The sequence below is a fragment of the Amblyomma maculatum genome, chromosome 7 (assembly GCF_055883805.1).
Source record: "Amblyomma maculatum isolate TAMU_Amacu chromosome 7, ASM5588380v1, whole genome shotgun sequence".
Classification (NCBI taxonomy): domain Eukaryota; kingdom Metazoa; phylum Arthropoda; class Arachnida; order Ixodida; family Ixodidae; genus Amblyomma; species Amblyomma maculatum.
Genome location: NC_139350.1, coordinates 83,296,234 through 83,584,591, shown reverse-complemented (window position 1 = coordinate 83,584,591; position 288,358 = coordinate 83,296,234). Strand labels below are relative to the sequence as shown.

The following is a 288,358-nucleotide window of genomic DNA, read 5'->3' as shown; positions in this document are numbered from 1 at the left end:
TTCTTGGTGGTCTCCACAGCTCCCTAAAATCCCTTGATAATTTGAAAGTAGCGACTTTCTGTGAACTATGCCGCCGCGCCGCGCACCCTCGCCGATCCTCCTCTCTCACCTCTCCCATCGGACGGTGATTGGCTCCGCGGGCAGTCTTCGGGAAAAGCGCGCGTTAAGTTCGCTCTTTTTGTGTTCTCATTCTTCGTCGGCGACATTTTTTGGGCAGCCGCCGCTGCTACGACCGAGCTCCCTGACATTGCGCGCTTGCAATTCGCGTTATACGCGCTCCTTTAGTGCAGCACTATGTCCAGTTGCTGCGCATTTCAGTGCACAAGCCGGCGTGAAAAAGGCTTTGTTTTTTTCGCGATTCCGAGCGGCAAGAAAGACACCGTTAGAAGCAAAAAGTGGCTGCACAACATCGGCCGTAAGAACTTTACGCCGACGAAGACTGCCCATCTCTGCGAGGCACAAGCGAATGTGTATACTGAAACTGCACGCAAGCGCATCACTAATCTGGCAGTCTCACTTAATTCACTGATCATTTTGCGTCGTTATGCGTGTTATTGTTTTCACTTCATGGTTCCGCTCAACGTGCTATAATAGCGACGGCTGATGCATACAATGCGCATACATTCGCATACAATACCCGCTTTAATTTCTGAACCTAGCTGTCTCGCTTTTCAACGATAGCGCGTGCAATGAGGGAGATTAATAGGAATTAATAGGCTTATGTTGCAGGAAAGCGTGCAGAAAACTCGTCCACAGAACGTGTCCGCAAAACTATATATCCGCACATCAAAAATTTCTCTTTAAACCCTTAAAATTTGACCTTGTCCGAATCTGGCAAAAATTGGCGTCTAAACTAACTTGAATATGGCGAATTCAGTAGTTACGTCCAAATTTCGGGACCTCCCGCAAAATGCAGCCCCAGGAACCCTCTGAATTTGACCTCTTCCGAATGTGGCCAAACTCGATGTGTAACCTATAAGTTTGGTATGGCGAATTCAGTGAAGTCGAATCCAAATTTCGGTGGTCGAGAGGGCCAAATTTTGGGGTGCGGATATTTTCCTTGGATGACGGCAAATCGGTGCGCGGATTTTTGGCTCTCGATTTCGGCTCGACATCACCTCAAGGTCGCCGACAGCGGGACCTAAAGACGTTTCATGCTTAATAGAATAAAGTTCATATTCGTTTTCAAACCGCCGCGAAAATTCTTAACTACAAAAACGATTAGGCCGTTGCATGTGCAGTGCGCGGTGCCAAACTCAGACTGAACCTTAATGAAAAATTTTAGGACGGCCATCAAAGCAAATGTCCCAGCTTGTTCCCAGCAAACATCCCACTACTAAAACTCCACTCGTGAGCAACTTGATAAACTGTACTTCCGCGAAAATTAGTTCGAGGTGAATCTAAATTTAAATAACAATTAGTATGCTGAAAATATTCTGGAATGTTCAAATATATTGTAAATATTAAGCTTCATGTACTATGCGGTGTTGAGACAGACGGTATGGAAAAGTCAAAAGGAATGTGAGATGTATGCAGCAAGTGGTTTTGTTCGTGCCGCAAGCGCTCTTAATTGGCACTTTCATTGCGCGTACGAGACGCTAACTTATGTGGCTCGTGGTAGTCAAGCGTGTCGCATGTCTTACTCGTGATTTTATTCAATAACAGAGTGTGGAAAAAGCGCGAACTTAAGAGCGCGCGCATGTGCCAGCCAACTGCCCGAACAGCGAGTGAGCGCTGCCCAAAAAAGCGTGCCGTGTGCAGCGCGCGCAGCCGGCGGGCGAGGATATTGGAGGAGGAAAACGCCGGAGTGGAGGAGAGTGTCGCTACTTTCAAATTATTGAGGGGTTTTACAGCTCCCCCTCTGACGCTGCCGCCCGCGTCCTCTTCCTGCGGCTGCTTGGTAGACGGGGTCGAGAAGCCAAGTGCTTTCAGGAACGTGGCTCCCTCTTGATGTGGCGGCTGGAGGCCCTGGCAGTGAATAACCAAGTGCTCTGCGCTTTCGTCCGCCGCACCACACATTCTGCACGCCGTGTCGTGTATAGTTGTGTCGAACCGGCTTCTGTACACCAGGGTCCGCAAAGCACCCGCTCTTGCCTCGAATAGGAAGCTACTTCCGACACTGTTGTCATACAGTGTTGCGGGCTTGGGAGCTAATTTATGGCGGCTGTACAACGCGAGCATGGTCTTCTTGCTCATTGCGTCCCGCCACATTTCGCTCTCAGCTGCCCCGACACGCCGACGGACCTCCGCTGCCCATTTTGTTGCGGAATCGGTGTCAATATGGTTCTGGAAATAAATAAAATTATAAATTGGTTCACAGGAAGGGAAAGGCGCAGTAACTGTCACACTTGCTCTGTGGACACCCGAACCGCGCCGTAAGGGAAGGGAGGAAGGTGGGAATGAAAGTGGAAAGAGAGAAAGAGGAGCCGTAGTGGAGGGCTACGGAGTAATTTCGACCACCTGGGGATCTTTAACGTGCGCTGACATCGCACAGCACACGACGCCTCTTCGTTTCGCCTCCATCGAAACGCAGCCGCCGCGGTCGGGTTCGAACCCAGGAACTCCGGCACAGTAGTCGGGCGTCTTACCACTGCACCACCCCGGCGGGGCGTTCTGGAAAGAGCGTACTTCTTTTCCAGCTGGTACAAGCGCTTAGTCCACTGCGTGCGGAGACAGGTGGCAGCCAGGTAGTCAAACACCTGGCGAGCCCAACGCGCTCGAGGCATGCAGCGAAGACGCCCGTAGAACGCCAGCTTGCTGTACGCCTCTCGAGCCTCGAAGGTGGATCAACCTACGTCTCCCTGTACTGCCTCGTTTGCCACCTGGCCATGACATTCAAGCGCCGTGCGGCCAACCTCTCGTTGTTGTCGCTCCAGCCATTCACGGGTATCCGCTGCCAGGCACACAACTGCGTTCGCAAACGTTAGACCTGGGAGATGGACCATCTTCCACAGGTCGCGTACCATCACGAACCGGTTGCAGCCCCAGAGGCACCGACGACGCAGGACGCATTGGGCTCGCAGTGCAGTCTGTCGCAACTTGGCCTCGTGCCGGGAATACATGGCTGCAGAGTCGCAGAGCTCCACTCCCAAGTATTTGGTTCCCGAGCTTCGGATAAGGACCTCTCCTCCAAGCGTCACCTCAGTCTCCGCCCCGTCAAATCCTGCCAGCTGGACAACCGTGGTCTTTCTAGCGTTGAACCGCAAGCCCAGGCGACTGATCTCATTTTGGCAGATATCCAGAAGACTCTGCAGATCTTGGGGTGTCTTCGCCATCAAGACAAGGTCGTCCGCGAAGGCTAAGCCCGGTAGTCGGCGAGTGTCGTTCATGCCAAGGGGAGAGTACCTCAGCCGGAAACCGATTCCTGACCTGAGTAGTTCTTGCTCGATGATTGCTGCGTACAGGATGTACAGGAGGGGTGATAGGGGACACCCCTGCCTCAAGCCCCTCATCACGGTGATGGGCTCCGATACAGCAGGACCGAACTGAACGACGACCCTATTGCCCTCGTAGAGGCGTCGGATGGTCTGCACCAGCCGCTCCGGAAGCTTCAGTTCCCCTAAGCGGCTGAACAGCTCCTCATGAGGCACGTTGTCGTAAGCCTGCTCAACATCAAGAAAGCAACACCACAGCGATCGCCCCTCCTTCCTCGCTATCTCCGCGCACTCGGTTAGTATGAACAGATTGTCATCCAAGCGGCGACCGGGGCGAAAACCGTTTTGGAGCTCGGTCAGGAGGCCAGCCGATTCTACCCAGCCACTCAGCCAATCCTTCAGGATGCGCGCAAACACTCTGTACACAACGCTGGTGACTGTAAGGGGCCTGTACGATTTCAATTGATCCGCGTCCCCAGCTCGTTTTGGGATAAGGATGACATTCCCTGCCCGCCAGTCATCAGGAATTTGCGCCCCTGCAATGACACTCGTCAGCAGCTCGGCTAGTTGTTCCTTAGCCTCAGGACCGAGGATCTTCACCACCCGTGTTGGCAGTCCGTCTGGCCCCGTAACAGTGCTGGCACTCAGATGCGTCAAGGCCCGATCTAGCGTACGCCCGGAGATGGTCCACTCCGGCTCCCTTGTTTCCGGTAGGTTTGCGATAAGGCCAATACACGACGGTGACGGCCCACTCAAGGCTTTGACTTCCAGAGTAGTTGTACGTCCGTACAGCTTGGCAAAATGGGCGGTGAGATATTCCGTCATGTTCGTCACTGGCAATCCCGTTGCAGAGTCCGTGAGCTGAGCTGAGGGCTGGATGCTTCTGTTCAAGGAGCTGATGTACCTCCAAAACTTCTGCGTCGCTGACCTGCCGTCTTGGCGCAAAGATTTCGTCAGGCGCATGTAATGGTCGGCTACTTTCACCTGCACCAGAGCTTGTACTCTTTGTTTGAGTACAACGTATTGCGTCCACGCCTCAGAGGCCTTGGGGTCTTGTGACTTGACGGCTTGGCGGTGTACTCGCGGTTAGCCTGATGGCGTGCTCGCCATGCTGCCTCTACTTCCGCATCCCACCACGCATTCCGTGTACCTCGCGCCGGCTGTCTTGCCTTCACCATGTGACTCTCCATAACACCCCGCAGAGCAGCCACATACTCCTCATAGGTTGTGGCCTGCATACGCTGCAAGCTGAGTTCGAACCCTTCGGAAACCGCCTCCAGCGCCTGATTCGGCAGGTATAGGCACTTCGCTCGTCGATGATGTGTGCGAGCATTATGTGTTCCTGAGCGCAAAAGCTGTAGTAGAAGGCGGTTGTGGTCACTCCCAATACTGGCCGCCCCATCTTCATCAATGTGAAGCTTTGGGGAAAGGGCATGGAGATGGGCACCAACACATAATCAATGCATGTGGCACTACCGCGGGCGCACCACGTAAATTGGCCTTTGCACTGTGAGTCCAGATTCATCACCGACAGATCAAGTTGTTCCACCAGCCCTAGAAGCAATCGGCCATTGACGTCGGTGTATCCATCCAAGGCACTTATGTGGCCGTTGAAATCGCCGAGGATGATTATCTGCCTGCCAGTAGCCCACTTGTGGGCGTCGGCCCGCACACACTCCAGCAGCTGTGCATTTTCGGATTGCTGTGTGTGATGCACGCCAAGGTACACCACGAAGATGGTGAACCTCGAAGATGGATTGAAGATGGTGCCTTCAATCCACAGGTGGTCCATACATTCTTCCTCCAGGCGACGCCATTCAAGGCCCCGCCGCCAAAGGAATCCAATACCCCCACCACCACGCTCCCGGCATACTCTGTTCCGCCCTATCCAGCACCATTCAGGGTGAATTGGGGGCTCCTCCATATCCCGGAGGTGGGTTTCAGCAACACCGTACAACTCGATGTGTTCAAGTTCCAGCACACGATATAGTTCTGCCCACTTTTGGGCGCGACGAGCCACGTGCATATAAAAAACCCAATTCTGAAACTACTCCGTCCGCCTTGGCCGCGGCGGCGAGCACGCCGATGCTTTGGTCTTCGAAGGTTACAGTGACGCTTATGGGTTTCCAAGTGAGGCTGTTGCCCCCATCTCTCATCTGCTGCCTCTATTCCACCGTCCTGTACTGAACGTGGTGCAGAGTTATCTTGCGCTTGCTGCGTAGGGTGTGCTCCCACTACTGGGTCAACAGGGGCCACTGTTGAGATAAGTGGTGGCCGACCAACTCGGCTACCATTCTGTAGAGTTCCGAGCTGCTCTGAGTTTCCTACAAGGGCCCCGTGAACTGTTGAAGCTGCTGCCGTCTTGGGGGTGGTTGGGCCGTCCGGAGGGAGGTAGGGGCCCTGTGTGGCGGCATCACAGGTATCCGCTCCGGTCCCGGGGGCCACGCAATAGGTATCTGTGCCATGGTCTGCGTTACGGGGGGTGGTAGGTCCCACCGTTGTGACTGAGCTGAGTTGGGCTGTGCTTGAACAAGACTGATACTGGGAAGCTGAGAGACTAGCGGCATCTAGCGACAAGCGGACGAAATGAGTATATTTTATATTTGCTTTGCAATATTTACATTGCCTTTTCCTTTTTTCGCCGTCGTTTACGTGCGATAAAAGCATGTTATCATATTCGCGACAAAACCGACTGCCGCATTCAAACGGTCAACGTAATTCGCATTTGTCAGCCTCCGGGATCCCTTGCGCGTCCCTTGATTTGTAGTTGCAAGCCTCGGCCGTTTCGGCTGTGGCGGCGATACCTGTATTCCTGTTCTTCCTATTTACTACCTTATAACAGCTCTGTTATCAGTAAGAGCGGCTTTTTTTTTGTAACCAGTAACTGGCATTCTATCGATGTAAGCCCCTTCATTTTTCTCTTTAGTGTTCCTTTAACGTATCGCGTCATACCCTTACCCTTCACAAGGAAGACTTTAAAGCGGAGTAGTTTCCGTTACTGATGAATTCTGTGGCCAGTAACTGCAGACTTGGGTTCTAGAAAAGTAAGTTGTACGCATGGCAAAGTTATTTATTATTCGGAAGTGAATAATGAAGCTTACCAAATACTTTGCTATAAATCACAGATTTGTAATGCAATGGCAATCCTAACCCGAAAGTAAAATAACTAATTACGCAATCAAGAATTGATTTCCAAGAAAAATGCAAATGCTTTTAATTTGCTATAAATTTAACGCAAATAAAGACAGGACAAAACTGGTATACTCCACTCGAATCGCATCGATTGCATTTTTTTTTGTATAAAGAACTGTGCCACAAAAAATAGCTTGGACTAGATGGAAAGTATATCAAGGAGGATACGTTATGCATATCTCAGAAATAACTGCTTCTCTGTCGGAAAACTGGCGGGCAGGTTTCTCGCAGCGCATTTAATATACCACTTTTGTCCGCGGGGGTACATTGTAGCGACCGACTGGCGCAAATATTCAGGGCCGCAAAATAATTGCTGTAGATGAAGTGGATTCAAAGTTAGTCGTAAAATGTTATTTCGCTTTCTAGTATAAAGCAAACTCCGAAACTGTAGTCGCAAAAAGATTACTTTCTTTACGAAGAGATTTCCGTAGTTACAGGGCAGATCATGTCACATATATCGAAGCCATAATAATGTTATGTTTGGCGCAATATTTTTGCTCGTCTTTCGGCGCCAAATTTGTTCCATGCTGCCATTGCTCATGTGCCGTCGGTAGGCTTCAATACGGCCAGCATTATTGTACAAAAGGTGAGAGAGAGAGAGAAGAAAACACATTGATTGATAATGGTCTTGGTCGTTTCCTCAAGGCTATGAGTTGGGGCGAGAAAAATATTGAATCGTTCTGTACGCATCGTTATGCGTTATGCTTACATGCTCGATGTAAAAAATGGTATTTTACGTTACAATTCACGCTCTTCCTTTTAAGCTCTCAAGCAAAAGTTCCTTTTCTCCACTAGAAGCATTGAAACAGGACCCTTGCTTCCTACATGCAGTAGGCAAAGCCTTATGCGGATTCTGCACCCCTATGCGTCTCCATCACACTGCAAAATAATGCTTCAGTTGACCGCAAAATTCTATAATTGTAAACAAGGTTTGGTTTTCAGGAATTAAACGTCCCGAAGCAGCTCAGGCTATGGAGACGACATAGTAGAGGGCTCCGGAAATTCCCACCACCTGGGGATCTTTAACGTGTACTGACATCGCACAGCACACGGGCGCCTAGCTTTTCGCTGCCATCGAAAAGCGGCCGCCAAGGCCGGTATTCGATCGCGCATCCTTGGGCAAGCGCCCTAACCCCTGCGCCATCCTTGGCGGGGTATAAAGGGGAACAAATACACCCTAGAGTACAGGGGATGAACTCCAAAGCATGATTGATGACCTGGACAAGAACACCGGAAGGCAGGCTTGAAAATCAATATGCAGAAGACTAAGGTAATGATCTGCACTGTCGGACAGCAGTTTACAATATGTAGCGAAGAACTGGAAGTGGTGGGCGAATACGTCTACTTAGGAGAGGTAGTAACCGTAGTCCCAGATCATGAAAGGGAAACAACCAGGAGAATAAGGTTGGGATGGAGCGCATTTGGCAAGTATTCGCCGATTATGACTAGCAGCTTACTGGTATCGCTCAAGAGGAAAGTATACAACAGTTGCACCTTGCCTGTACTCGCCTATCAGGCTGAAATAGGTAGGTTAACGAAACGGGCTCTACTTAAGTTGAGAACAATGCAAAGGATTCTGAACGAATGGTATGTGTATTTTTAAAAGATAAGAACGCAGCACCGGGTTAACTGGAGGAATATTGGAGAGGCCTTTGCCCTGCAGTGGGTATAGTTCGGCTGCATTGATAATGATGATAGTTCTAGAGAAAAATATTGAATACGGCTTCACTTGAGGCTTGTCCTGATTTGAAATTTTTTCTAGCAAGTGGTGACTTCCGCACAGTGTCAGAAATATGCCTTACATACTCGTTCTCAATTTCACTCTCAGCATATAAAACATATTCGTCATGGCATGCATGTCTTAACACCTAGGTAATTGCAAAGTTGCCATGAAGTGCTGTGCATACAAAAGCCGCTTCTTCCGAGGCACAGTTCGTAATTTTTATCTTCCAAAATATTAGCAATATCACAAAACTAATTTCACTACTGGTGTACTGAGCAATATGCTTTTAATGTTAAGGTAACCACAATAATTAAAGATATTCATTATTTTGGCGGTTTGAATTCTTGTGTAACCACCCAACTAATACACAACACTATCACAATAAATTATCTTACTTCCATAATCACAATTATTTGCGGTTAGAAAATCAATTCAAATATCTGTGTTTGAACACAGACTTCTTAATTTTAATAAATGAGCAAGACCTAATGAAAACTGTGAAAGTAGGTGCTACTCAATCTCAGTGACATATGTTCACTTAGGATTGTGGAGATTCAACATTCCCCTCGCCCTCACGACGCTGCGAACACACTCTCTTCCGTTCACGGGGAGTTCTCATCCTCCCCTACTGGCCTCCTCTCGGAGCTACTGCAAAGACGGCAGGGGTGAGCGGGACTGGAGTAGCGCGTCGGGAGGGCTCTGCTTCCCCTTTAGGTCCCCTGATCTCCATTGACAACTTGGCAGTGCAGAGACGACGCCGCGACGCAGGAGCGTGTGGATGCTGCTAGGACCGAGGAAGAACATTGACAGCTCCCAATAAACAGCTTGGCCCACTGGTTGTGGCTCAGTGTTTCGTTCTTCATGGCCATGCGTATGTGGCCCCAGCTAGAGGCGCTGCGTTTCGCACTCAGAGCAGAACCGGAGCCCCGTAGGACCACCACAGGATCAACACCCCAAAATACAGTAAGTTCACTTATTCAGCATCAAAAAAGCTGAACCTCATTTTTTGAGGATAGCACTGCACGAACTCTCATGACACCGATAAAATTGTTCTGCTTTGCTTAGCTTGCTTTCGATTAGTACCACTGAAGAATTTGTGCAAAGGTGGTAAGTATACTAATGTATCACACTATTTGAAATTATGAACAGATATATCATTTACCTGAATGGAAAAGGGTAAATGAATTTATTCATTATGTGTCCTGTATAAAAAGACTCCTTTGGAGCTGTGCAGTTATGTCAACAAAGCTAATCTTATATCAGCAATTATTTTTTATGGACCGCCATAGTGTGCGAGATAGTAGAGAGAGAGAGAGAGGTAACTTCATTTGCCATATCGTGTTGAATAAGTTGCCTGGTGGTGGGTTCTTGGTAGTTCTAATTTGTACATGTATACAGGGTAATATCCCCCTTGGTGAATATTGTAGCCGACAAGGAAGTGCTAGCGTTTTGAGAGTAAAGACGCCGTTCCTGGCGGTACTTGCGGCGTTTCTGGGGCTCCCCACTGTTGCGTTGGCTCCTGCTGCTGCCCTGCTGACCTGCAGTCGCTGTTGTCGTCCTGTCCTCAAGCTAGAACGTAGCAATGGTGGAGTTGCTGGGTACGAATCCAATGCAGTACAGCTCTACACTTAATTTGAGCCCTGTCTTAAGTCCAGGCCACTGATTGTTTTTATAGTCTGCGGCAGCACCTGAAAGCCGCGCTGGTCGACGTCAGCAAGGCCAAGCTTCGGAATTCGGGCTCTTGCCCGTGGGGACAACTGCCAGGCTGATTGGATTGGATTGGTAAAACGTTTATTCGGGGCCTGCAGTAGAACGCGCGCTCGCGCGCGCGCGCTCCGGACGGGGCCTACGTCGTCCTCTGGGCACCGGCCGCGCGACCTGGGTCCCCGCTCGCCGTGGCCGGCTCGCTGGTTCCCTGCAGGGCCAGCGCCTTGATGACCTGCTGGACGGCCCAGAGTTGCTCCTCTTGATTGTCGCTCCCTGCGGCTGCTTCCAGTCGCGGCGGGATCCTCCCAGACTTAGCTTCTTCCTGGTACTGGGTACAATTCCACAGCATGTGTGCGAAGCTGGCAGTCTCCGTTCGGCAGACTCTGCATTTGTCTGTCGGGTGCGTCTCTGGATACATTCTATGCATCAGCAACGAACTGGGGAGTGAGCCCGTCTGTAGCTGTCTGAATAAAACTGCTTGCTCTCCACTGAGCCCCGAGCAAGGCGGTGGAAGAGTTCTGCGAGTTAGGCGGAACACCTTGGTTATTTCGTTGTAGTCCGTCATTCGGTCTTTGGTGCTGAACCACAGCGGCCAGTCGACCGAGGCGCGGTCCGTTAGCGCGCGCGCCTCGGCGTGTGCCGTCTCGTTGTGGTTGGCGTTGCGGTCTGACGCCTCGCCCGCGTGCGCCGGGAACCACTTGATTCTCACTTGTCTGCTGCCATTGTCGTTTTTGGTTGCCTGCAGTATGCGCACAGCTTCTTTCGCTATCCTGCCTTTGGCGTAATTTCTCACCGCCTGCCTCGAGTCGCATAGCACTGTGTGGCAGTCGCAGTCGGCGATGGCCAGGGCGATGGCCACCTCCTCCGCTTGCTCTGCCTTGGTGCATCTCGTGCTGGCGGTCGTGCGAACGGTGCCGGTCGCGTCGACGACGACCGTCGTGAACCCGTGTATCTTGGCATACTCAGCCGCGTCAACGTAGCGTGTGTGTGTGTCGGCCGCGTGCTGGTCTATCAGCGCCTTGGCTCTCGCTGCTCTCCTCCCTTTGTTATACTCCGGGTGTATGTTCTTCGGTACCGAGTCCACCCTGATGTTGCGCCAGATCTCATCGGGGACGGAGAGCTGCGTCTGCTCCCTGCCTTGATATCCAATTCCCAGGTTGCCCAGGATTTTCCGGCCGGCCTTGGTCGTAGACAGTCTTTCGAGCTGTGCGGCACGTTGGGCCTCCGCTATCTCCTCCAGCGTGTTGTGCACCACTAGCTGCAGGAGGCGTTTGGTGCTCGTTGTTTCGAACAGTCCCAGTGCCGTCTTGTAGGCTCTGCAGATGAGTATATCTATCTTGTTTCTCTCGCTCTTGTTCCACTTGTGGTAGGCCGCTACGTACGCTACGTGACATATGACGAACGAGTGGATCAGTCTGATCAGGCTCTCTTCCTTTATTCCACTTTTCTTGTTCGTGACTCGTTTGAGTAGTCTCGTGGCGTTCGCCGCTTTCGCAATGGCCTTTTCAGCCGCAACAACCCGACACTGCGGCTGTAGCGCGGATCATCTTGCCGGTGACCCCAAGAACAGTCACCCCTTTCCGTGGCAATGGCCTGGACGATTTTCAAGACTGGGTCTAGCATTACGAACGGGTAGCACGCCACAACGGGTGGACCCCCGCTCAGTGCCTGCAGAATATCTACTTCTCTCTGGAGGCAACGGCGAGGTACTGCTTTGATGATCACGAGGCCTCGTTGACCTCTCGGGAACTCTGCAAGAACAAATTGGCGCGCCCGTTTGCGAACCAGCACCAGCGACAGCATGCCGAAGATATCCTCCAAGCCTGAATTCAGGGCCCTGCCGAAAGTGTGAGAAGCTTTGTTGAGGACGTGCTGCGCTAAGTGCTCGCGCAGGTCCACAGGCTACTGAGGAAAAAAACGGTGCGCGCCTTGATGAGGGGCGTCCGAAACGAGATCTTTGGCGGACTTATATTACATAGCCAGTTTTGTGGCCGAAGCGACTAACATTGAGCGCGCAATGGCCACGAGAACAAACCGTTTTCAGCGACTGGGCACCTACCCCAACGTCTCGAGCCTTGCCTCGTCTGGCCCTAATGGTGCTGGCTCCACTGACGTCCACGAAATCATTCGCGAAATCGTGCGCGAAGAGCTCCGGAGGTTTTTCCCAGCTCCTGAGCAACCTTCACCACTATCCATCGCTACGGCCGTTCGTGAGGAACTGAGACAGGCACTCACAGCCGAAGCCATCTCTACTTGGTCAATGGTTGCTGCTGCAGAACAACCGGCTGAGAATTATGGTGGCGTTCTCCGTCGGCTGCCACCCGCCTCTCACCACTACCAACGGGCGACGGATCCTGGACCTCGGCGCCGTGAATTCCTAGCGCAGCATAATGCATACTCGAAGCCACATAGATGGAGGAAAACCAACACCTGGAGGACTGCGGACAGCCGACCATTGTGTTTTCACTTTGGTGAATCTGACCATATGTACCACCGCTGCCCATGCCGAGAGCTCCGCTCTTAAGGATTCTGCCGGGGCGACCGGCTCCCTGGTTATGGTGAACAACACCGAGATATCCAGAAATATCTTCGACGCTTTTCATTACCGGTGCAAACCGATGATTGTGAATATCATGGATGCTCTCCATCATCGATGCAACCCGATGCTTGTGCATCCCGGTCGCACTCACCACGCTGCCCTCCCAGGCCTCACCACGGGTCTCGCCGTGACATCTTGTCTCCTCTTCCTCGTCGGGAAAGCTGAGTGCGGCGACGCCTGGAGGTGGCGTCGCCAGATTCGGCGGAAAGAAAGAGCCTCCACGTAAGTTAGCATAATGACACAAAGAGAAATGATGCACTCGGAAACGGAAACAGTTTTGCGGCCTCTAGCAATGCCAGCGTTATAATCGACGGCCATGCGGTCACTGCGCTCGTTCACACTGGCGCCGATTACTCGGTCTTCAGCGGAAAGTTGTGTCGTAAGGTGGCCATTCAATGGGATGGATCTCCGATAGGAACCGCAGCAGGTCACCTCGTAGTATTAATAATAATAATAATAATAATAATAATAATAATAATAATAATAATAATAATAATAATAATAATAATAATAATAATAATAATAATAATAATAATAACAATAATAATCAATCAATCTTTATTTAATGTGCGCAGGAACAACTATGTGGTCTTCGTGCTGCAGCACAAATAAAAAAAAAGAAACAAAAATGAAAATGCACAAACATGTTTACACACACAGAGAGAACACAAAAGAAGAAATAAATAACATGAAATGAAACTGAGACAAAAAGTTTCACTGAAAGAAAGCAATCAATGAGTCGCATCACTTATATACACAGTGAGAGAATTGTTGAGCACATCACGAAAGAAAAAAAAAGAACGGTAGATAGAGAGAAAAAAACAACAAATAACTGACATTGGTCATAGTAATACAGAAATATACATAAAATAAACAACCATTCCAGGAGCAATAAGTGCGTGGTACTTAAAACACAGGCTAGAAATACAGAATAATACAATAAAGAAATAGAATTTAACACGGGACAGTAAGATTCGAATATATAGTTTAAAGTTGAAATATAAGTAATAAACTGATAAAAAGCCGTTCAAGATACAGACAGCATTGAACAGGAGAAAAAGCAAAAAGTGAAGTAAAACAATATTTTTGGCTAGAAAGTGGGAGTTATATGTGATAACGTGCTATTTAGAATACAACGCTACGAACTTTCAATATAAATGAACAGAGCTAGTTTTGGAAGATGTCAAGGTGAGGACAAAAAGAGTTAAATAACCACTGCATTCTGTCCAGAGGGGAATTGGAATGAAGAGACGGAGAATCTTGAAATGGTCTGAATTCCCTCATGCTCTTTCGGGAAAAGCGCAGCAGGATGTACTCTAAGAGCTGAGGGCACATAATGTGGCCATGGAGTTTGTACAGAAATATGATATCAAGTCTGATACGACGGCAGTGAAGAGAAGGTAGATTCAGTTGGGCGCTCCTGGTGAAGCGAGAGGGGGAAGTTGCGCAAGGAAAGCGATAATGAAATATCCGTAAAAAAATTTTTTGTACTCTGTCAACCTTGTCCAAGTTCGATTTGCAAGTGCCATTCCAAACAACCGACGCATACTATAAGAGCGGCAAGCATATGGGCAGGTACAGTTTTAGGAACGGAAGTGGAGTATGGAACTCTCTCGAAAGTCTGCAAACGAATCCGAGTGTGCGCTTAGCCCGCTGAGCAATGCGTTTAGTGTGAGAGAAGCTGAGGGTGCGTTCAAAAAGTACACCAAGGTCATTAATTTCATCAACCCTGTCCAACAGCACAGAATTCACAGAATAATGGTAGAGAAAGCTATGTGTTTTACGAGTAAAGGACACAACCCTAGTTTTGGAAGAATTGAGGGTAAGTCGATTCTTCGCACACCAATCAGAAAAAGCAGATACGTCCGATTGCAACAACAAGTAATCTTGAAAAGAATGTATTACCTTGAATATTTTTATACCATCAGCATAAAGAAGAAACGAGGAGTTCTTGATCGCCGAGGAAACATCATTAATAAAAACGGAGAAGAGAAGCGGGCCTAGTACTGAACCTTGAGGAACTCCACTCGTTGCAGGGTAAACGAAAGAAGTCTGTCCATTGACACTGACAAAGCAGAAACGATCAAGGAGATAGTTGCGTAGGAGGGCTACGAGTGAGACTTCAACTCCAGAGAGTAGAAGTTTTTCAAGAAGTAGTGAATGAGTAACAACGTCCAAAGCTTTGCTCATATCACAGTACACAGTGTCAACCTGACCCCTCTGAAGGACTGCTGCAGAGGCATACGTCATAAACGTGACTAGGTTGGTAGAAGTAGAGCGACCCGACATGAAGCCATGTTGATTCGGTACTATGATATGTTTGAGATGGAAGGAAAGTACGTTGTACAAAGCTAATTCGAAAAGCTTAGAGGTTGCACATAGAAGAGAAATCGGACGATAATTGGAAACATCAGATTTGTTTCCAGACTTGAAGACAGGAAACACGCGTGCCATTTTCCACACGCGAGGAAAGGCAGCATTTTTTAAACAGTTATTAAATATGGCAGTCAGTACTTGTACAAAGATATAACTGAAGGCTTTTATTATGGCGGCTGGAATGCCATCAGGTCCAGGAGACAAAGATGGTCTCAGACGCTTAAGACTCTCAGTTATCAACTTCTCGTCAAAGAGAATGGAATTAGATAGTGCACCAGATGGGAGGCAAACGGAATCATAATGTGGGTGTTTGTAAACGGAGGAAAAAGTTGGGCAAAACTGTCGGCAACATCCCGAATTTCCGAACCCTGAGAGTCAACTAAGGTGATACTTTAATCTGATTTAATGGAACGCTTGCGAATGTAACGCCAGAACTGACTAGGACGATTTGAGGTACTTCTCTCTAAAGACTCAAGATAGGAGTCGTAGTCCCGCTTGTATAAGCGTTTGCAAAGAGAACGCACACGGCGAAACTCATCTGCCCAATTGTGAAACCCAGGGCATTTCGCTTTACGATGGGCCCGTTCCTTGAGTTTTAACGCCGTTATTAGTTACCTTTAAAACCAGGAAGGGAGCTTCCTACGCGTAGGAGTATGCAAAGGTATGTACCGACGCATACCATCAAGAACTATTTCTGTAAAGCGACTGACTTGTCCATCTGAATCATTAATGTCATTTAAAAGGGACCAGTCGACGGAAGAGAAGAAATTGAAAAGACCAACATAATCACCGCGTGCATACGCGAAACGGGGCGAATTCCACACCGGATCTGAATTAGTAGAAGGTGAGGCAGAGACAGCAGTAGTAACTAGAAGCGGAGGGTGAAATTTGTCACAGCGAGTCAGCGGTATGTCTGAACTCGAGACTCGAACACGTTCAAAATTCGATAGACAGTTGTCAAGAATGTTACCACAGCAGTTTTCAATGAAATTGTGTTGCTGCAAAGAGTTAGAGGCTATAAAATCAAGTAGAGCGTTACACTTACTTAATATGTAATGATTGTTGTGGGAAGAAATAAATGAGTTCCAGTTGATACCAGGAGTATTAAAATCGCCTAAAATAAGAAGTTTGTGTTTGCTATGACGGGTTATAACATGTTCGATAGAGAGCAGAACATCATCATAGGCTGGAGGAGGAAGATTCGGAGGAATTTAGAAAGTTGCAAGCAAATGTTTTTCATGTCGATTTAAAGTGAGCTCGAGCCACACACATTCTTCAACAGTTTCCAGATCGGAACGTCGAACACACTTCACAAAACTGTCAATGGCAATGAGCACTCCACCTCCTCTTGATTTGGGACCTGTTTCAGGGCGGTCGCTACGAAAAACAGAGTAATTATTTGGAAAGAAATCATTGGAAGGAATATTACTTGACAGCCAGGTTTCGGTAATCACAACAGCGGTATAACAAGAGGAGAAGACGCTAGAAAAAAATTCAGATCCCTTAGTCCGAAGACCACGGGCGTTTTGATAATAGATATCCAAATGAGGGGCCACTACAATTTTTCGTCAGTTCTGAGGGATGAAGCATATCGTCGTAAAGCTTCCCACGAAAGTCCTTGTATATGCAACCCATCGGCCACATCGAAGGCTCAACAAGCTTACAGTAGGATTCTTCATCAACTTCAATATGGAAGGACGAGTAGGAGTCGTACCTTGCTTTCAGCTGCCGGCTGGAAATGGGGGTAATATTCACTGATTTTAGATGGTTGGTAAGGTCTACCGATGTTGTATCGGGACTGAGTTTAGAGACGAAAATAGTCTTTGGACGCTTCTTTTGGTAAATGGCAACGTTCAGGACATGTGAGCTCGATGCACCAGTAATGGCTCGACTTCGGTGTTTCTTCATCGCACTGGGTGAGTTAACCGCACGGGGAGGAGCAGAGGCAGAAGATGAACAGGTAATATCGCCGGGAGTCATCCCTCGATGAAGAGCGGCGGAGTAGTCCACAGACGGCTGCTCCTCACGGGTAGGATTGCCCACGGAGACAACGAGAGGACGCTCACACTGCGAAGCAGCGCACCGCACAAGCTCCTGGCGTAGGCCGCGAACATCGGCACGTAGAGAGGCAATGACCTCGGCTTGTTGTACGAAAGCCCGCGAGTTCTCTCCACGAAGGCGCTCGTTCTCCTCTCGTAGCTGGGCAACCTCATCGCTCAGAAAAGACATTCCCTCAAGCGCGTCGAGGAGGAGAGCCCGTAGCGAGGCAAACTCACCGCCATGTCCGCCGGTCGCGGTTGAAGGGGGAAAACTGGTCGGGTGGCTGGGCAGTAGCGGGACGACGGGAGAAAGGAACGTAGCCGCCGGCGCACCACCCTCGCTAAGCCTAACACCGTCAGACGACGACGACGCACACAAATTACACACGAATGGCCGAGAGCCGGACTTCAGGAGTTGCAGCTCGTCATCCGCCCAAGTGACGCACTTCGTGTAAACACGTTTCGCACAGTCGGCACATCGTAAAAACTGCTGCTTGCCAAAAAACGGGCGAGAGCACAGCGCACATGCGTCCTTACTGGTAGCCATCTTGGGGAAATAATAATAATAATAATAATAATAATAATAATGCCTTTATTTTTTCATCATGGTGATGGGGGAGGTAGGGAGAAAAAGCCGAGCAATTGGTTTGATGAGACTCCCCCCCCCCCCCCTGAAGAAAATACAAAGTAGAAATACATAGAGCAGTGTAGCGTCCGCACAAAAAAGAAATAAAGGTACATTCGACGAGACATCGCGCTCAAGGATAGCGTATAAAAAAATGACATGAACCAGCTCTTTATTGCACGTGAACAGGGAGTAGGTAACAAAAAAAGCGAGGTCGCAGTAAGATTAGGCAAAGTAAAACAACACAAAAGGACCGATTTCTCTCACAATAGCAGCAATAATATCTATCCCACTTCGTGCGAAAATCAAAAAAACACCACTTTATACAAGTGGCAAACTTTCGCACGCAGAAAAGAAGAAGAGTACAGCAAAACCTTTAAAAAAATTTAATTTTTGCGCAAAAGAAGGCAATCGCAATCTTGGCATAAAAGTGAAGCCAAAAAAAAAAAAGAGAAGACAAAAATCCGTCACGAAGATAGCATATCAGAAAAACTTTGAAGGCTTCAAATAGCATATTGCCGCAAAACCTTCAAAACTGTATTTGTTGTTTTTAGCAGCCACCGGCATGCGCAGCAACCTCTAAAGGTTGCTGCGTTTAGTTTCCCCTACGGAGGCTTCGGGACCTTCCGCGCACACTGTCATCGTAGTTACGGACTGGCGACGCAAAGCGGGCCCTGTACGCTGATGGGGACCTGAACCGACGGCTTGGTGGCGCAATAATACCGCTACGCAGATAGTTGTCGACTTCTTGCGGTCGTTCAACTGGGCGTGGTCGCGGAGCGTCGACTGCAAATCCGCGGAGACCGATTCGTCGGTACGGGTAGTGGTGCAGAATGTCGCCGGCCACACCACAGTGGAAGCATAATGGCTGGTTGTTCGCATTCCTCCAGGCGTCGCACTTCGTGGGGCTTGGAGGTCGTTGGTTGGCTTGGCGGGCGGGGGCCCCGGGGCGGCTTTCAAGAACAGGATGGTAGCGGAGAGGCCTTGGAAAGTCGCCGCGTCGGAGCGCACGGCGACGTAATGCAGCAGCGTAATTTATCGCTGTTGCGTCTAGTGCTGGAACCGTCGCACTCATTGCTTGAGGAACGCCCAGTGCCTGCTGGACTTCTTCGCGGACGACGTCTGCGAGCGTCACCATCTGGTTTTGTTGGGATGATGGCAGCAATCGGCGGAGCTTCTCTCGCACGATCTCTCGGATAAAGTCCCGAAGGCTCTCTCCGCTCGCAGATGCGCTGAGGTAGTGGCTTGTGTAGTCCGGTTGGAATGGTCGTTCGTAGTGGCGCATCCAGGTGTCCACTGTCCTCTCGATGGTTGACGCTTCAGCTTGAACTTCCGCCACGGTTTTCGGGGGATTTCTGACAATCGCTGCAAAAAAAGAGACTCTTTAACGTGTTGCATTAAAAGTTTCACTCTCTCACCTTCGGTCATGTAAGGGTCGGCGCGGCGAAAAAGGCACTTCATCTCCTCAACGTAAGTCAGCACCGGCACGTTAGGAAGTTGAAGTCATGACTGAAGGAGTACCTGGGCTCTTTCCTTTCGGACACTTGCAAAAGCAATCAAAAACTCTGTCTTGAAAATCTCCCAATCCTTCAAAGCTGCCTCATGATTTTCATGATATTCGGGCAGATCCTTCAAAAGAAATTTAGACTTGCCTGAGCTTCGTTTCGTCGTTCCAGGCGCTGAAACTTGCCACGCGTTTGAACAGGTCAAGCCAGTCTTCCGCATCCTCGTCCGGTCGTCCTTGAAAGCAGGGGTGCTTACGGGGTTGGACGAAAACCAACGCTGCTTTCTGCTCGACGGGTGCCATCTTCAGTGGTACGTCACAGTAGTGGGGTTCAGCACCTCCACCAGATGTCACGTGGTGGTGACAAGGTCGATGACACAAATGAAGTGTCTTGTAGTGCAGTGAAGAAATTTTTATTGGGCTGACTTGCGCCCGCAAAAGAACTAAGCAACTAGGCGGCGACGATAGGAACAAACGTGCTCGTCGATCGTCGAACTAAGAATGCCTGTCACACATGTCAACGCTCAATTTAAAGGCGGCTCAGAATCATCTAGATAATGTCACGAACTGTCACTAGCACAACCTGGAACATTGTAGAAACATACGCGAGTGAACGGAATCTTCCAGGCAGGTCTCGACGCATCTTGCGCGTCAAAGAAACTGATAAAGATACGTCTCGCGACATCGAGCATTAACAAACAACGAATACAGAACTGATATGCGAGCCAGAATCACAATGATAAGGAAGCTGCCGGCGGCTGCTAGAAAACAACAAATACAGTTTTGAAGGTTTCGCGGCATTATCCGCCTTAAAAACAACGCCTCGATGTTGCAAAATAAGCAAAGCAACTTAAGCAAAAGACAAACAGTTTCAGTCGCTAATAAAACTACTCTAGCGTCATCTTTCGATGCTTGTTCGAGCTGAAAGGCATGTTTATCAGGAAATTTAACAAGTTTGGAAGGCGACACTGAATCATCTGCTTGCCATAATTTGTGCGACACTGAAGTTCGTTCCATATGTCTGGGCTACGAATGTACTTCCTTTCTCTGCAGGCAAGCCAGTTCTCTCAAAAAGCTGACATTTTGTCTTATTTCCTTTTTATAGGCTAAAGCTAAGCGATAAGCCTACATATCATTATCACCATTATGTTGTGTTTCTTGAAAAGTGGAAGAGATGGAAGGTCGTAAGGAACGTTGGAAATTATTCTTAACATTTTGTTTCTGCAGTCAGTGTATTTTATGCGTGTTACTCATGGTTGTTGTTCCCCACACCAAATGACAATATTTTATGTGCGAGTGAAACAGTGCATTGTATGTAAGAACTTTAACTTGAATAGGGAAGGCATGTTTGTCCCTGTTGGAAAATGCACCGCTCGCATCGAAATTCATGGTGAGAAGTGCCCCGCCAAATTTGTGATCTTAGAGCATTGCTCCAAGGATGTTATCGTCGGAATGGACCTCCTTCGTGAATATGGCGTAGTCATCGATGTAGGGCAGAATAAGTTGACCCTACGAGCACGTTCCTCATCACCGAGGCTTTGTAGAGCCACCCCAGTTGCGCTTAAAGTTGATTCCGAGCATGTGAACTTGCCGCCGCTCTCGGCAGTGTTTCTACGAGTTCGAGCCGAGACCCCCGCATGCGGCGACGGCGTTCTAGAAGGAAGTGTGCACATGTTGCTTTAGATGGGAATTGGTGTTGCGAGGGGAATCGCCCATGTTCAGGAAGAGCGTGCCAACATCTTCGTGACAAACCTTAGGAACGAGCCACGTGACAAAAGGGGCAGTTATAGCCCATATAGAAGAGATAATCGACGCTCACGAGGCTCTTGTGTTGCCTGAGAGGGATATTCCGCCCGCACCGCACGACAAAAAATCCTTGTAACTGAACATCGAGAAAAACTTGAGTTGTCCCAGACACGCGAACTACTCCAACTTTTGTAAATTTAGCCCGATTCCTTTTCAACCACGTTCAGGGTTCGCCAGACGCCCGTCGCGAAACATAGAATTATTGCCGATGGTGCGGCCCACCTGAATCGCCAGCCGCCGTACCGAGTTTCCCTGTAGGAAAGAAACGCAATACAAGAACATGTGCGGAAAATGCTACGTGACGACGTCATCCAGCCTTCAAACAGTCCGTGGTCCGCACCTGTTGTGCTGGTAAAGAAAAAAGACGGGACGCTTTGGTTTCATGTGGACTACAGGCGACTCAACAAAGTGACAAAGAAGGATGTATATCCACTGCCGCGAACTGATGACACCCTCAATCGGCTTCATCCCGCCCGCTATTTTTCATCTATTGATTTGAAACATGGATACTGTCAGGTCGAAGTGGATGAGTGAGACCAAGAGAAAACCGCGTTTATAGCACCAGATTGTTTTTATGAGTTCAAGGTGATGCCGTTTGGCTTATGTACAGCACCCCCGACATTTCAACGCGTCATGGACACTGTGCTCGCCGGACTGAAGTTGCAGACGTGCCTCGATTACCTGGATGATGTTGTTACCCTTTCGGGCACCTTCGCTGACCATCTTGTGCGCCTCGAAGCGGTTCTTCGTGATATAGGAACGCCGAACTCACACTCAAGCCTTCGAAATGTCGGCTCGCATATGATGTTGAAGTTTCTTGGGCATATCGTCCGCCACAGAGGCGTGGTACCAGATCCCAAGAAAACAGCAGCCGTGACGTCCTTCCCACCACCGTCGGACACGAAAACTGTCAGAAGCTTTCTTGGTCTCTGCGCCTACATCATACGCTTTCTGCGCAGCTTTGCCCAGATCGCAGCGCTACGTATCCACCTTACGAAAAGTAGCGTCGACTTTGTGTAGAATGAGGAGAAAGAACCAGCGTTAAGCCAACTAAAGCAAGCCGTTTATCATCACCTATATTAGACCATTTCGATCAAGATGCCGACAAAGAACTCCACACGGATGCCAGCAACAAAGGAGTAGGGGCAGTGCTTGTGCAATTCCAGGATGGCGCTAAGCGGGTTATTGCGTATGCTAGCCTAACTCTTTCCAAGGTGGAAAGCAGTTGCTCGACAACAGGAAAAGAGTGCCTCGCCGTCACCTGGGAAATAACCAAGTTCCATTCTTATCTATATGGCCGCCCTTTTCGTGTGGTCACCGACCAGCATTCGCTGTGCTGGCTGGCCAATATTACAGATCCCGCGGGCTGGCTTCCAAGGCGGAAGAAGAGGAGTGGTGAAGAGGAAGTGTGTTCAGATCCATATTACAGTTGGTAGTGTGCGCGTGTGTTGTGTCTCTTCACGTGTGTTTGTGTTTGCTGCGCCACATTTCTGGGTATTATGGAGCCTTCGGCTACAAGAGTACGAAGTCACGATCGTGCATAAATACAGAAGAAAACATCATGATGCTGACTGCTTGTCTCGAGTACCCGTGGGACCGCCGCCAGTAGACGCAGATGATGAGGAAGACAGCTTCTTTGGGGCCTTGAATTGTGACGATACTGCACATCGGCAACGACATCATCCACAGCTTCGTCTCGTCAACTGATGGCGCATCTTGCAAGAGTCGAAGATGCGGTACCCCGGGTTTTCCTGCGTGTTCTACCTGCATTCAAGATTCGGAATGGTGTCTTGTACAAGAAGAATTTCTACAGCAGCCAGAGATCGTGGCTTCTTGTCATGCCGGAAGACCTGCGCAGCAAGGTCACTGAAGCGTGCCACGACGATCCTACCGCTGGTCATCTAGGATACAGCCTAACGCTCTCGCGTATTCGTGAAAAAATATTACTGGCTGAAACTCGCAAAGTACGTGCGCCAATATACAAGAACCTATCGCGAGTGCCAAATGCGAAAAACGCCTACTACGCGACCGTCGGGTCTTCTCCAGCCAATTGAACCACCGAGTGCTTCATTTTATACCATTGGAATAGATTTTCGGAGCCCATTTCCGACGTCGCCATCAGACAACAAGTGCATTATCCTAGCGGCCGACTAACGCGCTACGCGTAATTTCTCGCACTTCCATCGGCGACGGCTACTGAAGCAGCCAAATTTTTCATTGAGAGCATTGTCCTCTGGCATGGTGCCCCAGCAGTGCCGATTACTGATCGTGGCGCCCCGTTTGTGGCGCAACTCACTGAGGAGATGTTGCGTCTAAGCTGCACCAGCCATCGTCCGAATTCCCCTTCCTACACAGAGTAGCGTGCCATCGAAATCTAAACGCCGGCAAAATTCTCTGCTTCTCTCTCTCGAACTACAGCGTATCATCCACAAAGTAATGGACTAACGGAGAGGCCCAACAGAGCTATAGCCAATATGATCGCCATGTACGTGGTCGTCGACCATAGGAACTGAGACCAAGTACTACCCTATGTAACGTTCGCTTACGATACCACGGTCCAGGAGACCACCCGAATGTCCCCTTTCCAGCTAGTGCATGGAAGGCAAGTCACCACCATGCTTGACGCTATGCTGCCTCACGCACCGCCAGACGACGTAACTGATGATTCCCGGCTAGTATGCGAACGCGCGGAGGAGGCTCGGCAACTCGCCAGACTCCACATACCGCAGCAACATCCTCGTCATTACAATTAACCTCCGGAGATGTGACGTCCATTTTTGTCCTGAAAACAAGGTCTGGGTGTGGACACTAGTTAGTCGTCGAGGGCTTTCAGAAAAACTCATAAAGCGCTATTTCGGTTCGTACAGAGTGCGTCGCGTCGGTGAACCTAATTACCAAGTGCTCCCTGTGTAACGCAACCGTCGTCTCGCCGTTCCTCGCGTCCTGACGTTGTGCACGTATAGTGCGGCTTAACACGTACTACCACTGATTACCAAGAACGTTTCCTTCTACTAGCAAACGTTCCGAGACCATGTGTACTTGTGCGAGGTGGTTAATCCCATTTGGGTTTAGCATCGGGACGATGCTTCTTTTCGGAGGGAGGCAATGTAGTCGAAGAAGTGCGAGCGTTTTGAGAAGACGACGCTAGTGCGGATGGTCCTTGCGGCGTTTCTGGGGCTCCCCGCCGTCGCGCTGGTTCCTGCTGCTGCCCTGCTGACCTGCGGTCGCTGTTGTTGTCCTGTCCGCAGGCTAGGACGTGACAATATAATTGATAGCAAATGTTTAAAACGAAATGTGTGCGTGATTTAGATTGTGCATAATTGAAAAATTTTGTGATTAGGTAAAATACTTCAACGAGGGCGTCTGGATCCGTGGGGTCGGCCGCCCGGATTATTCTAGGGCAAGTCGGTCGGTCAGCTCCTTTGTTTCTAAAGTTGCCCGTGTGGGCAGCCAGCCAGATTAATCTATTTTCCAGTCGGGAGATCGTACGCGCAGGATGCGTGCGCCGGTAAGGCAGATATAGCTTGCCGATAATTTGACTCATTGAGGGCTGTATTCGCACGCGGGTCAGCGATGGCCAGCGTTATCGCTGTCTCTTCCGCTGCAGTGGGGATGGGAGCGCACACCGTGTCGGCGAATATGAACTTATATTGCGTTGTGGTTGCACAGTTAGGCTAAAATTTAGGGGAAACCCCCAAACTGAAGTAGGTTTTGGATAATAAGGAAATTATTAATTACTGGCATCGCGTAATCGCAGCTATACTGCTACAAACGATCTATACAGTTTTTTTCAAAAGTTTCGTAGTTAAAGCAAAATTCATCCTTGTCCAGGTTTTCGTTCCTGCTTACCTCTGTGTCATATGGCTGCACTTAGTGGATTCCAATGAATAAGCTTTCTCTTATTGCCATGTAGGGCATCGCATCTTGTTCACATGTTGCGTGCTGGTCGGCACGGCAGATGTCGAGTGCGTTCTCACGTCCCGCGTCGTGTAGCCAGAGAACCTATTCTTTGGTATCAGTTTGTCAACGAAGCGACTGTGTACACCTATATATCCAGAGGGGGGGGGGGGGGGGCTGTCGAATGCGGACGGCCTATTGGGATGACGCTTAATCGGCCAAAGATGAGACAGCCGTACTTAGTTTTGGAAAGACAATGTATTTGAGCTGTCTTGTAAGAATGTTGTAAATGTCAAGTTGGAGGTGTTGTGAGCTGGCGTACTGTAGCAACCCTACGGCAGCCTTGTTGTACACCGCGTGGATATGCTGTTTCCACCATGCCATCTTTTAGGCCAAGGTGACTGTAGGGGAAGAAGTATACAATCCTGCTGATGAGGAAATTCTGTGTTAGCTCTGAGAAGTCATCTATTTTCATGCCTATACGGCGTTTGAAGATTGGACGCAGAAGGCCGATTATTTGGTGAGCTGTGGTATTTAGGCGCTCTACCACTTTCGAGTACTGTGAGTGATTTGTACCAGCATGCCCAGGGCCTGAATAACCATGATCTCGCGTGCATCGGGAGCGGGTCGGCGCACTCTTCTGTTGTGGATAATAAGCATTTCTGAGTTACTGGGGAACATGTGATTCAAAATGCGGACGCCGTTTTCGCCCTTTGTTGCTTGGGCAGGGAAAAAGGCTTCATTTCTGGGGTCAGTTGCATTCTCAGCACTGCTTGGAGCCATTGAGGGAAGGAGGATACTAGGGAGAGAGTGATTGTGTTGTTGGCAGAGGCAAGCATAGTGCGCGGCCGCCGGGCGACCTCCCCACTTTCTGCTCGCCTCTGCCTTGCCACGCTCCATGCATTTGCCGTAGGCCAGGTTTTGCTGCACACCGATTGGTATCCCAGCCTTTTCCATGGAAGCGCGCGCGTTTTGTGTTTTCGCTTGGCATTTTTTTTTTCGCCTTGCCTGACCGAAGCGGATGTTTTACCGGGGCATCGTTTTCTTTACTAGGCATACGCAATTTTTGCTGGACTGCTCTCGATTTAAATGCAACAAGATGTTTTAGGATATTTTTGCCATTTTTATGATACCGCAAGGAAAGTGCGATGGCTTGCGGAGGAAGCAGTGACTTTAAAGCATTGCCGGAAAGGATTTCGTTCAGACAAAGAACCGCGTTGCCTGTGAGGTAAGACGCGATTCTTACTGTTTGGCTTTATCGCGTCACTGTGGTATCTCTTTTTGAAGCGATAGCTTCACTACGTGAGGTAAAGCCACGGTCACGGTGTGCTTCTTATGACCTTCAAACACTTCAAGGTCAAAAAATTGGTTGACATAAAGGAAAGGCACAGTACCTGGGACACTTGTGATGGGGATACCTGACCCGCGCCGTAAAAGGAGGAAGGTTGGAGTGAAAGTAAGGTCAAAGCCAAGGTCAAATTAACTGACGTGGGAAGTAGCTCAACGAATGAGCAGCTGCACGGCGCGACAGATGATCACTGATGCCAATCTCCTTTTATCATGGGCGGTGCCATTTTGTGTAAGTGGCGTCATCTAGCGGCTAAGTTGAGATCAACCGCCATGCTGGTATGTGCGGTCGCATCTGTGGAATAGGCGACAAGTAGCATATATCGGCATTTCGGATCTTTCGCATTCAAGTTTTTTTCATTTTCGAAATACCCCACTGACATCAAAAATATTTTCAAAAGTTGTCGAAGCAGTCGGTCAGAAATGACCGAAATTTATGGGACTGTTCGGGTCGGCCGAGGACAACTATCCTGATTACAATCAGTGTGTAATTTTTATCGTCCACAAATATGCGGTGGCGCACCACTGGCCGCGAGGGCGGTAAAGCAAGGCATGCAGGGCAGGTTTTGATCTACTTTTTCCCTTGCACGATTTCTAGAGATGGGCTACTCTAACGGTTTGAACAGTGAAAGCAAGCGAATGTAGCCATTCCATAATATTTTTAGGAACAGTGCTAATCGCGCTGCATTTGTTGAGCCAACCGATTATGCATATACTCCGTTTACTGCTTGAGCGGCTACTGGACAGAGTTCTCACACCCCTACTGGTGTGAGAGTTCATAATGATATATTATCCCCTTCGGATTCATTTACTCTACGCTAGGTCATTGGTGATTGTTGGTCAACAAAGCCGCGGCGTTCAAGCGTCGTAGCATTAGCTATCTGGCGATCGGATTTCACCATTGCCTGCATGACTCAGCCACCAGTTTGCCGGTGGTGCAACTGGAAGTGACTTGTATAGATGGCGGGAACTTCTATGCTGGAATTTCTGTGACTGACAGCCCCTAGCTGCATTCGTCTGATGCTGCCGTCATGCTGACGTCTGGCGAGATTAAACAGAAAATGGACAATTGACCGTTATGGAATAGTGACCTTGTGAACTAATGTGCCATAATGACCACAGCGAGAGTTGCTTTTATGAACAATTATTTTATAGCCAATTTGTTGTTGCACAATTTGCTTGTTTTAAAAAAATGGCTCATGACCGCATCCATATTTATTATCGGCAGCGAAAGCTTGCGAATGCGTGGCTTCGGAAGAAAATTATTGTAGCGCTATATTTCAGTGAATAATAGGTTGACGACTCATTTATTAGGCATCGCTGACTTCTAGTGGGACATGCGCATGTTCCTTCGTACTTCAATAAGTCTCCAGTGACTTCGCCGAAATAGTTTTGCTTTTTACCATACAGGATTTCGTACATTTTCGCCGCAAAGAATATCATCCGCTTGTTGTCCAACGGCAGCTTGTTGCACGGGCATTCAGTTTTCCCTGTCCCTTCTCTACAAACACCGTTCGGAACTCGCACGCAAGAGTGTCAATGTGAAGCCTTTCGGTTGGGGCTTGAAATTCAGAGGCCGATCGTTTTCACCCGATTGGAAGAGTTGCAACTCGAACAGCGTACAGCGACACGCAGGCATACCCCCGAAGTTTTCTATCTATCTTCTGTTAATCACCTGTTTTCAGTTGCTAATATCTTGGTAATCCGAACAACGCAGTAAAGAAAAAATGATTATGCTAGCTTCGGCACTTGTTAGCAGCTGAGAATCTTAGACGCTTGGAGGCTATTCGAGACGCTTTCTGTGCAGAAGACTGCGTAGAGCGAGCGATTTCTGAGTAAGATTTCCTCGCGCTCCCGCTGCTATCACCGCGTCCCCACATACCAGAGAGGAAGAGTAGCGCTGTGCGCTCTGGTTCGAACCATTGGAACCTATTTTCCTCCTCCCCGCGAAAACAGTTTATAGAGATGCGCAGCGCGCCTCGTCCGTAGCCACGCCATGGAGTTGGAGTACGCCAACTTCAAAGCAAGACGAACGTCTTTACAGATCAGCCGAGTCTGTCCATAGCCATAAAAAAAAAAAAAAACGACTTCTGCTGAATAAAGAGCTTTGCCATGTGTAGCCATGCTTCAGCTATCGCTTCACACTAGGTTTGACCGAAGCTAAACCACCGCTAATTTTTTTTCCTTGTTCGTGATGCTCCTCATTCTTCCTGACCAACCTCGGTGTTAATTTGTACGTACGTTAGATAAAGAAACGGCCTTGCGATCAGTTTGCTGAATCATATGCTTGGTTTTCCTTGCCTCGTATGTTGGGTTGTACCCAAGTGGTATAGACCTTTGCTTCGGGCGAGGAGGTTGTCGAAACGCCTCGTCTATGGGCTGTTGCGGACCGGTTCGGCTGCCGCCTCCACCGTGTTGACGTCAGGCGCTCACAACAGCCCAGTGAGCAATATAGCAACGTCCATGAGGCCCTCGTTGTATAGGTCTATAACAGCAAGCAGCTTATCATTTGTACTGTAAATGGCATGCATATCCTGAATATATTAGAAGCCGTTGCTCTTTCAATGAATCTCGCAGTAAAATATGCACAGCAGCTGTTCTTTTTAACTTGTTCTCTGGTGTATGCATCCTTCACTCAGAGTAAAGGAGAAATGAGCGATAGCTGGTACTCGTTATATTTCTATCGTTATGTTTGCTTTGAATACCGTGATCACGCGTTAGGGGGGGGGGGGGGGGTGATTTCGGTTTGCTTTTGGCTGAGTTGCAGGCTATGTTGACCAAGCTGTAAGGTTATCGCTGGTGTTTACAAGTTGATACTCAATACTATGCAGAGGCGCTCCTTGCGCTCCTTTGCGCTCAAGTAATGAAAGCATTTTGTCCATTTTTATGTAAGAAATCACGAATACAGAGGTAGCCCTGATAAAAATCCCTTATCAAAAATTGTGTTTATAACCGTTTTGATTGCCGGTTTCTTGAATAGGCGCTCGCTGTTTCTTTAAAAGCTAATTTTACGCCATTCTCGCCACTTTCATGTGTATACCGTATGCTGACGAAGCAAACTAGAAACACATCTTTACCTTCACTTGACATTTGTCGGTCTCCTCGCTGGATCTTAGGGACCACTTACCATTCACGTGACTTTTCTCTGACGCCATCAGCTATTGCAGCTCTTCTTATCGCGTAACCAAAGTTTACGTGACTACGTTTCATCGTCATTTGTGTCGGCTACGTGTAGCCCAGGGAAATACGGCTCTGCCACGACTTTTGTCGAGAGACGCGTACGATGATTGCGTTGGAGATATTGAATCACAGGCTCCTTCACTGCACCACATCCACAGAGTGTTGCGAGATGCTCGCGGCCTACTAGGGGAGCTAGCATTATCTCTGACAACGTTTAGGTGCTTCTGAGGCCTCCCAATAGTGCCAGCACCCATGGCAGAACAATGTTGAGCCTCTGTGCCTTCAACGTAGCTTGCAGTCCTGCTTGCTCTTCGCAAGATACTGCGCTCATGACATTAAAGCTCCGTGTCTGATACCTCGGTCGGGGCACGGGCTTCCCAGCCCAATAGCTTGTGTAGTGTGTTGTGCGCGCAGTCAGTCTAAGACAGTACGGTTAGTGCGCGCAGCCATATTAAGCGATATATTATAGAGCTCATTCGGTCGAAAATTCGAGTTGGCGCCGTGTTTCGGATATAATTGAGGGCTATTGAAAAAATCTTGCCATAGTAATTTGTAGTTCTAGGGATTGATGACTGATTGGTGTGTGAGCGGCGATGATGAGTAAATGATATATTAGAAATTATTCGTTTCAATGATGGAATAATGAAACAATTAAAACATGGAAAAAGGCAGTTCAAAGGTGTCGAAATGCTCGAAATGAAAAGATGCAGTGCTTGGTGATGATAAATAGTAATATTGAAAGTGCGTAATAGATCAATTTATTAATTGAAATAATTGTAAAAACGAAGAATGCGCTCAAAGGTGTCAAACTGCGAAGAATGGGAAGACAGTTTTTACTGATGGTAAGTATTCGTGTGTCAAAATGTAAAACTAATAAAAAATGTAAAAACAAACTAAACAGTAAAAACGTCTGTCCATGTATGTGAAACGCTATCGCGTCATTCGCTACACGCGGGAGCTTATGCGTCCCCCTATTATTCCCCCCCCCCCGTCTTTGGACACTGGCGCGACAAACGCGCACAAGTTTGGCTTTTCAACTTTGTAAATACTGTAAATATCTCCTTGCTTGCCATCGCTTCGCCCTGTCCTTTTCTTTCCGCCGCCGCAGCTACAGTCATTTCATCATAAACGGCAATAGTTGCGACCGGACCTTCTTTTCTGTCTTTTGATCTATGAAACCAAAATCACCGCCGCAGCCCTTGATAGAGGTATATTGCTCACGAGAAATATGTTTTGGAGCAGTAGTTGCTTTCAATGATCATGTTTCTGTGCCTGCGGGTGGCGCGAGGAAATGCACATATGGTGCCAGCCAGGGGCACAGTTATGCACGTGCCCATCTTGTAATTCTGTTTCTAGAAATGTAAGGTCAGTGCACCTGTAGGTGATAATAGATTCTTATAGGTAGTGTGCCTAGTCAAGGGAAGCTTCAATGTGCGATTCAGTATGACAGCGTGCCGTCTTTATCAAACGGCATAAAATTTCTATAAGCATGATTAGGAAAACGCGATCCGGACTGGATGCAGCGCAACACACAGGAATCAAGCGTCTTGGCATGTGAGCCACCAAACTAGCGAAGCTTTCGAGACTGATCGCAAATGGTGTTTAACATTTATGTAGATTTGGAAAGGGGCCTGCGGCTCTTTGCGTTGTACAAGCTCAGTCATCCTTTAACTTACGAGCATTGGTGAATGCAGTGGCAAGCTTGTATTGGTTGTGGACAGTCGAGCCACGCCGCCGGGTGTGGTCGACCGATCTGGAAGCCGCCGAGTCTTTAGGGATTCTGGCCGATGGTTAGGAGAATGAATGCCACTTTATGTTAAAGCCTTCTTCCTCGTCATTTTTTATGGGTGCGAAGATAATTTTCTCTCACACACGCGGTGACACTGGTGCGCACTTGTTTCATGAGGTGGTACCTGCCCTTCTCGAGCCATCCTGGTCTTAATCAAATGAGCCAGAGCAGTTTCCCCGCAAAAAACATGTCTCTTGGAAGGGACGGTTGCTGCCTCCAGCTCAATCCAAACACAATTTTTAAGGCCGATTCGCACGGGTTTTGGAAACGCTGGAGTCCGTGCAGTTTAAAAGATTGTCAGGTGGTCAAACTTGTTCCGGAGCCCTCCACTCTGCCAGCTCTCTCTCTTCTTTCAGTCTCTCCTTCCTCCCTTCCCTTATGGCGCTGTTCAGGTGTCCACCGAGAAGTGTGACACACACTGCCGCTTTCCTTTCCTCTATACCAATTTATAATTTTACTACAGTGACGGCGTAAGGTTCGGTGTAGGTATGCGGCAACGTGGTGGACACTGTCAAACGTCAGCCTCCGGTCGCAGTGGTTCATTGTGCGTACATAGCAAACATGACAACCGTTCCACGGGTGTTCTACCGCTGACTTTGCCGACTCGTGACGTCACGTGCCTCGTTATGCAGCCTCACTGAGCATGTGCAAACAGTTCGCCGATCATTTCCACTATGCCTTAAAATCTTTCATTGCGTCTGACTCCGTATTATTACGTGATTAACTGCGCAGCTGAACATATCAGCCCGAGCGTGTGCGCTTCTACTCAGGTGCGCCATGGATGAAGAAGCGAGCGGTGAGCGCCCGTACTGGGTACAATGCGCGGCATCTTTGGAGAACAAGAGAAGCTGCGCCAGATGGCACGGAAATTATTGTTTTGAGTGAGGATGACCAAGACGCCGGAAGAGCGGGAAGAATGTCTCGCTAAGCGGCGGCATCTAGGCGCACAGCGACACAGACGCCGAGCCGAGCTTTCGCTACGTATATGTGACCTAGCTGAGCTGCGCCAAATTTAATTTTCTTATTTCTCGAATTGCCGTGTTCAATTTCATACCATGTGATGGACGTCAGAGACTTCTCCGCATGAGGTGCGTGCGTTGTTTGTAATTTTTTGGGGCCAGATTTTGTGGTATTGTTCTGCGTTTGGGAAGGTCCTGCCTGTATGTTCCTCCAGGCTAGCCTCCGTTCCGCTGAGTTCTTCGTGTGGTTCTGCATATCGTTTCATTCCTGATTTGAAGTATTACATTAGTTCCTCGTATACTTGTTGACGACTCTATGGCAGCTGATGCAAGTGGCCAGAAAGTATGCCTTTAGGCTATCTGTCGGCCGCCTCGTTGCCGCAAATTCCCTGGTGTGCCGTTATCCGCAGAATTGTGTTTCTGCCTAAGCTGTTTTCCTGCTCCATTATTTGGTGTGCCTGTTTGCCTACCATTCTCAGGTGCAAGGCTCGACGGGTCTTTTGGGAATCGCTAAGTATTATGTGTTTTCTTCCTTAGTTGTTAGCGTGTTTAATTGCAAGGACGATTTGAATTTCCTCGGCCTCTTCTACGTAGTTAGTGGTCTGGACCAATAAGCTGGTCACCTCTCTTCCGTTCCGTTGTGGTCAACTGGGGTGGCTACCGCCGCTTTTCTTCCCAGATATGGACTGGCATCTACATATAGTAGGTCGATGTTATTTCTGATGACTTTTTGTATCGACTTCTCGCTTCTCGTCATTCGCTGTTGTGAAAAGCGTCGATGTTTTTAGGGATCGGAAGGATCTTGTATTCATTTCTGCGTTCGAGAGTGAGCGTTTCTCGTGGGAGATAAGTTTTCTTGTTGATGGCACGTTCCATTCTGTTTACCAAGTGTCTTACAGCCCGACTTTGTTCTAGTGTGTGTTCGCGGTAGACCAGGGTAGCTTCATTGAGTTCTACGTAGGTGGCCGAGATGCCCATTGCCATAAAGACTTCATTGGATGCATGCCTTTGTACTTCGGACACTAAATTATATGCTTTCAGAAACTTCCCATTAATTTTCTGTGCTTTCATTTTGCTAACGTAGTGGTACGGGAGGCTCTATAGTCAAGAGATATTGCCGCGAAACCTTCAAAACTGTATTTGTTGTTTTTTAACAGCCGTCGGCATACGGCCTTATCACCCTGATTCTGGATCGCGTATCAGTTTTGTATTCTTTGTTAATGCTCGATGTCGCGAGTCGCACCTTTATCAGTTTAGTTGTAGCGCAAGATGCCCCGAATCTGTCTCGAAGATTGCGGCCACTCGTGTGCCTTTCTACAATTTTCCAGCTTGTGCTGGTAGCAGTTTGCGACATTATCTAGATTGTTCTGAGCAGCCTTTAAATTGAGCGTTGACGAGTGCGACGGGCATTCTTTGTTCGACGATCGACGAGCACGTTTGTTGCTATCGCCCCCGCCGAGTTGCTTAGTTCTTTTGCGGGCGCAGGTCAGCCCAATAAAGAGTTAATTTCAGTACCATCAAACCTGTGTCTTCTTTTGGTGCCAACGGCCTTGTCACAACTACGTGACAATATTATCATCACGTTCACTATTCTAATAGCATCGTTTTCTTTTAACTCTGTTCCTGTTCTCTATTCTTCGGATCGTGCAGCAGACCTGATCGGTTGCCCGTTCTTTCCCTGTGTTTTGTACCCACATACCTAGTACGATCAAAGTTTTTGCTTCCCTGATTTCTTGTCTATGAAGTCATTTTTGAGTATGCTCTCCTTTGACATTTTTCTTGTGGATACTGAAAATCTCAGTTTTTTTCAGAGGCGCACTGCAGGCCATCTCTTCTTGCAATTTTTTCAATGTCTTCCACACATATTTGCAATTCGGCTTCCTTTTTTTTCTAGTTATCCTGTCGTCCACATCATAATATCGTCGTCGTAGAGTGCGTGACGAATTCCAAATGTGCTTTCCAGTTTCGCCGCTATTGGCATCATGGCCAGATTAAAGAGAAGGGGCGAGATGATGTATCCTTGTGGGCTTCTTTTCCCGGCAGCTGCTCTTTCCTTAGCCTTGCTCTCATCCTTCCTGTTCGGCCATTGAGAAGGTCCCGGGCGTAACAAGTTTGTCTCTCCACAATTGTTTCCGATATGTTATCACGAATTGCTTTGTAGCAGATGTCAAAGGCACCTTTTAGGTCACCGCGATGAGGATGCCTTCGTTTTTGGCCGATATTCTGTCCAGGATGTCGGGATTGGTTTGTAGCATCACGTCCTGCGTTAATATGACATGTTTTCGACGAAAACTAAGAGTTGCATGCAGGGGCTCGATTACCGGGCTCAAAAAGATTGGGCGTGCTTTGGCCCAGCGTTTTAGATCCTTTTCTCTTCCGCCTTTTCTCGCCGCGTCTGCAGAGAGCAGCAGGCGAGCCATTCCCACCAGCGCGGTGCTGCTGTCGACGTTTGCGCCAGGGAATAGCGTCGCTCTGTATATACAGAAGTGTGGCGTTCCCATGTGCTTGCGAACGGTTCTGAGGCATTGCGCATGCCTCGTTGCGTTGCTATCCGCGCCTTCTTAGTTTACGGACTTGAGCCCCCATGCCAGTAGGAGCAATTGCTACTCGGGAAAAAGCGGGCATCTGCGACAGCAATTCGTTTTGCGCAGAACAGCCACTTTCGTGCGCATACATTTGGCTGCTTGTTTTTAATGTCTGCGCACATATACGTATATACGCACGCAAAGAATGACAGGCATTTCCACGTGCCGCAAAACTTAAGGCGGATTTGATCTTGCCGGTCATGGTTAGAGTGCAGACATTCAGATGGTGCGTCGCTAGAACCCTTTGTAGCGAGCGCATGCTCGCTATGCTCCACCCCGTTTCCTCGCATTCTCTTCAACTGATAATTTCTGCATTACTATTGTTCTAGCTAAAACAGACACCCCACGCTGAAATAACGGTTTGAGTCTTGTGAAGATTCGAACCAGTGATGTTGTTTGAAGGCGAGGTGATTTCGGGGCGAATATCTGTGGGCCTCATAGAACGCACCATTTTTGCCATCTGGGTGTTTCCGACAGGTTTTGCGTATTTTAACTGAGAGTTGTTGACGACGATTTTTTCTGCTCTTCATTGAGCTGGCTAATTTGTTTGTTTCTGCTGCGGAGCCACAGCGGCATAAATCCGCCTGTTCGTCAAAACATGGGCTGCAAATCCTATTTTGTTTCATTGGTTACAGTCCCTCCTCTGTTAGGGGTGCATCCATGGCATGTCGTTTATAGTTTGCACAGTCAGTACAGTCGCCTCTACTTCGCTTATTGGAGTAATTGTCAGATCCATAGGCAACGCTGGCACCAATTTTCCGCGGGCAAATACTACGCACCTGTTCTCACCGCGAACTGTGACACCCTTAGTAACAATATAAAAACGTTGCTTTCATTCCTGCCTTGAAAAAAAAAGTCAACCTATGGGCTCTGTTCATTTCCATTTTCAAGAGCCGCCGATCTTTAGGTAACAAAAAAGCGCTTTATTCCACCAGGCGATTTAAATGCAGTCAGCTGATATTGTTACGAAGATCGGCAGTGGCGCCAAAGGAGTCCTCGCGCTAGGCCAGACATTAAATCATCGTTCATCCTGTCGCCATGTTGTTCCGTCCTCTGCTTGTCACTACGTGACCTTTTGGTTGGAGGTGCGGCGCATGTCATCCCCATCCTCGCCTTGGAGCATCGACGCCATCTGTAAACCGCGACCATCAACCGAGTGCCCAGGGACATCGCCGAGCAGCTTCGCCCCAGCCCTTCAAGCCCAGACCTGACCAACTACCACAGCCCAGCCCCCAGCCCGGACCTGTAGACAATGGAGAACAGACAGGCCAACCAAAACCGAGACGAAGGACCCGAAGGAACCGATGGACACGAACACACAACCCCCGCCCAAGCCGCACCCGACGTGACATCGAGCCATCGGTCCCATGGAGTCTAGTGACGGGTGGTTGACAGCTCCAGGGAAGGCGGATCACCCACGCATCAGACATCGTGATGGCAAGCAAGTCATTCACTCCTGTTTTCCTTGAACATCGTCACCGTCACATTACCATCACTCGGTGGCCCCGGGAAGTGTTGCGAAGAAGGTCGGCAGTGGCGCGAGAGGAGCCGTCGCGCTAGGCCAGACAATAAATCATCGTTCATCTTGTCGCCATGTTGTGCCATCATCTTTGCTTGTCACCACTTAACAATATGCATCGTATTCTTCGCAGAGTCGCAGCGCGTTGCCGCTGCTTAGGAAGCTTCGCAGTTTTTATGGCGAAAGCATTAGATGACTGTTCCCTACGTTTTGTCCGCAAAATGCACTACCAGAAGTTGGTGTCTGGTGACGTCATCATCTGATGACGTCATAAGTCAAGCCATGAAACTTTAAAAAGTGCGGAGTCATTGTCATAGTCACGAGTGATGTGACGACGTCATAAGGTATGCGACGTAATTAGTATGTGACGTTCCTAGCAGTGATGTCAGTGGATTGATGACTTCAACTGAGTCATTATATTATTCACGTGTATGAGACGTTATAAGTGAATAACGCCGAAGGTTTGAGACGTAATAATTATGCGCTGTCACTACGCCAGTGCTGTCAATGATTTGGTAAAATCCCTGAGTATTGTCGTAAGTAACGAAAAGTTATAAGTCAAGGGCATCGTAAGTATGTGACGTAACCACCACTGAAAGCTAGTGATGTCAGACGTTTCATTACGTCACGCAGCTATCAAATTAGAAGGCTGCGTAAAACTACTCTGAATGCCGCGAGACATAAACGTCTGACTCCAAAAATGTACACACCGTCGACTGGTAGCATCGGAGGTCGAAGATTAGTGGTCGGATCTTAGCGGAGTGAATAAGTAGATGTAGAAGGCCGTCGATTAGGGGTCAACAACTTGGTGGCAGCGCTAATGCTTTCGCCTTCTCCCAATGCAGTTTCTGCTGTGATCTCTAAGCTTTTGGGGAATATTTTGCCGGCTGTTATTCAAGCACTATAACAATACTGGGAATATGTTAGGAAGCCCACAGACTCATTAGCCAGCTTTTGGCCGAAGAATATAATCTCCCTTGCTGTGGTTAAGCGCCCGATGTCGCGTCTAATATTCCCAAGAAAATACCAACATACTTTTTTTTTTGCTTTTCAACGGCCTTGCTTCCAGCGCACTTTCACAGCGCCAAAAATAAAGCTCGGTGGTCATAGAGGGAGCAGAAAGTGGGATCAAGCATTGCACAACTACGAGCAGGTGCGCATGCTGTTCTCTATGATGTAACACCGCTCTACGCTGTAACGTTCAAGCTGAGAGAGTGTCCAGTGTAGCGGATGATACTTTCCCGAAGATTATTTGAAAATTCAGCAATGACAACTTTGAACAATTCCTCCTGTATATTGACCTGCAAAAACATTTCAGACAACCCCCACTAATTTATTCCACCTTGAGCAAGTCTGTCTTATAACAATAAATTTAGAAGTAACACGATAATCATCAGTTACTTCATTGTAATTATTCAGTTACACTTCAGAAGCTGCAAGTCGCCGTTGTAATCACTGACATTTCACTAGAGTAATATTTTGCAACTGGCCACTTGTTTTTTGTAAAATATACAAGACTGGAAGCAATAATGGGGTAGGGGCAGGGACACAGGGACAGAGGAGGAAACCCAAGTGTGTCGATGAGGGAATCCGTTCCCGAGCGGCAATCCAGGAGTATATGGCAGAGAGTGATCAAATAAAGGGGCTCCAGACATCGAAGTTGGTACAGGAGGTTTAAAAAAAGTGATGGGCATGGTCAGAAATGTAGAGTAAAAGAAAGAAGAAGGAAAGATGGATAGGAGCAGTGTGCATGATGCAGCACCCGCATAAGAAGCTCCACACCCAACGGCGACTGTTTTAGTCACACTGGCAATGGGAGAAAATAAAGTAGCGAGAAATACGCAGTGTCACGTTCTACCGGCCAAAGTCTGGCAGATACGCGATGAAAACCAGGCCGATTCGCAAAAAAAAAAAAAAAAGATGACTCTTTATTCCCAGCTCAGAAATATACAGAGTAAAAGAAAGGAGAAGAAGGAAAGAGGGACCATCGACGCATGCTTAGAGAGGTGCATATGACGCGGAGTGGGTTATCTGCAGCATTCATTTCCCCTAATAGCCGTAACGCTCCACTGGATTTCCGGTTCTTGCGGACCGACGTAGTTCAGGGACAGGGCCTTCGGGAAGATTGTAAGCCTAGTATTTTGGTGCCTCTAAAGTCGGAGGAGGCGATTCTGCATGACGATATCTCTATGCTTCCGTCGGTGTCAGACGAGCGTTTTGAATTTGGTCAACATGACGTCGAACAACTCCGTTCTCAGTAGTCACAGTGACTAGACGGGTATCACTCGTCGATTTTACTTCCCCTGGTATCCACTTTTCTCCTACGCCGTAGTGCGCACATAGACGGCATCTGCCAAGGTGCTGCCGGTGAAAACTTGGTGGGCGCTGGAATGGATAGGCTGCAGGTACACGAACCTGTTATCGGCAGACCAATGTTTCGGCAGACCGTGGTTACCGTGTCAGAAAAGAAATTCAAGATACTGTGGCAATAAACCTCAAAGCATTAATTCGGTGATGGCAAGAGGGTGTTGTTATAGATAATGAAGGGCGCCCTTAAATGAGAGAGGGTTAATTAAATTACGAAAAACACTTCTGAAAGAACAATACTGAGATGAGGTATCACGGTAAATACGTTGACAACGGAAAAGTTTTCCCGTAAGCTAAATTTATGAGATTTTAAATGCCATTTTAAAACGACAGATGCCCGTTTATTTTGCATTACACTGCTCCCATTTTTGCATAGGGGTGTTTTTTCATCCTCAATAAAAACTAATAACATATATTGAACAGTAATGTGCATGCTGGCATACACCTTGGAAGAACACATGGAGGTCATCATCACGGTTCTGTAAAGGCTTCAGCTATGTGCCCTGTTCACGGAAGAGCTGAGCCGCTTTTCCTGCCTAACTCCGTCGATTACTCATGACCACAGCTAGTTTCACGTACCTCCCAATACTAGACGATATAGGCTTGACTTGAAACGACCAACACTAGCTATCAAAAAATAAGCATTTTTTTCTTTCTCCCAATAGCCCGCTTCATCGCACCTATAGCCCTCTGCCAGTAACCCACTGCAGTAACCCAATGCCCTTATTTTGTGACTTGGCCCATCCACTCACTGTTTCCAGGTATACTATACTGCCAATGAACAGTGCCAGAAGAGCACAGACAAAAAAATGTTTAAAAATGCTAAAATTCTAAAAACAATGTGATCAACCGATTCTTGGGATTTGTGCAAGAGGTACACACAAGCTGCAACCAATTTTCAACCAAAATGCAGTTCACCGGGATTTCACATGTGCTTCAATGTCCATGGTGCCCACAAAAAACACGGTGCTGATCTAAACATGTCTTGATACAGTCTTGCCAGAGTAGCAGCGAGATGCGTGGTGGGCTGCCTACAGCAGGGAGCTTATCGTGTCGTGCACCTTAAGAGCCGCTCCCAAGCTCAACCCCATGGTGTTTATGAGATTGTCCACGCTGAGCAGCGACACGAATTTCCTGTCGGTAACATGGACAGTAAATTCTGGAACGCAGTCCACACAGCTTGGAATGCTTGTGATGTAATCAACAGCTTCTTGAACGGTCCAGCCGGTCTTCTTTACAGCAATCATTAATGCCACGTGCTCGAGCAGGTTGTCACCCTTTGCTTTGTCAAATGTGTTTGCTGCAGCAACCAAGTCAGCAGCGCTTGTGTCCGAGGAAGGTGCCCGGTTAACATTCATGGCACCAAATTTGTCCTGCGTCAAGCAAATACCAACAAAGTGGCAGCTACACACCGAGAAACATCTCATTCACATTTCGGCTAACTATGGTGGTAGCCACTATAGTAACTCCTATTGATAGCCGAATAGTAATCTGCACACGGAGAGTTCTTTGCACGCGGGGAGTAACTTAGAGGGAGATGCCACCGTTCGTGTTCAAGCCTTCCATGATTTCACATAAAATGTATGGGGGGCCTACACTCAATCGCTTGCAATGGAACGACTGCCCCGCAAAACACTATAGTTGTCACAGGCCATTCTCGCTCCCCTCCACTCTAGGAACTGAACAGCCTCAACAACGACCTCTCCTAACTAACCACACTGGCTCACACAAGGAACCCGACCGGTCGAGACACTCGTTCGCCCCGCATCCTCGGCTCCGCTGCTCCCACGCCACCATGGATGTAGTAAATGGTTCTTTATTATAATAGAATAAAATAAAAACAATAAAGGAAGAAAAAGATTTTTGCTGCCCCGGTATCTGCTATCGAAATAAGCTGAAGCACCTGAACTAGGGCGGTGGAAATAAAGGGATAGTAAGGAGACAAATAGGAGAAATCAAAGAGGTGAGCGACAGGGAGAAATGACAGTTTAGGTTAAAAGGTAAATGAGTAAAATACAATATTGTACATTCGACCACCATGGAGGCACGTAGTCAATACGGAGCACCTCCATTTCCTGGCAGCGTATGACAGCGGTCGAGAATCTGCCCATTCAAAACGTCACACTCGTTCACTGTAAGCTATCCTTCCACAGTTGTATCTGTACGGGTGCTGCTATATCGAGGACCTCGTATAGGAGTCTTGCGTTGGAGATTTGAATAGGGTGGCGCCGCCTCGTGGCGGCCAAGAAAACCCTGACTGGGTAATACAACGGCGGCTCTGCCTATGCTTCAGCGCTTATCTCGCAGGCTTTGTACGTTGACTCGCGCTTCTTTCTGCCCCTTCTGGAGCATGAAAAAAATCATCCTGTATCAGGCACATCACTGTGAACCAGCAGTAGCGTGACAGAAAAACGCTCCGATGTCTTCCGGTGAAATGTTCAAAGCATGCGGCATCAATCTTCCCGTGTGCCTCTCCGTCTTGAAACATTGTCGCCGTCGCCGCTATATTGCCGCCTGAGCTGTAGGGTGCCGCGGACAAGTTAACAATTTCATTGTTCGACGACTCTACTGTTCTCTTTCATAGCCGCACGATACAGCGCTACGGTGTGATTGGTACGAGCAATCAGGTGCATTCATGCATTGGTTCAAGAGAAACGTCTTTCGCTCTACGCTGGCCACTCCGCAAGCTCAAGCTGAAATATACAGAATATGTGTGCGTATTTATTTGTGATCGCGAGAGAAGCCGTCCGTTATGCTACTGTTTTCGACAGCTGCCCAAGTATAAAAACTCCACGTACGTACACCAAGCAACGAAAGTTGAGGACGGCTAACTAGTGCTCATTTAAAACGTTTGCTATCTCATTGAAAACAACCATTCACTTTCAGTAGGAAGCAGCAACAGACGGCATTTGGGTGCAGATTTATAAATACTAAGCAGCCGACAATAGCATTTCGATCATTATGCCCCGCGCGTTCCTGAGCTGACTGTGCGCTTCTATATGCGATGTCCCCACTGCACCAACAGGCAAAAGCTCTGGCTCGAGAGCTGCAAGCACATAAGTTAGAGAGGATTTTCAGTTGAACAGTGGAACGAGGTCAGCGTGCCTTCACTGATATCTGTACATATAACGACGAACACCGAAACTTCTGCCGCGGCAACATTCGAGCGTTTCTGCAGTCCCAGCTTCAGCTTTCTGTACGCGTGACTTTGCAGTACGTGGACTCTGTATTTACAAACGTTTTTAGCGCGACTTATCAGCTAAATGGGGCGTAAAAAGCAGAAAGCAGCGCAGGATCAACTTACTAGTTCAGGAACAAGCATGAATTGAATGCAATCCCCAGCGGCCCATGCACAGCCCTCTCAAGGTGCCTATCGGAAAGACAGTGCCTCAGAAGGGTTATTTACGCTACCTACCCCTGTTGCAGTTTTGTGTATTCACGTGCTTTAGCTTAGTTGCATGTAAAGCTTTCGATGTGCTCCGCGAATTCATGTGACACCCGCCTGGCTATATCGACTGGCAGCGCGCCGAGACATCGTCTCTGATTTCTGCACGTCGTATAAAGACTTACAATGGTTTATTTATTGCCCTTTGCTACCATGAAAGCATTTTCAGCGTCTTAAATTCTTTGTAATTCGTACTTAACCCAAATTAAAGAGGTTTATCCATACCGACTGCTATGCATTCGAATGTAGACGCCGGGGATTTGTACTACCCAGCCGGTGCCTAGAGGGCGCTTTTTAGCCCCATTTTTGTGGCTCCCCCTGCGCAGTGCAAATCTCCCGTACTCTGGTTCGGCCAAATTACTGGTTCCTAAAGTCGCCCTACCTCTCTACCACACCATCAGTTCAGAGCAATAAGACGAAGGTGTGTCGAGCTATCTCGCTGCAGCTCTGAAAAATGACATGGGAGCCAGAACACATAAGTCCCAGCACATAGATTCGCAAGCAACAGACTGAACATGCGCCAATGCCTGGTAAGCACTAGTGTCGCTTGTAGCATTCGCTGCAAGGTTTCAAGAGCCTGCAATAGCGCTCACGATATAAAGCTTCACTTGGTCCAGGTACATTGTCGCATCCTAGGTCACTGTTGTCTTGTAGATCTTATTTCGCTCTTTAGAGCAGACAGTTCTCATTGGCGTTTGCTGCAGTATCCGCGTAAATAGAACAACGCACTGAGTGAAATAAAAACCAAGTGCCCTAATAACGGCATACTACTCTTTTTGGATTTCAATTTTTTATCATCATTTCGAAGAATCTAACAGCTATGGGTAACAGCAATGCTAACGAATTTCTCTATCTTTGCGGTAATTTAAATCTGGTAAAGATAATATTAGAACCAACTCATTTATCAGTGACTGGGCTAATACCCTTGATCTCATATCAGCTGAACGTCTTCAATACGTTCAGTCTATCCCATATTATCCAGATGTCTGTGATCACAAAATACAATCATTATACGCAATAAACTGCTTTCCCGAATAATCAATAAGCAGACCATTAGACCATATAATAGGGGAGCTATGCTGCCATTATTAACCCCAATCTGCCCACCTTCCTACCTCTTTTTCAGCCAAATTTCATCAAAGAACAGCTCACGACAGCTGGTCGCTATTCACAAGTAGAGATGAAAAAGTAGTTCAAAAGTTTTCTTAAAATAACCGTACGAACTAATCAGCAAAGCCAATGTTTCGGGAATGCTTTAACACGTTTCGAAAACAGCAAGGAGCGCCTTTATCGCTCAGCATCGCACTGAACGCTCGTTGAACAAGTATTATGAGGCCGAAAAAAACTTACCTAAACAGAATTCGTGACGTCAAGCGAACTCTTTTTTTTAATCAAATTTACCTAAACTGCTGACCACTAATCCTCGGGAGTTCTAGCAAGTCATCGACGCCCAACACGCGCATTGCCATTCCTATCGCTGACGTGTCGGGTAAAACCATCTCTGACAGAGATTGGCCCCACATATTTAATATATTCAACGGAACGTTTTAGTCCCGCTTTACTAATGAATATGATGCGTCCTACCCACCCAACCGATCTTTATTAGTGACACTATGCTTCACATAACCTTCTTTTCTGTAGAAATCATATCATTAATAGAAAGCAAAAAGCTGTCACCTTCCGCCGTCATAGAAAATATTAACACTAAAGTATTAAAAACACTAAGCACACATACGCGGCTTTCTTGTGCTAGTTCACGCAGTCCCTCCTCGCGCCCCCCCCCCCCCCCCCCCCCCTTATAAAGAGTGAAAAAGTGGGAACGTCGTTCCAGTCTACAAATCAAGAACAAAAACTGACCATTAAATTACCGTCCTATTTTCCGAACCAGCATACCCTGCAAAATCATGCACGTTATCTATACCCATATAATCGCCTTCCGTGAACCTACAAATGTTTTCGCCCTGCGCATCATTGATTTCTCAGGGACTATACTCTTGCAAAACCCAAATAGCCATTTTGCACAGTAACCTTGATTCTAATCAACAGTACAAAGTCATATTTTTAAATTTTGCTAAGGCCTTCGTCAAAGCACCCCATAAATGCTTAATGATAACACTTTCCCAATTAAACTTACACCCCAATATTTTCAAAAGGAAGCGCTCCTAAATAATCTCACCCCGTTTGCGACTGTTAATAACATATTCTCTAACTTCCTCCCGGTGGCATCAAGTATTCCTAAGGGTCAACACTTGGCGCCCTATATTTTCTAACATACATTAATGCCTTGTCAACAGAACAAGCTTCAAACATACGCAAATTTGCTGACGACTGTGTAATGTTCCGCACGATCACTGCACCCACTGAGCAAACAACGCTGCAAAGTGATCTTAATGCTATAAATAAAAGATGTGACCACTGCCTAACGGAACTTAACTCACATAAATGCAAGCTTTTATTCGTCCACAGTCGTCGTGATCCTCTTTTTTCCTACTTATGCTCTGGTGCACACGTACAAGTTTATTCGTAGAAGTATTTAGGCTAAACACTTTCTAGTCGTCTTTCTTGAAGTTTGAATGTAACTATCTCAATATCATCGGCCAATATAACAATTAGGCTTAAAACGCCATCTACATCGGGCATCACTACAGGTTAAACGATTAGCCTAAAAGACACTCGTAAGGCCTAAACTAGAATACACATCACCCATTTAAAATTCTCATCAGGCTCACCTTATTAATTCTGTCGAGAACGTTCAAATTCGCGCTACTAGGTTCATACATGCACTGCGCTCCTATGACGTCAGCGTATCCGCCCTAAAAACAGCGTCCGGTTTGACATCGCTATCACTCCGCTGTCACACTTCCAGCTTTTCTCAGGCCATAAAATATTTAACAGTCCCAAGCGCCCAGTCCTTTATATTCTCACAGCACGCGTATCACCCCGCACCAGTCATCGCCTGCACATCGCTCATCCACTGCCACGCATCGTTACATTTTCGAATTATTTTTTTCCACGCGCCGCTAAAGACTGGAAGGACCTTCCAAGGAACGTCGCCGTTATCACTTGCTCATTCAAGTTCACTGAAAATGTAAAGAACAATCTACTGTAACACTGTTTTGTAATGCTTACAACCCCTTATGTCACACTCCTTCTCGGGGCCTTTAATAAAACGTAATGAAATGAAACCAAAAGGTTCATAGCTTGGCAGACGTGCATCTATTTTCCTTGTATGCTAAGATCTCCTCACAAACAATGCACCGGCATCCCGCCAAGCTCCCCAAGAAAAGCCGACCCCAAGAAAAAGATAAATCGCTCTCGCTGTTTTGCCAGAAGTAGCTTACCGAGCAAAGTCGGAAAAGTGCTGCTGCTTCCCCCAGCGGCTTGCCCTTATTTCTCGGCCACGCCTGTAAAATGGCTAAGGCCTCGTTCAGCTCGCATACATGCACTCATTTGTTTAAGGTGGTGCCAGTCTTAGTAAATGTTGATGCCGTCCACCGCTAGTTTGAGGTAATAATCCACTATTGCTAACGCCCGAAGTAGCCGTTTTTCTTCGCATGCCCATCCGTGTGCAAAGCGCGTGTCACCGTTGGCAGTCGTATCTAGGGCCCGCCTTACCTCATTCGGCGCCCTGTGCGAACTTTGCCATGTCCCCCCTCCCCTCCCTCCCTCGGCCATCAAACTCATCTTTCCTTTATACTTACCTTTTCTCGATCCTTTTTTTTTTTTTTCTGGGAATACCTGATATTTAAACAAAATTGTTTTGACGGTTCATTAACGTGACCTGTGTATTTCTATGGCTAAAGCCTGAAGGAAGACCGTGAATTAATGCGCCAGCCACAAGTCGTCACCATGACTCTGCCCTAGGCTATACCTAGGTCCCAGCGGGTCACAGACCGCTAACGTTACAAGCAGCTGATACGGTCTAAAAACACGTACGCAAAAAAGCTTATCAGTGAAAAATACGTTTGATATTGCATTTCCTGACGCAGTTATTCTTCAAGAACGTTACGCGCACGAACAAAGCGCAAATATTGGCAGTTTGATTGATTTATTCCTTTATGAGAAACCAGTTCATCCTAGAGGCATGAATAGAGTAGACAGCAAAGTGACATGGATTATAGCTATTCCAAGACAAATAGCAGCAGTTAGTTTCAAGTAATGAAGGGACCAATGAAGTGTCCATTCAGTAGCAAATAGTCGCATAGATCTAGCTTTCTACTTATTGAGTGCAGTCGGTTGACTCCATCGCATTGCTTCCAAGACCTTAAATTAGCAAAGTGGCAAAACGCATGCGCATGTCGAGACATACGCAGTATTAGATGGCGCAGCATAATGAGTGCCCGAGCATTTTTGCCTGCATACTGCGCGCGCATTCCACTTCAAGAACTTGCGACATTTTCAGCCAAGAATTCGGGCATCAGGAGCACAAAATAATCAACTTCGGTTATTTAACGAACTTATCAGTCCGTGCGTCATTATTTTATAATGCGCGAGGTATCATATAAACGTTATGTTGTCACAGTGCTAGCAGGCAAGGACAAAACGACGCGAGACACACACAACTGCGTTGTTGTCTGTGTCTCTCGTCCTTTTATCCTTGTCTGCCAGCGCTGCGACACCATCATGCTCGACAACCACCAACTAGCCCAGCAGCATACCCTACCATATAAACACAAAAAACATAATAGCTCTCGAATGAAAAAATTGCCGACGATTACGTTACTTCCTAATGCGAAATTTGAGAGCAGCTCATAAGCTGTTTCAGCTTTTCGGTAGATTGAAGCAAATAATTCGAGTAAGATATGCATGTACAATTACAGATGTTTTCTTCTCCACACATATTTCATGCCAACTAGTTCCTCTTCCACAACTGACAGATACTAGGCCTTTCTTTTTCTGCAAACCCCTTAACTGGCTCTAATTAAGGCGAAACGAGGAGGCGTCCGTGTGCTTTGCAATGTCAGCGCATGGTAAAGATCCCCAGGTGGTTGAAATTACAACGGAGCCCCCTCCCCCCCCCCCCCCCCCCCCCTCAGCAGCGGTGCTGGTTACGAGGGACAACAGTGACGCCGCGAAACGTAAGAACGGGCGCCAGAGAGCGACGATCTAAAATTCAGAGACCACTGTGGAATCACTTCGGCAGAAATGCGAAAGCCTAAGTGTTGCTGGTACGCACGTAACATAACGCTCGCTCTCATTACCAATATCAATTAAATGCACCGTCATTGTCATTGCTAATGTCGTCATTGTCATTATCACTAACTGCAGCTTCACTGTCATCGCTATTATCATCCTCATGGTAGACAAGGAGAATATGATGTGCGTTTCACGATCCCGAGTAATCACGTGCAGGTAATTAAAACGTCGGTGAGGATCCAAAGAATGGAGGTTCAATTCCTGGTGGAGACAGAATTTATTTTATTCATTTATGGAGATTGCTACGAGGGACAATGCCGACGGCGACGCCGCGAAACGCAGAAACGGGCGCCAAAGAGCTGCGCTCCAAAATTGTGAAAGCAGTTTTGTAGCGAGAGCTACATTACGCCCTAGTCTCGTCGTTTCGCCGTGGCCGCACCGTGACCTCGAGCCGCTGCCTAGCAACTGCCGCTCGCCGCGCCTTCTGGCGTATCCTAACAGGAGGAGCTGGTGCCGCGGCGTACCGGGCTGGTGTAGCTGTATATATATATATATAGCATAAGTAAATAGACGTACTTGGTTGCTAGAGGTTACATAAAAGTGAAAAATTGCTTCATACTGTTTCCAAGTTTATTTGTAGTCGACGTTTCGGCAGGAGCCCTGCCTTTCTCAAGACTGATGGTACATGATTCTTGTTTGTCTTCTTATAGGGTTGGCCAGAGGTGATACAAACAATATGGGCACACACAGGTGAGTCAGCTGGACACGCACAACACACACATACACACACAGATGCGGAGAGCAGGCTAGGCCCAATGGGCCATCAACCCAAGGCACCGGCCGCCGCGAGTCATCTGTATACAGTACAAGACACAATACAGGCAACCACGGAACAACCTTGGAAGAAAAAAAAAAGAAAAAAAGAAGACGAAAACAGGTGGGGGAAGGTGTTTGCTGCAGGTGGTGAGAAAATTATTTTTCTTGTTCTCACTAACAGATGGGAGCGCCCAGGGTGATGAGAAAACCAGGTGGACACTGCTGGTTAGAAGAACCTGACAGCGGCGAGTAAAGTTCGAGCAACTTGCGACGAGCGATGAACCTCAAAGAAAGAATAAAAAAAAAAAAAAGAAGTAAGTAAATATGTGGGACAGTAGAATGGTGAAATACTTTGAGGTTTTCGCTAACAGATGTGAGGGCTAAGCAAAAGAAAACAGGTGGGGGAACGTGTTTGCTGCAGGTGGTGAGAAAATTATTTTTCTTGTTCTCACTGGGAGCGCCCAGCGTGATGAAAAAACCAGGTGGACACTGCTGGTTAGAATAACCTGACAGCGGCGAGTAAAGTTCGAGCAACTTGCGACGGGAGATGAGCCTCAAAGAAAGAATAGAAAAAAAAAAAGAGAAGTGAGTAAATATGTGGGACAGTAGAATGATAAAATACTTTGAGGTTTTCGCTTCTTCTTTTGCTTGGCCCTCGCATCTGTTAGCGAAAACCTCAAAGTATTTTATCATTCTACTGTCCCACATATTTACTCACTTCTCTTTTTTTTTTCTATTCTTTCTTTGAGGCTCATCTCCCGTCGCAAGTTGCTCGAACTTTACTCGCCGCTGTCAGGTTATTCTAACCAGCAGTGTCCACCTGGTTTTTTCATCACGCTGGGCGCTCCCAGTGAGAACAAGAAAAATAATTTTCTCACCACCTGCAGCAAACACGTTCCCCCACCTGTTTTCTTTTGCTTAGCCCTCACATCTGTTAGCGAAAACCTCAAAGTATTTCACCATTCTACTGTCCCACATATTTACTTACTTCTTTTTTTTTTTTTTTTTTATTCTTTCTTTGAGGTTCATCTCTCGTCGCAAGTTGCTCGAACTTTACTCGCCGCTGTCAGGTTCTTCTAACCAGCAGTGTCCACCTGGTTTTCTCATCACCCTGGGCGCTCCCATCTGTTAGTGAGAACAAGAAAAATAATTTTCTCACCACCTGCAGCAAACTCCTTCCCCCACCTGTTTTCGTCTTCTTTTTTTCTTTTTTTTTTTTCCTTCCAAGGTTGTTCCGCGGTTGCCTGTATTCTGTCTTGTACTGTATACAGATGACTCGCGGCGGCCGGTGCCTTGGGTTGATGGCCCATTGGGCCTAGCCTGCTCTCCGCACCTGTGTGTGTATGTGTGTGTTGTGCGTGTCCAGCTGACTCACCTGTGTGTGCCCATATTGTTTGTATCACCTCTGGCCAACCCTATAAGAAGACAAACAAGAATCATGTACCATCAGTCTTGAGAAAGGCAGGGCTCCTGCCGAAACGTTGACTACAAATAAACTTGGAAACAGTATGAAGCAATTTTTCACTTTTATATATATATATATATATATATATATATATATATATATATATATTTGGGTGTGTGCTACGCGAAAGTTGTGATTGGTGGCCAAGCGTTTCGAACCGAATTCACAGTGTTGCCTCGTTCCACGCATGAAGTAATTCTAGGTATAGACTTTTTGCAACAGTGTGGTGCAACGTTAGACTGCCGTAGTGGACAGATCTCGCTTAATGCTGCGTTGATGTCGGCCCTTGTAGAAACCTCGTCGCTCGATTTAGAAGCGTTTTCTGTGTCTGAAGATACAGTTGTACCTGTGATGTCCGGAGAATTCATTCAAGTTATTTCATCTACGAATTTGTGCGAGAATTTCGAAGCCGTAGTGGAACCTACAACGCTGGTCTGTGCAAAGAAGAGTGTCTTGGTGCCTCGTTGCATAGTTTCAGTCACCAGAGGCCACACCTTGCTGTGGACTGTAAACTATTCAGACGAGCCAGCCGTGTTGCCTCGTGGCATGAGGCTCGGTCATTACGAGGAAGGTGTGTCGAATTACGTGGCGGCACTAAGTAACCATGCTCCTGAAGAGAAAACATCTCATTTTGCAGAGTCTCGAATCCAGGCAATGATAAACACAGCGTTGGGAGCACAGGAGCGCCGAATTTTGACAGACCTGCTCTCCAAGCATGTTTCGGTTTTCGACTTCGCCAGAGATCATCAGCCACCGATTCCAAATTCTCGCATCCATCATTCGATTGATCCTGGAATTTCTCGCCCGATCAGACAGAAGCCCTATTGTGTGTCTCCGGCCGAACGACAGCTTATTGACGAACAAGTTCATGACATGCTCCAACGTGGCGTTATCCAGGAATCTTCAAGTCCTTGGGCGGCTCCAGATATTCTCGTTAAAAAGAAAGACAACACATGGCGCTTCTGTGTGGACTATCGTCGCCTTAACGCCGTCACCAAAAAAGATGTATATCCACTTCCACGTATTGACGATGCAATCGACTGTCTTCATTCGGCGTCATACTTCTCCTCGGTAGACTTGAGATCGGGGTACTGGTAGATACCGATGAACCCAAGCGACAAAGAAAAGACGGCATTTGTGACCCCCGATGGTCTCTATGAGTTCAACGTAATGCCCTTTGGATTGTGCAATGCGCCTGCCACGTTCGAACGATTCATGGACACCATTCTGCGCGGACTCAAGTGGAAAATTTGTTTGTGCGATTTGGATGACGTTGTGATCTTCGGCAAGACCTTTCAGGAACACAATAGCCGCCTCGCCATCATTCTTGATTGCATTGAGAGAGCAGGCCTCGTCCTCAACTCTAAGAAGTGCCACTTTGGCGAACGCCAAACAATAGAGGGTTTACAAAAGTACGTTTGGCAACTGTGAGCGGCACGCTGATCCCGCGTTGGCCGCCCTATTTTGTTCGCTCCATCCGTTCGCTTCGTGTCCGTCCGTCAGCGCTCGCCGTTCTGTTCGCGTTTTTTACGTTTTAACCTAGTGTGCTGTGCTTAGACCTTTCTTCGGTCCCTGGCGGTTTCTGTTAGCGACGCCCAGAAGCGTATTTTGACAGCCGAACGTGGCGGGGCCCACCGGCCGCGTTGCCGAGCGCAGTTACAAATTGCTCTACGAGTCGTGCATGGGCCCCTCGGCAATCCGCAGCGTCATCCCTATCCAGGTACAGTATCCAGAGTTCTGTAATGTGGATCTTTTTTTTTGTCTGTGCGCCTTTGTTGTTTACTTAAACGCCTATGAGAGATCATCGCGAGTTTGTTTTCTTGGTTTGCGCAATCACCGTCGCTCATCCCACTGGAAGATACTTGGTTGGTGAAATGATCGAGGATGCATTTTATTTTATGATAAAAGGATCGTGCGTAATTTGACGTAAGTTGGACTGGCGCTTAGCCCTTTCCTTCCCATGCCGTCGACGCAGTAGTTTGCATTAGTCTCGGAAATAATCGGGGGCTGCGTAAAAAAAAGTGCCATGGTAATTTGTGCTTCCAGTGATTGAATATTGATTGGTGTGTGATAGGCGATGACGAGTTAATAAAATCTTTGTAATTGATTGATCTACTGATGAAATAAAGACACGAAAAAAAGGAAAAATTGGAAAGTAAGGGTTTAAAGGTGTCAGAATGAAAAACCAGTGCTTGGTGATGCTAAGGAATAAAATTTAGAATGTGTAATTGAATAATTGAAATAATTGAAGAATGCGTTCAAAAGTGTCAAATTGCTCAGAATGGAAAGCCGATTGTTGCTGACGCATGCGTATTGGTGTATAAAAATGTAAAACGTCAAAATTAAAATAAATAAAATGATAGAAATATAACATAGCATACATAACATATAACATACTACATTTGTGTATAGTATGTTACTTTTGATGAATTCATATTTCACTGCATTGCATTCCTTTCGCCCCTCCTGCTAGGGCCCAGTTAGGGCCTGCAGTATTTGGTAAATAAAATAAATAAATAAATAAAAGAGCTAAAATATAACACGTGAAGAAAGAAAACATCGTGCTTGTGTGTGTATGAGAAACACTATCGCGTTATACCTTTAACGGCGGAGCTTAAGTGACCCCCTAATTTTTATATAACGATATGATATAATATAAATCTGATTTTATGAACACAGCCAGTTGCGCAAAGCACAAACACTTCGCAGTAATATGAGTTGACTTCTCAAATTTATTTTCGTTTCAGCCGAGTTCCTCCTCCTCCGAGTTCCTCGAAGCTTCCAATGTCAGCGCTTTCATATGAGATTACGGCTTTAAATGTTTACTTTCTGACAGAGGGAATAAACAAGAAATCGACCTATTTAAAAATTCCAGTGAATTTCAGGTAGCTCTGAATTAGCGAACCATCGGGTGACTCGAAAAAACACACAAAAGTGAAGCTCACGCTTCGTTATTTTATCGGCCGCGCTGGCAGGTATAAAACCTGAGCTGCGTGCTCTGGACGTGGACCGGTCGAAACGGGCTGCACGTGAGCATGTTACAACACACTAGTGGGATGTCATCTTTCCTGCTTTTCTAGACGCCGAGAGTTTGGCAGCCGCTTGCTTTTGCAGCGTGAAACACGCACCTCGGGCGCACTAGACAACCGTATTGCTCTCTGCACCAAGCACTACCATTTCGTACGACTGTAAAAAGTAGTTTCGGTAATCATGCCCGTGTCTTAATTTCAATACACAATGGTAAATGCAACCTACGTACAAAATGTTTCAAAGAACGTATTTGCACAATAGCGTTCGTTATACAGGCATTGCTCCTTCTTCCGTGTGCTCCATCGCAGCATAAGCTTATCCTTCAAGTTCACAAAGCTCCATAGCGCGCAAAACAACCTTGCTGTTTTAGGTGATAGCCCATTCTGTGAGTTAGCTCCTAGCCAGAGGGACGTGCAGTAATGATTTGCATGATGCAAGTAACCCTTGTAAAGCCGATTAGGACTGCAAACGAACGTTCGCATACACGCGTATACCTTGATTCCGTGCGCGTCTACGACGGTGCGCTGGCTGCAGAAGGGCACGCAACAACATGCTGGCATCATTCCGAATAGAGCCTGGAGCTAACAGCGACTGCAGTGATGTTAAAAAATGAAACAATCGCTTGTGAGCATTCCAATGCACCTTTCGGTGCATGCACGGGTTCTACGAAGGCGCACGTTGACAGCGTACTCGATGGGAGGCGCGGGCGGACTGAACAAAACATGGCCACAGCGCACAGTTTCTGTTTCTTTCACTAGATGGCGCTAACTTTTGTAAAGCCTCTATTGTTCTTGGTTACTTGGTCGATAAGGATGGTGTTCGGCCGGATCCTCAGAAGATTGCGGCTGTAACCAGCTTTACAGTACCGAAATCAGTGAAGCAGCTTCGGAGCATTTTAGGACTGTGCTCCTATTTTCGTCGTTTTGTGCCCAGATTCGCTGACATCGCATACCCACTCACGTACCTTTTGCACAAAGATGCACCGTTCAATTGGGCTACTGACTGCGACTCTGCCTTCCGCCACCTCAAACTCCTTCTGACATCAGGACCTATCCTACGCCACTTCTGTCCTTCAGCCCCCATCGAGGTTCACACCGACGCTAGTGGCGTGGGCGTTGGTGCTGTGCTCATCCAGCGTCATGGCACCGATCAGCACGTGATAGCCTATGCTAGTCGTTAGTTGAGCAAGGCGTAGCGGAACTACACCGTTACTGAACAAGAGTGCATCGCAGTAGTTTTTGCGGTGCAACGATTCCGTTCCTACCTATATGGAAATGTTTTTACCATCGTCACTGACCACCATTCGCTCTGTTGGCTCGTAAATCTTCGTGACCCTTGCGGTCGGCTCGCTCGATGGGCATTGCGGTTGCAAGAGTTTAACTTCACTGTGGCATACAAAAGCGGCCGCCAACATGCTGACGCTGACTGTCTGTCACGCTTGCCGCTTTCATCAACTGGTAGTGATGATGTCAACTTTGATGACTACCTGGCGCCTATCTCGGCAACGTTTCCTGACCCTCAACTGTTCCAGACAGAACAACGCAACGATCAGACTTTGGCACCGCTCTTCTCTGTCGCTCATGATTCAAGAGATGCGCGTTTCTGCGTTCGTGCCGGCCTACTTTACACGGAGAATTTCAACCCCGGAGGTGCACGCTTTCTCCTCGTCGTGCCGGAAAACCTCCGCACTCCCGTTCTTGAAATGATGCACGACGATACCACGTCGGGCCACTTGGGTGTCGCCTTTCCTGCACTTTTCCAAAGTGATGAAAGCTATGGGAGATGCCGTTGTTGAGGGCTCTAAATTTTGATCCCTGGAAACCTTTAATGCTCACTGACATGGCATGGTACACTGGCGCCTTGAAACCTTGACACGAATTGCAAATTGGTTTATGGGAAACGCGCAGTATCTCACACTTCTCGCTGAACACCGTATTGTCACGTGGTGGTCTTCAAGGCCGTGAACACCGAAAGAGAAAACAGGCGTGATCGCACTGAAATCAACTCGTTATTGGGCTGACTTGCGCCCGCAAAAGAACTGAACTCGGAGGCGGCGATAGCAACAATCGTGCTCGGCGGTCGTCGAACAAAGAACGCCCGTTGAACTCGTCAACGCTCAATTTAAAGGCGGCGCAGACACATCTATAGATAAAGCCGCAAACAGTAAAGCCTAGAACACTGCAGAAACATACGTGAGTGGTCGGAATCTTCGAGTCCTTTGCGACAAAAAAACTGATAAAGCTGCGTCTCACGACAACGAGCATGAATAAACAAACAGTACAAAATTGGTCTTTGAGCTACTATCACGCTGATAAGGCCGCATGACAGCGGCTGTAACAAAAAAAATAGATTTGAATTATATGCGGCATTACTCCTTCCTTAAAAAAAACATCGCCTTGGTGTTCCAAAAAATAAACAGAGAAAGGTATACATTAACATTACAAATTTTAAATATCACGAATTCTTTACGGGCGTAACATGGCTTCAGGCGTACAACATGTACGACTTTGGCCGCGCGCGTCACCATTGGGATGCTGTCGTACCGTCGGAAATGACTTAGTAGTCCAGTTGTCCGACGCGGCGAAGGATTTTGTATGGCCCGAAGTATCCACGTAACAACTTTTTACATAGCCCGCGACGGCGAATCGGCGTCCATATCCAGACTTGGTTTCCCGGCTGCGTATTTGTGTTTGCTCTGTACGATGGCTCCGCAAGAGACAAAACGACAGAAGAGACGAAGAAAGCGGGCTATTCCGACTATACTCGGGGACAACTTTCTGTGGCAATGGAGCCAATGTGTGTGTGTGTGTGTGTGTGTGTGTGTGTGTGTGTGTGTGTGTGTGTGTGTGTGTGTGTGTGTGTGTGTGTGTGTGTGTGTGTGTGTGTGTGTGTGTGTGTGCGTGTGTGCGTGTGCGTGTGCGTGTGCGTGCGTGTGCGTGCGTGCGTGTGTGTGTGTGTGTGTGTGTGTGTGTGTGTGTGTGTGTGTGTGTGTGTGTGTGTGTGTGTGTGTGTGTGTGTGTGTGTGTGTGTGTGTGTGTGTGTGTGTGTGTGTGTGTGTGTGTGCACACGTTCGTGTATGGAGGATTTTCTTTTTTATTTTCCTCCATATGTGTGTGTGCGGTTGTTTCGCGGTTTCACTCCCCCTCATCCTAGTTCTTCGCCCGTCTTTGGCCATATCCTTTCTCAACTTATCCCGGCTACGTTCGAGCGGGACGTGCGGCCGCCGAGCGCACCGCCCCAGGATTCTCAAGCAAGAACGGCGGAAACTCGCCTGATGCTGTTTCACAAGCATGTGTAGATAGCTTCATGGATATCGGAGCAGCGACTGACGGGCCGCTCTATAATTGAGAGCGCTCTAAACATCGAGGAAGGAAAAAGCCAACATTGGGAAAAACTCCTCCGTGGCTCTAAAACCCCCGCTCCTATTGGTCGCCGTCTTTCGTCACGAGATGCCGCGATTGCGTCGCGGAGGCGAAAAAATAGATGACATCGCGCTCCTAATTATGCCCGTGTTTTTAGACTATTTTTGTAGAGCGCGATGAGACGGTCTAAAACATTTTAGAGCATTTTTAGAGTGAAAATGGCGGCGGCGTCCGCGGTGGTGTCGGGTCCGATTAACTTGCGCGCCGAGCCAGAAAAAACTTAGGTACTACTTAAAGATAAAAGCCCCCTAACGCGCCAAGCCTAGCGCCTTCAGTCCCCTAACGTGCCGAGTCTTGACAATCTTTAGGTAACACGTTTGCTTGTATTTCAGCTGTACCGTAGTACCTAGGCATCTTCACTCGGTCGAAGACGCGCGAAGTTCGGTCCTCACGGTGTGCTACTTCTCGCTGCCACGTTCTTGTAATGGCTTTGCGAGGTGTGCTGCTAGGCGATAGCCAGCTGAAGCGTTTGTGCAGGTCTCGCCTACGGCTGTGCCCGTTGGTCTGCTGTACTTCTGTGTGCTCTGTGGTGCGGCGTTAGAGGAAGCGCCAAATGAAAGGCGCCGCACAGATGCCCGGCGGGGCCAGCTTAGTACTGTCAAATCTCGATATAATGAATACCGCGGGACCACAAAATTTTTGAAACATCGTTGTTATGAAAAATCTTCGATTATAAGCCAGCTGTCAAACCTAGGTATGAACATGACATACCTTGGCAGTAGGCGCATTTGTAGGCAAGCAAAGCCTCAAATGAAACTATTGCACTAAATCCAAAGCTGATTTATTTAAACAAACCAATTACTTTTCTTCTGCCACATGCAGCACATACTACATTATACCACTATAGTGCATATACTTACTTTGCGCAAAACCTCACCGGGTGTGCGATTGCACCGAGTGATAAAGTACGGACTTTGCCCATGTGAAAAAAAAAAAAGGCAAAGTTCGATATGACCTTATCTTCAGTTCGAAGTCCTGCCCACACGCAATCATTGAAACTTTTGCGTACCAGTTGAAGAGGCTGAAAGTGAACAGGTGCCCACAGCGTGTAATCGTGGAAGGTCGTGGGAGGCTGGCGAGGTGAATCAAGGCAGCGCCGTGACCTAAGCCTCGGGGAGTTTGAAAATCTTGTGTCAAGTTTTGAATATGATCGCGGCATTTGATGGGGCAATTCTAGCTCTCCACAGAGGCTGATTCGCTTTTTCCCTGCGTCGATTTCTTGCAATGAAAGCTGCGTTCCCATCTTCTTGACATTTCGCTGGCTGCAGTCATCGTCACATCTCGCACAAACTTTGCAATAAAATCAATTCATTTCAAGTGGGAAATTTCCAATTGGACCCATTGAACTTTTTTGACTGGGCAGCTTTGTGGGGGCGCTAGGAGCTGGCACTGGATGTGCTGATGATGTCAGCTACAGCCCACGAACCATACACACAGAAACGGCAGTTTGTTTCACGCGCAAGTTGCGAGCTGCAGCGCTGTTAATTTTATACGAATTCGTAATAGCGATGTTCCTAGACTATAGAAGAAAAATTAAGATACATACGTTATTCTGAAATATTCGTTTTGAAATTCTGAAATAGTTTTACATTGAAAATATAGGAAATCTGCTGGGGATTATTAAAAAATTCGGAAGAAATGCTTGCCGACGTCCAGGAGCACCGGCACAGTCTGGCTGGTCAGTGCCTGTCGACTCATCCTTGCGAATGAGTGATAAGCCCTCCGAGTACCTGAAAGTCTCGTCACTCAGAAGCCTGTTTTCTAGTGACGTTAATGATGTCCGGAGCTGCCACAAGAAGTTCAAAACACAGTGGTCAGGCCATTTGTACCTAAGCTGCAACTTCTGTGGATCAACTTTAGTACTGCACGAAGTTTGCCCTCATCGGATGAATCTCCAGATGGGCACGCCTGTTGGGATCATGATTTAAATTGAAAGGAAGCTGCTGTCGAAGAAGGATCCTGATATCAGTTGTGTCTTGTACACTGTGGGAAAGATGTGTACTCCATTCCCTTGTCATGTGGAAATATTTACATTTGCCAGACATTGGAGGTGTCTAAACACCAGGTGGCAGGAAACTTGAAAGATGTAAACTCGGGGGAGCTAAGCAAACACTGCAGCCAGTGTAAGGATTGTATACCTGAAGAGGGCAAATACGGGCTGGTTTGTACATGCTTAAGAATCGAGTAAAACAGCGCTAGGGGAAGACGAAACATGGGAATGACAGACACATGTGCTGACTAGCAACCAAATGATTTAATGGCTAATGAGGCTATTATGTATACCTGACTGAAAGAACTGTTCTGCACGTGCAAAAAAACTTCGACTTGATCACAGTTCCTAAGAGAAATGAATGCCAAAACTTTTAATTAATTTTTAGATCGTTTATAGATTTTAAAACCTCCCATTTTACTTGAACTAGCCTTTTATAACATGAAAATCTATCAACAGAGTCCAACTTTCACTTCAGCGTCATGTTAAATTGACCCAGTTTGTGTGTCATGATCTGACAAGCCTTGCATACTTCTGATGAAATAGCCACTGCTTCTGTTTGTTTCTGTGAAATTCGTGCAGGTAGAGGGAGCTTGGTGATGTCAGGCAGGTATATGTCACTGGAGGGTGTTACTTTGACACTGCGTGGTTCTCTTGCAGGGCTGCACTGCACAAATGTGGTCTGGTGCACCTTAGCCAGGATGCCGTCAACGTCGAGATGTCATGACGAGGATGACACTTTAGCAGGGGTGATAGTAGAGGCTCAGGCCATATCAAGGTTCTCCAATAAATGTGCAAGCATGCCATTTACACTTTAGCAAGAAAGAGCTGCCGTTTCTGAGCACCTGGGAGCACCATAATGACGAGGCGATAGGTGGGAGCAACAAGTTAATCATACAACGGTTTCACTTCGTTTCCCATTTTCTTTTTTCTTTTGTGTTGTCATACAACTGCTGTCTATATAAGCCAGTTGAAGGCAATGAATGCGATATTAATCGGTGCCCGTGTTCGCATCCATGTGTCATGTTCTTGTCCATGTTGCTACTGCGCTATAGCTCAGTATCATAATCCAACAAGATCAGTATGATAATCCAATTTTGCAGGACATACACAGTTTTGATGTAACTAAAGGATCATAGTTACATCAAAATTGCATGTCCTGCAAAATAAAGGCTCCTTGCAGTCGAAAACTTAATACAATGTCAGTAACTTCTGGCATAATAAAATAGTCAGCATGCATGAACGAAATAAATAGGCAAGACTTTCAGTATCATACAAACTGTTCTAATACAGATTGCCATAAGACATTTTTACTGTAAGATCCATAGGTCATGCTGAAAGCAATCAGCCTCTGATACTTTGAGCTTTTCTTGCTGTATATTTTCAGCATCAAGTGAAACTGTTCTGTAAAACTGCCACTGCATAAATGGAAACCTGCAGAAAGTTGATTAAGTTATACAATACACAAATGGAGCAACTAACTTTGTCATTTAAAACTTCAAACATACTGAATATGACTTCTTTCATGCCATTACTATGGAACACTAAACACTATAAACCAAACCAGAACAGTTGGGATAAAGCTTTCACATGCCCTACAAACATAATTTTCACCTTCATGTGGTTGTGGCTTACAGGGTGGGTGTTCTATCCAAGGCAGATGTCAGTGTCCTAGAATACTGAAGAATAAAGCAGTTCTGAAAAAAAAGGCTGTCTGTACTAAATCACTCCACCCTGATATGCACTGCTATTGTAAATTTACCAGGGCATCTGCAACCATTGAAAAATGGATAGAACTGCCTGCAAGACAAATACTAATGCAGGCAAAAAAGATCAATATTCAGCTGGAGGAGTGGTATTGTGGATTGAATATAGAATCTACTATCATGGCGGTAATATTTGGCACCAATATAACAGCTTCCCAACATTTGATAAACCTGTCGTGAATCTCCTCCAACAGTCTCAATTGGTACAATGCATTTTTACATGCCTTCCCATAAGGCTTCTGTGTGGCTCCTGAGAGACGCATTAGCAATTCCTACTTGGTTTCCTACAGTCTAGTGAGGCTACAAGGATAGCAGAATGAGACAATACCACAAGCTTTTCAGTATGCCGTTTATCTTACAATACGTTATTATAATATAAAAATATATTATCCGTAATTTTACACCAAGGACTTTCTCACCAGCGTCCCTGCAACAACCAACAAAAAAGTACACTTAGAAAACCACAGGAAGAACCAAGAATAAAAAAGACAGCTACCATGAGGGAAATATTGGAAGAAAATCTTCCAAGTTCAATTTGCAGGCAAAGCATATGCTCAATTCATAAATCGTGAATAGAGTACCCCATTTGCTCCTGCAATAAACCCACTTTTTATGAAATGTTAACCTCAGTTAATGGGGAGCATTCCTTGTCCAGAAAATAGATACAACCAAAATTTTTTTTAGACTTGGAATTCCTTAGCACGCATCTGGTCATAGCAGCAAACTGTTGTTTTTTTAGCATGCCTGATTTCAAAAGGTGCTTGCTGGTATGACATGATCCTATGATTTTGTGATAACAGATGACCCCAGCCAATTGCAATGAGTTGAAGTAAATATGCTAATGACCTGGCTTTTAAACATGCTCTGTTAACCTGTCAGTTTGCTGGAAGGGATCACCCACAGGACCACTGGATGCGAAGGTGCACAGCGTAATGTTGTTGCAAACAGTATCTTGGCATGTTCTACTGTTGTGAACTGTGATCAGGCACTGCAAAACTATATATGCACTAAGATAAGCTAAAATCTCAACAATAAAAGTGGGAGTTCATTATCAGCCCCCAACTACAGTGGCAAGGATGTGTGTTGTGCCCCGCACAAGTTTCGGTTTCGCTTTCCATACAGTCAGTGTTATCAGCACTTTTCTCTCTCGTCTCTCAAACCGACATGCTCACACTCTGTTGTAAATACATAGTCTACCCTGAGCTTCAAAACCTCAACCATGACGCTGTTAACATTTTGTATACATTTTGTCAGCAAATCTGGACAACCCTGCAGTGAACACAGGAATAGAGGAGGTCAGTTTACACCCCCATTCCAAAGAAAGGCAGTGCCAAAGATTGTTCTAACTACCGCACGATCCCGCTTATTTCACATGCTAGTAAGGTGATGTTGAAAATCCTTCTAGGTAGGCTGCAGCAGTACGTGGATCGGGAGCTTCCCGGCGTGCAAGCTGGGTTTCGCAAGGGCAGAGGAACTAAAGACCAGATTGCAAACCTTCGCTGGATCATGGAAAAGGCAAGAGAGTTCCAGAAACCAATCTACTTCTGCATTATTGATTATGCGAAAGCGTTTGACTGCGTATATCACAGTATATTGTGGCAAGCCCTCCAAGAGGATGGGAGTTCCAATTCACCTCATCTGTCTCCTCAAGAACCAGGGCAAGAGGCCACAGTCAGAACGGGGCATGGTTTTACTGATTGGTTTCCGATTGAGAAAGGAGTGAGACAAGGCTGCATACTGTCGCCCTGCCTTATTTAGCCTATATGCTGAGTGCATCATGAGGAAGGTTGGTCTGGACGAGTCTTCAGCTCGAGTTAAGATGGCTGGAAAACGTATCAACAACCTTAGATATGCGGATGATACCACTTTAATGGCAGAAAGTGAAGTGGAACTCAAGAGACTTCTGATGCGCGTACAAGAAGAGAGTGAGAAGTTTGGGCTTAAACTGAATATTAAAAAGACAAAGATCATAGCATCTTGCCCTATCAAGTCCTGGAGCATCAATGGACAAGAAGTGGAAGCTGTGACAGATTTTCTCTTCTTGGGCTCCAAGATTACCTCGGAAGGAGACTGCAGCCATGAAATTAGGAGACGCCTGCTTCTGGGAAAGAGAGCCATGGTTAGCCTTGACCGCCTAGTAAAGTAGTAAAGAGCAGAGGCAGTCTGCCAACCAAGATTCGTATAACTCGTGCTATGGTCTTTTCAGTTGTGATGTATGCATGTGAGAGTTGGACTGTGAAGAAGGCTGACCGCCGGAGAATTGACGCGTTTGAATTGTGGTGCTGGCGGAGACTCTTGAGAGTTCCTTGGACAGCCAGAAGGTCAAATCAGTCGATATTCTCGACCATAAACCCTGACTGTTCATTGGAGGGTCAAATTCTAAAGTTAAAGCTCAGCTATTTTGGTCATCTGATGAGAAGAGAGGAGTCGCTGGAGAAAGATTTGATGTTGGGAAAGGTTGAGGATCACCGGAGAAGGGGTAAGCAGCGAACGCGATGGCTAGATGGCATCCTCGAGGCGCTGCAGGTGACGTTATGTGATGTTAGAATGATAGTGAGAGACCGGAAAGTGTGGCGTGATATGGTCCATAGGGTCACGAAGAGTCGGACACGACTGAATGACTGAGCTGAACCCTGATCTGCCATCAGCACCTGTTCATTCCCTTCATCCAGATATCGGACACAACAAAATTGTGACAATGACTCATAGTTTTCAGTTGCGAGAACTGCACTTTCGGAATCATACTGGGTGGATCGATTCCGCCACCAGCACCATTCCTGCCTATGCCGGGCAAACCTGCAGTACCTCGATAACAATGGAAGCTGGTCTTCAGTAAGCGGTTAGAGGCAATGACCTACAGCCCAAGCCTCGCAAGGCAACACTTTTGAACTCGCTCAGAGTCGAAGGTCAACGTGTGTACCACAGTCTCGGTGCAACAAGGAGCACTGCAGATCCTTGAGCTAGTGTCATGTCAAGTGCTGATGAGGACACCTTCAATGCTGCTGTTGCGAAGCTGGATGCTCACTTTGCAATGGCAACAAATGACCTGGTGGAATGTCACCGGTTCCGCTACTGCAAGCAACTACCTGGAGATAATTTTCAAGCATACGTAAACGGTCTGAGCACTTCCCACTACATGCAATTTCAGAACCGCAACTGATAGCATAATCCGTGACCAACTACTCGAGGGAACAACTTCAAAATGGAATCATTCACCCCCTTGCATGGCCTCTGCTATCATTGTGGTTTGGCTTCGCACCTTGCAAATGTCTTTGCATGTCCTGCAAAAGCCAGACACTGCTGTAACTGTGAAAATATTGGACATTTTACATGCGTCTGCAAGTCAGAGAAAAAAGCAAATGCTAAAAGAAGAGCACCGTATCCAAAAGCTAAGATAATGTCATAACATTCTTAAACGTCAACGATAAGGATGGCTCACTAAAAGAAATTTTTTCCACAGTTACGATAGGGTAACGTCCTTTTTCGCTCATTGTTGACACTGGCACTACAATCTCTGCTGAGCAAAGAACAGTACTGCAGACTCTTCGCAGATGTGTATGGATTGTGCTCGCCTGCTGTCACCCTCCAAAACTACTGCAGACGAGATAAACATCGTCGGATGCTTTCTGGACGATGTGACTCATGGCGAAACCAGCGCCGTTGTGCTGTTCCACATCACAACCAAAGGCACACCTTTGCTAGTAAACAGAGGAGTGCGGACAATATCATGTGCAAGTGGGCGAAAGACGACAGAGTCGACAACACGGCCGTCGGAGGCGAGCCATGCGTCACGGCCAATCAGAGGGCTGCGTCTGTGACAGTGCTTGCTTTACCCAATCAGCGGCTGTCTAGTGACGATTCACCCCTTGAGAACGGATGCCAATGGAACCGCTGTGCAAAAGCCTACAGCGTGTTGAGAAACGCCAGAAGGGAGAGCGGGAAACGAGCTTTCAAACGAGACCAAGGTGGTGCCAATCAGCACGCGTAGTGAGGAGGTACTGAAGATCGAAAATGGTGCTACCCTTCGTGTTTGGTGTTCAATTCCTGCTCACCGACAGTCCTAAATTGCCGCTTTTTTTTATCTCGAGTAGGATTTAGCTATAATATGTAGAGGCATAGTCGGGACGTTTAAACACTTCAAAACCGCAATTTTTGAAAATTGTTATTTTTTACTATTTTTCGAGATTTTAAGATCCGTGTCCCCCTTAAACTGAGCAATCAGGAATAAGCCAATCTCATTTTTACACATTTGGACCATTCATTTGAGCGCGTATAAAGAAATGTGCACCATCTGAACAACAGCACAGTATGCCACCTGGTGTCCCAGATGTTTTTAGGTGACACCTGGAAGAAAAGGACGCCGAAGTGGTTTCGCGTGCTGTGCTCGGAACTTTGCCTGCTGGTTGAGCTTCGTCCCGTCGTCTTAGTCACATCTAGCCCTCTTGTCCGTGACATATTTTGGTGTCGGCGCAGGGTATCGATCCCAGTATATGTCCCGAACTCCTCCGCATACCCAGGATTCAGGTCCTGTGCCAATCGACACTCCTGTTCACCGCGCTAGCCGGAGGAACCTAGGCCTACCACCTGAGCACGGGCCGTTGGAGTTCAACACCGCAGGCGCCCCTCGACCGGCTATGCAAGGAGCTCCAACTTACTACACCCTGCAAAATCCACGACTGCCTCAGCCCTTCCACGGCAGTCAGAGCGAAGACGTCGAAGACTGGCTTATCCAATTTGAACGGGTCGCCTCGTTTAATCAGTGGGACGACGCCGCCAAGCTCCGAAATGTCTTCTTCAGCCTGGAAGATGGCGCTCGTACTTGGTACGAGAACCGAGAAGACGCCCTAACATCATGGCGTGAGTTCTGCCGACGAATTCGTGAGACCTATACCAGCGCGGATCGGCGAGAACGCGCAGAAAGGGCTCTACAGTCTCGTATACAGATGCCAAATGAGACTGTGACCATGTATGTGGAGGATGACCCGGCTCTTCCGACGTTCTGACCCGGCCATGACCGAAGACAAAAAGGTGCGCCACCTTATGCACGGTATTAAAGAGCAACTGTTCGCTGGCCTCGTGCGTAATCCACCAAGGACGGTTGCCGAGTTTCTTTCGGAAGCTGTCACAATAGAGAGGATGCTCCAGCAGCGGTCTACCACTTACGACAGGCCGGTGGTCGCCGCTTCGGTTGTGGAGCCGTTTTCGGCCTTCGGGGCTACCCCGAACCTACGCGACATCATCCGTTCAGTTGTACGCGAAGAGATCCAGAAGCTCTTCGGTGCTCCACAGCCGACGGTCGGCTCTGTAGCTAGCATTGTCCGCGAAGAGCTTCAAGCGTTGAAGCCCTCGGTAGCGTCCGCTGATCCACAACCTTTCCCCACGGAGTACCTGCGTCCAACTTATGCAGATATGGCGCGACGCCCTGCCACTGCTTCGGCGCCATTACCGCCACCCGATCAAGACTCACTGTATTCCGCACACACTGAGCCGTTCGTCGACAACCGACGACCACCACAGCGGAAGGCGGGCCTGTGGCGCGCCCCAAATCGCCAGCGCCTGTGCTTCCATTGCGGGGAGCCAGGTCATCTCTATCGCCAGTGCCCCTATCGACACCTTGGACTTCACGGATTTCCTATCGACATGCGTCGCCCTCCAATAGGCCAAAGACCCCGGGAGATTGAAGACTACTTAGCGCAGCAGCGCATGGCGCCAACTTCTCAGCGGCAGTCACGATCCACGTCCCCACGACGACCATCGCCGCAGCGCGGGCCATCCTGGACGGCGCAGCGACGCTCGCCAAGTCCCCACCGGGAAAACTAAAGACAGCGACCTCCGGGGGCGAGGCCGCTTGCAATCGACGTGACGAAGACCCCCTGACAAAGAGACCTGTGAGCGATCTGGATTTTACGGCACCGACGACAGTTCCTACGCATGAAAATCGACTCTCACTGGACATACCCGTGCTTCTCGACGCCATAAGGTTAGCGCATTGGTGGACACTGGCGCGGATTTTTCGATTATAAGCGGGAAGCTAGCAGCGCTTCTAAAAAAAGTCATGACACCATGGTCGGGCACGCAGATTCGCACCGCTGGCGGACATGTCGTAACTCCTAGTGGCCTATGCACGGCACGAGTTCAAATTCGCAGCTCCACGTTTATTGTAAGCTGCCTCGTTATACCTGACTGCTCCCGTGACGTTATCCTTGGGGTTGATTTTCTCCGGGAGTATGGAGCTATTATCGATCTCCGAAAGCGCACAGTGACATTTTCAACCGAGAAAGCTGCTGATACTGACGTCAAGAATCGCCAACGCCGCGCCGCCCTTCGAATTTCCGCCGAGAGCGTTTCGATTCCGCCACGCGCCAGTGTTTTTGTGACTGTTACTTGCGACGAACTGCGTGACGGGCATGCGGTCGCGGAAGGCAACCAGTCACTTTTGCTCACCCACGGCATCTGTACAGCGCGCAGCCTCATCCATCTCCGCGACGGCCGGTCTGATCTCCTGGTGACTAACTTCACCAACGAACCCCGGAATCTTTTTCGTGCTACTGCCATCGCGTTTGCCGACTCCTTAGCGGATGTTTCTGAATGTTTTACGTTTGGGGCTGTTAGCACTGTGCAGCCCCCACTTGACCGTCTTAATATTAGTCCGGATCTCTCGGACACACAGAATCGTGAGCTACGTGCCCTCCTACTAGAGTTCAGCTCTTGCTTTGCGTCCTCATCGAAAGTACGGCAAACGCCTCTCGTGAAGCACCGCATCATTACTCCTGACGACGCCCGCCCTATCTGCCAGCAGCCGTACCGTATCTCAACGACGGAACGTGAAGCGATTCAGACACAAGTTCAGGAGATGCTTTGTGATGGTGTCATACAACCATCCAACAGCCCGTGGTCATCCCCTGTCGTGCTGGTAAAGAAAAAAGATGGGACCCTTCGCTTCTGTGTCGATTATCGAAAGCTGAATGCCATCACTAAAAAAGACGTCTACCCGCTGCCCCGTATCGACGATTCGCTCGACAAGCTTCGTCGCGCCCAGTACTTCTCCTCCATTGACTTGAAGAGTGGGTACTGGCAGATTGAGGTTGATGAGCGGGACCGCGAAAAAACAGCTTTTTTCACCCCAGATGGACTGTACGAGTTCAAAGTGCTGCCTTTTGGCCTATGTTCAGCGCCGGCAACTTTTCAGCGCATGATGGACACCGTCCTCGCCGGCCTCAAATGGCAAATCTGCTTAGTCTATCTCGACGACGTTGTCGTATTCTCTGAAACCTTTGAAGAACACCTCGAACGCCTGCGCGCAGTGTTAGATGCCCTCCGGTCAGCTGACTTGACGCTCAAGCCCGAGAAGTGCCACTTTGGCTACAAAGAGTTGAAGTTTCTTGGTCACCTTGTGAGTGCCGCAGGCGTTAGGCCAGACCCCGACAAGACTGCTGCTGTCGCCAAATTTCCCGTTCCCGCAAACAAGAGAAGTTTGAAACGCTTCCTGGGTCTCTGCACGTACTACCGCCGCTTCATCGCCGATTTTTCCAAAGTTGCCGCCCCCCTGACTCGCCTCACGCGCGATGATACACAGTTCGTGTGGGGCGCCGAGCAACAAGAGGCTTTTGCGGACCTGCGCAGCCGACTGCAAACAAGCCCTGTTCTTGCGCACTTTCATGAAGACGCTGACACCGAAGTCCACACCGACGCCAGCAATATCGGCCTTGGCGCTGTACTCGTTCAACACCAAGCTGGCGTCGAAAAGGTAATAGCGTATGCCAGCCGCACGCTCTCCCGCGCCGAGACCAACTACTCCACTACAGAAAAGGAATGCCTTGCGGTTGTGTGGGCAACCATGAAATTTAGGCCTTACCTCTACGGCCGCCAGTTTAAAGTTGTCACCGATCATCATTCCTTGTGCTGGCTGGCTAACCTCCGCGACCCATCGGGGCGCCTAGCACGATGGAGTCTTCGCCTCCAAGAATTTGAGTACACCATTGTGTATAAATCTGGCCAGAAGCACGAAGATGCTGACGCGCTGTCGCGCGCACCCGTCGGTTTAGTCGATGAGAGCACGGACGATGAGAGCGGTTTTCTTGGACTGGTGAGCGCTTCAGACATAATGACCCGACAGCGAGCTGACCCGGACCTTCGACCTGTCATTGACCACCTGCAGGGTCGCGCTGCTGATATCCCTCGGCAATTTGCTCGAAACCTGTCTGCTTTCTGTGTCCGGAATGGCGTTCTATACAAACAGAACTCCAGCACTGTTGACCGAGCGTTCCTCCTCGTAGTGCCAGCCGACCTCCGTGCCGATATCCTTTTTGCCTGCCATGATGAGCCCACCTCCGGCCACTTGGGCTTTACACGCACACTCGTCCGAGTTCGTCAAGCCTATTATTGGCCTAAACTCGCTGATGCCGTTCATCGCTACGTCAGAGGCTGTCGTGAGTGTCAACGTCGAAAGGCGCCACCTCTCAAGCCAGCGGGTTTGCTCCAACCTATTGCGCCTCCCCGAACACCGTTTGACCAAATCGGCATCGACCTTCTGGGCCCATTTCCGCTGACATCGGTCGGTAACAAATGGACTATAGTTGCGACCGACTATCTCACACGGTATGCGGAAACCAAGGCGGTAAAGCGTGGCACGTCATCTGAGATCGCCCAGTTTTTTATGCAGCAGATCGTGTTGCGCCATGGCGCACCGTCCCAAGTAATCACCGATCGAGGCACGGCGTTTACGGCACAACTTATGCACGACGTATTTGAGCTGAGTCACACGAGCCATCGCAAAACCACTGCTTATCACCCACAGACGAATGGCCTCACGGAGAGACTCAATAAAACGATCGCCGACATGATTGCAATGTACATAGACTCCCAGCACAAGACCTGGGACGACATTCTCCCGTACGTCACGTATGCCTACAACACTGCCATCCAAGAGACTATGCGTTTTACGCCATTTCGCCTGCTCTATGGACGCGACGTTCAGACGATGTTAGATGCCATGCTTCCGTGCTGCACGGATAACCCTCTCATCCCAGACGCTGAGCAGTTTGCTCAGCGCGCCGAGGAAGCACGTCAACTTGCCCGCATCCACATTCAGCAACAGCAGGGAAAGGATACGCGTCGCTACAACCTCCGTCATCGACACGTCACATACCAACCAGGAGAGCAAGTTTGGGTGTGGACACCGGTGCGCCGGCCCGGCTTGTCTGAAAAACTGATGTCGCGATACTTTGGACCTTACAAGGTTCTGCGCCGTGTCACAGAAGTGACATACGAAGTCCTTCCAGCGGGTACTGTGCAGACCTCGCGTCGACAACCACGCTTCGAGGTGGTGCACGTTGTCCGCATGAAACCGTATTTCACGCAGTAATGTGCGGTGTACTATGCACTCGTTTAGTTGTGTAGGGCACCGCCTCTGTTTTATATTCGTTTTCTGTACTGACTTGCATCGCCCATCGCTCGCGCCCAGTCTGTGCTTTCGTTTTTTTAGGAGGGGGAGTAATGCCACCTGGTGTCCCAGATGTTTTTAGGTGACACCTGGAAGAAAAGGACGCCGAAGTGGTTTCGCGTGCTGTGCTCGGAACTTTGCCTGCTGGTTGAGCTTCGTCCCGTCGTCTTAGTCACATCTAGCCCTCTTGTCCGTGACAGTAAGCAGGTTGGCAGCTCTTGCATCTCCCGCAGTGTTTTCTAAACTCCTCAAAACTTTAGCAAACCAGTTTCTGGCACTTAAAAGAAAAATACTTCACGAGCTTCTGGCATTACATCCGCGTGTTCTGATGAAAAGATGGAGAAAAACCACTGGCGCAGCGGTGCATTACTGTCTCATGCCTGCGAGCGTACAGATGGTCATAAATTTTCACTGTGGCCGTGCCACGAAGATGAACAACCAAAATGCAAAGAAAAAAAGCATATTGAATGTGAATGCTGTTGTCTGGGCCAGTTCCAGGTTTTTGCTTGTTGTCTTCCTTCTTTCTTGTCCAGAACAGAATGTTTCCGACGTATGACGAATTTCCACGGCTAAAGCGGCCCCTGCTAAACACATTGCATAAGCGCACAGGCACTGCAAGCTAGTCCCGATGTGAGCAGCTACAATTCCACATTCGAAGCTGAGATTACTCACAGAGGCTTCACTTCGTAGTCAAACAGGGCACACAAAAGGACCCCCTCGGCCTCCGCTTACGAAAGCTCCTCGCCAGATACGCTGCGAAGCTTTCGCAGCAAGGGCAGGATGTCCCCCACCTGGATGTCGAACTGCATGCCTGACAAGGAGAAAGAGTGCACAAGGTCAACAACACCACCCTTACTGCCAGGGAAAAATAAAAATCAAGGCTGGAAGAGAGAACAGGTAATTTGCAAGAAAGAAATCAGTAAAGCCAAAGATGGAGGGCAGAATAGGAAAACGCAACTGCCGATTTCCCCCGGGTGGGTCAGCCGGGAGGTGCCGTCTAAGGAAAGAGTCATCCAAAGTGTGTGCTGCCTCCGCCAACAGGCCTTACTAAAGGTCGGATCACTCTGCATCGGCTCAACCGCCAGGATCCCCTTTTCCCCAGAAAGGGCGATGCCATGCACGGCTAAGTGGGGCGCTCGGAGTCTGTGGTTTCGCACTATACCGTATTTACACGATTGTAAGTTGACGCCTTCTTTTTGGAATTCGAAAGTTCATAGTGGAAAGGGTCGACTTACAATCGAAATCAACTCATGGCTCCGTTAATAATAGCATGATAAAAAACTGTATCAGGGAGGATACGGTGAACTTTTCTGCTCTACGGCTTTAAGGTGGCGGTCCCACTCCAGCGGTGAAGAGACATTTTTGGTGATATTCATACGTCTACTGTGCCTCACTCGTTTATTTTATAAGTGTTGTTTTAATATCATTGTAAAGCTTATTTTCGCTGCTTTTGAATGATGCATTTGGTTTATAAATAGCTGCGAAGACGTTTAAGCTGTAAAGAAAAATGCAAAGGTAATAAACTACTTTTTAGCTCTACTTGTCTCAGGAAATGCAAAATTGTGCAAAACCTTTTGAACCTAGAGAAAAACCGTTCGAGATGTCATGAGATTAGATGTTAATGAACAAAGTTAAGCATTTTTATTAGTGTTTATAGCTTAGTTTATTAGCCACGCACCTTTGAAAAGTGTTGAAAACAGGTAATTGTATATACAATAACTTAAGATATGCATTCTGCTGCAGAGATTTTTAGCACAGTTGGAGGTCTTGCAGGGTTTGCATTTTTGTGAAAATATCAGCTGTCTGCTTCAGTTAGTGTAAAAGCAATTGGTGATCAAAGTTAGCATTTTTTGTAAAATGGCTAAAAGAAAATGCTAAACTGTTCAAGTAATAGGCTTTTAGTGGTGCTGAGATTTCGCGTGGAAAACTTTACACTTCACTGTTAGAGGATAAGCATCGGTCGCGCTCTACGACTCTCGAGGAATGTGCACGGTCAAGGTGATTTCAGCTAATTTATTCGTGCTTTGCTTGAAGCGCGCGAGCTCTTCATGAAATTGTTTAAGCACGATTGAAATGCTCTATGGCTTGTTTTTTTTTTTCAGTTAAAGTTTCGGGCTTTCCTTCCTTTATTCCAATGGTAACAATTACCAACTACAAAGTGTACAAAACAGAAATAATAGTGGAATAGCAGAGCCATCGTGCGATAAATGTAGTAGGTAGCGCCATCTATGAAAAGTACGTGCAATAAGAATGTCGCAGTTCAGACAAATTACGAGGGTGGCTCGACAAACACCCTGAATCGAGGGGTATTTACGAGAGGGTATGATGCTTCTACAACGTTTTCACTCCACCCTTTTCTTTCCATCGAGCGAGGGACGTAAACACTGCCGGGTCGGGTCGAACTCCGGTGCAGGGGTGGTTTGACTCGGCTCGACCACGCTGCAGAAAGCATGTAACGATTACGACTTGAGGGGGGGGGGGGGGGGGGCACATTGGAACATCTTGGAACGGATTTATCACTGAGGGGGACCTCCGAACAATGGCTGGTGTATTGTTTGGGTCTCCCCCTTCCTGACGAATCCAGTCTCGCGACTTGCGCGAATGGACCTTTTTCCAATAGGACACCCTTCTTGCGGGCATCAGGCAAAGTACTATTGACGGGACGTGTTTGCAAGAATTTGTACAATCTTCCAAGCAGTAGTTGAGTGGAGGTTGGTCTTGTCTAGCCTGTATGGAGGCCCGTGATTCATCTGTGAAGATACCCCCCTCCCCTATAATGACAACAGGAAGCTGGCAGCGTCTTCTTTGTTGAGGCAAGCTGCGGTAGGGGGAGGGGGGGGTCAAATTGCGGGAAGCCTAAAAGATGCTAGCACATCACGTAATTAGTGTGCAGCAATTCGTCCCGTTGATGAAGGGAGGGACCTCGTTTCCTGGAAAAGGACCTGCTGCGAAGTCCTCCCCCTGTTTTCGCATGGCATCCCAGCGAAAACGGTGTCCGAGAAGGCTGTGTGCATGCGCAGTAGCGCTACTTGAAAAAGATTCATTGCCAGCGTACACTTGCTTGCTTCGTGATGTCTTTATTGCCTTCCATTCGGTGTGTCATACCATAGCCTGTGCCATACCATAGCCTGTTAGTGGGCCGAGTCTGTCTTCGAACGAAACGCCACCAGCTAAAGCTCTCGCGCGTGCAGCTGAGGTGCGCCCCGGCTACAGCCAACACTGTACCCAAGCGAACGAAAAGTGCTCCCGGTGCAGTACGCGTAGTGGCTTTCGTTACTCGTTTTTAGTTTTTTTTAGTAACACACAGGATGTATGCTTGTGTTTGGCAAAAGCAGGCATATCGCTGCTCATGGGGCTGCCTCGCACAAGAAGCGAATAACCGCTAGCACATTCAACACAGGGAAGCCGATGAACAGAGAGGCCTCTTTTCTTCCACAGAAACGACTAAGCGGAATCAGCCATTGAAAGAACAGTGCTCTCGTAATTTCAATCTACAAGCTAGAGATGCATCCAGACAACGCGAAATCTCTCTGCATTTTTATTATCGAGTCAGGATTACACTGAAAGTGAGGAGTAGAAGTCTTGCGCGTATAGAGGGTCGGTATCTTAGAATTCCTAGGAAAAATCAAACGATGCTATGGAAATTATCGAATGAGAAGAAGAAGTTGTTACGTGCCGTATAAATTTGTGGCATGATATGAAGCTTTTCAGAGTTCACAGCAAAGATAAAAGTAGCAAAAGAGATACTAAAATTCTGCTTAGCTCTGCAAACTCATTAGAAAATGCATCGGATGGTAAACTTTAGTTTAATTACTGGTATCAGCCCAGGTACATTGCTCTTTGTTTATTTTCCACATCTTAGGCAGGACTGGAAAAAATTTTACAAAAGTGTGAATAAATTTGACTTTTCCGCCGCAGTGCCCTTTAATCATCGTCAACTACTCATACTCTTAGTCCAGCCGAGGGAGGAACAAAAAAAATGGCTGGCAGTGTCATAGCAGCTAAATGACCCGACCTCGGTCCTCTGGGCTCAAGGTTTCTTTGGCACGTCCCCTTTCTTTTGGACGGATTTGCTTACCTCATTTGCGCAATTTTTTCGCTAAACTTGCTCCTTTCATTGCTACCCTGAGTGACAAAGAGACGTTAGCGGTCGGAAACAGCGGTCCTGTGTACTTCACCGTGCCCGTCAAGTTTCGTGAAGCTGGAAACAGGCTTTTCATCATCACGAGCGCAGAGGTGGTTTCGTAGCTTCCGTTCCTGCTCCTCAGTAGTCTCTACTGTTTTTTTTTTTCTTCGAAGCCTAGCTGTAGCGCTTGTGCCCCGTTCTACTGCTTCTGTTTTCTCTACAACAGTACAAGTGGAGGAGGGAATGTGCTGGCCACTTGTGTTTCATGTTCGCCGGCTACATTTTGTTACTACAGAAACTACGCCTCTCGTGGAGCATTTGTCCTTGCCCTCAAACTCTATCTTTCCTAGCCTCTGCCTACCTTCATCCTCGCCCTCACTAATTTTTCAGCGCTTATTCTCCCTCGCCTCACCGAGTCAAATCCTCACAAGGTGAAGGTGCGGACCCCCTCATGAGGATGCCCATGTATTTTAGAGTCAAGCGAATGTGATTTGATTTTGAACCTCCAAGTGATCGTGACTAAGGGGAGCCGCGGTCCAAGGTTCGTGACGGAGCTAGGAGCGTGCGAAATTCACATTTGACCTCTCTGACGGCGTGGTGGAAAACTCTCGTGGCGATATTTGACGAGTTTAGGTAATAGAGAGAAGGCATGACTATTATGATCAGGGTGGATGTTCGGGCGAGTTGGTTCATCGTCAAAGAAATGCAGCGCTTTTGAGACAAGGACAAAAAAAAAAGAGTGGGCAGCACGTGCGCTAACTTTGGACTCAGTTTTATTAAATGCATTACAGGATTTTATACACTTTAGGAGCATAGACAAAACATACCAGCATGCTATCGCGACGCACGTCACCACATAATCGCACAAATTATTTTCCCAAGAACTCAATCTCCTTCGTCGAGAGTAATTTCGAAGGATCGTCTTACACATTCTTCTTTGAGCTCTCTTATGTTTCTGGCTTCTACAATCTCACGTATCAGTTTTTTTTCTCCTTATAAATAGCTTGTAGTCTGAAGACGGGATGGCATCCAGATAGTGATCGGCAATATTACCTCTCTTGTTCTCAACGTTTTTCTTGCGTTCAGAAAATTTATCACTCAGGCATCTCCCGGTCTGCTCCCCGTACACCTTACCACAAGACAACGGTAAGGAATACACAGTGCCCTCCGTACACTGAACAGTTTTTTTTTTTATTGGGCTGTTTTGTGCATCCTTGTTTCTTGAGAGAAAACGGATCGGCCACATTACATAGTTTCGCTAGTTTATCAGGTGCTGAAAACATAACGTGTACTCTCGCTGACCGATTTTTTTTTTTTTTTAGATTGTGCGATATCAGAGGAAGATATGGTAGTACTGCTACTTTTTTCGTGCTTTTCTGCTTGGCTTTAAACTGGCAACTGTTTGTAACCAGTAGTGTTTCTGCCGCTTCAGACTGCAAACTCATAACAGAAATAAATAACAACTGACACGCGAGATTGTAGAAGACAGAAAAATAAGAGAACTCAAAGAAGAATGTGTAAGCGATCCTTCGATATCACTCTCGACAAAGGAGATGGAGTTCTTGGGAAAACAGAAACGTGTTAATTTGTGCTACGAACTAAAAATAAGCAAGGACGACTGTTGACTGAAGTTCAGCTAATTATAGCTATATTACCATATTTGTAATAAAGTGTGATAAAAGAATTTTTTTTTTTGTTGACCGCAAGAGCTGGCAGTTTACACTCCAGTCAAAGAGTTTTCCGATCCCTACTATATCTATGGCATCAGCAATGCTGAGGTTTAGAATATGGGGAGCCTACTGCTCAGGGGCATAGGGCAATAGCGTGGAGCGCACGCGGAGAGTGCTGTGATGAACATGCGAAGGGTGCGGTAATTATATTGGGCATGCGCACTTCCGCCCGCTAATACTCTATCCCCCTTACATATTGGGTCGCCGTATTCTAAAGCCCCCTAATAATCACATGATGGCACAGCGCTAAAGACGAGAATCAAAAAAACACAAGACAGGCGCCGATTTCAACTAAGGTTCATTGAGGAAGCTTGCAGAAATATATGCCCTTCGCTTTTCCTTTTCACTGGTACTAAAATTGCACTGTGCAATCATGTTGACACCCTGTTCTATTTTTTTTTTTCAGTCAAGCTAGCCCGCTGCAGTCCAGTCCAACCCCCTCAGGCTGGGCAGGGCGGACCAATGGGGTTCATAGGGAAACTATACACTTTGTCTCAAAAGATATCTGCAGCACTGGGAAAAGCAGAGGAGCCCTTGCAATTGTGCTCCTAAGTGCCTCTCCCCCTGGGCACTATAATTGAGAATTGTGCTCCTACTGTCCCCCCCCCCCCCCCCCAATTTGGGGGTCCAGAGGTGCCTAGGAGCACAATCGCCTATTGTAGTGACTGTGATCCTGATTGTACCCAGGTGCCTCTGCCTGCCTTTCACAGTGCTGCAACATCCTGTGTGACTAAGTATAGGCAGTAGAGTGAGTTGAATGAGGCAACCCATGCTGAGCAGGATTAGGACAAAAGCCCTCCCCTTCTCTACCTGGACACTGCTGTGGAGCCACAAAATCTTTGAAAGCCCATGTATCAAAAAAAGCCTTCAGGCAGTGCAGGTCAAAAGGGCTGGGTACTCAATTCCTTAGTCATGGCACAGCCGGTCTCGAGGGAGAGTGCGCGCTCTTTCTTACGGCCTTCTCAATCGCCGCGTGAACAATGGGAACTTTTCTCCTTGAGTCACGCTCTCCGCCACCGCAAGGGGCGCGACCTGCTCACTGTTCGCTCCGCATCTGCTTCAGCGGCGCGGGTGACTTTTGCATGGTTTCGCGCTGTCGCTCGCCTGTTTCGGGGTGTGTGCAGCCCCGGAATGAAAGAACACGGAAGGTAGATACTCCAGCGGCATGTCAGAGTACTTTACACGTGAACCGAGTCTTTATATAAAAACACTGTCGCTCTGCAAACGTTCTACAAGCATATGACATGCATTGCTGCATGATCGCTACTTTTGTCCATTTTAATCCGAATTTTTCCCAAGCCTGTACAAGAATAGGAACAAAAAAAAAAAAAAAAACTGAATGAGCAGTGATCAAATCGAAGCTTCTTCAAGGCTAACATGACAGCAACTCGTCTGCAACAGCAAAATCGTCTTTCAGCACTAGATGCGAAACCATTCATGTAGCACCGAAGATGAAAATAATTTCATAAAAATGTAATGTAAATTGCAAAATGCTTGCATGATATGAAGTATTTGTCTAACAGTCAAAGTAAACGTTGTAGGGTTGAGTTTTAAATGTTATTATAGTTCATATATTAGCCAATGTGTGGTATTAGAAGCATTATTTTAATTTTGCAAGTAAACATTGTTTTAATAAATTTTTACATGATATTAAGCTTATTATGAAAACAATAAAAAATGGTTTGATATTCATGACATGTGCTCGAAGTGGTAAAAAGAGGCCAATAAATGATGAAGGTGATACTTGATGCAGTGACTTACAAATGAGTTCACCCGCTATATCGAAAGTATGCAAGAGACTCCTAAAGCGTTAAAGAAGGACACTCTCACTGAAGACTCATTTCAAGCCTTATATAGCCACCCATTGAGGCTCTCTTCCGGAAAGTAAGGTTAATGTGAGGAAGGGAATGACATATGCTAGATGCGGGGGCCGTAACAGCTAGCGGCACATGAACATTGTCAAGACGGACGTTTCATCTGAGAGCAAAATCAAGGCACTGAAGGAAGTGATGGCATCTCCTACCATCCCATTTCCCACTGTCACATATTCCGGTTTACCTTACGTCGCTGGATATATCGTTTAGTTAATCAACTTCGGGTGTGACGCTTGCGCTATTCTTCTTGAAACTAGCGAAAGAAGCAGCCCCATGTAGTACGCTCTTCTACGAGGACAATATTCTAGTGGACTGCATTATCCGAAACCAGAGCGTGTTGCCCTATTGGCAGGTTTTTTTTTTTTTTTTTTCGAGAAAGCTGCCGTGCGCCTACTACACACAAATGTTCTCGAAGTACTTAAGATCCTGATTCAGTCGGCATTTCAGAATTCAACACTGAGTTGCCCGAAAGGAATTGACAACAGCTATGTTATTAGGTCCGCTTTTTTGATATTTGAAAAATTTCTCATAATTCTTCTTCTCAATTAATTATACCTTGGAAAGTGACAGAAAAGACCGAGAGGCCAACTCCTTATGTGCACAAGCCGTGCAGGAAGATTTTGAGACTGAATTTTCTAGACGCAGGTCACATTTTAATGAATTGATGAATATATAGTGCAATGTGTAATTGAAGGAGAAATTTTTTATTGTTTGCCGCTCTTTTCGATTCTGCTTAATTGTTTATGCCCATTTCCTTGATTAAAAGTAGTCGCGAGATTACATATACATCGATCTTCGGTCTTTCAGCCGACTGATATGTTTTGAACGAAGCTAGAACAGCCCGCTCCATTAGACAAGTGAAATTTTTACTATATGAGTAAATTTTTGTTCTTTACTCTGAATCTGAGACGCGCCATGAATTTTTGCCGGTGCCTCTTCTGATCTAAACGAAAACGGTAACGGTTGACAGAATTTCCACCCAATAATTCACCATGCACTCACGTCAGGTCGCGCTACACCTGCTTAAAAGATTCAAAGGCACATTGCATAGACTGGTAAATTTATTTTTGTACAAAACTTAGGGGTAAAAAATGTTGAAGTGTACCCGAAGCTTCATTCGACCGTGCACGGCCGCACTGACGAAGGAGCGCGTGCGTGAGCGGATTGTTGACTGTATTTTATTCCTCGTACACGATAAATGTTCTATGTTGATTATGGACTTTGTATAAACCATAAGGGGCGAAATGTCAGGACCTGTCGGTTGCAACTGGCGCGGGCGAAGCTAAAAGCGAGCGCGCGTTTCCCATGCGCGTGAACGGCTGTGGCGGAGGAGCAGCAGTGGGGCGGTGACGACCCCACCGAGGCGCGACGGGCGGTGGAAACAGACCCCATTGGAGAGGCCGTAAGAGAAGAGAAGCGCTCTCTCCCTCGAGACCGGCCGTGGTCATGGATTCTTGGCATAGCCTGGTGGCAGAATCTTAACTACTCTCAAGATGGCGACCGTGGAACCGCCACCACATGCAGTTACTGTGCATGCTTCTCATGGAAAATTGATCTTTTATAACTTTTACTGCGCAGCACGAACTGCATCTGCAGGAGTGTTGATAGTTTACGGAAGAGCTGCTTTTTGAACCGCGGCGACGCTCTCTTTTTGCATGTCAGTCATGACAGGCCTAGTGACATGACATGGCGGCAATTGCAGGGAGTGTCGATAGTTGATAGAAGAGCCAACACCGATAGTTCGTTGAGTTCGCGCCCGGTTCATGCGTTCGCAATTTTGATTTTACGACCGGCCGCATGCTTTATTATCAGCTCTCCAGTCCAAAAAGCATTCGGCGCTTTTTTCACGCAGCGTATAAGGAGGCAGCCATCATTTATGCCGAAGAAACAACTGCGCTGTCGGCTGCAAATTCAAAGGTTCTAAACAGGTAATGCGGGAATGGCGGCGGCAGTGAGACAAAATTTTCAACTGTGATGCTAAGCGAAAAGGCTTCCAAGGGATACAGGTGGTATACTATAAGGAGCCGGAGGCCGAGCTTGTAGCGTATTGGCCTCGAGATCGAGCAGAGTCGCCAACTTGCGGCTCAGCGGCGAAACCTACTCAGTGTGGATGCGCTTTCGCGTCGCGTGCCAGCCCGCAGTGATTTACGCGCGCGCATGCGGCGTGTACAGGAGAGTTTTTTTGCTTGTTTCGCAGTTCCTGTGAGCTTTTGCTTACCTATATGCCTCTTGCAAAATAAATATGAAAAGTCTATAACCCCACGCTTCAATAAAAAATATATATATACTTGTCCGCATCGAGCATGTCATGCTTGGATAAGGACATCATCCATCGCGGTCTTCGGCGCTTGCGATCCTTTGACATGCAATGTCTCAAACGAAGTGGTACTGTCGTTACCGCCGTGTCAAAGCAAAACAGGTTGTTGTCGTCAATAAAAGTTTATGCAAACGCTCAGAAATCGCATATTCCCGTTTCTGTTTGGAATACCGCAGCTACTAAAACATATGCAACCGCAGACTGCTTCATATAGCAGAATGCAGTTTGAACAGACCACTCTATGCCTGCTATGCCGTCTGTATGCACGATAGAGTTGTGTGAGTACTTTGTGTTTTTTTTTGCTTTTTTTTTCTTTTAAACCTCTGTCGCGGTGTCTCAATGGTAAGGGCGCTTGACTGCTGATTTCGAGAACGGGGGATTCAATCATAACCGTTTCGAAAGGCGTTCCTCTGCTGTGGGATTTGACTGCACAATAAACAATCCCACGTGGTAAATGTGGTGCTAAAAACGAAAAAAAAAAATACACCAAAACCAGCCTCTCAATCACCCGTCATAGCCGATGCCGCTTTCATACGTGAAACCAGGGTCAATATGCATTTCTTTTCTTTTCATTTGTTGTTTAAGGCTTCTATGCATCCGTAAAAGTTTTAGTGAGCACCTTTTGCTTTAGAGAAATGCTCGAATGTTTGGGAAACATATTCCCTGCACCTAATTGTTACCCTAAATATTACATAATACACCTAGATCAATGTACTTTACTGGTAGCCTATTATAATCATTATAATCCCTTTTCGTCCAAGTGCTGTCTTCCGACAAAACTCGTCATTTCTGACAGGGGGAGTAGAACAGCTTCATGCGGGCTTAAATAACAGTGTTGTGTTCAGTTCGGGAATAAATACATTTTTTATAGTCGCGTGATAAGATGACCTCCATTTCTTTCGGAATAGTTTTATATCCGGCACCTGTTTTGGAAGCAACACTAATATTTTACATCGCATAAGATTTAGTCACTGCTAAATAATTAGTGATAAACAAATTTTCAGCCTGTAAAATTGCTTCGCAGAACATGACAGTGCCCATGCGCAGTTTATAACGATGTCTTTGCAGCGAGTAATTCGTAGCTTGCACTTTAACGTTACTAAAACTTAATCGCTGATTATTGTAAATTCTGTCAAGTGTGTAAAAGTTCTCTCACAGGGTGAAATTTATTCCCATTGCAAAGCAAAATAATTACACTACTAATTTACTGTTATATATTAACATCACACACATCAGAAATCCCTTATACTTTCTTCGGTTTCAGGAAATCATTTACAGTGAGTGGCGCATGCATTAATACACTATCACATTCTATGACAGTGGCCGCAAAAAGCATCTCGGCAAATTCAATCCACTCAGCGCTGTACACATGAACAATCAGCTTTCTTGTGCGGTGAGGTTTCCTATGCAGTGTCGGCGTGATCTCATATTTGGAGAATACTTGTGCGTGGTTGTCTGGGCCAGAGTGGATGTGCACTCAGTCTAAAGCAACTCGCCATGCAGTGCGCTGCCAATGCTACATTTAACCTGCTTAATCCTCGAGTCAAGTACGATATAATGAACCAGGCTTTATCGATTCAATCTAAATTACTGCAGGTCAGAGCACGAACCTTGTATCTACTTGGGCTTTACACTAAATTCGCTGGTCTCACTCGCATGAGACACGTGCAAACTGATTAAAAGTCGATAAGAAAAACAAAGCTGTCATTAGGCAGGCCCAAGCATTAGACGCATGAGCGCAGTACAGCGCAAGAAACGTGCAAAGTAAATCTAGAAGACTGGTGGTTGCGTGCTTTGTTTTCCTAAAATCCGCTCTTCTTGTGCAGCATTGGTGAAATGCTTAAATTTTTTTTTTCTGCAATAGTGCAGAAATACTGCAGAAGACACGTTTTCATCGCCAACAAACCCGCCGTAAACTCGGAAGCAGACCTACGCAGCGTGCGTTTCTGCGAGCGCCGCCGGCTGCCGATCCACACTACCGGAGTGACGGTGGCGCCACCTCTAGGTCGATCTCGCGGCGAATACAGCCGAACCTCGCTATAATGAAAACGGATATAGTGAATTGTCGGATAAAGCGAACTAAAATCAGTTTGGTTGGTCTATGGTTTATTTCCATGGGAGTTCTTTCTGTATAACGAAAGAAAAATGTCAAAATTTGACGTTAGATCGGTTATAAGGAAGCAGTTTTCTTGCATTCAAATGGCAAAAAATGTGTAAAGGAACTGAAAAAAGCACCAAGAAACGAAATTTTTCAATCGAATCACCCGCCGCAGAAGTGTGTTTAAATCGCCAGTGTGTTTGCGTGCCGCATCATTTGGCGGCAGCAACAAAAACTACCGCCGATGGCTTATGGCCTCCGAGATCACGCCTCCATGCGCGGTGATCTCGGAAGTCATGAACACGGCCATGGCCGGAGTTGAGTGGCGCCGCCGAAGTGTGTTAAAATCACCCGCGCGTTCACGTGTGCAGTCATCTAGCAGCGGATACAACTAGTACCAACGGCACATGGCCTCAGAGATCACACCTCCACACGCGGTGATCTCGGAGGTCATGAACAGCCATCGATGCTTGAGTCCAGCCATGCAACGGCTGACTGGCATGCGACTGGTATGCCATCACCATTGCCTCGTCATGGAGCGAGCCGTTGGCTCCGTCGAGCAAATTATCCATATTAGTTTGCATTTTGTTTTGTTTTATTGGCCGAATTATTTACAGAAATTTAAGCATGCACTTTTATTACGAATATCGGATAAAAAAAAAACTACTTTTCGTGTCCCGTACTACTTCGTTATAACGAGATTCGACTGTATCACCGAAATACGAGATTTGAAGTGGAGACGAGTAGCGTAGCCAGGCAGTAAATTTTCGTTGTCTAAAGCATCCGCTGGTATGTTTTTTTTCCCAGAATATGCGATTTCTGTAAACACGGTACATGCTACCACCTGCTGTCTAAAAGATGAGGGGGCATGGAGCAGCAAGAGGCCGCAGTGCACAAGGGCAAGGCAGGCATGCGAAGCATAGTCACAGCTAAACACGTGGGATGTGAAGCCGAGGTGGCTCACCATGTAAATCTTCAAAAAGTGCATAGGACCCTCACCAGCGGCCTCCTCCATCCAGTTAGACAGCCAGCGGCCTGAACGATGTGATCGGGCGTGGTAAAGATAGGTGGACACTGGTCCTCGTCAGAGACGCGGAGGAAGGCAAGCAGATCGTGGACAAACTTATTGTAGTCTGTGATACCGCGTCTTCAAAACCAGAGATGTGTATTCCATGCTTATCTTCGCCTAGTCAGAGTACAAAACAAGCAGATCATATATTTGAACAAGTATTAAGTCTATGCAAAAGTAGGAAAAAGGGGTGGGGCTGTGGGAAGAGTTTACAGGCTAAGCACTCTTGCTAATGGCTGATGGCGTGGAGGGCTTGCCTCAAGTGTAATCGTTCCTGAGTTGTTGTTAGACTACAGTTACCTGTGATGGGCTTCTGCTTAGATTTCCCAACAAACATCATATTTGCTATTCAAGTGACAACATGATGCGAGGGTAGGGGGAAGGGGGGGTTCATTTAGCCTTCAGTCCAGACAGTGCCTTAATGCATCACACTTTTTTGTTCAGTTACCTCACGGTTGGTGTGATGGGGTATATTTAGTTTAAGAGGGCCACGAGGGTGTTAAGACTAACTTTATTTATGGTTAAAAATGCAGAAGGGCCACTAGCATAAATTGGTGATTTCTTACACAGCTTCAGTGAGTTTTATCGCTGTATTTTGTTACTTTTAAATAGATGAAATGATAGCCAGACAGTTCCCAACCCAAAGAAATTTTTCGCTGTTTTCTAGCGGCTCGTCATCCTAACAATTCGCCAACAAATAAAAGCGGCAGTTTATGAGACTAACTCCAACCAATTGCAAATTGGAATTGATATGCAGCAAAAACAAGAAGTTTGAGAAGCATTTTAGGAAACGTAGCGCAAAGAAGACAAGGACAAAAAAGAAGGAAACACACACGAGCGCTTACTCACAACTGATTTTTATTAGAAAAGCTAACAGAATATATAGGGTACAAAAATTATCAAATACATGTAATAAAGGGGTGAAATTGACAAAAAATGGACAAAAATGTGGAAAAAGGCAAGTCTCGTTTGTACAGTGCAGAACGCAGGTAATTTATAAAATTCCTCTTTCTTGTGAAAAATTCTACATAGGGCAGACTGGCCCTTGTTTGAATATCCGGCTCTTCGAGCATAGAAATTCTTTAACCCCTACATCACAATACAATTTGCCTAAACATTGCACGAAGTGTAAATGCCGACCCATTTTCGATAAAACTATCGTTCTTGGCACATCGCGCAATCAATGTACACGAGGAATTATAGAGGCATATCATATCATGAAAGGAGGGGATAAGTGTGTTAGCGAAGCTTCTATTAACTTAACAAAAGTAGAGATTACATACCTTGAATCAGTGGTCAAGTAGTTTTTTTCACGTGTTTTTTTGTGTATCTTTGCAGACTTGCCTTTTTCTACATTTTTGTCCATTTTTTGTCAATCTACGTTTCCTAAAATGCGAATGCACCAACTCGCCCAATTTAGCATTCTTGTGAAGTTTGAGAAGCCTGACCAAAAATATGAAGCAGAGAAAAAACTCATTTCAAGAGACCATATGTTACAAGATAAGCGGCTGTAGCCTCACTGCAATATTTCTCCTTCAGTCCCGTCTAAATGAGGGCGAACTTCACTACCATCAGTTTAAAGCCTGCCGTGTAGCGACCAATATGCCAATATGTTTTCCCATTGTGCTAGAACGGCAATATTCGACGGCAATTTGCGAACAATAAAGCAGAGAGCACACAAGTGCTGCAACTACGGCGTGCGACCATGCCAACCACACTACCACTACTCACGTGCCTTTGACAGTTACAAAACAAAGCCGGGGTGGCCGGAGCTGGAGACGCCTATATAGATTGCGGAAGCTCGCGACAGAGGGAAAATATGATAGTGATGGCCCGCGACTTTGCACACCATCCGTGGGTGGCATCTGGAAGCTCCTGTGCGCGTGCATTTTGAAGGCTATCTGGGTGCGGCACTTACACGGATTTAAAAAAGAAGTATATGCTTCGGGAAACAGGGGTGCGGCCCATACACGGGTGCAGCCCTTACGCGCGTTCACACATATAGTATGGTGAGGCTGCCCAAAACAATGTGCCAGGGAACGTTGACATTATCTATGATGGCCATTGGCTCACTCGCACACGTAGCTCACACATTTATGTTTTAGTGTGTAATTGAGATGTACGCAGGTCTCGCGATGGAACATATTGTGATTTCGGACTTTTGACTTCGCTACGCAAATGGTCTCAGCAAGGCATAGACTATGGCTGGCCATATGGGGTGGTAGGAGCTGTATGCCTGCTTCGGCACTCATTGCAGAAGCACAAACTTCACTATACCACTATGCTTTCAGATGGGAAGAGTCGAACCTTTCATGCACTTACTGAACATGTTGTCTATGGCTTCGAAGAAGTAAACCTCTCCCCTGCAGGCCCGGAATCGTGGTGTAGATTCTACAGGTGTACACTCAGATTCAACTACTTTGCAGTGTGTCAAAATGGCTTCACTCAAGCAGAATGATCGCCCTCAAAAGTTTTCTGAAAGCCATTTCTAGGCCTCTCATTGCTCGGGGCACATACGCTTGCAAGCACCAAGTCTTGCACCTATGTGAACAGCACCTTTTTTCCTCTTAAGTTCGCCATAGTGGTGGCTGCTTTGCACTTCTCTGGTCTGCACTGGTCTTCAGACGCAGATGTGTCAGGAGGGAACGAAAACAGATGGTGCTCCGGCAGCATGCCGCCGACCAAGGGTTGCGCCCGAGGCACTGTGTTCACGGCCTAGCTGCACGGTTTCCAGTGACAGATTTGTCAGTAAGCGGTTCCAGAAGCATCAAAGACTGCACTGATACATTGTAATGTTCAGCCAATATCCAACCCCATCAATGCCTCTATTTTGCTGCTTCTTATCATGCCTTATTGCATTTAGCAGGTGATCCTGGCAGCATACATCTGCTGTAAATCAAAGTTTAAGGCTGAAAAGTGGCCCTTAAACTCTTGGAGATATTCACGACAGTTTCCCCGGTACCAAGAAAGCATGCACAGCTGACGGCATGCAGACAATGTGACCGCTCGACCGAACAAAAATCCCGAAAGCTACGGCTGCAGTGTTGCCAGATCACGAGGCAATTTTGCGTATCGTCTATTATTAGTTCCATAATAATAGATACTTTCCAATGACACAGCCGTTCATTAACATACAGTCACACGGCAATGCAAACACCTTCACTTGAAAGAAGCAACACGGTTCTCTGGCACAACAGTTGCCTACTTGCCTCGCTGTCTGAAGAGCCAGTGTTGCATTTCCAGTATGTTCGCAAGAATTTCCATTTCTTTGCTTCCTTGTAAATTTTTGTGCTAAAATAGCACCAGCAATAACTTTTCTGCGACACTGGGCTCTTCACGCAACCATGTAGGGGGCCTTCAGTCAATAGTTCAAATTAGTACACAGTGCTAGTTTCTGCTTGACTGCACTGCAGTGCATTCAATTTAATAATGTGAACACAGCTGCTGCAAGGAGACCACGCTTTCTGGTTGCATCTGTGGACGTAGGGTTACAGGCGCCTCAGGCATGCATATTGTAGCGAGGGCTACATTGGCCACAGTTTCGCCGCTTCGCATACCTCCAACAGGTCTGTGCTGTGTGAAGAGATGAGTGAGGTCAGCACAGCGCGCGTTACTTCGCATGCTCGAGGAGGCTGCGTCACCGTATAAATGAAGGGTGACAAAGACGCGGGGTAGAGTCGCTTGTCATGGAGAAGGATAGTCGGGCGGCTGCCAAGCGGCACTGCAAAAGCTCAACAGAGGTCCCCATTGATTCATGAATCTTTCCAGGCATTTCCCAAGCGACAGCCATCGGGTTGGCACATGCTTCAGCATTTTTCGGTACTCAACATTAATCATTTCTTGGAAATGCTTTAGGGCAACTTTTCTCTTTGCACTTTTTTCCAAATAAAAAAAAATCTACACGGAATTCGTCCGCCTTCGCTGGGAGACAACGCACCACTTTTTCTGCTGCAATGTTGAATAAATGGCACTGACAGCCAAAGGTGGGCATTTGACCTCAAAAACTTCGACCTCACCTCAAACTCAAAAAATATTTGGCGACCTCACTCAACCTCAACCTCATAAATTGAGGTTGAGGTCCCCCAGACGACCTCACCTCACTTTTCAGGTGACCATTGGCGACCTCACTCAACCTCACCTCAAACTCAAAATGTGAGGTTGAGGTCGGGCACTCGACCTCAAAAAAAAAAAAAAAAGAATCATCAAATTAAACCGTAACTTAACGCAAATATACATTTCTCGGTAATCCTAGCATATATAGGCAAGCCAGAATTTTGTCGTATGAAGGCTGTATTTTACTCTTAATTTTATACAACAATTAATATCCCGGATAAACGAAAAACTCCGGAGACTCCATGTCCAATCCTGCACTAAAGTAGCAGTCCTCTCCCCCTCTTCGCCTACCATTTTTTGGTCCGTTTTATTCTAAGGCCTACAGGGGTACCACATTACTACGCATAGGCCCATAATGCAATACAAAGAGTTTATCCCATCCGACCAACATGAATACAATCCGTATTAGAAATAAAACAAGCCAGTTCTTACTATATACTGAAAAGACAAATGCTGTTGACCCTAGTGACGATGGCAACAATAACGATATGCTCTTTTTCTTAATTCGAAAAAAACAAATTGATGGTTGCCAAGCATTGTTTTTTAATACACTGTACATTGTCTTGCAACCGTACACATCAAATTGGGAAAAAAATAGGAATACAGTCGTGCCTCGTTAGTATGGACACTTTGGTTTCCGACCAAAACTGTCCATAACGCGAGTCATCCATAATAACGAGTCATGATAAAAATGAAAAGTATTTTTTTTTTGAGAAAAACTTTATAATTAATGACAGCTTTTTAAATTAAATTTCTAATTAAAAACAGCCGAGCTGTCGATGTTACCTCCTTCTCCATGAATCCGTCGACCCAAAATGTCATGTCTGTTCTTAAATCTTGTCAGCTATTCTCATGAGTAGCTGAAGTTAGTAATGCCTATACATAGCGTAGAATAATTTTTCTCACGGTAAACATCCCTGTTTTACTGAACAAAAATTCCGTAAGTCATCACAGGTAAAACCTATCAAGACGGAGGAGAAGGAAGGGTGCGCACCCATAATGTTACCGAGGCAGCGAGCCTTCTGTTGAAGCATTTAGTCGCTCACGACAGCACCATTCGCGCACACATTTCCAAACCACATTAACAAGGCTGACTCCATTTCTTCGAACTGTGCTGGGCGCTGTCGGACTGTAGCTGACGCTGCGATGAGCGATGCCGACGTTGAGCCACTTATCAGAGCCCTGTAGTATCGATGCTACCGTCGACCTGGCGAGGCTGAGGCCTAGTTGAACTTGGGTCCAGTCCCTCACGGCTTGGATTAACTGAGATGGCTTTTGCCGCTTGTATTCACAGATGTCCCGCTTCGCGCCTACGTTCAGTTCAGTTTTTTTTTCGTTTAACTCCCGCCATGCCAAAAGTCAGACTAAAGTTGAGGGTTACAGGCTTCTGATCCTTTGCACTCTTTTTGCCTAGTTAACCTCCCCGCCTTTCCGTTCTTCTGATTCTCTTTTTTCTGCCTTGTACTGTTTATGTGAGGAAGCGAGGGAGTCAAGTTGGCAGGCTGCTGAGGGCTATCGAACAGCCCTTTCCTGTGCCGCTTGTATGTGTTCCTATGAAACAAACACTGCAAGCTGAAGTACAGTTTAGAACGACGGCGAGCCGACTACGAAGAGCTCAGACCTTGTCAAGGCCGCATCGTTGACTCAAGGCGAAGCCGACATGCGGACCGCCCGGGGCGCGAAATGTGGCAGTTCGGCATCCCAACAGTGACGAAAACCAGGAGCGTGAGAAGGAAGGGCGTCCAGGACGGGACGCCCGGTCCTGGTTGCGTGCTCGCCGCCTTTCTTTTGTCGCTCTACTACGTGAGTGTGTTTTAACTCTAACCGAAAAGCGTTAACGGCTTCATGGAACACACTTTGTGTTTTGGGAAAGAAAAACTTCAGTTCTCACCCCCACTTTTTGGCGCTTGTCTTTCTTCCTATTATTTCTTTCCTACGCTTTTACCGGCCTCTCTGTTCACGTTCAGCAGAATTTATTGCAACCACATGTTGCTGTTTTCCCGACTGCGGCCTCTCGTTGCGGCGCTGCCGCTGCACACAGAAATCTCCCGGTTCCCTCCATTCAGGGTCTTTCTTACTTAGCTGACCCTCGGTTTTCTGTGTACGTTCCTTTCCGCTCTTGCGTCCCTCCCCTTCCTAAAACGACCACACGCCCGCTTTGGTTCTTTCCAACTCCACAGGACTAGTTCAGGCGTCCGACCGTATCGGCTGTCGCATAGGTTCCCGGCCTGCGCACCTTTCTTTAACTTGCGTTCGGACTCCCCTGCTTTTTTCAAACGATGTCCATATTAACGAGACCAAAATACATGGGCCCAAGTGGGCTCTATGCATTCTTCCCCTGTCCATGGTTCAAACAGCGAGTTTTTACATTAACGAGGCATAAATACATTGAAAAAATTTCGTCCCCAGAAAAACTGTTCATAATTCGGGTCGTCCATATTAACGGGGCACGAATTTTCCATAAAAGCTACTCCTGAAACGATCTGTCGTGATGACTAAATCTCCAACAAAACAAACAAAAGAGGAAAGACAGCAACACACCAAATAATCACAAAACTCGGCCAACGCCGAGTAAACAAATGTACCTTCAGAAAATTTCCGAGGAACGCTGTGGATGTTACGAGGTCCCAACCGGTCACTCCTAGGTGTTTGTCTATATTTCTGTGATCCCGAAGCGTATTGCAAGAATTGGCGAAATTGCTTCTTCGAACACCACGCTTAGATTAAAAAATTACAGGGTTCGAAACTGCTAGGAGACAGGGTTAAACGTGAACCATTTTGCAGTCAAATTTCGCCGGACCAAAATGTCCAACCCCTCCCCCCCCCCCCAAAAAAAAAAAACAAAAAAAAAAAACGATACAAATATTTGTACATCTGAACAGAATACTGGATACCATTTCTCCAACAAGTCTGAGACGAGCTTCTTTGTGTTATTCACTTGTTTTCCTTTAAAGACTGAACTAATAGATTACACGGTGGTGTCTCCGAAGCTGCTTCGTCGCATGCACTACACGTGCATCCAGAGAAACCGTTTCCCCGTAGAGTCGTGTAGTTACAGCACATAAACGTAAAATAAAGACAAGAACAACAGAAAGGAGGCGATCAAGCAGCCTGGAGGGACCGCGCTCCCTGCTGTGCACGCGTTCCTCCCTTCGCCGTCCGTCTCAAGGCTCTAGATTTTGCTCATGCAGTGAATGCCGAACTGTCACCAATACACACCAAAGGCAGCAGCGAATGTGTCAGCTTCGTTTTCAGAGACTACATCGTGCTTTGCAATATTTGCAAAAAAATAAAAAGAGAAACTAAATGACCGCTCCGGAAAGGAGGGTTGTGCTATGGGCCTCTGGAAAGATGCCAAAGAAAGAGCCAAATGTGAGGGAAGAAGCCTGTTCTCTGTTCGCCAATACGCGAACGTAAATGTCATACAAGAAAAATATATAAAGAAATACCATGTTGATGAAAGTATACGAAATTTCGCACACTAAAAAAAAGAGAACTGCGCTTCCCAGAGGGTATAGAAGGCTTGAGACATCGACTTAGTACTGCATTCCACAGTGCTAGCATGTAATTGGTTTCATTCACATATATTTCAATGGATTTTTAAAGAAAAAACGAATGTCTGAATATATTACTTCGATATCTGACCACACAAATTCTCATCCGATTGATTTGTCCGTCTCGAGCAGACTGCAGCACAAGAGAGACACGCTCAGTTTGCCACACTAATTCGTCTGTCTAGACACCAAAATGTTGAGTCAGAAAACATCTCAGTAGTTTTTAACTTATAAAAACATGTAGGAGAACGCTTTTCTCTTTTTTTTTTCCTGCGCCTAAGGAAATTTCAAGATAGACCTGATATTATGAAGTTAAGAATCTCTTACCATCATCCTTCCTCCTGCATTGCTTGGTTTCACGAGAATTTGAGATATAAACAAAGGGCCTTAGCGGAGTAAAAAGATTTTTGTTTTCATTGGGCTTTACTGTATACAAGCCCCATATAATTTTTTTTGCCTCTTCTACCTAGGCAAATGGTTAACATGCGCAGGCTTCTTTCCTGTATACCAGTTGCGTCTTATAAGCTGTGCCGTCCGTCTCATCCTCTTGCATGTTTTACCGCTATATTGGTTATGTAAGAAACGCTAGCACCTTCATCCCATGCAATTTCGCTGCACCATTTTCTGTTAAGGTTTCGTGTAATGTACAGCGGGATCCTTCATCGAATGTAAAGCAGCAGCCGTGACGTCAGCGCCTGGGAACGGGGATGCATACGACAAACAGTTCTGCTTTGCGCCGTCTGCGCAAAAGACAATTTGCTTCGCTTTTTAGTTTTCTTGTTTGTTTGCGGCATCCGACAAAAGCATCGCGGGTCAGAGTGAGTTATGTGCTTTGCGCGCTCCTGGGTGTCTGAGCCGGCGGCAAGCATCGGCACAAACAAGTCAGAGAAAACGGGGGTGGCGGGCGGGGGGCACGAGGAGTTCGTGTCGTAAAAAAAAAAAAAAATATCTTCCAAGAAGACCAGAGGGAAGCCTGGGCAGGGGCTACGGCATCCGGTCGTCCGAACGGGGGGTAACCGAACACCAGGAGTCGACGGGCACACCGCGGCAGTACGCGCGAACTCCGCGTCAAAAGGGGCGCTCTTCGAAGTAAGCCGCGGCAACAGCAAAAAGCCTGGACCTCACAATTTCGACCTCACACAATTACGACCTCACTCAACCTCAAACTCACGTGTGAGGTTGAGGTCCAATTTCGTGACCTCACTCAAAATATTTTGGGCTATCGCCGACCTCACCTCAACCTCACCTCACTCCGTGAGGTTGAGGTCATTTTGAGGTTGAGGTCGACCTCATGAGGTCGAAACCTCATGAGGTTGCCCACCTCTGCTGACAGCCAATTATATTAACGTTTTCGTGGGCTTCAGTCAGCTCTGCCGCTATGCCATTTTTCTTTCCCAGTATGACATTCGCGTTGCCAGAACCAAAAGCTATGCAGTTAGACAATGATATGCCCAAAGAATTCAGAGTATCTATCAGCAATCTGGCAATATTGCGTGCTGTTGACTGGTCCTCTAGGGTGCTCAGCGCAAGAAGTTTGCTATCGATCACGCCGAAGACTACGTTAACGCGGCCCTAAACAACACACAACGCACGCCTCTTGGAAACTGCACTAGACCATGCAACTGAGCTGCCGAAGGTAACAAAAAACATACGTAAACACTGAAGTTGCCTAAGCAAAAACCGGTGTTAGTGTAGAAACATTATAGGCAGAAATTAAGCCAATGGAAATTTAGACAAAACCCGACCTTAGCGCAACGCCTGAACCGCCCCAAGTGGTGGCGGCGCTACAGTCTTAAACAGCAAAGTGAAAGTTGTTCTGGCAGTTTTAACTATTGCGCTTGGCCAACAATGCTTTTTAGATTTTTCATGTGACTGATCACGATGTCAATCGGTGTCGAGCAGTAGATAGCCTTGGAGCTATATGGACAGACTAGAAAAAGGATTTGGCCAAACGCGGGAGCGTTTCTGGGAGATTTCTGTTTTGGTGGTACAATCGTACAAAAGCATCAAGATTCGGGAGACCGGACAGGTATGAATGTGTAGAGTACTGTGTCTGAACTGCTCCAAAATCAAGCAAGCTTGATGCACAAAGTGATTTGAAAATGAAGTGTTGCTGCCAAGCACTTTCCCAAATATTTGTACCCTAACTAAATATCTGAGACCTAACATCCAGCACTCATATCTACTAAGGGAGCCCACACACTCCAGAGCACGACGCCTCCTACTTACTAGGCCCGCACACCAATAAAAAACGAGCTCCTATCACTCCCTTCAATCACTGAAAGGTGTAGACACTGTAATGGGCTACAGTCAAAAAGAAAAAGTTTTAGAACTCACTGTGGTCCTTGGCTGCACTGGTGAACCCCAGCGGTATTTTCCCTGTGGGCACAGATCAGTTATTGGTAACGGCTACGTCTAACCATGCCAGAACTCTCGCGAGAGGTAAATATCTCAAGCTCATACCTGGGTTGATAAATCGATGGAACCCCCTTGTGAAGTCCAGTTCAATGGAGTACTCAATCAATGCGATTTCCAGAGGGATTTGCACCCCCTTAGCGTCACACTGTATGTTGGTAGACATGATAAATAGCGGTCACCTTTTGATTCCTAGAGGGGTTAAGCAAGAAAGAACAGAAAAAGGGGTAAAATAAATCTATTGTCAAGCAAACCATTCCAATGCCTTTAAATACAAGCAGGCTTGTCTAAACACTACGCATTTTCCAGCGGGCCCATGTCGTCAACATACTGCTGGATACTTGATATCATATCCCTGTGTTGTTGAACAGCTTCATGTTCTTCCTTAATCACCAGCTCTAAGAGAATGAAAGGTGTTTTTTTTTTTTTTTTAATGTACGTCAACACAATCCACTTTACTCACACAACAACAGCCAAGAAGGAGTTTATTACCAATGCACGCAGGCTACCGTGCATCAAACATACAAGTACCGCTTTTTTGTGAAAACTCATGTATCAAGACCTGAGAATGTTTTGCTCGGGCACTGCACGTTTAGCCTCAAATCGGCACAATGAAAAGCTTGTTGTCAACTGTAGGGCGGTTTTAATAAATACGCTGCGCAAAGTTCTTGCCTAGAATTCTTTTATCGGTGAATGCGCGGTTTATGTAGCCTGATGCTGAAACCCATGAGCAACAACCGCAATGACTCCTCGCGGTAGACAAAAATAATGCAAGAAAAACAAATATTGTAAATTTCACCCGTCCGACTGTAGTCAGACAATTTTAGTGAGGTACTACAATGACAGTAACAGTGTTTATCAGCATGACATCGCCTCAGTTTCTTTTTATGCGGTTTTCAAAATAAAAACAAAAAACTTTAGGGGGCACTTTCGACCACTAAACTCGATTAGGCGAAAGCCTCTATCGCGCGGTCATCCGAAGCCCTGTGCTGCGGCACCTCTTTCCCTTTTTTTTTTCCCGACGCCCACCTCGGATCAGACCCTACCACCCCGAACAGTAAAGCATTCGCCACACCACTCCAGACTACATGCTCGCTAACCGCGCGTGCATGTAGTCTGTCAGCCAAGGAGCGTCTGCTTGTTGCAGGTGTCCGAACCAGCGAGGATTCACTCAGGCAAGCCGACAGAGACAGCACGACACTCACCTTGAATCGGACCCTGCCACTCCGAACAGCTAAGCACTCGCTACACTGTCGTCTTGTGAGCTCTTTCCTTAATTCCTCTCATTTTCCTTCATCTGTATTATTGGGTGCTGTGCATGTATGCCAGAATTTATTGTTTATCCTGTGCTGCCTGATTTGTTCTGTATTGGGATTTACCAGCTTTAAATGTGCAGATTTTTTATGCAGTTAAATCCTTGTGCTTTCATTTCAGACTCCTGTGTCGTGCGTCCGGTCGGTGGCTGATCAAGTGGGGACAGGCCTATTGCCAGTTAACAACCTGGTCCTGCATTATACTGTAGTTTTGTCTGTTCTTGTCCTCGATTTAGAGGCCTGAGCGCGACTAGAAAGCAGGCATTCAATAAGTTTGTTGTCAAACCCACAAAAACAAAAGAAAGAAAAGGCTGCAAAAGGACTAAAAGAAAAAAAAAAAGCCTGGTCCATTCACAAACAACAATGTGATTGTGATGACGGGCAGGTTTCGTGCCACATGTTGAAGGCTGTTGGGGTTCCTTCAGCCAAAGAAGCTTGAGTACCCCTGGTCTGGAAAGTTGCTACTCCCATTTCATTTTCTACTGCTGGCACAAGAAAATTCGCCGCAATACATTCCAACTTTGACATACGCTGAACTCCAAGGGAATTGCGAAAAAGTTCGATATATTGATAACTCAATATACAGAAATCGGTCTGAGACCTCTCACAATCCGCCTTTGCGCGAGTTTTCTGCGCATGCGTGAAGTCGTAGCGGCGACCGATGGAAACACATTGGACGGCGTTTCTCGGCGCCGCCAGTGCACGGGGGCTGGCAGCGCCGGGCGGCACGCTGACCGTCACAGGCTTGGCAAAGCGATGCCAACCACACCTGCCGCGTACGGTTGCCACTCTCTAAGCGTGCCGAGATGCAAGACGCGGTTTTTCAGGTTTCCTACGGCGAGCCGCGCCCAACAACGACGTGAAGCTTGAATTAGGGCCACCGCTAGCGTCAAGATGTGGATGGCCGACCTTAGCAACCGACTGCGTACGCTCGACTGTGCGAAAAACACTACGTTACAGGTATGTATGCATCTAAAGGAAATGTGCACGATGAAAAGTATCTACCGGAGTTTGCACCAAGCCTGTAACCCACTGTGATAGCCGCAATGAGCATTTGTTCGGCGCGTCTGATGGCGATGTATTTTGTAGTTTGTTTTCTTTATGTGCGAAGGAGCCGGGTAGCGCAGATATCACAGGTGGCTGTGTGCGCCATACCGTAATATTTAGCATGTTTTATCACGACCGCCGCCTGACTAAAAAGAAAAAAAAATTGGGCGTTTATTATGATGCACCGCCGTTCGCGAGCCGATTGGTTGAGCTGGTCATGGCTCGCGAACGGCAGTGCATTAAAACTCCGTTTTTTTTTTCTTGTTAGTCAGGTGGCAGTCACGATAAAACATGCTAAATATTACGGCCTAGCGCACACAGCCGCCTGTGATATCTAAGCTACTTAGCCCTTTCGCACATAAAGAAAAGAAACGACATAATACATCGCCTTCAGGCCCCAGCGCAACTAAAGCACTCACGCACCGAAAAAATCCTTATTGCAGCTATCACTGGTGCGTTACAGGCTGGGTGCAAACTCCAGTAGGTACTTTTCATCATGCATATTTCCTTTAGATGCATACATACCTGTATTATCTGTGTTTTTGCCGCTCGGAGCATATGATATGCACTTGACACTCTTGCACGACGCACAGTATTTTTTTTTTTCGAAGTGTCGAAAGGTACGTCCGACGTGTCCAATAGGGCCCAGCGGCCCATTTGACTGTAGTGCACCAAGCTCCGGCGGCAACTACTTCCGGTCTTGCTGAAAGGCGCATGATTTGAATGCTAGCATGCGCTGCGCCTTTCCCTGCCCTTTTGGTGCATTATTTTGGTTTTACACGGTCTGCTAGTGTTTCTATTTATGTTCAGCATGCATAGCAACATGAAAAATAAATTACCAGTTTTGTAAACTGGCAATCAACGCAGCTGCGCCACAGCCTTTGCAAAACAGTATTGCAGAAAAGACGCCAAGTGCTTTGTGAAATGAACATTTATTTTGCTGCATATAAAACACACAAGAGACGCAACAGATGTAGACGGATGCATTGATAAAACTTGGCACACATTAGGCGATGTGCAAAATACAGAAAAATAAAAATACACAAGGCGAGAAACAGCACTTAGGTAGAGACAAAAAATAGCATAACGTTGATTTCTGAATTATGGCAAATGATATGTAACAAAACAGGCATTATACATAAACTACACAGTCCCAGTCGCGGCTACCTTAGCAAGGGTAACTTGTATTGTTCAGGGCAGAGAGAAGTACTGACGCTTGGGGGAAGGCCACACCGTTCACTCGTCGCATCTGCCGTGCTTCGGCTGCAGTCCGTGGGTCCATTCAGTGCTGTTGGAAAAGGAATGAACATGATGCAGAAGGTTGCAATGAAATGTAAGGCCATTGCACAGCGCACACATCTGTGCATGTGGGTGCGTACTGAAGACTTGGTGAGCAGCAGTTATGGTCCAGAACAGAAAAGCTGTGATTTGTAAAATTCATACAAAAGCTACTCTTGCAACGTAGAGGTCAGGAAATGCAGGCTAACCGAACCTATCTGAAAATGCATTTCTACAGTGAGTGAAATAACAGCCACTAAACTAACACTCCTCAAGAGCACTGAACAGCTGAAGCAATGAAGCTTGCTGCATAATAACATTTCTCACTTTAACGTTGTCCCGTTACATGCAACGCGACACCACACAAAACTAGCCTTTCGCAAAACCGCGGCCGGCGGGCACGCCATATGTTGGCTTGCCCTTCATACGCGACTTTGTGAAGCGCAGACCACCGTGCTGAGCTAAACTGCCCGAAATGCCTCGCAGTTTGACAATAATGAAACATTTCACACCTTACGGTTGCCCTGTTAAACGCCACACCACGCAAAACTAGCCGTTCGCAAAATCGCCATGTCAAGTCACCGCGGCGGTCAGCACGCCTTGTCATGCCTATTAGCTTGCCCTTCACGTGCGACTTTGTGAAGCGCAGTCGCCGCCGTACTGAGCTAAACTGCCTGAAATACTGCACATTTGACAAGTCAAGAATGAAACGTTTCTCACTTTACCGTTGCTCTGCTAAACGCGACACTTAGCAAAACTAGCCGTTCGGCAAACTGCGTCAGCATGGCCGCACCGGCCGGCGAACACGCCATTTTGGCGCAACGGCCTGCCTTGGTGCCTTCACATACCACTTTGTCAAGCGTGAAACTGTTCGAAATGAAGCTGTTTTCCGGGAACGCAACATATTACACCTTGCCGTGGTTGGGAAACGCCAGAGTTACGGCGTAAGAAATGCGCCTGAACAGCCGGCGGCGCGCCTGCTCATGAGCTGCGAAACTTATTGGCACCGGCCGGCATGGTCAGCGTAAACTGCTTGAAATGCAGCGTAGTTAAGCAAAAAACGTTGCTCACCTTGCCGTCGTTCCGCGCAGCAGCGAGGTCTGTGCCGCACAAGCGCGGCGAGGCACGAGCACACAACCGCACCCGTCAACTTCTTTGTCGTCTGCTCCGGCGGGCTACCGCTGCAGCGAGTGCCGTCGCGCGCGCGTCCGCGCATGCGCACGTTGGTGCCGCCATCCATCAATCGGCGGCAGCGCAAAAGGTCGCGCGTCATTTCCTGGGGCCAGTTTTTGCCGAGTGACCGCTCTTTACCAATTTCTCGATTCGAATCTCGTAAAGATACGGCGGACGTCGATATACAGGCTCATGGCTATATGCACGTCGGACGCGGCCACATTCCGCTTGCTACGCGTGATTGAATCTTATCCTCTATGATATCAGCTAGCCGCGACTCTCGATGAATTGCTACGAAGAGTGCATCCGTTCTAACATAGATCACGGTCTTCACTTAGGGTTGTGTACGGCAAGCATCGCTGTCACGCATATAGCTGCAGGCGATGCCATGTACTGCACCAGCTCCACCAGCTGGCATCGATATACGCACATTCACGAGCAGCTTTCGCTTCGCACTAAACTATCACCTCGATCTGCCCGTAATGCGAGCGAGCTATTCCTAGCATTTACGCTGTCTTAGGACCTGCATCGACCTCCGAAGATCTAGCGCCGGCACAACACACGCACCTCGCTGTGCAGAACATTCGGCAGTCCAAAGTATGTATGTGAAATGGCATTATGCTCGTTCCTCACATGCAGACAGAGGAAACAGGATGTTTCTAGCTAAATTCTTCGTTTAAATTCTACCCCAGAGTCGTGGCAGAAGACATGCCGAATCTTCTAGAGGCCTGCGCTGCTACCGCGGCGAGCTGCACATCGACTCGCCGAGGCGAAGATCTATTGTACCGCACCGCAAGAGTGCACAACCGGAAAGCCGGAAGCGCGAATGATCCGAATTCCCTGTGAACAGCAATGTTCTTTGGTATTTAGGGGAAGACTAGACTAAAGTGCTTAGCCTGCATCTTTTTCTTGTCATTGAATTTTGCGTACATGTAGTTTAAACCCCCGCATGCTTGAGGTTATAGCGTGACCCGACTGAACGGCCGCGCAGCTTTGAAACGATCGGGGCCGATATGCATGCATCGCCGCGGACTTAGGTACGCGGTAGAAAATGTGCGCTGCACATTTCGTTGCAGAAGCTGACTCTTGGAATTTTGCAGGGTGTGCCATGCAAGTGATCGTTGCTACAATCACACATCCATGTTCCAACGGCTGGCCTACCCCGAGGCGCATAAATGTTCACCGTGGACGTATCAATGATCGAAGAGAGGACAGATTTTCACAATATTGGGCGCGAAATCGATAGCTACCAGTGCTCAGTGTTAGAGAAATTCTGCCTTGATCATGCGCAATTCAGTGTTCCAGGTTTGGTCAGTAGCTATAAGTTTCAACAGCTCGCCTGTCAAGTCAGCGGCGCCAGCGATGAACCGGCGGAGCGATTTTCCACGCTACACCGCTGTCTTGCTAGAAAGCCTACCTAGGCGGCGTTTGACATTCAGCTGCATTTTGCGGGCCCCGTAATTGAAAGCAACGCCTTCAGAAACGCGTTAAATGTTCAAAAATGTATTCTCTTCAACAGTTTCACTCCAGGCTGTCAAAGCAGACGGACGTTGATAAAACATTTGAGCACTCCAGTCTTTAGAAATCTGTAAGAATCGCCTTCAGTTTGTAAAATTATTGGAATAGGTCACTTTCCGATCGCTGGGACATAGACCCTCATGACAGCGCTATCACGTGAATAAGGACCACACCAGACCGAAAGCTTGTCTCATATAACATAGCTAACCAAGGTATACCTTACAGCATTGTGTTGATTTTTATGGTGCATAAGCGACTAATGCTGCCATGCACCAAGAACAAGGTTTAATGTATTTATTTTGTGTGTAATGACTAAAATGTTCTTTAGGATGTAGCTTGTTTAGGAACATTTTAGGAAACCAAAAATGCAGGAAATTTGCACGTCTCTCCTAGGATCATGCTGGGATGGAAAGGGATCTGTTGCAAAATTGTACAAAATGTTTCCTCTTATTTTCTCGACTCTGGCGCACGTGTAAGATATGGTTTATTGTTAGTTCATCTCCACACTCTTTGCATATTGGTTTGTCCTCTTTCATAAGTATGAAGCTGTGTGTGAGGTGTGAGTATGTGTTTTGTGAAGATGACCTAAAATGGCCTCCATGTTGTGTTTTTGATTACTGCATGATTTCCATTCCTTAATGACAGGTTTGACAAGTATAGTTTGTAGTTTATTTCAATGTTTCAAAAATCCTACCATTTCACTTTTCTTTGTACAAGCTTCTTGGTATCTTCATGCAGCATATTCACCCTCTGTAATTTAGCATTGCGTCAAGGTAACCTGGTTATTTCTTTTCAACACCTTTCAAGACAACTGCCCCGATTTCATAAAGTGTAGGGTTTCTGACGACAGGAACTCCTTGGAAGTCATAGAAATAAATGAGATCCACAATCACGAGCTATCTAGGGTATGCATATACATGTCCATCGCTCAGTGGATTGGTGTCAGTACGCTGTTAGAACAGGTCTTGTGGTAACAACCAATGTCTGAGGTGGTCCTTTAATGGGCATTGAAATGCTATGTACATACAGGTACTGATAGAACTCTTGATCATGTTATGTGATAATGCGATCCTTGCATGCATATAGGTATACATTTCAGAATCTGCAGTGCACCACTTGACCATTTGCCACCAGTTTGTGTGAAAATGTATTTTTCATGCATGTTAACCAGTATTTAACAGATGACCCCTGTGCACAAGCCAAAAGTGCCACGAGCCAAATGTCACGAGGCCACACGACATGGCAGGAGCTGTTAAGTCAAGCTTACAAAGTTATATTTGAAATATGTTCTGGGACGTTTCAGCTCCAATTAAGAAAGGTTGAAGCTTACAGAGGTCTATGCCAGGTTGTCTTATCACCTAACAGGGCAGCCTACGACCGTATGCTAATGAGTATATCTGAGATAACAGAGACATGAATTAAGGAATTAGTAATTATGTTTGTAGCAAAGGGCATGTAAATTAACGGGAATCCACAGTGGGATCTGGAGACAAGAACCATTAACGCTGGCACACCATACCCTTACAGGTGATTAGGAGTCTCCCTAATTTTTTTTCTGCTCAAAGCTTGTCATTTCCTTTGTTCTTCCAGATGAGGAAGATGTGAAAATGATAGCATTGAAAATTCCAGAGACCATCGTTAACAAGGATGCTGATCCCAACAGCATAAAAAGGAACTTCAGGAAAGATGGGTGACTAGTAATGCTGGCAACAGTTGAAGCTAAGTGGAAAGGCATGAAATTGAAATGCAACATATGCAGAGATATGTTGCGAGACGACCAGTCTGTGGTGTGCGACATCTGTCTCCATTAGTTTCATCAAGTGATTGGCCAAAGCAGATGGGGCTTGTGGTTTTGTGATAAGTGCAGTGTAGTAGCATAGATGCAACCTTGCCCAGTGGAGTAAGTGCATTGTTTTGTTTTTGTAAGATGTTCATGGTTTCCATGCAAACATTATGAGAAATTTTTTCCTAGAGTATGTTTGCTGAAATGTGAATATGTTGTGCAATAAAACTAGTGTTTTCTTGCTATTTACTTCTCCTTGTATACATTAGTTCTGTGAACAAAACCACTGGCTAGAAGGAAATGTAATGGCATGCATTTTGATACTTGGCCCCGTTGTGCTGACTCAGTAGTTAGAGTGCTTGGCTCCTGAACCGAAAGATGCAGATTTGGTTCCAGCCACAGCAGGGGCATTTCAATAGAGGCGAAACAATAGGCTGTCATGCACCGTGCGGTGTCAGTGCATGTAAAAGTACCCCAGGTGGTCGAAATTATACCGGAGCCCTCAACTATTGTGTTCCTCATAGCCGTAGTTATTTTGGGATGCTAAACCAGATATATATCACATCATACTCTGAGTAAGATGCTATTCATGGTCAGTTAATCATACACTACATGATCAATTTTTTTCTGCATGGTACAGCAGCTGTTGTACAATTTTACTTTAGCCTTCATGAAGAATATCACGCTGGCTCCACATGGCCTTCTGTTGACCCTTGATATGCGTCACAATCACACACTCGAGTATGTATTTGTCTAAGGGCACCTATGCATGCAAGGAGGGGACCGTTACTTTCCATTTGTCAGAACTGAAATGCACGATCCACATCATTTCTGTAATTCAACTGCCTGCTATTTGAACTGTCCAGCATTGATGCAAGTTTCAAAGAACTGCAATTAGCAAATCTTTAACAACTGTTTGAGAACTAAAATTAGCCAAATGTTGCAAAACATAGATGAGAGGTCACAAAATCTAAAAAAAACAATGCAGCCTACCTGTGGCATGTAGGGTTTCACATCCTAAAGTGACATATGTAGCTATGAAAAATACTGTAGTGGAGAGCTCCAGACTAATTTGACTGCCAGGGCTTTGTCCTTTGCGTTGACATCTTGCAGGAAACAGAAGCATTTTCATTTCACCTGCACCAAAATGCGACTGCCATCACTGGCATTAAACATCACAACCTTGGGGCAAGTAGCGGAACGTGCCACTAAGATGTCGCAGCGTCTACATACATGCTATACACGTCAACCTTTTTAGCATTAAAGCTGTCACATGCATGGCAGATATTCATGTACAGCTTTGGACTGACAAGTTTAAAAGTGTACTATTTGTGTTTGTCTAGCATGAAAAACAAAGGAAACTAAGGAAAAAAAAAAAGAAATGAAAATATGTTGAAAAAGCACTAGTCATTAACACATAAAGCATATTCGTTCCTTTATTAATGATAAAGTGGCCTTCAACAATAGTACAAAGCCTGAACATTTAGGAAGGTGCTGTGCTAGGCAGCTATTTTACAGAAACCTGAACCATTTCACCTGTAGTAATGCGCATCCCGGCAGTGTGGGCTGGGAACTTATTTTTCGGTCCACTCCAACATGCGAAAACTGCATCATGTGCATTCCCATTTTCCGAGTTTTGAGCTCTGCAGTGCAGGCTAACAAATTGTCGATCACTTATTTTCGTCTGATTGTTGCACAGCGCGTGTAAATAAATTGCCACTGCACCTGATAAACACTGACATGCATGTACAACATTGCCGATCATAAACGGACACACTGATGTCCGTCCGGACATCGGCGCACTCATCACAGCACTCTTCGTAGTCTCACACAGCACTCTAGTAGGACGTAATCCGTACATCACAGCATCTCATGGTAAGCGCAAACCACACCTCCAACAAACACGAATGACGCGATGCTTGGGCTAGAGACATGCTGGCGGCACCCAGCTTTTTCAGCGCCGCTTGTATATGTACTACGTAGAACTTGCAGCACCAAACCTCAATGCGAGCAGAAAGCGATGCGTTACATGACGCATCTCATCACAGATGGAAGTGACGAAACTTTGAAGAATCAAAACTACATAACTACATAACGACTGTCGTAGACGTTAATACACATGATAACGAGGACCAAATGAGCGGGCGTGCGGGCCACGGGCTGGCCGTCAACACCGCGATTACATGCGCTTGCGCTCTGGTCGTGCTTGCCACCCTGCCGCGGTCCAACTCACTTAAACCTATCATCATGCCATCACGTAGTATATCACCCATTCTAGGTGCTATTCTTGCCACTGTACTATTCTTTGTAATTTCACATTTCACGCATGCAGTATGTAGTACATACTTCTTGCACCTCGCACGTACACCTCATACCAACTTCGATTTGTGTACATATGGCTACCATGTTGTTGCTACCAACGTTTTGCTTTTGCTACAACCACATCTGGGGATCTCGGATCCATCCGGCTTTCCCGACGGATCCCAAGGCCCATATCGGAGAAAAATGCGTTGAGTCCGTCGGAAGAACCCTACCGATCAGGTCCGTCCGCCGTACCTGTGAAAAATATTTCCCGGATCCGTCCGTCGTATCCCGAAGAAAAACGCACCGGGTCCGTCGGACGTACCTTTAGCCACAGCCATTTTTTTTTACCTTAAAGGCTCGCCTTCGTGCACGCCAAAGCATTCGGATTTTGTTCCTTTGGTGTACGCAATCAGATGCACTTCGTTAGGAAGCTATCGTCGTCTTCGTCCAACCGTTTGCAACGGCAAGGAAACCGTCTGGCACAAATGAGTCTCCTGGAGGGTTCATGCTCGTTCACTTAGAGTGGATCGCTCTGGACGTAGAACAGGGTTGGTTCCTGACCGAGATGCGCATCCGATATGTAGGAGATGCACATATGTGTCACCAAGTCGTTGTGTCCGCATAAAATCGCGGCGGAGGCAGAATTAGGTTGTGGATCCTTTCACAACAGAATGACCATTCGCTGTGCAGCTGAGAACCTTTTCACCACTGCGAACACATCCGTTCTGACTCCTGAGGGCAGAAACCGGCTACAGTGCTGAATCATCCGTTGCCAGAAAAATGTCGCGCGTTTCCTGCAGGTGTGCATTCCGGCCGGGACAATGACCTTTTCAGGGGGTGTGTATAAGTGCCTCTCTGCCGTGCTTCGTAGATGAAATCCTATAGCTGCACGATTGTAGATGACGCGAGGAGGAAGCGACGCCCATTGCACCATGCCGGCGCCGCGGTGACCGCATTGTGCTCGGTAACTCAAGACACCCCGCGCATATGCGCCGCTCGAAGTCACAGGAGATGATTCCACCTAGCTCTGCAGCATCTGCAGGGCTGCTTTGCCCTTTGAGATCCCTCTCTCTGTCTCTCTGCCTCCGCGCTCTCCTGTCTGCCGAAACCTTGCACGCTGAGAGCGTCTCATTCTGTTGATTCTGTCACGTCGAACACGGCCCGCACTACACGCTCTAACAATACGAAGATAGTATATGCGTGCGTTATGATGGATTGTGAAAACGCTGTACATTCCCCCATACTGCGTGAACATGATATACTTCAATCACTGTCACTACTTTCTGCCCTGAGGCCATAAAAAGGGGGAAGCTTTCGCTTTCTACCTGTGTTGGCGTGGCCTTTTTGTACGGTGCGCTTTCGCGTCGTCTGCTACACTGCCGTCCAATGTGTTTCTCGCCCGCTCCCGCATGATGGCGCCACATCCTCCCGCAAAAGGCGGATTGTGTTAAATGACACCGTATTTACTCGCATAATAAATCCACTGGCATGATGGACTCAGCCTGGTTTTGGCTGCTGACTTTATGAAAAAGCAAGGCCGTTAGCATGTCCGTCCATTTCACAACATCATCGCAGCAGACAGCACATTCTTTGGCAGCATGCCAAGATGATGTGCGGCGGTAACATCATGGTGTATTTTAGGTGCTGCAATGAGGGGAAGTAAACTTGGCAGTAAATTTTTTTTTTGCCTGACAAGCCGAGCAAGCCACCTCAAGGTGCGCTAGCGCTCTGCAGATTCCCCCCCCTCCCCCCCCACTGCAGGGGTTAAGTTGCGCAAGCCTGGTTAATGCTGGCCTGGTTTTCAGTATGTTCGCTTTATCATGCTGCAATTGGGGCAGGCACAACACACAGTGGACAAATTGCCCACCTTGTCTGCCATGCACTGAACTGGCTTTTACAACGCAAGTTGCCCATCACGCAGAAAGCGGTCGGAACACTGGATAAAGTGTCCGATATTGCCTTAAAAAGTGCTTGCTGCCGCAATGAGAGGAAATGTGGGAAGGGGAGAAAGAAGGTTAGGCAGAATTTTTCCTTTCTCCATATTCCCGCACTTTTAAAGGAAGGAAAGAATGTATACACCCTTGCGCATTGCTCACATTGTTTCTCCTCTCCACAACACTACAGCTGAGTTGGCTGCATCTGTTCTGTACCGGATATTGCCAAACTGCTTCCCTCTTGTTCCTTCATGCATGTGGCTTGCAAACATGTGGCGCCACGCGAAAAACGATCACATTAGATGCGTGTTTTGGTGAAAACATACTATCCACGGCATGGTGCTGCTCTAGGCCAGCTGTCGCCGAACCGGTTCTCTCTTGTTCTTTCCGCGCATGGCTTGCAAATGTTACGTGATGTCACATGGCAAACGACCAAGTGTTATGTAATCATCTTTGGGGAAGGTGCACCTTGCTTCACGTGGTGCTAAGTTCGATATATTGAACAACTGGTGAAATTAGAGTTCAATATATGACGCAACTTTCCTATGCTTTTCTTTACATGCAATTTTCAAGGTTATAACCTGCGAATCTGACAGAACCAAAATTCGTAATAATCGCATCGGAGCTGCTCATAAAGGCACCAATTTAGTCCAACGTTTTTGATGTGACTGGCAGAGCCAGCGACGTCGGCTACGGGCTCGTCAATAAACTGCCGCCTCTTAAGTCTGGCACGGCTGGTGTGCACGGTACGGCGCGCATGTGCATAAGACACCCTGAAGGGTTGGTAAGTTTTCGGTGTGCATTTTCAAGCAGACGACAGAGCACCTGCAGGGAGGAGCTGGTTGCCTATTGAGTCGCTGATTACTGTCGCGATGAAGGCAATGATGCGATGTGTTTACTGCTTATGTTAAAACTGTTGCGAATGTTCAAATGGCACAAAGCATTTACAGCCAGCCGTGGAGATGTCCAGCTCAGGAACAGCCTGAGCCCGCGTTGATTACGGATGGAATGATGATTGTGTATGTGCGTGTTTTACTGAAAACTAATCATCATTGAAGTATCTGTACGATTACAGAAAAGTTGGAGATTACACAGTAATAAGGATCACTTTCTCTGTTGCCCGCAGTTGCTGTAAAATTCCATTGGTTTGCGAATTCCCAGGCTGTTGATCCGCTGATGTTTTGTGTGGCCAAATCGATGGCCTTCGATTCTGACATGTACCGATCACAATTGTATGCATAGCCGCTTCTGCAGTTTCTGGTATTCTTTCACTGAAAGTACTGCAGATAAGAGAAACAACACCATGTTACACCTCCTCGAGCAATGCAATAAAACGGGTATGGCACATTAAGCACTGCAGCAAAGAGCTCACATCTGTGCCCGGCCGCACTGCTAACAGATTGTACTCCAGGCATTTTTTCTTTTTCCTCTCGTCTCTGTAGTCTGTCTGCTTGGTATCACAGATGCAGGGATGCGCTCGAATGCCTTCTAGCAGCTTTTCCAGAACAGTGTCTGAAACGTGCGCGCGGTTGCTATCTGCAGTAATCCACCATCTTCAAAGCGCGCGAGGAATGCTATGTGTGGCCGCCGTGGTCGGCAAGAAATAGGCGAGATGCTATTTGCGCGTCAGCGATATAAGGCCGCGTCGGCTCATGCTTGCTACCTTTGTCACGCTGTGCCGTTGGAGTATAGACCTCGTTTTTTTGCAGTGTCACGGAGGCAGACGTGTGCGTTACGTCAGAATATACTGGGGCCTTAAGCCTCATCACAAAGGAACAATATGTAGCTGCCATCTGTGACAACAATGACCAAACATGTCAGAATACTTCACTGCACAATCCTAAGAATCAGATGGGACAGACTGTGAAGTGAAACATGCTCAAAACACAAGACTGTCTGTGAAGAAGCGCCCCTGCTACCAGGTTTCACGGCGAAAATGGCCACGGAGAAATGATTTCAAAGCAATTTTTGAGATTTGAGAGTGTGTGCAAGGCAAAACACTTGACAAAATTATGAAAATATTGTCGCTGTCAATTAGTTTCCATTTCAAGCGCATAGACAACTATATTCTAGGCAGTCAATATATGAAATTACTGCAATTGCAAAAGTTTTCAGCAGCTCTTTAGGAACTGTAGATAATTCAAGCTATTCAATAATGAGAATTTTTTCAGGTCCCTTGAAGGCTGAATTAACAAGAGTATATCTTTGTGGAAGTGCACATTATGCTGCTAATGTTACCAGCTTTGTTGCCGTACACCTGTCAGTGTTGTACAGTAAAATCTCTGCGATACAAAATTCAAGGGGAGGTAAAAATTTTTGTATCACCCAAAAACGAGCAAAATTTGTTTTCAAACCTTACAACACGTACGAAACATTTATTTTCGTTAAAAAAAGTTGCGTATATCCTTCCGCACCTTCTTTTCCACGAGATCTAACAGCAGAGAGCTTTCAAAGCTGAAAAATTGGGCTGCCGTGTTTTCCCGCACAGGCTTGGAGGTCATGGCGCGCTGCAGAATAGTATTGAGGGTGTGCATCGCTTCTGCTACCGTCGGCAGTGGTCATCACTGTTATGGTCATCTTTGTCGCTGCATGGAATGCCAGGCTGTGATGAAGCTTCCTTCTCGATGTCTTCATCTGTGCGGAGACGGCAAGGTCGTCGTCTACGGTGACGAAATCGTCGGCCCAATAGTTGACGCCAAGTTGGTTCCAAACATCAATCGGAATTGAGACTGGAATTTGAAAATTCCACATATCGCGGAACAATTGGCGATGGCCGCAGGAGTGACAATCTCAGGCCGTTGCGAGAAATTGCATAATGTCCAAAAGACTGATTCATGTCCTTCCGTTCAATCTTCGCGAGGAGGCGGCGCACCAACAAAGCTTTGAAATGGTGCTTAACATTTCTTTAAATCCAGCATCCAGTGATTGCAAATGATTGGTTGCGTTCGGAGGCAGGAACACCACCTTAACAATCTGTAGCACCATTTGTTTCGGGTGGGCAGTACACTGGTCTGACAGCAAAACATTTTTTGTTTTGGGAAAAAATTTTGCAGTCAAGGTGTGTGACAAATTCCGTTTGGCTATAGTGTTGGACAAATTCCACGCCTTTTTATTCGCCTTGTAGATGCAGGGCAATTGACTGGCTGCCTAAAAGCATTAAGGCTTTTGATACTTGCCAATGACATACTATGGTGAAGCTGCCTAAAAGTGATAAAAAATAATATGCCTCTGTCCGTGCCAGTAAGTATAACGGGCTTACTTGTAAATGACAGTGAGCAGCATCTTTTCTGATCCGTCGGCATTGGACTTAACCAAAACACGCTGGTTGCTTTTTTGCCCACCGTGGTAGGTATCGCCTTCGAAGCAAAAACATTTTATGGGCTGGAGATTGTAGAACAGCCCTGCTTTGTCTACATTAAAAACATCACGTGCCTTGTATCCTGCTATATAAGACAGCAGTGCGGTTGCCATTCAGTCTTCTACGGCATACACGTAACTTTTTTCTCCTTCGCCACAAACGGCCTTGTAGAAAGGTTATGCAGTACCTTGAACCACTGAAACAACCCACCAGATGCCTGAAAGTTATCAATTCCCAGTGTGAGTGCAATGTCCACTGCCTTCTCGCAAAGTACTTTTGTCGATGTTGACGCCGGTCACCGTGACCTCTCCGTGACATGTTAAGAGAACCTCTTGCAACTTCACATGGTCACTTCTTTTGAATTTATCGCGAAGCGCTGCACATTTAGCATAATTTGGTCGCGCTGACCAACGATCATTGACAACATTGACAGTGGCAGGCCTAGTTCCTTGGCCATGTCAGTGCACCTTTTCTTTGGGTTTTTCCCGTTGCAGAGATCGATGATCACAAAATGAGATTCTATCAACACGTCGTCAGCCTCAACAAATGCAAAAACAAAGAAACACACATTGGCTGCTGCAGCGGAGTCTCCGGAAAGCACAAGAGTGGGGCCTGAGGGGCGGTGGAGAAATTTGGAGAGGGCAGCAAGGCTGGGCTGGTTGGTTCGTTTGCAGAAAGCAACAATGAAATAAAAAAAAGTGGGGGAGGGGGTGCAAAAAGATAACCGCCGCCAACTGAGGAAGAAACGCTCCTTCACCAACTTTGCTGCTGCAGCGGGCTTCCAAGTCAGTTTTTCCCGTTTTTTTTTTGTGTGTCTGTGTGTAATCCGTGCTGTGCAAGGTTTTCTCAATGTGCGTGTGCGCGGGCCTCAAAGGTCATGATACTAAAGTTCGTATTGCCTGTCACAAAGAGAAAAAGTGTTTGGAACATCTGATTTTTTGCCCACTGAACGCAATGCAATTCAGCCGGGGAATTTCATGAATTCGTATCAGCCGAGTTCATATCACCGAGATTTTACTGTATATTGCTCTGCTCTCATACGTCAATTTAAGCCAGCATACTAAAGCTAGTGAGCCAGGCTGACAAAAAGTTATGCCTTGTGCCACATGAGTACTTTCCACTGCTGCAGTTGCCTGGGGTTTGCTTTATACGCGGACATCCTAGAGAAATGAACACTCTAGGTACAGAAAACTGTGGTCGTCACTCCTGCACCAGACCAAGCTTCACAGCCTAGACTATTGCGTCCTGGTCTGATACACATAGCACTCCAGGACAGCTTGCCCTAAATGCCATCTGACTAGGATTCTACAACTCCTTCCTTCTCAAGTGCACTTGATGAAGCACAAAGAACTTCAATAAACATGCCAACTTTGAAATTGCTAGCAAACAATTTTATTGCATGAAAACAATAAACTCAATGCTCAAGAAGAAATGAACTGGAGCACACGCAGTTTCTTTGAAAATGTTTGTAAATATGCCAGATTCAGCAAAAGAGGCCTTACTTAAGGCACACTCTACAAGGCGAACATATCAGTTCCCATAAGAAATCTCCTGCATACATGTTTTAAAAGCAGCTAAAATCTACAAAAAACAAGTACTAAGGACACACAACCTAGGCTGGCAAATTCAAGAGACAAACTAATACAACGTGAAAGGAATGAACAGTTTAAATAACAATGCAAGTGTCAGTAAGAAATAGAAGTGGAAAACTGACACAAGAATACTTCGTCCATTGTTTACCTCAAATGAAGCAGGCCACCACTAGAAGTGCACCGTTCATATCCTGCAGCCACTGCATGTGGCTGTACTGGTTTGCAGTGGCATGCAATATCTTTCAGAGAACTGCTGGAGCTTAAAAACTAACCAAGGCACAGCCATCTTGGCAAGACCAGTGCAATAAAAATTTCTTGTCAATTTAAGACTCAAACATTTGGAACTGCCCTAACGTAAAACCACTTCCCTCAATCATGCTGACCTTTGCTTTTTCCCACAAAAAAAAGTTTTACTTCCAGTAATGTCAGCCCTTTTCTTTCTGTTTCATGATGGGACCACGATGATGGATTTTGGAAAAATAGAAACAATCATGAAACCAATCATCTACTGCACAATCTTATTTTTTACGAGGAACACTTAGGAGTGTGACGTCGCACACCTTGATGTCCCAACAAGATAACGTGTCAAAACACAAGAACACTGTCACCTGGAAGGTGAGAAACATTAAAAATTAAAAATGTTTGCTTACAAACTAATTTTCACTGCACTGATCCCTGGATGGCTTCGGCCAAGGAGCTCTTGAGTGACAGCACGGGAACCCTTGATGTAAAATAAAAACCTAGCTGCTGTCAAATGACTGGATGTGCCAGTTCATATTCAATACTCAAATCTACACCATAATAAGAGAGACAAAAATAAAATACAAAGGGAGACACCACTTCACTCACTGACCTAGACTTGCCACAATGTGAGAGCAGTGCTCCTGTACTTCACAAAGCTACATTGCTGTGGCCCTGACCTCAGCTCGTGTCCAATGCCAAACCTGAAACACTGAGAAACAACGCTTGCATAATGCTTGCACCCTGCACTCATAATCAACTAAAGCTTTGGCAGGGGAAAAAAATGAAGATGCTATAAGCCATATGTGCAGCATCATACATAACAGAGCAACGAGTTCAATTGTGCTACACTGGAACAAGCATGTGCACCTTGGCAAGAGGCAGAAAAATAAAAGACATGAAGGGGCACGTGACCACTTCATGTAAAAAAAATTCTACACACGCCTTGCTTTCCCTGTGCGCATCAAAGCCTGCCTGCACCTCCTGTACATCAACATAAAGCTAGTGTTTGATACAAGTCTTACATAGCGCAGACTGCAGCTACTTTCCTTTCATTTCCTCTACTCCTTACACGCAGCTCAGTGTAACAGAATAAACAAGCCTGCCCAAATAAGACAGTTCATCCTGCTATGTGTGACTATCAGATCTGCTTCACAGAATGTGCCACAGAGAACTAAACAAGAACTAGACAACTTATAGCATCACCACGAAGGTGCCGGTAACACGCCCACGGAAAATGTGGTAACAAGATTCTTTCAGCTTATAAGAAGCACACCTTGGTTAGGGCACAAGCCGGCAAATGAAAGCCTCCTCCACATGCCGCTCTGCCTTGGATTTTAAATATATATAAAGGTTTCTTCTCCCTTTCCCTCCTCTTTAAGGTTCGACAGCCCGCTCAGGCAAAGCTATCGTTGAGCAGCCTCTCAGACTCCTTCTTGTGTGTGTGCTTGCTGCCCGTTGCGGTTGAAGGAGACACTGCTCGGCCCACATACCTGCAATGAAGGAAGGCTGCCTGTTAGAATCCACTGCAATGTCTGAAGCAAACTCATTTCCTTGTTCCTTTCACAGAAAGTCATAAAAACTGGCCCCAACCTTCCCCAAATGACTGTTAGGCACTATTCACTGAATCTACCACTTCTTTGAGAAAAAAAAAAGAAGAAAATGGCGATCACCCGCCTCGTGGCCTGCTTCACAGTAAACAATCTGAATATTAAAGTAGCATCTCTAACCCCTTAAAAGCTTATGAAGAGCTCAGCTTGTGAGCAACCACCACTTTTTTGCTTATGACAAGCTGAGGTAGGTGGTCATGGTTTTCAGCGAAGTTACAAGCAGCAAAGCTGCTTTCCTAATTAAAACATAGTTGGCAGCATGTTCTATTCTGTGTGCTTTTATTGAAATATAGTTTGTGCACTAGATGGCGAAAAGTGTGCCGTGTTCTTCTTATACTTTCCTGTGCTGAAAATAGAGGATTACCGAGTGCCCCTTTCTGTCACACCATCCATCGAGAGAAGAGGCAAGAACTGACATGCTGCTGTGCATGGTGCACTGATACACAAAGGATCTGATGCTGTTAGTGTGAGAAGGCCCTCTCCACAGTGCAGTGCTTTGAACACTACCACACATATAACACTCTCTGGTTTCAAGTAAACTAACTATGAGAAATACAGCATTGTACATGGCTGTTCAAAGACATTCCTTTTTTCTTTCACAGTTTAAGGCATTTATTTTTATATTAGTACAGCTAACTAGCCCCACGTATGAGGTATTACACAAGACAGCAAGGAATGACTAATAAAACAAATTATCTATCACAAATTTTTCTTATTTTTAAATTTTAACATTTTAGCACAATATTTCCAGTCATAAAAAAAGTTGACGATATCGGAACATTTCTTTTTTTAATTTTTAGAGCTCTTATGTGGTTAAGCTTGAACCAGAAATGCTGATCTTTCTGAATGTGCCCATTAAAGTTAGGTACAAGTAGGGTCCCTAGAAATATTGCTAGTCTGTCGTCCGCCGGCCGCGGCAGGGCCTGCCGCTGAATGATCGCCGCGGTGGCGCTGCGGTGAACCGGAGTGCGCCACTGCTGACGGAGCAGACGACGCGCGCCCGTGCGCTTCGAAATGCATTCGCTGCATGCTCATTGTCAGGTGCCTCGTACATGCGATGCCGCTCTTTAGTTTTTGATTTCAGTTTAGTCGTAATATTGAATTCGCAGCCGAGTTGTTGGCATAACCACGGATGCGACTTTTTTTTTTCGTGAGCGAAGTTTTGCGCGCATGCCCCGGAGCCGATGTAGAAACGAAGCTGCTTTTTATATTCTATTATCCTGCTGAAGCTACCGCCGTGCCGTATTGTGATGAAGACTTCTGAGGATTTTGTGCAAACAATTGCGCTTCCATGGAGAACTATACCAGACGCACATTCTAGGCTCCAAGGACCATGTGTGCGAGCAACAGAGCGCTGTCGCCGGCGTTTTCATTCACGCTATAGTTTCATCTTAACTTCTTCGGACGTTTAGCTAAGTTATAACACGTATGTAGAACTAGAAACTTTCGGATGCATGCACAATTAAAACACGCAAGATGGGAACCCGAGCCCTTCAAATCGCACCGCGCTTCAGGCAAACTGCTGATAGGCATTCTTTGGTACTTAGGAAGCCTAGTAGCCACTCATCAGAATATGCCATCACTTTTGTTGACTTCCGTTTTGCAACCTCTAAAACATATTTTAACAGCCAGCTGTTAGTTGAGAGGAAGGGCACTAACACTTCTTTCAAACTCTGTCCTTGAAGGTGCTCATTTTCATTTTTCATTTCACCGAGAGCTTTTACCAGCTTTGCCACCTTGTCCTTCGTACGACAAACAGCTCGAGACATAGAAGTCTGTTTCTTAATTTTTTCTTCTTCTTGACAGGGTGTTCTGAGTTAACTTTCGCAAGTATTTGCAGGCTATATGCATGTTGCATCAGAAATAATGGTACAGTTCGTCGCAAATTAAGAAACGCCCATTGTAGGTGGGAAAGGTCTTGGTAATAGGCTTCAATCCGCTGCCAGGACACAAGCTGAGTTTCGCAATGTCCTAATTACCTCTTCTGTCGACTTTACAGCTATCTCCTTGACTTTGTTTCCTGGAATGCACACAGCAGCATTCATGCTTCACCACTGCGATGGAACAGAACTCGCCGATAGCAATTGCCTCCGGAGATTCGTCCTCGCTTGAGTGGCACTATGCGAATGTTCCTTGTTCAACATCAGAAAGATCGACATTTGTCCCCAGTGGCGGTGGCATGCAGCTTTCTGCATTCCTGGAGCAGGCTCACGTCACACGATCCACCACCGCTGTATTCTTCAACTGGCTCCACTGATGCTTCAGGATCAGTGCACTTTTTTTCTTTCTCTGCAGGTCTCCCTGCTGACTGTTTTTGCTCGTACAAGTTGCGCTCCTTTCTCTTGAGAGGCAGGGGTTTCAACAAGTATTTTGGAGTGTCAGGAAACAGCGTTGAGATGGCATCCTTCGTGAGTTGCGTATCCCGTGGAATCTCAATTACCTTTACCTGTCTTTAAACTTCGCTCAATAAAGCAGGGTTTGAAGTGTCGCTCACAAACGTCGACACTAGCTTATTCGTGTTACAGTAATGTGAGGGCAACCCCGATCCGGATCATCCGATATTTATATATACCGATATTTATATCAACGTCCAGGATTTCCTGTCTGCAACTCACAAAATAATGAGGAAGATATTCACCACTTGTGGGTTTGCCCGCCACTGAAGCCGACAGTATCGGCACCTGACGGCAGTGGGCCTTTCACCGAGCAACCCATCTTCGTACATTGCTTGCACGCAAGGGCCTTATCATCGTTCTCTCTCAAATTTTATTAGAACACAGCCAGCCTATTTTCTTTCATTTATTACGCCTTTTAATTTTCGTTTTGCATATTCCTTTATGCCCTAGCTGAGACAATAAACAATGTTATTGCCTTTGCAGCCACGCTTGATGCTGCGCTCCCACTCAATTGCCTCTTCCCTGCGTCTTTCGGTGTCCTGAAGAGAGAACATTTCACCTTGCACGAGCGCTACCCGGTCTTGCACCCGGGCAAGAAACACGTGCTATCACGCTTACCCCGTTTTCTGGACATGACGCGATCACATATACATAAAAAAGGCACACTTGCACACATGCTAGCTAATTTGAGTGCATTCCGGCTCGCGAGCGAAAAAAAGTGCACGTGTGGTGCACGAGCCTTGTCACGGCACCAACGGATCAGCGCGGCGCAGATTCGCACTACGGCACAACCGCCACAGCACCACGTACACAACGCGACCACGCTCCGAATGCGTACAGCGCCCCCTGCGCTTTCATCCGGGAAGCGGCCAACCGGTTACATAGGGAACGCCGCTCGGACGGCAGACTAGCAAATACTTCTAGGGACTCTAGTACAAGCGCTAGCATGCCAAGTCTGGTCAGTGATGACACATGATATTATTCAAGCTCAACTTGCCTTTTTGCATGTAAACAAGCAAAGTATGCAGTACTTTCTAGCAGCCCTCTTATTGAAATCAAGGGGCACAGGGCTGACGTCTGCTACCAACCAAAGGCACACTTATGCTGCCACTGAGGTAATGATCACCCGGTCCCTCCAGAAGGGGAGCCTTTAACATGCATTCCAGACTGCACAGTGTGCCATGGGGCGCATCATACTGGGAGCTGCAACTGCAAACATTGTCTCGTGGTCCGGAAACAAACGAACATTCCAGACTGCACAGTGTGCCATGGGGCGCATCATACTGGGAGCTGCAACTGCAAACATTGTCTCGTGGTCCGGAAACAAACGAACAAGCAAAACGACAACGCGGGGTGCCGCCACGCGGAACGTCAACCAAAAGACAGAAAAAGGTTCTCAAGCCGGATGAGACGCGACAGCAAACCCCGAGATCGATCCAGCTCCTTCTCACCGCTACCAAACAAGGAAGAGGGCAGGTGCAACAGCAAAAAAAGAGGCTCAAGCCGCAGAAGAAGCGGAGACAAGCTCGATAATAAGGTGAGCTGGCCGGATACGGCCTCCCATACTAACAATATTCAAGAGAAGGAACTACAGAAACAGATACAGGCCCAAGATGATAAGATTGCCAAACTAGAAAAGGAGATGACGGAACTCCGGCAATTTATTAAGAATACTAAGGCATTAGAACACCCAATAACTAAGGAGATGCGAGCCCTGCCACCAGTGCCGCCGACAGGGGGTGGTAGCGATGGAAACGGACGGTACAGCCCCGATCAAAAGGCCACCTCCCCCGAGCGGAGAGAAGAACAGTAAACGAGTAACAGAAGACTCAGAAACTGATATGCCGCAGCACACGAGAGCCCCGAACAAACTAGGACTGATGTAAATGCACTCACAAAAAGGGTGGACTCTGTGAAGGTTAAAGTAGACATCCTCTCGGCTAGGATGGACACACTCACAAATAGGGTGGACGCATTAACCAATGAATTCAGGGTGTTTCAAAATCAGGTAGCCATGTCGTTCCAACAAATGATGAAAAACTAAGAGCAATGGAGGCGCGCCTTCCTCAGTTGCCTGGTCAGCAGCCAATACACACAATAGCTACGCATCATCATGGCCCCCCCCGACAGTAAACTCAAATGTGGCAGTGGAACTGCAGAGGCTTCCGCCGTAAGCGGGGGAACTCGCAGCTCCGCATACAAAACCTAAAGCTTTCACCAGACGTTATCGCGCTACAAGAAGCTAATGGTGCCGTAAAATTTCCGGGCTACAAACCGTGCCTTATACAGTGCAGTCCACTTTTAACGATACCAGATATAGCGATATATCGCTTATAAAGATCAAATTCTTGAGATTTATCATTTTTCCCATTGCCCCTATAAAAAATTAACCAGATATAACGATTGATTATCGGTGGTACATTGGATACAAAGATAGCTTTATCACTGCCCGGTAGGTGTTTACCATGAAACTGACTGAATATTCAATAAAAGCTAAAATGTTAAGAAGAAAATGGCATGAAAACTCGACATATGCGGCTAAAGCGGAAGGAAATGAACACTATCATCATCGCAATCGCAGCTGCGCAAAGCATGCTGCTGCGGCAGTATCGTCATCGCCATCGCGATTCTGCGTCCGCGGAAGATGGCGGCGACCACATTGACGGACAGCGTGATAGCCCACGAGATGAAACTGCAGATTCATCGCCATTTTGGGCAGGGTTTCAAGGTTGGAAGCCTCGTGAAAAAATACGGACATTCGTACTCTACGATTTTAACGATCATTAAGGCTGGGGATGTCCTTCAGTTCAGTCACTGATCGGTTTTGTGTACGCAAAAAGGACTACCGCCAGCGCACACGCTACTGGAAGCGATGCTCACAGCGATTGTCAAGCTTCAGCTGCTGCTCAAACTAGCGTGAATTTCTAATTTCTTTAAGTATGCTTAAGTTATTTTATGGCTATTGATGCATACTGTAATAAAGTGTTTAGTGCTCCTTACGATGATTAGCATTGTTCAACCAGATTTACTCATCGCTAGTAAGTAGGCAAGCTACATGCATGGGAAAATACATGGGTGTTGTAGAAGACTTTGAACTGGGCGATATGTCGTCAACAGTCAATAGAACGTTCTGCGATCAGTCGTGAGATGTGTCAGCACACGTACGAGCGTCGAAGCGAGCTTCGTTGTCGTTTTCTTTCCTGCCAGTCACACGCGTTGAACATGCTTGTCGTCGTTTTCTTCAGCAATAGGCGCTGAACATATCAGATCTCAATGCCTGTTTTACAACTTCCCCCGGGCGAAAAGACGCCATCCTGGCGGCTCATGGTGATGTGGCGATGGCCGGATCGTAGTAAGGTTTCAGGCGGTTACTGTGTACTATTTCACGATTTCGGCAACGGTGGTCAGTGGATGGCGTAAGGGGTTCGATGAGGTAGTTGACGGGGGATGTTTGCTTGACAATACGGTAGGGGCCCTGATACTTGCTCAGAAGTTTGGATGAAAGGCCGGGACTGGAGGAAGGCACCCATAGCCAGACCAAAGAGTCTGTACGGTACGTAGGAAGAAGTGCAGATTGATCTCTGGTGGTTTTCTGCTGTTGCTGGGTGTGAGAAGTGAAGGACCGGGCAAGCTGGCGGCATTCTTCGGCATAAGTTGCAGCTTGTGAAACAGTCGTGAATTCGGAAGAATCCGGTCGGTAAGGGAGAATGGTGTCCATGGTACAAGAGGGCTCACGACCGTACAGGAGGAAGTATGGTGAGAAACCGGTGGTTGCTTGTGTGGCAGAGTTATAAGCGAATGTGACGAATGGAAGAACGCGGTCCCAGTTGGAGTGGTCGGAAGCGACATACATTGCTAGCATGTCGTCCATGGTGCGGTTAAAACGCTCAACCATTCCATTTGTTTGCGGATGGTACGCGGAGGTGGCGCGGTGAACGATTTTGCATTCTCTAAGAACAGCTTCGACAACTTCAGAAAGGAAAGCGGGACCTCTGTCACTCAGCAATTCTTTGGGAGCCCCGTGGCGAAGAATTATGTGATGGAGGATGAAGGAGGCAATGTCTTGGGCTGCAGCAGATGTCAAAGGCGCCGTTTCGGCGTAGCATGTGAGATGATCGATTGCAACGATGATCCAGCGATTGCCTGTTGATGTGCTAGGAAGCGGGCAGTGTAGGTCTATTCCAACACGCTCAAAGGGCTGAGCTGGGCAGGTCAGCGGCTGCAGAGGAGCGGTGGGTTGGCGAGTGGGTGTTTTTGGCGCTGATACTCTTGACAGGACTGGACGAACCGACGAACATAATGGTACATCCCACGCCAGTAGTACCGCTGTCGCAGGCGAGAGAAGGTTTTCAATAAGCCGGCGTGGGCACACTGGGGATCGTCGTGGTAATGGTAGCAAATCACGGAGCGTAGATGGGTCGGAATTACAAGCAGCCACTTTCTACCATCCGGAAGGTAATTCCTACGGTAGAGGAGCTCGTCTCTGATGGCGAAATGGTGAGACTGGCGACGGAGAGGGCGGCAAGGAGGTCGTGAAGCGCGGCCAGATAAAAAATCCAGGAGTGAAGCGATCCATGCGTCTTTGCGTTGCTCGGAAGTGATATCGGTGGGCATGTCGGTGGGATGTAGAACGGATATAGCAGGAGTGGCTTCAGACGGCAAGGGAGAACGTGAGAGAGCATCAGCATCGGCATGTTTACGGCCAGAGCGATAGATGACGTTAATGTCGTATTCTTGGAGCCTCAGAGCTCAACGGGCCAGTCGACCAGAAGGATCTTTCAAAGAAGACAGCCAGCAGAGGGAGTGATGATCGGTGACGACATCAAAAGAACGGCCATACAAGTAGGGGCGAAATTTTGCTATTGCCCAGAGAATAGCGAGACACTCTTTCTCGGTGACGGAATAGCTTGCTTAAGCTTTTGTTAGGGTCCGACTTGCATAAGCGACAACGTACTCATCAAAGCCAGACTTCCGCTGAGCGAGTACTGCGCCGAGGCCGACGCCGCTGGCATCAGTGTGGATTTCCGTGGGAGAAGAAGGGTCGAAATGACGCAGGATTGGAGGAGTCGTCAGAAGGTGGTGGAGTGTCGCGAAGGCATCATCACAGTGCGGAGACCAGGCTGAAAGATCGTGGCTGGACAGAAGCTTGGCGAGAGGGTTGATGATTGTGGCGAAATTGCGAACGAAGCGGCGGAAGTACGAGCAGAGGCCGACGAAGCTGCGGAGTTCTTTCACATTAGTTGGCTTGGGAAATTCTGCCACAGTGCGTAATTTTGCCGGATCAGGAAGAACGCCATCCTTGGAGACGACATGTCCGAGTATAGTGAGCTGCCGTGCTCCGAAACGGCACTTCTTTAAATTTAATTGGAGGCCAGCGTCGGTCAGGCATCGCAGAACTGTCTCAAGGCGCTGGAGGTGAGATGGAAAATCTGGGGAAAAGATGACGTCGTCAAGGTAACAAAGGCAAGTGTGCCATTTGAGCCCTCTGAGTAGGTTGTCCATCATGCGTTCGAATGTGGCAGGGGCATTGCACAGTCCGAATGGCATGACATTAAACTCATAGAGCCCATCGGGTGTGACGAAAGCGGTTTTTGGGCGATCGGCCTCTGCCATCGGCACCTGCCAGTAGCCGGAACGCAGGTCTATTGAAGAAAAGAACTCAGCTCCCTGCAGGCAGTCAAGGGCGTCGTCGATACGAGGGAGAGGATAAACGTCCTTGCGCATGATCTTGTTCAGTCGGCGGTAATCTATACAGAATCGGATGGAACCGTCTTTTTTCTTGACCAGGACGACCGGAGACGCCCAAGGGCTGCGCGACGGTTGGATCACGTTGTGCTGGAGCATGTCGGTCACCTGTTCGTCAATAATGCGGCGCTCAGCGGCTGAAACACGGTACGGACGCTGGCGCAAAAGGGAATGGGTGCCGGTATCAATACGGTGAGTAACGGTAGTTATGCGTCCCAACAAATGTTGCTGGGAGTCGAACGTAGCCGCGAAACGTTGTAGGATGGCGACAAGCTGGGCTCGTTGTAAGGGCGTCAGGCCAGCGTCGATGGACCGGTGGAAAACTTAGAGGGATGATGGAGTGGCGACAGGAATAGGTGTTATGGCGCTGATGTGAAGGCTGACGATGGTATCGCTGAAGGGATAGGTGGGCGTGGAATCGAGCAAAGCAACACTACCCAGTGACTGGCCATGGAGTAAAGTGGTAGGGCAGGGGCACGGGTTACAAACAAAAAAAGCACTTGAGTTGCGAAAAATTGTCACCACAGCATGGGGCAGCAACACGGATTTTTGGTCAGCGCATCGTAACGAAGGTGTGTAGATAACAGTGGCGTCTGAAAGAGCAGCACAATAAAGAGGCACAAGCACTGAGGAGAAAGGCGGAACGTCGGTGTCCTCTGCGACGTGCACGGTAGCGGCAGCAGCAGCGGGTGTGTCGAAAAAAGTGTCACTGAGGGGTGATAACTCAAGTTGAGCACGGGCGCAGTCTATTATGGCATTATGATTGGAAAGGAAGTCCCAACCAAGGATAACGTCGTGTGATGAGCGGGCGAGGACGAGGAATTCTATTGTGTATTGAACGTCGTCGATGACAAGGCGGGCGGTGCAGGCGGCTAATGGTCGAATGTCCTGAGCGCTGGCTGTGCGAAGAGAAATTGCAGGAAGCGGCGTCATCACCTTTTTGAGTTTGCGACAGAGGGCGTAATTAAGAACAGAAACGGCTGCGCCAGTGTCTACAAGTGCTTCTACAGGAACTCCCTCGATGAATATGGTAATAATGTTGGCTGGTACGTGAACAGGTCTTTAGTTGGTCCCTGATGGCGCAGTTCTTGCCTCCGGAACTGCGGCCGTTAGTTTTCAGTGTTAACGGCTGATTGGCGGCAGAGCATCGGAGATCGGAAACGACGGCCAGGAGAAGGCGAGCGGTGGGAGCGGCGATCGTAACTTGAAGAGGACTGCGGAGGAGGCTCAGGGAGCACAGGCGATGGGGACGGAGGAAGATTGTACATCGGCTCACGTGTATAGTCGTAGGGACGAGGGCCACGTTTGCGGCACAAACGAGCCACATGGCCGGCGACTCCACAGGCGTAGCAGATAGGTCGGTTGTCTTGTGTGCGCCAGGGGTTGGAAGGGCGTGGCTGTGGTCGACAGCGGAGAACCGGACGATAAGGGGGGATTGTAGGTTGCTCATTTTACTAGCGTCCCTGAGGCTCGTATAGGAGGGGAGGCCGGCTGTACACAGGGGCGACAGGGGGTGGTGGCCGCACCAAAACATCAGCGTACGTGAGAGGAGCTGCCACCAACAGCTGCTGAGGAGGTGAAGGCAGAACCTCAGCGACCTGCTCTTGTATGACACGCTGAAGAGTGGGAGTGAGCGGCGGCGGAAGCGCAGGTGCTGGCGGGCAAGTGAAGGTGGACAAGGAAAGCTGGCGTGAGACTTCCTCACGAACAAACTGTTGAATGTGCTGAATTGGCGACTGCTGGTCCTGGGTACCGTCCCCGGAGAGAGCCAAGCTGGAAAGAGCGGCCTGCTGAAGGCCAGCACGTCGTGTGGAAAGCCGCCTCTTGCACAGCTCATCGAAGCTTTGGCAGAAGCTGATAACATCGAACACAGTTTGGGGGTTTTTGGCGATGAGCATATGGAAGGCGTCATCGTCAATGCCTTGCATAATGTGTCCAATCCTCTCGGCGTCGCTCATGGTAGGGTTTACGCGCTTGCAGAGGTCTACGACATCTTCTATGAAACTGGTGTAGTTTTCGCCGGTTTGTTGTGCCCGACTTTGCAAGCATTGCTCGGCGCGAAGCTTACGTATAGCGGGACGGCCAAAAACTTCGGTCAGGCTGGTCTTGAGAGCCGTCCAGGTAGAAATGTCACTCTCATGGTTGCGAAACCATAGATTGGCAACGTCGCTCAAATAGAAAATGACGTTTGTAAGCTTCACGGTGTCGTCCCACTTGTTGTACGCACTTACGCGTTCATACGACGCCAACCAGTCTTCTACATCCGTGTCATCGGTGCCGCTGAAGATGGCTGAGTCGCGCTGACGCGCTGCACCGGGGCAGATGACAGGCGATGGGGTTGGCGGTTGACTGGCGATCTCTGGCATCGCGGATGTGGTAGGCAAAGCTCGGCTGCGAAGCTCCAGGTTGAGGGGATTGCTGGCACCTCCACCACTTGTTGTAGAAGACATTGAACTGGGCGATACGTTGTCAACAGTCAATAGAACGTTCTGCGATCAGTGTGAGACGTGTCAGCACACGTACGAGCGTCGAAGCGAGCTTCGTTGTCGTTTTCTTTACTGCCCGTCACGCGCGTTGAACATGCTTGTCGTCGTTCTCTTCAGTAATAGGCGCTGAACATATCAGATCCCAATACCTGTTTTACATGGGTATGCTTTTTTTTTTGCCAGTCATGATATAACGATAATCGGTTATAAAGATCGGATTTTCAGGTTTTCTCAATATTGTTATAAGTGGACTGCACTGTATAGAACATGTTACAGTTTGGGATTATATGAACAGTTTTTCAAAATAGCACAGATAATATACCGTATTTACTCGCACAATGCTCGCACTTACGCAATACTCGCACCCCCATTGGGCATCAAAAATTGGAATTTTTTTTCCCTCGCATAAGCATTGCACCCCCAATATTACCACCGCGAGAGTCGTCTGCTAGTAGCAAAAAGCGCCATCCTTGGAGCGCTACTGAACCTAGCTGGCCTCGTTGTGTGCACGCGCTACCAAGCGGCGATAGCGTGCTCAGGTATATCATCATCATCGGTTATGCTCGTCTTCTTTTTCATCCATGACGTTCATAGTCGCCATTTTGCGAGGTGTCTCCGCGTCTTGTCATTGTTCCTTTGTTCCGTCCGTGTTGCTTGCTTTGCTGCACCGCCTACCGTGTTCTTGGTGCCGCATCGTGGTGGGGCAGTACGCAAGTTATACAGCTGCTTTTAAGCTGAAAGCTTTCAAGTGCGCACTACAGCATAGCAACCGCGCTGCTAACAGGCACTTTGGCATCAACGAGTTCTGCGTAGTGCGCTACTGAAGACAGCGGTTGCAGTGTCGATACGGACTCAGATCAAGTCTCTGATCTAGAGTAGAACTGTATGATCTGCTGTGAGCATTATACTACGGAACGCGGGCAGTGATGATGAGGCTGCGTGCGGTAAATAAAGTGCTTTAGCAATTTGTACTTTTAGCGACCCTGTACTTTTATAACATGGGTAAGTTCTGCTTGAAAGTAATGTTATAGTTATATTTACATTAGCTGACCTAAGAATCCTGATTAGCACCTATTTAAATTTGCTTTTAGCGCTCCAAAACATCTGCTCGAAATTTTCCCCGCAACATTATCGCACCCCCCAACTTATCATCAATTTTCCGCGAAAAAAAGTGAGAGCATTATGCGAGTAAATACAGTACTGACACACTGTCATGAAGTGAGGTGCTGCGGATAGAACAAAAGCACGACTCTGCCTGTGTCGGGACCAACCAGCGCGGGCACGCTGGCGGCCCGCAATATCGAATTACGCCGGTGCATGCGCAATGAGTGGCACACAGAAGCAGGTAACGGTAGTGGACCACATTCCATAACCACATCGCATTTCTTGATGTCAAATATCACGCAAGAGCGTGAAGCCTAATCAAGAGTGCTTACTGATTTGCTGAGGTCAGATGAGGACCGTTGTTTGAATGTGTATGGCTCACAGAAACACACAGCCAGCAGCTGTGACAAAGGGGTAGGATTGAATTAAACAAAAAATCATAGCTGAAATGAGGTTCATGAAAAAGCACACTGTTCCAAATCATATGGATTGCTGATTACTGCATTACTCCAGCTGGTTTAAAGAGTAGGGCTTCCCGCATCAGTGCTACATGTGTGTGCATGTGTAAATGCAACTAAACATTAAATGCCCAAAATATGCTCCATGAGAAGCAGCTGTATTGACTGCCTCTAACACAGCCTCCTTCTGCAAGGCAAAAATGCTACACTGCAATGGACGTCACAGCTGTTCCTCAGGTGAACTAGAGGCCCTTTACTGCCGCTCTTCCGAAATACTGGGCTCAGATGAAGTACAGAATGACGCATGGTAGCACATACACTATATTAACATCAACGCGGTGCTTATCAGCCACAAAGGGGGGAGGCGACTCACTGGATGGGCCTCTGGTGGGCGACCACAGTCTGCAATCGGGGCTGGACAAAAGACCAGAAGCCCTGGTTCTTGTGCTCCTCCTGGACCCAGCAGATCTCGGCGTTCGGGTACCGCTCAATCTCTTGCTTCACCAGATCGAATGGGAATGGGCAGAGCTGAAATTATAAGACAAACCAGGAGGACAAAGCATAACACACTGAACAAGGCAGACAAAGTTTGCGTACGCTTCTTCCCTGAGCCCCCCATTTTGTTCACGCTTTTCACAGAGCAAAATGGCCCCTCATCTTGGCACATGGAAGAGTGTCAAATGTGCGTATTAGGAACTAGGGGAGGACCAACACCAAATTTTCAATTGCAAAGCAATATCTCAGCAATTCAAATATGAACATAGACTTGAATTAGAAAGACACACTTCTTCTTAAAGAGAGATGCTACTTGAAAAAGTGCTTTTTTTTTTACTATCGATGCTAGGTGAATGAAACTTGCACCACCATATAGAGATTGATCTCTTCTTTCCAAATATGCTTTTAGTTTTAAGATAGCTTTATGCCTTCATATTCTAAATGCCATACATAAGTGAAAAACAATGCATGTTTGCACAGTTGCTGTACATAGCAGCAAGCAAGATAGGGCAGTGCCAACTAGTTCTTGTCCTCAACACTCCACCGAGTGCAAATAAGCAACATAGCAACATTCCCTTGGCATGCAATGTTTTGAGAATTTTATATCTGCTGCCTTGTTTTTAGTGGCTAGAGACAGAAAATGTTTTGAATTTTCATGCCCAAAAATACTGCTGACCGCATTTAAACCTAGATATTTAGATTCTACATATCCTAAAGATTATTCATGATTAATTTGGTGTTGACTGGACTAAGATAAGGACAAAATGTTGTGCACAAAGCCATGTTCAGCCCAAAATAAGAATTTGAGAAAAATGCGATTGAAAGATACAAAAGCTGTTTATTGCTGTTGTAGCAGCACTATCTGCATGAAAATTGCACATAATGCAGGCCAGGGTATCATGATACAGTGCACAATTTTAGAATTCACTTGCACCATATGTTGCTCCCTCAGAGACATTGTCAGCAGCATTCTAAAGACGTTCTTGGCTAGTCAACGATGCTGAAACCTTGCTTCTATCAGTCACTGCTTTTGTAGCCACAAGGTGCACTTTCTTTGTTGTGGCATTAAACTCCTTATAGTGTACATCTTTTGGCAAACCAAGAACCGCACAAAATCGGGCAAGTTGATTGTATCCAGCACAATAACGCACGCCGAAACCACTGTCTTGACGTTCACGGTGAAACTCTCCCTCGGGCTGGCTGAAGGGCGTCATTCATCGGAGCTGCACACCGCGACGAGTACGATTACGACACAACGAACACGGACCATGCTACACTGCTGCAACGTAGCTGCAGAAACAACGAGTCCTTTTCGCTTCTCGGCCAACTCACGAACGAAAAGTTAGCGCCGTTTGCGCTCCCAACATGCTGCTCCACTCGCCAGCGCGTTCACGGCACCAATCTCGCCAATAAAGGTACTCGCCGTCTCCTCGTTACCATCTCCATTCTCGAAGATCCTTATCTTCTTATCCAACGCACTGACGAAATGGTCTAAGCTGTCAACGAAACTTAAGCGCCCGATCGGCTTTGAACCGTCAAAAGCGTCGCCTCCGCCTAGGTTAGGCCTAGCTGCCGCGGACGCCTCCACTGAACGCCGTTCAACTTTGCTGGCAGCTTCCTTTGAACGTGTGGTTTGACTGGTACTTTCGACACCGAAAATCACGTTTCTTCCTGGCTTCCATCGCAACAAGGAGCACGAAGGTGCGTGAAATCTTGAAAACACGGCGAGAGAGAACTAGCGGGCAAGCGTGACAGTGAGCTGCGCGTTGTATTAAGAGCAGACGAGCTAAGACCGCTTCCCGCGCTGTCAGCCAATGGCGTGGCCGAAATCACACCACGTGATTTAAATGGCCAGTGAAAACGCTAGGTTTGAACGGCGAAAAAATGTTTTCTTCAATTACTTGCTGGGGGTATGTGAAAACGGCAAAGCCGGCTTTGGAAGAGAAAAAGCATAGGCCTACCGCCTTGCAATATTCCAGTGCCGTGCGACGGCGCGATTTCACGCGTCATGCGCTTGAAAATGGGTCATATCTGCCCTTTCTCTAGCCACCTCGAGTGCTTTAACATAGTTTATAAATAATTTCGCGATTGTTTTCGGCTCTGATTTTTTTATATGTTAAAGAGGAAGGATCAATGCTGCTCAAACAGTCAAAAACACAAAAGTGACTTTTTTACTGCAAATCCCAGATTTTCGACTCGCATCCCCCCTTAAAAAAAAAAAAAACGAAAACAGACCTCATGCACATATATACCTTGCTTGTCATTACCTTTAGAACAACCTTAAACCTCAATGAATTACATGATGCTTGCACCATTGCGTTCAATGAAATAAAGAAAAACTTAGCAGTCAATTACAACACTCAGTAAGGCAAAAATTGACCACAGCTAAGCATTTGAGTATTTTGGTTCTGTTTATGCCGAGGTGAAGAATTTGAGAAAGACATGTTTAAACATATACAGCCAGACTAGCCTTCATTTTGGCAGCCGCAGCGGAGGTGGAGGCTGTTGCTAGGCACTCAGCACGATCGCACACCACTTCTAAAATTTGAGTCATCAACATCATCAGCCTGACTATACCCACTGTAGGGCAAAGGCCTATCTCATATTTCTCCAATTAACCCGGTTCTGTGCCAGCAGCATCCACTTGACCCCTGCGAACTTCTTAACCTCATCTACCCACCTAACTTTCTGCCGCCCCCTGCTACGCTTTCCTTCCCTTGGAATCCAGTTCGTTCGAGTAATAGAAATTTATTGTATGTAAACACCGTCAAGATGGTCTCCCAAACATTAAATTCTTAATCTGATTTCCAATCTGCATTGTCATTTTGAGTCTTCGTATTAAAACTGCATATACAGTGAAATATTGTCACTAAAAACACCAATTAACGAATTTTTCAAATTAACGAATTTCTTAAACCTATCGCGCCCATTGAGCATCGTTAGCCCGCTAACGATGACTTCGCGTGTTGATTTTGAACCCTTCCGCATCGCTCACGGACACACTATAATATCTAGTGTGTGGTCAATAACTGATGTTTTGATTTTGATGACGTTTACATTTTTCCCGCGAAGCGGCTATTTTTGCACGCGCTCCGAACTTGCGGCAATGTCTCAGTCGCATGCGAGAATGCGGCATCCGCGTTGACGACACGTGCTTCGAATCATCGCAAATCTGACGACTATGCACTACCTACAATCGATTTTATCGATGACCCAAGCAGAAGAGACTCTGAAGATGCTGCCAATTATCGTAAGAATCCAGTCTGACCCCGCTGACAATGGAAACCAGCTCGGAACACCGGCGGCTGCACTCCGGCCCACTAACTATGACTTCGCGGGCAAATTTTGAACCTTTCCGCGTCGCTCATGAGCATGCTACGCCATCTACCGTGCATTCTGGTAACTGAAGCTTAGATTTCGTTGCTGCTTGCATTTTTTCCCGTGAGGTGGCTATTTTTGAATGCACTCCAAGCAAGCAGCAGCGTCGGAGTTGCATGCGAGAATGGCGGCATCTGCATTGACGAAGCGTGCTTCAAAACGTCGCAAATATCACGATTCCGCACTGTGTACGACGATTTTATCCATGACCCAAGAAGAAGCAACTCTGAAGATGCTGCCAATTATCAGAATTCACTTCCGACCCCGATAACAATGGAAACCAGCCTGGAAAACCGGCAGCCATACTTTGTTGGCCTGTTTTGTATGAGTCTGGGACTGCCGTGGATGTTTTGTTTTTGTTGTCTGTCATTTATCTCATTCCCAGGGTGTCAACATCATTTGGACACGATATCTCGCCTCCCACACAACAGGGAGTGGCCCAAGGAGGGAACCGGGCATCCGTTTCGGCATGCGCTCTGCAGCGGCCCTCGTTGATTGCTCATTATGCACCAAGAACACTATTCAATACTGCACTTTTATTTTTTCACAGGGAGTGGCCAATATAATGCTCTGTATTTTGTATATCAAGCGCATTTCGCGAAGTTTTGTTCAATTTTTTTCTAACATCTAGTTTTTGGGAAATTATATTGTGTGTTACAACCCACAATTTCCTATTCAAAGTTGTATGCCTAAAAAGCCAATCTATTTAGCTTTCTTTTCATGTATTGTATAATATTTTAGACATGATAGCTTTTACAGACAAGAAATCTACTGAAACCTACAGAAAACGGCCATTTTGCCCACGGTAGAGAAAAAGTTAAGAATCACCATCAGATTTCCCATGTTTTCAATGTAAAGCTTATTTCAGAATTATGAATTTCGAAATGGTGTATATTTCAGAATAACGTACATATTTTATTTTTTCTTCTATAATGTAGGAACATCAGTATTACAAATTCGGCTAAAATTAACAGCGCCGCAGCTTGCAACTCTCACGTGAAATAGAAACCGCCCTTTATATGTGTATGGCCCATGGCCTGTAGCTATCATCATTAGCTTATCTAGTGTCAGCTCCTAGTGCCACCACAAAGCTGTGGTTTATTACGCAGTAGCCCGTAGGCCTATCCACCTGCCTTTTTTCTTCCTGTGTTGTGTGGCGTTCGCCGATCGGTCCTTCGTGCCATTCGCGTATGCGGGACAGTATATATTTTTTTGTGTCGCAAATTATCTTATTGCCAAGTTTTTGCGAGGTCTGGCGATCTGGTGATGATCGCAGCCAGTGCAGTGCCAAGAAGATAGAAACGCAGCTCTCACTGCAAGAAGTCGAAGCAGGGAAAAAGCGAGTTGGCCTCTGCAGACAGCTAGCATTGCTCTGTCGACTGCTGCGATCATTTTGAAAGACCAAGACAAGATTTTCAAACTTCAGGGAGCACTGAAGATGAAGTCATATCGAACTATGATGTTTTTTTGCACATGAACAAAATCTGTACTTTCATCGATTCGTGCAATCACGCACCCAATGAGGTTGCGCAAAGTGGATGGTGTATGTGCTGTAGTGGTGTAATGTAGTGCGTGGTCGTGTTTGCTGCACGTGGCCGAAGAAAATAATTCCTTTCTTCAAACAGTTAGTGCAACATTTTCATTTGAGGTTTTGCTTGTCTACACACGTGCCAAGGTACCGTATTTACTCGAATCTAACGCGCACCTTTTTTCCGATATATCGTGTCCAAAAATTGGGTGCGCGTTAGAATCGAGTACGACCCTAAATCTCCGACATCATATCGCCATCGGCATTTCAAAATGGCCGCCTGGTATGCACTTCAAGCCTACTAGCTGGTCTAGCTGTCTATGCCTAGCTGCAGTAGCGTCCTTCGTGTGCTTTGGTACATGTGCTTTGGTTAGCCTACCCGTTTTCTGCGATTGACCGACCAGTATAGACGTGCCGAAGATTCGTCGAGTTCATCATGATGCCGCATTTAAAAGGAAAGTCATCGTGTGTGCAGAGACGGACGGAAATCAGGCCGCATCACGCACATTCGGAGTTCCGGAGACATGCGTGCGGGACTGGCGCAAGCAGAAGGAAAAGATTTTCGGCAGCAAGGCTACACGAAAAGGTTTCAGTGGACCGAAGCAGGGCCGGTTCACCGAAATAGAAGAGCGGCTCGCAGAATATGTTCTAGAGCAGCGAGCGGCCAGTGACGACGGACCTGCTCAAAGTCCGGGCGATGCAGCTAGCCCTACAAACAGGGCTAACGCGGAGCGACTTTAAAGCGAGCAGGTGCTGGCTGTCTAATTTTATGAAGAGAAAAGGCTTTTCTCTTCGAAGGCGGACAGGGATATGCCAGAAGTTACCTGAAGAGTACGAAGAAAAGCTGCACAGTTTTCAGCGGTTCGTTCTAAGTTTGTGCCGCAAGTACGGCTACCACCTCGGCCAGATTGGAAATGCCGATCAGACACCGCTGTACTTTGACATGCCTGCCACCACAACCGTTGAAAAGAAGGGGGCGAAGCAAGTGCGCGTGTTGTCTTCCGGCCACGAAAAAACACGCGTCACCGCAATGCTTTGTTGCACCGCGGATGGACACAAGCTGCCCCCGTATCTCATATTCAGGCGCAAGACGCTCCCGAAAGGAATATTGTGCGCGCCAATGAAAAAGGTTGGATGACAACGGACTTGGTCGCCGACTGGATCGATAACGTCTGGCGCAAGAGACCCGGCGGCAGTTTGGGCCTGCGTGCGATGCTTGTGCTCGACGCTTTCAAGTGCCATCTCGACCAACGCATCAAGGACAAGCTCGCTGCGTGCAACACCGACCTTGTCGTGATACCAGGTGGCATGACATCGCAGCTCCAGCCGCTCGATGTTTGCTTGAACGAGCCAGTGAAAGATAGGATTCGGGCGCTCTACACCGAATGGCTTGTGAGTGGCTGCCATGAATTCACTCCCAGCAACAGAATGAAGCGTGCCTCGCTGCAAGAGTTCACTGGATGGGCGAAAGATGCGTGGTGCACGATACCGTCTGCCATGGTCATCAAGGCCTTTAAAAAATGTGGCATATCGAATGCCATAGACGGCACCGAGGATGAGATGCTTTGGTCCGTCAGCAGTGACAAGGAGTTGTCTGACAGCGACGACGAGTGAACCTTGTGCCGGCATAGTGACAATCTTGGCAAGATAAGCCGTTTCCTTTTGTGTGTGTGTTTTTTAGTGCACCGAGATTAAATCTTTGCTTTTCCAAACGAGACGAAGTTGTATTGCTGTATGAAAGCGTTAGGTGCTGTTACGTTTCTCCACCAAGAAGTGGGACAGCTGACGCGGCGACCGCATAGCAACAGGCAGAATGGCGAGCGGATCGGCCATTTCGACGCCGTTCTTCGGCCGCGCAACGCTTCCTCCCGCCGACAAGTCTCAGCGTGTTCCTGCCACGCGCCAAATGTGTGTGCGTGCGTGTGTGTGCAAAAGCTGGCCAAGCCTGGAGCTCGAGGGAAAGTGCGTCGCCCTCTCCTGTCTGCAGGAGGTGGAGGAGATGAGGTCGGAACACCTGCGATTGAGTCATTCGTCGTGAACCAACATGTTTGGCTCTCCCTTTCCTGTGAGTTTACCCTTTCCCTGTGAACGGGAAAACCTATAAAATGCAGCGGCCGACTCCGCTGGGACAGAGACTACTTTGACGCGCCGTTGAGACGACGCTAGACACCAGCTGTGTGAGTGTGTCTGTAATCTCTCCGGGTCAGCTTCACTGCCCGTTTCTTCATGATGTTGCAGTAAAGGTTGTTGTTTCGTTGGAAGACGCCTCGTCTTTGCTGGCACCTTTCATGCCGTCTGCCGTCCACGGAGCCGCCAGGCCAACGCTACCGAGGGGCGCGTCAGCGGTGCGCTACACAGGCGCGCGAAACCCAAACCTAACAACTGGTAGGCATCGGTGGGACGACCAAGCCGTAACCGTGGTTGGAGGGACGAGCCAGGCGATACCGTCGTCCAACAACTGGTGAACAGCGGAGAGACGAGGACGACCAAGCAGTGACCGTGGTCGGTGAAACGTGCCAGGCCTGACCGAGGTGCAACATCTGGTGGGAAATGCGGAGATGTCACAGGCGTGACCCGTGAATCAAAGCAGCTCAGCGGAAAGGCGGGAGCAGTGCAACGAGCCCTGTGTGATGACTGGTTGCCTGCAGCGGAACGACTGCGTTGGATTCTTGGCTGCGAGGTTTGGTGAGTGCGGGACTTTCTTCTACTGAGTTTTGCCAGGCTTTTGTTAAGTAGAGAACAGAGCTGGTAATTGTGTTGTCGTTGTTGCTGGGTTAATAGCAGCAAGGCAATAGTGGGCAGTAGAGAAGGCAGCACTCGGAACAGCCATGAATTTGGATTTGAAGTCGTTGCGCAAACCGAAATTGCTGGAGCTTGCGGAGGAGTTGGGTCTGAATTTGTCAGACAAACTCAAAAAACCAGAAGTGTTAAAGGCTATTCTTGCGTTGGAAGCTGAAGATGACGAGCTTTTGGAATGCCTTGAGATCATTGACGAACGTCAAGAGGAACGTGAACGTAGAAAACGTCACGAGAAAGAGGAACGTGAACGTAGAGAACGTCACGAGAAAGAGATGCGTGAACGTAGAGAACGTCACGAGAAAGAGATGCGTGAACGTAGATAACGTTACGAGAAAGAGATGCGTGAACGTAGGGAACGTTTCGAGAAAGAGGACGCCCGCATAAGGAAACTGATGCAGCTGGAGATATCAGCACATAGAATGAGCGTGGAAAGGATTAAAGCTTGCAATGCCATTCAGCGTAACGGTTCAATACCGCGAGATGGTCCGCCACCGTTCCTCATTGCCGAGGATGTGGCCGAGTATTTGGCAGACTTCGAGAATGTCTGCAGAAGTAAACGTTTCGAGCGAGATAGTTGGGTGCAGATGTTGGTAGCTCTTCTCTCCGCTGAAGCGTCGGAAGAAATCAAGCGATTGGTTGGCGACCGCTTGAAAAATTACGATGAACTAAAAGAGTCATTGCTGATACGATATCAGATAACGCCTCAGGATCTTCGGAAGAGATATGAGAGCGAGAAACATTGTAACGAGGCATACTTTGATTTGGCCTATCAGTTGAAAGCCGCTGTAAGCGAATGGCTAGACAGTGCGGAAGTTCCGGAGCAAATCGAATTTGCACCGGAGTGTGAGAAACAGCTTGGGGAAACGGCCGAGCAATGTGACCGCAGTAGTAAGCCGACCGATTCTCGAACAGAAGAGCATCGTGTTACCTTGGTCGAGCCACTAGCTGAGAAGGTTAGCGCCGGCTCCAACGGCGAGAAATCCGCAGGGACGCTGTCCAGCGAGGTGAACTGCATGCCGACCCAAGTAGCTGTAGGAGATACAGTTCCATCAAATGAGTGTGGGGAACTGATAATAGCTGAACCGCCTCTCGAGTTAAATGCAGAAGCTGGTCTAGAGCGTGGCGGAGATGGAAATCAGCTAGGAAATGAGAAAATCAGCTGTGTCGTAGAGCAGGGCACGCAGAAAAACGAAGTGCCGATCAGGGAAACTGCGCAGCCCGCGAGTTGTGATCAGCCAGGGCAGACCGACGAGGAGTGCGTGTCCGCTGTAGAGGGCGAGACTTGCGAAGGCGACAGCGAACGACCAGAGCAGAGTCGGAATAGTTCGTGCTCCGAAACCACGCTAGGTTGTATTCGCGAAAGCAACCCCAGTGCGAACGCGGACGTGGCACACATGACCCTCACGCAATCCGAAGCGCCCCAGCTGTCGAAGGAGCTTGATCGTGCGCCGGTTAACGCTGAGCGATGCGGCTCATCGGAGGACCCGTGTAACGTGAGTGGCGAGCCAGAGGAAATGCCTAGCTTGAGGGCTGGCATAAGCGGTTGTTCGGATTTGACTGAAAGTGAGTCATGCGATGCAGCCGCGGCGCCGCCAGAGGAAATGCCTAGCTTGAGGGCTGGCGTGAGCAGTTGTCGTTCGGACTTGACGGAAAGTGAGTCATGCGCTGCTGGCCGCGATGCAGACGCGGCGCCGCACTTTGACTGCTTTGACCACTCAGACGACACCGGTGTCCTACTAGCTCCGGTAACCGCTAGCTTGCCAGAGCTCGCGCCGAAAGAAAGTAGGACTAGAGTATTCAAGTGCTGCCACTGAAAAACGCGGAAGGGCAGGCACGAGAAAGATTGCTGCCGTCGTAAGGAGAGCAAGCTCAAACGGTTGCAAAAAGAAAGCAGAAGGCTAGTATTCCAGCGCTGCCGACGAAAAACGCGAAAGGGCAGGCGCGAGAAAGAATGGAGCAAGTTGAGGCTGTCGCGAAAAAGAAAGCGACTATCCCGAAGGCACAAATGCGCCCGTGCAAAGAAAATGCGTGACTGGTGCGCCAAGCGTAAGGAGAGGGATAGGTTGTTTAGCAAAGCTAGTGACTTATGCTCATGCGTTTCTTTGCACAGAAACAGGAAGGTACGGTTGTTCCGAGAAACGGACAGCCGAAGCTTTAGTGAAAAGGGTGATCTCAACGGTAATGCCGATGGCTTAAGTCGAAGCCCTTAACGTGAGATGAAGCCTCAATTTTCACTTGTTGTTTTTCTTCCTGGCATAGGATTTTGAAAATTTGTATTGTATTATCTTTGTTTGAAGAGCTGTTTTTGAAAATGCAATTTTCAAATTTGTGGACGCGTTCCAAGTGCTGCTGAGCTGCCCTTTAGTATATGTGGGGGCATAAGAGGGAAATAGTCTGGCATAACTTAGTGAAGATTGTGCCGTGCTTGCTGGCTGACCAGTTGAGTTCTTAGCGTGGTTGTGACGTTGTGGGTTGCCCGAAAACTCTCCTGAAGACAAGTTGCAGAGTGCCTTGGAAACCGGACTTGCCAAGGACTTCTTTAGGCTGTTTGAGCTCAAGAGAAGCTGAGTCGGACGACCCCGGCTAGCAGCAACATCCCGATCCCTCCGGACAGCGGATGCAGTCCCCTGCCCTTCGGGATCTCCCTCCCCCGGCGGGGCAGTCTGTTACGTTTCTCCACCAAGAAGTGGGACAGCTGACGCGGCCACCGCATAGCAACAGGCAGAATGGCGAGCGGATCGGCCATTTCGACGCCGTTCTTCGGCCGCGCAACGCTTCCTCCCGCCGACAAGTCTCAGCGTGTTCCTGCCACGCGCCAAATGTGTGTGCGTGCGTGTGTGTGCAAAAGCTGGCCAAGCCTGGAGCTCGAGGGAAAGTGCGTCGTCCTCTCCTGTCTGCAGGAGGTGGAGGAGATGAGGTCGGAACACCTGCGATTGAGTCATTCGTCGTGAACCAACATGTTTGGCTCTCCCTTTCCTGTAAGAGTTTACCCTTTCCCTGTGAACGGGAAAACCTATAAAATGCAGCGGCCGACTCCGCTGGGACAGAGACTACTTTGACGCGCCGTTGAGACGACGCTAGACACCAGCTGTGTGAGTGTGTCTGTAATCTCTCCGGGTCAGCTTCACTGCCCGTTTCTTCATGATGTTGCAGTAAAGGTTGTTGTTTCGTTGGAAGACGCCTCGTCTTTGCTGGCACCTTTCATGCCGTCCGCCGTCCACGGAGCCGCCAGGCCAACGCTACCGAGGGGCGCGTCAGCGGTGCGCTACACGGGCGCGCGAAACCCAAACCTAACAGTGCGCGGTACTCTTTTTCGCGGAGAACGGGTGCGCGTTACAATCGGAGCTTTTTTTTTTTCGGGGGTGGGGGTCACGAAAAACGGGTGCGCGTTACAATCGAGGGCGCGTTAGATTCGAGTAAATACGGTAAGTCATTTTCATACCTAGGTTTGGCCACTGGCTTATAATCGCAGATTTTTCATTACAATGATATTTAAAAACAACGAATGATTTTTGCGGTCCCATGAGATTCGTTGTATTGAGATCTGACTGTGACAACCTGGACATAAAGAAAAATTGCGGGCATTTTACAATTTTGTTACAACTAGGTTTAATCGTATTTGAAATCATGTTAACGATGGCTGAAAAGTTTTTTGTTGCGAAAGCAACATTACGCCAAGTTTCACCTTGTCGTGTAGCCAGTGGCTGTTCGGGCCCTGCGTAGCTACGGTTTCCTCATAAAAAGAAAATGTCTCCACCGGGAATCAAACTCGATCCCTTGGATCCTAGGACCCCCAGCCGAGCGGTTTAACCAACTGAGCCACGCCTTGGACTGTAAATAACGCATCTTAATTCTCCTTCTCTAGCATGGGGATGATAGTAGTGATGATGATAGGCTAGTCAGCGGCCTATTTCGAGCGAGCGTGTACTCAGCAAGACCGCTTACTCGGGCTTCTCTTTTCATGTGACATTAGAATCAGCCTGCCATGACATTTGAATTCAATTTACCCCTATGCCCCGGGAAGGAGCTGCCAACTCTGATCGCTCCTTTCATATGGGAGGGTGATATCAGAATCAGCCTGCCAGAAAAATTTGCATTCTCATTACCCCTACGACACGCAAGCACATATATACGACTTGGTTGAAGCATGACTTTATATGTGGACTGGTAGCTTATGCTCTCGCGTTACACCATTAAAGGATGAACTTAAACGTCAGCAATAATGCAGCACCTTGCACTGAAGAGCGTGACAGGGAAATAATATAGCAGGCAAAAGGAGCTTCCACCGTTGCTTTCGCAATTCAACTAGGCTTAACCAGAGCTAAACCACAGCCAACCTTTTTTTGCAACATCATTGTTTTTCATAGCTGTGTTGTGTAAAAAAAAATTTCCCCTTAAGTTCTCACTATCCATATTTATTTTTTAAATTAGCCAAAACTATTCTGTGTGACGAATTTTGAACACCAAAGAATTTGTTACCGAACAGCCCTAGTAAATTTTTCCCATTTTTTGGGGGGGCCAAGGCTCACAGAAGGTTCCATATGTAATCTAGCTTGGTAGTATTATAAAATGTTCGAAAAATATTCAATATGTACTCAGGTTTTAATAATCAAATGCACTTCACACTCCAAATTTTGTTATTTGCAGAGCTGTAATTCATGCACTGTGACTGCACTTCCTGCCGCTTCACTTTTCTGCATACTGGGCTGCAGCAGCTCCTATCTACACACAGAGAGGCAAGTAAAAAAAAAAAAAAAGGCAAAGAAAAAAGATAAAACACCTGTTCGACGCGGGTTATGGCCACCTCAGAGTCGAGGTTGCGCGTCCTCCGCTCCTTGGTAAGGTCGTAGAACACCTTGCCCGAGCAGAGGAGGTGGCGGCGCACAGCCGAGGCATTGTCCTTGGCTGGACCATTGTCGGGGATCAGCCGCAGGAACGATGTACCTGGAAACAAAAGAGAAGTGGGCGATGGTGGGCCACTGGCTTGCAAAAGAAAGAGAACATGCCCTGGCATAGCCCAAGTCCCCACAGTTACCAAAATCTTCAACATACACTCACAAATGGAGGCGAAAGGACACAATATAGTTGGGATGCATGTTCATCAGAACGCAATGTGCAACAGAAATATTCATGCAGGATCTAGCTCTCCTGTAAAAATAGGCAGCAATCACTGTCCACTTCTACCTCCATGAACCAATGGAACTGTGCTGAAAATCATTTCTTCGCAGAGCTTTTTTCTCTGGGGTACATAAAGAAAATCATAAGTGGCTTTTCTCTCATGCTTTATTTTCGTAAATTGTATATGTCACCACACTATGACCATGTTTATAATGCAAGGCTCACTTTTGCAAACATGTAAAGAAAAAAAAAGACAAACCTGCTCCATGCCCTTGATTCCTACAGTATCAGTATCGTCAAAGACTAACTGGTGCTTAGCGTCTTCTCAGCACTCTTGAATTGCAATATGAATAATTGACTTCCCAGTTTTCAGGCTCAGATAAACACCCCAATGACACGCCTAGAAGTTGTATGCTACTAGCAATGCATTTCTACTGGGCGCATGTGACGGAGGCCAGTCAGAGAGACAGTGACTGAGGTGGAAAGGACATGGTGACTATAGAAGATTTGAGCCTGACGGTTGAGAAGAGAGGAGAAGGAAGACAAAGCGCGAGAGCGTGGGGCTCGAGGAGGAGTGTGAGCACCATGGTGGGACCTCAGTAAAGATTGGAAAGCAACAGCAGGTGTGTCTTCCTTCTACAATTTATGGTGCCAAAACCCGGGAGGCTATCGTGAGCTCCACCATCGATCCTGACGCTACCAAGAGCCCTTTCAGCGAACCTCCAAGAGAAGAGGAGCGCCATCTGACACCAGCCGCCTGACTCCAGATGGAGCGCGTCAAAGCCAAGCGTATCACCCAGCGTGCTTTACATATCCGTCTGAGGAATGAAGTGGCTCAACTCATCGAATCGGGCACTGGCACTCTGCTCGCCTTCAGACAGTTTCAGGAGCGCCTCAGAGTATGCAACGAGGGCCTGCAATCCCTCAACGAACGGCTAGAGACATTTTTTTCGAACGAGGAGGTTGGAGATTTTGCATCAATTTTACAGTACGAAGACTCAGCAGCAGACATTTTGGCCCTACTCCCGTCACCATATCGAGGGCTTGCAAGCGCCACCTTCTGCTGTGCATGCTCCTAGTCATACTACCAACACTGCTAGTGAGATCCCGACGGCAGACAGTGAACCAACTGCGATGGGTGCTGCTGAACGACCAGGCCGAGTTGGGTCTTGCTTAACAAAGTTTTACTTGCTCCGCTTTGATGGCAACGTGTCCCACTGGCCAGCATTTTGAGACATGTACCACCATGCCGTCCACACTAACCCAGACCTGAGCAACATAGATCGTTTTTATTACTTGAAAACCCTGCTGAGTGAAGTGGCGGCACAAGCAATCGACGGCATTCAAGTGTCTGAAACCTCATACGGTGACGCCATCAGCATATTAAAGACCCGCTTCGGAAATTGACAGATTATTATTCAGCAGTACTTGACAAACCTACAGACACTTAAGCCCGTGAAGTCTCCTGCCAATGTGGTTGTGTTACGCAGTCTTCTGGACTACATCACCAACAACATCAGAGGATTCCATATGCTTGGTGTGCCTAAGTTATCTTACTCTGCCATGTTGGTAGAGATTCTTGTGAAAGTACAGTCGAACCCGGATATATTGAACCCAGATATATCGAATTTTGGTTATATCAAACTCACGAAATATCCCCTTGAAAATTCCATGTAAAAGTACACACAAGAGTCAGCCCATGACATCAGTGGAGATCTGGCGGCGCTGGCGACAGCAGTGACTTTCGTGATGTAGGCAAAAGCATAGGCCGTCTGCATTGGATGCGCGGCGCTTGCTGTGTTTTCGAGCATAATTCCCGATATTCCTGCAATGTGTGGTGCGGTTGGTTGTGCCACAAGGTACCCGTTTTCACTTGTTTCTTTCGTTCGAATAAAGATGACAGCGAATGACAGAGGCGTTGGGCGCGACAATTGTAAAGGCGCCACAGCCACGTCAGCCGCCGCCACCGCGCAGAGGGTTCGCAACACACGCTGGAGAAAGCGTCCGACGTCTGTCTGAAAACGGACTGAGCTGACCTGGTGCATGTGTAGCGCGTGCTGAAGGAGAGAGATAGCTCGGCAAAAGAATGGGCACACCCACGCACATGACTTGCAAACGTCATATGTTGGCGCGCGGGAAACGACAACTACAGATGCGCGCGCCTTTGGGGAATGGGCGCCGCGCTGCCCAGACCAGCCGTCGCCGAACTGTTCCTTCTCATTCCTTCCGCGCATGGCTTGAAAACGGCCAAGGGTGATGCGATAGTCTTTGGGGAAGGCACACTTTCCAGTGCGTGGTGCGAAGTTCGATATATCGAACGACCGGTGAAATTCAGTACGATATATGACACGGCTTTCCTATACTTTTACACGGGATTTTCAAGGGGATATTTCGTGAGTTCGATATAACCAAAATTCGATATATCAGGGTTCGATATAACCAGGTTCGACTGTAGTTCGATATACAGAAATCTGCTTGAAAAGCCGCTTGCGGTCGTAAAAAATGATACCGTATTTGTTGCGTAATCAACCCACTCGCATAATGAACTCATCTTCCACTTTTACCCCGGAGAATTTGAAAAAAAAAAAAAAGCGCTCCTTCCGTTCTGGTTATCGCATCCACATCTCATTTATTGGCAGTGCGCCAAGGTGCTGCTCAGCGATAATGTCACAAAGTGTATCTTTTGACTACATTTTTGGTAGCTCCTGCGGTGGTGGGGAGCGAACTTGGCAGAGTGCCCGTGATGGCTTGATTGCACAAGCCTGGCTCGATTTACCATGCTGCACTTGGGGCGGGCGTAGTCCGCTGCCACAAAATCATTGGAAAACGTGATAGCTTCGAATGCCGCTTGAAGCGAACAATGCTAAAAGCTGGTGACTTGATTGCATCTGACCACGTGCTTTCGCTAATTCATAGCCGCAAGGATAGATGACTCTCGCAAAAAAAATATCACTTCTTAATGCCTGCAGCCGCCATAGCTTACGCTACACTTTGAGCACAACCACAAGGTTGGACAATTCTAGTGAAAAAAAAAATATATATATATATATTAAGCTTCTTCTGCAGTCGCCATAGCTTACGCTACACCGCAGGGTCAGCCCAACGACAAGAATGATCTCGAAAAAAAAAAAAAAAAAAAAAAAAAAAAGAAATCTGCCGTTTCTTAACGTCCGCAGCTGTCATAGCTTACACACGCTCAGCATGACGACACGAGGTGCGTATTGCAAGTCAGCGGCTGCACACATAGGATTCACAACACACACTTGAGAAAGCGTACGACGTTCTGCCTGCCATGGGCTGAGCTGGCTTGCCGGCGCATGCGTAGTGCGTGCTGCTGTGAACGCAGACCGGGGAAGAGGGAGGAAGGAGAGAGAAAGCTCGGCAGGAGAATGGGCACACCCTTGCGCTTCGCTCTACTGCATTTTCCCCCTCTCCCAAACACCATGGCTGCATTGGCTGCGTCTGCTCCTACTGGCGGTCATGCACACGGCTTCCAAACGTCACATACTGGTGAGCGGCAAATGACCACCGCAGATGCGCGCACCTTTGGGGAAGTGCGGTGCTGCCCTAGACCAGCCTCGCCGAACTGCACCATCTCCTTCCTTCCACGCGTGGCTTGAAAACGGCATGCAGCCAACTGCCGAGCGTGATGCATTCGTCTTTGGGGAAGGCCCGCCTTCTAGTGCGTGGTGCAGAGTTCATGTTCGTCTTTGGGGAAGGCGCGCCTTCTAGTGCGTAGCGCGGAGTTCGATATATTGAATGACTGGTGAAACTGAGTTCAATATACGACGCAGGGATTTTCAAGAAGATATTCCATGAGTTCGATATAGCCAAAATTCGAATTATTCGGGTTCGACTGTAATAATCTGAAATTTTTATGCTAGTACCACGAAAACACTACTAATAACTGCCAATTTTCATTAAAATTCATGAAGAAATGGCAAATTTGAACCCGAACGAAACGTCCCCCATTAATGATGACGGGCGGCTCACTTGACCCCTGTGCATCAGTTTCGCCAGACTGCAAATCTCGTGAAAACCCAAACAGCTTCGCAAAATCAAAGGCACAAAAATAAAACCATGCTACATAGTTGGCATGGTTTCATTTCGGCTGCATGTGGGCTGCAGTGTATGCTGCGTGGTCGATGAGAGTCTTCAATGTTTACGTTTCTCTCATAAGCTTTCTGTAAGCTATCTATCTATGCTTGCCAATTTTGGAAGATTGCATAAGGCTATAGCACACTGAAAAACTTGAACAGCTAAATGACGACAACTTTTTAGTTCCACGCAATGAAATGCACCAAATTTCATTCATAGTGGATGAAGAGTCGAAGATGCTTACCTTCAGTCATTTCACTGAAGTGGGACTTGGCCTCTGGATGTCGAAGCAATGACTTCGGTGTGAACAAAATAAGCTGCCAAGAACAAAAAAAAAAAAAAGTCCTTTCTAGTGATGCAACCTGACAACTGTGACAGTTACTGGCAGAGAAGTGGCCAGTTTGATCAGAGATAAACCCTTTGAATCAATTTAAAGTCTCAGGCACATTTTTAAAGATGAGAGACTGGACACGACTAGCAAAAAGCAGGCATCCAAGTCGACACATTCAAAATTACACAAAGGCAAATTAAAAAAGGAAGCGGAAAATTCTTCATTGTTTGCAAAAACAGACAGAAGTGAAGAATGCAGTTAAACATTGATATAACAAAGTTTGTAATATCTGCTGTTTACTTCATAAAATTTAAATTTTGCAACATCAAAAATTTGTCTCCTGGCATGTATTTGTTTATTTACACATACTGCAAACTCTGCTGGGGCTGTTGCAGGAGTGTGGTTAAGAAAAATACATACTAAAATGGCAAGATACAAAGCAAACTTAACATGTTTACACACATGACAGTTATAATATGATACAGACATGAAACATTTCACAGAACATAAACAGAGAAAGCCTTTTTAACTATGGTGAGTGGATTTTGAAAGATTGGTGGAGAGAATGCATCCATATAGTTTTGCCTTCACCTCCATCGTCGCCCTTCTGGACTGAGACTCCCCCCCCGAAACCTGTTGTCAATTTGGTGGTGCGCATGGCAGTACAGAGAAGAGCCAGCAAAATGAAGGGAAACGGCGGAAACCCACAGCAGCTTTCCCACCTTGCTTTCTCTACATCAGTGACAGCGAGAATGGTGCCGTCCCTCACATCAGATAAAGCGAAAATGGCTCCATGCCAGGCACTGGCGCTTTCCACTGCAAGAAGGTCCCCGTCTGGGTGCAAAGTGTCTGAGTGGGAAGTGAGGTAGTCAGGCAGACAGGAGTGCCAGCCCTATCAGTCCTTTCATCAAGCTCTAGGGAAATACAGTTAAACCTGGTTATAACGAAATTGCAAGATGTCTGCGATTTTTCGTTAATCCAGACTTTCATTACATGCCGTTTACGCGTGAAGACCGAAAAAGGACAACGTAGAAGGAAAACCAGATTAAGCACTGATGTAAGGGAAACCACCTTGAAAGTGTTTACAGTAAATCAGAATTATAAGTCATAAAAGCGGTGAAATGTTTTGCGATCGCGCTGATAGCACGGCGTGGCTGCGGTGGCAGCCTTCACCTCCTCTGCGGCTAGCGCGACGCATCTACGAGGGAGCGGGGAAAGGTGGTCGAGGAAAAATCAGTCTGGGGGAGAGAGTAGGAGAGCACGTGCGCGTGCTCGGCCACGAGCGTTGCCCCAGGAAACAGACTCTGCCTCGCGTTGCCGGCATACTCCACTGGTTCCCGCTACCGACGTGCGGGAGCCTGCGAGCAATCATTCATTCATTTCATTTCATTTTTATTTCCTTAAAGACCCCTTTTGAGGGGCATAACATAAGGGGTGGATACAAATTTTGGATGAGATGGTACAAAGTCATGTGCTATGATGATAAATAGCTGTAGGCTTTTTGTGCGAAGATTATTGGACAGGTTGCTGTTGCAATCTCTTCGGGAAGGCCATTCCAGACCGCAGCAGCGCGTGAAAAAAATGAGTTTGCGAAGGTGACTGTTCGTGCACGTGGACGGCTGATCTAGAGATGGTGGAGAGTGCGGTGAGATATGCGTGCTGGTGGGACCATATAGGGTGTAGTTTGTAGATGGCTGTAAAAAAACTTGTGAAACAATGAAAGACTGGCTATGCGGCGGCGTATCTCGAGTGGCTGTAAACCTGAAAGGGATTTCAGATATGATACACTGGTGCTGTAATGGTATGACGAATGAATAAATCTGGCGGCGCGGTTTTGCAAAAGTTCTAGTGCATTGGTGAGGTAAGCTTGATGTGGGTGCCAAATGGGTGATGCATATTCTAGCTTTGATTTCACAAGTGATTCATATGACGTGCACGGGAGCATCACGAAGATGATGTCTTAGAAAACCAAGGGACCAAGGGATTTGTTAGCTGAAGAAATGATGTTAGTTATATGAGTTTTCCAGGACAAATCAGCGCACAGAGTTACGCCTAAATATTTGTATGATAGCGCTGGTAGCACGGGAACGGAGGCAATTTGATAAAGGGATACGAGTGGGTTGCGGTGGCGATGAAAAGACAGTGCACTGCATTTGTGAGGGTTTAGTTCCATTTGCCAAATTTCACACCACTCCTGAATCTCGTTAAGGCCGTTTTGGAGGTATAATTGATCAGATGTGTTATTAACTGTTTGATAAAGAACACAATCATCAGCAAACATGCAGATTTTACAGGACATTTGAAAGGGTAAATCATTTATGTATATTAAAAACAGAAGGGGACCTATTACGGAACCTTGAGGGACGCCAGATGTTACAGGAAGGGAGCTGGAATTATATTCATTTACGAAGATGGATTAAGTGTGGTTAGTTAGAAATTCGGTAATCCATATAACCACATTTGGATCGAGGTTAATGTGAGATAACTTGTGTAACAGGCGTTTGTGAGGAACTTTATCGAAAGCTTTTTTAAAATCAAGAAAGATAGCGTCAGTTTGTAGGTTAAGATCTAGGTTGGCATGCAGGTCATGTATAAAAAGCGCTAGTTGAGTATCACAAGAAAAGCCTTTCCGGAACCCGTGCTGCGCAGAATGAAAAAAATTATTTGAATACAGGAAGGCAATAATATGGGAGAATATGACGTGTTCCATAATCTTACAAGGCACACTTGTTAAAGAAATGAGCCGATAATTTAATGGAGAATTGGTGTTATTGGATTTGAAGACTGGAATGACCTTCCCAACTTTCCAGTCAAGTGGAAGTTGGCCTGTAGTAAGTGATTGCTGGAATAGCAAGCATAAATATGCGGCACTGATGGGTTTAGTACTCTTAAGGAATTTAGCGTTGATATTATCAAAACCGGCTGAGGATGAAAGTTTCATTTTATCAATCAGCGATAGAATCCCGGAGGTGTTAAATTCAACAGGTGACATAATATTATCAAAAAAGTTGTCTAGCACAGGAAATGGCACATCAGATTCGTTAGTGAACACTGATTGAAATGCAAATTTTAAACATGTGAGCACAATCTGCATGACTAAGCACTTCTCCCACTTCATTTGTGATAGTGACATCGTTTTTGTGTTTAGGGTTGATGATGTTCCAGAATTTTTGAGGATTGGTATTAAGTATTTTGGGCAAGTCCTTGTTAAAAAAAGAATGTTTAGCCTTTCGAGCGGTTGACTTATATGCCTTTTCAGCAGCGTAGTATTTATCCCAGGCTTTTTGGTTAGTTTGTGCTTTGGCGGCACGAAAAAGACGTTTCTTTCGATTTTCCAAACGTTTTAGTGTTTTAGTGAACCATGGTTTCTGCAAATTCTCTCGAAAGGTGAACTTAGGAATAAACTGATTAGTCAGTTCAGTAATTTTATTCTTAAACATTGTCCAATTTTCTTCAATAGACCGCCTATGAAAATTAGTTTGGAAAGGTGGAAAGAAAGCGTCCAGTTCACGATTAATCTCTGTATAGTTGCCCTTGTCGTACAAACGGATGGATTTTTTTTTTAAGCTTTGGGTTCAGAGCAAAGTTAGGGCTATATCGGCATGAAGTACTTCGTGATCACTTATTCCGGGAAGGATCGTAACTGATTTAACACTTTCGGGATGGCTGACAAGTAACAGGTCTAAGATGTTTGCGCACGTTTGTGTTATTCTGGTTAGGGTCGAAATAACTCGTGTAAGGCCAAAGTTCAGACAGACTTCTATGAAATTCTTTGCTTCCAATGTGCAGGATGCTGTAACAGTGTTAGTAGTCCAGTCAATGTCCGGAAAATTAAAATCGCCGAAGAGAAGTATATGTGACTTTCTATATTTAGCAGTGAGTTCACACAGCAAGTTATTAAGCTTCTCAGAGAAGTTTAGGTTGTTGTGCGGGGGCCTGTAACAAACACCAAGAAGAACCGACTGAGGAGCACAACGGCAGAAAAGCCACATTATTTCAAGATCAGTATGAACGGAAGTTATTGAAAATGGTAAATAATCAGAAAAGGCAATGAGCACTCCTCCGCCACGGGACTCTTGACGATCTTTACGAAAAAGCCTAAAGTTCTGTAAGTCTGACAGAACCTCACTGTCGTTAATTTCGCTAGTTAGCCATGTTTCGGTTAAAACGAGGATGTTGCTATTGGATGAGCGAACAAGACTGGAGATTTCTTCGCGCTTGGAAATAAAACTGCGGATGTTAGTGGAAAGTATTGAAAAACAAAGAGTAGGCTGAGGTGTACGTCCAGGCGCGGGCCTGGAGTGATGTTGTGGGATGCCATTTCTAGGCAGCTGCTATATGATTTCCCTAACGGTGTCCGAGGATTCGTCATAAACGTACCGTGTGCGGCCGATAAGCAAGGTTTTATAACTCAGCTTATAAGCTGTAGATTTGCTTTTTGCAAATGCGATAAGTTGCTTCCGTGCCTTCCTAACCGCATGCGAGAAATCTTTACCGGCGCTGTATTCAGTATCGCATGGCAGCGCTGGACGTACGCTGCTCGCCTCGAGTCTTTTTTGTTATTTTTGGCCCCTTTTAACTATGAAATATTGCAATGCCATGTACCGACAGCAAAAGCAGTGGAGACTGCTGCATCTGCCAAGGAGATGCGGCATCGGCGCTGAAACGTGAAGCGATGTATCAAGTGCGGTCACTCCTTACTATAATCGGCATTCCTCTCACTTCAGTTCGTGTTTTATCATCCTGAAACTTGTGGGGTTGTGCCAAATTTCCAGTGACTCGGCACCTGCTAAGAGACTGTCGATGCCGCAAGTTCGTAATATTAAGGTCAACCGCTGTGACATGTTAGTTGCATAGAGTTTTCAAATACATGCACTTCAATGGGAGCGGCATTGAGGAATTGAAAAACTTCGTAATATCGAGGAATTTGCAACATGGAGGTTTGTTACATAGAGGCTTAACTGTAGATGTGATAACTGCAGCGTGGCTCCCTGCAAGCACAGGTGGCATGAAGCACTTGGCACACATTTTGGACACACCTGCGACATATTACGAGAGCTGCAGTAGCTGCATGTGCTCTTGCTTGTTACGCATTGAGCAGATGCTCATGCTGCCTGGTGGATTCGTCAGATATGGTGTTTGCGAGCCTCACCCGTGCTACCCCAAATGGTGCTCCACCACCACCTGCATTTACATCTGCCATGCTGCTCTCTTCATCTTCCTTCCAGGAGGTGCCCACTTTCATGTACATGCTCCGGTGCTGCTTTGGTACGCGCCCCACTCAACCCTTCGAGCAAGCGGTATGATTTTTTCTCAAGTTTGTTTCGAGCCAGCAACGAAATTTTGCTACACTGAAAGCATGGTAAAACTTACTTCGTTATACTGAAACTAAACATACAGGGTGTTCTATGAACACGAAGTTGTGAAAACTGAAATGCTTCATTACATCGAGGCTTAACTGCACAAACAAACAACTTTCCAAACCCAATGATAAAGACAAGGTTGATGTGCATAAAGCAGAGGTCTGGTTAATGCAGCAAAAACTGCTCTGAATTACTGATCATCTAATTTTAGAACACCTTGACACACTGTGAGCCTTTCCCTGTCACTGTGATGCAATGGTTGCAGCACTGGCTCATCTGTTTGGATGAACAATCTTTAAACTGCAACTTTGTCACAAGGCATGACATCTTTCTCAAATTATGATCCATATAGGAATTATGTCAATCCTAAGCGGAAAATTTATTGGTGTAATCGATGCAGCAGTGGTAAAAAGGTTAGGGTCCACAGGTAGAATCAACTTGCACTGTTCAGTTCAATATTTTCATCTAAGGGAAAAAGTAGATCTACTTTTCCCCTCCTGGTTGATGTGCTGCTCCTTAATATTTTCTGATATTTCTGTTTCATCTACTGTAAAGAAGAACATGACACTATGACAGGAACGACAAAGGATTGTGGGTTCTTCGCCAATCAGCTGTCACGCACACGTGAATCTCGAGCTGCCTTGGTCAGACACTATATTATGCTTTGCAACACGATCGCCTTGCGCCACCAGTCGCCATCTCTTTCAGACAGCCTAATAAACCTCTCTTCACTACCTTTATTTATGCCAAGCACTGAATCGACGCACAAGTTATGCGCACGTGTACCTGCAGAAGGTTTTGGACAAACAAGCCATCAAAGGTCTGAATTTCCTTCCTGCCTGGAGGCATGGCTCAACAGTGGGGTTCTCTACTGCTCAACTTCACAATGCAACACTCCTTTCCTTTTTCTACGCCGCTAGTTTTGCCACTGGGAGCCCAACTGTCAGCTTTTCTTATCAAAACAAGGACTTGCATTATTATGGAGTGACAAGTTCAACACAGATAACTTACCGGTTTCCTGAAGGGCAATGCAATTTGCCTCCGGAGCACATGGAAGTAGTTAGCGGGCGTTGTGCAGTTGGCAACGATCATGTTGATATCGTTGAGCTGGCGCATGGGGAAGTCCTCATCGACGTTCTGTTAATAAAAGACATGGTCATACTGACGAGAAGCCGCTCACATTCAGCCGAAACTTTTGGCAAGGCTCCCCAGCCTTGCCCCCGGCAGGACGTGACATGCCACCTTCTCTCTCGAAGGCTAACACCAACCAACCTCCCTACAAACTCAAGAAGGTTAAACACAAAATTTTCAAGAAAATTTACACACTTTTAAAGACTTCTTTTCAGAAGTATCAAAGGTAAAATGCCCAAGCAAGTTAATATTAAAAGTTATGTAGAGTTTTACAGCCGCACTTGAGCTGGGTTTGCACAGAACTGAGGTCGCTCATGACGCCATATACTGCTGCACATAATTCAACCTTTTGATCAGAGGCGGCTGCCTGCTCTCTCTTCTGCGCTACTAAATACTCGTTAATTCCAACCCTCTTAATTTGGAAATAGGGATGTATGTACTGTCGGCGCGGTTCCAGCCAACACCCATGAAAGGCTATGACCTCGGACGAGCACAATGGGTTAAACTTTTTTTTTTTTTTGCAATAGCCATCCATCCTTCCACCCATTAGTTGTCAACGGAAGCATGGAAGCACGGGAGTCAGTAACACCAGCTTTTAGCAGGCTTTTAGCACCGTTCCCTTCAAAAGCCGCTTGCTGCCATCGCACGTTCCGATGATTGGAGTGGCAGTAGATGGCGCCGGCGACAAGCGCTGGCACTTTGCCAAATTCGCTACCCCCCCTCGCTGGAGCTAAAGTCAAAAGATAAACACGCTGTTATTGCTGCCCAGCATCTTGGCGCACTGCCAAAAAATGTGCTGTGGACCGTGACAGCGCAGAAACGGAGGGACCCCATAACAAACTGACGCCTTCATTTTTTTTTTTTTCAGATTCGTAGGCACAAATCGAGGCTGGGTGGCTTCATTATCCGAGCAGGCTCATTACGTGACTAAATAACGGTACATTTATTTTAATACAAATGGTTCTTGTCAGTCTTTTCGAGGTCATTCGATAATTCGAACTTTTTTCCCAGTCCCGTGAAGTTCCAATTAATGAGCTTTTACTGTATAATGAAAGCTCTTTCTCTTCAGACCATCAGTTTCAGAACAGACCTCATGTTATACCGTATTTACTCGAATCTAACGCGCACCTTTTTTCCGATATATCGTGTCCAAAAATTGGGTGCGCGTTAGAATCGAGTACGACCCTAAATCTCCGATATCATATCGCCATCGGCATTTCAAAATGGCCGCCTGGAATGCACTTCGAGCCTACTAGCTGGTCTAGCTGTCTATGCCTAGCTGCAGTAGCGTCCTTCGTGTGCTTTGGTACATGTGCTTTGGTTAGCCTACCCGTTTTCTGCGATTGACCGACCAGTATGGACGTGCCGAAGATTCGTCGAGTTCATCATGATGCCGCATTTAAAAGGAAAGTCATCGTGTGTGCAGAGACGGACGGAAATCGGGCCGCATCACGCGCATTCGGAGTTCCGGAAACATGCGTGCGGGACTGGCGCAAGCAGAAGGAAAAGATTTTCGGCAGCAAGGCTACACGAAAAGGTTTCAGTGGACCGAAGCAGGGCCGGTTCACCGAAATAGAAGAGCGGCTCGCAGAATATGTTCTAGAGCAGCGAGCGGCACAGCGGCCAGTGACGACGGACCTGCTCAAAGTCCGGGCGATGCAGCTAGCCCTACAAACAGGGCTAACGCGGAGCGACTTTAAAGCGAGCAGGTGCTGGCTGTCTAATTTTATGAAGAGAAAAGGCTTTTCTCTTCGAAGGCGGACAGGGATATGCCAGAAGTTACCTGAAGAGTACGAAGAAAAGCTGCACAGTTTTCAGCGGTTCGTTCTAAGTTTGCGCCGCAAGTACGGCTACCACCTCGGCCAGATTGGAAATGCCGATCAGACACCGCTGTACTTTGACGTGCCTGCCACCAAAACCGTTGAAAAGAAGGGGGCAAAGCAAGTGCGCGTGTTGTCTTCCGGCCACGAAAAAACACGCGTCACCGCAATGCTTTGTTGCACCGCGGATGGACACAAGCTGCCCCCGTATCTCATATTCAGGCGCAAGACGCTCCCGAAAGGAATCGTGTTTCCGTGTGGCGTGATTGTGCGCGCCAATGAAAAAGGCTGGATGACAACGGACTTGGTCGCCGACTGGATCGATAACGTCTGGCGCAAGAGACCCGGCGGCAGTTTGGGCCTGCGTGCGATGCTTGTGCTCGACGCTTTCAAGTGCCATCTCGACCAACGCATCAAGGACAAGCTCGCTGCGTGCAACACCGACCTTGTCGTGATACCAGGTGGCATGACATCGCAGCTCCAGCCGCTCGATGTTTGCTTGAACAAGCCAGTGAAAGATAGGATTCGGGCGCTCTACACCGAATGGCTTGCGAGTGGCTGCCATGAATTCACTCCCAGCAACAGAATGAAGCGTGCCTCGCTGCAAGATTTCACTGGATGGGCGAAAGATGCGTGGTGCACGATACCGTCTGCCATGGTCATCAAGGCCTTTAAAAAATGTGGCATATCGAATGCCATGGACGGCACCGAGGATGAGATGCTTTGGTCCGTCAGCAGTGACAAGGAGTTGTCTGACAGCGACGACGAGTGAACCTTGTGCCGGCATAGTGACAATCTTGGCAAGATAAGCCGTTTCCTTTTGTGTGTGTGTTTTTTAGTGCACCGAGATTAAATCTTTGCTTTTCCAAATGAGACAAAGTTGTATTGCTGTATGAAAGCGTTAGGTGCGCGGTACTCTTTTTCGCGGAGAACGGGTGCGCGTTACAATCGGAGCTTTTTTTTTTTTTTCGGGGGTGGGGGTCACGAAAAACGGGTGCGCGTTACAATCGAGGGCGCGTTAGATTCGAGTAAATACGGTATTCAAAGCCAAGACAGTCAAAGCAAAGTTCACTACCAAGTAAGTGGCCAAGAAAATAACTTTTCAAGAGCCTTCAAGCAGTGCAGTGTGCACAGGTAAAGGAAATGCTGCCTATGAACGTAGAAAGAAGGTGGCGTGGTACAATGAGCAAAAGAGAAGGCACTAGAAGAGTCGAGTAGAGTAGGGAAGGAAAAAAAAAAGAACAAGCGGGTGCAGGACTGGGCAGCTCGAAACATTTAGCAGAGGTAGCCACATGGCGGTGATGGTGGCTACTGCTGCGTGGGGGAGGCTGTGTGTGGGGGGATGCTGTGTGTGCGACGGCTTTCCGTACCACACAGCTTTTGCTGTATGTGAACACTGGCCATGTTCCGTCCAAAACTGCACACTCTACTCAAGGTGCATGCTCGCTGGGAAGTGCTGCTACCTTCCAGGACTTACAAGGAGCATTACAAAAGTTACTCCTCACAACGTCTTGCAGAGAAAAAGAGAAATGACTTTGATCTTCAGTGTGTCACACGGTTTATGGAGATGCACTTTTGTCATTTCGGTTTCTACACCCAACTGCAATGGAAAGCTGATTTTTATTTTTATAGTTACTTTCTTGCAGGGCTTCGTGAATGCTTCTTCCTATCTTAATTACTGCTCTCCTTGGTTTGTTTAATACCAATCATACTGGGGAACAGCACAACAAATGCAAGACAAGTGCTATCAACTAGGCTTATTAAGCACCTGCGTGCCACCGCTGAGTGTTTTTCCTATGCCTCTGCAGTTGATGCAAATGGATCACCATGCCATTTTAGTTCGTTAATGTGAAACCATTCCTAGCCCCATTAGACACAGTTCCGTCCATGACCATTCTTGGTAGCGATGGTTCCAAAAGATGAGCCATCACGCAGTCACAGCGCATAGCACAGTGCAATTCAGTAACGAGGCATGTGGCAGAGCGACACAGGAGGATTAGATGGCGTGACATTTGAGCAAAGCTGTGGCAACGAGCCTTCAATGCAGGTTGCGCACCACCGACAAGGAACATCTATCACATCGCTACCAGTTATTTTTTTATGCATCAATCCACAGCTACTTTGGCTTTGGCTCAAACTGCTCAGTATATGAATTCTATGTCAAACTGGCCTTGATCAGCTGATGTCCCTTTTCTCCTTTGTACCGGGGGATCACAGCGTACTGGATCCATATTAACTCTGACTGGATTAGGCAATTACAAAGACAAAAAGAGAAAAAATGAAGCCAATGATGCCGATGGTGCTCAGTGCGATTTTTGGATTTTTTGGCCTCTAATGGTGATACTGGCAATAAATGTGGCTGCAGATACCTAGGAGAGTTTTGCAAAAACTGTAATTATGCAGGCAGAGGCCACTTATATCAGGATATTTAGGGCACTGATCGTACAACTGGAAAGGTTGATAAAAAAAAACAAAAATTGAAAGTCTCCAAGGCAAATTGGGAAGGCTGGCAGGTATGCAGTGTTTTCTTGATGTGGCTCTCGGCTATGGTAGGCCTGAAATGCTTGAGGCCGCATTACAATCATAATATTTTTTAAATTTCTACCGAGTTCTCTAGTTAAGCTTCAAGAATCATGCAGAGATGGGTTCTGCCTGAAAATGAAGGGCCTTATAAATAAAGAAAAAGAAGCTGGTCTACCCCTGACAAGCTTGCGCAGGTCAATTTTCGTGCATCTTGAAGAGTGCAACTGTTATACCATACACAACACTTGACCTCAGGCTGCTTCACAAGTGCGCCTCACAAGAGGAGGCCTGTGACTATAGCTGATGAAATATTAAACAGTAATATTGTAGCTGCTCAGCACCCAAGTACTCACAGGAAACACATCGGACTCTTCACTGCAGAGCTGCAGGAAACGTTCAGGCCTGCCACTGGAGTGCTCTGGGCCCTGAAAGGAGTAATTATTAGACCTTAAACAGATAAAAGTGCATAAAAGTATTTCTGGCATGCAAGGCAAAGGTAACTAGGGCCGCTAAGTGCAAGTTCCATGCTGTAAAAGTCTAAAAAATCAGCTATACACAGGGATGCCAGAGGCGAGATGCAACCATAGTATTATTGGACAAGCAGAGCAGTTGCTTTGCCACCTTACAAAGCTATGTACACTGTAAAGCACCACCTTTTCGTCACCTGCTTCCTAAGTACTGCTTGTCCATTGTTATCACCTGCTTGGCACAGATATTCAAAATAAGTCCAACCCCTAAATAATTATTAAATAAAAGCTTTTTAATTTGAACCTCAATAATCCAAATTTTCAAATACTTTAACCACATTACCTCGTCCGGTTGGGCTCTATAGAAGTCTATGTAAAAAAAAAAGTCCGCTAATTCCAATATGAGACAGTTCAGTCATTTTTCATCTGGACTATGCATTTCTGTGTGTGGGTACCATGGTGCCCGCCACATCGCCAAATAAATGCCACCATAAGCATAGTTACGAGACTGCGGGCCTCTAATATGGGGAGAGAAAAGTATAAAACCAGGCAAAACCATGGCAGAATGGGTAAACTCAGACTAGTGCCATAAGTGGTGTGGTGGCCAGAGGTGTCAGAAGGTAGGGGGATGGCGGCTGCTGCCTACAAATCTCTTTCTTCTCTGATGCTTATCACTTCAGCATGGCGCTCCCAAAGAGGTCCAATGTAAAAGGTGTCACAGACAGGGCAAGCGATAGTGTAAAAATCTTTTTATTTCATAGTGCATTGTACCTCTTATGCGTGCACAATGGCCGGGGGAATAACATCTGGAGGGCCCCTGTTAGTAACCAAAGAATAGCTTGGCCACATAGTTTCACATTGCCACTTGAAATTTTTTGCATTTTGTTTTGGATGGTGCAGCTTGTCTGCATTGTGCAATAAATGCACTCCTTGCAAGTATACCTTCTCACTGCTAGGAAATTTTATTCATTGCTTTCAAGCCTTGGACGCTCCTTTCATGTTCACACAAGCACTTTTGGACAAGTTCAGATCATACAAATTGTCAATTTCTTTTCGTTAGCATTAAAGCAAGTCTACTGCACTCAACAATCATTGCAGGCCAAGTGCTATTCAAAGCAAACACTGAAATAAACACACACACACACACTTGCCGGAGATTCCGAAGCAAAATTCTGCGACTGCTTTCTAATTAATTGGTGCTTCACCAATGGAACAGCATACCACTGTTGCTGCCCCCCCCCCTCCCCTTTTTTTTTTTCCAGAACAAATGTGAAAATGTTTAAGCAGAACTTTACTGCAAAACAACCTAGGTAAGCTTTGTCTCACCACTATGACAAGGCAAGCAAGGATGGAAGCAGGCCCTAGCATTTTGGAGCAGCTTTGGAGAAATAAGACAAGTTTTGGAGCACTCGAGTTATGTTTTGGAGCATGTGTCTAAGGTCAAACACCTTGGTTACTTTCAATTTTATATTCCTGACATACAAAAAAAAAAAGGACAATTTGATTCCTTTTTATTCAAAGTTCAATGCTTTACTGACTATGCACGCATCTCTGACAACCCAAATCGCCACAGCAAGCGCAAATGTCTAAAATAACAGCTGACCTGAGCAACAATCCCAAACAGACTACCGTATTTACACGATTGTAAGTTGACTCAAATGTAAGTCGACCCCCCAAATTCGGGAAGTCCGAAAAAAAAAAAAGAAAGAAAGAAAGACATACTTGTGTTACAAAATTAAAATTTATTGCCTTGCCTAGCAGCGAACTACTCATCCTCACTGCTGTCATCGTCGCTGCTACGGTCCCACAGCACAAAGTCTTCATGTGAAATTCCTTACTCTGCAAATGACCGGATCACGACATCGCGTGGTACAGCCGCCCATGACGAAAGCACCCACCCGCACACGGCCGCCAGGGAGGCTCTTTTGACGCACCCAGTTGGCGTAAGTTCGCGGCCTTCCACTGCCAGCCACTCGTTATCTTCATGGCGTAGCAAATCCTTGAAGGGATTGTTCACGCCGACGTCTAGGGGTTTCAGCTGCCCTGTCAAACCGCCGAGAATCACAAGTATGTCTGTGTGCTCTTTCCACAGCTCTGCTTTCACCTTGTTGGTAAGATGGGCCTCTGAAGGAATCAAGCACAAGAAGGTTGGGGATGTGACTTCTAAGTGATGCCCCCGGCCTCAGAAGCCACAACAGACGGTACTACTCCACCACCATGTCGTCGGTCATGTAACCCTCTCATTCACGCGCACAACACCTTTTGGGAATGCTTCTGACAGCATTATCTTTCTTTTAAAGACGATGTATGGACGGAGCTTCGTGCCATCCGCCAAACACGACAACATGACGGTGAACCGCAGCTTCTCATTTCCTGTTGTGGGGAGTTTCACCTGGCGGGCTCCCTTCGTGTTCACCGTAGTGTTGTTCGTCATATCAAAGTATACAGCGGTTTGATCACCACTGCCGATCTGGCTGAGCAAGTACTGTCGCGAGTCTCGAAGTTTGAGAAAGTGCCTATGGAAAGCAAGAACTTTATCTTCATATGCGGCAGGCAGCTTTTAGCACACGCTTGTACACTGACGAAAAGAAAAGCCAGCCCTCTTCATGAATTTAGATGCCCATGCCCTGCTAGCTTTGAAGTCTGTCCTTGGAATCCCTGCTTCCGCAGCGAAGACACGGGCTTGTTGTGTGACCATTTCGAATGTCACTGGAAGAGACCGATCCCATATCTCAGTAACATAAGCTGCAAGCTTGGTCTCCAGCTCGGGAAAACGTCTGGACTTCGGCCTGTGAAAACCTCTTCGCTTAGCATCGCAGCTGAAAATCTTGCCTTGCTGCCATCGCCACTCCCGCACCACTCGTTCAGATACGTCGAATTTTCGGCCCGCTGCGCAGTTGTTAGTTTCTTCTGTATAAATTATCCCCACCCTCTTGGAAGCTGCCATGAAAGAGCGCCGAATGCTTTTTGGAGCTAGAGAACTCGTGACGATGCAGCCTGTGGCCGGCACTCAATTCAGAAATACGAAGAACCAAAGAACAAGGAATGATGCCTAATTCAACACCCCGTGATCAGCCGGCTCTTTCGTCAACCATTGACATTCCCAGAAGAGCCGCTGCAGCCATAGAGTTTCTTACTCTTACCCAGAGGGAAAGCTGTGCTGGCATCTATGGGAGTTTACATGGAGTTTCCCGACGGCCAGCTCAGTCACTATGGGCGCCCAAAGCATCATGGGCCGTATACCTACCAAGTGCAGAACTACAACTACAACTAATGCAAGGATAAACATTGTTCTACAGTAAAAAATGTCCCAACATTGAATATTGTGACTGTAAATTGCAAAAAGAGAGCAAAACAGCATGTCAGTGTGGAATTTACCCAATATAAGCGATGGCTCTTTCTCCTATTGGCTAAGTTTTTAGCAGCATAAATACCAATATTTCACACTTAATAGGCACACTTTGAAAGGAAAAGAACATTCTGAAAATATTTGCAACTGCCCAATCAATTTAGGAAGTTTTTTGGTGGCGTTTCGGACAACAAAAACCTTTCATTGGCGCAGTCTGCTTTTGCGCCTTCGCTACTATGACTTTTAAGCTCTACGTTCGCACTTCGAGATGATAATGATGACGAAAAGGAGACGACATAGTAACACCACTCTATGCACCCGAGAAAAATAGACTGTCCCGCACCAAGTAGGACACCGGCCCATGATTCTAAGTGCGCCCATGGTGGCTGAAGTGCAGCGCCCTCAGCTTTCCCTCTAGTTAAGAGTGTAAGAAATTCTATGGCCGCAGCCTCCGCGTATTGGAACAGCGGCCCTTCCATAAACTATAGACACTCCCGTGAGTGCGGCGTACGTTACGGTACGTAGATAGAAGGGATTGATGAGCGCGGTGCGTGGTGAAAGTTAAAAAAAATGACAAAGCCTGTTATAGAAGCGCGCGGAATTGCTGAATGCAACGTCTACAGTCGTATTAGTCAACGCAAACTTGTAACCTCTCCATAGCGTCCGCGATACATCGTTTTTCTTACTTTTATTGGCAATGCATACGATTCTAAGTCAACCCCCAACGTCAGATTTTGAAATTTGAAAAAACAGGTAGACTTACAATCGTGTAAATATGGTAGCAGCAAACCCAATGCTTGCTTGTCCACTTCATAACTGAACATAAAATTTGACTTTAGCTTACTTGGCTTCACAGAGAAATTTGGAGTCTGCCACTCTGATGTGCTCGAGCACTGCCATTAGTCTGGAATGCACATCAATAAGCAGAATGTTTCCGCTCTCAATCTCGTTCATATCATTTCCGATCCCATGCCTGATCCGATAAATTCCTGGACACTGGTCAGTAGTGTCCCCATGGAGGATAGACTGCACTCAAGGGTAGTCTTTTCCTCCTTCAGCCATTAGCTCTTGATGTTCCTTTCCATGAAAGACGCTGGCACTTCCTCGATTTCAGCATGCTGACGATAAGCCCTGCAAGGCTTTCTAGTTTCTAGTAACTGGCACCTTTGGTGTGCCACTGCCAAAGCAATTTCAAGGATGCTTTTGTTTGATGTAGGCTTTGCACAATTGTTACTGATAAACAGGCTCAAGGGTGGAGTACCTTCCTGCTTTCACAGCAGCAGCACTAGAACTCATAGTTTTATGTAGCTGGACAAGTTTCCTAACGGTTGTGGTAATTTGCGGTACTGCATCACTCCTCTCGCCACAGGCAATTGACAAGGCTGGGAGGAGATTTTACAATTAATTTTCTTAAAATGCTCGAGCCTCATTTTAAATTTACTTCCAAGCAAATATTTATTATTGCTGCAAACATACTTCTCTACATTATAAAAATTGTATTTGTATAAGGCACAACATAAGGTGCGCTATAGAGACCGGAATGCTGGACGGGTGGCGCCGCCTCTAGGCGCTCCACTAGTTGCTGGAATACACTGGTGCGAGCCAGTGCATTGGAGTGCACAGTCTGTCGTTGGTTAGTGTGAAATTGGGTCGGTACTCCTAACTTCTAGGTGACGTGAGTGAATATGTCCGGTGAAACAAAGTGTGGGAAAACGTCGTTGTTGGCTGCCCTGACAGCTATGCAAACTCATCGGATGCTTCTGAGTCGATTCATTGTTACCGGTTTCCACACAAGTCTGAGGGTCGGGTGACCTGGACACTGTTCGTTACAAAAACAGTGGCCCGTATCTACTGACCTGGTCACTGCGTGATCGTGGAAAGGGCGGAAATTTTTAAAATTTGTTGCAACAGGAAGCTTTGTGCCTTCTGTTCACCTGGAGGGACGACACTGGAAACTGAGCCGAAGCCGCACTTCAGCATCTGTAGTCATTTAATCGGCAATTCGAAATCGGAAGAATCCAACAACCTACGTTCCAATGTCAGCATTTTTCCGCCTGTGAACAAGAAAATGGCAGCATGGAAAAGGAAAACGTGGCCACCATCGTCGCTCGGGCCACGTTACCCTCCCCAGTGATGGGAAGAAATAACCTTTGCCCACATACTTTCGCTGGCATAGTCACAGCATATTTGTTTTTATCTCTTTACAGAAAGAGGAGATAGGAGACACGAATAATTGCTATTCTTGCGAACTTTTTGTCCTCTTTCCTTTCTTTTTTTCGTCAACCAATTCCAGTGTGCTGATAACCGAGTCTGCGTTGAAACTCTTCGAATTTGTTCAGCTTTGTCTGTGGCACGCCCTTCTCACCCAATAAAAGCCCTTATTGCGGAGCTCATTCAATACAACCATGGTCACATAAGCTGCTATCAGGTTCATATAAAATGCGAACGAGAAAAAAACGAAATTTTAGTTAATGAGGACGAGCATAAACTCAGGTTTTTGTTTTTTTGTTTTTTTTTGTTTTCTTCCTTTTTGAAGGCCTGAGATCGCCGTTTGGAATGTTTATAGGTCCTGCGCACATTTCTTCTCCAGAGCAAATATTTCTCAGCTGTTTATTTGGCATTGAAGTTGCGCATACTTGACGCTGATCTACATAATTTCTCAGCTGTGCCCATTTCTTGGTCCGCCTAAGGATGGTGATTCTCATTGGCCTTTTAGTGAATGCGAGATTTCCAGATTAGGACCTAATAACACGGGGCCTTTTTACCTTGGAGAAATTGCAAATATGACTAACGCTGTAAAACACCATCAACAGCACTCCAACAAGCCACAGTTCATGTGGTGTGTGCACATTCATGGAACGCAGAGAAAGCAGAACAGCGAACGACCCATCACGATGAGTACTTTAGCAATAGAATGCCCTCTTAGTTTTTGGCGGCCTATCCAACAACACATTACACTGTTTTTATTCAATCATAGTTTATGGTTTTGGCAGTACTGGATTAGTGTCTTTAAATGCTCTAGACAGGTGCCGTCAATAGCAATAAACTTCCTGCGTTAGCAAAATGTTCCCAAGTCTGCATCTATCACAGTAGGTATCTGAAAAATATTGTCGCTCAGAGCAGTCAAATTTACTTTTCTTTTTACAACCTCCGCAGCATGTGGAGAGAAACTTATTCACATTATAGCATTTGGAAAGTAAATTATCTATAGCAACTCCGAAGTGATCAACCAGAGCACCGTTGTATCTGTAAAGATGATGCTTCACTCCGTTTATATCATAAGGTCTTAAGGCCGGGTTGAGTGAGCCAAGGTAGCATAACTATGCAGGGAGTCATGTAATTTTATGACTGCTTTTCCTGCCGGTACTACTAGTAAATTCGGCTGCTAACTTAAAGCTGAACAATTAACAGGCAATGCCATGCCTAACAGGAAGTGCACAGATATTTTTAAAAGCACAGCTGTCTGGACAGCTTTACTACCAGGCCCATCAAGTTGGATTTACCTCAAATCAACAACCTCAAGGCATCTACTTGTGCATTACAAAACGACGCAACTATAAAATTTAGTTTTTGCACTAGTGCAACTTGACAACAAGGCTGGTTAGCAAGCACACCTCAAATGCCAGTTCTCAATGAAAGACAGCAAGGAACCCCTTCACAAACATTAAACCGGCTTCACTTCAACACTACATGCCTTTTGAATGGTGGAGCAGATTGTACATGCTCATAATAAGGGAGCAATTACTGCATACTCTCATAATAATAATAATAAGGGAGTAGTAATGCATACTTATTATTTGTGTATTTTATGAATCTGAGATTCCCTTGACAATACCATGCGCAACTGTCAAACAGCAGTAGGTGTATTTAACACTTTGACCTTGTTTTACTAACAACCAGCAGCACCAATCTTAGGACAAAGTAGGGAAACCAAGACAGGGCCCTTAAAGGTATCTTTGTCATTTCCGGGGCAAATGAAATGGAACTGTTTAGTCCTATTCAGTTTGTCTGTTGATATTAAATATGCCACCGCTAGTTCCCCGTGTTAATTAGTTCTCAATATAGTGCCCACTTATGTTACTCTGCTGGCAAAGGCAACTAAAGAAGACCACCCATCTGGCTAGATGACATCAAGTATAAGAAATGCAGTGCTCAAAGTGAATCAATGAATGGGCACATTCTGCGCATTTTCGGTGCCTGCGGACAAAAAGCAAGAGTACCAACACACGCTTGTCAACCTTGTGTTCCCTGTAACCCGTTGAACCATTTTGGAGTGCTCACCATGCCTTCCATGCCATGGGGCAGGAGCATGACGAGGCCACTCTGCCGGACCCACTTGGCCTGGCCACTGCTGATGAACTGGTCAATGACACACTGGGCAGTGTTCATGAAGTCTCCAAACTGCGCCTCCCACATGACCAGTGCATTGGGGTTAGTCATCGAGAACCCCAGTTCAAATCCTGCAAGAACAGTGAGCATACAGAGGACATAAATGAGACAGGGACGCAGGAGAACTGCACATTAGCAAGCTCCGGTCCCTTCTGATATCAGTGGAACAGCACCTGCAAGCGTTGCTTGCTAAACAGGCACTGTATGAGCAGCAGCCCAGTAAGAACCCACTCTTAGAATAGGGGAGCAGCTATCCTTTATAATTGCATTCATTTGGTTCGCTCACTAAATTGCCCCATTTTAAAGAAAGCATGTGTAACTGCACTCTTAACACTAATTACCGAAGTGCTACTGTTTACCACTGCTCCCAGAAATAGTGGAATTTCGGTTCAATTCCACGCAAGAAAGCTTATGCTGTCACAAGAAATGTAAAAATGCTTTGTAGTAGTTTGGCTGGCAACGAAGGTAGGTGCTGTAGATATATGCAACACATGAGGAGAAAGGCAACACACCTCCCATGATGACACTGGTGTTGCCCCAAGCCCAACATTGAAGGTATGAGCGTAATGTAAAATAGCGGGTATTCCTGACCCTGGGCACAACCTAGTCCAGGATGGGACTGAACGCTAAAGTGAACAGAAAATTTGTTATCTAACCTTGTGTTTGGCGCATCATAGCCACAGTTGCTTTTGCACCATTAAACCCCATATAACATAACAGAAAATATGTTCACATTGAGTTCTCATTGACTGAGGAGAGCACTGAGCTTAAAGCAAGCAAAGCCAACACAACAGAACCTCTTCACAAATCCTTTAGCAAAGATGATTTCCAGGACTATGCTGTGACTGGTGACAAAAGCTACTTGATTTCAAAAATTGTGTGAATGTCACGCACCTGATAAGGCAATAGTGAACAGCAGCAGCATCCATGTATAAGGGTACAGGATGTTTTACACTTAGAGGGAAACTAGGCGCGTGTGACTGCTGCACTTTAATGAAGTGCTGCCACTGAAAGTCTAGGAGAACTGGCGGCAAAAGTGCAGGCACAATTAGCATATCTGGCTGCTCTTTCCACGTGTACGACTGGTGCCGCCCTTTCTCACTGGAAGCAATAATTCTAAAAGCACAGCTGTCGCATGCTCCCAGTATCCTCCCAAGTTAAAAACAGCCCGTACATGGGCCGGCAATATAGTACAGTAAAACCTCGTCACAAGACACACTCAAGGGACCCGAAAAAGATGTCTCTTGTAAGCAAGGTCTCTTGAAATCAAGAATTCTAAAAGCACTGTGTTTAGCAGTTTAATGCACATCAGCATATAAATTAATTAACACACATTACAGGGAATTGTTCAGGAAAGCTTAAAGAAGTTATTCATACTAGTATGTTTTTTTTGAGTGCAGAGTGTATTCCTTCCCAAGTTCTGGTAGTAAAGCACTTCACTTTGCAAGCCTTCCTGTTGATCTAATACCTTTAAAGCACTCTTACATGCTCGTCACCCTCAGATGTTGACACTTTTCCTCTGAAATGTCCTCGTAGTCATCCTCTATGGCACATGTGCCATTTACTTGCGCGAGAATTGCACAGTCTATAAGCTCTTCGGAAGCACACAAGTTCCGCATCTGCAGATACGAATTCCTTAATAGATTCTGGTACCTCAGCAGTCTCTTGGATGTTTGCCCAAGCTTCATCTTCAAGAAAGCTTTCCACAGTATCCATATGTGGGCCCTCTTACATCATGTCATCACATTTAAAGCCTGCTTGTATGAAACGGTTTTTCACAGCTTCACTTCGGGCCATTCCAGAAACCTGAAGTCACCGGAACAGCAAACTTCGCATCAATTACTATAGTACAGTCTTGCTGCCCATTGAGCAACAGGCGTTCTACCAACCTTGATTTGTACAGCAACTTGACAGAGTGCATAATGCTTTTGTCTATTGGTTGATAGTAGGGTGTGGAGTTTTGAGGAAAAAATTAACTTCGGTGGCTTTGAGTACGAGAACTTTGGTGCTGCAAAAAGCATTGTCCACAAAGAGAAAGACATCAGGATTCTGAGCTTTCATCTTGTGATCAAATTTTAACAGCGAGGAGGTAAATATGCTGGATGTCACTCATGCATTTTGATTTGCTTCGAAGGTGACAGTAATGCGATGTCAGTGGCTGAAGCAACGGGGTCGTTTTGACTTCCCAATAATGGGGAAGCAGTCATTCTCAATTCCTGACATATACAACAAAAAGGATGTTGATATGGAACACAATTTAGCTAAGGGAATCTGAAGTGCATCATTTATAAGTTGGTACACTTCAGCTGCATAGCATGAGCACACCTGGGTTGTGTCTTCTAAATACATAGTGAAGATTTTACTCCAGGGACCTGAAAAAGTTGTCCTTAGTAACAGAGTGTCTACCATGTCTCTTGTATGCAATGTTGTTAACATGGCAGACATAGGAAAACCAACCAAACCATTTTCAAGTGTCTCTTATAGCAGAGTGTTTCTTTTAACAAGATTTAACTGTATTTTGTATGCGTTTGTTATGAACCCTTTTGAAGTGGTATCACAGTCCCGGAACCTTTGATCTGAATGAAATGTTTTTGTTCACTTTTACTTGATTAGACTACAGACTTTTTGCCACCCTCTGTACAACTTTACAAGCATGCAGTGCGTTAGGGAGTGAAAGGGAACATGAGGTAGCATTACATGTGGAGCACGCTCAGAACTTGAATGAGATCAAAACTGGCCATGAGAGAAGCAGCATGTTTTTCAGGGCAAACATCACACAACACAGCTGAAAACTACCGTATGGCACTTTAATCTGCTAATAACACTGAACTTTCAAAAGTTGGCTGTTGCAAGCTTTCAAAACCAAATCATGCACCAAGATGTACAGGGTCGTCCACTTCTAGCTAGAACACGGTCACTGCTTTTAAAGCAACATTGTATCTGACGCAGGCAGATATCGATGCAAAGCGATGCAAGCACACCGAGACACGGATGTGCTGCTTCACATGGCCAGCCACTTTAGATTACTGCGTGGCCGGGTCGGATGCAATGACACCTTGAAAGCAGTGACCGTGTTCTAGCTAGAAGTGGACGAGGCTGTACATACTATGCGATGCATGGAACTAACATGTTCTGTTATGCAAATTTTAATAAGCCACAGCTTAAAAATGGGTGTGCCAAAACTCAGTCAAATAAACAAACATGCTGTTCACTACAAAGCAAGAATTACCTACTTTGGCAAATTATTTGCATATCTAGAACAGTTACCGTTGAACCCCTTTATAAGGGACATGCACTGGGGAGCCGTTGTCTCTTATATGAGAGGTCCCTTATAAGCAGGATACCATGATTACATTTTCTAACCAGACCTTATTTCGCCGCAAGCATCCTAAGGCTAAAATACGCAAAAAAGAAGGTTACATCACGTCGCAAAAGCGTTACTATAACTTTCATTTACATATCACATTTGCTTTGTAGACCACCACACTGACCACACCTCACAACTTTCTTACATTTATTTACTGCTGAAATAGTTGTAAATCTTGGTCTGCTTCATGGCTGCATTGATGCTGTTCAACACAGCCTCTACCAGCTTGAAAATCGGGCCAGAGCCTCATGGCCGATGTGCCAAAGCTGTATATGATGGCAAACTGTTCGCAGCGATTGCAAAGTGGGATCGCGATGTGACGTGGCACTGCAACTAGTGATTCGCAACTAAGCTATGTGCCTGGTAACACTACAAGAATTCAAGTCGAAAAAGCACCACAAAATCGTAAATGTAACGAGCTTACCTCCAAGGTGCTAGAAGCAGCCAAAACACACCAGCAGAAATATCCCTAAGAAATTTACGCTTGTGTGACAAAGGGTAACAGCAGCTGTGAGTAACAAGTCTGTGAATGTCGCTACTCAGATGAAAAATAAATTAGAAGCAAACGAGGCGCTTCTGAGTGGAGTTGAAACTGGTTGAATATCAACCAGAGTAGTTTATTTGTCCTTGCTGAAGCAGAACCACTTCTGTTTTTATGTTGCTTGTTTTGAACTTGGCTTGGCTATGTCTAGCTTTCTAGGCGGTACTAGTGCTCAGCGGCACTAGCTGAGCACTTTCTTTGCATTCGCCAGATAGATTTGTCGCTCATACTGAAATGCAACGTAACAGACAATTTTCGCTACGTTCTTCAGACTAGTGGACACAACACCTGCAGAAATTTGTGATAGGAAGCTCCACTAATTGGGAGAACCCAATGCGTGCTCCCAATATGCTCGCTCAGAAGCTTGCATATGCAGTCGCGCTTGTGCTTTTCCTGGCAAACCTGAAGAGCTGCTCTACACTGCATTCCCGCTGCAGGGGTTTCCTTTAGTCATTTCATAGTTGACTGACCTGCTATTTGCTTGCAGAAGTTATAATAACGACGGTACAGGTGTGTCTCTCTTTTGTTTTCACTGTAGCTGCTACTGAACCTGGGGATGGATGGTGCCGCATCTAACGTTAAAATGTCTGTTACGAGCAAGACTGATTACCAATTAAGACTAATTTGTCCTTCATATCTAATAGTCTTCTACATCCAATGTCTGTTAAAAAAGAGGTCCAAGAAACGAAAGCCATAGGGCGGTCAACCATTCGAATGGTGTCACTTATACCTGATTGTCTGTTACAGCCATGTCTCTTATAACAGTGTCCAGCTGTGTCTTTTGACAACAGTCTGCCAGTGAAAGGTTCATGCCAATCTGTCAGTCCCGTTCCATTGAGAATACAACACCGAAAACTGTGCCGCGAAAGCAATATTCAGGGAAAAGGCCTCCTTTTTAACCAAGAAAACTGACTAGCAGTGTCACCATGCGATGGAATCCATTTCTCACAGCCCACTGGAAGGTTGACTGTCAGTCAATGCAGGGCACATGGGCTGCCATAGCTCAAAGCAAAACCCTCATGAATTAAAAAGCGGCGACTCATTTTTTGAGACAGCTGGGTCATCAGAGGTTACTTCCCTTGGATGGGTTTTGAAATTGCCCAGAAGGAAGAAAAATGTAAGATAGTGATTGCAAAACGCTGGTGCATAAGCTTGGCCCCCACATTTCTGTGCAGTAAGCGGCCTGAAATTATTATCAATGCCCAACTGCCTCACAGTGTAGTTTCGTGGCCCCTAGGCTTGAATCTTTTTTTCTTTTTTTTGCAGGTCAAGTGCACAACACACTATGAAGCCATGACAATTACACTTAATAAGGCAGCAGCCAGTGCTTAATTGCAGAGTGACAGCAGCAACAGAAGAGGCTCTAAAGGCTTTGTCACGGTGGCCACGAGAATTCCATGACATAACAATACGCATCCCTGGTGCCTTCACATGACAGGAGGCCAATGAAGATCATTCCCACGCAGGAGTGCATGAAAAAGGGAGAGTGCAGTGGTGCCTGCACACAGGTGGTGTGGTGTTCGCCCATGTCGCAAACCTTGAAAGCTTGAAGCAACGTTCACAACTCATCACGTGTAATTTGTACTAAAAATTTTGCAAGCACAAAAAATCAACGAAATGACCGGCATCTTAAATAAATTAACTTATAACTGTACAAGTTTTATGGCATTTGGGAGGAACTTAACGGTGCGCAGTGAACCAAACCTGACACCAAGGCCGCTCCGGGCCTTGCATTACCAAGCACAAATTTGTCATAAGAGCTGTTCCTTATTATCGAGCCAATGGAATGAAGAAAAAGAAATGCACGCACTTTTGCAGTCAAGATGTAAGCGAAAATGCAAGCACAAGTTGCGCATGCGCACACAAGCCCAGGGGTGCATGGGATGGCATGCTATGTGTGCACCAAGCCGCAGGCCAATATTTCACATGTTTGTTTAGGTTTGCCTCAGTGTTCTCTTCGGTTTGGCACCATGTTGGCGCTACGTTCTTCCTCCATTCTGACATCAAGGTCACCTGCAGTGCCCTGACCGAAATAAGAACTGAAATCACATCATGCTTAAAGAAAACATCAAAGGTCACTAGAAACAAGGACAAGAATGAGAAGGAATGCCTTACCAAGCACGCCATACTCGGACAGGGAACTGTTGCAGACTGTGTAGGGCGCCTGGTCGGGCCACAGGTGACACAGGGGTCGGTAGGTTGTCTTGTCAATGGTTTGGTGGTGCAGCACATGATGTCGGTGGCTGCAAAAGTACACGGTGAACATCCCAAGCTTCAAGGCAGGCTGGTGCAAATATTCAAATTGACCTGAATGCTAGCTATTCAATGTACCAGCCTCAAGCAAATAATGTTTATCAAAAGGCTGCTTCATGTGGTTCTGGTTTAATGCACGTCCTCTGGAATGGCTCTGCACTGTACACACAATCAAGGTCCGAGTCCATGGACCTTTCCTTGGGCATATTTGCCATGTGCCTGCACGCCCAGCTGCATGCTGAAGCCGGTCTGTGCCCACGAGTGAGGTGCCCAGATATGTATCTGCCAGCCTTCTGCGCCCGTACTATGTACACCGCGCCTGCATGGATTGGAAGAAGCTAAGCTTTTTGGGTGGAAACACTGGCTCAGAAAAAAGGACACCTCGGCCCATCTTAGAAACGGGCTAGCATAATTCATATACCCCATAAGAGATGGCTATGTGCCCATTGATGGCAATCTGTGACTGGGGAGTGTTGACACATGGAAAAGGTGGCGTAGTGGTTACGGCGCTCGACTACTGTGCCCAAGGAAGCGGAATCGAATCACTGCCTTAGTGACTGCGTTTCGATGGAGGCGAAACGGAGTGGCGTCCGTGTGCTGTGCTATGTCAGTACACGTTTAAGATCCCCAGGTGGTCGAAATTACTTCGTAGCCCTCCACTACGGCTTCCCTTTCTCTTTCCACTTTCACTCCCACCTTCCTCCCTTCCCTTACGGCGTGTTTCAGGTGTCCACAGCGCAAGTGCGACAGATACCGCACCTTTCCCTTCCTGTGAACCAATTACGTAAAACCTCGTTACAAGAGACACTCAAGGGACCCGAAAAAGATGTCTCTTGTAAGCAAGGTCTCTTGTAACCAAAAATTCTAAAAGCATTGTGATCAGTTTACTGCACATCAGCATATAAATGCATTCACACGCATTAACAGGAAATTGTTCAAAAAAGCTTAAAGAAGTTATCCATACTAGTATGTATTTTTGTGAATGCAGAGTGCATTCCTTCCCAAATTCTGGAAGTTAAGCACTTCACTTTACAAGCCTTCCTGTGGCTCTCATACCTTTGAAGCCCTCTTACATGCTCGTCACCCTCATGTGCTGACACTTTTCCTCTGAAATGTCCTCGTAGTCATCATCTATGGCACATGTTCCATTTACTTGCACGAGAATGCACAACCTGTAAGCTCTTCAGGAGCACACAAGATCCACATCTGCAGATAAGAATTCTAGTTCAAAAGGGTGGCTTTTTGGGCTTGTTGGTGCGTGAACATAGCGAGACTGTAGCGCAAAGCAGACAGGACACACGAGCGCTCGTGTTGTTTTTGTTCTTCTCGTGTGTCCTGTCTGCTTTGCGCTATAGTCTCGATAAGAATTCCTCAAAAGATTCTGGTACCTCAGCAGTCTTTTTGATGTTTGCCCAAGCTTCATCAAGGAAGCTTTCCACAGTATCCATATATGAACCCTCTTACATCATGTCACCACATTTAAAGCCTGCTTTTCTGAAACAGTTTTTCACAGCTTCACTTCTTATGCTATTCCAGACATCTGCAATCACCTGAACAGCAAAGTTTGCATGAATTACTATGGTACAATCTTGCTGCCTGTCGAGCAATAGGCATTCTACCAACCTTGTTTTGTACAGCAACTTGACAGAGTGCATAATGCCTTTGTCTGTTTGTTGAAGGTAGGGTGTGGAGTTTGGAGGTTAAACATAACTTTGGTGGCTTTGAACACAAGAACTTTTGTGCTGCAAGAAGCATTGTCCACAAAAAAAAAGATCAGGATTCCGAACTTTCATCTTGTGATCAAATTTTAACAGCAAGGAGTTAAAAATGCTAGATGTCAATCATGCATTTTGATTTGCTTCATAGGTGACAGTAATGCGATGCCAGCGGCTGAAACAATGGGGGTCGCTTTGACTTTCCAATCATGGGGAAGCACTCCTTCTCAGTTCTTGACATATTGCAACATAAAGGATGCTGATATGGAACAGAATTTAGCCAAGGAAATCTGAAGTGCATAATGTACAAGTTGGTATGCTTCAGCTGCATTGCATGAGCACACCTGTGTTGTGTCTTCTAAATACGGGCAGGGAGCTGAAAAAGTTGTCCTTAGTAACCGAGTGTCTCTTTTAACCATGTCTCTTGTATGCAATGTTGTTAACATGGCAGACATAGGAAAACCAACCAAACCATTTTCAAATGTCTCTTATAACCCAGTGTCTCTTGTAACGAGATTACACTAAATTTGAAATATCGTGATTCAGGCTATTCCCATGTCATGACTGGTGTCCGTGAGCGAACACCCGAAGCGGGAAACAAAGGGACAAAATTGTGCGAAACAAGCGCTGCTATTGGGCTTCGAAAGCATGTGACCCAAATGGCCACTTTTGGTTGGCTGCCGGCGCTGACTGCTTGCGGCCTGGCGCCATTTTGAAAAGGTCGCGTAGTATGTTCAGTCATCACAAACACTGCACAAATGACCCAAAAACCGAAGAAAGGTAGAGATAAGAGGCGCACTGGTGACGCGGCATCCTGTTACCTGCAATCAGTGATGCTCCATGATTGGCCCATAAGAGGACAGATAGGAGAGGAGAGCGAGGAGAGCGTACGAGCATCATAATTATGATGATGCAGATGAAAAAGTGATAACTGAGCAGTGTTCATGGACGCAGCAATCGTGAAACCTCGTCACGCGCGGCGTGCAGAATCGCAAACTTTGTCGAAATAAATTTCCTTCAGAATTGCCGGGGCAATTATCTCAACGGGAAATTGTGCATTCACCCCAAAAACCAGTCAAAACTCATTTTTTCGAGTTGCTGTTAGCATTAATAATTTAAAAATATGCCAAAAACATTTTTTACAGATTGCTCAAGATTGAATTTTGGACAGTCATCATTTTGGAGGAGCGATATCTCGGCTTCTATAGCAGCTATCGCTATAATTCTCATTTTGCCACAAAGATAAAATCATAAGTCCTGCAGTAACGCTGCTTTTTAAACATTGTTTGTTTGCCAAAATTATCAAAATAAATCATTTGTCCCAGCCACCAAAATGCTTTTTTTTGGAAAGTTTGACAAGCCACAACTTTCTTCCAAATCATCCTAGAATGCTCATTTATGCCTTACTACAGTCCTTTGCGATTCTAAATTATTTAAGGACCAAAATCTCCTCAAGATCTGATTTTTACTAACCATGCTTCTTCTAAACAAAAGATCAGTTTTCCATAATATATATTTAAATCTACCTGTATTAGGTAAAAACAGTTTGCGGTTTTGGAATGCGCGCGAGAAAATGCACAAGTGGTGCACAAGTGGTGCAAATATGATGCAAATCCGGTCATAAATTGAAAAAAAAAATGGTTCTAAGAGGGGTGTCCCCTCTTAAAAGCGGCCACTCCGGCCAGGATTTTATCCGACACCCCTGTGTTCAGTCAAGCACTCTAACCACTGAGCCACCGCGGCAGGTTGTACAGCAAAATGTCATACATCACTAACAAGAAAAAATGAAACCAAACTTTGGTGGTACCTACAATTGTTCAATGGTGAAACTGTATTTTAAAGTAGAAGTATGAGGTCTCACAAATAAGCCATATCCCAAAAATATAAATATTGTCGGCTCCATGTGTTGATTGGCTCCCCAAACTTGTGACCCCCATTTTTATAAGAGGTCAATACAACTTCAATGCGTGTGACAAATGTTCAATGGAACAAACATCAAAGGTGCTTTGCTATATTGGCTGTACCCAGGCTGTCCATTTCAGCAACATGCACTTCAGTTTATCAATGATGGAATTGATCTGCGTAAGAATCAACAGGCTGCTTTATACACTGACTTCAATGCCACCTGACCAAAGCTCTGACTGAATTTCCAGTCATTCAAATGGATGATTACCTGAAGGTTCCCCGCTCGACATCCTGTCCGCTGAGGCGCACGTGGATGCCCTCCTTGAGCAGGGAGCCAAAGGCCATGGCCTCACCCAGGGCCCAGTCAATGGTCTTCTGCTCGACCATCTCCAGACGTGCCTTGAGGATGCGCCGCAGCCCAGGGTGGATCTTGAAGTTGCCCGGTGGGGGAGAGCTGAACGCCATGCCAATGTGCTGCAGAACGTCCTCCGGCACACCCGTGGGGTCACACTTGATGGGATCGCGCTCGCCAAAGAAGCCTGCATTGCGCCGCATCCATTCAAGCAAACACGCACCAGTTAGGAAGTGTGGAATGCTTTCCAACCATTGATTCCTACATAACCAAACAACATACAACTAGTCTAAGCCAAAGCCAGAAATCTGCCAGAATGAAATAGAATCCAAAATATGACCAATGCAGTGGAGGTTGGAAAAGACTCGAAGAACAATGAAAGCCAGTGTTGACTGCACGCAGCATAGTTTGGGAGGATCCTTTACACAGATTCCCCCGATCAAGTGGCGATGGGTTAAGCGGGCGCTTACTGTCCTACACTGACGTGACACAGTGCACTGCCTTGGCATCCTTGAGTTGGCCATCAGACACATTCTCTCGCAGCTATGGCCCTCCCACTTCCTAGCTTCAATGAAACACAGCATGCTTGCATCTTCCCTCTCTTTACCAGGCCATCATAGGCAGGTTCACAGCCTTCCTTCACTTTCCTAGTACAGTGAAAGCTCGTTAATTCAAACCTCGATAATTCGAATTTTCGAATAATTCGAACTACACTACTTGGTCCGGCCAAGCTCCATAGAGATCTGTGTACAAAAAAAGCCCATAATTTCGAACGCGAGTCAGTTCCGCTACGGATAATTCGAACTCCGCGCCGCCGCGCCTGGGCGGCTTGGCGCACATCAAACGGCAAAAAAAAAAAGAAAAAAAGAAGTAAACACCTCTGCGATCGAAAGGCATAATAGAGGCTGCACTCGTCCAAAACGGGGACAGGAGATGACACCAGGTAAAGCCATGGAAGAATGGGTAAAACTTAAATGGCGCCATGACCGCCGCGGCAGCCGGCGGCATTGGAGGGAGAGGACGGCGGTCGCGGCTGCCTGCTCTCTCTTCTGCGCAACCTGCGTAGCTCAAAACTAAATACTCGTTAATTCTAACCCTGCTAATTTGGAAATAGGGATATAAGTACTGTCGGCGCGGCCCCAGCCAATGCAAATGAAAGGCTAGATCTCTGATGGGCACTACGGTTGTTTTTTTTTTATTTTTTTATTTTTTGCTATAGCCATCCATCCTTCCACCCATTAGTTGTCAGCGGAAGCACGCGAGTCAGCCACGATCATAACGCTGGCTTTTAGCACCCTTCGCTTCAAAAGCCGCTTGCTGATATCGCGCGTTCCGATGATTGGAGTGGCAGGCGCCCGCCCCAGTCGCTCATAGCATGATAAAGCGAACATACTGAAAAGGAGGCTTGCACAACCGGACAAGCGCTGGCACTTTGCCAAGTTCGCTTCCCCCCCTCCCCCCTGCTGGAGTTGAAGTCAAAAGATAAACACGCCGTTATCGCTGCGTAGCATCTTGGCGCACTGCCAAGGAATATGTTGTGTCCGTGACAGCGTGAAACAGAGGAACGCGCTAACAACTGAGGCCTTCATTTTTTTTTTTTTTTTCGGATCGGATTCGTAGGCACAAATTAGGGCTAGGTTGGTTCATTATGCGAGCGAGTTCGTTACGCGACTAAATACGGTACATTTACTGTAATACAAATGGTTCTTGTCAGTTTTTTCGAGGTCATTCAATAATTCGAACATCAGATAATTCGAACTTTTTTCCCGGTCCCGTGAAGTTCGAATTAACGAGCTTTTACTGTATACAATCCCTGGCTGCCCAAGGACACACCACTCAGGTACTACAAAGGCACTATGTAGAGCAAATGCTACTGAGCATGCCAAGTGCAAGCCCTCCGACGCGAACTGACATTCGAAACTGAGCGCAGAAGTGGGTGCTCGACCGGCCCCGCAGGAGACTGTGGCGTGTCTCCGTTTACCCTCTCTCCTCTGCTGCCTAATGTTGTAATGAGAGCAAGTCGCCAAAACAAAAGGAAAACGAGGTGATTTGGTTGTAATGCTTTTGTGGGCTGAGTTGTACTCGTCTATAATCTTTATGCTTTTCTCGCTTGGGCCAGTGCATGAGTTGAGAAAGAAGACAGGGTGGCTGTTTTTAACTGACAATATCTCTGGTGCTACATAAACTGGATAAAAATCTTTATCAGAAAATGATAGGAAATTCACTGGCCCTTGGCAGTTTAATGGACAAGTCATGTGCCATTGCGCTGCATGCATAACAAGACATGGGCTACATATCCTATTGGTTGCTGGTTGCTGCATTTACGTAATTAAATCAGAAACCTCCCGTTCCTAGCAAGCTGTAGCGGGCATAGCAAAATGGCACAATTTGGCCCGACTGATGCAGTGTTGCCAACACCGGACGTGGAATAGACAGCTTATACTCTCCAGGTGCCTTTGGTACAGACCTTTAAGAATAGATATCAATATGCAAGTCACGACAACAACCACGAGCAGTGCCATTAGGCAACACAGCTTTACACACACTGGACATTACTTAGCACATACAGGCACAAAGGTATGGTTTGTGGGGTTTAACATCCCAAAGCAACCCAGGCTATGAGAGACGCCGTAGTGGAGGGCTCCTGAAATTTTCGATCACCGGAGTTCTTTAATATGCACTGTCATCGCACAGCATACGAGCCCCTTGCTTACTCCATCATAAAGCAGCCGCCACAGCTGGGATTCCACCCCGCATCCTTGGGCATAGTAGTCGAGGGCCTAACCACTGCACCATCACGGTGGGGGCCTGGCCTAGAGGCTCACGCCACTGCACTTGAAGGCATTCAATCCAAAAGCATGCCCGTCCCAAAAGGATCAGAGCAAAATACAGAGTCTATCTCACTTGTCTAGAGCGCTCGAACGGTGCCATACGGAGGAAATGAAGTGAAATTATGACACAGGTACTGACTTTTACTGATATTTGCCCTGCAGTGCAGCCTCAAAGTCCTTTGAACTGCACATGTACAAGGACGTTGCCTAAGCACCTGTGTCGACTTTACTCCACAGCACACCACTCTAGACAAGCACGATCGACTCAATACTTTACAGACTACACAGAGCCCCCTTATTGATGTCATCCTTTGAAAACCTTTAAATATGTTCAGAAAGTCTCTCGGTGTGAATGATTCCTCCACTGAGAAGTGGGAAGGAAATAAATGTAGAAAAATGGACTGGAACAGGGTCATACCACTCCACGGCGAGTCGAGCCAGTCCCGGTTGTAAGACTTGTCCTCTTTTTCGGCATTTTTGTACGCCTCAGACAAGATGCTCTCATACCGCTCTTTCTCCTCCTGCACAATTGTAGCCATGATTGCAGTGAAGTCACACCAGAGACCACATGCAAAAGCTGCCATGATCTGCATTACGAGCGTGGACTTTTGCCCAGTTTAGGCCAGTTTTACCTGAAAATAAACTCTAAAATCTACTATAAGCACGTTTCTTGCCAAGTATAAGCACGTTTCTTGCCAACCAAACATTGCTCAGATTATGCCCCTTCCAGAAATCCCCTTACATACACACCCCTGCTTGCATAGCTGTCAGCTTCCAAAGATTCCCTCGACGTTGTGTAGCTGGCTGGCGCACTCAGTGTATTATTTGCAAAAGGAATAAATAGCCTACAAATTGTTATCTCCACTCTGTTTCGTCTAGCACCAACCCTTTAACAGTTAGCCCACAGACACTGTATCCTCAGTGTGCAAACTGACTGCATCATGAAATGTGCATGGTGCACTCTATCCCACATCATCTCATCCTGTAAGCTGCCCCATCAACCCATAGCCAACCTACTGTTTAGGTGAGACACAGCGTACAGGGCAAGCTGCTGCTTTGTGGTTCCCCATGTGTCACAGTGATGCCAACTCTGACAAAGGAAAGAAATGCACCGTTCACCTCAATTTCCTTCTCGGTGACGACCCCCTCATCGAGCAGCTTGCGCGAGTAGATGTCCAGGAGGGTAGCCTGCTTGCGTATCTTGGTGTACATCAGTGGCTGGGTGAACATGGGCTCATCCACTTCATTGTGGCCGTTGCGTCGGTAGCCCACCTGCACACAAGGCCAGTATTGCATCGAGGCAGCAAGCCTACTCCGAAAGTGCACTGTGCTAATGAACCCCTAGATGCACCAGGTCTGTGAACGGCACCTAGTGACAGATGGAGCAGAGCAATACCAATTGTCTGGCCCATTTCATTTCGCTGCACTGAGTGTAGTTAAGACCTGCCACATATTCTGCCCCTATTAGGACCCATTCACAAAATGTACCGAACTATGACAAAGTAATAGTAAACGCTCCCTAATTCGAACTCTCATGCCTCAAAATACCAGTTCAGGTGAACGTTCTTGATGCTGCCCTAGAAACTCCAATGAGAAACATGCATTTTTCTTTGCTGACCTCGAAGGGTGCTCGTGGAGAGTTCCGACACAGAGAAACCTCATGGGACTGCAAAACATATACGCAAAGTGACCCCATGACCTGAGAATAGCTTGGATATATGTATCGACTGACCTGATAAAAGATGACAACTGGGGCATCAGACAAAGAAAGGTACATGTGGAAGCTTTTATTCACACAGGACCACAAAAATCAATTATTCTGTTTGCTGCCGAAGGCTTGCAGCTACTAACTAGGTCCCAAGATGAAGCATGCAATTTCTACAACGGCAGGTCCTGGCTGTGTTCAGCTTCCTTGTCGACCTCGCTCACATTTGGCAGTGTTTTGATAGTAAATGTCACTACTGAGTGTTACTGGAGAAGTCTCAACTGTACCATGTCTCTAAACATGCTAAAAAGTGACAGTTTCATAGAAATTTCTGGAAAACCAATCTTTCCCAGGCCTCATCGCCACTTGTGCTCAAAGTTCAGCAGCTTCAACATGACACCAGCTGAGGTGGTGAGTAATGTCACCTCGACGAAAACACCAAGAATATGCAGTGCAAAGAGATGGGACCAAACAACAACTGAGCAGTGGCATTAAAGAAATACAGCAATGGCAGCCACGGCACACAAACGACAGCAAAAGTTTGCCGAGGGCAGCATAAACTACCAAGAAGCAGAGTCATGTGACAATAACAACATTATTATGACAAATGATTAGGCCACATTCGTGAGACCGCATGCGGTCGTGTCTCGCCAGTCGCCTATCTTTTGTGGTTGTGTGTGTAAGCGCCATTTCAAATTTCGCTATAGTCAAAATAAACCAACTCGCCCAAAAAGAAGTGTTATTGAAATTGGTGAGAAGCTGAGTCATATGACAATGAAAAGTGATAGCCATGATTTGTGAGACTGACTTCTCAGGCATAGACACGTGTAGACAGGACGGAAGCAGGGCAATGGAGATGGCAGGAGTGCGCTGGTTGGCGGTAAGAGGGAAGAGTGCCCTCTTCTGAGGCATGTCAGCAACTGGAAGTTGTGTGCTGCTCCATACAAGAGTATCAAAAAGAAAACCTCATGAACGTGTTAGGATCGGCGAAGTTTCCTTGTGGTGAATGACACTGTCCATGGCTGAGATAAAAGACATCCACTCAGCTTTGTATGCACTTTGTGACTGCTTTAAGTGGGCAAAAAATGTACGAGGTTTACAGTCGAACTCGAATATTTCGAATTTTGGTTACATCGAACTCGCAAAATATCCCCTTGAAAATCCCATGTAAAAGTATAGGAGAGCTGCATCGTATATCGAACTCAATTTCACCGGTCGTTCAATATATCGAACTCCGCACCACGCATTGGACGGTGCGCCGCCCCAAAGACTATGGCATCACCTCGGCCATTTGCCCTGTGAAGTTTTCACGCCACATGCGGAGGGAATCAGAGGACTAGGGCAGCGCCGCGCCCTTCCCCCAAAGGCGCGCGCATCTGCGGTGATCGCTGCCGCGCTAGCACGTGACGTTTGCAAGTCATGTGTATGAAGGAGTGGGAGGGAACCAATGCAGCCGTGGTGTTCGGGAGAGGGGAAAAACGCGATAGAGCGAAGCGCAAGGGTGTGCCCACTCTTCTGCTGAGCTTTATCTCTACCCTTCCTCTCTCTTTCCCGGTCTCGTTGCAGCAGCATGCACTACGCTTGCGCTGACAAGCTAGCTCAGCCTATGGCAGAGGCTTCTCCAGTGCGTGTTGTGAACGCTCTACGTGCGGCGGCTGACGTGCGATGAGTGTCTCGTGTCGTCGTGCTGAACCAAAGCCACGGCGGCCGCGGCCGCTAAAAAGCTGCAGGTTTTTCCTTTTTTTTTTTTTTTTTTTGCGAGAGTCGTTTATTCTTGCCGTCGGGCTGAACGTATGCTATGGCGACTGCGGAGGTTAAGAAGTGGCTTTTTTTTTTCTTTGTTCTTGTCGGGCTGAACAGCGCAGCGTAAGCTATGGTGGCTGTGAACGTTAAGAAACGGCAGTTGTTCTTGTTTTTTTTTTTGAGAGAGTTGTTCATTCTTGCATCTATGAATCAATGAAAGCACGCGGTCGGCTGCAGTCATGCTACCGGCTTTTAGCATTGTTCGCTCCAAACGACATTTGCAGCTACACCCTTGCCAATGATTTTTGTAGCAGTGGACTACGCCTGCCCCACCCCAAGCGCGCCACCATAAATCGAACCAGGCTTGTGCAATCAAGCCATCACGCGGGCACTCTGCCAAGTTCACTCCCTGCCACCGCAGGATCTATGAAAAGTGTAGCTAAAAGATAAACATGTCGTGGCGTTAGTGGTGTTATCGCTGCGCAGCATCTTGGCGCGCTGCCAATAAATGAGCTGTGGATGCGACGGTCGAAACGAAGGAACGCTCCACCGAATGTTTTTTTTTTTTTTTTTTAAATTCTCGGGGGCAAAAATGGGGAGTGGGTTCATTATGCGAGTGGGTTGACCATGCGACAAATACCGTATCATTTTTCACGATCGCAAATGGCGTCTCAAGCAGATTCCTGTATATCGAACTATTTCGAGATTCCGTTTGAGTTCGATATATCCGGGTTTGACTGTATTAGATACAGAGCTGGGGATTTCGTGCCAGGCACACATGCAGGTGATATGAATCTTTTTCTTGTTGATAATACAGTTTGGGGCTGGGCAATTTTTCTTCTTTCTTTCCCACACTACCTTATGCTGATGCAATTTAGCCTTCTGTATTAGCAGCAAAAGCAGGGGCTTATTATTCTACTTGTTAGTGGCGCCCAAGCCCAGACTGTTGAGTGCAGTTCCATCTCCACTGTAATGCAAATGTGAACAACTGCAGGCATGAAAACAAACCTATACCACGGCAAATGCTGAAGGGCTGCACTATGAGACGCAGTCGCCTGGGTTAGCACCAAGGCACGTTTCTGCCATCCGTGCTTTTCCTGCTGCCTGCAGCTTAAAAATGCAATTTCTAGGCTTCTGCGTTGTGAAGGATTAAAGTCTTTAACCGCTCCATGTGGACAGTCCTTTTGCTGCTCCTTCCCCTCCCTCAACAGCTGCTCAGGCAGATCAACAGCTACTGCAGGGCATATAGGAGTGACTTCCTGTGCATGCAGATGATTGCCAGAGCCACAAAGCTTTCCAAAACCCAAAAAAAGCATGATGCATAATAATGCACATTTCTCACAGCTTGTACAAAATGTTATGTCCAACTGTAACACCAGCTACTGCAAAGGAAATGTGAATGCATGTTAACTGATTGGCTACCTTCATTTGATCTGTTTAATGCACTTTGTATCCTTCTCGCAACATTGCCCAACCATTTGGCACAAGCAGAGCATAAGGAGGACGAGATTCCCAACGCTGCATCTGCTTTCTTACCAGATCGATAACACAGTCCTTCCCATAGCGGCTGCGCCACTCAGCGGCCACTGATGACACATGCACAACAGCTTCCGGGTCGTCAGCATTGACGTGGAAAATAGGGGCATTGACCACGCGGGCAACATCCGTGCAGTATGGGGATGAACGAGCCACCCTGGGGTCAGTGGTGAAGCCAATCTGCACATCAGAGGCATCACCAGTAATAATTAGCATTAGTATGATAAAATCAAACGCTCTAAAACAAGAAAGTGTCCACAAGGCATGTTGTAGTGAAAGGCTCATTAATCAACTCTGATCACTAGGAGTTCTTGCTGAAATCTCAGAACACAAGTTTTTCTGCATTTTCCTCCCATGAAAACATGACCACTCCAGCCGAAATGAGAATGATGGTCCAGTGCAACTTATGGGGCAAGTTAATGCATCATTCTTGAGCATGCATTTGCATTGCAGCAGAAAAGGAGAGGCCAGAAAAAAGCACAAACATGAGCACTCATGCTTGCGCATGTTGCACTGTAAATATGCATCCAAGAATGATACCACTCGTCAATAATTACCTAAAATGAGTAAAATTCATCACTACTCAGAATACCTTATCTGGCTGACATAATATTGCCTCAACCTGCAATTCAGTAACAAGCCTATATAAAAGCCGCACCTTGTCACTAACGTAATAACAGGTCTCTGTGCACCCTAGCCACAGAAAACGTCTAGCTAGGAGTGAAGTTTTTGCTCTCCAGAATATACACTACAACTTTATAATGACAGATCCAATTTTAATTCCTACTCAGATAGAACATACTGAGCAGCAATATTTGCTCTAGTTTGTTTTGGTTTGGTTTAGTTTCTAGGGTTTAACATCTCAAAGTGACTCAGGCTAAGCTATGAGGGATGGCATAATGGAGGGCTCCAGAAATTTCGACCACCCGGGGTTTCCTTACTGTGCACTGCCATCGCACAGCACATAGCCACCTTGCCTTTTGCCTCAATCGAAAAGCAGCTGCTGCAGCCAGGGTTCGATCCCATGTCCTTAGGTTCAGCTGTACAATCCAATGAGCCACTGCAGTCTTCCGATTTCTGTCGGGGAGAACTTCTATAACCGTATTCCAAACAGCAGCCATGGCTTCATCCCCTTTTCTCTTATGCTTCCGACTACCAGTACCACTGCCTTTCTTTTTTCTGGGGAACAAGGGCAGGCAAGCAAGGCTAGGAGAGGATCAGGGCAGGCTGGCAGCAGTGCTGCACCATGCCAGCTTCTCCCTTCCAGTAGAAAGGGGAGCAGTGCCTAGCATCTGATGAACCAGCATCAGGGCCAGCCAGTGGTATCCCGCTTCTCTGCTGCAAGCATGAGCATGTGTCTGTGTGTTTGACCAGAAGTGTTGCCAAAGCTTCCTGCGATTACCTTAGTAAATACCTTCTATGTAACAGGCAGTAAGATGATTGGTCTAATTTTTCCAAGTCCTTAGCGTTCCCTTTCTTATGAATTAAGATAATGCTTGCGTTCTTCCATGGTTCTGGTACCGTTGATAACACCAGCCGCTGCCTATACAGGGTAGCAAGTTTTTCCAGCACGATCCAATCCCCCCCCCCCCCCATCCTTCAACAAATCTGCAGTTACCTGATCCTCCCCAGCTGCTTCCCCACATTTCATAGTTTTTAATGCTTTCTCAATCTCATCCTTTGCCACTGGCAGAACGTTTGACTGTTTTTCCCACCACCAACCTCATTGTCCTGGCTAATTCGGCTACTGTACAGATCAGGATAAAACTCCTTGGTAACTTTAACTCTTTTGTCCATATTTGTGATGACGCTGTCCACCTTGTCCACCTTGTCCTTTAGTACATACGTCTGATTTTTGCCTAAGCCCAATTTCTTCACTGCTTTAAGGCTTGCCTCACTCTTTACAGCATGCTCATTTTCTCAATGTTATACTTCCTTATATCGGTGACTGCGCTTATTGATTAGCTTTGATATCTCTGCCAGTTCTATCTGGTCTGTTGGATTGGAAGCTTTCATACTTTGCTGTTTCTTAATCAAATCTTTCGTCTCCTTAGACAGCTTACCGGTATCCTCTCTAACTATCCTACTGCCTACTTCCACAGCGCACTCAGTAATGATATCTCTGAAATTATTGTTCATTGCTTCTACTCTAAGGTCATCCCTCGGTTAGAGCTGAATATATCTATTCTGTAGCAGGATCCTGAACTCTTCTGCCCTCCCCCTCACCGCTGATTCGTTGATGGACTTTTCTTGTCTGTTCCGTTACCTTTTCAAATCCAGACTAATTTGAGACCTCACCATCCTGTGGTCACTGCATCACACCTTTCCGATTACCTCTAAATCCTGCATAATGCTGGGATTAGAACACAGTATGAACTCAATTTCATTTTTAGTCTCCCCGTTAGGGCTTTTCCATGTCCACTTCGTTTTTCCACTTGCTAAAGAAGGTATTCAAAGAAGGTATTCTGCAAACTATAACTCCCCACTGCTACTCCTAGAACCAATGCCATAGCCACCCACTGCCTGGTGTCTCCACAGCCTGCTTTTTCCCTACCTTGGCATTGAAGTCACCCACTAGTAAAGTATACCGAGTCTTTACTTTCCCCACTGCCAATTCTACATTTTCGCAGAAACTTTCGAATGCCTGGTCATCATGACATGTAGGCGCGTATGCTTGTAAACCTTCAGTTTATACCACTTATTGAGCTTAATTACGGTGTCTACCACCCTGCTATTAATTCTATACAATTCCTTTATATTACCAGCTATATACTTACTGGACAAGGAAACCTACTCCTAGTTCTTGCCTCTCCAGTAAACCTCGATAACACATTACCTGTCTGTATTACCAGTCTGTTCAGTGTAGTATATGCCTCATATGGGCTCCTAACCATACTAAGCCCTATCACATCCCATTTCATGCCTAATAATTCCTCTAACAGTACTGCTAAACTACTCTCACTGGCTAGGGTTCTAGCGTTAAAGGTTGCTAGGGTCAATTTCTGATGGCGGCTAGTCCAGAGCCAGAGATTCTTAGCACTTTTTGCTACGTTGTAGGTCGGCCCGCTGCCATGGTCAGCTGCTTCGCATCCGATGGGGACTGAGGGCCAGGGGTTTGTCAGAGTACACATAGGAGGCTGTAGCCAATTACTGCACCAGAGTGGCCAACTCCTGTTCTGGTGAGGGAGTGCTTTGCCGGTGGCGTTCACCAGCATCAGGTCGCCCCCCAAACCTGTTTATGCAATTCCATCAACACACGGAGTTTCTTTTCTTATCAAGTGGATAGTCAAAATAGCGCTCCTCAAACTTGAACTACATATTGTGCAGTTGACCGTGCACCTCCGACGTGTGCACAACGGCAAGTGTGATCCAACACAAATGGCCTTATCTCCGATAATAGTTTCAGTTTCAATTTTGTAATTTCGCACCATCCTGCGGCAGTCACTAGTCACTCATTACTGAGATAACTGATTGTGGTTTCATGGAGTGTCGGACAGCGGCTATGGGTTTACGCACTTCCATCGTGGTTCTTCTTTCAAAAGTGCACCCCTGCCCCTGCATTAGCAAGCAATTAAGGCCTTGCCTGGTTGTTGACGACAATGTGAATTGTGCCGTGGGTGGAGTAGTCAGGCAGGTCACTCAGGTGAAAAGTCTCGTAGACCACGCCCTGGCCAGCAAAGGCTGCATCTCCGTGCAGAAGAATACTCATTACCTGAATGGAAAAGGAAACAGCATGCATTTATCTCCCAGGGTCACAAGACGCATTAAAGGCAATAAGCGGGAACTTAAGGCAAGACCTCTCAGTTATACACAACAAGCCATCAAGTCTATCTGAAGCAGACCAAAAAGTAAATGGTGCAGTAAGGCCTGTACCATTAAACACATATAGTAAAAGCTCGTTAATTCGAATTCCACGGGACCGCTAAGCCAGTTCGAATTACCCAAAATTCGAATTAATGTGAGCAAAAATGAACGTACCAAAATGCACCAATTCGCGGCGACCAAAATGGTAATCCGCTCTTTGATGCGCCTACCACCAGTACAGATGTCCCTTTTGCATGTTATAGTTTTGTCCGGTTGAAGCTTGTAGAACAAAGCTGTTTCATCGGCATTAAATATGTCCTCTGCCGAGAAACTGTCCATATACTGCTGCGGGCACTGCTTCGCCACGTCACGCAAGTCTCCACATCCACTTCTTTTGCTTCACCAGACAGCACCAGAAGACAAGATTATGTCCATCTCTAAAGTGGTGGAATCATCTTTCGGAGACAACAAAATCTTGCAAATTCACGGGCAGGGCGAAATCAGCAGCCTTCGTCATGATGATTGGGCCACTCGGGGGTATATTACTGCTTCTCATTTCCTTCACCCATGCGATGACAGCGGTCTCAACCTCAAAGTACTTTGCTGATCGTAGCCTTTATCTGCTGTTGGATAAGTCTGATTCGTACGCATCCTCGATGGCCTTTTTATTGCGTACGTACGTCGACAACGTGCTTGGTGGCATACCATGCTTTTTTGCAATTTCCACTTTGCTGATCTTCCCTTGGTCCACTACACGCAAAATATCCACTTTCTCCTGCACAGTTTTGGCGCACTATTTTCCGCGCGAACATATCTCACGGACACAAGCTCAAGGCAAGCGGCGTGAAAAACTAGCGCTCAGAATACCAATCGTCTCTCGGAGTCGCTCGCTGCACAAAGGAACCAGGCCTAGCCTGCCCAGTCTCCCAACACTACACCAGCATGTCCACGATTCTGCCACCTGTCATTCAGCCGTGAAAGCTTCGAACGGTGGTTTTCAAAGACGATGCTTGGCGACGCGCAGTTCGAATTATGGGTGGCGGCGCCAATTTTTGAGTGAATTAATGAGCTGTTATACACATAGACTTTTATGCAGTGCGGACCAGACCACGACGACTAGTTCGAATTATCCAAAAGTTTGAATTACAGAGTTGTGCATTAACGAGCTTTTACTGTACAGTAGAACCCCTTTATAGTAAAGTGACTGGGACCAGCAAAAATCTTTACTATATCAGGGTCTTTACTATATCAGTTGTTGGTGATACATGGTCCTGAAGATGCTGTCTGATAGTTAAATGGCCACTTACTGAACAAGTCTTGTTGCTTAATGAAAAAAACACCCTGATATAGCTTCCATCTCTCTCTTATCTCTGCATGAAATTTTTTTCAGTTATAAAAATTTGTTACATCTAGTGGAAGTACCTCTTAAGCATGAGGACAACATGGCTACGAATACAACAGAGTTTGATTTCATGTGAAAACCAAAGCTTTGCATGAGCACGGTGCCACTTTTCGCTGTTTGCTTTTTTAAAAGGCAATAAATGATAAATGCGCATGGCAGTCAAGTTCTGCAAGACTGCCCACGCTGCACCTCCACTTCTTGCCTCCGCTGCCTCATGCTTTGTGCTGCACAGTACTGTGAATATTCGCCCATTTCTTCCCCTTCCCTATTTCTTGCTGCACTTTTACTCTCCCTTACTTTCTGAACAGACTGTGCCGCCTCCTTTCCATGTTTGTAGACAGCTTTACTTTTTTTTTTTCCCCTACGCACTGCATGATTTTCCTCACGGCTCCAAGGCCTCCATAAAGTAGGCTTCTTCTGAATGCTGATAAGCCTGGTGGTAAAGCCACTTAAAAAGACACTCGTTATTTTTCTGTTTTCAAATACAAAACATTCTCTTCCTCGAGATTCTAAGTAGTGTGCGGGCAGCGATGTCATATTGTGGTAGTCGTCCCCACGGCCAGGCGCACTTTACTATAACCGATTTTTACCAAAAATGTCTTTACTATAAAGGGGGGAAAATGCACAGTCATCTGTGGAAGATGAACTGGGACTTCAGTTTCACTTCACTATATCCGAGTTTACTATAGGGGGGGGGGGTCTACTGTATTTTAGAAACCACAGAAATTAAAGGGGTGAAAACAAAAACATGCTGCAGTGCTCAAAAGAATGCAGCCTCAAGTTCTCAAAACGGCCAAAAGCAGAAGTTAATACCCCGCTAGTGAAAGGCAGCGTACCAGAAATCAAATCTGCAGTAAACTACAGTGCGCACCTTCTTGCCCTGAGTGTCACCTCGATAGAACTGCTCTGCACGGGTCTTGCCCTGCACCACTGGATCCACACCTGCAACACAAAATGAAATAGGTGAGCTCACTGTCACACGTGCACAGGTAATGAGGGCCGAATTTCCTTTTCTACACAGTAGGCACCAGATGTGCTACAATAAAAATGCATTACCAATAAATGTAAAGGATAATTTGGCTACAAACAAAATGCACCCCCATACACTCCTCTTCCACAGGGGCTGTGCATTTGCCAAATTCTAGCACAGCGACATCTGATTATGTTGCCTGTAAATTTCAAGGTAGTTCCTTTAAGGTAGATAAGGCGGAAGAGAAATCAGTGGAGAAAAAAGTAGTACTGCATTTTGCGGCACTCACCACTGACTGTCCTGCTTTAAGAGAGACATTCATATCAACTCATGGAAGCCAGGAGCAGATAAATTGTTGCACAACTCCTCTCAACCAATGGCTAAGTCCACTTCTCACAAGCTCAACCAAGCCTTCATAGTGGAGGTGTTCAGTTTCCTGCAAACCTCACAGGCTCAGCACTTCCACACACTAAAGTACCTCGCCAAGAGTTGAGAAAAACAATCTGTTACTCAGAGTGTTACAAAAATAATAAACCAGGTATACTGAAAACACATAAAGAGAAGCATACATAGTACCGATATACAAATCAGGGTCCCATAATCTGTGGACACTGGGACCCATACAAGTACCAAACGTAATTAAAAGTACAAAAACGTTGCATGCTCCCTAGTTATACAAGGAATAATAGGATAGTTAATTAGTAATACATAAATGAAGGAATGTGGATAAAAGATGAAAGCACAGAGAAACCTGCCACATGCATAAAATGTTTAAGGGGGGACATGAGTCTTTCGGCCCAAAAACTAGCAAAAAAAAAAAAAAAACACTTTTTAGAAAATGTGGTTTTCAAAATCAGTAGCTCTTTACCTACATATCTGCTAAGTTTTTCATCTCTAGGATCAGTATTTTAGTCACAGTGCCAATTTATATAATCGATGTTGCACGAATTCAGATTGAAAACCGCCCCCGAAACAACCACTTTCCGCAAGGCATAGCTTCCATTTCGTGTGCGGCACCGGAGCCATCTTGGTCTCATTTGAAAGAGCCGCCTCTGCTGTTTCTATTCACCCATTTGTCACATAAAAAATAGCAAAAAAAAAATTGTGGCATTCGCAATCCCATTGGCTTTCGAGGCATACATGACGGCAGGGCGTCAGGGCATCACCACACTGGTGGCACTGGCTGGCAGCGTCTGCTCAGCGCGTCCAAGCCGCGGGCGCGGGGAGACGGCGGAGACATGACGCCAGTCATACTTGGTTCCGAACCACGAGGTGCATTCACAACATGAATTTGGGAAAGAGAAAAAGAAAGGAAGAAGCGATGCCCTGCCCCGGCTGTGTGCACTCAGGCCGTTGAAAGTTCTGCACCAAACAATCGAGTGTACGAGCCTGCCTAGCGTGAGCCCCAGCACTGGAGACTGCTACTGCCAGCGGTTGCACCTGCTGCGACACAGTGATATTGCAGGGTGCAGATGGGCAGAAAGACAAGTTCAAAACAGAAAAAGCTTGAACTCACGGCAAATGCAAAACAACGAAGCGGTAGTCTGACTGTTTTCATGATGACGACGGGAGCGCGGCGGGCAGTCCGCCTGGCGAGGCGGAGTTCACGATCGCCAGATGTAAACAGTTTGCCGAGATTGGCGAAGTGTAAAACATACGGCGGCGATATTCGCGTTGAAAAAGGTGAGCATGAATAAGAAATTGGCGTCAAAATTAATCTCCAGGTAATAAACTGCCGGTACACGTTGTCTTCATAGAGCTCGCCGTGTGTTTGCACCGATCGGATCATGTTCATAGTCCTTAGTGAATACGTTTGCTTCCTGTGGTAAGCAGGAAACAACTCTAAATAGCATTTTTTTCTGCAATGAACGTTCCTCACTGTGGTCTTGATGCGAGAATGTGGCAAAACGACATACGTGAAAAAAAAATGTTGCTGCGTGCATGTGACTCGCACAGCCGAAAAAGTGGCAACTGAACGTACTGCAGCTTCAAATCAAAATGAAAGAGGCGACACTTGGACATTGGAAAGCAGAGTTTCTAGCCATTTTAAATTGTAAATATGTGCATTGTACCAGTAAATGCCCGTTAAATAATCCCCCGTTTCTTTCTTGCTTTTTTTTCTCAAAACATGCATTGTCGACCACTTGCAGTTTACTCCCACTTGGTACACATGCATTGTATACTGAAATTATTAAAGGTTCAAAATGAGTGCTAATTAACATATTAGAAAACTGCTCCCAACATTTCATTCTTTACTCTTCTGGCTACCTAACCATGCTCTGATTTTAAGTTTTTAACAACCCATTATTTCAGAATTTAGGCCTTAAAGAATGGAAGCCGGTTATTAGTTTTGTAAACTAATTGGGCTACAGGAAAAAATTGCAAATCAGGATGAAGAATTCAGTCAGGCAGTGCATTTTCATTGCAATTTGCCAAAAAATAACAAAAATAGCTCTAAGACACATGTCCCCCCTTAACTAATCTAATGTGGCAAATTTCAAACTCTAACACTGAGAGGCTTATCTCTTGATTTGTACTGCACACTTTCTCCTCCCGGCAACCAATGCCCCCATGGTACTTTCCTACAGAGCCGCTTTATTTGCTTTGTTCAAACAGCCACCTTAACTAAGCTGATGCTCTGCTCACATCAAGCACCATGTGTGAAGAGACCTTACCTCCAATAATTCTCTAGATTACGAAGAATAACTTCGAGCCCCCTTCCAGTTTGAACTCTCTGTTTGCATCCTGGCTTGTGCTGAGTGGTGCACTACTACCTTCAAGCATGTGCTATCTGCTAAATAAGCAGCTGGTACTGAAAACTACTGCCACAGAGCCAAGCAATGGTAGCTTGCTATTGATAGGTGCAATCTGTAGTCACGCTTCAAAGGAATTTGAAAATTCTTAACGCATCTGCAGTGCCCCTGCAAATCGAATGTCACCTGAATCAAATTCTGCTGGAAAACTGTGTAGCAGTGAAAGTTTGGCAGCGAAGTCAAATGACACCAGTTCGAAGGCTTTTGAAATGCCTGTGCAGCAAGGGCGCAAGGTTATGCCTGTTTGGATAGCCGGCATATGGTACCACCCATGTGAGTTTGCAACAAATTTGCTCTTTCCTCCACAATTTTTCACCACAATGGCAGAGCTTACCTAGCGTGATGCAATGTGGCAGGTTTGGTATCAGGGTGGCATCGCTCTGACATAGTACAGGAAAACCTTGCATATTTGATCTTCTCAGACAATTGAGAACGGCCAAAATTATTCAAAACCGAAACATCAAATTGCCTCAAAACATTTAAAACCATCCATGTCACTAACTGCTTGCTGAAAAAGTGGGCAATTTTCCCTTGTTGTTGAGGTTGCCAATTTTGTGGCAGCGACATTTCTTTTTCCTTCTTTTTTTTATCCGGACCCACCACACCCATGCTATTAGGAATGTGAAAACAGAACAGCTAAAAGACCATAACAGTGTCTGCGACCACCTGCAATGCAGTAGCGATGGAGCCTCGTCCCATGTTAGGGGGCTCCATTTCAGGAAGAAAGAACAGCCCCTGATTATAGCACATTTGCAGCACACTAGGAAAAATGGAAGAATCATGCAGACAGAAACAAGAATAGAGTATGCAGGTTAGGTCTGTGCAAAAGTCGTTTCTTGGCTCGAACTAAATTCAAAGCAGAATACTATTCCACTTTGAATTTCAAAGGGATTATTATTTCGAAACCTTTAGCACACAACCGGCATTTGTACAACCAAGTACTTTTCTAACACACAAAGCCATTATATGAAAAATATATAATATTTTATACAGAAGCTTAGTTTAGTCGTTTAAAAAGGTGTTCGTATTTTGCAAAACGGCCATCCACAGTTGGAGGAGTTAACCCACACACGGAACCTACCATAGACTTCTCAAATAGCTTGGCTTGTGGTGAACCCTACTTGCTAAGTCTAGGGTAGGTTTGGCTGAGCTGTGGGTGCTGCGCACTTTGTGCCGGCGTAACTGCGCTATTTTTTAATTAAATTTTCAGGGATGGTGTCAAAATTTCAATACTGTATCACAAGTGCGAAAAAAGCAGTTCATATCGTAAGGCTACTGAACACCATTAGTTTAATTTGTGATAATTCAAACATCAGTTAATTCAAATAAATTTTAAAATGTTGGCCAATAGGTGAAATTTTCAATGCACTTTATATCCACTAAAATTGTACTGTGATTTCTCTTAAAGGTGCACTCAAGCGCTTGTCGGAAAACATCATTCTCGTTTTTATTTTGTTTATCAGGTTCTCAAGACTAAACAAAAAATTGTTAGCCACAGCCAACACAGCCGCAAATAAAGGCCACAACAATAAAAATACGCCCATACTCTTTGTTCTCACATGACTAAACCTTATCACTCCACAGTGGCCAATGAAAATGCTGTACAGTCGAACCTCGTTATAACAAAGTAGTATGGGGCACGAAAGTTAGTTTCCTATATTCAATATTCGTTATAAAAGTGTGCACCCAAATTCCTGTAAATTTGCTAATAAAATGCAACAAAATGCACACTAATATAGTCAACACAAAGGTGCAAAAGCGCACAATTTTTAAAAAATAAAATCTTGGTTATAAGCATGAAATCTCACCTTTCATTCTCCGTTGGAGAGCAAAAATGAATACTAAGAATGGATGTTAACTCCGCACACAATTTGCGCGACGGAGCCAACGGACTCTGGAAGTGTGGAGCGCTCGCACGGGTTGGTCACAGTGGAAGAGGCATGGCAGGAGCGGCGGTGACGCTCGAGCCCGGCCATAGCTGTTCATGACCTCAGAGATCACCGCGCGCGGAGGTGTGACCTCCGAGACCATAGCCCATTGGTGCTAGTTTTTGTCACCACCGCTAGATGCCACAGCACGCGAACACGCGGGCGATTTTAACACACTTCGGCGGCGGCGCTTGAGTTCGGCCATGGCCATTCATAACCTCCGAGATAACCGCGCACGGGGGTGTGATCTCTGAGGCCATAAACCGTTGGTGGTAGTTTTTGTTGCCGCCGCTAAATGACGCGGCACGCAAACTATTTAAAACACTTCTGCGGCGGGTGACTCAATTGAAAAACTGTTTCTTGGATGTTTTTTCCGGCTCCTTTGTGCATTTTTTGCAGTTTTAATGCAAAAACCTGCTTTATTATAACCAATCTATCATCAAATTTTGAAATTTTTCTTTCGTTATACAGAAACAACACCTATAAAAATAAACCATAGACCAACCAAACTTTGATTTTAGTTTGTTGTATCCGATAATTCGCTATATCAGTGTTCGTTATAGCGAGGTTCAACTGTAACAGCTAAACGTAGTCTGTGCATCGACACACGTTTTTGGAGATCGCTCCGTGTGATGTCAACGAGGAGAAGCATGCTGCAAACACACTGACAGATGGTAACAGCCAATGTGAGCGCAAAGAGGGGCAACATCATAAGAAGACCCATTCCATGCCATGGAGGTGCTGCCGAACCGGCCACACTGGCCAGCCAGCACTGCGAGCCAAGACTGCCTGTGCCGGTCCCCGGGGTCAGAAGAATGCTTTAGTATAGTTTCTTTTGCGTGCATAACAAGCCACTGGACCTTCAATAACAAGTGAATTGTGGAGTTCATTGGCAAATACTGAAGTGCACAAATGATAACTGCAACAAGAGTTTTTTTCACACATGCATTTAGTTGCTGCTGCCCAGTGCAATCTCATGGCGTTTGCTGGCTTCGCTGCTGAAGGCATTGCACTAATCTAGCTAACTCTTATTTTATTAATAGATGGGCTTCCGGACGTTGCACGTCAGTGTCGATCAATCGGTGTCGCCCTACCACCGCAGTTCCATTTTCAGAACTTCACCACAAACCCTTCTGGGGCACTAGCTGCGGTCACCTCTTTAACATCTGTAAATTCTTTAAAATCACTACCTTCGAGGTGAGATGGGTTGGCACAGACCGCAAGCTTGATGTTTCGGTTGGACACCCGGTTGAGACGCTCGTGGCTCATACCGAGATGGTACTTCACGTCACCAGAGCCCTGCACAGAAAAAGAGAGGTCTTCACAGCTAGCAAAAACAGAATGCCTGGTTCAATAAAATATGATCAAAAACTCCCCCCACAACAAAAATCTGACACCAGACAGCTGGTGACAGCTTGTGATGTGCAACCCCTCGCTTCTCTGTTCTCTGACTGTGTCCCTGTGCATGCTGCCTGTTCCATCAGAATTTAAAAAAAGTGTAATGACTTTTCCTCCCTGTATACACTGTTCAATCGAGGTAATTAGAGCGGAGATAAACACTCCACAAGCTTCAGATTTCACTTAGTGCAGCCTGTACCTATGTTATGGCAGTAATTTACCATCAAACTGCACATAGCAATCTTCACAATGCATACAACAGAACAAGCCGTGTCTTCATATTACCACTTCAACTGGCTTTTGGCCAGTTGCCATTGCTCCAGTGCCATTTCTTCTTAGTGTGGTGCTGTGGTGGTAGTGTGGCTTTTGCGTGCAGCAATATTCAGTCACTGTTAAGTGACTATGGGGAAGGATCTGGCTTCGTACACCGCCGCCTTCAAGCTGAAAGTCGTAGCTTATGCCAAAGAACATGGCAAGCGGGCGGCTGGACGCAAGTTCGAAGTTGACGAGAAGTGTGTGCGTCGGTGGTGCAAGCAAAAAGAACAACATGCTGATACGAACCGCAACTGCAAAGCAATCCGTGGGAAGTAGTGAAAGTTTCCTGAACTTGAAAAGGAACTTGCTGAGTGCGTCACAACGACCAGAAAGAATGGCCATGCAGTATCAATGGAGATGATCCGCGTGAAAGCCGTTGCCATCGCTCGCCACATGGACATTATGCTTGCAAGTTTTAAAGCAAGTAGAAGATAGCTTCAGTGGTTCATGAGCCGAAACGCTCTCTACGCAGAACAGCACTGTGTCAAAAGCTACCCAATGGATATAAGAAAAAACTTAAAATTGCACCGTTTGGTGAACGAGCTTCAGAGGGAGCACAGCTATGACCTTTCACAAATGGGGAACGCAGACCAGACGCCTGTCTGGTCTGATATGCCAGAAAATAGTACGGTTGACTTTAAAGGTGCAAAAGGCATCGCTGTGCGCATAACTGGTGCCGAACGTCAAAGGTCACTGCAGATGACGGAGGGCTGCCAACATAAGTGGTCTTTAAAAGAAGGACACTGCCCAAAGAGAAGTTTTCCAACGGAATTGTCATTTGTGTCCATGAGGAAGGTTGGATGTGTGATGAGCTCATCTTGGACTGGGGTCAAACCTCTGCGAAGGTGCAGATGACGCGAGCTCGTCAGATAGCTGCCTAAGCGACAGCGATGAGGAAGTTCCTTGAATAACGTGTGGTCACTCAGCAGTGTTTATGTTATTATTTAGGATAGTCACAACAACAGTAAGGCTTTCATGCAGAAAGATATAGACCTGGCCCGTGTAAGCACCAAGGCCCTTCAAAATCGCAGAAAAAAAGTGCGGCCCTTTACGAGTATATACGGTAGTTCTCCGCTTCACATGCCACTTCACATCTAGGTTGGTGCTTAAGTCTGCCTTGTTACAGACCGTTCGCACCCCTCATTGAAATTGACCTTTGGGTAATTTCAGATTCAACCTCAACTGGGTAGTTTCAAACCACATAAAAGAGAAAAGCTGACCAAGACAGTGCAATACCAAGGGAGCTAACCCCCTGCACTCGAAGCCCGTTTTGCGTTAAAGTAAAGTAGAACCTCCCTGACATATCTCCAGTTGTCTGGATGAGGTGCTCAAAACCATGAGCAGGTAACAAGTGCTGGGGTAACACGATTTCAGTGACCAAGAACAGGTGTGCTAACATACAGACAGGTCTGGAAGCATACCAAAACAAAATTCTGGAAGCCATGTTGGCTTCCCCACACTGCACTAATGAAAGAAATCCTAACTGCTAGTGCTCTTTCATTACTTTCCCCGGGTTACTAGAGGACAACACAGTGCAGACAGGTATACCAAGAACAGTTTTTTTAAAGTGAAATACGCAAGCACTTTGCACTGCAATTTGAGCCACATTTTTTTCAGTCATTGGCGTTTGGCCATGTGCTGATCCACACAATATGGCCACACTTATCAGCACAGTTGTACTGCACTAAGTCAATTCTGCTTTTTTTTTTTTGCACTGTTAGCCAGCAGATGTGTCCCACCTCATCGGCTGGCTCCAAGCCGCTGAACTGGGTGAAGATCTGCTCGAGTGGCTTGCGGCACACGTTCGCCAGGACATTCAGACGACCCCTGCAAGTGTAGACATTCACTGTAATATGTATGTAAACATTCTCTGTAACAGACTATAATTGATATGACTAATCATGATAACATGAACAACCGAGCTATATGTAGGCCCATGTACAAAATTACCTATGTAATCACAAGGCTGAAAAAATTAAGCAGCAGTAAAATATCAAGGCAAACGGCGACATTACAAAAGTGAGATAATAGAAAACAAGTTTTTTGTTGGTAGCAGTGCACTTTCGTGCAGATTTTCTCCTCTCGCACCAAGATAACAAGCTTGTTACAATAAGAAGGCTCCAGTAACAAATGCAGTAACGGGCCTTCAATAATGCTCGGAGACGAGGCATCAAAATAAAGCATGCTTTGAAAAAAAAGCCTAAAGAGTTTTCAGGAAATATTCATTGGAGATGACATGTACAATTTAACATGGAAAAATCAAGAATGGAATAATTAACACTACTTTGGTGCCTGACAGAAATAGCAGCTCTGAAACCAAAATGTTGTCCGTGGAAGGTACTCACCTGTGGGGCATGCCCATTACAATGCTCTCAATGCCTAGCTCGCTGGAGCGGTCAATGATGGTCTTCATGGCAGGGATGAGCACTTCACAACCTTCCAGACCGAATCGCTTCTCAGAAACCCACTTTTTGGCCAAGAACTCCTCAAACCTGCAGGGAAGAAGTGGCTGTCACAATTCGGAGCCCTAGGTAAACACACGGTTTTGGTGCAGTTAACTGCCAAAAAAAAAAAAAAAATTACAGGATTGCGTTTAAGTCTGTTTAAGAGAGGAAATGGCAAAAGCCACTTTACAGGACTGTTTTCACTAACTGAATCGCCACTGTCATCCCTACTATCACCATCATCACTATGCTACTGTCATCATTATCAAATAAATGCACCATCAGTGTCATCACTACTGTCAACATTATCATTGCCACTGAATGCATCGTCTTTGTCATCGCTATTATCCTAACGCAAAGCTGGGAGAATTATGATCAGTTTCTCCCACAGCCCGGCATGCCTAGTGGTTTGCGTGCTCGGCTGGGGATCGAAGAGATATTGGTTTAATTGACGATGGAGACAAATTTGTTTTTTCTAAACTGTCAGTTCGTGCGAACATTTCTGCAGCCGATGAGCTTAGAAGGATTTCGCCTTGAAAAAAAAAAAAAAAACAACTACTAGCACCTCCCTCTGAAATGTATTGAGGGTGATGGCAAACAACTTTTATTCCATTGAAACCGTTTGGTTTGTGGGGTTTAATGTCCCAAAGCAACTCAGGCAGGATTCCATTAAAAAAATGGGTGATTGGGGGGTGACTGGAGGACAGGCCCTTGTGGGAAAGGCACTCAGTCTTGGACTCCAATAGCTTCTGCTACAGTCAAACCTCGTTATAACGAAGTCTCATTTTGTGCGGAAATTTGTTCGTTATATCTGATATTCGTTGTAAAAGTACACACAAATTCCTACAAAAAAAATTCTGTTCATAAACCCAAGTAAAGGCTACCCTAAAATGGAAAGCACAGAGCTGAAAAAAAAGCATTTTTTTTTTCTTTAAAGCGTGGTATAAGCACGCGAAACCTTACCTTTCATTTTGCACTGCCAAGCAAAAATGAGCACACAAATCGGGATTTAGGCCACGCAGAACTGATTTATTTAAAAAACGACGTAATCTTCATTTGGCGACACTTCACACTATTCGATAGAATAAATTTCTCAACGAAATCGACACTGTGCAGCGCTTTCCCAATGTCAGCTGATTTGGCCGCAGGTAGGTTCTCAAGGTACCTTCTCAATTTCCTCGCCACATCGGCGGCCTCGGTGCTGCTGAGAGCTTGCTCTTCGCCTTCTTCTTCACTCTCATCGCTGCTCGTAGCATCATCTGTAGGAAGCAGCTGATCGACAATTTCTTGGTCGGTCAATTCGGGCGCCACAGCAAAGTTGTCATCGGCAGCAATAAAGTCCTCGAACGTAACATTCGGAACCGCCATTTGACGCCATGTCAACTCGTCGAAATTGTCTGCTTCACCTTCACCTTCACTGCTGTCGACCACCCTGAATATTTTTATCTTTGTTTCAAGAGAAACTGCTTTGCGTTTCGGCGCCGCCATGCTGCAAGACGACGGCACGACCTCGAGGAAAGTGAGCACACGCGCGGGTCGGCAAAAAGTAGGGGCAGGGGCACGCGGGCGGTAGTTCGATCACGTGCAGGTCACATACCAGGCAGCCGTTGATGCTAGATTCACTCGCGGTCCCTAGATGGCATGGCGTGCGAAAGCGCGGGTGATTCAAACACATTTTAGGTGGAGGCGACGCGGGCGGTGGTTCGATCACGTGCCGGTCACATGCCAGGCAGTCGTTGATGCTAGATTCATTCGCGGTCCCTAGATGGCGTGGCGTGCGAAAGCGCGGGTGATTCAAACACATTTTAGGTGGAGGCGATTGATAAAACCAAAATTTAGAGGTTTGAAAAATTTTTTTTTTGCTTCTTTGCGGATTTTGAGTCGTGTGAATACGAAATATGCTTCGTTATAACCGATTTAGTGTCAAATTTTCAGTTTTTCATTTTGTTATACAGATAGAACTCCCACAAAAATAAAGCACAGCCAACCAAACTTTGCTTTTACTTCGTTATATCCGATAATTCGCTGTATCCGTGTTCGTTATAACGAGGTTCGACTGTATACTATAGACTTGCAAAAAATCAGCTGTTAGAGCTGGGCAGAGAAGTTTTCCATGAGGATGCAGTGGGTATGAGTGGCTGCCAGGGCGGTTTTGACACTGCCATGGAGAGTGGTTTGAACTACCTTTTCTTCATATCGTAATCGTTTTAAAGTACAAGAAAATTACAGCAGTTATGAACCGGCCTAAACTAAACATCTTCCACCTTTCGCTAGAAAAGAAAAGGGAAGAGAGAGTCTCTGCACAATTGGTCACAGCAGAGGGCAGAATTATGCACCTTCCAATATGCCCCAACTTTGGCCCGATAAGGGCTGCAATTTCCATGCACTTTTTACAGCTTGTAACGAAGTACTGAAAGATGCATCAGTTGCTGCAATGAGGTGGAGAACGCTACAAAAAAAAATGTGGTATTTAAACAAAGGTAATTAGAATTTAAACTACCCATTTAATTTCTACTCTACTCCCGCGTACTTAAATTAAAAGACTGATTCACATGGTGAACCATCAGGTCACAGACACTGCAGACAAGGCATCATGTGACATCCCACTTCCACTTTATTTATGCACAGCCCACAAATGTTGAAGTAGAAAGGCCGCAGAACATGCCCAAATCTGATCTCATTACTGTCATCCGTGAAGACAAAGGTCAGTGGAGCGGCAACAATCAGACTAGAGCTGGGTGTGGCTTTTCCCCCATGCAGGTCAGCCGTGCATCTTGCAGAGCAGTAGAAGGACATCGCGCGATGCCTGGTCCAGAGCCAACAGTCTGTCGTGTGAGTCAGCCTTCGCAGACACTTAATTTTAAAATGAAAGCCTTTCTTGTCTCATCAGTGGTGTCACCACAATGTGTGGACAAAGCCCGTCATCCAAGATGCCGGCAGGGCGTGTCCGCACAAACTGACACTTAGGAAAAAAATACTGCCATAACCTGCACCAGAATAAACAGATCAGCTTGCCTGGCCCACATAAATGCGTACTGTACTATCCCCACAGCCAATCATACCTCATTTAAAACTGCAACACATTCTCGCACTGTGCATTGGACATCGTCATTAAGTTCCATCAGCACCGCTCTATTTAATCTAGGTTAAATGCGCCATGCACATAGGCCATCTGGCCGAGTGCGGCCGAGCGTAGTGTCAGACGAGTCCATCAGGCAGCATGAGGGAAAAGAAAAATGTTTAAAAATGATTTCGATGCATCTAGTGCCACAACAGCATCAGCAGTGCTCAGGCTTTCGCATTTCTCCAGTGCAGGTTCTGCAGTGCTCTCAAATTTTGGGGTGTTCCACATTTTCTCCCTTGCCATGGCACAAAAGACACCAGTATACATAGACCACCATGTAGAATTTATGTATGCCCGCTAAATAATTTACAAATTTCTCTCATGTTTCTAGTTTGGTTTCAACAAGTAATATTGTTGAAGTTGGATCCAGGTCATGTGAAGCACAAAAAAGTGCAATAATCACTCTTTTATTGTTATTTTGCCATTACTCTTATGCCAGCATTCCCCACGAACCAGAACAACATCGAATGAAGGAGCAGCTATAATACTGCTGATTTTTCTGTGTCTCATGAGACCCAACCTGAACTGTGATGCCACAGCCACCGTTCAACTGTTGAAAGCAAAACCAAAGTAACAAAGTTGGCTGGTGGTTTAAATTTGGTTAACCCTGGAGGGAAGCGAAAGCTTCATATACATGGCTATGCCCATTGCCAAGCTTGGATTAAGCACATTGTGCGTTTCTCCAAACGTAAAGCCTGTTCATCATAGGTCTCTTTAGCCCTCTGTCTTTTCAGGGCCTCATTCCGACGTGCCTTCATCGCACTCCGATGCGCTCTGTAGCAGGGTGCTCGTCCTCCATCTCATGCAATGTTGTAACGTAGGTAGGAGCCCAGGGGTTCCTATTTATACACGTATCACCCTTCTAGCGCCCTCTACTTCCATGTCACTCTGACATCACCTCACGTGACCTTGACAGTGGACACAGGCCACTTGGTGGCCTATGTTATTATGCCCCAAAATCACATGCTGACCACCAGGCTTAACACAGAAGTTTGACCTCTAAATCTCCCTCAAGGTGAAGACTGTGCACACCCGACAGTTCAAACTGCCTGGAGCCGTGACTTTGGCCTTTACAGTGACCACGGGCCACTTGGTGGCCTACGTGACTATGCCCCAAAATCACATGGCGACCACCAGGCTTAACACAGTAGTTCGACCTCTAAGTCTCTCTCAAGGTAAAAACCGTGCATACCAGACGGTTCGAACTACCTGGCGTAGTGAAGCTTTCGCTTCAAATAAGCTTCAATAATAAATTATCCAAGAGGTGCCAGTTTGTGTTGGTACCCTTTTGCAAGACAATGCACTAAGAAGACATGGTGCTGATGGTCTTCATGGCTGAACCTAGCATTTCAATGCAGCTGCCTCATCCTGAAGAGGAGTGATCTTACTTGGTAGAGCGCACAACACGCGACAGCAGCAGCCGCTTGCGGTCCTTGCTGAGCCTCATGACGCCTGGTGATTCAAACTTCTCCCGGATCCAGTTGCACTGGTCCAGGTCATTGATGAACATGTACTCCACACCAATGCTTGTGCAGTACACATTCTGCGAGAAAAAAAGCCCACTGGTGTGTCACCTACTGTCAATGTGCACTCCAGCTCAACACTCGGGGGAGGACAAGAGAGACAGAAGTGTCTCATGTGAGGACATGTGCTTGCATCACACAAGCCCCGAGATGCAATATGTCTCACTTTGTCCTTTTTTCTGCATTCCAATGAAAGCCTACAAAATATGAAAAAAAAAAAAAAAAAAAAAAAAAAAACAGAGCCCGCATGATGAATTAACAGTAAGCTGCAGCATAACCATGGCCATGGAGAAGTGAGGGGGAAATATGCCAGCTGTAAGTATCTGGACCTCCTGCTTTTGTCACATGATGGCACAAAGGAATGCTCTTGGCAGAGTGTTCCTTCTTGAAATGAAAAAAAAAAAAAAAAAGGCCACGTTCTACAGCAATGCTCAGGCAGCAGCATGCATTGCAGTCATCATGCGACACAGGCCAAAATACCTACAACTGGCAGAGTGCCCTGTCACTTCATTGTGGCCATCGTCCCACTGGAGCCGACCTCATAAGTCCATCGTATGCTTTAAACCAGCACAACAATTGTGTGCAAATATCATGAGACTTTTTTTTTCATATTTCCCTGATTTTGTTTAGAATGCAGAAAACAGGAGTATGTAAGGTATATGCTGCAGAAAATACTGGATAAGTGATTTCTAAATATGTTATACAACACTGGACTTCACAATTGGGGTCTAAGACAATATTTAAAAAGTTGAGTAATTAAACATGGTTAAATAATATCTTAGGTGGAAAAGAGAAATAGCCTAGTCACTCCAGACCAAAGCTAACACCATGCTTCCAAATCAAGTTGCATCCAAGGCACCTTTTTCTTTTTTTTTTAAATCTTAGCCCAAGTTACATGGGACAGCCTGTATAAGAAAAATTAATGAACCAACAAGTTGTACTTCTGTTGCGTAGCCACCTACACAGAGAGAATCTTCTGTATTCATGTTACTGTAGACAGGAAAAGTTCAAAAGCGCAGCTGAAATGAGGAATATGCACACTTGACTGATGGCTAGAGAATGTTCCTATTCCTTTGCAACTAACACAACATGACTGCATGCCAATGGAATGTTTTTTTTTTTTTTCTCCAGTCTTTGTCACACCTTCTGTGGGGCACTACAGTGCAGAAAATAATTTTAGCCCAACTTATCTAATTCACCAACAGGAATGGGCACCACGCTCTGTTATGTCTCCACTCAGTATGTGGGGCCCAGGAAAAAGATTTGTTCAAGCAGCCTTTAATACCAGCAGACCCACTCCAGCCTTTCTACTTCTACAGAACAATGCACAACACAGAGAGCTGGGACAGATTTAAGGTTTTCAAGGCAAAAGGACATATCAAGCAGGGGCGATGAGCACCTACATCACATGCACTTTTCTTCTTATCCCTGAAATTCTGCACTGTCCCTATTCCATCTGACCCAAACACTGCTCTTTGCACATCGTTTTATAGAACAAGGAGCTCATACAACTCATACTCGATCTTCCCTCACCTTCAACTGCCGCTGTACAGAAAGCTACACCAATCACTTTGCATATATATATAGGTTGCTGAACATCAAAAAGTTGAATCTCAATTATTTTCCCCTGCTCTGTCTGGACGCCTTAAGGAGGTTCGAATGTGCTAGCTTCTCAACTGTTCCTTTTAGATCTCACAGTACCTTACGAGCCTGTGGTTTCTACAGCAGCAAATACATAATGGTGTGCACCTTTTGTGAACTGTAAGCACATCAAATATGCTGACAATCTACATAGTTAATATAAGGAATAAGCTGCTCCGACACACTTTTGCCTTATTTTAGAGTGCAACTCATATGCGCCCAATCAGCAGTTGAGCCACTTCACCATTGGTGCAGCTGCCAGTGTAACCAAAGAAGAGAGAGTGATGACAGAATTTCTCAGAAGAAAAGCCACAAGCTCTGTGCCTCTTCTTTCCCTTCTTCTGAGAAAGAAAAAATAGAGTGCTTTGTAACTGCACATACATACATACATATATACGTATATATGCATGCATGCATGCATGCATACATACATACATGCATACATGCATACATACATGCATACATACATGCATACATACATACATGTGCGGACATAAGTAATGGAGCACACTTTTCCGTTCAAATTAAAATCACGCCTTCTGCTCTGGAGATAAGAAAACAACATTTGTCCAAGTTAAAGGGCACTGGCCTCTACTATCGGTTGACACATACTACGACTGCCAGTTTCATTTAGGCAACGCGCGAAAAAATTTAGATGCAAATGGCGTGCTCCGTTTACTTTTGTCCTCAGGGGTACATACACACATACATGCCTACATACATACATATGTACACACACACACATACAAGCACCTCCTAAATTCTTTTCCTCAATATATCGCAAAACAATTAAATAGCTGCACTCAAATTTCAGATTAGGGAGTATCGTAATCACCATTAGCATTTATTTCCTGACCCAACAGCAACAGCTGTATCTATTTCAGTGGGCAGAATAAACCCTGCTGGATTCAATGTGAACATTGCTCACGTTGTTCCCGCGGAACAACGTGAGCTGGTCTCATACTGTCGTTCGCTCAGCCCCGCATAGAGAAGTCTAGAAGGCTACTTTATTGATTGTTTGAACACATCTAGAGTGCTCGCATATTTGTATTTAAGGGCCCAAAAGTTCACACAAACTTCTGATAAATTTTCTGGTGCCTTCAAGTTCCTTCTAGTGCAGTACAGCAGACTCCTTTCAAGGCAGCCTACTGTACTTCTCAATGTCCCAGAGGGTAAGGTACGTCCTTCCTTTGGGAATTGTAAGCACAGACGCTAGCTCACCTCCAATCGCCGGAGAATTTCCCGCAGTGGAAGGGTGCTCTCTTCCCCACCTATGTAGGTATTTGCAGGCAGCTTGAACAGGCGGTCCATGTCTTTCTCCTCTGCACAGAACAGGTAGAGGGAGGAAACACCCCATGTACCGAAGGGTGAGGAGCTCTCGCACAGTAACTGATAAAAAGCAAACAATGCTTGGCAGGATACAGTGCTCCTACTTTATCCTTTCAACAGTGGAGCCATGCAAGAGATCTCATGCACCATTAACAGCCCTGAACTGCTCTAGTGAAGCACTGCCCGACATGTCCCCATGCATTATGAGGTATGCACAGATCCACTAAAATGTTTGTGGTAATGGGGTTTAAAACCCAGATGTAAGGCTGCGAGGTGCACCTGGGAGGAAGACTTAATTTTAACCCCCTGGGTTTCTTGACCACCTCTCAAAGCTTTCTTTTTCAAATACGTTCACTGCAGCAGAGATCGAACCTGGGTCCCCTGACTGGATAGTTGGTCACCCAAACAACCAAGCCACTGCGATGGAGGCCACCAAAAAGTGAACGCTTAAATGCCCATTTGTAAGATCAGAGCAAGCAAAGAGTAAAATTTTTGTACCCCTCATTCAATGCAAAGACCAAAATCCTTTCAAACCGTGGAACAAACAGGCTGACCCTGAAGAAACAGTTTAACATTGGCCACACCTTTTACAGACCTTCCATGCAGCCTAGATGTATACCCAACTAGGCTGCTTTGTTAAAAAAAAGTGAAATATACCAAAATGTGTAGCATATCACATAATGGCATTCAGTTCAGCCGTTCAGTCGTGTCCAACACTTCGTGACCCTATGGACCATATCACGCCACGCTTTCCGGTCTCTCACTATCTTCCTAACATCACATAACTTCATCTGCAGTGCATCGAGGGTGCCATCTAACCGTCGCGTTCGCTGCCTACCCCTTCTCCAGCGACCCTCGACCTTTCCCAACATCAACTCTTTCTCCAGCGACTCCTCTCTTCTCATCAGATGACCAAAGTAGCTAAGCTTTAACTTGCACATCCTTTATTTGAGAATAACTGAACAAAGAACGATTGCATTGGCCTCTCAGATGTCTTTTTCCCACTGCTTTATGGTACTCATCTGAATTAGTTTTAAATGCTTTCTAGAACTGTAGAGCATACTTGTTAAACTTCAGTTAGAAAAGGATGGAGGATGGTCACTAAGATCTTGGTCAAATTAAATCTTTCTACGCTATTTTAAAAAAGAGATGTAGCTAGAATTAGCAATGAAATAATTCTAAAACTAAAGATACTCATTAGTTTGCTGAGAGCACTAATTCACACGTCCTCACAGTATATATGTAGTCAGCCTGCACCAAGGTGTAAACCAGGCATACCGGACAACATAACCACAGCCAGAAATGCAAAGGAAGATTCTAAAATATGGTTACAGCTGCTTATAACAACAAACTAAGGGCCATTCAAAAATAAAACCTCAAAGGGCAACTCCAAAGGATGAGTTGACTACTGCTTAATATGCAATGGATCTGCCAGTCTTAGTTTTGATCAACCGTTTTTCAAAGCAATAAGGCACACAATTATAAAACAAGTCAAACAAAATTAGAGATCAGACATAAAAGCCAAGAAACACATTAAAACTGGGTTTCAATAAAGTATAACGCCACCCATGACAGAATGAAGTCCACTTCAAACATACTGCCAGAAAGCCTTTTGTAAATGTTGACTGGCTAACCAGGCGTCAACTTCATTTTGTTATCAGACTCAAGTGACCAAGAACAAGCTAGACAATTTTCTATGATCAAACGCGGGGCAAGTAACAAATTGGATGCAGCTCGTGACATCCACACAAGGGTGCCTGCAGGAATCACCTAGAATGGGGCTATGAAATGTGATAAATTACAATTAATTTGCACTGATACAAAATGCCGTCCAGCCACAAACCTGACAAAAAGGATCAGAACATAAAAATTTCACTAAATGCACGGAAAATAAAAAAATGCTGGAGATGCCCCTAATGTGGCGTGAAAAAAAATTAGCAGGATGCTTAAGCTTTGCCTTAAGAGTAGATGCAACAGCGCCTTTAACACCACTGTTTCATTCCGGAATTTATTTTTGCCATTGACAGAATGGCACGTAGATTGGCGAAAAAACATCTTTGGTTGGTTTGGTGTTCGGAGAAAGGAAGGTCTCACTTTTTGAGAGACATCATTATCATCATTAATTTCATCAGCCGGACTATAATACCTACTGCAGGGAGAAGGCCTCTCCCACATTCCTCCAACTGACTGGTCCTGTGCTAGCTGCAGCCAACTGACCCCGGCGAACATCTTAACCTCATCTGCACCCCCCCCCCCCCCCTTCAATTTTTTGCTGCCTGTGTCACACTTGGAGTCTGATTTGTTACTTTAAGGCACCATCTGTTATCCTCTTTACACTCTACATGCCCTGCGCATGGCCATTTATTTTATTTCAACTTGAGTATCATGAACTCTAGCTATTTCTCTGACCCACTGTGTACGCTTCCTATCTCAATGTTACACATACCATTTTGTGCTCTATAGCTCTTTGGGTTGTTCTCATCTTAGAACACTTTTGGTTAGCCTCCATGTTTCAGCCCCATAGGTGAGTACAGGTAAGATGCCACTGTTGTAAACTTTCCTCTTGAGCGATACCGGTAAGCTGGCAGTCATAATCTGCGAGTGCTTGCCAAATGAGCTCCATCCCAATCTTATCCTCCTTGTTATTTCCCTTTCATGGTCCGGATCTGCAGTTACGACCTGTCCAAAGTAGACATATTCCCCTGACACTTCCAATGCTTCGCTACCTATTGTGAAGTGCTGTTCCTTCGGGAGGCTGTTGAACATTACCTTAGTCTTCTGCATATTGATTTTTAAGCCTGCCTTTCTACTTTTCCTGTCTAGTTCATCAATTATTATTTGCAGTTCATCCCCCGAGTTACTTAGCAAGGAAATGTCATCAGCAAATCGCCGATTACTGAGGTATTCTCCATCTACCCTTATCCCTAACTGCTCCCATTCCAAGTCTCTGAATACTTCCTCTAAGGAAGCTGTGAATAGTACTGGGGAGATCGTGTCTCCTTGCCTAACACCTTTCTTTATGGGAATTTTGTTACTTTTGTTACTTTCTTTATGCAGAACTATGGTTGCTGTGCAGCCACTATATATATCTTCCAGCACTTTCACGTATGACTCGTCTACCCCCTGATTTCGCAATGCCTGCATCACTGCCGAGGTTTCTACTGAGTTGAATGCTTTTCGTAATCAAAGAATGCTATGTATAAGGGCTGGTTATAATCCGAGCATTTTTCTATCACCTTGTTAATGGTATGTAAATGATAGATAGTAGAGTACCCTTTGCAAAAACCTGCCTGATCCTTTGCTTGGTTGCAGTCTAAGGTTGTCCTGATTCTATTAGCGTACCTTAGTAAACGCCTTATATGTAAAAAAATTTTTTAATCCTTAGCATCTCATTCCTTATGAATTAGGATAATGTTAGCATTCATCCATGATTCCAGTACTGTCGATGACACGGGCCATTGCGTATAAAGGGTGCCCCGTTTTCCAAGCACGATATTCCTTCGTCCAACAAATCTGTAGTCCCCTGATCCTCCCCAGCTGCTTTACCCCTTTTCAAATTTTGTAAAGCTTTCTAACCTCGTCCTTCATCACTGGCAGAACATCTGACTGCTTTTAACTGCTTATCTCATTATTGTTTCGACTACTTCAGCTGCTGTATAGACCAGTATAGAACTCTACAACTCTCACTATCCCGTCCACATTAATGGTGACATTGCCCACCTAGTCTCTTAACACAAACATCTGATTTTTGCCTGTGCACAATTTCCTCTTCCCCACTTCAAAGGCTGGCCCCTTCATTAGAGCGTGCTCAATTTTCCTTAAGTTATACTTCCTTATGTCAGCCACTTTACGCTTACTGATTAGCTTTGATATCTCTGCCAGTTCTATCCTGTCTGTTGGTTTGGAAGTCTTCAGACTTAGGCGCTCCTTGATCAAATCTTGTGTCCTTAGATAGTTTACCAGTATCCTCTCTAACTATCCTACCGCCTACTTCTACCACGCATTCAGTAATGATGTCTCTGAAATTATTGTTGCTTCTATGCTGAAGTCATCATCCTCAGTTAAAGCTGAACATCTATTCTATAGAGAGATCCTGAATTCTTCTACCTTCCTCCTTACTGCTAATTCGTTGATGGACTTTTTTCGTACTAACCTATTCCGTTACCTCTTCAAATCCAGACTAATATGGGACCTTATCATGCTGTGGTCACTGCATCGCACCTTTCCGATTACTTCTACATCCTGCATAATGGCGGGGGTTAGAACACAGTATGAAGTTACAATCCGCCTTTTGCGCGAGTTTTCTGCGCATGCGTGAAGTCGTAGCGGTGACCGATGGAAACAAATTGGACGGTGTCGACGGCGTTTCTTGGCGCCGCCAGTGCACGGGGGCTGGCGGCACGGTGACCGTCACAGGCTTGGCAAAGCGATGCCAACCACACTTGCCGTGTACGGTTGCCACTGCAGAGATGCAAGACGCGGTTTTTCAGGTTTCTTTCGGCGAGCCGCGACCAACAACGACATGAAGCTTGAATTAGGGCCACCGCTAGCATCAAGATGTGAATGGCCGACCTTAGCAACCGACTGCGTACGCTCGACTGTGCGAAAAACACTTCGTTACAGGTATGTATGCATCTAAAGGAAATGTGCATAATGAAAAGTATCTACCGGAGTTTGCACCAAGCCTGTAACCCACCAGTGATAGCCGCAATGAGCATTTGTTCGGCGTGTCTGATGGCGATGTATTTTGTAGTTTGTTTTCTTTATGTGCGAAGGGGCTGGGCAGCACAGATATCACAGGTGGCTGTGTGCGCCACACCGTAATATTTAGCATGTTTTATCGCGACTGCCGCCTGACTAAAAAGAAAAAAAATTTGGGAGTTTGTTGTGATGCACTGCCGTTCGCAAGCCGATTGGTTGAGCTGGTCATGAGGCTCGTGAATGGCAGTGCATTAAAGCGCCGTATTTTTTTTCCTTGTTAGTCAGGTGGCAGTCACGATAAAACATGCTAAATATTACGGCCTAGCGCACACAGCCGCCTGTGATATCTAAGCTACCTAGCCCTTTCGCACATAAAGAAAAGAAACGACAAAATACATCGCCTTCAGGCCCCGGCGCAACTAAAGCAATCACGCACCGAAGAAATCCTCATTGCAGCTATCACTGGTGCGTTACAGGCTGGGTGCAAACTCCAGTAGGTACTTTTCATCATGCATATTTCCTTTAGATGCATACATACCTGTAGTATCTGTGTTTTTGCCGCTCGGAGCATATGATGCACTTGAAACTCTTGCACGACGCACAGTATTTTTTTTTTTTACCTTAAAGGCTCGCCTTCGTGCACGTCAAAGCATTCGGATTTTGTTCCTTTGGTGCACGCAATCAGATGCACTTCGTTAGGAAGCTATCGTCGTCTTCGTCCAACCGTTTGCAACGGCAAGGAAGCCACCCGGCACAAATGAGTCTCCTGGAGGGTTCATGCTCGTTCACTTGCAGAGTGGATCGCTCTGGACGTAGAGCAGGGTTGGTTCCTGACCGAGATGCGCATCCGATATGTACGAGATGCACGTGTGTCACCAAGTCGTTGATTCCGCAGAACTCGCGGCGAAGGCAGAAAGGTTGTGGATCCTTTCACAACAGAATGACCATTCGCTGTGCACTGAGAACTTTTTCACTACTGCGACCACATCCGTTCTGACTCCTGAGGGCAGAAACCGGCTACAGTGCTGAATCATTCGTTGCCAGAAAAATGCCGCGCGTTTCCTGCAGGTGTGCATTCCGGCCGGGACAATGAACTTTTCAGGGGGTGTGTATAAGTGCCTCTCTGCCGAGGTTCGTAGATGAAATCCTACAGCTGCGCGATTGTAGATGACGCGAGGAGGAAGCGACGCCCATTGCACCATGCCGGCGCCACGGTGACCGCATTGTGCTCGGTAACTCGAGACACCCCGCGCATATGCGCCGCTCGAAGTCACAAGAGACAATTCCACCTAGCTCTGCAGCATCAACAAACCCCTGGCTGCTTTGCCCTTTGAGATCCTTCTCTCTGTCTCTCTGCCTCCGCGCTCTCCTGTTTGCCGAAAACCTGCACGCTGAGAGCGTTTCATTCTGTCACGTCGAACACGGCCCGCGCTACATGCTCTTACAATACAAAGATAGTATATGCGTGCGTTATGAGTGGATTGTGAAAATGCTGTACATTCCCCCATACTGCGTGAACATGATATACTTCAATCACTGTCACTATTTTCTGCCCCGAGGCCAAAAAAGGGGGGAAGCTTTCGCTTTCTACCTGCGTTGGCGTGGCCTTTTCGTATGGTGCGCTTTCGCGTCGTCTGCTACACTGCCGTCCAATGTGTTTCTCGCCCGCTCCCTCATGATGGCGCCAAATCCGGAAGCAAAAGGCAGATTTCATTTTTAAGTCTCCCCATTAGGGCTTTTCCATGTCCACTTCCAGTTCTTCCATTTACTGAAGAAGGTATTCATGATTCTTAAGTTATTGTGCTCTTCAAACTCAACTAGTAACTCCCCCCTGCTATTCCTAGAACCAATGCCACAGTCACCCACTGCCTGGTCTCCAGCCTGCTTTTTCCCTACCTTGGCATTGAAGTCACCCACTAGCAAAGTATACTGCGTCTTTACTTTCCCCACTGCCAATTCTACATTTTCGCAGAAGCTTTCGACTGCCTGGTCATCATGACTACATGTAGGCACGTATGCTTGTAAACCTTCAGTTTATACCGCTTATTAAGCTTAATTACAGTGCCTACCACCCTGTTATTAATGCTATAGAATTCATATGTTACCAGCTATATCCTTGTTGACAAGGAACCGCACTCCTAGTTCTCATCTCTCCGGTAAACCTTGATAACACAATACATGTCTGCTCTTCAGTGTAGTACATGCCTCACTTGGCCTCCTAGCCATACTAAGCACTATAACATCCGATTTCATGCCTACTATATCCTCTAACAGTACCACTGAAAACGTGTATTTTGCTTTTCATTTTTTTTAATCTGGTGGGGAATTTCGAGACACCGGGAATCCAACCACCATCCTCTTGCAGACAAGGATGTCCTACCTCTCCGCCACGACTGCACCTTACACTTAAATGAACGGCATACAATTGGAGGTACCTACATATGTCATGGACTAGAATCCTTGTAAAGTAACCTCCAAACTGACTAAAAGAATGATGCTAAATGCGAAACGGAATGCTACGACACCACCCTGAATGATCCACAACGAACGGCTCCCTCACAACTTCGATCCAAACCCAGACACATTTTTACCACACTCTTGCTCACTCTGCCTGCTGCCTTTATGAAAGCTACTAAAATGAGGAAATCAGAAGAGTCTTCCGCACTGTCAAATTTTTTAATTGTTCTGGATTGTGACGGACATGCTTAATTTTGAATACAAAACTTGCTAGCCTAGTTCTGCTAATCCACGAGTTATCTGCCTCGATGCATGAACTTTGAAGAATGTCTAATGTCAAGAAATGTAATTTGGCCTTTTAACTCAATCTCTACTGGCACTATGAACAGTGCACGAATAAATTGCCCTTCAGTTCTTTTAACTCAAAACATGTTGAAAGGAGCCCTGTTAGAGTGCAATTCACAAATGTTCTGAAAACAGAAAACTTGTCTGCCTCACATAAGCACAGGGTTCAACCTTGAAGCCGAGAGACTGCCGAGCGCTGGCTACCCTCAGCGTTTCCTCCCTTGGCCACCAAGTGCTCCCTCAGACATAGTATGTGCATGTAGAGACAAATGTGCAACACTGCAGCACACAGTAGAAAATAGGTAAACATGGATCAACATATTTTCAAGCAGCAGCAGAACTTAGAAATGATAACTTGCCACCTATTTTATGAACCCCGACGAACTGTCAAAGCTCTGAAGAACAACTATGAGGAAGCAAGAGGAATGCAGTAAGAAGTAGCAGGCAGTGGGCTTGATAATGCAGGATAAGCGGAAGATGAAATATTTGGGGTGCAGAAGACAGTGTGTGGCTCAAAGAGGGAGGTGTTAATAACAGATTCAACGGAGCATGTAAACGAGTAAATAATGTGTACGAAAGGCAGAGGGAAAGATAGGTAGTTCCTTTTCCACACGTTTACTTGTGCACACTGAACAAGAATAATGAGCACTGTCGTAGACTGTAAAATCTAAATTAACCACCAATATCTGGCACAACTGCGCAGGCTTAAGTTTCCATTGTGTCACTCTAAAGAGAGCTGTCGTCATAACTAATCAGACCATCAATATGTGCATCTCACTCACGCATGCACATACACCTTGCACTAATTGTAATTAGTGCAATTTTTTATTGTAATAAAAAATGTTCTGGAAGCTGTGTGCCACGTTCGTCTCCTCTCTGCATTCCTCGCCTCTTTTCTAGCCCTGCTTGGTCTGGCCACTTAAGCCAGTGCAGGCATCCAGCACCAGTGGATAAATGTGCCATAAGGATTTTATCACGAACTATCACAATACTGACTCTATTGCACATTTGCTAGATCCACATAAATTCAGCTCGAACAAACAACGCTTCGTGGCCTGCAAGTAGCATCCCTGCTTCAAAGTCCAAAAGGCTCCGGTTAGATTCCCACTCTTTCCAAATTAACCGAATTTTCTTCTTGGTCCAATTAATTTGCTTACAAAGCTTCCGGACAAATTTGAAGTCAATCAGAACACTGCTTAGCTGTTTCTGATCTGTCATGTCATTTGGCCCAAGAGGCTCTTTTGAATTTGGCACCACTTCCTGGCTGGCCTACGGGGGATATCACACTCCTCTTCACCAATTAGAAACTTCTAGTACCATCTATTGAAAATGGATGCAGAGTTTCACTGCTCCCGAGCCATATAAGGCTTTCGCTTACTGACATTATCTTAATCGCAAGCATCGTAAATAGAAAACTGTCTGGCTGGGTGAGCTCCAAGTACCAGCATTTTTTAGCACAGTAGCATAAAAGACCCCCTTCACTGAAAATTCGGTGTCAGTGGCCATCCACCAGCATTGGCGCTGTGAGCAATAAATCATAAGCATGGCACTAGCAGGCAGTAGCCGGAAGCTAGCATGGCACAGAGCATTAACTGAACGAAGGGTTGCTTAACATTACATTTTGCAGGAGCTGCCAACTCAGGCCTCTCCTTTCATATGGGAAGGCGATATCGGAATCAGCCTGCCGGGACCCTTTGCATTCAAGTTACCTCTACGACGTGCAGGCACATATATACAGCTTGGTTGAATCAGGGCTTTATGTGTGGGCTAGTAGTTTGCGCTATCGTGTCACACCCTTAAAGGAGGAGCTTAAGTGTCCCCCATATTCTTTTTCTCTCTCATCAGCATCATCATCAGCCTGATTATACCCACTGCAGGGCGAAGGCCTCTCCCATATTTCTCCACTTGACCCGGTTCTGTGCTAGCTGCATCCACTTGACCCCTGCGAACTTCTTAATCTCATCCGCCCACCTAACTTTCTGCTGCCCCCTGCTACGCTTTCCTTCCCTTGGAATCCAGTTTGTTACCCTCAGCGACCATCGGTTATCCTCTCTTCGCACTACATGTCCTGCCCATGTCCATTTCTTCTTCTTAATTTCCACTAGAATGTCGGTAACTTGAGTTATTTCTCTGACCCACTCTGCACGCTTTCTATCTCTTAATGTTACCCCTACCATTTTTCGTTCCATAGCCCTCTGGGTTGTCCTCAACTTAAGTAGAACTCTCTTGGTTAGCCTCCACGTTTCAGCCCCATAGGTGAGTACAGGCAAGATGAAACTGTTGTATACTTTCCTCTTGAGCGATACCGGTAAGCTGCTAGTCATAATCTGCGAGTGCTTGCCAAATGCGCTCCATCCCAATCTTATTCTTCTTGTTATTTCCTTTTCATGGTCCGGATCTGCGGTTACTACCTGTCCTAAGTAGACATATTCGCCTACTACTTCCAGTATTTCGCTACCTAATGTAAACTGCTGTTCCTTCCCGAGGCTGTTGAACATTACCTTAGTCTTCTGCATATTGATTTTCAAGCCTACCTTTCTACTTTTTCTGTCTAGGTTATCAATCACTATTTGCAGTTCATCCCCCCGAGTTGCTTAGCAAGGCAATGTCATTAGCAAATCGCAGATTACTGAGGTATTCTCCATCTACCCTTATCCCTAACTGCTCCCATTCCAAGTCTCTGAATACTTCCTCTAAACAAGCTGTGAATAGTACTGGGGAGATTGTGTCTCCTTGCCTAACACCTTTCTTTATGGGAATTTTGTTACTTTCTTTATGCAGAACTATGGTTGCTGTGCAGCCACTATATATATCTTCCAGCACTTTCACGTACGGCTCGTCTACCCCCTGATTTCACAATGCCTGCATCATCGCCGAGGTTTCAACTGAGTCAAATATGTAACTCTCTTCTAATATGTATGTATAAAGAACACTGATAGGAAATGCACTACACCTTTACAGTTGTGCTTACTGCATATCAGAACAGCCTGAATCCCAAAAGACCCACAGTATCTTAGTTTACAGCTTCCTTGAAGATGAAGAATCACAATGGCCAGCAGCACTACTCCGATAACCATTTGAACATGTTACAGGTGACAAGATGAAAATAGAAAATTGAAACCTGCATTCAAAATGGATAGCCAACTGAAATAGCAATTTGTTTTCCATATCAACAGCATTTGTTGAGACACGACTCAAGCTACTGTTCTGAACTATCCCACGTGCCATAAAAGCAAGAAACAGACAGACATTATGCCTGACCATACCCCTAATCGGTAACAATGCTGAAACAAAGATTCATTTCTCACAAGCTGTCATTTCATTAAGAATGTCTGCCAAGGGTATGTCTCCCTAGTGGCCTTCGCAGGTAGCTGCAGGTAATGCAGACAGCAAACAAATGGAAGAATTCTATCACTGGCAAATGTGCACAGCCTCATCCTATGGTGTACTTGGCTAGCCGCCAGGTTAAAAAACTATACTTGAAACATTTGAAAGAAATGTAATTACTACTTTGCACACTTCGAATGTGCTTCGTTCTACCCAGAATATAAATTTTTTAAGCAACCAGAAATGAAACGAATACTGAGTGCACTAAGGTGCCTGTCAAAGTGCACTACCAAGGCATATCCAACATTCTCTCCGCTGCTGACTTGTTGCAGCCTTTCTAGTGCATTTCTCACATCCTAATACTGAGTGCACTGAGGTGCCTGTCAAAGTGCACTACCGAGGCATATCCAACATTCTCTCCCCTTCCGACTTCTTGCAACCTTTCTAGTGCATTTCTCGCATCCTAATACGAATATACCACTTCAGATCCCCTTTTGGGGTAAACAGATGGAAGCTTCATGCCGTACTTGTAGGAAAGTGTTATTACAGAACGAAATGAAACATCCCACAAGACTTCCACCTTACATGTAACAGCAGGATATCAAAAGGGGGAAGTGGACTGATGATTAGCAAGCTGCACAACAATGGGAAGAAAAAGGCCCGCAATGATGTGGAAATTAAAAGGACAACAGTGAAAAGGCTGCCCCCTAACATTATGAAGGGTGCGAAGAGAAAAATTCCCAAAGCGATGTGACAGGTCACCACTAACAGCCACCAATGACAAAAAAAAAAAAGCAGCCTGACAAGGCCACTACTGCCCAGAGGGCCCACTTAACCCCCAAAGAAAAGGAATGGCTGCGCTAGAAAAGGGAAATGGCCGGGTTTTCAAAGATACCACCACATGGCCACAGCCTCTTACCAAGGTTGTGATTGGTGAGCAGAATTTCCATTGGATCAACTTTGGTCACAGTGATGCCCAGGGGGTCAAGATTTGCATGGAAATGACCCCGAATCTGCACGTGTAAGCGTGGGAAAAAAGCACAGTAGGGAGAGCCAACAAAATAAGACACAGCTCCAGTCTTGCAGGGGAAAGAATACTTTCTCACTTGTCCACTTGGCCGCAGCATGACAACTGCACAACTGCGGCCAGTGAAATGTGCAAGCAGTGAAAGCACCACAGGAAGAATGATACAGAGTCAAACGTGACCGGCCAAACCACAACCAGCATTATGCGTAGTTAGTGGCACAGCTGGCTGAAGCATGTTTCGCTGATTGGGCGCTGATGACTGCCTGTTTTGTTGCGACGTAGTCGAATCGAGGCCCAAATACAAAATGCACAAGTCATGTCCGGTGGTGGAAAAGAAAATGATGGCAACCAAGGGAACTGATCAAGAGATAAGAGGAAACAAAACAAGGCCATGGATGCAAAGAACCAAACGAAATTGTGAGTGGAACAAAGATAAAAGAATAGAAGGTGAACCACACCACAGAAACACGCACATGCTTAGATCACAAGAAATTGCAACCGCCACAAATATCAGGGGCACAAGAGGAGTGCTGTACATGTTTACGCCAACCCAGTCACCTTGCTTTTGAAAAGCTGGCAAGCAATATACCACTCCCAGCACTCGTACAGCTCTCCTGTGAACTGCAGCCGGCCCTGTGGATGGCACGACATGCACGGGCCATGACAAACGAGTTGGCACGAGGAGGGAGGGCTGATGCACGAGAGCCACGAGCAAGAACTGCAGCCACAGTGCAGAAAATAAAAGACTAGACTGCACTGCCACTGGCTGACCTAGCAGGCAGCCTCCTCAAGTCCAAAAGATATTTTTCTATGTGCACTGAACCACAGCAGCACCTTTGCAACTGTTCTAGACAAAGGGCAAATAGCTTTACGCAGCATGAAATGGTATCATATCACTGCTGCAATTCATGCTATGCCCATCTACTGAGGTTATTCTCAATAAACACTGATATAACTTAGCACTGAACAACACATGTTGTGAAAGAAAGCTGACTTTATTGCAAACAGCAACTCATTTATCTTTCTTCTTTGCTTTGCTCTGTCATAAAAATTAAGTCTTCTTAACAGCGAAAATAGTGAAGGCCCCTAACTGCACCGGCACTCTTCCCTACTACCATCATCACCAGTATCGCGACTACCATCTTTGTCACCAACTGCATTGTTATTGTCACAGCTACTATCATCCTTACACCAGACAAGGAAAATTATGATTGGTTTCTCACGAGCCCGGTGCAGCCTAATGGCTAGCTCAATCGGCTGAGAATCGGAGGGATGGTGGTTTGATTCACGGTTGAGACATTTTTTTTTTTTTTCTTACTGTCAGTTCGCACAAACATTTCAGCAGCCCTTGAGCCTAGAAAGGCCCTCGCCTTAAAACATTATGCCAAACCCACACAAATACATTCATACAGGACACCTTAAAACATATAAGAAAAAAAAACAATTTGGAAAGCAACAAAAGCCTTTGATAGCGGTGAAAAAAAATGACCAGAGGAATTGCATAACCTCAGCAGATAATATGCTACTGCAAAAGACACTGCAGGCAAAAAAAAAAGGAGAATTATGAACCTGCATTGCAGAAGGCCTATTTTAAATTAAACAGAATTGTGTTGCTACAAATAGGAACGAGCATAATGGTCTAGCACACACAAAACAATGAACGCACACTGCCAGTGATAGAAGCAGCTAAAAGGTCACACTGCAAGCACAGTTTATCTTCTGGTAGAGACAGCAATGAACCGAATGGGCCAGCTGCAAATGAAGCTCAACACAAAAATGATTCGGTGAACCATGCTGCAAAGTCCGTCAGGGTGCAAAGTGAATTTGGCTTTGGAATTAGCTGAAGTCCTTCTGATAATTATGAGAGCAAAGTTTTGTCGGAGATGCTTATATCCCTCGATTTGTGCGCGTGATAACAGGCAGCAGTTTCTTCTTCTACTAAGTACTAAACAAGGAGGTAACCTTATTAGCACTTCACGTGCACAAACAAAAGGCAATGCCAAAAACGTATTGCAAGAATTCTCCAAGCAAAGCAGCTCCAATATTCCAACCTGGTTGATGCTCTCAGTGACAGTCAAAAACAGGCCTCAAGTGCCATGCAGTCATACAGCCTGCGTTGCTACCCCTCTATATATGAGATCTGCCCACCACCGAAGGTTAGTTTAAAAAGTTTTGTCAGCAAACATGCTCCTACCTTCTAACAATGCGGTAGCATTACTAACTTCACTTTTGCTTAATCTTCTCATCTGGCATTAGGTAACGCCACTGAATGGAATAAGAGGGCAAAGTGTGGAAGGCCAATTACCAAAGTGAAGTGAAAAGCAAAAATGTAGCAGCTATTTAGAAGAGAAGGAAATCTGGTGGCAGTCTTTGTGAAGACCCCTCCAGAGGTAAAAAGCGCATTTCCTTGCTATGAGCGTCCACTCACCAACCAACCAACCTACAATCCCCAAACCATCCAACTCCATCTACACAACTTCAGAAGTCTACTGGTACCACAAATCCATAATGAAAGCAAATCCAGATGCAAATTTAGCAGCTGAAGCTGATTAAAGGTGTACAGGGGGCAGAATTTTTAACCTGTGCCTAGCCCAGTCCGACGCTACACACCCGAGTCCGGCTCAGCCCGACTATGAAAGGGCCCGAACCCAGCCCTCATCATGTCGTATTTGCAGTTGAAGCAATGATACAGAGGGAAATAATTTCAGAGTGATAATTTTATCTAACATCTTGAAATATTGAATTCTGACGTTTGAAATGACAAATTTGCTGAATATGTAGAGGCACACTACACACGTAGAATTAACAAGATGTTAGATAAAATTATCACCCTGAAATTATTTCCCTCTGTATCATTGCTTCAACTGCAAATACAGCATGATGAGGGCTGGGTTCGGGCCCTTTCACAGTCGGGCTGGGCCGGACTCGGGTGTGTAGCGTCGGACTGGGCTAGGCACAAGTTCCTGTACACCTTTAATCAGCTTCGAATTGAGGTATCTGCGGTGCTCCAGGACCCCTCTGCTCGATCACTGATGGCTACCAAAAATCCGTTCACGGTGAGGAGGCGGGGCGGAAAGGTGGGTCGATGCCGGGAAAGAATTCAGATGCTCTGGCGTGGGGAGGATGAGGGAAAATGCTGCGCATTTTGCTTATTGCACTATATGACCGTATTCGCGATTTCGCAGAAGTAGCATGTGTTCGTGATAGGAGTGTCCGGCCCGGCCCGCCCGAGACAAATATGCCCTGGCCCGGACCGCGAGCCGGGTCAGAAATGAATTACACTAATCATCCACAACTTTTTAAACAAACCATACCAAGAATGTCTAATAGTTCAAAGAGTAAGGCCATTGTTGTTGATCACTGCAGAAGGAAGAAACCAAGGGTAGTGAAGGCATGGCAGAATTTAATGACTTAATGGAAAAAAGAGATGAAGAGCTTGCTTCATTATCAAAGGACTTAGGAATTACTCTAAGGTTCAGTTCAGTCGTTCAGTCGTGTCCGACTCTTCGTGACCCTATTGACCATGTCACGCCACGCTTTCCGGTCTCTCACTATCTTCCTAACATCACATAACTTCATCTGCAGTGCCTCGAGGATGCCATCTAACCATCGCGTTCGCTGCCTACCCCTTCTCCGGCAACCCTCAACCTTTCCCAACATCAAATCTTTCTCCAGCGACTCCTCTCTTCTCATCAGATGACCAAAGTAGCTGAGCTTTAACTTTAGAATTTGACCCTCCAATGAGCAGTCAGGGTTTATGGTCGACAATATTGACTGATTTGATCTTCTGGCAGTCCAAGGAACTCTCAAGAGTCTTCGCCAGCACCACAATTCAAACGCGTCAATTCTTCGGCGGTCAGCCTTTTTCACAGTCCAACTCTCGCATCCATACATCACAACTGGAAAGACCATAGCACGAGTTATACGGATCTTGGTTGGCAGACTAATGTCTCTGCTCTTTACTAGGCGGTCAAGGCTAACCATTGCTCTCTTTCCCAGAAGCAGGCGTCTCCTAATTTCATGGCTGCAGTCTCCTTCCGAGGTAATCTTGGAGCCCAAGAAGAGAAAATCTGTCACTGCTTCCACTTCTTGTCCCTTGATGCTCCAGGACTTGATAGGGCAAGACGCCATGATCTTTGTCTTTTTAATGTTTAGTTTAAGCCCAAACTTCTCACTCTCTTCTTGTACGCGCATCAGAAGTCTCTTGAGTTCCGCTTCACTTTCTGCAATTAAAGTGGTATCATCCGCATATCTAAGGTTGTTGATACGTTTTCCAGCAATCTTCACTCCAGCTGAAGACTCGTCCAGACCGGCCTTCCTCATGATGCACTCTGCATATAGGTTAAATAGGCAGGGCGACAGTATGCAGCCTTGCCTCACTCCTTTCTCAATCGGAAACCAATCAGTAAGACCATGCCCAGTTCTGACTGTGGCCTCTTGCCCTTCATACAGGTTCCTGAGGAGACAGATGAGGTGAATTGGAACTCCCATCTCTTGGAGAGCTTGCCACAATCTGCTGTGATCTACGCAGTCAAACGCTTTCGCATAATCAATAAAGCAGAAGTAGATGGGTTTCTGGAACTCTCTTGCTTTTTCCATGATCCAGCGAAGGTTGGCAACTTGGTCTCTAGTTCCTCTGCCCTTGCGAAACCCAGCTTGCACGTCCGGAAGCTCCCGATCCACATACTGCTGCAGCCTACCTTGGAGGATTTTCAACATCACCTTGCTAGCATGCGAAATAAGCGCGATCGTGCGGTAGTTGGAACAATCCTTGGCACTGCCTTTCTTTGGAATGGGGATGTAAACTGACCTCCTCCAATCCTGTGGCCACTGCAGGGTTGTCCAAATCTTCTGACATAATGTATGCAGAATGTTAACAGCGTCATGGTTGAGGTTTTGAAGCAACTCAGCTGGAATGCTATCAATTCCGCTAGCTTTGTTCTTAGCAAGGCTGGCTAAGGCCCATTCAACTTCACTCTTCAGGATGCCCGGCTCAAGATCAGTTATCACAACCGTCTTATGTTGGGTTTGCACATTCGAGTCCTTCTTGTACAGTTCTTCTGTGTATTCCTGCCACCTCTTCTTTATCTCTGCGGCTTCAGTGAGGTCCTTGCCTCGTTTGTAGCCAATAAAAAAAGTGAACTTGAGAAGTCTTGTGTTCATCTCAGCCATCAGTAAGCGCATATACGAAGCACCTGACTGTCTGCCTTCAAATATAGAAATACATATAAGCTACATGCAAGTTTGGTAAATGCGTTCAGTAACTAATACTACATGTCAGCAGATTGAATACCACTCTCACTCAAGGCCCTTTTTTTTATGTGGATTTTAGCCTGTATGTATTAAAACAGGCAGATGCTGTATGGAATTCAAGTGTGCTGGCACCACTCTGGGCTGTAATGTGCGTGCTCATAAAAGGACAGCATGATTCACTATGCTAATGCACTACGCAGGCCTTTGCCGTGTTACAGCAGAATGGAAGAAATCCTGTAGGAGTTTGTGAAGCATAGTGGAGAATGCAAGCGTCCATGCCTGATAAAAGTGGGCACCATAACAAGAGTGCTACCACAGGCTGCCACACAGCTGAAGGACAATGTGCGAGTGTCACTCTTGTACAGGAAAGCTGCCATTACTGAAACCCCTCCACGACTTCCTTAAGTAAGACTAGAACTGGCAGCGGTCTGCAAACACAGAAAAGGCATTCGTTGAAAGGAAGAGCCTGCAGACTATAGATAGAGTGCTCAACTTTCATGACAATAGAAAACCACTGAGATACCTCCGCGTGTAGCGAACAGAAGCGTGTCCTGCCCTATGAGGAAGGCTGGAAGCATATACGCCCACGCAGAACTGGAAGCACCATTTCTGCATTCAGCACAAATTATTTCACAGGTACCTATAAAAATAGGTTGGAACAATTTAATCTGACCACCTTCATGTGGCGCGTCTTTTCACACAGGTGCAACCAACACTGCAGATGACAGCCATGCACACACAATGATGGATGATGGAGCAAATTTTGCCAATGCCAGGGCATCATTTAGACTGCCACGATACCCTGGCAGAACCAATTATATACATATCTTTTCAGCACCCCAAAAGATGCCAGCAGCCAGAATTATTAGTCAGATACGAAGATTGTGTCTCATCAAAGGTACTGCTTTTTGTGTTGCATGGATGGCCAGAGAAATAGCGAACTGGTGCCATTTGCTCTGCACACATTGATCAACTCTGTGCAAACTGTGGTTGCATCACATGGAGGAAACTTCTCAGTTTCTCAGACACTGCAGTTTGACATTTTAAAGCTTTTGCATGAAGGGCATCCTACAATTAGATGGAAGAGAATGATGTCAAAGAGTCACGTCTGTTTGTGTAAGTCAAGATAACAAACCAAATAAATGGCAAACAGCTGCCACACATGCCAACCTGATCAGAATGCATTACCTCAACTTTCCCTGTTGACATAAGGGTTTTTACGAGTCAGTGGTAGGGGTTTTATCTACCTTTGTGTCCTGCAAAACAAACTGGTTCTAGATTCTTGTTGATGCACATTCTGTCTAAGAGAGCACATGTTAAAAACATGAAGTCAACCACAGCATCAAAAAAAGTAGGAAGTCTACATGTACTGCGGGAAGCTGTATGTGTCGATGGTCTGCCCGAGCAAATGGCATTAGGACATACCCAAACTTCAACAGCGCTGCTGAAAAGCTCAGATGGTCAAGCAAAATCTCATTTACAAGGAGAAGAATGCGGAGCAGTGGTGAATGCTACCACATAAACTATGTACCTGATCTCACAACATATTGTTTTAAAACTATGTTTTAAAACCAATCACTTCTTTTATATATCATAACAAAGCCCTTCCTTTTCCATGCATTTGTTTGCTGTTTGATGCCTGCTGAACTCGTCTTGGAAACCATCCACAACACTACCTGTTCTATACTTGCACTTGGCCAAAATAATAATAATAAATAATAACTGGTTCACAGGAAGGGAAAGGCGCAATATGTCACACTTGCGCTGTGTACACCTGAACCGCACCGTAAGGGATGGGAGGAAGGTGGGAGTGAAAGTGGATAGAGAGAAAGGGGAGTCGTAGTGGAAGGCTAAGGAGTAATTTCGACCACCTGGGGATCTTTAACGTGCTGACATCATACAGCACACGAACGCCACTTCATTTCACCTCCATCGAAACGCAGCCGCCGCGATCAGGATTGAAGCAAAAAATAAAATTTATCAAACTGGAAAACTCAATAGACAGGGGTGCAACAGCTGAAATAGAATTTGTAGCAATTTTTGGAGCAGCAAAATCTTAGTTTTGGAGCAGTTAAAATTCATTTTTGCACCAGCTCACAAGAAAAAAAAAAGACAACGGAAACAGACTTTGCGGCACAAATTCAAATTAGAGGCCGTTAAACAGGGGCAAAATTTTACTTTCAGCACAAAAAATGAGATGTGAATATCGGACTGCATGAACGTGATCCAAAGGAAATTAAGCAAAAGTCACCTATCACCGGCGCTTAGTATATTTCTTTTAGGCATCCGTCATGTACCCATTTTTGTAAATAAGCACTTCATACTGCAAGGCATGCTATCACATTAAAAGAAAAAATGTGGGTTATAAATCCGAGGAGGTCAATTTTTCAAACTTCAGGAACCGAATAAAAATGAAAAAACCTAGAGAATATGCATTTCTACGCACATGCAAGAGCCTATTTAGAAGCCGTGATTGTGATCAGTCTGTGCCCAAAAGAGTGCAGTACAAAAACAAAACAAAACGAAATGTTCATTCAAAAGCAAAAACAAAATAAAAGACAAGAAAAAGAAAAACAGCGACCAAAAGCGGAAAGGGCAAATGCCGAAAGCAGATAAAGCAAGTCGTAAGCAAAGAAAACTGACGAGTGAGCGCATCTTCAGCCCATGATTTATGCCTTCTATGGGCTGGCAATGACATTGTGGTTTTGACTATATTTTGATTAGGGGAGGTGGGTGGTGAATCAGGATATTAGGTTATATATTTCGTGCACAGAGCAGACTTGATAGTAATTCTATGTTCCAGCACCCATAAATGGTAATTTTGAATGTCTTTGGCTCCACTGCGGTTTTATCAAATTTCCCGACATGCTGACAACCAAATTAAATTTCACATGTACTACTTCAAGTTATATTAACGCAAACACAGCGGCCATGACTGATGCACCTTCTACACTATCTGATGACGGGAACGTGAGTCTATCAACGAGATGGAATAAAAACAACCTTGCTGTACATGAATGGCCCAAAAAGATATCGAAAACTTCCAAGAGCCGCATAAAAAAACTAGAGATACATCCATTAAAAGCATGCAAGCCCTTAGAGCACAGTGTTGAAGTATTGCTCCAAAATCACAAGTACCACCACGGCCTTCTTTGCAGTGTGACGCAGTAGCAGTGGTGCCTCGTTACAAACGGCCCCTTTGTGCTATGGGGATGCTACACTGCATGCACTGTGACCTGTACAGTGAAGCATCCTCAAGCTGTACCGGTTCATTGCACCCGGAAAAGAAGAGGAAGCACATGGATGCAGAGAGAAAATTATAGTATATGTTAGAACGGCGTGACGCCATCTCAAAATAAAAATAAAATGCCAGTAACGTGTGCTGCACTGTATGAAACGCAGTGACTGGTCATATCACAGTCGCAGAAAATTGTCCCCGAGTATGGCAAACTTTTGCAGCTAGTCAGGGCATTTTGGAGCAGAGTGGCGCAAATTTAACAATGTTTCAAGCTTACGGAGCAGGTTTGCGCAGAAATATGCAGCTGTATCAAAATGCCGCAAATAGCACCGCTGTTGCACCCCTGAATAAACAAAAAGGTTATGGGGCGGGTTTGAAAGAGAAGACAACGAATGAGTTCGAAAGAATGGGCCGACTGATCTCTACTGCATGGCAGACACGGCAGTGTAAGTTCACCTCTTGACGTAATGAGCAAAGGTTAAAGGCCAGGGATAGGTCACAGATGTCTCAATAAATTCATACTCTAGGTAAGTGCTATACAGCAAAAATACCCGAGAATACTGAGCCAATATATCAAGGAACCGGAGCACCAACAAGCCCAGATGCAGTTCCAGATGCGATGCAGTGTGCGCCTAAGCTCACAAACAAGGCAGATTGCCAAGGCAGCCTGCTGTCTACATGATGCTCGAAGGGTACTTAAGTGTTCCCCATAAGACTTTCGAATGTCACATTTAAGTCTCTTTGCTTTTACTACATAGTGACAGGAATAAGCTATTTTTCTTACAATGAGCTTAATATCTATGGCTACTATGATTATGGGTACCCTTGCCTGTAATATTGTCGACCATATGATGTAATTAAACATTAATAGAAAATTGCAACTGAATACTGTGTTCACAAGAAAAGCCCGGAGCTGACTTTCACAGTCAGATGTGCTTCGTCAAGGACTAAACCTCACTCGCAAATAATCATATCTCTATCAGCACTGCAAATGGCATTTGAACTAATGCCTATAATTAGTTAAATATTTAAACCTCTTTATGCACATTTCCCACTATCCACCACAAAATCTAAGAAGAGGTGATTGTGTTGTTCACTGAATTACATCTTTGTTTCTTCCCTGTTGGAAACCACTGAAAGGTACCGCCTCAACCCACTAAGTCTCTGAATTCTCTACAGCCAATTTGAAAGGCACAGTGTTTGAAGATTCTTGCAAGAATTTAATGCACAAAAAGAGAAAAGGAAAGTGGGGAAAGAAAAAAAAAAACAAATTTAAGCAGGTTATATCAGCAGCTGTTGGTGCGTGCTCAAAGGTAAAGCTATAATTAAGGTGGCTGGAGTAGCAACAGTTTTTTTCACACAAAAGACACCTTCAGACACTGTCTGTCATAAGAAGGAACACAAAACTATGAATGGCCCTATAATTGGTGGAACAACCGCTCATTACAGCTCGGCACTCACCACAGGTGGGGCTGCCACACTGACACTTTACTAGCATTGGCAATTATACCCAAGGTGTCAAGGCTACTAGCTGTGAGGGTAAGACTTGGCCGTACCTAGCTTGTAATTTCGAAGCACCACTTCAGGCGAGTGCAGCTGCTCTCGATTTAGTGGAGAGTTTGAGCTGGCTGTGACGATGCCAAGAGGGTCGATTGAGGCGGCCAGATGTCCTCTCACCTGAACACACGTGCACCATGCACAAACACAACAGTTCACATACCCCTCCACTCAATGAGCCCCGACAGGTGGCTTCTCTCTCAACAAACACTAGCCAGTGCAAAGAGTGAAGGCCATTCAGAGCGAACATGCTACCACATGAAAGGAAACACATTATCCACATTTGAAAACTGATCACTCTACAAGCGAGCAACATTTCCAGCAATTTTCAAATTATTTTTCCTCTAGACCAATAAAACCACAGAATATTTTTAGCTTCAGTGCTGAAAAAATGTTCAAGTTTCCTTTCCTACCGCAGCTACCTGCACCTTTGTGTATATCCCAAGAACTAATAATAACTGGTTTCCAGGCTAGTCAATTTTAGCCAAGAATTAAAGATACAATATTTGAGGCAGGCCAGGGAAACCAGTTCGTTCATTTTCATTTCATTACCTTCAAGACCAGTCGGGTGTAACAGAGAGGAGAGGGGGACTGAGAACAAGCAAAATAACAGATATACGAACGGGAAAATAACGGACATGGTAGTTGCAACACAGCTGCGACGTCTCGCGCATCAACATTTTTGTTTTGCAATTAACTAAATAAGTTATTTTTCCCAAATGGCTAAATATTGACTTAAGACTATAACTAGGATTTGGAAAGTTGGAGAGCGCCCCCATTCCATTATTCACAATAAGGTAAACCTCATGTGTATCTTTTTTTCCCAAGCGCAAAAGAAGCCCCCGAAGTATATATAAAAAAATACCACATGACAAGTGCATGCGCGCCACGACTATGCTGCTCTCAAACGTGGTTTGAGTGAATGAAATGAGCTGCTATTGTGACTCGACAGCCCCACTCCAGCCACAGGCCGGTATGTCTACGGTGGTTTCTTCATCTTCACCAGCCAGGGCACGTGATCGTGCAAGTAGCAGCGAACGCGGTGAGCTCACTCCAACCATCACAAACACGTCAGCGTACTGTTACGTTGTGTCACAGCCACAGCTGATTTTGTTTTGAGCAGCACAGCCACGGCGCACAAATGTGCTAGTCATACAATTTTTTTTTTATTTCTCAGGCTTTTTTTGGAGCTCTGAAAAAGAAAAAAGATAAACGTGAAGCTTTCTTTATTGCAAGTAATAGAATGGGGGTTTGCAAATCACATTTATTGTCTAAAATGAATGTTAGTCATCCAGACAAATTATCTTAATTACTAATTATTCGACTGCAAAACAAAAAATTGCCCATGCTGCAAACGTGGCTGCCAGCTGTATGCAACTGGTTTTCTGACCTACCTCAAATATTCTATTTTTTTTAACCCTTGGCTAAAAAGTTACTTGGGACACCCGGTCTCTCTCTTAAATGCCCACCTTGACATACACACCTGAAGCATGGTCAACTAAATAAATGAAAGAAAAGCCTCTTTATGATGTAAGCTCATATTTTCAGCTGGTGATTTTGAATTGTTTTGAGTTAGCCACCCATATGAAAACCCTCTTCTTAACCAGTACATAATTATGTAATGCACAATGCAGCACATATAAATTTTGTGCAGACTAATATATTTAGTTTAGCCATGAAAGTTAACATAACCTCTCATCTGAATGTATTCTACTATATTGCTTCTTTACCCCAAGCTGGGGGCGTAAGACAGTATGGGAGTCTTTTAGATCAACACAATGCCTCCTTATGGGGTCTTCAACCAGTTGCTTTCGAGTGGAACAGAACACTGCATTTCGCTCGTTGATTCTGCGATTCTGGGGGACTAGTAATCTTAACGTGGCATTAGCATGCCAGTGGTGCATGATAGTGTAGTCGCCCAGCTGCGGGCAGTAAAGTGGCTGTGCAACAATGCTTTGGCGTTTGTCGTTGAGCTCCCCATTAGCTTAAATGCGACGAAGCATATGACGTGCCGAGGCCACAGAGGGTTTCTTTGCAATGCATTACAGCAGCGACCAACGTGCTTGCACTAACGCACCAGCAACGTCCCATGCTTGGAAAATGCCTAGAGAGCTATATTTTTGGACTGTGCAAATCCCGGTTAGTGCCAGCCGAGCAGCTTTTAGATGCTGCTTCCATCATGTCACCCCTCTGAGAGCCCCTGGCATACCTAGCTATGTGATGCTTCCTCAAATTAAACACCTGCTCCCAATCTGCATGCTCTTGATTTAAGGATCAAAGCAACCAGTCGAAGACACCGTTAATTTGCATCTATGTTCCTCTCTGCACTGAAAAATCACGCGACACATGGCCAACAGGCTCGCCGTAATGAATTGCTACTTTTACCAAGCTTTAAATAAGGCATGCGACAAAAATTTGCACACCATACAACGAATTACACATCACAGGTTAGGTCCATACACACACAAACGAACAAACATACGCAAACAAATATAAACAGGATAAATTCACAGTCAACAAAGAGGAACAAAATCAGCACATAGGCCAGAATAAATAAAACAAAGAACAGAGCTGCAGGGTGGATAAAAGCCACATAAAATGAAGCACCACCGGGCAACAATGCAACTCAAGTCCTAGAACTCTCATAGTTAACAAATATGTTAACTGCGAAGGCTTGGTCCCACCCTATGTCATTACCTATGGCACTATAATGCACTGCCATGGAAAAATGTAGCAATGACCAAGAGAATGCCCTTTTATGTTCAAAAACAATGTTTACCAGGGTTTTACCTAGCTCCAATGCCCTGAAGGTGTGTCACTGAAAAATATGCAAAGGGCTGTGTACAAGAGTACTGCAGAAGAGCTCTGGAGCTCCTCTGGTTGCCAACACATTCCCTTTTGCAACACTGGATAGAAAAAGCCATTAAAAAAAATTAAAAACAAAAACATATATATAAAATTATACTGCAAGGCCCTTTAATAGAGATAATAGCACTAAATACCTGCAATGAGGGACTCTCTAAAGTGGCATGGCAAAAAGTCATTAGTACAGCATGCCATGTAGAGGCTGTTTCACACTTTGAGAGAACCTGAGAATGCGTGACCATCACTGCACTATGAAAATAGCTGGTTTTGGTTTGTGAGGTTTAATGTCCCAAAGCGGCTCAGGCTATGAGAGACGCCGTAGTGGAGGGCTCAGGAAATTTCGACCACCCGGGGTTCTTTGACGTGCACTGACATCACACAGCACATGGACGCCTAGCTTTTCGCATCCATTGAAAAGAGGCCGCCGCAGCCGGGATTCGATCCCGCATCATTGGTAACAGCACCCTAACCACTGCGGTGACGTGGCAGAGCATGAAAAAAAGCTACCGCCGAGATCAAGACAAAAATGGGTTGTACCAGATGCATGTACAGAAAAAGCAGCTGGCTGTGCTTGTTCTGCATGCGCTTTGCCGTGCAAGTATTCCTGCCTGCCAGTAGCAGCACTTCGCAAAGAGCAGCAGCTACATGCTTTCCTCTACATGTGAAACAGCCTGTACAAAATTAAAAAGAAAAAGGAACTTGACACTCCTTGGCATCAACAGTCACAAGCCTTCAAAGGGACACCGAGAACAAATTCAGATTGGCATGTATCGGTAGTGTACCACATTACAAACAGACCACCCTCGTCAAAAATGGGAGCTTTTTAAGCTAGAAAAGACCAACACAGAAACACAAATGTCGCCACGAGCGGCTGACTTCTCAACAAGATGCCTTCAGGTCAATTTTTGGACACTGATCTCCCAGACTATGCTACGGCACTGTTCACTTCTAAACAGCAGACACCAATGAATTTGGTAAGGCTGTCATAAGTTTGATTTGATTGGCGAAGAGATCTTAAGGTACAATTTTCTTCACAGTAAACGCACCTTATGCTGCCCTACAATATGCAACGTGCCTGGAAAGAGCCAAAACTCAATTTTTACAATGAACTATAATAACATGCAGTTGTTGTCAGTGTCCCTCTAAAATAAAAAAAAATCCCACAGTTGTGAAAGGATGCTATTCAGCGCTGCTGAAGGCCTGCATTTTCAATACAATATTCGAAAGAGGAAACTTCTCAATATGCAGTTGCTCTGCGAAAATGAGAAATCATATTGCTTCTACCCAATTTTCTAGCAGACTTGCCGCATTTATTCAGGTCACTCCAGTCGTTAAAGCCTGTTAGTTTTGAATGAACTAAAAAGATCTGAGGCAAAAAGGCTTTTGCTAGTATGTCAGGCAACCGACAAAACCCCTACTTCACGTTCATTCTATATCCACTAACCCGTTAATTTAGCAGCTTTGCTATTGAAAAATTGGACACACTGTATGCATATATTTTAGCCATTACAGCAGTATCTGGATGATCCAATAACAGCTCACATGAATTCATAAAATTCCCTGGCCAGAGTGCACTGTTTAGAATGTGCTGAGCTTCATCTTTTCCGCATTCTCTCCTGTGCAACTAACAATGATAAGAATGCAGAGTCTGGAACTCCACCCTCAAGCACTCAGTAGTCACATGACACGTACTGTAAGTACAGAGCAGTGGATGCGGCTCACACACCTGACGCTGAGTGGGCAGCAACGCGTAGCTATAACTGTCACTCGTAAACGTACCTGCACGAACATGTTTCTGCACACAAATTTTATTTACCTTGGATGATATCAGTTTGGATAACACAAGTTTTTCATGGCCACATAATATTCAGACAGCAGATCCTACTGAATCAGATACTGGTTTAAAGCAGCAATCAGTTGACCGCAATGATGCATTACAACCAATGCTCATAATGGGTTTAAAATCAAGTGAATACAGAGCCTACTGCAGAAACTGCATTTTCTGTGACTAAGGTCAGTGTGAGGTCAAGCACAGGCCTTTGTCACACAAGTGAAAATTTGACAACAAATCCCGCACAGCTTCGAAGTCCTAAGGAGCCACAGTGAAAGTTACAATCTGGCCATGCCGAAACTTCTGTCAACTTTATGTGCAGCCTGGGTCCAATGATTTCAGGGCCCCATTATTTGCTTCTCAGCAGTGCAGAGGGGAGCACCCATGATGCCACCTTGGAGACCAATATGTCTGCAGGGCGAGGAGAACTCTAGTCCTTACCTGTTCAGACATTTAAGCCCCCAGGGGAAGGCACTGTAAAGGCTCCACTGCAGCTCCGAAAAGCAAACCCTGAGGCTCAAGGACTTTTAAAAATTGCGTGTTTTAATGTCACGAAGCGATCCGTAAGCTATGATGGATGCCGTCGTGGAGGGCTCCAGATAATTTAAACTGCCTGAGGAACTCCAAATTAATGTGCACTGACATCGCAAAGCATTTTTGTATTTCACTTCCACCGAAATACGACTGCCACCAGCTGCCAGGGCTAGGATTGACCCCACGACCTAGAGATAAGCAGCAGAAAGACAACCCCAAAGAGCCAGTGTGGCACGTCTAAAACCTTTTGACCAAGGCTCTAAACAATGAGTCTACCATCAGATTTTCCATAAGACTTGGGCATGCAAGAGCTTAACCACGAGCCTTTGCCCTTTAACAGGCTGTCCCCCCCCATTGCTTACCCTACTGCTAACTACACTAACAAAAAATTGCAACAAAATTAACTTTCCAAGCAGCTCACATAGCTGACGCCTGATACATCTTGGCCTCGAAAGGGGCTGTGGAAAAGAATAGGAACAATTATTTATATCATGCATTAAAAGGATACTGATGCACCGATACGTAAAGGATATCTGCTTTACCATACAAACTATGTTGTGCCATAATGTAAGCTATAGTCATTTTCACAGCACAATAAAAAAGAAGAATTGATCATATACAATCAGGTGCATCTGCTTAGATCAAAATGCTGCATCGTGGCCACTTAGAGCCCCTGGAATCAGGTATGTTGCCCAATCGTGCAGACTTCAACAACCCTCTGGATGTCTCCTAGTATAGACAGTTGTGAATGCAGCAACCTAACACTGCTCCATGAATTTTACTGAGTAACTTAAATTGCTTCCTTTTGCCCATGTCTGGCAGTGTAGAGAAGATACTATACACAACGTAGTGTACTAAATAAGACGAAGTCCTAGAACAGGTGCACGAAATATAACCACTGACTCTGCGTAAGTGTTTGGTGTATATACGAGGTTCCATAGCGCGCATCAAAGAAGGGACAGAACAGCCCGAACCCCGACCTTCTAAGGTGTATATATGCACTGCAAATTGAGAGCTAATCGCCAATATTAAAAAGCTAGGCCTAAAAAGAGCCCCAAAAACCATTTTGCTTTTGATACTACCACTAGGTATTTGACAAAAGAGCATACAGTGAAAATTACTAGGCAAGTGCCACAGTATACTACTCTCCCCTTGCAATGACTGTACAACATGACATCACCCTAAGCATGTAAAAAAATTACCAAACACCATTACTCTGTCCTTCAATGTGTTCGGATATCTGCCTCAATGCTACAATTGAGTCCACCGGTCACACTACGTTTTCTCTACTACCACTTCAATAGGCACTTTTCTTATAACCCAGTTTTCATCAGGTCAGTGCAACTTCTGCCCCGGTACTGCTTTCTCACTGCCCAACTGTAGCTTTGACCAAATGCGGCAACTTTGTACACTTATCTCCACCCCTGTTAGGACTGCCACCGTCAAACAATAAAAGTTGGTCGCGCGACGCTTCACTCGACTTACAACAGCCAACATCCTAATTTTATTTATAGCCAGCAGTAAGCTCTGAAAGGTGTACAAAATGTGACGCTTGGCTAGTATGACTTATCAGCCCCTGCTGCACGTGTAGGCACACGCGCTCTGCTTCTTAAATGAACTTCTTAAGAGCAAAATGCCTCTCCCAATGTCTAGTACAGCACCTTTGTTTCAACTGCTCAAAACACCTGCACATCTTTAGGAATTGGCGTAGACCACTTCTCACAACAGCGCAAAGTACATTGGACACTAGGCATCCTTAAAGTGCATTGTGCAATAGTACCAGCAAGCCATGAAGAATGAAAAAAAAAAAAAAAAAAAAAAAAAAATCCAAACCTGGATATCTCATGGTAAGATGAAAATGTTTTCGGCCAGCGTGTGGACAGTCCAAGATATGGGATGTCCACGCGCCCAGCCTACAAAGTAATCACTCTCATTCATATGAAACCATGCGGCATCACCTGGTAGGAACGGATGATCGCTTGCACAGAAAGATGGTCATCGATGTCTCGCGGTGCGGCCTGGGTGCTTGGAAATTTAGATGGCACTGGCGCCGGTGCTGGAGTTGCCGCGGCGGCACGAGGCGCGGCCACTGCTGCCACGGCTGGAACCAGGGATGGCGGGGAGCTGTAAGCCTCGCCAGGCCCCAGACCAGACGAGGCAGCCCGGAAGAAGGCATCCCAAGACTGCATCCAAAGTAGAAAAATGAGAACCATCAGTTGCACAATCTATATCTGAATGCCTCTTTCCAACACACTGCAGGAGGTCAACACCGCTGCCATCCCAAGAGGAAGGACAAAACAGGAAAGGGCACAGCTTTAAAGCTGGATGGGATTGACTTTTGGCATTGCTATGTAGGCAGCACTATGCTGAATTCATTGAACCTAGCTGAATGCAAAATTCAAGGACTCTTCACCACTTCTAGAACAAAAACAAAACAGTGAGAAACCATGGGACGGCAGGAAAGAAAGAAGCATAGACACGAGCACTGCACTCGTGTCTGTGCTTCTTTCTTTCCTGCCGTCCCATGGTTTCGCATTGTTTTGTCAGTGCTCGTGTCTATGCTTCTTTCTTTCCTGCCGTCCCATGGTTTCGCACTGTTTTGTTTTGTTCTAAGTCATGAACCAACTAGCCCAACAATATTCACTTCTAAAATGTCTTGAAGGCCTTGAAAAAAATGTTTTGAAAAATCCTAGATTTCTGAGTGTTTTAGGAACCGCTAGGAACCCTGCAAAAGCATCTTCAAGCTAAAAACACAAAGGAGCAAGGCCATATGCAAACACTAAAAAGACATGAAAGCAAGACATCCGTCACAAACAGCACAATGAATGCAATGAAGCTAGAAAGAGAAGTCTGGCTCAATGAGACCCTGTACTGAACCGGATTCTATTGGAAAACTGAACAAATGATAAGAAATCTTGATACTTTGGATCACTTTTGCCAAAAATGTTTTCACATATCTATACTGCCAGTAAGCACACAATGACTCCACTAGAAATATTACTATCATGAAATTGGCCCGCCTGCTATTCCACATGGAGGACACTTTGCAAGGTTATCCTGGCCGAACCTTCTGCAGAATGTGTCATCACCATCAGACCATCTGCACCCCCTGCAGAACAAAGGTCTCTACTTGGACCGCTGGCAGCTGCAGCCACTATATACCCACAAACTTCCTGATCAGACTTTCTACTAACCCTTCCTGTGACCTTCTCTTGGAATAGGCCACCGGTTATACTGCCTTCCATTACACGCCTGCCCATGCCCATTTAGTTTTCTTCATTTCAACAAGAATACCATTAACTTGCATTTTTTCCCTGACTCATTTTGTGGTCTCCTGTCTCCTAACATTAAACCTATTATTTCCTTTCCATAGCTCACTTCACTGTCCTGAATTTAATTTCAGCGTTTTTCGTTAGTCTCCATGTTCGGCCCCCAGGTGAGTACTGATAAGGTACAGCTGTTATACAATTCTTCTCGAAGGATACTGGTAAGTTTCCATTTATAATCTCAGAGTGCCTGCCAAATGCACTCTTATAAGCACTTTTCTTAAGCATGCTTGCCTTATATGTCTACGAAGAAAAAGGAAAGTTGCTTTTTAAGTCTTCTATAGAATGAATTCATATGCTATGCAGTCAAGGTTCATATAAAATATTTCGCCTTACATTCAAGCAGGAGCACAGGAATTTCAACGCTGCAAAGGGGAACACTAAGGAAGGCAAGGAGTCTTTTTTTGATCAAGAAGATCATGAATCCAGTGGTCACACTTTTGCTTTCTTACCTCTGGCCTTTCAGCAGAAACTGTCAGCCTTGACAAGGAGAGTTATGGCACTCTTTACATCAGCATCCTTAAAAATAGTAGTAGCGGCTGCCTCCCACTGAAATTTGAGCTTTTTTTTTTTTTTTGTAGTCCTTTTTTTTGCGAAAGTTCCCACAATCGCCCTTTAGTGCCTTCATTTCAGACGTGCCTAGTGACTCTGCTGTGTCCTCTCATTCCCTTTCAGGCATTTCAGATCATTTATTTGCAATAGCTTGCTTGCATATGAGGAGGGCAGTCTAGGGAAACAAAAACACTTACACACCTGTACGTGAAGAACGCTGTTCCACAAAACAGCCAAATAAACAAAATTGTTAAATGAATGTTAACAGGTCAGAAATAATAAAACATAGCCTTGTGAAAGGCCCGTAGCCTGTTGAACTACATTTACCAAAATTCAATACTCAAGTACTATATGTGCAAGTCCAGTGCACGAAAATATTTACAAACAAGAATATGGAGCTAAGATAATGTAACAGTTCTATTCTGAATCCATTCTGTTTGTTTCTTCCCCTCTGTCTTTGCTGCGAGCAATGAAACATACGGTGTTTGTTGTTCCTTACTGGCTGAAGCCCAGCAACAGTGGGAGTACACTGCTAAGCAATGCTGCTTCATCAGTGTAATATAGCAGGAAAAAAAAAAAAATAAAAAAATAAAAAAACAAGACGAAACTGCAATAAAGTAATTGTATTACTTAGGCCCAGTTATGATCAATTTAAGCCACGCCTTGCCCAATGCATTTGAATAATGAGCAAATGACCCCATTTATTATCCAGTACACATTCACGAGTGACAGTGAAATTCTTCCTAAACATCTTAACCCAAAAAACCCAATACCATGATCAGCGGACGTGAACACTAAACTGGGTAAGGATAGAAACTACAGAGCAGTCTTACGGAGAATAAACAGGTCATAATGCATAAGATCCTCCAGGTACAGTAGAAATAAAAAAAGAGCATTTCTGCACTGCTGTTCCAAGGTAATTAAGGAATGACACCATGTTCTCAATTTCTTTTTTTTTTTTTTTTTAATTCTGAGCTTGAAACTTAATGGCCCTCGCGCGCGCGCGCGTGCGTGCGCGTGTGTGTGTGTGTGTGTGCGTGTGTGTGTGAAGCCAACATTTAGAACTCTCGTCTGTAGCAATCAAACTGGAAATGCTTTGGTAGGAATGTAGGTGCCTTAGCAGCCTGTGCAATGAACTAGGATTTTTGTGTTGCTCTGAGCTGAAGATAGCTACAGCCAAAACGTTTTTTCAAGGCGGACCCATTTCAGTTAAATTATCTTAATATCACAACTTATCCATGGCTTTCTAATAACATAGTTTGTTGACACCTTATTGTGCTAGTAAAAAGGATATCAAGTTTCATTTTAAAAAGTTCAGAGTAGTGGCATAATTCAGAACAGCGAAAAATTAATTTTTGAGAAAAACTAAATGTTTTGCAACAGTCTTCCTGGGCGCAGAGTTGTGTGTGACAGACCCACCAGGCTCGTAGCTGGGTCCCTCCATACCTTCTGCAAGTTCACCTTTTGCAGGTCACCTTTCATTTCGAATCTGTGGCTCATTACCAGTAGATTGATGCTCTGCATTCCTACAATAGTGGTCCCTGTTAGCGCATGGAGTGCGGTAGCCAGGTTCAACTGTGCCTTATTTATGGCACATGGGCAGGGAAGGCTATCGTGTGCCAAATACAAATCTGCTAATCATAAAATTCCGAGCAAGCCCCCGTCCACAATTCTTCACTGCCAATTTCACATTTCCGCACCGTTCGGAAAAGCTCAACCCCCCTACGCGCATTTATCACGAACCGCGCCCAGGAAACACTGGCCAGCCCCATCCAGTCGAAATTAAGGGTGTAGTGCACACGCTGTAGACGAGTTCTAAAAGAAAAACGTCACACACAAAAACGGCACCCAGACGCGCATTCCCGAAGCCCCGGGCATACACAGGACTAGCCGGGCGAGCGAGACATACGATGCGCGCCCTCGGAAAGCGGTCTGTCTAGTCGGGAGCCAAAATAAAACAAGACAATGGCTAACACATACATGCGGACGGCACGCCGTGAGAAAACGTCTGCGGCAGCGCGAGGATAGGTTGGTGTCGGTTCACCACCTCGAGCGAGAGACACACGATGCGCGCCCGCCAAAGAGCAGTCTGTCTGTTACCTGGGAGCCGAAATCAAACAATGGCTAACGCATACATTCGAATGGCGCGCCGTGAGAAAACGTCTGCGGCAGCGCGAGGATAGGTTGGTGTCGGTTCACCACCTCGAGCGAGAGACACACGATGCGCACCCGCCAAAGAGCAGTTGTCCACCTGGGAGCCGAAATAAAACAATGGCTAACGCATACATTCGAATGGCACGCCGTGAAAAAACGCCTGCGGCAGCGCGACGATCTTTAGCGGAGGAAGGTTTTGCCGTCGCCGTTCCGGCAGGGTTTGGCCCCACCCACACCCTTCCTTTCGCCGGCAGTTTCGACCTGCGTGAAGGGAGAGGGGGGGGGGGGGGGGTGAAGGAGGCGCTTACTCGGAATTTTACGGTATTACAAATTACAATAATTACAATGTACAAAAATTACAAATTACAACTATTACAAAGTTTTTACATTACAAATTCTTTGGCAGATGCTCATTAACTGTTCAGTTCGCAACATTGAAGACTGATGAAGGACGCCTGTCATTCCCTACCTGGTCGAGGCAATTTCACATTTGAGATTCGTACAAATGGCCATGGGTGCATGCGATTTTTAAACCTCGAGTTGCAGCTGGCCAGGCTTGTTTGTTGGCTGTATGGGCCAGTGGCCGCAAAGCCCATTCTCTTAATTCACAACGTTCAAGATGGGTGAAGAGTACGCTTACTCCGAATTTTACGGTATAACAAATTACAATGAATACAAAGTAAAAAAATTGCAAATTACAACTATTACAAAGTTCTCACAATATTAGAAATTCTTTGACAGGTGCTCATTAACTGTTCAGTTTGCAACACTCAAGACTAATGAAAGGATGGGATAGCATCGTATATGCCTGTCGTTCCCCACCTGGTCGAGGCAATTTCACATTTGAGATTCGAACAGATGGCTATGGGTGCATACGATTTTTAAACCTCAAGTTGTGGCTGGCCAGGCTTGTTTGTCGGCTGTATGCGCCAAAGGCCGCAAAGCACATTCTCTTGTTTAATTCAGAGCGTTCAAGATGTGTGAAGAATTGGATGTGTTTTCATGCCTGTACTAGGCAGCCTCAAAATTTCATGTCCCCACCAAAAGATTCCCATGGCTAGGTAGGTGGAAACACTTGGGAAACCGGATAAAAAAGACGGCGGGTGCTTCCACCCTAGGACACCAAGAAGAGACAAGAAAGAAGGCTGCATTCATCCCATATCTACACGGTGTGCCACATCATATGAAAAGATCTCAGCGTGACACAATGTGCAGGTGGTGTTCTTCACTTCTACTGGTGACACATGCATACGCCTACAGAGAACTCAATTCAAACTGCCCACATGACATAGCCTTGAAATGAAGACCATCTGGTCAGCGATTCCTATCCCCTTTCTTAAACGAAGTGACAAAGCAAAAGAAAGTGCATGGTTTAGTAGGATAGTGCAGGTATTTAGAACTGGGTCCAATAGGCTTTACCACATATCACCAGTAGATGTATTTGTGCTGAACTTCCTATGTGCCTCATGCAACTAGTTTCATTATCGGACAGATAAAAAGCATGATTTACTTATGCTGCAGAGGGCTTCAGAGAATGAATTTTTCTGTGTTGTGAAAATTTACATTAACTCATTTTCTGTGTAGTTACAAGCTCATCATTAGCACTGCCAAACAATGCTATTTAAAGTTAAGTGAATTTGAGATCATTACCTACCTGGAATTAGGATTATTTTTATAACAAGTGACAGACAGCACAGTCCTGAAAACAATTTTTTTTTTTTTCCCTTTCTGCCCAACCAACATCCAAAATTTCTAAAAGTTTGGTCAAATTCCTGCTACTTTCATAAATTCAACTTGTCACCTCAGTTGACAATACACTCCAAAAGTACACATGAAGTTTTGCATACAAGGCACTTCATAGAAAGGAAGCACAACACTACAGCGATGCAGTTTTCAGTATAAGTATTTATGCATAAGCGTTAGGTATGTGCTTTCATGTAGTTATGAGCGGAATGCTTTCGTACGTAGGCTGCTATCTTGTGCAGGCCCAGTTGCGCTGAATTTCATACAATCCCACGTATGTGCAATCACAACCTTGTGCCCTACAAAGGCCCCCTACAGAAAGCTCCTACACACGGCATCCATTCGAGCATATAAATGTACTGGTTTTAATAACAACAACATACAACATCTGCATTGATAGCTCTTAAATGCATATGTGCCCATGCCTCACACATATTATGGAGAAACCCAAACTACAAGGAAAAGGCAGTCGCACATAACTATGTAAAAATCCTAGAAGTACAGTATGTAAATATTTTGACAAACCAAGACATTCCAGTGCTATTTTGATTAAGGAAAACTATTTGCAGTCTCCATTAACTATGGAAAATTGCATTTGAAGAGCATCTGATATTGCTTTGAACTGTGCCCACTTGTTTTCATTTAATGAGAACTACACACGATCAACGTTTCCATGCCTACAGTTTCATGCATGTAAAGAAGGCGTCATTTAAATGTTTTAGCTGTATATCACATTTGCCTCAAGGGTACCTTCTTTAGGTGCCATGCGCTTCAATGTAATGTTGTCATCCCTATGCCTATGCAATGTCCGTATATGTCACAGCACCCTCGGTGGCCGAAATGAATCATTTGGAACAGTCAACAAAAGTAACTCTCTCTCTCATTTCATTAGCATCCCCTCTCACCCATTAACCCCGGGCGCGGTTGAGGTGTCTACGTTGAGCGTGACAATGTCTGCGTCTTTCCTTTCATAGCAACAAATTATTAACTAGCCCACGCAGTCTTTTGTGCCGCATTATCATAATACCAATGACCTGCCCACTCGAAAACAGTCATAGTTGATTTCGCAAATTCAATTCCCGTGCAGCCTCGGAACAATTTAACAGGTTAAAGTTGCAGAGTTCCACCCTGCGGTGAAAGTGAAACTCAACTGGGATCAGCTAGATCAATAGCTGTTACAACCTGCACCAAGCAGGTCAGGTTTCCCAGCACCTGACATCGAGCACAGTAGCCGTGACCAGTTTTCGCAATCCCTGCCCTTCCTGCACCTTCTAGACTGCCTCCTCAGTACGGCGGCGAAGAAACTAGGTCAAAGCTCGTCAAGGGCAACCACGCGGCGACCGACGCCTCGTCAGACGTTCACCTGACAGCATCCGGTACGGGCCGGTGTCGTGCGCAACGGCCGTCAATTTCGCGCAAGAAAACCGAAGTTGAGCCTCACGCTGCCAAGCAGCACAATCGTCACGGGACACTGACTGCGCGCACACGCAAGAAGTCGGTCATAAAGTAAAGTCACCACAAGGTGACCGCCGGAAAGCCAATTATCGTAAGAGAGCATTCTCCCGGCGTCCAGCGAGCACGGACCGACTTGCGGTGCAAATCGCACAACTCACTTCACATAACTGGAATCACGGCGCGGTCATTGGGTACACGTAGACAGCAAGCGGGCAGTGTTTTGAAAAGGCGCGAAAACCACGCACGGCATGAGCGCATGCTTTGTTTTTAGTTTCACAGAGGCAACTGCACATGCGGCACAGCGCGAAAAGCGCCACTCTGCTGCTTTCGGCACGAGAGTTTTGCTGTAGTTTTGAAACTGACAGCATTGACAGGCAGCGCGAAATACAGTTAGGAAGTTTTTCCCAGTGCTACGAGTACAGTACATACATGACGCAACACTCGCGTGGGCACCATCTCTCGCGGACGTCCAATACACTCCCAAACAAAATAAACCTGCTCGACACATAACGGTTACGAACGCATGGAGGCAGCCGTGACAAGCTCCTTGCATCGAAGGCCTTCTGACTCAAGTTAAAACAAAAAATGAACAACCAATGAGAAGTGCTTGGTATGTGCCCGTAATCAAACCCCCACGTCACCGCCATGCTAAACTGCTGCCAGCAACGACAGGGTTTAGCAGGACGACGCCCCGACAGAGGTGACTGCGGAACAGGGTGACATGAGCGAATAAGCGCTATCCACCAGTGACGACCGTCCCACGACCCGACCGTTGCATGCCAACAACCGAAATTGCAGGGCATTTGTCCAGGTAGCAAAGAATTGGGCGAGGTATTTATAGGTGCTGCATATTGCGCAGATTGCCAAATGCGCTAATCGAAAAAACGTCAACACACCTTGTGAACGGAGTTTGGATCCTTGGTCCATGCTCGATACATTTCTTCAACGTACACAGACGAGCTGCCGTTGAGGAACGGCTCGGCAGCGGCACGGGTCGCATAGCCCCGTGCGGGCACCTTGAGCAGATGAACTCCGAAACAGCCGCTGTTCGCCAGACGCGCGGCGCCCCATTTTTCGGACAACAAGGCCCGGGCGACCGGCGTCAATGACGCGGCCAGGGTCCTCGCTCGATCCATCGCTACCGAATGAATGAATGAACGATCCGCGACTCAAACCAGCCGACACTGACGCGAGACCCGCGCGCACACCGCTGGACCCCGACACCCGCTGTTCACTCGCCCTTCTCTTGTCTCTCCACAGCGGGCTGCGGTAACTCGTAGTCGCTCACCGCGCTCGCTACATAACACCGCTAATCGCGTGCGTAGCGTTGCCAGGTTTTTTCCTCTTTCGGCTCAAAAGTTAGTAAAATTAGCTCTTAACGCCAGCAAGGAAAACGTAAAAGTTGGAGTGAATGTTTTTTTTTTCTGTTTTCTACAACAAAGTAGGCATTTTAGGGTTTGTTTATATTTTTATTATTAAATAATTTTAACTTCGCATATGAGTAGGTACAAATGTTGGCCTAACGCGAGAAATGAAAAGTGCTTGATCATTTACGCTACAAAACGCGTGGCCCTGAAAAAAAACAAACAAAATGTACTAATCAATTTAGTGCAAATAATGGGCCTTTGAACTTGACTGCAACGTGTCACGACACGATTGTGATGTAAACGGGACAACGGCGGGACGGTTTTAGTTTTGGTTTTCATGTCGGCCGCGGCCGTCTCACCAATTTCACAAAGACGATTAACGAAAAAAAAATTCGTAGCGTTAAGTAAGCATTCTGCTCGCATCCCTGTAAATTACAGTGAACCGCGGCCATAGTCCGCTTATTTATTTATTATATTATTATTATTTATTATTCTTTTTTTTTTTTTTTTTTTTTTTGCAGACGATAACATGACATACACAGCTTTTAAGTGGCCTTAGGCCTTATTCTGCAGTACTAAATACGGGAGCTTAGTTATTCTATTTTGTACGTTTTTCCTTCATTTTATCTGCTTCTTGACAAAAAGAATCATTATTTTTTTTTATAACAATGAATCGAAACTGAAACCAGTATTTTTTGGTCGCAGTGTTTTTTTTTCTTCCAGCCGGTCTGTTCGCCATTGCGACCATTGCAAAAGAATCATTATTTTTTTTTTATAACAATGAATCGAAACTGAAACCAGTATTTTTTGGTCGCAGTGTTTTTTTTCTTCCAGCCGGTCTGTTCGCCATTGCGACCATTGCCGACAACAAAAACGTTGGTTGGGATAGCGCGCGCAGTGGCACAAGCGCACGTCCCCGCGAGGCTGCTGTTCGCTTCCTGCGCCTTCGGCAGCTCCTGGACGTCGCCGGGACCGCCGCTGCCTCGTCGACGAGACCAGCAGCTCACGTGGTGGTCGTGACGTCTCGGTGTGCCCTCGGGTAGGCGCCTCTCGGGTTGTTTACTGACGGCGCTGCCGCCGTCACGTCGCTATCAATCACCATTGCGACTCGGTCGTAGTCTCGTAGAGCTCTGCCTCCCCGCACTCTCGGGCCTGCTGCGTTCCGTGTCGTCTTTGCGATCGTAGCCTTCTCTGCGCAGGGTTCCAGAGGTTGTGCCGCAGCTGATTTTTCTGGTCGCATCATGAGCGGGTATTACCCTCCGCAGCAGAAGTCGGGCTACCCTCAGGTCAGTACCCCTAGCGCTTACCTCGCAAGTCGTGCGATGGGATCGACACGTCTCCCAGCTGCTCGCGTGAGCAGATTGGTGCTTGCATTTTGCTCCTGTCAACCAGGTAGCTCTACCGCATGCATTGCAAATACTGGGTGTCAAAAGAGTTGACAAAATGTTTAGAAAAATCTTCCGTCGTGACTTTAGGCCCACTCGCTCTCGACAAATGATTGCATTCGCTGGCTGTTCCTGCCCCTGTTGACACTAAATGTAGTTTGATCTCGCCTCATATTCCGTACGTGTTACATACATGTCATAGCAGTAGCCTTTTGTGTATTTTTCCGCGTCTTGTTGGTGTGTGTGTCGAAGTGCGGTCGTTGAACGTGGCACTGAACAAGTCTGCCTCCGAATTGGGTCTTTGCGCGACGTTCTAACGAACACGAGCTCGCGGGCTAGGATATTGTGCTCCACAAATATTCTAACTCATCCAGGCTACGTAATACCTGCATTCTTTCAAGGACCTGAAATGTCACGAAATCGCGTTGTCAACTCTATTATAAATTTCCATCTGCAATCGGTGTCAACCGGATGTAGACAATCTGTGAACGTGCCGAGCCAAACGAGTTATCAGCATATGCCTGCGGTTCTCGAGAGCTTATGCTACTCAACGGAAATTCGTGTGCCAGGCTTGGTCGAGCAGGCTCGCTCATATTAATTTGACCAGGAGCTGAGAGCTGGTGGCATTTTTTGCAACAGCAAGGCAGCGTCTGTATTTGCATTAGTGCTTTAGTTGTTTGTGCCACAGATTGTGGAGCATAGTCTTGTGTGCTTTACTGGCACCAAATGTCACTAGAATGCAAGAATACCGTTTGAAGACACACGAAACCCGAGAGGTGACAGTTTGAGACTATAACACTAAAAGTGTTCTGCCATTCTTTTGCTTGGTATTTACTCATTGTGTTCTTGTATGTAACAGTTCTGCCAGACTAACTACCATCTGCCGTGACAGCTGTAAAGCTGTATTGTTTTTGTCCAGGTTGTATCATTTACATGCTGTCTATAGCTACAAATAGCTGAACTCACAATTCCGTACTCCATGTAATGCATAAACAGCAGCAGTAAAAAAAAAAAAAAAAGTATTTCTTTAACCCCTTGCAGAACGGGGCACGGGGGCCTTTTCTTTCTTTGTTTCTTGGGTTTTCATTTTGTGGCTATAAAAGCAGCTTCATTTAGCACCTCTTGGAGTTTGGTACGTGCAAGTTTTTGCCTGGACAATTACCTGGACGCCATAAGCAGCAGAGCTTATAGCGTCCAGGTAATTAGTTTCCAGCTAAACAAACATGCTCCACTGCAGCAGCACCTTCTTGCTTGCTGTGTGTTGAACATTAGGCAGGTATTTTTATTTTACAAGTGCATTTATTTTGCAAGTGCACGGGCAGTTGCTGGAAAAATGGGCTCTCAGAAGCAATGCAGTGTTGCAGCATTATGTATTCTGAATCACCAGAGTTCCAGTAGGAGGGCCATATGTATAGGCACTGTTTACTGATCATTGTGTTATCAGTGGAGGGCCTGGAAAGAGACATGATAAAGTCCAATATTTCACCCTAGGCAGTAATCAGCTGCAGCTAGAAAAGGTTCAGAGCAGTGGCCTGCTATCTTATAAGTGCAGGCAGACCTGATAAAGGGAATGCTGATAGCGGCCTAATATGCATGTTATGGCCTATGGGTGCCCTCACACATTGGCCACAGTATTGGGTGTGATATGGGATTTTCCCCCTCCAGGAAATTACTTCCTTTGTGAAAACCTTATTAATTATCAATAACTTCTGACCATAGGGTCAGGGATCTGTTGATTTACTTGGTACATCCTGAAATTAAAAGCTACCTCTCAGGTCACCTAACTGCATGCAGCCATAAATTTGTGCTACTTCATATTTGTATTTGAACATAAGCAGTTTATCAGCTTAATTACGTACATCAGCATGCTTGTCAGTACCATGGCATTATGTTATCAAGAACGTGGTTGAAGAATTCATTTTTGCCAAAGACAGCAGCTCTGCACTAATTAAACGAAACACATTGGCTCCTGCTTTGTAGTGCAACTTTTAACACATACCGAAGTCTTCCACTCAATTGTCTATCAAGACGCTTTTATTGATTTGAATCCAGGGCGATCATTTGAATGCAGGTCAGTGAAAAATGACAAAACTAGTTTTGCAAATTGATGTCACAAGATCTTTGCTTTTTTTTTTCTTTCATTTATTGCCACCTCCAGGCCAGCTTAAGCTCTGTTACTGGGCGCCTTAGCAGTCCCCTCCTTGTTACAGTGGTTGTCCTGTTGCATTGTCAGGATAGATTGGCAGTTGATGTCTCCTGTGGGATGTCACGAAACAAAGGAGCAAACTTCTTGCGTCATTTGCAACTTCTGCACAGCACACCTTTCTTGAAGGTTCACAGCCGCTTCCTACATCTGCCCACACTGGCTGTGTTCCACTCACCGTCAAAAGCTCACAGGATCGGTTGAAATATAGAGCATGCTCTTTTGTTGTGCTTGTGATGCACATGAGATCTGCTCACATGAACAAGCTGTCGCACCATGCAGGACAGCGATAGGGTCTGTGCCTATGAAGTACTGTCTTCTGATGACAAACAGCATGCTCCCATTGGAAAGGAAACTTTTATCATCTGAAACTAAAGACCGTAAAATGTGGCACAGAAGTGTCACCGCCACTGGCAGTTTTCACTAGTAAACTGTCGGGATGTTAATATTTTACTGCAATGATATCCAAGGCCCACAGCACAGCACCATTTGCATCGAGCCAGCGATCACGGAAGCCGTAATAGTCTCAACGTCTACATCAACATGTGTTTGAACCAAGTAGCAGGCAAGTTGAGGCAAAATGTGCTTTGCGATGGTAGTGCACGAGCCCAAGTGTCCTTCATTATGACATCTGTTGTGGCTCACATGCAGCTTCTGGGACACTGTAGACAAACAGAATTTGACTGGCAAAGAGGCATTCTTAGTGGAAATGGAGCCTTTAAAAGACCAGAAAACTAAATGCAGGTGGCACTAGAACTAAGCAAAATGCATGCTTTCACATTAGTTTTCATGCAGACCCAGGGGATATATATGATCCGGTGCAGCTTAAGTCTTCAGTGACTACCACTCAGAATTTCCCCATGGCATAGTGTTGCGCTAACATAATGTAGGCTTTTCTTATCGAATAAAGTTAAAGAATTTTAATGACAAAGGGCTGTTAACATATAGCAGTGAAATGTCAGAAGGCTGATATTGTTTGCTGTTCGGATTGTAAGCCAAAAAGAGGATGTCTTAGCCCATGACCTATTATTGCCTCCTGCTGTTTTCAAAAATCCTGTTTTACTATAGGCTACACCTACGTTCACTTCAAAATGGCACCAACTAGCCCTTTTATTACATGATGAGTTTATTTATTAGCTTTGAGGACATTGTGAATTTGAATTTAGTGCAGGTGTATTTAAGAGCTATATTTTTCTTAACCATACATGCGCCTTAATTTGCTACTGGAAAACATGAGCATAGCTAGAAAGGGCCAGAGAATCAATTTTTCACCAGAAAAAAAAAAAAAATGTATGGAGTTTTATAAAGTGCCCCTTGAAACCCTGCATAGCGAGAAACTATCACTGTTTGGCCTGTCTGTTACTATGCCTTTGTTTCCTTGCACCTATTTTTTTTTTTTAATTGAGGACAGGGTAGCTCCTGAATATAAACAGATTACACAGCCAGAGCGATATAAGAGTGCTTTGTTACTTGTTGAAGGTAATAATTCCCATAAAAAAGTTGGAAAATAAGATCACAGGCTTGTGAAAGAAGCGCTTAATCTGGCCAACTTCTAGCCCCATGAGCAAATTATTAACCCCCCCCCTTCTACCATTTCAAGCTGGGCCAACTGACCAAGCTTCTGCTGCTGCTTATTTAGGAAGCAAGTTGTGCCCGCAAACAGCAACGCAAAAACATCACCAACATTATCAGTTTGAGTGCCATTGGGAAATGTTTTCGCGTTCGCTCGTGGGTGTGCTTATCGCAGCGTGACTGCATGAGAAATCAAGCAGGCCTGCCTGTAACCTTTTCCCGTCTGGGAAGCAGTATTGTTTTTGACTCCCAAGTATGAGGAAATAAGCTAGGAGTTCTCGTAATGGTAGCCGATACTCTTCAGGCAACAGTGCATTCCAAAGGGAAGCAGGGGTTAGGTGGCCGCAGATGGCGCAAAGCGAGTTGGGCATGTTTTAGGCATGTGGGAAGAGGCTGTAGTCCCTGAGTGGGCGCGCCATTGGCTTGTAATGTTACCGTTGTTCGACCATTTAATACATGTTACGGATCGAAACTGTTCTGGCCGAAAGGTACCACCTACTGGCTCTTTATACCTCGTGTTATTGGCACCTGAAGCAGACCCTCCGCCTTGGTTCAGTGCATGGGTTTGCCATGCGGCTGTTGGTGCCAAGGTGGCGGGGCTACGGCAACCTCATTTCGATTAGAGGCGGAACAAAAAAAAAAAAAGAAGGTTTACGTCCTTCTGCGACGTCTTACAACGCTGTGTCACGTTGGGCCGTTATACAATACCAGCAGGCGCCGACTTAGTTTACTGCGTGTGTTAGCTCATGGCGCGACGCTGAGGGTCGCCGCTGTTCAGTGCACAGAGAGCAGTCTATATTGCTAACCGTCTCTTGTTGTGAAACCGTCTGCGGTCCCCGCTCTAGCCGAGGCCCCGGGGAGACGACCGCTAGTGAAGCCCTAGCTGCTGCACTCGAACTGGGCCGTTATTTCTCTCTTGCAGAAATGTTTCACCGCGGTGTCGGCATGCAACTACAGCGTTTGCATTCCTTTGGGCAGCTCAGTCATTCCAGACGCTTCTCTCTCTCTCGGCCAGCTTTCCTGGGTTGGAATGTCGGGTGCAAATGTGCGATAAGCCCTCGCGGCCTGAATAGAAGCCGACCATTAATGGAACGTTTTCGCTCGGTCAAACAATATGTGGTCCGTATACCTTTTTTTTTTTTTTTTTTTGCAAGATTAAAGAAAGAAAAATGTAGCTTGACGTTAGTGCCGTCTTTAGCTCATATAGCTGTCTCGCGTACAAGGTCTGGGGTCCAATAATAAAAAAAAAAAAGACACTGCAGTATGATCTGGATCTGAACTAGTTTAAATCGAGCTCATGTTTAAGGAATTGCGCGGCATATCAGCCGACCTCAGCCATACAACCTTTGCTGCCAAAAAAAAAAAAAAATTTCAATGCAACATGCTACGGATTTGTTTGAGTGGACTATCTGGCAGACTAGAAAAAAAAAAAAAAATCAAAGCTCGTTTTTACGTTTTCCTTTTAGGCTTAATTATGCCTCGTCTTACCTCGTGCTTGTTCGTTATTTGCGGCTTTTTTTATTTTTTTTTTCGTCGGTCAAATGCCGAGAGTAGTTCGTTACTGCGCCAGACGATTACACCTTGTCGGCTGCGCGTGCACTGGCAACTGTCTCCTGTCTGAAACGGCTACACTCCGACGGGAAAGTATTGGCGAATGTGCACGGCTCGCCGATGGGAAAGGAAGCTTCCAAGCCGCCCTGGTGCCCTTGTTTTCTCAGGACGTTTTCCTCGGCAGCCGGTTTACCTATCGGTAGGAGATGGGCTTAAAACTTAAAACGGCAATGGGCAAGTTGTTGGAAATTAATGCAAATATTCCTTGAGGAAATGAGAGGTGCAGTAACTTTCTCCCTTCTCGGTACGGCCTTTAAAGAAGAGAGGTAAATAGTAAATTTGCGTCCTAACATGCAGGCTTTCGAATAAGTTTTCCCCCCTCCCCACCCCCTTGATTTTTTTTTTTTTCTTTTTAGCACGCAGTGGCAGTGCACTGCACACGGGCGCCTACTACATGGGGCTTCCGTCGAAACAACGGCGGTCGATATTGAACCCAACTTCTTGGGCTCTGCGGTAGAATTCACTGATCCACCGCGGCGGCGCGCACATGTTGTTGAAAACAGTTTTTATTTTGGCGCATGGTTTTGCTTTGCGAATAAATCGTCAACATGCGCAGAAAATGTTTCCACCTTAGCTTTAGCTAACGAAAAAAAAAAAGAAAAGAAAAACATCGCATTGGTCTAAATTCCATCCACTTCTCATATACCTTTAGTGGGAAAGAGAAACATGCAACTTGAATTTGCTTTTCCATGCTGATTACTTTTGGAGAGTAAATGTTTAGTGAAGTTCGCTTATTTGTCACACGAACCGCAGTTTGTACATATTTAATGCTCTGACAACTACAAGGCGCGTATTAATAGCACCTTCAGTCACGGCTTATGCACATGTGTCCGGAACTTGTTTTCCGTCAATGTAGGTTTCTGCAAATATGTAATGGTAAAGCGTCCTAATGCCTGGAGCGTGTATGTTTAGCCCTTTGCGACAAGTTTCGTAAACTGTTTTTTTTACCCAGTAGCGCATACAGCGGGTTCAGTCGAAAGGCCGTGGGCGTAATTAACCCAGCGAATTGAGGCAAAGCGCCGGAAAAAAATACGCGCGTCATTAACACTTTTCCGGACTCTGTGCCAAGCTCTCAATGCAAAAAAAAAAAAAAAGAATTGAATCAAAATGCGGTATTAGAGGACGCCATCTCGTCTACTCTTGAGGCGAATATCTGCGAACTTACTGTGCCAGCCATGCGCGGGAAACAGAGAATCCTGAAGATGTACGCTTCAGTGCTTTCTCCAAATACTTACGTCGACCTAGAACGCATGCGTATTCGTCGGCTTGTTCAACGCGCATTGGTGTATTTAAAAGCCGTGGAATTAGCCAGACTGTTTGCATATTGACTTCTTGCCGTGTGGTCAACAGGAGTGCAGTTGTCATATTCAAAATAGTCAGTCGTGGCGCGGTATGTCTGACTCGGCCCGAGAGAAACTGACAATAAACATCATCAGCTTTTCTTTTCTTTTTGGGTGCTAATATCTAGCCTTGCTGTTTATAAAAAGCGATTTGTTGACGCTTTTCCCACCACAGTATCTGAGTTAACAGTTTTGTTAACATTCGTGTCGTGTCAAGTGTTTGGTTGCTGGCGTTGCCGTCAGGGTAGCAGATACATCGTACAGTGAAGCGTCTAGAGGATAACAGAGAGAACAGGATAATAGAGAGAGCAATCTCGTATAATGGGTGCAGGCGATGCTCACTGGGAGCGTCTGCGCGCTGCTCGTGTATTCGAATGGGGAGAACCAGAGCTCCCTCTTCAAGCTAAGTTCAGACAAAGAAAAAAAATGAGAGGGGGATGGGTGTCGACGTCCATTGTCCGCAAAAACAGCCACTGCCACACGCTTTTTTGTGAGCTCTAAGGCAGCTGTGGTTTGAAGGCAAATGCAACTATAAAGCAACGTTTGCTCGGCGTCGCGTCAGCATATCGGCTATTGACTCCTCCGGAGCGCTTTTAGCGAGGCGGCTTATTAGGAAGACGCAGATGTCTGGCGATTCGGAATCTCACGGTCGGCGCCGGAAATGCGCTGTAGGCAGAGATTGATTGGGGCCAGTGACTAGCCACACATCGGCAGCGGCTTCCGGATTAATCCGAGCCGCTATGCCCGCCCACCCGTTGGCCCCCTTGAGCCTGCTGATTAGGATGGGTAATTAGCCTGGATAATCGACCGAATGTCTGCGATGTTTTCCACAGCTCAATCTGGGCACGATTGTTGTGTTAACGGGACGCCGAGGGCACAGAGCGGCGGTTCAGGCTTAGGCAGTGGGAATGCACTCGACACTTCTCTGCACGCAGTATTCTTGGCGGCTGTCTTCTGAAAAAAAAAAAAAAAAAGAATGACGGTGTAGGTCATTTTTCACGCGAGTCTTCAGTCATTTTGAATAAAACAAAAATTATCTGCCATCATTAATCAAGGTTCCTTCATACTGCCCCGGCCAAAGTGTAGAGCCTTATTCGGCGATCAAACTCTCGTTATCGTTCACCTAGCCAAGAACCCGATTTAATGATTATATTGGAAATCAGGAAGAAATGAAAATAGGCAGGATATGTAGTGCGTAGAGAGGACAACTGACGGTCGTTTAGGGTAACAAACTGGATTCTAAGAGAAGGAAAGCGTAGCAGAGGGCGGGAGAAAGCTAGGTGAGCGGATGAGGTTAAGTTCGCAGGGGTCAAGTGGATGCAGCTTTCACAGGACTGGGTTAAATTGGAGGAATAGGGGAGAGGCCTTCGCCCTTCAGTGGGTATAGTCAGGCTGAGGATGGTGGTGATAACCAACAAGAGGAAGTACCTTATACATCCGTTTTAACATGCCTTAGCTACGCTTGCGCTGCATAAACCCAATAAGCCATTAGTATATCATCTCCACTGCGGAACGCGTGAGAAAGGTTCAAATATCATGCAGAGGCGGGCTCCGTAACCTTTTTGCCGCACATGTACGTGGTCGTGACAATGTTAGCAGGAAGAACAGACAAGAAGGTGCAAGAGGAATACACAAAACACAGGCGATAACAGGAAGAAATTTGAACAATTCTAGCTACGACACCACGTGAAAGGCCGAGGGCAACCAGAAAATGCCTTAAAGATAAAAAAATGAGCATGCTTTCAAAATACAGTGGGCGCTAGACATCACATAAGCTAGAAGCAGACCTACCCCCGGGTCCCCAAATGGGCCAAGCAATCTCGTTTGGTATTCATCGTAGTCGTCACTGTGCCCTGTGTACTTGTGAACATACGCACAAAGTCGACGCCACTTTTCGAGAGCGGGTGAAGTGAAACCTCGTCGCGGCTGCTTTGCTAGAAGCATATGATCAGTGAAAGTCACCTGTGTCGGCTACAGTGCACGCGCGTTTATTCCTTTTTGATTACAAATCTTGTACCTTCATTCAGTAACGTCCGGGTCGTAACTAGAACTCGTGCTCTTTCTCTGCAGCGGTAAAAAGATATTGTTTTTACCGCGTTTCCTGTTGCACTGCGCTTCTTCCGGGCTAGTGTTGGAACAGCTGCGCCGTATGTTTGCGCCAGACTGCTTCAAATAAATAATCCTGCTACGTGCTGCTACAAAGTCGAGTTCTTGCTCCCTTTTGCGTCACACCTGCGCCGAACGGCCATTGCAAAAAAAAAAAAAAAAAAAAAAAACCGAGACTGAAGCCGGGCGCGCGCTTCTTTCAGAACTGCTACAAAAAATAGTCGTACTTTTTTTTTTTTCTAAAGTAGCCCTAGTATATTGAAAAAAATTAATAGTTTGGTAACAGAATATGGTGTTCGATTTGAGCTGTACCGCGCATTTCCATTCGTAACTCCCGAAAAAAAAACGTCCGAAAATCACGCACTTTCGGAGGATTCCGGAAATTTCGACCACCTGGGGTTCTTTAACGTGCACTGACATCGCACAGCAGACGCTCCTGTGCTGTGCGATGTCAGTGCACGTTGCTTTGCTTTGAGTTGCTTTGGGACGTTAAACCCCCAAACCAAACCAAACATTACTGCTCCCCAGAGCTCGCGGTTAGAAACTGTGGCGTTTCTAAACAACACTACAACGTTGACATGCATGATCGCCGGCACGTGCGGCAAAGCGCGAGCCCGATAGCGGTGACCCCGAATGGGAGATTAGTTGACGGCTACGCCGAGAGCCGCTGTGCTGTGGACCCTACGCGCTCATGGATCGAAGTGCAACTCCCCGTGGCACGCCGCTGGACTCGCTCGTTGCGTTTCCCTAACGACGACGCGCCACTTCGTACCCCTTGAGAATAAATAAGAAAGGACAGGAAGAAACCTTATAGATATATAGGTATACCTGGGCACTTGATGTCACGGTGTACGATTCTTGCATTTTGTGCACTCTTTCTTGTATATGGTGTGTGCATTTTTCACCCTGAAGGTTCAAAAATCAAAAGTACTGTAAAGAGGAAGCCTGGATGTAGGGTTCATAACTGTTTGTTTTTCTGCAGTTTGCGAAGACAATGAAAATCTCAGCTTGCTAGCTCGAACAGCCAAAAATGTGCTTTGAAACTGTTTTTTTTTTTTTTTTCGCTACAAAATCAAGAGCCTGTGCTTCGAAACGTCATTTACATTTTCTTCGGATGCAAAAGCTGCTACGAAAGGCCTATTGGCAGTTTCGCCATGCACTCGCGCAGCTTATGTTGAAACCTAGCTGGCCAGCGACGTACTTATCTTTGCAATTGGTCATTGCAGCGTGCAGGGCGAAATGGGAAACGGTAAATAGAAAAAGGAAAAAAAAAAGGCTTGTTGTTTGGGCATCCTATAATCGTGAGGTGCAGTTTGACGACCGCGGATGACCTCTTGGTACAGAATGTCCGCATTGGCGGTGCGTTGGGGTTTTGTTACAGCGCGTGAGCAGTCACAGTCTAAATCTAGATAGTGTCAGTCGGCCTGAATGCTCGGTTACAGTGCTTCACCGCAGCCCGTGTTTGTTGGAGGACAGAAAAAAAAACAAAAAAAAAAAAACAGCGTAGACGGGTCTTCTGTCCGTCACTGTCAATTTATCGCTCTTGGACAACGAATTGGAGTTATCCCACTTGGATGTTGTTGCCGGCTGTCTGTACACTAAAGGGAAATAAGGGGTCAGGGCTCGTCAGCGCACTGGCTCGGCGCTGATGCGCTCTGAATTCCCGAGTTTTCTTGCTGATACCTCGCAACGGTGATAAGAGAGGGTGCAGTGTTCGAGAGGAGTGGTTATTCCGAATCTCAGTTGACGTCGGCTTAGGTCTCTCGGCGCAGTGGAGACTCCGGTCACAGCCTCAGTCTCCGGAGTCTCAGCCCCAGCAGCGACGAGGTGCTCGTCGCTGCTGTTCACGTCTAGTTTTCCTTCGCTGGAACGGTTTCAGGCGTTTTTTTTTTTTTTTTTTTATTTCACAATCGTGGTGTTTCGATGCGATAAACTTGGCGAGCCGTCCTTAAAAAAATATTTTCAACAATCTATTTCGTTGACCAAATTCTTTATTTGGTGCTGAGGAGGCGACAAGATACTCGGTTTTACCCAGAAAACAATCGCCGTTATTTTGTCTGTATTGCAGCCGTGTGTAAGCGTGCCAAGTAAACGCGAGCCACCTGTGAACTCCGATATTTTTCCTTTATCGGGGCTCTTTGCCAGTTTCAGTGAATATCGAAAGGCAAAATTTGCTCATTTTTTATAACTTCGCTCTCTTTCTCTCTCTTTTTGCTGCTTAGTGGACATAAGGTCAACAGTAGGGATTAGCAGCTGGAGAACTCCGTATTTCGGTTGCACTTCTTTCCCTGCTTCGGGCGCTCTGCCAGGTGCCCCCACCTCGGCTGTTCTGTGCAGCGTACCGCGGCGCCGGCTTCTCTGGGACCCCCGTGCGCCTCTCTGCCCTCAGCTAGGATGCGTCGATAGTTCCGCGTCTTTTTCCGTTGGCACCCTGCCATCGGCGCAGCCAGGACAAGTGCCGTCTTCACTAATGAGGGGAGAGGGAAATGAGGCTTTTTTTTTTTTTTTTTTTTTTTTCTGAGCACCCGAAGTCGTGTGCGCTGTGCGACTAGTGGATGCCTGCCAGCTGTGACGAACTGCGCTAAGACAATCGCGGGCTGGCGTCGTGCTCTTATACAAAATTATCACACCTCTACCGTGTGTCGCTGCCTTCTTTTAATTCATCCTGCTCTCTACTCACTCTCTTTGCGCCACTGCAGCTCAGGTGCCTCCGGGCTGCGTTTTCCTTCAGCTTTTTAGTTACCGTATTTACTCGATTATAGCTACCCCCTCCCACCCCCCTCACTTTTTTTTTTCTTTCCACGATCGCGATGCCCCCAAAGTGTGGGGGTGCTTAGATTCAAAGAGTCTAAAATTAAATACCCCCTCCGCCCCCATGTTCTCGCGTCGATATCTTGACGAGACGAGGGCGAGAAGTAGCAATTTAAATTGGAAAAAGAAAAGAACAAAAGAACTTGGCAAACGTCATCAGCAAACGCGATTGCAGTGCGCTTGAAGTTAAAGCTGTGACATCCCTTTTGAGACTGATTCTGATTTCCGGTACTGATGCCAAACAGTTGATACCAAGCAAATCAACCCGGGCCCGCGACGTCTGCGAAACCAGCCGAGACGCTCCGAATGGCCGTCGATTCCAGTTCGACCTGACAACACGCTGGTTGAGTGATAATCGGGGTCGCATTCGGTCGGCATTTGTCATCCTGCGCCGCCAGCTATCGTGTAGGGTCGGAACGCAGCAGCAAAAGGAGGAAAGTGGAGATAGCTTCGCGGACACCGCACACCACATCGGGTGTCAAACGGCTCCGGCTGCACTGAGTGAGCAAGTGCACTAAAATCCTTGTCTGCGCTCTTTTCTCGCAAAGAAATCGGGGTGCGTAGACTTGCACGCCAGCACTTTTTTTTTTATCCTTTTTTATTGTCTTTTTTTTTTTCTTCTTTTTTTGCGAAGATAGTTGGGAGGGGGTCCTTGGAACCGCGAAAAAACGCTATCTTTAGTAAAACCACTTCGTGTTTGTATCCGAGTGTAGGAAAGTGCGGCTCTCAGTTGTTTCCTCTCTGGCGAGGAAAAAGACAAGGGGGGGGGGGGGGGGGGGGGGGGGGGGGGTACAGCAGCCGTCGTGAGACGCGGCTCATTGCCATGGCTGTGCGACGCTGTACTGTGGAGATACAATTCCTCGGCTTGACGGGACGTGGACTAGAAACGCGCTTGTCCTCGCACTTTTTTTTTTTTTTTTCTTGCTTGGATGGCTAGAGGCTCGGCTCTTGGAGGTGTTGACTGTAGCTGCTTCTGTGTTGACCCTGAAAGGGAGGAGGTACTATTCGCAGCCTGTTCGTAGACCCGAATTTCAACCTGCCTCGGTCCGTGTGTGTGTCGAAAGCGGGCAATTTTCGATTCGCTTCCAGTATAACGAGGAAAGCGTTCGTTCAGTGGCCGCTTTTTGCGCGCGGAAAGTGCTGGGGAAAAGAAAAATAAGCAATCACATCTACACAGAACGGGGATATTGAAAGAACATCGAGTGGCTAAGAGAAGGGGATGAAAGCTGAACTTGGTGTGGGCGTATGTGGCCTTTTCGTGACGCCGGTGCACCTTAGAAACCGCCGTGCTCCTGTCGATCCCTTGCAGGCGGCAAGGGCGAGCAGAGTTGTTTCAAGGTGGCGCCGCGGAAGCACCTTCCTACAACAAGGGCTGCGGCTGAAAGACAGATTAAAAATCTCGATCGGTGCCCAGTTTCTTGCCTCTCGCGCTCTTTAGAATTACTCTTCCGTTTTAGTGCCTCTTTTCAGAAGAGAGGGGCGAGGTTAGCTGTCGTCGTCGTTTCCAATCCAGAAATATCTGAACGCAGCATTCGTGGCCTGCGTATTTTCTACGTATAGTACACGCAGTACTATCGTTCCACTCGCAGCGCATGTGAGAGTATTTCGATCATTGGCAGCCGGATGCTACATGCTGTGTAACACGCGTGCTCGATGCTCGCGTGTGAGTGGTTAAGCGTGATTTAAGTGGACTATATACTACTATAGGTTTGGCATGCAAGATTGTAAATGTTAGCCTGTGTACCTCGGCTGCGCCTTTCACGCAGACCTCGACAGCGTCTTTTTTGGCATGTGCTTACTTGACCCCCCCCCCCCCCCTCCCTTATTTTTTACTCTGTTTGGTCACTTGTGCAAATTTATAATTCTTCCTGTATCTGTTGTAGTTGGCAGTCTCGCTTCTTTTCTTTAAGCTCAGTACGCTCAGGGGTCGGGAGCTTGCCGCGTTATAGTTCTGCGCACCATTTTCTCCCTGTCCTTGCTTTTTTGTTTTTAACTTAAAGAATGGAATCTAGTGAAAGTATAAGCAAAACACCAGCCAATGCCAAGTCGCCGCTGGAAGCGACTATTGAGCCGCATCGTCCTTGAATTTCGTCATCTGTGCTTTTTCTGTGTATGTTCCTCGTGTGCTGCTCTGTGTGCGTAGGGGAGGGAAACCTTGCGTCAAAATAAGCGAGCCTAAGTGACACGGAAGCGGTGAATAAGTGCATAAACGTGAAGTGATGCACCGGTGCTTTGGAATGACGCTCAGTGACAGCCATCAAGGACAGTGTTTTTACGAGAGCGATCGGCCGACTCTCCGATGTCTGCAGTGCTGGTTTTTGTTGTGGTGTCCGGAGGCGCGGCGTAAATTGTTCGATGCAATGAAAAGCTGCGCTAACAAGACACGGGCGTCCGTTTTTCGTCCGTGTCTTGTTAGCGCAGCTTTTTATTGCATCGAACTTATGAACCAACTAGCCCGACAAGTTATAGTAAACTGTCACCGGCGCTCTTCCCTTTCGTGATTATTCGGCTGGAAGTATTAATTGCGCGACGAAGGGTAGTTCCTTATTGGCATATTGGGAATTCTGGGCGAATTTCGCGCGCCGAAGCGGCTTTCTAGATTATCGGCCTATAGGCACAGTGTCTAAGTTCATCAAAAGTGCGTCGAAGACCTGTTAGGCTTAGTGTGCGTCCTCCATCTCTGGAACAGATAACTCCTGCAACCACTTTTTTTTCCCCCGCCTTTCTTTCCATCCAAGTCGTCAGTTCGAGCAGAACTCGGCACATTGTGCACAAAACGAAGCTTCCCGTGACATTCGTTGCAGAAAGATCCCGCAAATGTATAGCGCTTGTCGTCAGTGCGCCAGATCTCCGCAGATTCAGCAACTCTTCGCTCCTGGCTCGCACGTCTCGAGAAAATATCTTAAGAAAGGGGGCGCTTCTTTGTGTTCGTATACGCGCTCTTGTCACTCGTTATCTTCGCTCTCGCCGTGGCTCGCGGTTCTTCGTCGCAACCCCCGAGATTTCCGGCTCGCCACTGTTTTCGGCCCCGAATGCCGGAGCCCTTGCGCCTGGCATGCGTCGCCATTTGGCGGCCTCATTGTCCGCTGCAATGTGCCCTGAGCGGCAAAACCTTCCTCCGCCGGCGCAAAATACGGCGCACCCGCCTGGATTCGGTGAGAAAACTCGCTACTGTCGCAGCAACAGGTACCACCCGTCGGCGTCGTGAAAAATATAGCGCTTCTGAACATTGCTCCTGTACAGTCACGTGCACTGAGAACATACGACCCTCCGTAATAGAGATTTAGCATAGCGCGATCCGTTACCGTGATCCCCCACCGCGTGTTCCATTGCGCACTGCACTGCCAGATTGTCTTGACGACAATAGATGAAAGGCACAGGGCTGGAAGTGGACACACTGACCTGCCGCGTCGGGGCAAATTTGCGCCTACGCACCGGCCGCGCGCTGTATATATATAGACCTCTGCACCGAGTGAGGAGGTTGTCGAAACGCCTCCTCTCTGGGCTGTTGTAAACCGGTTCTGCTGCCGCCTCCACCGTGTTGACATCAGGCGCACACAACAGCCCAGCGAGCAATATGGTGGCGCCCAGGAGGCCCTCGCTGCAAAGTTCTATAGCTTGTCATGGTGACGAATCGCGTTGTGTAAAGTCTCTAATATATTGTAAAAGAAGGCTAGGTCGAGACGGCGAGGTCGTGACGGCAAGGACAGCGAAGCCTTGTCTAGCGTTTTAATCCGATCACGAACCCAGGCGCGTGCCGGAGCCGGCGCCACGGGACGATGATGATGGTATGTACAAATGAAAGAGGAAGATCATGGCATATACAAATTAAAGAACATCCACGGAAGGGTCACAATATATACGACTCGAATTACGAACAATTTTTCTAGGGGCCAATCTTTCTCCACGCATTTACGCCCCCTTAATATAGGAATTCGTTGTCTGAACAATTATCATGATGCACATGAGCAGAGCTTCTTGGAGTCCATGCATATTCTTGTCGTGTTAACGAAGACTGCGACGAGAACGAAATTTCTACTTCCGCAATCGGGTCTTTTCCTGTATTTCGAGTGCATGCGCACCAGCAAAAGCCAGGGTGAATGCCGAAATGGCGGGTCGCGCTTTCCAGTGTCACGTTGTGCCCTGTCGGCTGTCATTTGTCGCGTGCCATGAACGTAGCTGGAATCTCTCGACTCTGCAGCTTGTGTTGCGTTGAAAGCGTTCAGCTTGCGTGACTATGCTGAGGGGAAGTTTGCAAAGAATGCCGTGGAGAAGAATGGTGCATCCGAACGAATAGCTAAAAATTGCCAAGCAGCGTGAAGCACACTGGGGAGAGCAAATCATTTAGATTAACCATAATTTGCGGAAGTCGTTTTTGTTTGCGGCAAAAAAAAAAAAAAAAAAAAATGAAAGAGCCGATCACAGTTCCAATGCCTAAACGCTTGTGCAGTGCATAAGCGCAGCACTGCTGACAAAAAAACAAACAAACAAGTGGTAGGTTTTGTTTGCGTTTATCGGATATTTTTAACGCGTAGTGCTCGAATTTAATACGGAGATATCGATCGAATGAATCCCGCTAGGCGGCTTGTTATGGGAAGTAAAGCGCCTGAATTGCGTCCCAAGGGCTCGTACTGTGTTCGAGTGTGTTCGGCACGGAAACAACGTGTCATGTTTTCTTTTCTTTTTTTCTTTTTTTTTACCGTGTAGCGAAATAATTTGGCGATGTTAGCTCATGAGCACGATTATTTCTGCAGGTTCGATTTCATTAGCTCTAAATTTCATCACCTGCCCTGTTTGACAGCCGAGGCAGATAATTTCTATTAATAAGGGGGAGTGTGTTGGGACTTCACCCACTTAAGAAGCGCGGTGCCAAGAATGTCATTATCAGCACGAAACTAGAGAAACCAGCGAATAGCGCCCGCCAGCTTGGTAAAGAAACAGTCGTGTAATCGTTTTTTGTAATCCTGTTAATATGGAACCAAGGAGTCAAAAAAAAAAAAACATTAATATGTCAGTCGCTGTACTTAAGCAGCGGTGAAACGTGTTACACATAAGGAATATAGGCTGCGCAATTAGCGCACGAACATGGCGCCCTCGGCGAACCAACGGAAATGACGTACGCTTCTTTGTGTATACCGCCTGCTGTGATTAACAAAGTATTAGCGCTTGTTTTCGAAGTGACACGGGCCGCAAAAAGTGTACTCTGGTGGAATACATGTGCATTGCAGATTTACAGTGGTCAGAATTTTGTGGCTCTTCGCTACGTTGCGAAGCAGGCGCACGTGGTGCACGGACGCCGACGCGGTTAATCAGGGCTTTTTTTTTTTTTTTCGCTCAGTTTCTTCTTAATCTTGCGAATATTATTTGCCTAGCGCTGGAACTTCTTGCGCCCGCACTAATGGCGTAGATGTTGCTCCACATGAGGTGTTTTCCTCTCTTTACTCGACTTTACCGTGGACTGACGTGTACAGACGCTGGGCTGGCGAACCTGCCGTGGCTCGGCGCGAAGGGCGCACGAAAATTGTTTGTTAGTCGGTCTATGGGGTTTAACGCGCCAAAGTGACTCTGGCTATGAGGGACTCCAATTGTCTATTAGTAATGCCATAGCCCCCCCCCCCCCCCCCCCCCCTTTTCTTTTCCCTCAAATCTTGCTGGTCTGCGACGGTGGCAGGGGCAGCGGCGATGACCAACTAAGCGTGCCTTTTGAGGCGAAGACTTCTTCAGTAGGAGCAGTAGAACAGACCTGAAACATCCAGCGTGATCTTGATTAGCCAGTCGCGGGGAACTTCCATAAGCGAGCTACGAGACATGCGTCATGAGCTCCGCCCGTCGCTTGCCGCCGTCGCTTGGCCTTACCGGGAAATTTCGCGTTCATATAGAGCTGAGTCTTCTTAATTGGTACCGTGAAGAAAACGCGTACTGCGAGCCAGCACTGTCGAAGGGCGAAAAGTGCGAAATAACGGCTGCTTCTTAGGGTATCTGGAGTAACGTTTGCGTAAACGCGGCCACCTCACTGACCCGGCGTGCGGCCTCGGGCGGCGGCCTCTTCATCGCTCGCAGTAAAGAGAGCGTGCTCCCTCGACCCGGACCCGTGAGACGCCATGGCCGGGGCCAACACGTGCTGCCTCGACTTATGTCTCCCAGACTGGTGCCTCCGTCACCTGCCGGGCCGCCGCCGGCGGCCCAGGGCCCCGGGCACCTATCGGTCACACGTAAGCGCCGGCATGGCCTCGCATAGCCTCGCCACGTGCCTGCACTCGTTGCGGCGAACATATTCCTGATTACTCCTGCAGTTTCATCGTTAAAGGATAACGGACGACAAAACTCGGGTTGCGTGTTTTGTGCTTTTTAACGACGCGGAAGACACTATAGACCACATTAAATACGCGTACTTGATAATTTTCTTTTCTCTTTTGTCATCATGTTTGCGTTTCGTTTTGAAGAGCCGGATAGTTCGCGGTGACGTCAAAGTTCAATTGAGGTCACGGGAGACACAAACAAACAGTATTCATTTACTACTGTGTAACCGCTGCTTGTTTCAGTTGAATGGCACAAGGGAAAAAAAAAAACTGTTATCGTGAGCTGAAATCAAACTTGGCGTTATGCTGTTATTTACTGAAATATCTTGAGAGAAAAAATTGTGAAATATGTGCAGAATGGAGATGAATTTCTCGTTACGATTTATGTTTGCCGATTTCTTGCTTATATTGCAAATCAACAAACCATTATCGGTGTCCCCTTTAAAATGAGGGCATTCGGTGTCTCCTTTTAAATCTTGCGCGACTGCAGCTTCTTGCACGTGCACGGAAAACTAAACGATACTCTGCGATAACCCTATAGGGAAAACGTATTCGCAGCCCCGGTTGCGCTCACGCACTCAAACTGCGTGAACACTGAGAGGTTATATACTGTTCTACGCAGAACTTCGTGCCGGGGCCGAACTAGCCGCAGGCTTGTGTAGTGGTTCTTTCGTAGTGCCGCATTGTTTTTACCATAGCCTTACGAAGCCTGCTGCCCAATATAGGCAACCCATTATAGTAATGAACTGTGCGCTTAACGCTTTCACATGCAGCGAGCGATTTCTCTCAACTGTTTGTCCTTGCTTTGGATTAGCCTTGTTTTTGTGGGGTGTACGAATGTGCGCACTTTGACCTCAGTACTGGTGGTTAACGAACGAGCCGACAGCGGGTCGAACACGGTGACACGCCCGACAGCTAGCTGTGTGGGGGAACTCGCGGGCGACGACACGAGGCCATTTGCTGGCCACTGATCCATGACAGTCCGACTGCCGCCGCACTGGCGAAGCTGCTCGTATGCGCCGGGTGCTTTACGGACTCCCCGAAAGCTTTAGCGCAGAATCACGGACTGTATAGTTAACAAATGTTTATGACTGCGCCAACTTACCAGAATGACAAATTCATTCCCCGTTCGTGGCTGCGTGGTCAAATTCCAGGTAATTTACCTTTTTTTTTTTAAGTTATCAAACTAGGTACATTAAAAATACGCATGCCTACAAGGTTCAGAGAAATACATGCTACACTTTATTTGTCGAATCACTGTCGAGCGTGTTGTCGATTTTAAAGATTTGACTGCTTAGCTGAAACCCACCCTGTAGATGTTGTTAAAAAGATTAGATATGCCAATTGCAATGAGACCAGGGCTAGATAGGGACTGAACTAAGGCGAGTCATTCCCAAATACTGCCGATAAAGGTGCGCGTTGAGAACTCTATATCTGGGGTTTTCTGGCCTCTTTCTTAGGGATGTGTGCGTATAGTACTTTTTCTAAGGCAGATACCATAGTTTGGCTGACGAATCAAATTTCGAACAGTTTAGCTAAAAGCCAAAGGCAGTTCGAATCGAGTTTCACGCTTCTGCTTATTACTTGAGGAAAGAAGATCGCTATCGGGCTTGACCTGCCTCTGCTATCTCGACGACATCGTCGTCTTTTCTTGTGACGCTCATCTCTCGCGCCTGAAGCACGTTTGGCCTGCCTTTCTGATGCGGGCTTGCAGCTCAATAATGTGTGTGTGTGTGTGTGTGTGTGTGTGTGTGTGTGTGTGTGTGTGTGTGCGTGTGCGTGTGCGTGTGCGTGTGCGTGTGCGTGTGTGTGTGTGTGTGTGTGTGTGTGTGTGTGTGTGTGTTTCCGCCCGTCAACTGACCATTTTAGGGCACGTTTTCTTCAAGGAAGGGGTTTTTCCAGACCCTGCAAACCTTCGTACTGTCGCTGCCTTTTCCGAGCCGAGATTCATCAAAGACCTGCACAGCTTCTTAGGCCTGTGTTCCTACTTTGGTCGGTTTATTCCAAACTTTGCCCTCCGTGCTGACCCTTTGACACAGCTTCTGTCGGGCAGTTCCGACTTTTTCGCTCTGGTCGCGACGCTTTCAGTACGTTGCGCCGCTTCCACACGACACAACCCGTCCTGCATCACTTCGACCCGACGGTCCCTACTGAAGTGCACACAGACACCAGTGGTGTCGGTCTCGGCGCTGTACTCGCTCAGCGGAAATCTGGCTTTGCTGAATACGTCGTAGCCTAGGCAAGCCGCACGCTCACGAAGGCGGAGTCCACTGAAAAAGAGTGTTTAGCTATAGTTTGGGCTCTAACCACATTCCTCCCTAACCTTTTTGGCAGCCCTTTTGAAGTTGTATTCGCGCACACCTGTCGGTGACATGGGCCCAGAAATTTATATTCTGCCGTACCTTGAACATTGTGGCCATGCGATCGGTCGTGGGTGTTTACCGCTGCTTCGTGTGTGTGCGTGTGAAAGGAGGAGGGCTCCGGATTAAGGTATCCGATGTCCATGGACATCATGGCACAGCGCGCGGTCGCCCTATATGCGTTTCTTATCCATCGAAATTGCGGCCAGAATTCTATCCTGCGACCTCTGGAGGCATCGTTACCGCTCATCGCCCTCCCTGTATATTGCGTAAGCACGGCGAAAAGAGAAGCACGTGAATGTGCGAGAATGGCGGCAGTTCAGTGCTGCGTAGTAAAGCGAGAAAGCATTATTTTGGATTAGAGCTCAAACTGTATTCGGGATATCGTAGCGAAATGCAAATTGCCGGTGCATTTGGGCAGGTCATTTAAGACGTACAACATTGGCGATGTGCGGCAGTCGATTAGTGCGTCAAATTTTTTAACGACACTGCTCATATTACCTATGGGGGAGGTGGCGTTGAGAAAGACTACTTCGAAAGCCGTTGTTTGCCTACCCTTTTTGCGCATTCGCCGTATTGTCTGACGCGCAGACGGGTCCACCCTGTGGAACTGGCTTTGTCGTCAGCCATCGGGCGTTTCGCGCGCCGTGAGAAAGTAAGTCCGACCGCGGGCAGCATTGACGTCGCGGAAGCGACTCGTCGTCCTTCTCGGGCTGTTCCTTTGTTTTGACGCACGCCTGCAGCGTTTCTATCCGAGGAAGAGAAGTTGCCCCGCGAGGAGGGGTGTAGCCGGCAAGATCAGTTTCCGCGCCCCACCGCGCGGGCTCTCGAAGGAGTGCCCGCCGCGCCCTCTTCCACCTGGAGAGTTAAGTGGGCCACGAAAGAGGAAGCTTTCCAGACGCGAGATGGTAGATATAAGCGCTCATAATATCACTATTGCACTATGTCATATCTTCCGCGTCCCTAAAGGGGTCCTGTCGGGTACCATATGACGCTGGGCCGCCGCGCCGGGAGCCTCATCTGGTCGTCCCATTAAAGGGCAACTCCGGTGGTTTTTTGCATCATTTTGGGTTTTTGGTTGAATTGCATTCCTCGGCACGTCCCGACTCCAACACACACACACACAGAAAAAAAAAAAAAAATACGTTTTACGAAATTCCTGTTAGAAGTATCTTTAAAAAGGAAAAACAGCAAATCTAAACCGAATCTGTTTTCACGGCCAGGAACGACGTCCCAGTGGACAAAATGGTGACGTCACACTCAGTATTAGAAAGACACTCGTACGTTCGTTGGATGATGAAAATAAATTATGGAAATCATGACGCACTGCATAAAATGACTGAGGTAGTTCGATATAAGCCTCACCATTTCATAATCACGCGGGAAGTGGACAGTAACGCCGTTATACTGTTTGCGACGTCAGAAACTCAGTGTTGCCCGCAGGAATAGTCTCAACTTCCCCTAAATATTTGATCAACTTTAGTCATGGAAACGGCATATTTTAAAGTCGTGTTGCGCGCGAAAGGATTAACGTACGGCGCCCAAATTTTTGCAAAATGCGTCAGGACGGAGAGAACCTATAGTAAAATTTTTACTAGAATATTCGAATGTCAAAAAAACCTCCGCAGTTGCCCTTTAAAAGCGCTCCGCTAGATCGAAGGCTAAAACGGCGACGCTCGTAGTATCCACGCTCTTCTGTGTTTGAAGTATGTGGAGTACTAATCTTACAGCAGCAGTCTTTTGAGATGACAAGTTTCTAACCGCAACGTATGTGTGTACACTGCGACACGCCCCACAGCATGGGCACAAGTGGGGAGGCTGGAGTGGCTTTGAATGGTGCATAACTCTCTATCTTGCTGCAAATCACGGACCTTGACGCCTCGGACAAGGCATTTTCAACGTACTAGTAAAGAGTAGGCAATGCTGCCAGAGCGGAGCTAGCGTGGACGTATAACGCATCATTGGAGAGCGTCTATGCGTTACAGTATGTCTCCGTCGGGACTCGAACCCAAAACAGCTATAGCGCGAATACGTCATGGACGCGCCTACTACGCTCGCCTTGAAGAGGTCTGACCTTCTGCGTGAGCGGTGGCAGGCGCAACCCGCTTCTTTGGAAAGGGAAGCACGCGAATGAGCTGCGGCATGCAGGGCACGTATGCAACATCCGCAAAAGGGCTTCTTTCCCTCTCGTTGTTGTTCGCTTAAGCAGAAACAATCGCGACTTCGCTCGACACCTCCAGACCTGCTTGGGCCGGTTTATTGAAGGAATTAAATGACTCATTTGCCTTACCAGGGCGCGTGATCGGTGGACAGTAGTCGAGTACTTCGTGAGCATCAGACGCAGACGATGTCAGCGCACGTTAAAGAACCGCAGGGGGTCGAAATTTGCGGAGTCCTCCACTACGGCGTCTCTCATAGCCTAAGTCGCTTTGGGACGTTAAACCCCACAAACCAACCAACCAACCAACCAGCATCGGACGCGGTCCAAACAGGTGGCATATACACTCGAGTGTCCTTGACTGCATACCCGTGGCGCCTTGTATAGGAAGCAGGCGGCGTAGCTGTTCGGAAACCTGAAGACTAATCTGTGCTGTCACTGCCGCGCACGATGTTCCAGCGTGTAATTTTTGCGTTCGCGACCACCAAACTGTCAAAAACTTGAGTTTTCACATTTGAACGTATTAAGGGGCAGCTATAGCGAGTGCAGTTTTGTTGCAGCCACAAAAGCGACGTAAATTCGAGTGTATAGTTCTAGCATTACGTATGTTGTGAAGTGAGCGTGCAGTGTTTCAGGCGGCGACAGTGAGCAGTGTGGTTAGCACATTGTGTTTGCGCTGCTATTTCCTTTTTGTCGTAAGGCTAGAGAAGCTTGCGTACTTAGCGTCTTCCGTTCAGGCGTGTCGTCGCGCACTGCAGTGTCGGAAAAACGCTCTCGTGTCGCGTCTATGAAATCGCTTTAACCAAAAACTGAATTGCGTGGCAGCAACGGGCGAACAAATTTCATCTCTACAGGGCGCAGCAACTTTATTTCGTTTACTCAAAAGCGTGAAAAAAAAAAAAAAAAAAAAAAAAAAAAAACTTCGGGTTTGGCAAAACTGCAAGCTTGGAGCAAGTGGCAAGCAAGTCGCAAGCTTGGAAATTCAAAACGAAATGTTTTGAGGCTTTGGACTGGAGCTGCGTCCAGTCGCTGGGCGACTGGACGCAGCTTAATAATGTCTAAAGCACCCTTGCTATAGTGCAATGGCGCAAACTCTGCCCCAGAGCACAAAGCCGGCTTCAGATTTCAGCTACGGTTTTCTCCGAAAGTAGTGGATATTACGTCACTGAAACAAAGCGCAATCAAGAAAAAAAAATTCTCCCTCTTAAGCTCTGCATGCTGTGTCCGCGTATGGACTCTGATCGTGCAGCTGTTCCACAGTAGAAATATGGCAGGTGCGCGCGCAAGGTCTCGTGCAAAGTGCCCCGAGGATGTCGGCCTGTGTGCCTTGGTGACAGTGCATGAACGCTGCATTGTCTGATCTCATGGCATGGTACGGTGAACTACAATGCACTTGGCTATAGTTATCGCAGGATGCCCGGCGAGAAGGTTATCAGTCGTCGTGAGCTGCAAAAAGAACCGCAGTAATGATCTGGAATCATTACTTAGCCGTTTTAAATTACAGGCACAAACGAAGACGACGCACAAGGCACACCCGCTTCATTTGTGTCTGTTTTTACAAAACGCTAAGAAATCTATTTCAACAGGCCGTTACCAACTATAGCGTAACGTGGAAGTTTTAACAGCAGTGATCGAACGCGAGTGTCCGTTTTCTTTTGTCTTTTTGTGCAGGAGGTTGTTTCAGAAACACAATTTACCCCTTTAGAAGAAAGGAAAATAGTAACCCAAACCTGCATTTGTTTTTTTTTTTTTTTTTTTTTTTTTTTGTTTTTTTTTAGTTGGTGATCTCGCGTTTTGCGCGCTACAATTTCGAAACTCGTCCTTTCGAGAACCCGGCATAATACCAGCGGTGGCCGATGGCGGCCACGCCTGCCCGAAATAGCACCCGGGTCGAAGACAGGCGTGCGGGCGCAAGTATAGTGCACGGAACGGCGCGGGTCGAATTTTGGTAACATGCTACTGCGCTGAACACGTGTTCGTGTCACGCGCGTTTGTGTGCGCTGTGAAAGGCGGCCTGCTCGGGATTAAAGCAACTCCAACCAATTCTAACGCAACCGCGGTATTCTTGTCAGTACAATGCGACAGTAGTATATGCGGTTATCTATTGCGAAATGATCAGAAAGGAGGTTAAAAGATTTTTGCCAGCCCCGGTATCTGCCACCAGGTCTCCAAACTGGTGCGTCGGAAAGAAAGGAGGAACAAGGCGAGGTAATCAAAGTAGTGAGCGACAGGAAGAAAGGATAGGGGTGCACGGAATAGTTTAAAATAACAGCACATTCACCATGATACAAGTAATACAGTAGGTTGTTTGAGGCCCGCCCGAATTTATATCTGTCCATTGAAGCACTCGGCACAGCGGTTGGGCCTCCACGGTGGTTGATGCGCCGACGTCGGCCTGCCGTTGTCTGCTCCCCCTTCCCCTGGTATGCGGCACGAGCGGCCGAGAGATTCGCCTCGAAATATATACGCTTTTGAATATGAAAATGAGCTTTTGTAACGCTCGCTCGACTTAATTAAACTGTGCGAGCCTAGTTTAAATCGCTGATTTCGTTATGGTGAAGTAGGTATGAAGTAGGCTTGGTTTGTGGGATTTTAACGTCCCAAAGTGACTCGGGCTATGAGAGACGCTGTAGTGGATGACTCCGGAAATTTCGACCACCTGGGGATCATTAGCGTGCGCTGACATCGCACAGCACACGGGTGCCTTGCTTTTCGCCTCCATCGAAAAGCGGCCGCCGAGGCCGGGATTCGATCCCGCACCCTTGGGAACAGTAGTCGTGCGCCGTAACCACTGCGCCACTCCGGCGGGTGCGAGAATGGCTGTGCTTGCAAAGGAGAGCTGTCGTTCGGGAAAGAATGCGTTGTGTGGGCGTAAAATGGTGGAACTATTTTTCTTCGTGTTGTATTTGTGACAAGGATGCTGCCCTATAACAATGCTCTTATCTTCCTTGAATACCTTTGAGTACCACTTCATGCATTAAAGTCAGCACGAACGAGAAAAATGAGGGGAATTTCACTTACTGCGGCTATTTATTTCCGTGGTGCACCCTCCATACAGGTCACGGTCTGTTGGTAATGAGGAGGAGGAGGGGGGTATGTTTGGTTGCCCTTTAATCATCCAGCGTCGGAAACTCGCGGAGTGCAGTTTGCAAGCCGTGTAGTCATTACTACATGGGCCTTGAACGAGAACTTTTCTCTCGATGCGTTCTCAGTGCCATCGGTTTTAGAGTGCGGCGCAAACTCCGCCTCAAAGCACAAAGACAGCTGGCGATTTCAGCTACTTTTTTTTTTTTCCTTCGAAAGACACTGAAAAAAAAAAAAAAAAAAAAAAAACTATCGAGGACATCAAAACATTTGTCTCGCTAAGCTCGGCCAGTGTCAGTGTTGAGGAAGCCATGGGAAGAAAAAAAGGGACTAATTTCTAACCATTCTGCTCATTTTTTTTACATTTGCAGGACAGTTTTAAAGCATTTGGTCGATGCAGTCTAATATTATTTGTGCCTTCAGGTGGGGCCTTGCACACAACCCGGACTAGCCGCACAATGCGGGCCAAACTCCTATTGTTGCCACTTGTTGGCATGTTCCCATATTTTAGCAGACCAAAAAAAAAAAAAAAAGGGTGGGGGTTAATGTCCGTACATTAGCCAGCGTAATATTTAGGATATTATCCTTTTTCACCGCTTTAAAAAGTGATTTTGTGGGTCTAGCGGGTTGCACATTTTCGTGATTCCTTTATTTGTCGATCCAAATTCAAGGTTTGCTGCCAGCACTCCGCGTGGGGGCACAAATTTCAAATTGACGCTGTCGTTTGCGCCGAGATTGTGCCGAATAAAATTTGGATTTGTTCTCACCAGGAAGACAATATTTTGCGTGATTTGAAAGTTGTCCGGAGAGCCCGCGTCAAATTAGTTCAATACTGTCTTTCGATTGAAGCGTCCATAGCCACGCATACAGCCGACGCAAATTGAAGCTCAACACAGCATTTACGCTGCAAACCGTAGCCTGCAGCCCTGCGTGTCTATTTTGGTCCACGGATGGAAATGACGTGAGTGGTCCCTATGGGACGATGCATGCTTGCCGATAATGCGTGCGTGTACTAGTCCGGAAATGACTGCGACGCATTCTAGGCAGCCCTTGTTTTCTGCTCGTGTGTCGGTCTCCGCGCGGCAGGTTGTCAAGTGGTTCCTACAGTGTCGTCACTTCGAGCACACACAGCTGCCCGGAGTTACAACACGTGCGCGGTAGTATCAGCTTCAGTTTATTTCTGACGCTGCTTGTTCATGGAGGCGGTGTATAGCTCTCTCGCCTGAAAAATAAAATCGTGTATTGCTGCGAGGTACAGACATTATCATATCGGGGCTGTTTCCTGCGCGCATATTCGCCTGTCCCAAGATCGTGTCGTATAGCTGTTAAAAGCCCGGCAACGCTTTTCGCCAGACGTAATAATGAGCCCGCGTGCAGAGATTCTTTTGCCCTGCTTCCGCCTGCTGTTGTTGCTCGCATTAAGCCCGAAGAGCGGAACGCCTCTGACAGCGCGCGGGGCCTCGCGCAATCCTGGTGGATTTTACGCCTGAGCGCACGGTTGCGTGTGAACGCGGCCGCGCCGATATAGGCGACAGTTACGGTATCCCTTTTCATCTCATTTCTCCTGTTCTCTCTTTTGCAGCGCCACAAGCAAAGAACTTAAGAAACCATGTATAAACTGAACTGTGTTGAGGGGGGTCCTCAGCTCATACTGTGTAACCATTTCCTGGTGGCATATAACTGGCTCCGGATAGAAAACTGCGGCACGCATTCTCGTCAACCGGAAGGGGGGGGGGGGGGGGGGGGGCAGCTAGGTCATGTTCCAGTCCGTCTACAGGTTGTCTTCACTTCTCACATGCACCATTGCTATAACACAGCGCGATCCGCTACCACTCGCCTCCAGTGTGCACACACGCGGATTGGTCCTGACGCGACAGGCGTGCGCGCCACCTGACGCCCCAAGACGATCTGCGCATGCGCAGTGGAGCCTGAGGTGGCGGATCGCGCTATGCTTTAACTCTGGTATAACGGCCCAGCACTTAGTCAGGATGTTCATTAGTAAATTATTCGCTCCGAACAGATCTCGCGCTTCGTTGAAGCAGTTAGTCGATTGTGTTGCGCAATTATTCCCCGCAGTGCGTCACGTTGGGGCCGCGGTGGCTTAGCGGGGTCTGCTTTTTGTTTTCCTGCTCCTCGGGCTGTGGTAATTGTGGACCAAAAGCTACTGTGCGCGCGTGTGTCACCTTCAGTTAGATTAACACTCCGAACGTAGAGGAACGAGCGTTACGAGTCTTGGGGATGAAGAACGCGGTTGGTGACGCAGAGTGCGTCTCTCTCCCACTTCTCAGTAACGCGAGTGATGCGAAGCGTGCCCGGCGCTTGCGACTTCGGCTGTGGCTTTATGTGGTGCGTCTGTCCACGGATTTTGTCTATGCTTTTTTTTTGACCAACTCTGTTCACGCTTTGTTCGACACGCGTACCTTGGCGAAATATTCTGGAGTGTTAGCCACGTTACCTCTTCCAGGCGCCGTTTATAATTTCGAAGTGGTAAAGATATTTGCCAATATATGTCGCATATTCATGCGTCAAGAAAGCCAATTATTTGATTTTCAAATGGCACGCGCATGTGCAAAATTTATTTCAAATTTTCTGAATAGGAATCTGAACATAAGTACTATAGAATATCTGTGTTTTGAAGATGCATACGGCGAAAGAAACCCAGGAAAAAAAAAAAAAAAAAACGTCAGTATCAAAAAGATGTCTTGGGATCGATCGTCTGCCAACCTCACTTTCGTTAATTGGGAAATATTTCTGGCTGCGTTAGCCAGTTGGCGAAAAAGGTGCCCCATTTTCAAGGCGAAGGACACGGAATTCACTCGAAACGAAGAAATTAACGCCGGCTATAGCACATGGAAACAAATCTGCGTGTTCGCAAGGTACACAATTGTGGCCGAAACGCCTGGAACAGTTTATTTTCCTTCGCCTTTTTAGCGATTAACTAGTCATATCGAATCATTTACTTTGTTCCGATGACCCCGTTTGCCGAGCGTGCAGGGGATTCTGAGGTCCGGCATAAGAAACCCAATGTAAAGTGTGTCGTTTCGGTTTTATCCTTGTGAGATACCACCTAGCGAGAGGCGCAGTCATTTTTGGGACGCTCCCACATTTCACGCCGCCTGCGTGCGCGTGACCTTTCGCATTCTGTCGAAGCCGCACGTGGCGTGCATCAGCTAACTGGCCTAGGGGTAGGAAAATCTCCCTCTGTTTAGTTTCGGTTTCAGCTATACTTCAGGACCCCTGGTGACCGGAGGAATGCGACGATGGCCGAGTTGTCTATGGCGCCATGTTTCGGAAGTACTTTCCGCTGACAATTATTCGAATCGCACACTATAAAGCCTGGTTCACATGCAAGCGATTGAGCGAACGGCGGCGAGCAGCAGAGGGAAAATTTTCCAAGGTGTTGGAACTGCGTCGCTATCGCCGCTCGAGTCGCCGCGACAACTGAAAGCAGGTTTTTTCGTCGCCGCGGCAGAAATCGCTATAGTGTTTTCGCTTGCATGTGAAACAGACTGAAGGCGATTTTTTTTTCTTTAGTTCGACGTGATTGCCATAGCAATGATACAATGCTTTCGTTGGGTTTCTTCCGGCCGCAGTGAAAGGAATCGGTGCTGGCTTCTCAATTGTGGGGACAGTGATTTCTATGGAAGTTTCCTACCCTATAAGCCTTGTTGCGGTACCTCTGTGCCCAGCTCTTTCTTAGTCTGCGGCCGCTTTTTAATGGAGGCGAAAAGCAAGGGGCCCGTGTGTTGTTCGTTGTTAGTGCACGGTAGAAATTCCCGGAGCCCTCCACTACGGCGTTTCTCATAACTCGAGTCGCTTTGGGATGTTAAACCCCATAAGCCAAGCCAAGCCAGCTCTTGCTTGCGCCGTAGTGCTCGGTTGAGCTTCGCGTCACGCCCTCATCGTAATCGGGGGAATTCTCGTATCGCATTATGCCTTCGATAGCCTTGCATTGCTGACTGAAAGCGCCTCTGCTCTTCGGAGTGCGAGAATGTATGCAATTCAGACCCTGCCATTTAGCGTCGCCTAAAAAGGTGCTGCGCTTATCTTCTTACGTGCCAGTCTGATTATCGGCACGAATGGGTGCGCACTACACGAGGGATTGAGTCTTGTGCCCCATTTGGCCTGAGATAAGCACAGTTACCCGGCCAACTCCTCCTCTTCCGCTATCTCGCTTACTCGTTGCGATGAGGAACCACTTGAGGGAAGCGGCGACTCTCACCGTAGCTCAAGCTGCTGTCATTGGTGCTATGAGCTGACCAGGAAAGGCCTGCAATTTTTTTTTTTTTTTTTTTTTTTAATTGCGATTGGGAGCCCGGATTTTACTTGGGGATCTGTAAAGCTAGGCTGCACCGGCACTGACTTCAAAACGGCAACTTTACGAGTACTGATGAGTTTGAATCGCGTGGGTGGAAAAAAGAATCGCACGTTTTAATCTAACCTTCTCGGCAGTAAAAACGTATTTGCCTGCCAACAAACGTCAACATCGCTGTCCCTTTAAATATCTTTATCGATCCATGAGTACATTTTCGAGCAGCGCTAAAAGGCGAGTGCAAGGCGCTGCTCATAACCGAGCCAGTTCGAACTCGCCCAACTCCCAGTAGTGCATACATCTGTAGTTTATCAGCACTCTCAGTGGAGGGTCGGTTGCGACGCATGCTGTGCGTCGGCCGCACATCAGCTGAGGCGAGATGCGTTATACGTCCATGTGTTTTACATTTTCACTGCGCGTTTAGGTAGTCTAAATTAATTCAGACGTTGCGCTGTCCCTCAGAGCCAAAGCTTATAGTTTATTTGCAGGCCGAGATGCTGGTTCCGCTGTGCGGAAGGTAAAAAAAGAAAAAAAGAAACAAAGCTCGGGGTTGTGACTGACGCCAGCGCCAAGGCAGGATTTAAATGGCGGTGAAGGCGGGAACAAAAAGCGATTTAGAGCGACTGCTAAAGCGGCCGCTCAAGTGAACTGAGGGACGTCAAAGAGAAAGAATTTGGGGACGGCGCGCTGGCGAAAACCACGCGCCGCGTCATGAGAGCGAACTGAAGAGGCCATTCCGCCGCACGTCCCGTGCACTGGCGCTGTGTCTGGCTGTATCATGCCTCTGGGCTGTTCCGATAAAAGGCCGCGGCAGCCGCCAGTCGCGCTCCATTGTGTGGACGCTGCCGCATATTTCTGCACTTTCTGGAGCCGTTCAGCTGTCGCCAGTACAGAAATGGTGAGGGCGCAGAATATGCGGAGGTGAAACGGCACGCGTATAGCGTGTAGTGCGCGTCTAAAAACACTCTTTAGGTTGCACCTTCACTTTTCCCGCTGTCTCTGTTCTGTCCACCATTAGTAGCGAACGCACAGTCATTCCTGAAACATTGGATTCGTCGACGAATACTCATCGCACCGGGTGACCCAGCTAACTTGAGCCAAGGGCTAAAGAAGATATCTTAAGCAGGCGCGGGATACCAGTTGTGTATTGCTGCCAGCCACCTTGAGCACCTAGGCAATTTCTTTTTGTTTTGCAATTAGTTAACGTGGCCGCGCTCCGCGGAGCGTCAGTGCATTCGGCGCGGCTGCGCATAGAAGCAAAGTTGCGCAGGCGCACAGGGGCCTGGAGGCGGTGCTTCGTGTCGTCTGCTGCAGCGCCGAAGCGCACCGTGCGTGCACCCTTGCACTGTTGCAGCGGTTTTATCACCGAGAGAGCATAATAAATAAATAAGCAACAAAGAAAGAATTGGCATCGGTTCTTTTAACATTGTTAGCGTTTCGTTTTTCAGACAACTAACATAAAGAATATGAATGATTTGAGATTTCACAAATCATCCGAAAATCACTCCCTAGGACAGACCAGCCGCTTAGCTCGGAACTTATTTGCAGGAGCTTATCAGCCTCGCTTGCGTATAACAGATTGCCATGCCCAAGCTAGCATAGTCCGTCAGTTGAAAACACCTTCCACAGGAGTGAGTGAAGTGCGATAACGTCATATCGGCGCGGTTGGCCACTGCCAGCATATAGTTGGATGCTCTTTTGAAAGCACGGTGCGCTTCGGCGCTGCAGCAGACGATACGAAGCACCGCCTGCACCACTTTGTTTCGATGCCTGGACGCGCTGACGCTCAGCGGAGCGCAGCCACGCAGAGCCGCATTCGTAGTGTACCACCGTGTAATTTGCCTAAATTACTAAATATTAACTTTCGACAGCGAATAGAATTTCCCGCATTTGAGATCGCTTTCAACCCTGTTTCATTAATTGAGATAAGGGAAGCCTTGCGTGTGTTTTTTTCTTTTTCCCCGAGCTTCAAAGAAAGCCTGAAAATAAAGAAAATGATACAGTGCCAACGTACGTAAACCGAATAGGATGTGCGAAAGCTTTTGCGCACAGGTGGCAGTTGGAGGCGACGACTTGCGCGGTGCGCAGCGCGAGAGTGTGTTGCAGTCTGCACGCAGAGCTATCGGCTGCGACGACAGCTACGACATTCCGCACTTGTCACCCACCGGAATAGACTTCGACTGAAAGCGTTACAAACGAACTGCAGACGTCAGGCGACTTTGCTGGGCTCTGAAGCTCTGGAAAAAAAAAAAAGAGACAAAAAAACCCGGCGCTCACGTTCGCACCCCACGATAATGCTCTTCTTAGCTGTGGTTTGAACGAAAGAGGTCCCTGCGGCTGTCAATTCGTTTTTCACTTGTTGTTTAGATTACTTGCGGGCTTCTTTAAAGCTGCAGAAAAAGTACACGTGGGGCACTTCGTACCACAAATAATGGAAATGAAGTTTCTGAGAAAGCTCAACTTTCTAAGAAGGCACTTTCTTGCTCAGAGAAGACGGGAAGAAACACACGCAACATGTATGTACATAGCTCGCATTTTATTAGAAATGCGCCAACTCACCCAAAACAAAGTATTGTTTCTACAACTTTGCAAATCTTATTGTCTATAGTTTATACTAAGCAGTTTCGGCATATTACCTTAATTATTAGCGAAACAAAAGCTTATGTGGCGCAAAACACGGCTGGAGGCAATAGGGTTTCCTTCGTCTGCCCTAAATATTTGTTTCGGCAGCAGGGTGGCCTGGTGAAAACGCTCTAGGCAACAGCAATTCCAAGAAAGTAGAAGATTGTACAGCTGTCGACGTAGCTCTGTTGGCAAGAGCACCGGACGGATATTCCTAGGTTGTGGGTTCGGCTCCCACCAATGGCGCGATGTTATTTTGTATTATATTTCTCCCTAAAATCATTGCAGTAGTAATTTAGGTCAATAGGAAACAAAAATCCCCTACGTTCTCCTGAACTCTTGGTTTATTTTTCGTACTCGCCGTATGTCTCGGAATACACTTAAGGCACTCGTGACAAAGACTGTACGCATTTGGTGCCCTGAACGCAAATAGCCCCAGAGACCTTGCCTGACCGTGTGGCCGCTGGAGCCTCCGGTGCGTTTAGCAGTAAAGACAAATGCCCTGCCCCCTTTTCTCTCCGGTGCTTTCAGAGCTTCATGTAAATGGCGCGCAGGATACAAGTATATGAGTAAATGTGCACATTGATGTCTTTGTACAAGCCTTTGGAGTCTTCGTGTGCGCATGGGGAAACATCCTACGAGTCATGCGTGGAAAAAGAGACGTTTTGCGTGTACGGGCTGCTGATGTTCATGAGAGCTTTTGGAATAAGATGTGCCCCAATCACACTTACTGTAGTGCGCAGCTAGCGAAGGCGTACTTCCCGGCCGTCTTTCCCGATAGTGATTTACGCAGCAACTGCTCTCTCCATCACACTGGTTTTCTCATTTGGGGGTGGACAAGCGACGTTGTCTACTCACTGGGGGAACCAATCCCTGTGCTCAACGACTCCTTTAACGGAAGAGCATACTTATACCAAGCTTTTCAAGGATTGAAAAAGAAAATGAACTCTCCAGCTCGTTCAGCAAGCCACTCGAGATTCAAAGACGACGTGAAGGTTAGGATTAATGGGAGGGGCTGCTTTAACGCATTTTTTTAAATTTGCAAAGGAACTGATGACCTGGGTTGAGACTGAATTAATATCAAATGTCGCTCACGAAATAAATGCCAACAAGCCCAGTGAAGATTTGGTGTCATATTCTACATTCATTTAACCCTTTGCGGCACGCCGCCAACGTTTGTCCACGCGACCTTTCAACAATTTTCTCGAAGCACTGTTAATGCTGGCTTTGGCTTACTTGGAACCTGTATTCGATAGGATGGCGGGGTCTTTTCATGCCTGAAGATAAGAATCACTTCTCCAAAGCGAGAAATAAGATTTACGTCGCCGAGGAAGTACTGTCTGATCCTGTTACTGTTCTTCCTTCATTCGGTGGAGTGTAAGAGCTACGAATTGAGCGCAGAAGTGCGTTTTGTGGGCTTGAAGTGCTTAAGTTAGTGGGCCATTGTGGTCACTTCTGTGAGAGGGGGGGGGGGGGGGGAGGGGGGGTGTAGACGTTTTTTCTTGATAGAAGATAATGCGTGTCTCGGAGGCATTCTCTGCGTCATGACTCGCCTCTTGGCGAAAAGTATCCATATCAGAGCCGGTTGCATAGGATATCAAATTAGGTGGTCGGTCTGATTTATACTGATCACTTTCAGACTCGTGAAGCTTTGCGCGCTTGCTCCTCGCAACGACAGATATTCGCTGTGGGGGCCGCGTTTGATCGAACGCAACGCTGCCGGCCCGTTTCAGGGCTGACGGCGCCCAATTTAGATTCTGACCTTGACGGTAGCCACAGCTGCGGTTCTTGTTGATGCGGCCAGCAGCGCGGGCGGCTAGAATATTTGAGTGCTCTATACCCCATCCGTTCTTGGCGGTGCGCGCGTAAAGAAACTGGCGTACATCTGACAGGGATCGATACCCAATGGGGCTGCACACTGACGATCCTTCATTTCTATAGTTCGTCAGTACAAAATCACTTTCCAGGTCACCTGCGGGAGCCTAGTATAGGTGACAGCGTGACCATGCATGCAGTGGGTCTAGAGGGTAAGGGTGTCAAGTGCGCGAGGTCTCGTATGACCAGCCGGTCCGATTTCTGGCAGCACTGCGCAGTTAGCGTCTTGGTATTGTTTCATTCATACTGCGTCTCCTTATCGCTGTTTACACTCTGCAACCGGCTGCCTTCTCGCCGCTTCGCTCCCAAACGATTGAGTGGTCATAGTTTGTGTGCACATAGCGGGGTAGCCATGAGCTTTAGTTTAACCCGCCGTTTCACCTCCACTACGTTCCAGGGGGCGGAAGTATTTCTTGTTATCACATTCCTCCTTGTGTTATATATGCTGCGTTTTTGGGCTTTTGACGTGTTTAGTATCCTGACTGATTTTGACTGCTGCTTAAATATGGCATTGCAAACGACAGCATGCACTCTCCACGAAGTCAAATGCCTGCTTTTGCGCGTGGCTGTGAAACGGGACATATTTGTTTGTCGCTGCGTAAATTGCGGGAAGACTGCGGGCCGGTATACTCTGGTTAAGGGTGGACAAGGTCCTAGCTTTTGAGATTTCAGCTGACTTTTTTTTTTCTTTATGTACATGGAGTGATAGGAGCGATGCCTTTTTAGAGATATTCTTACTCTAGCTCCTTTGCCTGCGTTCACCCAGGCTCCCGTGCCAGGAGCCATTCCGGGCGCCATGCCTGGCAGCGTGCCCGTTGCCACGCCGTACGACCCTCCGCCGCCATATTCGCCAAACCCCCCAAACCCATGCCAGACTGCTCAGCCCATGGGCCACCCGTCCCGAATGTACCCTCCTCCCGGTCAGCCGTACCCAGCGCCAGCTCCTGGGCCGTACCCCATGGCGTCGTACCCGCAACAGCCAAGCCTGCCTCAGCAGACCATGTACCACGTTCCGGACGCCTTTGATGCAGGCGCTCGTTTCACACACAGCAAGCCAACCATCCCGGTGAGTTTATTTACTCAGAGATTCCACGCATCTTATTAGTCGGTCTGAAGAATAAGTTTCCAGTTGGCCCAATTCTTCATGTCTTCGTCACTGCTAGCACCTCAGAATAAAAAAATGAAACATGATGAATCGTCGCAATGAATTGAGGACTTTTCAAGCGTAGTAATTTCCTGGTAAGACGAATTCTTAGATAAAAACACGCCAGATTAAAGACCAACTTCCAAGGGGCGTAAAACCTGCGAATAACTTGAGAACTTCGCCCGCCGACGTTTCCGCCGCACGCGCGGCGCAAAAAGTGTTGCCTGCGCCCGATCTAGCATGGTCAGGTATATTTTCGCCCGCGCGCAGATGTCGTTCTCGTAGCTACAGTGGCCGCTGCCGTCACCGGCCACCTCAGCTCTGTTGCGAACACATTTTTGCGAGTCTTGTCAGGAGAAGTGTTCCATATGATGTGAATGGTCGCGTTTCTGATGAAGCGTCGTCAAATCTAAGATCGAAGCTTGCGCATCCTCCCTGCAGCGGCGCCGTTCGGAAAAAGCTGCCAGTGTCGAGCGAAGCGTTGCGGTTTCTCTGGAGAAGTGAGGTTTTTCCTACCTGCAGTGATGGTTAGCTCGTCGTGTTGAATTCTTGCAATCTTGGTGCGAAAGGATTTTCTAGCTTCCAATGCTAGTAAAAATATGCGCCGACGATCTACGTTGCCATGGCTGGTCGCAGCTGGGTATCGTCACCCGTTGGTAGTGGGCATGAACAACGTTAAGAACCAAGCCTGGCATACAGCTACACTGATGTGTCTTGTAATGATAAATGGAAGGGAAAACTTACGACAAGTATGAAAATAAACTGTTGTGACAAAAGCCAGGAACGGGGTGGCCGGTAAAGCGGTAAATTAGACGGGCTGCCACTCGGTACATACTAGGTACGATGTCGCAGTCTGTCATGTTTTTTTTTTTTTCTTCTTCTTCCTTCTTTACGTTTATTGCCCCGTAGTACGCTGTAGCCGGTTCTTCCGGCAGCCAGGGCGGGTAACTGCGTCGTTGCGGCGGTAGAGTGGCGCAAGCCGTGGGAGCGGCTCCCTATGCGTTGGCTACGTACTGCGCTTCGCCCGATGGCGGCGCGCGCCAGCGGCATTCGCTCCGTGGGAGGATTGTGCGAAGATCTCGAAGCGGCGTGCCGCGCTTGACATTTCTCGACATGAATTTCGCAGTTGAAGCTCGCACCTTTGAGGTCGCCTATAAAGTGGACTGTTTCGCGTGTCCTTTGGTGAATACGGACTTTCGACCGTGAACCCCGGCGAGTATCGACGAGAGAAAAAAAAAAAGCGCGCCCCTGCAAGGTTGCTTCACCTCATCGTAGTCTCTTGTGCGGAGAAGCTATCTTTGGGAGGTGCGCCTTCTGGTGTGAGCTTGTGGAGGGATGCCGGTAGCCGCACCAGCCTGCGCGCGGCACCGCTGCAACGTGACAGGTATCGGCATCGCGGGAAACTGACGTAGCGTGGCGCCGGTGGCGCGCGTAGCTTTCGCTGCATTATAGAGCACAGAGTGTTCCCAATCGTTTATTTAGGTATTGAGTATTTTAAAGCCAAAATTTAAAGCCAGATATTGGCGCGGTGTGCTCAGTACCTGTGGCGGCGGGAACAACGCCTTGAGCACCTGATAAGAGTGGCATGCATGGCCACCGAGCCTTCAATTGTCAGCGCCGTCATTCACTACAGCCACTGGCCACCTTAGGAGCCCTAGGAGCTGGGGGCAAAGCGATGCTATATGTTTCAAGGAAGGCCACCACAAATATTTAAAAATAGGCTTTTTAAGATACGCAGATGGCTGTGTCTCTCAGGCTTAGATGCCTCGTTTCAATTCAGTATTTGTTGTGTGTCATTAGTAATAATAGCATTTGGGATTTTAAAAATGTGACTAACCTTGGCACACTTGGTCATCTCGCACAACTGTTTAACATTTTTGGATCTCTAAGCCTACATTACACTGCTGGTACAGATCTCACAAAGTCGCAAAAAAAAAAATTGTATCTACTAAAACATAATTTGGGTACAAATGCATTGGAAATGCATTTGCGCAGATCTCTTAGTGGCTGAGGTGATTTATTCATGATAGAATGCAAATTATCACTACTTATGATGCATAGGACACAAGTAGGGATTACAGAGTTAGCAATTTGTTGCCTGCATGCTGCTGCAATCTGCTAGCGTAGAGTTCCTACATATGCACCCTATGGGAGCATATGTAAAGGCACAACAGCACTAGTGATCACAGAGTAGGCGATGTGTGGGCCGCACATCGCCGTAAACTACTCCTGTGCATGCAGCATGATTAACAATCGTACTGTTAATGATGTGTGGGCCGTGCACCATCGCAAACTGCTCCCTGCGCATCCAGTGATGTGCAGCACTGCTGCAAACTGCTTCCCGAGTGTACAGCATGACTAGTGATCGAATAGTCAGCAATTTGCAGGCAAATGGCCGAGTCAATGATATTCGAGCAGCACATAGGGCTTGAGGTTACTCCTCGGCCATTCTTGTCATTCATTGTGGCGTGGTTGAGTGTTCGGAACTTAAGAAATTCTGTACATTATATATAATATACTCGACTGGTGAGTTTAGCATTTTGTTCTTATTACTGGGATTCTCCTGTACTTTAAAATGATGCAAACCTCTCCTCCCTTCATTTTCAGTGAGTTTCTTAATGGTGGGAGTCACACGCACATAATAAACAGGAAAAAACTGATACTGAAAGAGTGCAAACTAGCAGCTGGCTTTATTCATATCATGTCATGAATGAATTTGTGCACGGGGAAATTTTTATATACTTTTTTTATTTTCTGATAATTCTTTTTTGCTACCACAGGATCAATTTTTTACTGGGAACATTAGTTGGATGGGGGGTTCACCATTTAATCACTTGCCTTTCACCTTGGGCTAAAGTTGTCATGGCATGTTTTGTTTTTAGTTGCAGAGTTTCACCAGGATACATGTTCGTCTTTAGTGTGCTGAACTTAGTGTTTTTCCTTTTTTCTGAAATTAGTCTGTAGTTAATGCAAAATGCAAAATTTAGATTATTACAAATTATTTACAGTACTCGTATAACTGTTAACATGTAACTGTTAACTCAGGTTGCCAGATGCCTGCTTTTTGTTCATAGGTTTGTTCATGAGCTGCCAAAGAGCATGTGGGTGTCTGCAGGTTCCTTTTATGTACCTGCAGATTTTACAGCAACATGTGGAACACTTACGTCCTGAGCAAATCAGTGTCAGGTGGCTGTCACCATCCTTTTTCATTGATGATGAAAGCTTCCTGCGGTGATCGGTGGCAATGCTTCATATTTCTTACTGTTCAGCCATTTTGTTTTCCTTGTATTATAAGGCTATCAATTTTTGTTTCCTGCAGCCTCCTCCTCCTGGAGTGCCTCCAAATGCTGCTCAGCTGGCAGCTATGCAGGGCAACCCAGTTGTACTTGGCCAAAAGAAAAGCAACTTCTGGACTACAGGGGCCGGAGGTGGATACACCTTCTGGTAGACACTGCCTCCTCCAACGTCTCTGCCATAGCATCGCTCTCCTTTCTGTTCAAGCAGACTGCATCTTACTGTGGACTCTTCCATAACCTCCACTGTGCCAGCTTTCAGCAGCCTTTGAGCATCTGAGTACAGCATCACCAGAAATGATGCAAGTACTACGAGTGCTCGCACCTTGGACACTCAGTGTGGCTTTCTGAGAAACAAAAAAGGCAGCATGTGTCCATGAAGCTTTGGCTCCACTTTTTTTTTTCTTCCTGCTGGAGCCTGTATCAAGTAACACAGCTGTCTCAAAATTCTGCTGAAGAAATTTCGTGCAGTCTGAAACCAAGTTTCAACTGTGCTGGTTGGCCACTGGTTGGTGTGTGTACTGTCCAGTGCAGTTTGTGTTCTGCTTTCGTTAAGCAGCTCTAGTATGCTCAACTGGCAGTGACTGTGGACCTTTTTTTTTTCCTCACTATTTTTTGTCTCGGGAATTTTTGAAGGCTTCATGTAGCCTTTGAAGCATTTCTGCATTGCTGCAGCTCTTTAAAATTTGTGGGTTGTATGGTGTGAAATCATTTTTCTGTAGCAACATTGTGACGTTTGTTGCACGCATGTGACGGACACCCTGGTGTAGAGACACTGAACAGAGCCCAGTAGTTAGGCCAGAAATATACAGCATTAGTCACACGTGTTCCTGGGCCAATGTGTTTGCTGTTCTGACTGGGTCTTGTCAACTCAGATGCTTATGTACGAGTACCCTGATGTCAGCGCATCTGGTGAAAACCACTTGAGACAGTTAGCATCACTGGAGGTTGCAGGGAACCACTTTATAACATCCACCAGTGCTTCTCTTGCCAGGGTCTTTGTTTTTTTTTTTTCCTGTGTTAGAATAAACTTGAAAAAGCAGACGGCAACCATAAAATAAAGTGAAGAACAAAATGTTCCTGCTTTTAAAAAGGAGCCTGCCTTGTTCACTTGTTGACAGTAAATTTTTTTTTATGGCCACTTGTATCATCAGAGAAGTTTTCATTTAGCTCTCAGCTTAATTAGCCTAAAATGTGGGTGTAGAATTTTGTAAAGAATAGTGTGTAAAGCTGGGCTTGTTAGTAATTGTCTCACATCAAATGAAGGCGACAGATAACTCCGCAAGAATAGAGCATCATCGTTATTGTGGTCTGCATTTCTTGCCTGTTGGCGTGCTCCAGCTTCTTGTCACAACTGCTGTTGCATAAATTTTTAATACTATTACTAAATCTTAGTTGCACATTTCAAATACCTCATTGTAGCATTGCTAGAAGAGTTGCCAGCAAGTAACCTGATAAGGTGTAAAGTGAGGTGGCAAATGTGCCAGCTTGTGACTGGTGCTGTACAAACTGCTCCTAGTCTTGGCGAATGTTTTTCTGTCGTTGTTCGCTTGCCAAAGATGTATTACAGTGCAGCAAAAGGGATCTAGGGCACACTCCACTCATTAATGTCCATTCCCTTTCACTGGAAAAGAAATGCACCAGTAGCAGTGCTATAAGTGTAGTCAAGATTGTTTTGCATTTTAGACTTCATGTAGGGGTGTACATGCACTGCATAGCACCAGGCTACAGAGTAGTCTGGAGCTCTATGAATCTTTTCTGGAGCAGCTGCAGTGCCTTATTGACAAGCATGCTCACCAATGTTTTGCTCTTTCTGCATGTCAGATTCTAAATTTGGTATACTTGAGAAATTTAGGATTGAGCAGATTTGCTTCACTTGATGGTCAGACTTCCAAGTAGTGAAAAGACTGCAGAAAAATAGCTGCTGTCATTTAAACTGTTCTGCATGCTGTAAAAATTGTTCATTAGTATGGGTTTTGTTTCAATTTCATGCCGTGTCTGCTAGTAATTTGATGTGCCAAATAGTGCTATAAAGGTATTAAGAGCTCAGCCAACTTAAGTAAAACTTAATTTCAGACATTAAAGCTATATTCAGTGGCTGTGTGGTGGTATTGCTTTGGGAGGAGAGAACAGCACACAAGGCAAGCAGAAAGAAAATTCGGGCAGCAAGAAGTAGCCACTTGCGTAAGCACTTCGTCTTAGGTAGTTGAGCACTTTTTTTTTGCATTATAGCCTGCCAGAGTGCTAGCAACTATGCATGGGTGTGAAAGGTGCAGTGTCATATGGCACTTAGCTGCATCCTTCAGGCAAACGGTAGCCATAGAGTGGCACCATCTGCAGCAGACCAGACTGATCACTCAAACAGCAACGATCAGCTTGTTATGTAAAGCCTGACACATGACTGGATGGTTTGTTTATAGTGAGTTGCGTTGTATCCTTCCACTCGTGTACTGTGCACTTTTGTGTTGAATCTTTTCTCTTTATGCTGTCATGACCTAAGGGCCTCTGCTGTACACATTGGTACACTTATGAGGCTCTTTGCAAAGCAAAGTTCAGCGTTCTGCTATTCAGAGTGAGTCTTTGCTATTCAGAGCTTATTTTGCCTCATTCACTCCTTGAACAGGGTGACACTGTTTTCATGTATGCAGTGGCTTTCATTTCAACATCTCAACTTTTTCAAACTCTATTTAGAGCAAGCTTTTAAAAAATGACATTGTTGTTTATGGCAGACAGTTCTAAGAACTACTAGTGTTAAGAGCAGTACAGTAAAGTGCTGCATCTTTTGCATGGACAAAGATGGTAGCTGTCACCCTTAGCTAAAGTAACTAAGCTAGAAATTAAAATCAATGGAATCTTTCACTTTTGCATTCTTTGCACTGCTACTATCAGCAGCCTGTTGTCTGTTTTTGTTGAGAGCAGGTGTATAATGCGGGCTGTAGTATTTAACAAGGCTTGCTCTTTTTTTCCTCAGAAATATTCTCTGCAGAAAATAATGCAACCTTCATTACTCAGGTGGACCCTTTTAAGGAAGCCGATCTGCACCTTTGGTGTCAGGGAGCCAGAAGATGCTACTTTGTGAAGGGGAGATGTTTGTTGATTCTGACTGAGATGATTTCAAATGTAGAAAACAGCTTTATTTCAGTACACTAGGAAAGATGCCTGCTTAAATGTCATGTTCAGGTTATTTCCTTGTAACAATATGACATTGTTTTGCCATACTCTGTTTTTTATTACATTGTGCAGCCGCAGAAGAATCTTTTTAGTTTGTTAGTGTACTGAGACAGTACGACACAAATGAATGGAAAATTTGCTTCCTTGAAGAAGAGTGGTAATGCTTCAGAAAGAGATGCTCCCAATTGCAGGTTTGATAAAGAACATTCCAAGGCTTCTCTGCTTTCAAAGAGAAGCCAAAACACTACATTCTAATAAGTTATCGCATGCAACAGAATTGCTGCTGTCACCACCAGTCTTGCTTACTCTGACACGTTCGGAAAATTACAGTGGTGTCTTGTAGCATTCCAGCAATGCTATATTATGTTATTTGAGGTGCTTCTGTAAAGGCTGTTTGAAGCTGTTTTAGAAAGGGGGGACCAGTGTATTGGCTGTCCACAAGGCTGAACTGAAAGAGCTTTTTGTTTTGTGTAATTGTCGTAGGCCAGTGCACATGACCGCTGCCACTACAAATGTTTCACAGTTGTAATCTTCATTGTTTTATGACCATTTGATTTTTTGATTTCATATTTAGCACTGCCAAACAATGCCCTTTGCAGGTGAATCATGATGTGGTTGTGTCCTGGCTTGCAACATTTACAGGGGACAAAAGAGGACGTGGTGTTCTATGTGTTTGACTGCTCTTATTAGCAGGGTGTCTTATGCCTCTGCAGTTCGATTTTTCAGAATTTCAGGCCATAGCAAGCGCCCCTTGGCTCCAAAGTGGCATGCTGTCATGGGTAGGGTTGAGGTGTGCAAGGCAGCAACTTCCTGATATTTATCCTGTCTGCAAGAGGTTAGGAATGGTGATGTGTGTAGTGCTGGGCAAGTCACCACTGGCAGAGATATATACTGTTGTGAGAAAAAGTGGTGTACCGTATTTTCTGGTTTATAAGACGCACCTTTATGTATGGCGCACCTCAATTTATTCAGGTTAGGGCAATAAGGCATGCATACTCGACCATCACATTCTAAGTGCCTGAGAGAAAATTTATGCGCACGTGTGAATGATACCAAAAAAAAACATGCAACAGTTATGTGCGAAAGAACTCTCGCTCAGTGAGAGCAAAAACACTTTATTATTACTTAAAGCCTTTAAAGGCTTCATCTCGTTATGCGTTCGCAGATTTCTCGCGACAGCGCTCAGGCGTCCTCTGGGAGGAGCATGGACGTCGCCAACTTTTGGCATTTTGCCAGTGAGATGACTGTACAATTCTAGACACTATAATGACTATAAATATTATAAACGTAGGCACCGCTGCTGTTACTGTTTCAGGATAAAGTTTGGCTATGAACATTGCGCAAAACGAAAAAAAAATGCACATAAGATGCACAATTGTATAGGATGCACTACCGTAAATTAAAAAAAAGTCTTATACATCAGAAAATATGGTATACTTCACGGTAGCTCCACTGGGCCAGGCAAGGAAGTGACTGGTTTTATCTAGAGGCATGCCACTTGTTTTGATAAGTGGCACCCGTGCTTACCTGAAATGCCAAAAGATGTTGCAAGAGCATCGAGCCTTGCAACATGAATTGCATACCCCACCTTTGCTACTAACAGTACTGGCATATAAAACTTATTCCAGTCCAGTGCTGCACCAGGTTTTTAATAGACAGCAACCTAAGCAATGCATTTAGCACTATTTCTACTTTCCGTGGAGCTTTCTTCGGCCACTTATGAACATAATGTAGCACAATGACTTGTCTGCAGTAATCTTGACTACTTGACTTGCAGATATCTTTAAAGTGCTGTACACAACATGCAACAAACTCCTGGCCATGGCTTGCACTTGCAAAGGCTACTGACCATGCCATAATAGTGGGCTTGTGGGTCTTTAATGCCGCAGTGAATTTTGCTAGCAGGTTTGAGGCAGACAAACTGCTCATTCATCCTTGTTTAAGGCTCAAGAGGCAGCGCACTCTAAAAGGAGCACTTGTGCCCTCATCTGCTAACAAAATTCACCACTCTGCGTTTTCTTTTTTTTTTTTATTTGCTAGTTTATATGCGAGTGTAGTGTGTATGTGTGATGGACAAAGCACTCATGTGTAGTGTAAGCGTACGGGCAGCTTTGGTGGCGCTGTTTTCTATATGTGTCTGTTCTGTTATACTCATTGGAAGGAAGAAGTTTGAAGACAGTTTTGTTTCAACATAGATTTGTGTTGGTGCTTGGAGGACAGATTCTATAGAACCACATTTATTTGCTTTATACACAATCTTCATGTGGGAATGAGATTAAGAAGCAGAATTTTTGTGAAAATTTAAGCTGTACCACTTTTGCCTGATGTATGCAGTGGACACATGCTCTATTTTGTGCATGTATTGCTGTTTTGTACAGCTTGAGTGTAGGCCTGTGTGCTTTAGCTGTTAGTGGCACTGCAATTTTTCATTCAACGCTGATGAACCAAACAGTATGCACATGCACTGCAAAAGCCTCTGAAGCATTTAAGGAATCATTGTTTCAATGGTAGTGAAGTGGGCAATCACATTATTTCATTGCACACTGCCAAATTGACTGCAACCAAACCAGAGAAGGGCTCTTTCAGCTGTTTTGCCATTATGTTTCTTAATAGGCACACTCACCGTTGCAACTTCTTGACCAGCTTGTCTTGGGATATGCCCGCGAACAGCTTTCTGTGGCTCTGTAGCAAAGCTAGGCAAAAAAAATTCTGGAGTACACTTAAGCTCCGCCTTTAAGGGTAGGACGCGATAGCGTAGGCTACCGGCCCACATATAAAACCCTGCATTAACCAAGCCTTATAAACATGCCTCCATGGCTAAGGGTAACGTGAATACAAGGGTGCTGGCAGGCTGGTTCTGTTATCGCCCTCCCACGTGAAAGGAGAGACCCAAGTTGACTGGTCCTGCCAAACAATGTTGGGCAACCGTACGTCCGGTTAGTGCTCGTCCATGTCAGCTGCCAGCTACTCCCTGGCAGTGCCATGCTCGTGATTTATCTCTCACAACACCAATGCTGGTGGATTGCCGGCCACACTGGATTTTCGATGAACTGGACCTTTAATGCTATCATGTTAAATGGGGAGATGTGCCTTTGTTACCTTGCCATGGCATGTATTGCTCCGAGTAGGGATGCAGTGGGGTTAAGGGGAGGGAGTTGGAGACCTAGTGTGGAGTCAGCAGGGCTTTGCCTATTCTCTGCTGGATGGGGACAAAAGCCCATCCATCACATTCCCTTTCCTGCCTAGCCTTTGCTGTAGAGCCACAGAATGTTGTCCATGAGTATAGTGCACCATGGGACTGTATAGGACGATGTTAGCCGGACTAAAATTATATATTTAAATAGAGAAAGTAGTTCGCCATGATTTTCAGTTTTTTGTATATTTATGGTTCTAATTCATTGTGATGGAAATTCTGCTGCTGCTGCTGCTGCTGCTGCTACTTATAGCTGCACTGCTCCCTTGATGTTTTCTACATCTCACTGCTACACTTATTTGATCATCTCTGGGTATGTTAAAGTGTAGCACTGTTGCTGATTTGGCATTGCTAACTTTTCACTCTTTGGGGCCAGTCAGTAAGGCGTGCGATTTTGTTGCTGATGAAATGGGATTGTTGTAGTCGGCTTAATAAACTCCTTTTACTGCGACTGATCAAATGCCTTCTCAATAGTCTTTCTCTTTGTTCTGCTGCAGACACATGGCCAAGGTCAGTTGCATGGTTGGAGCACACTGAAACTACAGGCCTGTTAATAAATTGTATTATTTGGACTCAGTGGGCTGTCTACTGGACAGCAGCCTAATCTTAAGCCTGTCAACAAGGGTGGCTAGAATATGCACAAGAGATGCCTAATACACTCGATAAGTGCAAAGGGTCAAATGTCCAGCAAATGGGGTAGCATCTTGCTGTTGCAAATCTCATGGGGTCGTGAAAAATATTCTTATCACTCAAACATCCATATAACAAACTACAAATATATGTCGCCCTGCCCACGGCAGCCTGACCTTTTTTATTTACAAAGAAGTCCTACAGCTCGCTGCTCACCAGTGCTCACTGCGTGATGGGCATTTCTGGTGGTAGTGATTATTCAAGTGGCTGCACATTGCAAGGTTGCACAATGCATTTTAGCCAAGGAATTGTCGGAATCTGTATCACTTCTGAATTTGTATTGGCCTATTGCATATTGCCGATATTCTGCTCTATTCTTTTTCCTCTTGGTACTGCTGCAGTTGAAGACCGCTGGTGACGCTTGGCCGACAGCAAATGTCGAGCGGGAGTACAAGACACAGTGTGCAAAGTTAACACAGCCATCGAAAAAATGGGAGCAGCCTCTTGTATGAGTAAATGGCATACCATCTATTCGACTGCAAGTGATTTTTGTGGCTCAAGCAGGCGATGACACGCTAAATTGCCTTTTTTTAGAGCTAAGTGTCGCCATAATGCTGCTTATGCTGCCTTTGCTTAAATCATAGTCTGTGGTGTAAACAAGATATAAACTTGATTTGAACATTTCCTTTATGCTAAATGATGGACAAACAGGAAGCTTAGAATCTAAGGAGAGAGATATAGAGAAACGGCACAACTTGAGGAATTAACATCTTATCTGCTATTCTGTGCAGAAAAAGGGGGGAAATAAAATGACGGAGGGGTTGGCACTTAATGTTTTTTTTTTCCTGTCCAATAAATGCAGTACCACTTCTAATTTCAAGGCATTGAACTGCACATTATAGTCGAATCGGAATAATTGAAAGGCTCAGAAGTTCGAATCACTGGAGTTTTATTTAAAGGGATCCTCATTGCATGACGTTGATGGTACTGAAGTATTTTGTATAATTCAGGCATTCTATTTCAGCTAGATTTAAACCTCAGCACTTTAAATATACCGGAATTCAGTTTTTCAAAGGAATCTCTATGTATATCTGTGACACACCAAAGAACACTGAACATGGCATGTCGGTGTGTTTCTGCAAAGTCATTGTGTGCTAGCAGACATTCCGGCTAGTAGACTTGTCTTTGTCTAGGCTAGATGAAGACAAGTTAGCATGTTGAAATGTTGTCTTGGGTACTGAGCCTGTTCATTTTGCTTGGTGTAACTGAGTAATTAGCCACACAAGGTTAACTAGCCACACAGTTTGAGTAATTAGCCACACAAGGAAGAACGAAAGAACAGAATGGAGTAGGACACAGGAAAGCACTGAGAAAGGGCTAGGAAAGAGGAGGAGACGGAAAGGAGAATGCCTGTTTCATCGAGTCCGTTATCTTATTATCTGCCATTCAAAGTAAGCAGCCCATAGACACTACATTCCTTACACTACACTCAAAAAGCATTTTTAAACATCTGAAGGGAACGGTCCATTGTAGCAGACAGCGGCGCAGCCGACACTCTATTCGATCGCAGACGACGACAGCGACCGCGAATGACATTCGTGTGAGCAGACGGACTGTTGGTCGTCTGCTGCTGTGCACGGTTCGTTCTCGTGCCGAGTGATGACTACCTTCAGCTTAAAAGCTTGTATCATTTCAGCGGCTGCTTACAAGAGGAAACGCTGAAGCTCTCGGAAGAGCGGACGGCTAGATTTCAGGCGTATGTAGGTCTTTACAACGCAGATTCATCGAGGCGCATTAAATATTGTTTGGCTCCAAAAAAGCCACGGCATATTTTGTCATACTTTTTCTTCAAAACATTCGCTAACTTTTAACCATCTGCTGTGTTCATTGGGGCTAGCCAAAACCGGAAAATTATTTTGGTACGTTTTCTTTGCATATGTTTCCATGGGCCATGCTCCAGACTTCTACGGTATACGTTTCGTGGCATTTTAAAGATTCTCCGCCTCTCTAATGAGACTTCGTTAGTTTCGCAGTTGTTCTCCGGGGTTCATAGTTACTTTACCCTGAATGATGACATCATAGGCGCACTGTGAACTGAGAAAACTGCTTTGACATGACATTGTTTCTCTCGAAAAAACGGTCTGCTTCTTCTGATTGAAATTTTGAACTGGGTTGTACTCTTAATTTTTGCTTAATTTCTACTTCGTTTGCAAGGGTAGTGTCCCGATTCAAAGTTATTCCTTGTATCCTCATCCTCTGCAACAACGACGAACCAAAGCAGCACCTTTGCAGCA

General features: G+C 46.4%; 2 protein-coding genes across 3 annotated transcripts; one reads left to right on the top strand and one right to left on the bottom strand.

The window, feature by feature from the left end:
• Positions 1–109,473: 109,473 nt before the first annotated feature.
• Positions 109,474–238,799, bottom strand: Ogdh (oxoglutarate dehydrogenase Nc73EF). Of its 2 annotated transcripts, none has more exons than XM_084609194.1 (22): positions 238,425–238,799; positions 230,257–230,481; positions 212,913–213,006; positions 201,056–201,156; positions 198,059–198,213; positions 193,448–193,594; positions 192,842–192,929; positions 190,580–190,688; positions 184,550–184,620; positions 182,056–182,184; positions 178,473–178,652; positions 174,608–174,760; positions 173,907–174,009; positions 170,574–170,844; positions 166,548–166,675; positions 160,417–160,595; positions 152,673–152,744; positions 147,857–147,982; positions 141,396–141,468; positions 136,716–136,879; positions 124,109–124,263; positions 109,474–111,429 (listed from the first exon to the last, which is right to left on the bottom strand). In XM_084609194.1, exons 1-22 carry the CDS (start codon positions 238,662–238,664, stop codon positions 111,333–111,335), a joined length of 3,060 nt encoding a protein of 1,019 aa, XP_084465320.1. In that variant the 5' UTR covers positions 238,665–238,799; the 3' UTR covers positions 109,474–111,332. The 2 variants fall into 2 exon arrangements, with proteins under 2 accessions (XP_084465320.1, XP_084465319.1); XM_084609193.1 differs by lacking the exon at positions 212,913–213,006 and adding an exon at positions 223,068–223,188 and having other exon boundaries at positions 238,425–238,798.
• Positions 238,800–239,747: 948 nt separating this feature from the next.
• Positions 239,748–285,894, top strand: LOC146183768 (DAZ-associated protein 2-like). Its single transcript, XM_084609192.1, has 4 exons — positions 239,748–239,934; positions 240,095–240,181; positions 275,400–275,699; positions 279,097–285,894. Exons 2-4 carry the CDS (start codon positions 240,137–240,139, stop codon positions 279,223–279,225), a joined length of 474 nt encoding a protein of 157 aa, XP_084465318.1. The 5' UTR covers positions 239,748–239,934; positions 240,095–240,136; the 3' UTR covers positions 279,226–285,894.
• Positions 285,895–288,358: the final 2,464 nt, after the last annotated feature.

Excerpts from the sequence above, each read along its gene's own strand:
- LOC146183768 (XM_084609192.1), top strand. The coding sequence starts at position 240,137 with ATGAGCGGGTATTACCCTCCGCAGCAGAAGTCGGGCTACCCTCAG. Across the intron at positions 240,182-275,399 it reads AGAAGTCGGGCTACCCTCAG|GCTCCCGTGCCAGGAGCCAT; the intron begins GTCAGTACCCCT and ends GCGTTCACCCAG. Across the intron at positions 275,700-279,096 it reads ACAGCAAGCCAACCATCCCG|CCTCCTCCTCCTGGAGTGCC; the intron begins GTGAGTTTATTT and ends TGTTTCCTGCAG.
- Ogdh (XM_084609193.1), bottom strand. The coding sequence starts at position 238,664 with ATGGATCGAGCGAGGACCCTGGCCGCGTCATTGACGCCGGTCGCCCGG. Across the intron at positions 124,264-136,715 it reads CCATAACCCGCGTCGAACAG|CTCTGCCCATTCCCATTCGA; the intron begins GTGTTTTATCTT and ends TTATAATTTCAG. Across the intron at positions 111,430-124,108 it reads GCCCACCAGAGGCCCATCCA|GTATGTGGGCCGAGCAGTGT; the intron begins GTGAGTCGCCTC and ends CCTTCATTGCAG.